The 288,358-nt window shown below is 45.2% G+C and overlaps 5 protein-coding genes and 1 long non-coding RNA gene across 19 annotated transcripts in view; 2 read left to right on the forward strand and 4 right to left on the reverse strand.

Moving 5' to 3' along the window:
* Window positions 1-1,929: 1,929 nt before the first annotated feature.
* irf2 (interferon regulatory factor 2) lies at window positions 1,930-50,724 on the reverse strand. 2 transcript variants are annotated; one of them, XM_033018536.1, is made up of 10 exons: window positions 50,311-50,722; window positions 31,890-32,006; window positions 26,765-26,857; window positions 23,978-24,077; window positions 20,321-20,497; window positions 17,939-17,985; window positions 16,998-17,124; window positions 15,121-15,285; window positions 7,029-7,072; window positions 1,930-3,208 (listed from the first exon to the last, which is right to left on the reverse strand). In XM_033018536.1, the coding sequence occupies exons 3-10, from the start codon at window positions 26,849-26,851 to the stop codon at window positions 2,894-2,896; spliced, it is 1,062 nt and encodes a 353-aa protein (XP_032874427.1). In that variant the 5' UTR covers window positions 26,852-26,857; window positions 31,890-32,006; window positions 50,311-50,722; the 3' UTR covers window positions 1,930-2,893. The 2 variants fall into 2 exon arrangements, with proteins under 2 accessions (XP_032874427.1, XP_032874428.1); XM_033018537.1 differs by lacking the exon at window positions 7,029-7,072 and having other exon boundaries at window positions 3,073-3,208; window positions 50,311-50,724.
* A 26,249-nt stretch (window positions 50,725-76,973) lies between these two features.
* Window positions 76,974-105,421, reverse strand: casp3 (caspase 3). Of its 3 annotated transcripts, none has more exons than XM_033018547.1 (7): window positions 105,403-105,421; window positions 95,148-95,220; window positions 92,533-92,660; window positions 87,089-87,217; window positions 85,499-85,674; window positions 82,508-82,643; window positions 76,974-78,920 (listed from the first exon to the last, which is right to left on the reverse strand). In XM_033018547.1, the coding sequence occupies exons 2-7, from the start codon at window positions 95,213-95,215 to the stop codon at window positions 78,694-78,696; spliced, it is 864 nt and encodes a 287-aa protein (XP_032874438.1). In that variant the 5' UTR covers window positions 95,216-95,220; window positions 105,403-105,421; the 3' UTR covers window positions 76,974-78,693. The 3 variants fall into 3 exon arrangements, with proteins under 3 accessions (XP_032874438.1, XP_032874436.1, XP_032874437.1); XM_033018545.1 differs by having other exon boundaries at window positions 105,214-105,408; XM_033018546.1 differs by lacking the exon at window positions 105,403-105,421 and adding an exon at window positions 105,214-105,335 and having other exon boundaries at window positions 95,148-95,223.
* A 111-nt stretch (window positions 105,422-105,532) lies between these two features.
* Window positions 105,533-153,015, forward strand: primpol (primase and DNA directed polymerase). Of its 5 annotated transcripts, XM_033018541.1 has the most exons (14): window positions 105,536-105,840; window positions 112,069-112,251; window positions 118,635-118,738; window positions 123,535-123,673; window positions 128,852-128,999; window positions 133,802-134,101; window positions 137,069-137,231; window positions 141,700-141,797; window positions 143,471-143,557; window positions 143,750-143,858; window positions 150,495-150,577; window positions 150,677-150,723; window positions 152,476-152,741; window positions 152,794-153,015. In XM_033018541.1, the coding sequence occupies exons 2-13, from the start codon at window positions 112,072-112,074 to the stop codon at window positions 152,737-152,739; spliced, it is 1,722 nt and encodes a 573-aa protein (XP_032874432.1). In that variant the 5' UTR covers window positions 105,536-105,840; window positions 112,069-112,071; the 3' UTR covers window positions 152,740-152,741; window positions 152,794-153,015. The 5 variants fall into 5 exon arrangements, with proteins under 5 accessions (XP_032874433.1, XP_032874435.1, XP_032874434.1 ...); XM_033018540.1 differs by having other exon boundaries at window positions 105,537-105,840; window positions 152,476-153,015; XM_033018542.1 differs by lacking the exon at window positions 143,471-143,557 and having other exon boundaries at window positions 105,533-105,840; window positions 152,476-153,015.
* A 479-nt stretch (window positions 153,016-153,494) lies between these two features.
* On the reverse strand, window positions 153,495-192,432 carry cenpu (centromere protein U). The gene is made up of 15 exons (XM_033018539.1): window positions 192,404-192,432; window positions 192,014-192,065; window positions 184,936-185,019; window positions 182,122-182,299; window positions 173,284-173,428; window positions 168,987-169,098; window positions 166,656-166,931; window positions 165,132-165,407; window positions 161,884-162,004; window positions 158,917-159,034; window positions 157,279-157,357; window positions 156,417-156,464; window positions 156,249-156,310; window positions 155,071-155,227; window positions 153,495-153,727 (listed from the first exon to the last, which is right to left on the reverse strand). Exons 3-15 carry the CDS (start codon window positions 184,981-184,983, stop codon window positions 153,614-153,616), a joined length of 1,734 nt encoding a protein of 577 aa, XP_032874430.1. The 5' UTR covers window positions 184,984-185,019; window positions 192,014-192,065; window positions 192,404-192,432; the 3' UTR covers window positions 153,495-153,613.
* Window positions 192,433-198,099: 5,667 nt separating this feature from the next.
* The window catches only part of acsl1 (acyl-CoA synthetase long chain family member 1), a 148,385-nt gene continuing 58,126 nt past the window's right edge, over window positions 198,100-288,358 (reverse strand). For 6 of the 7 annotated variants that reach the window (XM_033018549.1, XM_033018553.1, XM_033018550.1 and 3 more), the window contains exons 3-21: window positions 286,245-286,362; window positions 279,860-279,924; window positions 272,453-272,554; window positions 271,352-271,451; window positions 266,131-266,309; window positions 263,725-263,757; window positions 254,063-254,114; window positions 250,225-250,298; window positions 244,444-244,521; window positions 233,673-233,807; window positions 229,693-229,827; window positions 224,686-224,781; window positions 222,507-222,579; window positions 212,455-212,543; window positions 209,978-210,094; window positions 206,948-207,091; window positions 205,846-205,947; window positions 204,310-204,381; window positions 198,111-198,791 (exon numbers count right to left, since the gene is read on the reverse strand). In XM_033018549.1, coding sequence (XP_032874440.1) covers window positions 198,651-198,791; window positions 204,310-204,381; window positions 205,846-205,947; window positions 206,948-207,091; window positions 209,978-210,094; window positions 212,455-212,543; window positions 222,507-222,579; window positions 224,686-224,781; window positions 229,693-229,827; window positions 233,673-233,807; window positions 244,444-244,521; window positions 250,225-250,298; window positions 254,063-254,114; window positions 263,725-263,757; window positions 266,131-266,309; window positions 271,352-271,451; window positions 272,453-272,554; window positions 279,860-279,924; window positions 286,245-286,362 — 1,905 coding nt within the window. In that variant the 3' untranslated portion in view covers window positions 198,111-198,650. Of the gene's footprint in view, window positions 198,792-204,309; window positions 204,382-205,845; window positions 205,948-206,947; window positions 207,092-209,977; window positions 210,095-212,454; window positions 212,549-222,506; window positions 222,580-224,685; window positions 224,782-229,692; window positions 229,828-233,672; window positions 233,808-244,443; window positions 244,522-250,224; window positions 250,299-254,062; window positions 254,115-263,724; window positions 263,758-266,130; window positions 266,310-271,351; window positions 271,452-272,452; window positions 272,555-279,859; window positions 279,925-286,244; window positions 286,363-288,358 lie in introns of all 7 variants that reach the window. The other variant, XM_033018555.1, reaches the window with a different exon arrangement.
* LOC116971397 lies at window positions 240,782-260,764 on the forward strand. Its single transcript, XR_004411488.1, has 4 exons — window positions 240,782-241,021; window positions 252,218-252,228; window positions 255,494-255,498; window positions 260,755-260,764. It is a non-coding gene; the product is annotated as an uncharacterized LOC116971397 (long non-coding RNA).

Genomic DNA, 288,358 nt, shown 5'->3' on the forward strand with positions numbered 1-288,358 from the left:
AGCACAGAGAATGAACGTAGCGGGTACGTCGGAGCTCGGGGACGTCTCTTAGCGGCTCGTAACGCTAACGGCAGGTACTCGGGAAGACTCGCTAACGGCAGGTAAGCTCGGGAAGACTCGTGAAGATTTTTCAACATGTTGATAAATGTCCACGAGAGCCCCGAGTACCAACGAGCGGCCATTACCGTAAATCTCCGAGATCGAATCAGGGCAAACTCGGGAGAGCTCTTGGAATGAACTCGTACCGTGGGACAGGGCAAATAGGAATAGAGTCCCAGCTTGCCCCAATCTTTCCTCTCCCTAACCTCAGGCCATCGAAGCCAGGGGAACATCTTCGTACAACAACTTGTTCGCAATCTTTACAGCTGGTGACGTATTTTTCTTATGGCAGGGTGAACATAAATGAATACAGTATTCCAAGTGTAGGCTCACCAACGGCCTTGAGGAATCTGGATCAAGAACAATAGACAATAGACAATAGGTGCAGGAATAGGCCATTCGGCCCTTCGAGCCAGCACCGCCATTCAATGTGATCATGGCCGATCATCCCCAATCAGTAGCCCGTTCAGACAGATGAGGTTAGTTTATTTTGGCATCATGTTCGGTAAACTAAATTAATCTGAGCCAAAGGGTCTGTTGCAGTGCTGTGCTGTTTGGAGATATATATTCAGCGCAGAAACAGGCTCTTCAACCCACCGAGTTGCACCGACCAGCGATCCCCGCACATTAACTATCCAACACACCCTAGGGACATTTTTTTGCATTTATACCAATGTGGTGGCCCCTGGTGGTCAGCCGTGCGTGGTGCGAACCCTCGGCAACAGGGGTTGGGTCATGTGACTTGGTTTGGCGGGAGGAGTGGGTCACGGGGCTCCCCTGGAGTATACATAGGGTTCGGAATGGTTATGTCCCTCGTTGTGGTTTTGGGAGCTGTACTGTGTATTACTAATAAAGAATTATTTGCTTGACAACTCGTGTCCGCATCACCAAGCCAATTAACCTACAAACCTGTAACGTCTTTGGAGTGTGGGAGGAAACCGAAGATCTCGGAGAAAACCCACGCAGGTTATGGGGAGAAGGTACAAACTCCGTGCAGACAGCACCCGTAGTCGGGATCGAACCCGGGTCTCTGGCGCTGTGAGGCAGCTGTAAGGCAGTAACTCTACCGCTACGCCACCGTGCCACCCTGTCAGTTGTCTAGGTTCCAAGCTCCGAAGATTCACGCTTCAATGGTAGTATAATCAAGAACCAGTCGCACCCTGGTCACTCCCTCTTCTCCCCTCTCCCATCAGGCAAAAGACACAGAAGTGTCAAAACGCACACCTCCAGATTCAGGGACAGTTTCTTCCCAGCTGTTATCAGGCAACTGAACCATCCTACCACAACTAGAGAGCGGTCCTGACCTACTATCTACCTCATTGGTGACCCTCGGCCTATCCTTGATTAGACTTTACTGGTTTTATCTTGCACTAAACGTTATTCCCTTTATCCTATATCTGCACACTGTGAACAGCTCAATTGTAATCATGTATTGTCTTTCCGCTGACTGGTTAGCACGCAACAAAAGCTTTTCACTGTACCTCGGTACACGTGACAGTAAACCAAACTCATCTGAACTAAAGGTTTAAAAAATGCTTAAAATACATGAAGGTAGACAAAAATGCTGGAGAAACTCAGCGGGTGAGGCAGCATCTATGGAGCAAAGGAAATAGGCGACGTTTTCGGGCCGAAACCCTTCTTCAGACACCTAAAAAACATGAACTAGTTTAAAAACCCAGTGAGATCGTGGAACATTAATCAATCCGTTCAGTTTGTTGTCTCAGTGAAGAGCTTTTTGCTGCGTGCTAACCAGTCAGCGAAAAGACAATACGTGATTACAATCGATCCGTCCACAGTGTATCAAGTTCAAAGAATAATGACAAGAGTCACTTTCTCTAGTCAGTGATGTAGAGGCTACATTTTATTGGATACTTTTTGTAATTGCTACAAATTTGTAAAAAAAACACAAAAAAAAAACAATCAACAATTTACCACAGATATTTATGCCGACAAAACCCGACCAGAAACAACAAACATACTTTGGTAAAAAAGATAAAGATTTATATTCACTTCAGCATTCAATTACCCTGAATAAAATAATCCCTTTACATGTGATAACAAAAAATAAAAAGCTTGCTTTAGAAAAAGACTAAATCCTTTCTTATTTAAAAAAAAATCTAGGCAATTTCCATGTGCTTGCTGTTTAATGTAATTCTGTGCTTGAGCAGAGAACAGTAAAAGCAGGCTTAGAATTAGAACTCTGAACCACAATAATTTTTTATAAAATTTCTGAATTTCTGCATTTAATCGCCATTAATATGATTGCGTTTAGTGCTAGACTAGGATTTAAGGTGCAAACAAACAAAAGCAGGCCATACGTTTCATTTCTCCTGCACTACATACATATTCACATTTTAAAAAAGTTAAAAAAAACCCATTTACAAGCAGTTCACATTTCTCCTGCTGCGGCCAGCCAGGTTTATAAGGCACATTTTTGTTATTTCTCCCCATACTGGTCCCATTTTGTCTGTTCGGATACGGGGGGGGGGGGCATTGCCCAGCCAATTTCTTCTTTTGTTTTTTTTGGGGGGGGTGGGGGGGGGAGAAATACGAGTGCAACAGGGAAACTCAAAGGAAATAAAATAGTTCATAAACCTGTAGTCCTGAGTTAGAATTTGATGAACGAACTGGAGTCGGCAGGTGTAGTCGAGTGGCTTCCAGTTCTCTTCATTCTGTGTTTTATTGCGGCCCCATAAGGTCCATTCACACGTTAGGTGACAGTGCAGTTGCAGCCCAGTTATATCCTCATCAGACGAAGGCAACGTTAAACTCCAGACCAAACTGTGTGTGTTTTTCAGCAGTTCTTGCCTCTGGTTAAGTCTGACGCCTTCACGATGACCGTGGCCCGGCTCTCTGCCATGCGAAGCTTTATGGAAGAATGGTGCGAAGGTGCGGCGGGCGATGCGGCGATCTTCACCGATAAGGTGGTGGCCGGGGTGTAAGGTGCGGGTCCGTCACACCCGTTGCTTAGCAGGTGGATGCTGGGACTCTGGCCGGGCATGCTGGCCGTATAGTACACACTGTTCACGCCCACGTTGCTGAGAAACTCCTTCCCCTCGATGTGGCTCTGTTGCCAGTGCGTCCGGTCTTGCTTGCCGCCCTCAGTCATCTGAGGAAATAACAGTGGCGGAGTCACACAGCGTGGAAACAGGCCCTTCGGCCCGACGTGTCCCCTACCGCACGAGTCCCACCCACCCACATACGTCTGGCCCATAATCCCTCCAAAACCTGTGCCATCCATTCTGAGGAAATGGGAAAGAAGGTACGCGAATGCTGCCTCCCACCAAGGTGAAGAAGTTGGCAGGGCTGAAAGTGTCCTGGACCTGGAGGGTTGCTCCTGGGCCTGGCCGAGCTGGCCATCCGCGAGTCTCGGCACCAGGCGGAAGAGCCGGCTGCCTGCCCCTTTTCCGGGGTCACGTCCACACCCGGGTGGTACTAGAAAGGGACTACGCGCTGTCCACGGGCACCCTGGGGGATTTCCGGTACCGCTGGCCACCGAGAGGGGCTGAATACATCCTGGACAAGGATTGCAATTTAGTTGCTTAGCAGTTTACTTAGTATCATTGTTTTGTCTTGTTTTATGGTGGTGGGATCTGCTTTGTTTTATTGGGTTGTAAATACTATTTTAATATTTGAATAAATATTTTTGGTTTTTAAAACAAAAGGTGAAGAAGTTCATCTTTGTAGCTGATGTGTGGGGGAAGGGCCGGACGCCAGCTATGGAGTCACAGAGTCATCCATCCAGCACGGAAACAGACCCTTCGACCCAACTTACCAAGATGTCCCATCTAAGCAAGTCCCACTTGCCCGCGTTTGGTCCACATTCTGCCAAACCTGTCCTATCCATGTATCTTCTATCTCCTCTGGCAGATAAGACACAATATGCTGGGGTAACTCAGCATTTCTGGAGAAAATGGATAGGTGACGTTTTGAGTCGAGACCCTTCTCCAGACTGAGGGTCAGGGGAGAGGGCAACTAGAGTTATGCTTGGAAGGTACACAAAATTGCTGGGGAAACTCAGCGGGTGCAGCAGCATCTATGGAGCGAAGGAAATAGGCGACGTTTCGGGCCGAAACCCTTCTTCAGACTGATGGGGGGTGGGGAAAGAAAGAAGGAAAAGGGGAGGAGGAGGAGGAGCCCGAGGGCGGGCGGATGGGAGGGTGGGAGGAGACAGCTAGAGGGTTAAGGAAGGGGAGGAGACAACACGGGCTAGCCAAATTGGGAGAATTCAATGTTAATGCCATGAGGTCGCAAGGACCCCAGACGGAATATGAGGTGCTGTTCCTCCAATTTCCGCTGTTGCTCACTCTGGCAATGGAGGAGACCCAGGACAGAGAGGTCGGATTGGGAATGGGAGGGGGAGTTGAAGTGCTGAGCCACCGGGAGGTCAGGTAGGTTATTGCGGACTGAGCGGAGGTGTTCGGCGAAACGATCGCCCAACCTACGCTTGGTCTCACCGATGTAAATCAGCTGACATCTAGAGCAGCGGATGCAGTAGATGAGGTTGGAGGAGATACAGGTGAACCTTTGTCACACCTGGAACGACTGCTTGGGACCCTGAATGGAGTCGAGGGGGGAGGTGAAGGGACAGGTGTTGCATTTCTTGCAGAGTTATGCTTGCCTCAGTTGTACTCTCTCTTTAGACCTTAGACTTTAGAGACACAGGATGGATACAATCTCTTCGGCCAACCACGTCCATGCCGACCATCAATAACCCCCATACACCAGCACCAATGCGAGACTTTTTGAAGAAGCAATTAGCAGGACAGACAAAGGAGAATCAGTATATGTTGTTTGCTGAGATTTTCAGAAAGCCTTTGATAAGGTGCCACACGTGAGGGCCCACGGTATCAAAGGGGCAGAAACTAGCATGGATAGCAGGTTGGCTGGATGGCAGAAGACAAAGGGTGGCAATAAAGGGGGCTTTTTATGGTAGGCTGCCAGTGAGTAGCGGAGTCCCGCAAGGGTCAGTGCTGGGGCCGCTACTCTTCACGTTGTATCTTAATGATTTGGACGAGGGGATTTGCGGATGATATGAAAATATGTGGAGGGGCAGGTAGTGTGCAGAAAGCAGGGACTCTGCAGAAGGGCTTGGACAGGTTGGGAGAGTGGGCAGAGAAGTGGCAGATGGAATATGGAGTGCGGAGTCATAGAAACATAGAAAATAGTTGCAGGAGGAGGCCATTCGGCCCTTTGAGCCAGCACCGCCATTCATTGTGATCATGGCTGATCGTCCCCTATCAATAACCCGTGCCTGCCTTCTCCCCATATCCCTTGACTCCATCAGCCCCTAGAGCTCTATCTAACTCTCTCTTAAATCCATCCAGTGACTTGGCCTCCACTGCCCTCTGTGGCAGGGAATTCCATAAATTCACAACTCTCTGGGTGAAAACGTTTTTTCTCACCTCAGTCTTAAATGACCTCCCCTTTATTCTAAGACTGTGGCCCTGGTTCTGAAGTCATGCATTTTGGTAGCAGAAATAAAGGCGTAGATTATTTTCTAAAAGGCGCAAGAATCCAGAAATCGGTGCAAAGGGACTTGGAAATGCTGGTGCAGGATTCCCAAAAAGTTAATCGGCGTCGAATCAGTACAGGTAGTAAAGAAACCAAACTCAATGCTAGCATTGATTTCAAGAGGGCTTGGATACAAAAAACAGGGATGTAATGCTGAGGCTCTATAAGGCGCTGGTCAGGCCGCATTTGGAATATTGTGAGCAATTTTGGGCACCATATCTGAGGAAGGATGTGCCGGCTCTGGAGAGGGTCCAGAGGAGATTTACAAGAATGATCTCAAGGAATGAGTGGGTTAAACTACAATGAGCTTTTGTCGGCACTGGGCCTGTACTCGCTGGAGTTTAGAAGAATGAGGGGGGGACCTCATTGAAACATGCAGAACAAGGAAAATTCCTCACATTATTTTAAGCTTCAAATATATAATTGAACAGGTACTTTTACTGATCGACCCGAGGTTGATGGGGCTGAGAACGTGACCACAACAGCGTGGGAAGGAACTGCAGATGCTGCTTTACACAGAAGATAGACACAAAATGCAACATCTCTGGAGAGAAGGAATGGGTGACTTTTCGGGTCGAGACCCTTCTTCAGATTGAGAGTCGGAGGGGAGAGGGAAACGAGAGATATGGAGGGGTACAAAGGACATGTGTACGGTGTGAAAAGAACAGATCAAAGCTGACGATGATCAAGGGAATGTAGAATTGTTCATTGTTGGCTGTGGGGAAGGTGACAACGAGGCGTGCAATCAGTAATTTTTAATCAGGAGGACAGTGGAATTAGTCGGAGAACTCGGACGGGGGGGAGATGGAGAGAGAGGGAAAGCAAGGGGTTACTTGACGCTAGAGAAATCAATACTCATATCGCTGGGTTGTCAGCTGCCCAAGCGAAATATGAGTGTTACAGCAATGTACAGTATGTATCGGAGCATCACAATTGAGACACGGCACGGTGGCGCAATGTTACAGTTGCTGCCTCACTGCGCCAGAGACCCGGGTTCCATCCTAATTACAAGTGCTGTCTGTACGGAGTTTGCACGTTCTCCCCGTGACCTGCGCGGGTTTTTCTCCGAGCTCTCCGGTTTCCTCCCACGCTCCAAAGACGTGCAGGTTTGTAGGTTAATTGGCCCTCGGTAAAAATTGCCCCTGGTGTGCAGAGAGTGGGTGGGAAAGTGGGTGTGAATGGGCGATCGATGGCTGGTGTGGACACGGTGGGCCGAAGGGCCTGTTTCCGTGCTGTATCGCCAAGGCTAAAAATCCTTCCCAATAGACAATAGGTGCAGGAGTAGGCCATTCGGCCCTTCGAGCCAGCACCGCCATTCAATGTGATCATGGCTGATCATCCCCCAATCAGTAAATCCCCCAAGTAAATAAACCTCTCCCTTTGTTTCACTTCAAAGCAGGATGTTATTTACTGACCTCATCATGGTCTGCATCAGTTGCAACACTATCCGTTTCACTTTCTAATGGACAAACAAAAGTGAGAATTAGTTTAAAGGGAGAGTCAACTTGCACCACTCCGCAAAAGCATTTTATTCCCTTCAGAATAACATGGATCTCTTTAGATTTAGGTTTAAAGTGTATAATAGCCAAAACCTTCAATCTATGAACAACTGCTCACAGTCAGAGCACATCTACTGCTAGTGTTTGCCTCTATTCTATAGAAAATAGACACAAATTGCTGGAGTAACTCAGCGGGTCAGGCAGCATCTCTGGGGAATGTGGATAGGTGATGTTTCACAGAGTGCTGGAGTAACTCAGTAGATCATAGAAACATAGAAAATAGGTGCGGGAGGAGGCCATTCGGCCATTCGAGCCAGCACCGCCATTCATTGTGATCACGGCTGATCGTCCCCTATCAATAACCCATGCCTGCCTTCTCCCCATATCTCTTGACTCCACTAGCCCCTAGAGCTCTATCTAACTCTCTCTTAAATCCATCCATCACAACTCTCTGGGTGAAAAAGTTTTTTCTCACCTCAGTCTTAAATGATCTCCCCATTATTCTAAGACTGTGGCCCCTGGTTCTGGACTCGCCCAACATTGGGAACATTTTTCTTGCATCTAGCTTGTCCTGTCCTTTTATAATTATATATGTTTCTATAAGATCCCCCTCACTCTTCTAAACGTCAGTGAATACAAGCCTAGTCTTTTCAATATATTCAATTTATCATCCTTCAGTCCCATTATCCTACCCAGTACTATTTCTCGCCTAATGAAAATGTATTTCTGTTCCGCTACCCCCTTAGATCCTCTGTCCTCCAGTACTTCTGGTTTGTGTCTTCCTTGGTGAAGACAGATCCGAAGTACCTGTTCAACTCTTCTGCCATTTCCTTGTTCCCCATAATAATTTCACCCGTGTCTGCCTTTAAGGGACCCACATTTGACTTTGCTACTCTTTTTCCCTTAACATATCTAAAGAAGCTTTTACTCTCCTTCTTTACATTGCTGGCCAGCTTCCCCTCGTACTTCATCTTTTCAGCCCGTATTGCCCATTTTGTTTCCTTCTGTTGTCCTATGAAAGTTTCCCAATCCTCTGGCTTCCGGCTACTCTTTGCTGTGTTATACATCTTTTCTTTTAGTTTTATTCTATCCCTAACTTCTCTTGTCAGGCACGGTTGCCTCCTACTCCCCTTAGAATCTTTCTACCTTTTTGGAATGAAATTATCCTGCGTCTTCCGGATTATGCCCAGAAATTCCTGCCATTGCTGTTCCACCGTCATTCCTGCTAGGATCCCTTTCCAGTCTACCTTGGCCAGCTTCTCTCTCATGTCTTCATAGTCCCCTTTGTTCAACTGCATCACTGCGATTTAACCTTCTCCTTCTCAAATTGCAGATTAAAACTAATCATATTATGATCAATACCTCCAAGCGGTCCCTTTACCTCGAGTTCTCTTAACATATCTGGTTCATTGGACAACACTAAATCCAGAAATGCCTTTTTTCTGGTCGGCTCCATTACAAGCTGCTCTAAGAATCCATAGGAACCCATACTGAGTTGGATGATCAGCCATGATCATATTGAATGGCGGTGCAGGCTCAAAGGGCCAAATGGCCTACTCCTGCACCTATTTTCTATGTTTCTATGTTTCTAACCCGAGGGGCAACTTTTCGACGTAAAGAGTGGTGGGCAAATGGAACAAGCTGACAGAGGAAGGAGTTAAGGTCGGTACAATTAAAGCATTTAAAAGGGCTATAGTCATACAGCGTGGAAACGGGCCCTTCGACCCAACTTGCCCACACCGACCAACATGTCCAATCTACACATAGTCCCATCTGCCTGTGTTTGGCCCATATCCCCCCAAACCTGTCCTATCCATGTACCTGTCTAAATGTTTCTTAGGCATTGTGATAATTCCTGCCCCAACTGCCTCCTCCGGCAGCTCATTCCATACACACCCTTCGTGTAAAAAAATGACCTCTCAGGTGCTTGTTAAATCTTTGCCCCTTCACTTTAAACCTATGTCCTATGGTTCTTGATTCCTCTACTCTGGGTAAAAGACTCTGATTTCACCAGGGATGGTGAAAACCCGACAGGGTTAAAGGCTGGGGTCAGGCCCAGTTTACAGGTTTGGGTGGAAGGCCGACAGGAATGTCCATGAGGAGGAGAAAAGCTGGAGATGGGAGAAGAGGTCATGATGCAGCTTTCAACACCATCAGTTTTTATGTGCTGCTAGAGTCATAATCATAGGGTGATAAAGTGTGGAAACAGGCTCGTTGGTAGCTTGCATATGGAGTTAGTTATTATCCTGAGCAAAGGTTTGTATAATCAGTTTAGATAGTACTTTGGCTTTAGGCTTGATGAGCGATTATCAATAGGCAAGAGACAATAGGTGCAGGAGTAGGCCATTCGGCCCTTCGAGCCAGCACCGCATTTCAATGTGATCATGGCTGATCATCCCCAATCAGTACCCCGTTCCTGTCGTATCCCCTGACTCCGCTATGTTTAAGGGCCCTATCTAGCTCTCTCTTGAAAGTACCCAGGGAGCCGGACTCCACCGCCCTCTGAGGCAGAGAATTCATGTTTCCTGCCTCTAGCATGTCCAAACCCTTAATAATCTTATAATGATCTTAAAATATCCAATGACGTGGCCTCCGCTGCCATTCAAATTCCACAGTCTCACCACCCTCTTACGAAAGAAATTCCTCCTCATCTCCTTTCTAAAGGTACGTACTTTTATTCTGAGGCTATGGCCTCTGGCCCTGGACTCTCGCACTAGTGGAAACATCCTCTCCACATCCACTCTATCCAAGCCTTTCACCATTACCAGTCATGATCTTCTTGTGTGAATTATGATGATCCAACTGACCTAGACTTGCTTCTATAACTTGGTCTTACATAGATATTTTTGAGGAGGAGATGCAGGTGATTAATGAGATTAATGTTGTCGTCATGGTTATTTGACAATAACCCTGATGGTTGATTCAGACAAGCTTTCCTCTGTACCTCGGTACACGTGACAATAAACGAAACATAGTTAGCTTGGGCAGCTTACCACCCAGTGGTATGAATATTACCCTGCATGGCACTAGTGGACAGTGGACATTTATACCAAGCCAATTAACCTACAAACCTGTGCGTCTTTGGAGTGTGGGATTAAACTGAAGATCTCAGAATTCTTGCTATTGAGGGAGTGCAGCGTAGGTTCACCAGGTTAATTCCTGGGATTGCGGGACTGTCATATGTTGAGAGAATGGAGTGGCTGGGCTTATAAACTCTGGAATTTAGGATGAGAGGCGATCTTATTGAAACGTATAAGATTATTAAGGGTTTGGACACGCTAGAGGCAGGAAACATGTTCCCGATGTTGGGGGAACCCAGAACCAGGGGCCACAGTTTAAGAATAAGGGGTAACCCATTTAGAACAGAGATGAGGAATCTTTTTTTCACACAGAGAGTTGTGAGTCCGTGGAATTCTCTGCCTCAGAGGGCGGCGGAGGCAGGTTCTCTGGATACTTTCAAGAGAGAGCTAGACAGGGCTCTTGAAGATAGCGGAGTCAGGGGATATGGGGAGAAGGCAGGAACGGGGTACTGATTGTGGATGATCAGCCATGATCACATTGAATGGCGGTGCCGGCTTGAAGGGCCGAATGGCCTACTCCTGCACCTATTGTCTATTGTCAGAGAAAACCCACGCAGGTCACGGGGAGAACGTACAAAACTCCGTACAGACAGCACCCGTAGTCAGACGCTGTGAGGCAGCAACTCTACTGCTGCGCCATCGTGCCGCCATTTTATTTAGTTGTTGGGACATTGAACATAGAACAGCAGAGCGCAGGAACAGGTTCTTCAGCCGATAACATCCGAACCAAACATGATGCCAAGATCAAATTTTACCAAGACCTGCTCATTATCCATGTGCCTCAGTATAGCAAGATTATTATTGAACTGTACACAAAAAAGGAATTTCATTGTCCATCGATTCATGTGCTACACTTGTCGCTTTACCTCCCCCCCTTGACTCCATCCAAGGACCAAAGCAGTCGTTCCAGGTGAGGCAGAGGTTCACCTGCACCTCCTCCAACCTCATCTACTGCATCCGCTGCTCTAGATGTCAGCTGCTCTACATCGGTGAGACCAAGCTTCGCCCAACACCTCCGCACAGTTCGCAATAACCAACTTGATCACCCGGTGGCTCAGCACTTCAACTCCCCCTCCCATTCCGTATCCGACCTTTCTGTCCTGGGCCTCCTCCATGGCCAGAGTGAGTCCCACCACAAATTGGAGGAGCTGCTCCTCATATTTTGCTTGAGTAGTTTACACCCCAGCGGTATGAACATTGACCTGCAATTTCAGGTAGTCCTTACTTTCTCCCTCCTTCCCCTCCCCTTCCCAGCTCTCCCACAGCCCACTGTCTCCACCTCTTCCTTTCTTCTTCCTGCCCTCCCCACCCCCACATCAGTCTGAAGAAGGGTCTCGACCCGAAACGTCACCTATTCCTTCGCTCCATAGATGCTGCCTCACCCTCTGAGTTCCTCCAGCATTTTTGTCTACCTTTGATTTTTCCAGCATCTACAGTTCTTTCTTAAACATGAAGTACCAATTGATATTTTAGGTCAGTAGGTAATATTATCAGGTAGAAACAAGGAACTGCAGATGCTGCTTTACAGAAAACAACACCAAATGCTAGAATAATTAGAAAACAAAGAACTGCGGATGCTGGTTATTACATATAAGGTCACAAAGTGCTGGAGTAACTCAGTGTGTCAGGCAGCATTTCTGCAGAACATGGATAGGTGACATTTTGGGTCGAGTCTGCAGAAGGGTCCCGACCCTAAACGGCACCCATCCATGTTCTCCAGAGATGCTGCCTGGCCCGCTGAGTTACTCCAGCACTCTGTGAAACGTCACCTATCCATGTTCTCCAGAGATGCTGCCTGACCAGCTGAGTTACTCCAGCACTTTATGTCATTTCTTTTTGTAAACCAGCATCTACAGTTCTTTGTCAGGCAGCATCTCTGGAGAACATGGCTAGGTGGCGTTTCACAGAGTGCTGGAGTAACTCAGCAGGTCAGGCAGCATCTGTGGAGAACATGGATAGGTGACGTTTCACAGAGTGCTGGAGTAACTCAGCGGGTCAGGCAGCATCTCTGGAGAACATGGATAGGTGACGTTTCACAGAGTGCTGGAGTAACTCAGCGGGTCAGGCAGCATCCCTGGAGAACATGGATAGGTGACGTTTCAGGTCGAGAACCTTCATCAGACTGAGAGTCAGAGGAAAGGGAAACAAGAGATATAGACGGTGATTATAGTGAGATACAGAACAAATGAATGAAAGATATGCAGAATACTTTCATGAAAGAATGAAAGTAGCGATGATAAAGGACACAGGCCATTGTTAGCTGTGGTGTAGGTGAGAACATGTTACAGATAAAAGACTGAACAAGACGACTTTGAAACTAGTACAGGTGCACAACCTTTTATCCGAAATTCCAAATAACGAAAAGCTCTGAATAGCGGACATTTTTTCGGTCCTTGAAGAAAGGTCCTTGAAGACGTTCACCGAGGGCGGCCCGCAGAGGTGACAGCGGAACCTCCGGTCGGTCCTCGAAGAAAGGGGAACTAAATCCCCATTCATAAAAGAGAAGGTGAGGGTATATTGCGCGGGAGGGTTAATAATTGACAATCTGCTGCTGCCTGCCCGCTGAGTTAAAAAGTTCCCAAGGTAGACTCACGATACACAGTGTATCGTGAGTCTTGCGTGGGAACTTTTTAACTCAGCGGGCAGGCAACAGCAGATTGTCGCTCCCTTCAGTTTCACCCCACCTACACCCCTCTGCTTCCCGGCCATGTGTGTGACCCCTTCCCTCCCCTCTCCAGCTCCCCGCCCATTGCACCGGCGCGGGGGCTTTGCACTGTCTTCACGTCGGCGATGCCAGCAGGTCAGTGCCAGTCACCGGAGACGTCAGGACCAACCGGACACCGACCCCCAGGCCCACTGCAAGCATGGAGATCCCTGAGACCCACAGCCAGCAGCAGCCCAGCCCCGTTCCAACTCCAGAGGAACACGCTCCCCGTAGGGACAGAAGCTGATGGTGTGCAAGGTACGTCTTGTTCTTAGGGGGCGCAGCTCGGGCTGTGACGTCTCCGGCCACCCCCCTGTACAGGAGCTGAGACTACACTGTACCGCCCTTGCAGGTGAGCAGGAGAGTAGGGTTGTTTGCAGTTGCAGAGGGAGGGGGCAAGGGCGGTACAGTTCCCAGTCTCAGCTCCTGTCCAGGGGGGTGGCCGGAGACGTCAGGACCAACGGGACACCGACTGCAAGCACGGAGATCCCAGAGACTCACAGCCAGCAGCAACTCTAGCCCAGCCCCGTTCCAACTACAGAGGAACCCGGATTGCGGATGAGGGGGCGCAGCTCGGGCTGTGGGCGAACTGCCACTTGTCGCTGTAGCGTCCCATCGGGGAGCGGGTTCCTGTTGGTCCTGACGTCTCCGGCCACCCCCCTGTACAGGAGCTGAGACTGGGAACTGTACCGCCCTTGCCCCCTCCCTCTGCAACTGCAAACAACCCCACTCTCCTGCTCACCTGCAAGGGCGGTACAGTGTAGTCTCAGCTCCTGTACAGGGGGGTGGCCGGAGACGTCAGGACCACCAGAAGCCGCTCCCCGATGGGCCGCTACGGCGACAAGTGGCAGTTCGCCCACAGCCCGAGCTGCGTCCCCTCATCGGGACACCGACCCCCAGGCCCACTGCAACCACGGAGATCCCAGATCAGCAACTCCAGCCCAGCCCCGCTCCAACTCCAGAGGAACACGCAGGGGCAGAAGCTGATGGTGTGCAAGGTACATCTTGTTCTTGGGGTGGCGCAGCTCGGGCTGTGGGCGAACTGCCACGTCGCCGTAGCGGTCCATCGGAAAGCGGATTCCTCTGGAGTTGGAGGGGGAGGGGGTATTGTGCTGTTTGATCGCCCCCTGCTATCCCAGGGACAGGGAGACACAGCGGCTTTTGAGAATGGTGGGCAATCACTTCCAAAGTTCTGCCCACACAGTCAGTACACCTCTCCTACACTTGTCTCCCGCACTAAGATCATCTCACAGAGAATGATCCCAGCCTAACCCTCCCTATTCTCTCCTATTCTGCAAGAAAAAACTACATTGAAGCCTCAAACTCGCGACCGAGTAACTGCCGGGATCGAGGCGCAAACTTTGCGGATATGAGCCGAGCACTCTACCACTGAGCCAGCCGTTAAAATCTACGCTAAAAATCTTCCATTCCGAAAGCCGAAAAATTCCGAATTACGAAAAGTGTCTGGTCCCAAGGCTTTCGGATAAAAGGTTGTGCACCTGTACAATGAATTGGATGTGGGAGGGATGGAGAGAGAGGGAAAGCAAGGGTTACTTGAAGTTAGAGAAGTCAATGTTCATACCGCTGGGGTGTAAGCTGCCCAAGCAAAATATGAGGTGTTGTTCATCCAATTTGTGCTGGGCCTCACTCTGAGAGTGGAGGAGGCCCAGGACAGAAAGGTGAGTGTGGGAATGGGAGGGGGAGTTAAAGTGTTTGGTAACCGGGAGATCAGGTAGGCCCAGGCGGACTGAGTGAAGGTATATCAAATTGGGGAGGTATGGTGGTGCCTCATTACAGTATCCCGTTCCTGCCGTCTCCCCGTATCCCTTGACTCCGCTACCTTTAAAAGCTCTATCTATCTCTCTTTTGAAAGCATCCAGAGAATTGGACTCCACTGCCTTCTGTGGCAGAGAATTCCACAGATTCACAACTCTGGGTGAAAAGGTTTTTTCTCAACTCCGTTCTAAATGGCCTACCTCTTATTCTCAAACTGTGGCCCCTGGATCTGGACTCCCCCAACACCGGGAACATGTTTCCTGCCCCTAGCGCGTCCAATCCCAATAATCTTATACGTTTCAATAAGATTCCCTCTCATCCTTCGTCCCCAGTTACTCCAGCATCTGCAGTTCCTACCAACACAAAGTGCGATCAAGGATAGTCCGAGGGTCACCAAAGTGGTAGATAGTAGGTAGTGGTAATTGGCTTTGGTGAGCGTGGCACTGACCTGCGTAGGAGGACACTGGCGAGATCTGCAATGGGTAGAGGTGGCTGGTGCTGACGGGCTCATCCTCACATTCCGTAGTCACTTCTATCACCTGACAGATATCTGGCGGGTTGCTGACGATCATGGCTTCTTCCATCATGCAGCGGTTCGGAGAGTGACCGAGCTCTTGAAACGAAGCACAGTGTGTCAGCTCGGACATGCAAAAACCCTCGTACAACACAGTCACAGCACATGCCGAGCAAGATACCTCGCAAGTAGAACCACCAGACTGTTTGGGCGGCACGGTGGCGCAGCGGTTGATTTGCTGCATTACTGCGCTTGCAGAGCCAGAGGCCCCGGCTCGTTCCTGACTACTTTCAAGAGAGAGCTAGATAGGGCTCTTGAAGATAGCGGAGTCAGGGGATATGGGGAGAAGGCAGGAACGGGGTACTGATTGTGGATGATCAGCCATGATCACATTGAATGGCGGTTCTGGCTCGAAGGGCCAAATGGCCTACTCCTGCACCTATTCTCTATTGTCTACGGGAGCTGTCTGTACGGAGTTTCCTCCGGGACCTGTGTGGGTTTTCTCCAGCTGCTCCAGTCTCTTCCCGCACTCCGTAGACGTACAGGTTTGTAGGTTAATTGGCTTGGTATGAATGTAAACTGTCCTTAAAAAAAACGGAGCACCCGGAGAAAACCCACGCGGTCACGTACAAACTCCGTGCAGACAGCGCCACTGAGTTACTCCGGCACTTTGCATTTACCTTCTAGTTCTTTTCTGTTTGTGGGATAACGTTTATCTTCATATCAAATTATTTTTTCATTAAAAGACATTTGGACAGGTACATGGACAGGAACGGTGACAATAATACTGTACACGTGACAATAATAAAATAAACTAAACCTGACGATAAACTGAGTTAAACTAATCTAGAATGCAACAGATCATTGATTTTAAAAAAGCAGGACACATCATGCTGGAGTAACTCAGCGGGTCAGGCAGCATCTCAGGAGAACATGGATAGGTGACATTTCACAGAGTGCTGGATTAACTCAGCAGGTCAGGCAGCATTTCAGGAGAACATGGATAGGTGATGTTTCACAGAGTGCTGGAGTAACTCAGCGGGTCAGGCAGCATCTGTGGAGAACATGGATAGGTGACGTTTCAGAGTGCTGGAGTAACTCAGCGGGTCAGGCAGCATCTCTGGAGAACATGGATAGGTGACGTTTCACAGAGTGCTGGAGTAATTCAGCAGGTCAGGCAGCATCTGTGGAGAACATGGATAGGTGACGTTTCACAGAGTGCTGGAGTAATTCAGCGGGTCAGGCAGCATCTCTGGAGAACATGGACAGGTGACGTTTCACAGGGTGCTGAAGTAACTCAGCGGGTCAGGCAGCATCTCTGGAGAACAAGGATAGGTGATGTTTCGGGTTGGGTTTCTTCTTCAGGCGCTTTCTAAAAAGCAGTTGAATAATGGTTAAACAAATAACCTTAAGGCCCTGTCCCACTTACGCGACTTTTTCGGCGACTGCCGGCACCCATCATAGGTCGTTGCAGGTCGGCGAGAATTTTCAACATCATGGAAATCCAGCGGCGACCAGAACAAGGTACGACTCTTTGGGTGACTGAGGAGACGACTCACGACTATGCAGGCAACACCCTGGCGCCATGTCGCGGGGTGAAGCCTGTATGGTCGTGAGTAGTCGCCCAAAGAGTCGTACCTTGTTCGCGTAAAAGTCGCGTAAGTGGGACAGGCCCAGAATTGTTATAAACCACCCAATCCTCCCACCACCAAAACTGTACGACTTGTTTTGTCAACGTTTATGGAAACAGTAGACAGTGGAACGTAATTAATTCAACCTATTTCTTGTGCACTTGTGTATCTGAGTCTCACCTACAAAGTTGTCCACCGTGCTGTGCACTTCAGTATCCTCTTTCACCACGACATTGGGCTTTGTGGAGAGATTGTGATTGTTTAGCAATACTTTATTATCTTCAAACGGAAATTTGGGAGCTTTCCACTGCAAAGACAAAAGTGATTTTGTTTAACTTCAGCAGCAAACTAAGGGCGGCACAGTGGCGCAGCGGAAGATTTGCTGCCTCACAGCACCAGAGATCCAAGTTCGATCCTGACTGCGGGTGCTGTCTGTACGGAGTTTGTACGTTCTCCTCGTGACCTTTGCGGGTTTACTCCGGGCGCTCCGGTTTCCTCCCTCATTCCAAACACGTACAGATATGTAGGTTAATTGGCTTGGTATAAATGTAAATTGTCCCCTGTGTGTGTAGGGTAGTGTTAGTATGCAGGGATGGTTGGTCGGCACGGACTCAGTGGGCCGAAGGGCCTGTTCCCTAAACTAAAACGAAATACTTTCTTAATTCTTTGATGAGGCATCTCACGATTTTAGTGAAACTTTAGTTTAATTTAGAATAGTTTATTGTCATGTGTACTGAGGTATTCTGTAAGTTTCAATGAGGTCCCCCCTCATTCTTCTAAACTCCAGCGAGTACAGGCCCAGTGCCGACAAACGCTCATCATAGGTTAACCTCGGTTCAATTGCTGGAGGATAATTCACAGAAGCTCAATTAACCCACCAACCCACAGGTTTTTGGATGTGGGAGGAAACTGGAGTACCCGGAGAAAAACCCACAGGTCACGGGAAGAACCTACAAACTCCGTACAGACAGGTTCGATCCTGACGTAGTCTCTGGCGCTGTGAGGCAGCAACTGCAATGAGGGGGGTTGTGGTGGGGACGGCTTATTGTGAAGGCTGCAATTATAAATTTGTGAATCTGGAGTCAAATGGCCAGATGAAATGGAACGAGAATATTACTCACCTTGACTGTCTTACATTCTTCTTCCTTTTCCACTTTTATTTTCTTTCCTTGTTAGTGAAGTAAAAAAAAAATCAAGTTTCAGAACAGAAGTGATCCCCCAAAAGTTCACAGGACCAGAATTAGGCCATTCAGCCCATCAAGTCTAATCATGGTCGATCTATCTCTCCCTCTCAACCCCATTCTCCTGCCCTCTCGCTCTGCCCTGTAATACTCTCCAGGGCCCTGTCATCCACTGTAACCACGTGTGGATCAACTATAGCAAGAGGTTGGACAAGTCTGGCGAAGGGTCACGACCCGAAACGAAACCCATTCCTTCTCTCCAGAGATGCTGCCTGTCCCGCCGAGTTACGCCAGCATCTGGTGTCTGTCTTTGGACTAAAACTTGTTTTTGCTGGAGTGGAGGATTGTGAGGGGAGACCTGATAGAAGTTTATAAAATGAGGAGAGGTGCAGAAAGGGTAGACAGTCACAACCTTTTCCCCCAGGGTGGAAATGTCAAAGACCCTGGAAAGACATTACATGATTACAATTTTTCACACAGAGAGTTGTAAGTCTATGGAATTCTCTGCCTTCTCCCCATATCCCCTGACTCCGCTATCTTTAAGAGCTCTATCTAACTCTCGTGTGAAAGCTTCCAGAGAATTGGCCTCCACTGCCATAGTTTAAGAATAAGGGGTAAGCCATTTAGAACACTTTTTCACACTGAGAGTTGTGTCTGTAGAATTCTCTGCCTCAGAGAATTCTCTGCCTCTGCCTCTGTGGAGGCCGGTTCTCTGGATACTTTCAAGAAAGAGCTAGAAAGGGCTCTTAAAGATAGCGGAGTCAGGGGATATGGGGTGAAGGCAGGAACGGGGTGCTGATTGGGGATGATCAGCCGTGATCACATTGAATGGCGGTGCTGGCTCGAAGGGCCGAGTGGCGTACTCCTGCACCTATTGTCTATTGCCCTCTGAGGCAGAGAATTCCACAGATTCACAACTCTGAAAAAGTTTTTCCTCATCTCCGTTCTAAATGGCTTACCCCTTATTCCTAAACTGTGGCCCCTGGTTCTGGACTCCCCCAACATCGGGAACATTGCATTGTGGGCCGGAGGGACTGCTCGTTATTTTATTCTCTTGTTAATCAACAAATTATGACTTCTCATGGTCCATTTAACCAGTTTAGTTGTGGAAAATATGTTATTTATAGCCCAAGGTAACAGTGTCAGTGCAGCTGTAGTTGATTTCAGAATCCAGATCAGATTAGTTCAGAGATTGAGTTTAGTTTGGAGATGCAGCATTGAAACAGGCCCTTCAGCCCACGCCGACCACTGATCACCCGTTCACACCAGTTATATATTATTCCACTTATGCATCCACTTCTCACACGCTATGGACATTTTACAGAAACCAATATGTTATAACTGTTCCGTTGGGCATAATATTCTGACAAGTCCAATGTAATATAGTCCGAGGGTCTCCAATGAGGCCAATCGACCGACAAACCTGCGTCTGTAGAATTTGGGAGGAAACCGGAGCGCCCGGAGAAAACCCACGCGGTCACAGGGAGAATGTACAAACTCCACACACAGACAGCACCTGGAGTCAGGATCGAACCCGGATCTCTGACGCTGTGAGGTAGCGGCTCTACCAGCTGCGCCACCGTGCTGCCCCAGATGAGAATTACAAACCATTGAAATATCAAGAATAAGCTTATAATCATATCTCTGTGCCGTGATTGCATTATCTTGCGGGGCAGCACGGTGGCGCAGCGGTAGAGTTGCTGTCTCACAGCGCCAAGGACCCGGGTTCCATCCTGACTACGGGTGCTGTCTGTGTGTGGAGTTTGCACGTTCTCCCCTTGACCGCGTGGGATTTCTCTGGGTGCTCTGGTTTCCTCCCACGTCCCAAAGACGTGCAGGTCTGTAGGTTAATTGGCTTCGGTAAATTATCCCTCGTGTGTGGAGGATATAAACAATAGGTGCAGGAGTAGGCCATTCGGCCCTTCGCGTCAGCACCGTCATTCAAAGTGATCATGGCTGATCATCCACAATCAGTGCCCCATTCAGAATCAGGGGCCACAGTTTAAGAATAATGGGTAAGCCATTTAGAACGGAGACGAGGAAACACTTTTTCACCCAGAGAGTTGTGAGTCTGTGGAATTCTCTGCCTCAGAGGGCGGTGGAGGCTGGTTCTCTGGATGCTTTCAAGAGAGAATTAGATAAGGGCTCTTAAAGATAGCGGAGTCAGGGGATATGGGGAGAAGGCAGGAACGGGGTACTGATTCTGCATGATATACCATGATCACAGTGAATGGCGGTGCTGGCTTGAAGGGCCGAATGGCCTACTCCTGCACCTATTGTCTATTGTCATCTTGGAAACTGTTTGTTTATTTATTCAAGCACCTTTCTTGTTTGGCTTTTCTGTGGCTGGCAGCATCCTGTACACTCTGTAGGCATTGCTCCCCTTCTTTATACTTTTGTCCTTCACTTCATCGATGTCGGGTAATGAGTTCATCGCGCAACGGAAATTGGCCTTCCATGTCTTGGGATCAGGCTTGTCTATTCCATGGTGATATTTTCCTGTCAGCACACACACACACACAAAAGATATCAAACGAGGGAACATCTTGAAAAAAAACAAAAAACTTTTAACATCCTGGGCCTCCACCGCTGTCATTGTGAGGCAAACGCAAATTGGAGGAACAGCACCTCAAATTTCACTTGGGCAGCTTACACCCCAGTGGTAAACTGGCTGACCAGCTGCATTTTCTTTAGTTTAGTTTAGTTTAGGAAACAGGCCCTTCCGCCCAGCGATCCCCGCATATTAAAGGGCCTGTCCCACTTAGGCGATTTATTCGACAGCTGGCGACTGTCAGAGTCACAGCAGGTCGCCGAAAAAGCGGCGACTGGATCCCCCCTACGACAATGTCTACAACAACCTACCACCTAGTCGACATCAAGCTACGGCAAGCTACCGACAACCGGAGACGCATAAAGGGGCTGTCCCACTGTACGAGGTAATTCAAGAGATCTCCCGAGTTTCCCCTGATTCGAACTCGGGGAATTACGGTAATAGCTGCTCGTAGGTCCTCGGGGCTCTCGTGGGCATTTTTCAACATGTTGAAAAATCTTCATGAGTCTTCACGAGCTTACCGCGTTTCCCGAGTACCTGCCGTTAGCATTACGAGCCGCTAAGAGACGTCCCAAGCTCCAACGTACCCGCTACGTACATTCTATGTGCTTACCACGAGTGATTTTTTTAAAAACTCGGCAGAGCTCTTGAATTACCTCGTACAGTGGGACAGTCCCTTTAGGACATCCACCTACGACCACACAAAATCCAGCGGCGACCAGAAAAACATTACGACTCTTTAGGCGACTTGAGGGGACAACTCCCGGCCATACAGGCCTCACCCTGCGACCATGTGGCGACAGCCTTGTCGTCTGTAGTCTCCGAAAAAATCGCAAGTGGGACAGGGGAGATTATGTGTCTGAGCGCAGGTATATGGGACTAGGGGAGATTATGTGTTCGGCACGGACTAGAAGGGTCGAGATGGCCTGTTTCCGTGCTGTAATTGTTATATGGTTATTATATGGTTATAGGGGCTTTACACTATCCTACACACACTAGGGACATTTTTACATATATACCCAGCTAATTAACTTACATACATGTAAGTCTTTGGAGCGTGGAAGGAAACCGAAGGTCTCGGAGAAAACCCACACAGGTTGGAGGGGGCGCTGTCCTGTGCACGGCTGCCCAGCCAGCAGCTGTCTGTCTCTTCGTCTTTTTATTTTTATTTTAAGTTAGTTAAAGTGTTTTGTTGGAGGTCTAGACTTTTTATATGTGGGGGGTGGGGGGCGGGGAAGGGGGGAAACTACCTTTCAGGGTCCCTACCTGGTCGGAGAGGCAGCTTTTCTCCGGGCTGCAGCTTCGACCCGTCCTCGCGGCCTACCAGCGGGCCTGGAGCGGCGTTTCCTGTCGGGGGACCGCCCAGAACCACGGCTTTCGGTGGCGGCACAGCGCTGGAGCGCTATCGCGGAGCGGGCGATGCCTTGCCTGGGTCGCCACGCTGGAGCTCCGGTGAGCTGAGACCGCCGGGAACAAAATCGCGGAGCTGAGGGTCTGAGGAGTGGCCAGCTGCGGGCGGCGGCGCTGACTTTACACCGGGAGCCTGGGATCTCGCGACGAGATCGCCAGTTGTGGAGCTCCAACCGGCGCGGCCTTGTCGGCTTCGGAAGCCGCAGCCTCCAGTGCGGAAGCGGCCGTTCCAGGGTTCCCAGGCCGCTGGGAGGACTCTCCCGACGCCGGAGCAACATCACCCGGCGAGAACGGCCAGGAACATCGGGCCTCCATAGAGGCAACTGTGGAGGCCTCAATGGGCCCGACTATGGGTGAACTGGGGTTGGGGACTGGACTTTGTACCTTCCCTCATGGAGGGAGCAATTGTGGGGGGATGTTCTATGTGTTTAAGACTCTCATTGGTGTTATATCTGTATTCTTTTTTTGTGTGCTGCAAAATGGCAAAAAGCATTTCACTTCACTACACCTAGGTGTATGTGAATGTGACTAATAAAATACCTTTGATTTTGACAGGTCACGGGGAGAACGTACAAACTCCGTACAGACAGCACTTGTGGTTGGGATCGAACCCGTGTCTCTGGCGCTGTAAGCGTTGTACGGCAGCTGCTGTGCCACCATGCCACACTTACTCCAACCTTTTGTGTCTATCTTCGGTTTAAACCAGCATCTGCAGTTCCTTCCACCACGGTATCAATATTAATTCCTCGAACATTCCCCTTGCATCCCCTCTCTCTCCGTCCCTCCCCTGCCCTAGTCGTCGTCGTACTAGTTTCACTGTCTGTATCACTCATTATCACCTTCCCCACAGCCAACAATGGATCATTGTGGGCTCCACCTTTCCTTGATCATCGTTGCTGGCTTTGATCTGTCCTTTTGCATATCTTTCATTAATTTGCTCTATGTACTGTTTCATATCTCTAGTTCCCCTCTCCCCCGATTTGAAGGAGGGTCTCGACCCGAAATGCCACCCATTCCTTCTCTCCAGAGATGCTGCCTGACCCGCTAAGTTACTCCAGCTTTTTGCGCCCAATGTTTAACAACAGTGATTACCACATATAAGTATTACATATGAGCCTGAAAAAGAATAAGTGACAATAATACTGCAAAACAAATTTCTCCTGTTGCTAATTTAATGGACCTGTTAAAACCAGACACACAAGAGACTGCAGATGCTGGAGCCTAGTCCATAAAATCAAACTGCTTGAAGAACTCAAAAGGTCAGGCAGCATCTGTGAAGGGAACTGGACCAGTAACTTTTCAGGTCATAGGTATAATGTGAGAGTGGGGAGGAAGGTTCACAAGGTTAATTCCCGGGATGGCGGGACTGTCACATGTTGAGAGAATGGAGCGGCTGGGCTTGTATACTCTGGAATTTAGAAGGATGAGAGGATATCTTATTGAAACATATAAGATTATTCAGGGTTTGGACAAGCTAGAGGCAGGAAACATGCCAGAGGAGGTAGTTTAAAAGAGACCAGGTCAGCTACATGGATAGGAAAGGTTTAGCGGGATATGGACCCAATGCGGTCAAGCTTAGATGGGGCATCTAGGTCAGCATGGGCATGATGGGCCAAATGGTCTGTTTCTGTGATGTATGACTCACAATCCATTACAGAGTAGCACAATATTTGAAGAAGGATCTCAAACTGAAACGTCACCTGTCTATGTTCTCCAGAGATGCTGCCAGACCCGCTGAGTTACTCCAGCACTCTGTGAAACGTCACCTATCCATGTTCTCCACAGATGCTGCCTGACCCGCTGAGTTACTCCAGCACTCTGTGAAACGTCACCTATCCATGTTCTCCACAGATGCTGCCTGACCCGCTGAGTTACTCCAGCACTCTGTGAAACGTCACCTATCCATGTTCTCCACAGATGCTGCCTGACCCGCTGAGTTACTCCAGCACTCTGTGTGTCTTTTTCATTGTTTCTACTGTATATGAATAGTTTTGTTTTCACTGCTGTTGTTCATCTACCTGTGTGAACGGCCCAGTTTTTAAATAACGGCGCATCCTTCTCCACGTCCCACCCGTGTCGAGCAGCGTGCATCCATGGAATCTGGAAAATCCTCTTTTCCTGGGAAAGTAATGCCGTCATTGAAAACATGAATCGCATGTCGTGTGATAAACTGCCGTTACCTTTGGCCGCTGGCATGGTGATGCAGCGTTAGAGTTGCTGCCTTACCTTCACCTGAAGGCAGAGGGGATCAGTTTACTAATCTCGCCCCTTAGGGGAGTAACCTCTAACAACCCCACCTCCCCCTCCCCCGTTTTTCCACCATCGTCCTTTCCCCTTCTATTCCCCTCCCCCCCCCTCCCCTCACCTCCCCTGTGGCCTACCTGCACTCCTACCTATATCCCCCCCCGCCTCACACCTTCCTTCCTCTGGCTTCACAATTCGCAACTCTTCAATCCGCTCTCACACCTGCCACACTTATCTCTGGCCTTTGTTCCAACCATCTGCCGGACCGGAGCACCTGGAGATGCCACAGGCAGAACGTGCGTACTCCACACAGACAGCACCTGGCCCGAAACATCACCCCGTCACCTATCCATGTTCTCCACAGATGCTGCCTGACCCGCTGAATTTCTCCAGCACTCTGTGAAACATCACCTATCCATGTTCTCCACAGATGCTGCCTGACCCGCTGAGTTACTCCAGCACTCTGTGAAACGTCACCTATCCATGTTCTCCAGAGATGCTGCCTGACCCGCTGAGTTACTCCAGCACTCTGTGAAACGTCACCTATCCATGTTCTCCAGAGATGCTGCCTGACCCGCTGAGTTACTCCAGCACTCTGTGAAACGTCACCTATCCATGTTCTCTATGCTTTTTATGTCCTATTGAGATTAGTTTAACTTGGCATCATGATCAGCACGGATATTGTATCACGGACATCTATTTATATAGCATCTCTCATAACCGCTTCAGGATGTCTCAAAACATATCTCCCATTGCCTGATGAAAGAGGGTAGAATAGGATTTGACCAGGGTGAGGCGAGGTGCACTGGAAAGCTGTTTTGTTGTGTGCTACCAAAGCAGCAGAGGTATACCATACCCTGCACCTGGACACTGTGGACAGCTTGATTATATTCATCTATATTCGGCCGATCTTCTCTGTGGATTGTCACCTTGTCGTGGTGGAGAAGCTTGTGTGGACCTGAGATCCTGAGAGCGATGCTGTCTGGAGCTATGCTCCTGGTAGGGCCACCCATGGCAGTAAGGTCGAGGGGGGGGGAGGTCTCTGACAAAGAGCAATCCAACCAAAACCTCAACAGTGGAACAGGCGGAGGAACGATGGCTGACCTTAGTGGAGCATCACAACGGCTGGGAAGGCGGATGAAGGCTGCAGCAGTAAAGGGTCTCCAGTCGTCTTGGACTCCATGCCACTGGATCTTGACCCAGATCTGTCAAGGACCGTGGGGTGGCTGTCTGTGCACCAGTCTCCCCACGTTAAACAAAGTCACGCACAGGCGTCCTCTATATAGGGAATAGCACCCTGGAGACACCCATGGTCAGGGTGCTTAAGAAGGGGGCCTAAGAAATTCGGTACACATCACAATAATAATCCTAAATATAAAACCTAAAACAATGCAATTCCTCATTCTGGCATTTCAGTGATCAGTGTAAGATCTTAGTCACTGTGTGATTTGAATTATTTTTATCTTGCCATTCTAGCTCAGGCTTCCAGAAGCAGTTTCAACCCCAAAATCAATTAAATGAATCCTTGAATTTCCCTGTAACCGCAGTCATTGGAGACCATCGCACTTATCCATCTTTAATTGGACTTTATTAGACTTTATCTTTCACAAAGTGTTATTCCCTCTATCATGTATCTGTACACTGTGGGCGGCTCGATTGTAATCACGTACAGTCTTTCCGCGGACTGGTTAGCGCGCAACAAAAAAGCTTTTCACTGTACCTCGGTACACGTGACAATGAACTAAACTTAAAAGTGAAAATAAACTAAGATTGAACCATTGAAAATACCACTGATATTTCTTGATTAGTGGGAGAGTCACGGACAAGAGGTCGAAGCCTCTAAAGGACGTTCTTCTAGGAAGGAGTTGAGGAGAAATTAATTTAGTCAGAGGGTGATGAATCTTTGGAATTCTTTGCCACAGAAGACAGTAGAAGCCAAAGATCTTATAGCGGAGCAAGATAGTCCACTCGACGAAAAAGACGTAGTACGGTCATGGGCAGAATCATGGGTAATTTAAGGCCCCATTTCCGTAACCGGCTTCGGTCTGCACACCAAAGATCCCATAGGATAATAGTGCGTAGACGGAAGCCGGTTACGGAAACATCCTCGTAAAAATAAAAGTTATTTGGTAAAACTCTTCTCCTCATTTTCAGAATTTTAATTTATAACACAAACTGTTCCCCCACAATGTTGATTACACTGCGAGTCGGGTCGGGTCGGGTCCGGTTACGGAAATGGATGAAAAAAGGCCCACATTCCGTTCCGTTGCGTACTACACGTCAGCCCATTGCATTTAGCAGGAGTAGTCTATCTTGCTCCGCTATAGGATCTTTCGCAGAAGCCAAGACAGTGGATATAGATAGATTCTTGATTAGTACGGATGTCAGGGGTTACGGGGAGCAGGCAGGAGAATTGGATTGAGAGGGAGAGATAGATCAGCCATGATTGAATGCTGGAATAGACGCTATGGACTGAATGGCCCCAATTCTGATCCGACTACTTATGAATTTATGATATCATCCATTCACCCTGTAGCTATCGGCTCTAACAGTGACCTTACCTTGTTTAGCCATTTCAAACCAGGTAATATATTCGAGTTTATTTGCTCTTCTAGCCACGGGCGCATTCGCATTCGCTCCACAGGCATCGCCACCTGGAATAAACGGGAACAAAATCAACTTCAGCAACCTCTCACTTTCACTATTAGTAATACAGCGTGGAAACAGGCCCTGCGGCCCAACGCCCACACCGACCAACATGTCCCATCTACCTCACCAAAGATCCTATAGCAAGCAAGATAGATCACTCGACGAAAAAGATGAAATTCGTACGTGACCAAGTGGGGTTTCTTCGGGTGCTCCGGTTTCCTCCCACATTCCAAAGACGTGCTGGTTTGTACGTTAATTGACATCGGTAAAACTGTAAATTGTCCGTAGTGTGTGTAGGATAGTGTTAGTGTACGGGGAACGCTGGTCGGCGAGGACTCGGTGGGCCTATCTACGTGCTGCATCTCTGAACGAAACTAAATAGGAATTTTTATTTCATTATAAAAAACAGTGTAACAAGATTAAATTTGAAAATGACAAAACTCAAGTGTGGTGTCCTGGGACTGCGTGTGAAATGTGGCAACAGGCTCATCAAATAAAATAAGGTTCTTGCCAAATACAATTGGAATTAATTTCTCATTCACTAACAGCCAAAGGCCCCATCTGGGTGAACAGAAGAGAGGAAAAATGTCCAGGTGCACAATGGTAGACTAATTGTAAGCTGTAGTTAAAAGTCACTTGTACTTCCTGTGTTGCAGGTAGAATGGGGATTGCTTTCACAAATGAGGAAAGAGATTCTGATCTCTGGAGATACAAAGTTCATAAATTCATTAGTTCGTAAGTGATAGGAGCAGAATTAGGCCATTCGGCCCATAAGCCCACTCCACCATTCAATCATGGTTGATCCACCTTTCCCTCCTAACCCCAGCAAGTGATGAAACCTTGAACATTGTTGCAGATTTACCGTCATTCACCTTGACTATCTGGAACATTTACCTCGGCCAAGCACTGCCAAGAATTAACTGTGGAGCAGAAAACCAAATGCAGGAGGAACTCGGTGGGTCAGGCGGCATCTGTGGAGGGAATGTTTGGTTTGCAGACACAGCGTGGAAATAGGCCCTTCGGTCCAGTGAGTCTGTGCCCGACATTGATCGTCCATTCAAACTAGTCCGATGTTATCCCACTTTCTCATCTACTCCCTACACACTAGGGACAATTTGCACAGGGCCAATTAGTCTACAAACCTGTACCTCTTTGGAGTGTGGGAGGAAACTGGAACACCCGGAGAAAACCCAAGCGGTCATGGGGAGAACGTACAAACTCCTTACAGACAGCACCAGTAGTCACGATGGAACCCGGGTCTCTGGCGCTGTGAGGCAGCAACTCTACCACTGCACCAACGTGCCACCCGACGGGGAAAACGTGCATACTCCACAAAGACAGCAACAGAGCTCAGGGTCGAACCTGGGTCTTTGGGGAATATGCGACGTTTCGGGTCGGGACCCTTCTTCAGACTGACAGCAAAATGTCAATGGTAATCGGTGTGAAGAAGGGTCCCGTCTCGAAACATCGCCTGTCCATTTCCTCTAGGGTTGCCAACTGTCCCGTATTAGCCGGGACATCCCGTATATTGGGCTACATTGGTTTGTCCCGTACGGGACCGCCCTAGTCCCGTATTTGACTGCTACAACTCGGGTCGAGGGGACTGTCGGGTCGGAGCGCTGGGTCCGGCCCCGCCTCACCCGGCCCGACGTAGTGCAGCCCATGGAGTGCAGCAGCAGCGCCTCGCCTGTGGCCCCGTCGGTTGGCAGCCCGGCCAGCTGTCCGACCTTCGGACCTTCGCTTACCGCCGACGCCACCACCTCTCCTTCTCATGGTTCATGAGTTGGATGCGGTGCCGGACTTTGCGTGCAGCAGAACACAAAGCCCAGCCGGCGGGCCAGCTGAGGAGTTTTGGCCCGGGACGCGCGACGTCGCACGCAATGTCCGGCGACTTGGCTTTGCGATCTGGCAGGCCTGGTCGGCGTGGACTCGGTGGGTTGAAGGGCCTGTTTCCGTGCTATAGTCTAATTTACTTTCGTTTAGAGATACAGAGCGGAAACAGGCCCTTCGGCCCACCTGGTCCGCGCTGACCTGCGATCCCCGCACATTAACACTATCCTACACCCACTAGGGACAATTTATACATTTTCAAAGCCTACATTAACCTACAAACCTGTGCGTCTTTGGAGTGTGGGACTAAACCGAAGATCTCGGAGAAAACCCAGGCAGGTCACGATTACAGACAGCGTTTGCACGGGGAGAACGTGCAAACGCTGCACAGACAGCACCCGTAGTCGGGATTGAACCCAGGTCTCCGGTGCTGCATTTGCTGTAAGGCAGCAACTCTACCGCTGCGCCAACTGTATCTCTAAACTAAACTAAAAAGCATTGCTATGATGGAAATCAAACAGCAGCAGAACCAAGCTCTTTTAACAGCCACATTTCCAACAAAAGACAACGTTGTTAGGTTTTCACTGTTCAAACACCCTGAACCAGGTGAGTTTTAGAATAGCATTCAATTCTGGCTCCACTCCCTTATATTGCACCTATTATTATAGGTCAAACAGACTACACCTTATATTTAGTTTTGAATCTTATCGTGGAAACAGTCTGTGTGTTTACTTAATGCCATGGTGATGATATTAAAACAGGAAATTGGTTTAATCTCCTCTAGTACCACTTTGTAACAAAAAACGAATGAAATATTCAGGCCTATTGCAAAATAAAATGAAGTGTAAAAAAGCACACCTCCTGTACAGATTCATGGGCCTGTCCCACTTACGCGACTTTTTCGGCGACTGCTGGCACCCTTCAAAGGTCGTTGCAGGTCGCTGAAATTTTTCAACATGTAGAACATCCAGCGGCGACCAGAAAGATGCTACGACTCTTTGGGCGACTGAGGAGACTACTCACGACTATACAGGCGACATGTCGCGGGGTGAAGCCTGTATGGTCGTGAGCAGTCGCCCAAAGAGTCATACCTTGTTCTGGTCCCCGATGGGTTTTCAACATGTTGAACATTTTCGGCGACCTGCAACGACCTATGACGGGTGCCGGCAGTCGGTGAAAATGTTGCGTAAGTGGGACAGGCCCTTTAGGGACAGTTTCTTCCCAGCTGATATCAGGCAACTGAACCATCCTATCAACAACCAGAGAGCAGTCCTGAGCTGCTATCTATCTACCTCATTGGAGACCCTCGGACTATCCTTGATTGGACTTTATCTTGCTCTGAACATTATTCACGTTATTCCCTTTTTCATGTATCTGTACACTGTAAATGGATCGATTGTAATCATGTATTGTCTTTCAGTTGACTGGTTAGCACACAACAAAATCTTTTCACTGTACCTCGGTACACGTGACAATAACCAAACTCATAAACTCTAGAAATTCCTCCTTGCCTCTTTCCTAAAAGAACATCCTTTTATTCTGAGGCTGCGATCTCTGGTCCTGGACCAGGGGATCGGCAACCTACGGCCCTCGAGCCGGATGCGGCCCATAACCCAAAATCATCCGGCCAGCAGACTCCCGTCATCTCCAGTACAAACCCGGGCCCGAGGCCGCGGTGCCCAGGCGCGGTGACACAAGGAGGCCTGCGCTGGCGGCTGCAGTGTCGGAGCCGCCGAGCGCCGAGGTCTGGCTGTACCTGCGCAAAGCCGCCGGCACCGCCGCGCACCTTCTGTGTCTGGGCTTCACTGTCGGGATCGGGGTTGTCAATAGGCTGGGGACGAGTGAGTGTGAGTATTTGAGTCACTACCTTCAGGACAGAGCCAAGGCAATGGTCCATAGGTGCGTCATGTTGGTGAGCGCCCATAACTAGGGGCCAGTGCTCCGGGTGGCGTCCTCGAAGGGCCGCGATCTATGTGAACACGTGATTTGATGCCTGCCATCCGGGGCGGGGTGGGGGCGGGATCCATGTGTACACGTGATAGATGTGGCCCGTCATCCCCTCACAGACATGCGTCCCGGCCCCTATTGCAGAACAAGGTTGCCCACCCCTGTCCTAGACTCTCGCACTTGTGGGAACATCCTCTCCACGTCCGCTCCATCCAAGCCTTTCACTATTCTACGCCCACAACCATGCTCTGTTGAAGTTCATTTCCAACAAATACCTTGTGGCAACTCCGCTCCTTGTCTGGCTCATTATATTAATCCGATTCACATCTGCAAATCGTACGCGCTCCACATTCCGAAACATCTCCCCCAAAATATTCCAAGAGGACTAGAATACAAAAACAGGGATGTGATGCCGAGGCTCAATAAGGCGCTGGTCAGGCCGCATTTGTAATATTGTGAGCAATTTTTCCCCCAATCATAGGAAGGATGTGCTGCCGCCAGAGAGGGTCCAGAGGAGGTTTACGAGAATGATCCCAGGAATGAGTGGGTTAACCTATGATGAGCGTTTGACGGCACTGGGCCTGTACTCGCTGGGGTTTAGAAGAATGAGGGGAGAACCTCATCAAAATGGACCGAATAGTGAAAGGCTTGGATAAAGTGGATGTGGAGAGGATGTTTCCACTGGTGGGAGAGTCTAGGACTCGAGGACACAGCTTCAGAATTAAAGGACGTTCCTTTAGGAAGGAGATGAGGAGGAATTTCTACAAAGGAGGAAAATTCTACAAAGGCCAGAAGTACAAGCCTTTGGATCTGCGGCCCAAGAAGACACGGGCCATGCGCTGGCGACTAAACAAGCACGAGGAGAGTATGAAGACGAAGAAACTGCAGAGGAAAGAGCGTCTGTACCCCATGCGCAAATACGATGTGAAAGCTTAAATGTTCACATACAGATCTCATTCAATTAAATTAAAAATTAGTCAGAGGGTGGTGAATCTGTGGAATTCATTGCCACAGAAGGCTGTGGAGGCCAAGTCAATGGATATTTTTAAGACAGAGGTAGATAGATTCTTGATTCATACGGGTGTCAGAGGCTACGGAGAGAAAGTAGGAGAATGGGGTTCGGAGGGAGAGATAGATCAGCCATGGTTGAATGGCGGAGTAGACTTGATGGGCCGCATGGCCAAATTCTGCTCCTATCACTTATGAACACAAAAATGGGTGGTTAATGGCAAGTCAATCTGAGACAGATGCTTTTCTTACCTGCAAGTTAAACGTGACCCTGTAGTCCGAACAGTTCCTGACTTGGAGTGGGTGACATACGGGATAAGGGCGACCTTCCTGTCAAATGTAGGGGTCCGTGTCTGTCCTGGAGAGTCGCTGTAAAGGTTAAGGAGAATCACATTGACGAGTAGAACATTGGAATTAGATTGGATTGGAATCTTCCAAACAATAATAGACAATAGACAATAGACAATAGGTGCAGGAGTAGGCCATTCAGCCCTTCGAGCCAGCACCACCATTCATGGCTGATCATCCACAATCAGTAGCCCGTTCCTGCCTTCTCCCCATATCCCCTGACTCCACTATCTTTAAGAGCCCTATCTAGCTCTCTCTTGAAAGTATCCAAAGAACCAGCCTCCACCACCCTCTGAGGCAGAGAATTCCACAGACTCGCAACTCTTTGTGAGAAAAAGTGTTTCCTCGTCTCCGTTCTAAATGGCTTACTGCTTATTCTTAAACTGTGGCCCCTGGTTCTGGACTCCCCCAACATCGGGAACATGTTTCCTGCCTCTAGCATGTCCAAGCCCTTAAAAATCTTATATGTGCCCCTCTCATCCTTCCAAACTCAATTACTGTATCCGCCGCTCCTGTATATCGGCGAGACCAAGCGCAGGCTCGGCAATCGTTTCGCTGAACACCTCCGCTCAGTCCGCCTAAACCTACCTAAACTCTTTAACTTCCCCTCCCATTCTCACGTTGACCTCTCTGTCCTGGGCCTCCTCCATTGTCAGAGTGAAGCGCAACGCAAATTGGAGGAACAGCACCTCATATCTCGCTTGGGTAGTTTACACCCCAGCGGTATGAACATTGACTTCTCTAGCCCTTGCTTTCCCCTCTCTCTCCATCCCTCCCCCTTCTCAGTTCTCCAACTAGTTTCACTGCCCTCCTGATTACATATTACCGATTGTCTGCCTCGTTGTCACCTTCCCCTCAGATCCATTCTACATTTTCCTTGACTTTCGTCCCCTTTGATGGCTCATTTTCACACCTCACCCTTCCATGTCTCTATGTTTCCCTCACCCCCTGACTCTCAGTCTGAAGAATGGTCTCGGCCCGAAACGTCACCCATTCCCCCTCTCCAGAGATGCTGCCTGTCCCGCTGAGTTACTCCAGCATTTTGTGTCAATCTTCAGTGTAAACCAGCATCTGCAGTCCCATCCTACATATTTTAACCAGAGCCAGTTGGTGACTGTACCACGTGCTTTTCTTCCATCTTTCCAAGTTGTGAATATTATTTATTAAACATGTAAATTGACGAATTATTTTTAATGGATTGCTTTGCTCATTTTTAACACCAGCTAAATTAAAGTATTTATTTATAGATTGGATGAGTGTGTCGGGTGCAGGCCACCGGAGGAAGTGATATAGGAATGGCCATAAAGATTTACGAGGATGTTGCCAGGACTCGAGGGCCCGAGCTGTACGGAAGAGGTTGAGCAGGCTGGGACTCTATTCCTTGGAGCGCAGGAATAGGGGTGTTCTTATAGAGGTGTATAAAATCATGAGAGGAATAGATCGGGTAGACGCACAGAGTCTCTCGCCCAGAGTGGGGGAATCAAGAACCTGGCAGCAGAGGTTTAAGGTGAGAGGAGAAAGATTTAATAGGAGGTTAATTCCCGGGATGGCGGGACAGTCATATGTTGATAGAATGGAGCGGCTGGGCTTGTACACTCTGGAATTTAGGAGGATGAGAGGAGATCTTATTGAAACATATAAGATTATTAAGGGTTTGGACACGCTAGAGGCAGGAAACATGTTCCCGATGTTGGGGGAGTCCAGAACAAGGGACCACAGTTTAAGAATAAGGGGTAGGCCATTTAGAACGGAGTTGAGGAAACACTTTTTCACACAGAGGGTTGTGAATCTTTGGAATTCTCTGCCTCAGAAGGCAGTGGAGGTCAATTCTCTGGATGCTTTCAAGAGAGAGTTAGATATAGCTCTTAAAGATAGCAGGGGTCAGATGATATGGGGAGAAGGCAGGAACGGGGTACTGATTGCGGATGATCAGCCATGATCACATTGAATGGCGGTGCTGGCTCGAAGAGCCAAATGGCCTACTCCTGCACCTATTGTCCATTGTCTATTGAACCCGAGGGATAACTTTTTTCTACAAAGGTTGGTGGGTGTATGGAATGAGCTGCCGGAGGAGGTAGTTGAGGCAAGTAATATCACAACATTTAAGAAACATTTAACAGTTGGGACTGTTTCCACACTGCATCACTCTACGACTCTAAAATAAATTATTTTTATCCGCTCAGTGGAAATGAATATCAAGCTTAGAATAGTATAGCCCAGGAACAGGTCCTTCGGCCCACAATGTCTGTGCCGAACATGATGTCGCTAATCTCCTCTACCTGCCTGTGACCCACATCCCTCCATTCTCTGCATATCCATGTCACCCATCTAAAGCCCCTAAATGCCACTATTGTATCTGCCTCCACCCCTGGCAGAGTATTGCAGGCACCCAACGCCCTTTGTGTAAAAAAAAAACTTGACCTTCATTTCTCCTTTAAACTTTGCCTCTCTCACCTTAAAGTCGTAATGCCATCGAGTCTTTGACATTTCCATCCTGGTTCTGACTGACTACCGTATCGACGCCTCTCAGGAATCCTCTAAACCAGAGGAGGTTTACAAGAATGATCCCAGGAATGAGTGGGTTGTCACTGTATGTCATGTTGTCACTTGCGGGTGGAGCACCAAGGCAAATTCCTTGTATGTGAATACTTGGCCAATAAACTTATTCATTCATTCATTCATTCATTCATTCATTCATTCATTCAATAGACAATAGGTGCAGGAATAGGCCATTCGGCCCTTCGAGCCAGCACAGCCATTCAATGTGATCATGGCTGATCATCCCCAATCAGTACCCCGTTCCTGTCTTCTCCACATATCCCCTGACTCCGCTATTTTTAAGAGCCCTCGTGAAAGCATCCAGAGAACCTGCCTCCACTGCCCTCTGGGGCAGAGAATTCATTCATTCATTCATATGGTGAGCATTTAAAGACACTGGGCCTGTACTCGCTGGAGTTTAGAAGGATGAGGGGAAACCTCATTGAAACGTACAGAATAGTGAAACCGCACACTAGCACCATCCCACACACTAGGGACAATTTGCAATTTTATTGAAGCCCACAAACCTGTACGTCTTTGGAGTGTGGGAGGAAACCGGAGCACCCGGAGTGGAGGCCAATGAGAGTTTTGATGCAGACATATAAAGAGATGATAGCAGTGGGGAGGGAATAGGGGGGGGGGAATAGCATGTTCCATAACCTCAGAATAAATGGACACTTTTAGAATGGAGGGGGAATTTCTTTAGCCAGAGGGCGGTGAATCTGTGGAATTCATTGCCACAGAAGGCTGTGGAGGCCAAGTCAATGGATATTTTTTAAGGTAGAGATAGATAGATTCTTGATTAGCATGGCTGGCAAGGGTTATGGGGAGAAGGCCGGAGAATGGGGTTGAGAGGGAAAGATAGATCAGCCATGATTGAATGGCGGAGTAGACTTGATGGGCCGAATGGCCTAATTCTGCTCCTATCACTTTTGACCTTCTGAAGCTCCGGAGAAAACGAAGGATGGACAACAAATGCCAGTATTGCGAGCAACAACTGCAACTTGTGGACTAATGAGTTAAGCATTAGAAATGCCGTCCTGTGTTTTAAGATCATGGGACAGGATCCAGGGAATCACCAGCACTGAAGATACATTGTTCACGACTAAAGAACTTCTAAAGTAGTTTTACAGACATGTTGCTTTTGTAGTGAACACATTTTTGAAGTGTTTCCAAGATTTTTCTTGTACGTGAAACTGTCCAATAACAATGACACAAGCAACTGTAGGTGCTGGAATCTTGAACAAAACACAAAGTGCTGGAGGAACTCAGCGGGTCAGGCAGCATCTTAGTTTCGTTTAGAGATGCAATGTTGGAAACAGGCCCTTTGGCCCAATTAGTCTGTGTCGACCTGATCACTATCACAGTTTGGCTTTCTTCCCAACCAATTGTTCAAGCGCTTTTGATTGCAACATGCGCCTTAATTTAGTTCAACAAAGAAACTGACAAGTTACTAAAGATATTAACCCACAAAATATTTCATATCTGAATATGATATTTGAATATCCCAAGAGTATCTGGAGAAGGGTTCTTGTTTTAGTTGTAGAGATCGTTCATGGAAACAGGCCATTCGGCCCACCGAGTCAGCGCCGACCAGCGATCGCAGCACACACTCGTTCTATCCCACACACAGATAATTTACAGAAGCCAATTAATCTACAACCCTGCACGTCTTTGGAAGTGGGAGAAACCGGAGCACCCGGAGAAAACCCACGCGGGTCACGGTGAGTACCTACAAACTCTGTACAGACAGCACCCGTACTCAGGATCGAATCAGAGGCCTGAGCCACTGAGTTCCTCCAGCACTTTGACTTTTGTCCCAAAACTGACGCAGGCAAACTAAATATTTAAATATTTTTGCCTTTATTTTGTAAAATCTCGCTCCAATTTCCCAGCTGCCGGACATCTTGTCAATATTAATTTTGAAACAATATAAAACAGACATGCCAAGGAGTCACACATTAAATGCCATTGTTTATCTTAGTTTAAAAATGCAGCTATTTGCACTTTTAAATATGAACTGCCCAGAAATTCAAATACTTAAGTCTCTTCGTGTTTAATCTTATTGTGTTCGTGTTAAATCTTATTGTGTATTGTGTGTTCTTTTTAATTATTTCGCTGCTGGCAAATTCATTTCACTGCACCTTCTGGGTGTAAGTGACGAATGAAATTGACTTTGACTTGTGTTCTTCATAACACTGCTATTTGCCAGCATCATAGAAGATAGAGCACAGAATGGTGTGGCACAAGAACAGGGCCTTGTACTTCTTCTTCTTTCGTGTCCATCATCCATGTTTCAAATGTTGGGCCAGGCTCTTGCACGGTGGGCAGCCTTCCCGTTTGCCACCGCTAGATCTTCCAGGCAGCATTGTTCACCAAGAAGTGGCCATCTTAGTAAAGGGGCTGTCCCATTTGGGGCACCTAATTGGCGAGTTTAGAAGAGTTTGAAAAAATGACATGTTGAAGACCGTCTTCGACTATGCTTGGAGGATGTGGAATCGATATGGGTAGAGTTGCGAAACACTAAGGGGCAGAAAACGCTAGTGGGAGTTGTGTACAAGCCACCTAACAGTAGTAGTGGAGTTGGGGATGGCATCGAACAGGAAATTAGAAATGCGTGCAACAAAGGTAAAACAGTTATAATGGGTGACTTCAAACTACATATAGATTGGGTGAATCAAATTGGCAGGGGTGCTGAGGAAGAGGATTTCTTGGAATGTATGCGGGATAGTTTTCTAAACCAACATGTAGAGGAACCAACGAGAGAGCAGGCTATTCTAGACTGGGTATTGAGTAATGAGGAAGGGTTAGTTAGCAGTCTTGTTGTGTGTGGCCCCTTGGGCAAGAGTGACCATAATATGGTTGAGTTCTTCATTAGGATGGAGAGTGACATTGTTAATTCGGAAGCAAGGGTCCTGAACTTAAAGAAAGGTAACTTTGAGGGTATGAGACGTGAATTGGCCAAGATAAATTGGCAATTGATTCTTAAAGGGTTGTCGGTGGATATGCAATGGAAGGCATTTAAAGACTGCATGGATGAACTACAACAATTGTTCATCCCAGTTTGGCAAAAGAATAAATCAGGGAAGGTAGTGCATCCGTGGATAACAAGAGAAATCAGGGATAGTATCAAAACAAAAGATGAAGCATACAAATTAGCCAGAAAAAGCAGCCTACCAGAGGACTGGGAGAAATTCAGAGCAGCAGAGGAGGACAAAAGGATTAATTAGGAAAGGGAAAATAGTCTATGACAGAAAACTGGCAGGGAACATAAAAACTGACTGCAAAAGTTTTTATAGATATGTGAAGAGAAAAAGATTAGTTAAAACAAATGTAGGTCCCTTGCAGTCAGAAACAGGTGAATTGATCATGGGGAACAAAGACATGGCAGACCAATTGAATAACTACTTTGGTTCTGTCTTCACTAAGGAAGACATAAATAATCTGCCGGAAATAGCAGGGGACCGGGGGTCAAATGAGATGGAGGAACTGAGTGAAATCCAGGTTAGCCGGGAAGTGGTGTTAGGTAAATAGAATGGATTAAAGGCCGATAAATCCCCAGGGCCAGATAGGCTGCATCCCAGAGTATTTAAGGAAGTAGCTGCAGAAATAGTGGATGCATTAGTGATTATTTTTCAAAATTCCTTAGATTCTGGAGTAGTTCCTGAGGATTGGAGGGTAGCTAATGTAACCCTACTTTTTAAAAAGGGAGGGAGAGAGAAAACGGGGAATTACAGACCAGTTAGTCTAACATCGGTAGTGGGGAAACTGCTAGAATCAGTTATTAAAGATGGGATAGCAGCACATTTGGAAAGTGGTGAAATCATTGGACAAAGTCAGCATGGATTTATGAAAGGTAAATCATGTCTGACGAATCTTATATAATTTTTCGAGGATGTAACTAGTAGAGTGGATAAGGGAGAACCAGTGGATGTGTTATATCTGGACTTTCAGAAGGCTTTCGACAAGGTCCCACATAAGAGATTTGTATACAAACTTAAAGCACACGGTATTGGGGGTTCAGTATTGATGTGGATAGAGAACTGGCTGGCAGACAGGAAGCAAAGAGTAGGAGTAAACGGGTCCTTTTCACAATGGCATGCAGTGACTAGTGGGGTACCGCAAGGCTCAGTGCTGGGACCCCAGCTATTTACAATATGTATTAATGATTTAGACGAGGGAATTGAATGCAACATCTCCAAGTTTGCGGATGACACGAAGCTGGGGGGCAGTGTTAGCTGTGAGGAGGATGCTAGGAGGCTGCAAGGAGGAGCTTGGATAGGCTGGGTGAGTGGGCAAATGCATGGCACATGTAGTATAATGTGGATAAATGTGAGGTTATCCATTTTGGTGGCAAAAACAGGAAAGTAGGCTATTATCTGAATGGTGGCCGATTAGGAAAAGCGAAGATGCAACGAGACCTGGGTGTCATGGTACACCAGTCATTGAAAGTAGGCAAATGGTATGTTAGCATTCATAGCAAAAGGATTTGAGTATAAGAGCAGGGAGGTTCTACTGCAGGTGTACAGGGTCTTGGTGAAACCACACCTGGAGTATTGCGTACAGTTTTGGTCTCCTAATCTGAGGAAAGACATTCTTGCCATAGAGGGAGTACAGAGAAGGTTCACCAGACTGATTCCTGGGATGTCAGGACTTTCCATGAAGAAAGACTGGATAGACTCAGCTTGTACACGCTAGAATTTAGAAGATTGAGGGGGGATCTTATAGAAACTTACAAAATTCTTAAGGGGTTGGACAGGCTAGATGCAGGAAGATTATTCCTGATGTTGGTGAAGTCCAGAACAAGGGGTCACAGTTTAAGGATAAGGGGGAAGTCTTTTAGGACCGAGATGAGAAAAACATTTTTCACACAGAGAGTGGTGAATCTCTGGAATTCTCTGCCACAGAAGGTAGTTGAGGCCAGTTCATTGGCTATACTTAAGAGGGAGTTAGATGTGGCCCTTGTGGCTAAAGGGATCAGGGGGTATGGAGAGAAGGCAGGTACAGGATACTGAGTTGGATGATCAGCCATGATCATATTGAATGGCGGTGCAGACTCGAAGGGCCGAATGGCCTACTCCTGCACCTATTTTCTATGTTTCTATGTTTCTAAGACCAGCTTCGACTAGCGACGACTAACTTCGGGAAAATCGGACACCGAATAGTGGAGAGTGAAGAAGACCACATTCGATCTCCTTCGACTTCCCTTCAACTAAGATGAAGACTATCTAAGACTACCTTTGACTACCCTCGATTACCTACGACTAACATGCCGACCTACTACGACTATTTTTTCCATGGCGACCTTTTTTTACTCGAGGGCATTTTTTAACATATTGGAAAAAAACGCCGCGACGTAGCTGAGGCCTCGAGTAGGCGGAGACCACTCTCGAGCATGAAGGAGAGTTACGAAGACCTCCTACGACCTCGTGTCGACCATGCTGCGAATATGAGTCGAGGGCAAACTCGCCAGAACTCGCGGATTAGGTCGCCCAAGTGGGACAGGCCCTTAAGTGTGGCACGGATTGTACAGATGTTCCACATTCACATTCTGTATCTGCCACATCTGCATAGCCCCCATTTGCTCATGTTGGTCTTGCAGCGGCCCATCCCGGTAGGAAGCCTGTTGAGGGACTTCCAGTCACACCAGTGACCAGGTGCTAGCTGTCCCTTGGTTGGGATTGGCATCTTTACGCGCTGGTGGTTTTCACTGCGTTTCTTTTCCCACAAGGCCAATCTGGTTCCTTGAGGATTCTGTCACCAGATAAAAGCTGTCCAGGGTCTGAGATCCCCAGAGGAGCATGGGTGAAGCTCAACAGACTTGGTACTGGAGTTGCGCGTTTCAATGCCAGCGTGTGGAGATAGATGGGGGGCTCCGCCAGAGCCCAGCCTGTGAATGCGGAGCAGAACAACAGACGGCCAACCATGTCATCTCTGGGTGCCCGCTCTACCACCCACCAAATGGAGCTCAGGGCCCGGCAGACATTGACGCAGAGACAACAACCTGGCTGCTCAACACCCGGCTTGAGATCTAACTATTCCTTTGGTGTATTTATGTTTCATTCGCAAGAAGAAGAAGAAGACTGTGACAGTGGCTGGACTGTGTGAAGGAGGCTCCTCCTCGACATCAGCCATTTTGGGGCTGAGTGCTGGGAATGACAGGAATGGCGGGTGTCCCCAACTTGCCTGCTACGTTCAGTTCTACTGGCAACTGATCTGCGTATTCCTGGTGGAGCAATACCAATATTCAGTCTGAAGAAGGGTCTCGACCCGAAACATTACCCATTCCTTTGGGGTGGGAGATTGGAACCTTCACGTGGTCCGCCCTGTTTCGACGAATGCAATCAACCCGGCGTGCACAATCAAATAAGATCAAATAGAACAAGTTGTCCTACAACTTTAGGCTGTGCATGCTATGCGCAAGAAGAAGAGAAGACCTATTCCTTCTCTCCAGAGATGTTGCCTGTCCGGCTGAGTTACTCCAGCATTTCGAGTTTATCTTTGGTGTAAACCAGCATCTGCAGTTCCTTCCTCCACCCTCCTTATAGCTAATGCCATCTGATCTGGGCGGCAATCTGGTAAAACTCGTCTCCAAATCCTTCACATCCTTCCTAGAATGGAGCGATCAGAACTGCACCCAATCCTCCAAATGCGGCCTAACCAAGGTCCTATAGAGCCGCATCGTGGCTTCCTGATTCTTATAATCAATGCAGCCCCGACCTATGCAACCAAGCAAACCACGCTCCTCTTTCCCCACTCTATCTACTTGTGTTGCCACTTTCAGGGAGCTATGGACTTGGACGCAATGATTCAACCTTTAACCTTCCTTAACTTTATTCTTGTTTAGTACTGTATCTGGGGTTATGGGGAGAAGGCAGGAGAATGGGGTTAAGAGGGAAAGATAGATCGGCCATGATTGAATGGCGGAGTAGACTTGATGGGCTGAATGGCCTAATTCTACTCCTATCATTTATGGACATGAACATAACAGCAGAGGCTGTTGGTTTGGGGAATAAATACATCAGAGTGGACTTATATAGACAATAGACAATAGGTGCAGGAGTAGGCCATTCGGCCCTTTGAGCCAACACCGCCGTTCAAACGGATTCGGCCTAACTTGTCCGACCAACTGCCGACCAAGATGCCCCATCTAAGGTAGTCCCATTTGCTCGCATTTGGTCCATATCCCTCTAAACCTTTCCTATCCATGTACCTGTCCAAATGTATTTTTAATGCACCTGCCTGAACTACCTGCTCTGGCAGCTTGTTCCATATATCCATCATCATCTGTGTAAAAAAAGTTGCCTCCAGGTTCCCACTAAATCTGAACAAGGTGCCATAGAGTCATAATCATATAGCATGGAAACATGCCCAACTTTCCCACACCAACCAACATGTCCTATCTACACTAGTCCCACCTACCAGCGTTTGGACCATATCCCTCGAAACCTTTTTTGCCCCACAATTCTGTTCCCTTCTCATTGTAACCTGTGTCCTCATGATCTTGATTCCCCTAGATTGGGTAAAATATTCCGTGCGTACACCCTACCTATTCCCCTTTATGTTTGTACGCACTTCTACAGTTGACACAGAGTGCTGGAGTAACTCAGCGGGTCAGGCAGCATCTCCGGAGAACATGGACGGGTGACGTTTCGGGTTGAAGGAAGTTGTTAACCTCATGCAGCAGGGTATTTATAATTCAAGGCTTACAGATGTTTTATAGTTTAGATGTTGTTTTAATTATTAGATTAGATTAGATTAGTACAGCACAGGGAAAGACAATACGACCCACAATGTCAGTGCAATGCTAAACAATAGACAATAGACAATAGGTGCAGGAGTAGGCCATTCGGCCCTTCGAGCCAACACTGCCATTCAATGTGATCATGGCTGATCATCCCCAATCAGTACCCCGTTCCTGCCTTCTATCTCCTGACTCCGCTATCTTTAAGAGCCCTATCTAGCTCTCTCTTGAAAGTATCCAGAGAACCGGCCTCCACCGCCCTCTGAGGCAGAGAATTCCACAGACTCACAACTCTCTGTGTGAAAAAGTGCTTCCTCATCTCCGTTCTAAATGGCTTACCCCTTATTCTTAAACTGTGGCCCCTGGTTCTGGACTCCCCCAACATCGGGAACATGTTTCCTACCTCTAGCGTGTCCAAACCCTTAACAATCTTATATGTTTCAATAAGATATCCTCTCATCCTTCTAAACTCCAGAGTGTACAAGCCCAGCCGCTCCAATCTATCGACATATGACAGTCCTGCCATCCCGGGAATTAACCTGGTGAACCTACGCTGCACTCCCTCAAAAGCAAGAATGTCCTTCATCAAATTTGGAGACCAAAACTGCACACAATACTCCAGATGTGGTCTCACTAGGGCCCTGCACAACTGTAGAAGGACCTCTTTGCTCCTATACTTAACTCCTCTTGTTATGAAGGCCAACATTCCATTCGCTTTCGTCACTGCCTGCTGTACCTGCATGCTTACTTTCATTGACTGATGAAATGATTAAGGCCGCAAGGTGGCGCAGCGGTAGAGTCGCCGCCTCACAGCGCCAGAGACCCGGGTTCCATCCTGACTACGCCAGCTGTCTGTATGGAGTTTGTACCTTCTCCCTGTGACCTGCGTGGGTTTTCTCCGGGTGCTCCCGTTTCCTCCCACACTCCAAATATGTACAGGCTTGTAGGTTACTTGGCTTGGTATATTTGTCAACTGTACACAGTGGGTAAGGATAGTGTTAGTGTGCGGGGATCGCTGGTCGGCATGGACTCGATGGGCCGTATCTCTACACCAGCTCCAGGTTCTTCCCACACCCCAAAGACGTGCAGGTTTGTAGGTTATTTGGCTTTGGTAAGAATTGTAAAAAAGTCCCTCGTGCTTAGGAACGTCAAAATATACATGGATCGCTGATCGGCGCAGACTCGGTGGGCGGGGGGGGGGGTGGGGGCAGGGGGCTGTTTCTGCGTTGTATCTCTAAACTAAACTAAACTAGTTTAGTTTCTTGTACACGCTAGAATTTAGAAGATTGAGGGGGGATCTTATAGAAACTTACAAAATTCTTAAGGGGTTGGACAGGCTAGATGCAGGAAGATTGTTCCCGATGTTGGGGAAGTCCAGAACAAGGGGTCACAGTTTAAGGATAAGAGTCTTTTAGGACCGAGATGAGAAAATCATTTTCTACACAGAGAGTGGTGAATCTGTGGAATTCTCTGCCACTGAAGGTAGTTGAGGCCAGTTCATTGGCTAGATTTAAGAGGGAGTTAGATGTGGCCCTTGTGGCTAAAGGGATCAGGAGGTATGGAGAGAAGGCAGGTATGGGATATTGATTTGGATGATCAGCCATGATCATATTGAATGGCGGTGCAGGCTCGAAGGGCCGAATGGCCTATTCCTGCACCTATTTCCTATGTTTCTAGTCTGAACTAAACTGAACTCAGCAAGATGTCAAGTTAAACTGATCTCCACTGCCTGCATGTGAACCATATCCTTCCATTCCTTACATACGATACTGTTCTATCTTCTATCTAAATATGGTTTGCCATGTCCTGTTGAAGGGTGTATTTTTTTTTTTTAAATGCTTAGCTGGAGCCCTGAAATATAAACAGAGACTGCAGGAAACACAATGCAGATCTTCCAATACAGAGCTTGGAACAGTACAGTGCAGGAACAGGCCCTTCGTCCCACAATGCTTGAGCTGCACATGGTGCCAAGTTAAGGGCCTGTCCCACTTGGCGATTTTTTCAGCGACTGCCGGCATCATTGACCAACATATCAGGTCACCGAAAAAGTCGCGGCGTGATGACGTATTGACGCGCAGTGTTTCCTCAAGTGTCGCAACGTATTTTTGGTCGCCGCTGGATTTTGAAATGTTCAAAATCTTTTGGCGACCCTGATATGACGCCGGCAGTCGCCGAAAAAAATCGGCAAGTGGGACTGGCCCTTTAAACTATTCTTATCTGCCTGCACGTGATCCATATCCCTCCATTCCCCGCATATCCTTGTGTCTATCTAAAAGCCTCTTAAACGCCACTATCGTATCTGCCTCCACCACCACCCCTGGCAGCGCGTTCAAGGCACCCACTACCTCTGACACATAAAAATTGGACATCCCGCAAATCTCCTTTAAACTTTGCCTCTATCACCTTAAGTAAGGTCATAAGGTAATCGGGAATAGGAGCGGAATTCGCCATTCGGCCCATCAAGTCCACTCCGCCATTCAATTATGGCTGATCCATCTCTTCCTCCCAGCCCCATTCTCCTGCCTTCTCCCCATAACCTCTGACACCCAATACTAATCAAGAATCTATCTATCACTGCCTAAAAAATATCCATTGACTTGACCTCCACAGTCCCTGTGGCAATGAATTCCACAGATTCACCACCCTCTTACTAAAGAAATTCCTTTTCATCTCCTTCTTAAAGGAATGTACTTTAATTCTGAGGCTACGACCTCTGGTCCGAGACTCTGCCACTAGTGGAAACATCCTCTCCATGTCCACTCTTTCCAGGCCTATGGCTATGTTATGGCTGTGGCTATGGATGAATGCTATGGCCTTTAGAAATCTCCCCCATGAGGGAAAGGTGTGAACCAATAAAATCACAAAACATTGCACATGTAATACTGGAATCTAGGAGGTGAGCCAATATATCAACCATTGAGGGTAAAATTATTGAATACGACACCAATATGATCTCAATGCAACCTCATCTATTGCATTTGCTGCTCTCGGTGTCAGCTGCTCTACATCGGTGAGACCAAGCGTAAGTTTGGAGATCACTTCGCCCAACACCTCCCCTCAGTTCACACTAACCAACCTGATCTTCTGGGTGACCCAGCACTTCAACTCCCCCTCACATTCCCAATCCGACCTTTCTGTCCTGGGCCTCCTCCATGGCCAGATTGAGTCCCACCGTAAATTGGAGGATCAGCACCTCATATTCCGCTTGGGCAGTTTACACCCCAGCGGTATGAACATTGACTTCTCCAATTTCAGGTAGTCCTTTCTCCCTCCTTCCCCTCCCCTTCACAGCTCTCCCACAGCCCACTGTCTCCAACTCTCCCTTTCTTCTTCCCGCTCCCCCCCCCCCCCCCACCCCCACATCAGTCTGATGAAGGGTCTCGACCCGAAACGTCACCTATTAATTCGGACCATAGATGCTGCCTCACCCGCTGAGTTTCTCCAGCATTTTTGTCTACCAATATGATCTTGTATTTAAATAGCAGTGTGAACACAGTGCTTCATAGGTGTGTTATCAAGCTGAATGTGACCTAGAGACATTCAAGAACAAGCTAGGTGTTAAAGATTCAATGATACCTGAATGTATCTAGGTGCAGTGAAATGCTTTATATGGCATACAACCAGATAAAATCGTACAGCAGACCTCACCTACTGCACAAGAGTCGCCATATATCTGACACCGACAAAGCTACAAATGTTCACTGAACAGTCCTATCTACTGCCTATCCCCACACCTTGCAACAAACACCCCTCCACACCCGCCTGGTCCCCGCCTCATTCTCTGCGGCCCCCGACAGTTTCTCTCGACGGCCCCCTCCTCCATTAAGAATGAGGTCTTAAATTCGGAAAGAGACTCCGTAGTTCAGGAAGGGGCTCCAGAACTTGGCTTCTCGGAGGAGCGTTTGGCATTTGCATTCCCCGAGGAAAGCAGGCGTGGATTGTATACAAAGGATTGTTAAACTTGGAGCCGGTGTGAGGTTTGGGAGATTAGGGTTGAACATGACTTGGTGTTACTTCGGACAGAGGCAGCATCTGAAACCTTTTTATCCCCCCAGGGAGGAAATGCCCGACACTGGAGAGCATGGTTATAAGGTGAGAAGGGGAAAGTTTAACGGAGATGTGCGGGGCAAGATTTTTTACACAGAGGGTGTGGTTAATACAGAGCAAGAATTCCCTTCAAATAGAAGAAACCTTTTTTCACCCAGGGTGGAAATGTCTCTAGGTGAGAGAGCAGAGCTTTAAGGTGAGAGGGGCGAAGTTTAAAGGAGATGTGTGGTCATAAATTCATAAGGTCATAAGTGATAGGAGTAGAATTAGGTCATTCGGCCCATTGAGTCCACCCCGCCATTCAAACATGGCTGGTCTATCTCTCCCTCCTAACCCCATTCTCCCGCATTCTCCCCGGAACACCTGACATCTGCACTAATCAAGAAGTTACCGTTTTCATGAGCGGTGCTTGTTGTGAGGAATGTCAATAGACAATAGGTGCAGGAGTAGGCCATTGAGCCAGCACCGCCATTCAATGTGATCATGGCTGATCATCCACAATCAGTACCCCGTTCCTGCCTTCTCCCCATATCCCTGGACTCCGCTATCTTCAGGAGCCCTATCTAGCTCTCTTTTGAAAGTATGTGGGGTTAATGTTTTACACAGGTGGGTGCCTGGAACGCGCTGCCAGGGGTGGTGGTGAAGCAGATATGATAGTGGCATTTGAGAGGCTTTTGGATAGGCACATTCATATGCAAGGAAAGGGTGGCACGGTGGCACAGCGTTAGAGTTGCTGCCTTACAGCGCCAGAGACCAGTGTGCAATCCTGACTATGGGTGCTGTCTGGACAGAGTTTGCACGTTCTCCCTGTGGCCGCGTGGGTTTTCTCCGAGACCTTTGGTTTCCTCCCACTCTCCAAAGACATAGAAAATAGGTGCAGGAGTAGGCCATTCAGCCCTTCGAGCCTGCACCGCCATTCAATATGATCATGGCTGATCATCCAACTCAGTATCCTGTACCTGCCTTCTCTCCATACCCCCTGATTCCTTTAGCCACAAGGGTCACATCTAACTCCCTCTTAAATATAGCCAATGAACTGGCCTCAACTACCTTCTGTGGCAGAGAATTCCACTGATTCACCACTCTCTGTGTGAAAAATGTTTTTCTCATCTCGGTCCTAAAAGACTTTCCCCTTATCCTTAAACTGTGACCCCTTGTTCTAGACTTCCCCAACATCAGGAACAATCTTCCTGCATCTAGCCTGTCCAACCCCTTAAGAATTTTCTAAGTTCCTAATCTTCTAAATTCTAGCGAGTACAAGCCGAGTCTATCCAGTCTTTCTTCATATGAAAGTCCTGCCATCCCAGGAATCAGTCTGGTGAACCTTCTCTATACTCCCTCTATGGCAAGAATGTCTTTCCTCAGATTAGGAGACCAAAACTGTACGCAATACACCAGGTGTGGTCTCACCAAGACCCTGTACAACATTATATATGAACATTCATTGATGGTTGTTTACATTTATATTTAACAATTTAAATTGAAGTCCCTGTTCCTATACTCAAATCCTTTTGCTATGACTGCTAACATACCATTCGCTTTCTTCACTGCCTGCTGCACCTGCATGCCCACTTTCAATGACATACAGGTTTGTAGGTTAATTGGCTTGGTGGCTGTGTACATTGTCTCTAGTGTGTGTAGGATGGTGTGCGGGGATCGCGGGTCGATGCGGACTTGGTTGGCCTAAGGGCTTCTAATAAAAATATTATTTAAATGTTTTTATTTTTTTTTAAAAGAACCTTTTCAGAACTTTAGAATCCACATAAAAGTAATCATTGTCTATTATTGATGCTATATTAACAAATTGGGTGACAATGTAGTTAACATTGTCTGTAATTTTGCAGCTGACTCCTAAATCAGTGGTATAGTGGACAGTGTAGAAGCCTATGTAAGTTTGCAAAATGAAACGGGGTGGCACGGTGGAGCAGCGGTAGAGTTGCTGCCTCACAGCGCCAGAGACCCGGGTTCTATCCTGACTACGGGTGCTGTCTGCACGGAGTTTGTACGTTCTCCCCGTGGGTTTTCCCCGGGTGCTCCGGTTTCCAGCCGCACTCCAACGACGTACAGATTTGTCAGTTAAACGACTTCTGTAAATTGTCCCTCGTGTGTAGGATAGAACTAGTGTAAAGGGGATCGCTGGTCGATGCAGACTCGGTGGGCCAAAGAGCCTATTTCCGCGCTGTATCTCTAAACCAAAATCTAAACTAAACAGGAGGTAGTGGGTATACAGAACGAGCTGCCAGAGGAAGGTGGATTAGACAATACAAGATTACAATCGATCCATTCACAGTGTACAGTGTACAGATAAGAGAATAATGTTTAGTGCAAGGTAAAGCCAGATCAAGGATAGTCCGAGGGTCACCAAATGAGGTAGATAGTAGTACAGCACTGCTCTTTAGTTGTGGTTGGATGGTTCAGTTGCCTGATAACAGGCCGGTTCTCTGGATACTTTCATGAGAGAGCTAGATAGAGCTCTTAAAGATAATGGAGTCAGGGGATATGGGGAGAAGGCAGGAACGGGGTACTGATAGGGGATGATCAGCCATGATCACATTGAATGGCGGCGCTGGCTCGAAGGGCCGAATGGCCTACTCCTGCACCTATTGTCTATTGTCTATAACAGCTGGGAAGAAACTGTCCCTGAATCTGGACCCCATCCCTTCTCTCCAGAGATGCTGCCTGACCCGCTGAGTTACTCCAGCTGTGTCTGTCTTCTGTGTAAACCAGCACCTGCAGTTCCTTCCTACACACTGTGTTGCACTTTTGTTCGATGTTTGCATTTTTCTTTCTGGCGTGGAGGTCTCAACACTTACAAACAAGCTGCACTCTGAACAAGATGATCTAATTTTAAAAAAAAATTTCGCACTTAAAATTTGATTGATAAAAACGAAATCAGATTCCTGCATGTCGGCATTTCCCTAAGCGAGCCCTCTTGACAACATTGACATGTTTTTTTGCAGCAGATATAATTCTGGGAATTATGTAACGAAACCCGCCCCCTGACATGGGCTACAGGAGGCGCCAGGCACCCAATCCCTGCCGCCCCATTGGCTACCCACACCGTCAATCACAAATCCCGGCACCCCCATTGGCTGGCGGCCTGGCCTAAAGCCCGCCCACATCTCTTGCAGAAGGCGGAAGCAAATTCACTAAAAAAAAACATGATTCAACCCAAATAAAAAGTTAAAATCCCCCCCCCCAAAATAAATTGCTGCTGCACCCCACTTTTGTTGTTGTTGCTGCAATGCAAATAGATCTACGCACCTTATATGCAGAATCTATTTCTAGATTTACATCAGGTTTAAGAGAATGTAGTCCTATAAATATATCTTGACGCAACTCTAGTGCAATGTAAAGCATCTTTACATACTTCACTCTCTGGTCGTTTAATACGGCCCCATTTATAATCTTATCATTATCAATATTCTATGTGGTGTCTGTGCACAAACTGAGACGCAATAAACCCGAAAATGTCATCGCCCCTCCATGTTTCAATCCACATACTTCATATATATGTATATATATATATGCACACACACAAATATATATTTCAACCGTACAACCTTCAACTCGTGTCCTATATCACACTAACCCGACTCTACCAGTTTAGTTACGGGCGATACCTTGTTGTCTCATTTTTAATCCTCTAAACTCCCTAAATAATCCACCATTATTTTGTTGAAAGGGGGGGGGGGGGGGGTAGAGAGGAGAAAAAAAACATGTTGCGTGATCGGCAATCGTCCAAGTTCCACATTAATGAACAGCAAGTTGTTTTGCGTAAGTGTTTGTGCTAAAAACGAAACTAAAACTACAAGACAAAAAAAATATCCGCGCAAAAGTTAGAAGCACTTTTCCTTTTACTTTTGCAGAGGCGCTGACCCGTCAGGTTTTTTTTTTAAGGAACAACAATCATTTCTTATCTCTGCTATAATCGTATATATATAGAGATTTTTTCAAAATAAAATTGAATGCATTCCGTATTTTTTGGCTCGTTACCTCCAAGTGCCCACTTCCAAATGAGTCCCGGGCTCTAATACAGTCCAAAGGGAAAGCGCAAGTCGCCACTCCTGTCACTTGCAAAATTAGAACGAAAGTAAAAGAAGAGGGCCGGGAGACTGGAAATTTCCCCCCGCTTGCTGATTTGTTTTCTTGTTTCTTCCTCTGCATTTACACCATCGCCTGGGCGGGACCCAGCTCACTGACTGCGGAAGTCTTTCGCAAACTTTCATTGGTCTCTCCCGCAAATTCATTTTCAGTTTTCACTTCCCTGTTCGCCGGCAGGCGAGGGAGTGAAAGACGGTGCTCCAAGCCCCGTCGCCTGCTTGTGCTTCCCCTTAGATAGACACAAAAGTAACTCAGCGAGACAGACAGTATCTCTGTAGAGGAGGAATATATATATATATATATAGGGTGTGGCGTTTCGGGACGAGACCCGTCTTCTTCGGGCTGATCATTTTGTGTCTATCTTCGGTTTCATTCCATGCAGCCCGTCAGTCTGCACTTCCTCCTCCTCCTCCGACGACGCGCATTTCGTCAGCTCTCTCCCGTCAGTTTCGCCCATGTAACAATATCACAGCGAAGAGATGCTGCTGTCTGTCGAGCCGGAAAGGGCGCAGAGAGGATTTACGAGGACGCTGGCCGCCGGGACTCGAGGGAAGGGCCTGTTTTGACAGGAGAACCTACTACACAAGGCGAGATTAGCACGTTTGCAGATGGTACTAAAAGATAGTGAAGATGGTTGTGAAAAACATTACAGCAGGCATCTTTCATCGGTTGGCCAGGTGGGCTGAGGAGTGGTTGATGGAATTTAATATCGAGAAGTGTGAGGTGTTGCATTTCCGAAAGTTTAACATAGGCAGGACCAACATGGTGAATGTTCATGAGTGATAGGAGCATAATTAGGCCATTCCTGTCTTCTTCTTCTTGGTGTGGCGTGCACAGCCTAGAGTTGTCGGTCAACTTGTTCTATTTGATCTTGTTAGTGCACGTCGAGTTGTCAAAACAGGGTGGAACACGTGAAGGTTGCAATCTCCCACCCCGGCCCATCAAGTCTACTCCACCATTCAATCATGGCTGCTCCCTCTCTCCCTCCTGGCCCCCATTCTCCTGCCTTCTCCCCATAACCCCTGACAGCCGATGATCTTATAGAGGTTTAGTTTAGTTTATAGATACAGCATGGAAACAGGCCCTTCTGCCCATCGGGTCCGCGCCAACCAGCGATCCCCACTTAGTAACACGATCCTACGCCCACTAGGGACAATTTTTACATTTATACCAAGCCAATTAACCTACAAACCTGTACGTCTTTGGAGTGTGGGAGGAAACCGAAGATCTTGGAGACATTTCTGAGGACATTGTTCAGTCATCTTCCTCTTTGTTCACCCATGGTCAGGGCTTTTGAACCCTCCGCAGTCGCCGCTACAGACGGCCCGATGTTCAGGCCCTCTCGCCGGGATGATCGAAACTCCGGCGTCGGAACGGAAACACACACTCAGCGGCTTGGGGTTTCCGAATCGGCCGCTCCCCACCGGAGATCGTGGTTCATGAAGTCCACAGGCCGAGCTGGGCGGAGCTCCAATACTGGCGACCCTCGGCAAAAGATCCCAGTCCTCCGCGATGTTAAAGTCAGCGCCACGCCCGCGGCTAGAAGGTCCCAAAACCACAGATCCACGGTGTTAACGTCAGCGGGCCCAATACTCCGGAACTCCAACATTGGCGGTCCCCGGCAAGGGATCGCCCCACTCCGCGACGGTAATTCAGCACTGCGCCGCTGCTGAAGCTCTGGCCGGTCTCCGGTAGGAAAGGCCGCGCCAATCCAGTTGGTAGGCCGCGAGGGGAGGACGAAGATGCGACACAAGTTCAAGTTCAATTGAGTTTATTGTCATCTGTAGGACAATGAAATTCTTGCTTTGCTTCAGCACAACAGAACATAGTTGGCATGACTACAGAACAGATCAGTGTGTCCATATACCATTATATAAATATATACACACATGAATAAATACACTGATAAAGTGCAAATAAACAGATAATGGGCTATTAATGTTCAGAGTTTTGTCCGCGCCAAGTATAATAGCCTGATGGCTGTGGGGAAGTAGCTATTCCTGAACCTGGTTGTTGCTGTCTTCAGGCTCCTGTACCTTCTACCTGAAGGTAGCGGGGAGATGAGTGAGTGGCCAGGATGGTGTGGGTCCTTGATGATACTGCCAGACTTTTTGAGGCAGCGACTGCGATAAATCCCCTCGATGGAAGGAAGGTCAGAGCCGATTATGGACTGGGCAGTGTTTACTACTTTTTGTAGTCTTTTCCGCTCCAGGGTGTCCAAGTTGCCGAACCAAGCCACGATGCAACCGGTCAGCATGCTCTCTACTGTGCACCTGCAGTAGTTAGAGAGAGTTCTCCTTGATAAACCGACTCGCCGTAATCTTCTCAGGAAGTAGAGGCGCTGATGTGCTTTCTTAATAATTGCATCAGTGTTCTCGGACCAGGAAAGATCTTCAGAGATGTGCACGCCCAGGAATTTGAAGCTCTTGACCCTTTCAACCATCGATATAAACGGGACTGTGGGTCCCCATCCTACTCCTTCCAAAGTCCACAATCAGTTCCTTGGTTTTGCTGGTGTTGAGGGCCAGGTTGTTGTGCTGGCACCATATGGACAGTCGCTCGATCTCTCTTCTATACTCTGACTCATCCCCATCAGTGATACGTCCCACAAGAGTGGTGTCGTCAGCGAACTTGATGATGGAGTTCGCACTATGACCGGCTACGCAGTCATGATTATAGAGTGAGTACAGCAGAGAAAAGACGCATCTCCGTCCAGGTAAGTGACTGCAAAACGGTTTCCCCCTATTCCCCCCCCCCCACCAGCCCCCCCACAGAAGATATTAAGAAACATTAAAACGTACATTTAGACACACTAAAAATAACCAAAAGGTGAAAGGACTGATGAGCTGCTGGCGAGGCAGCCACCCAATGGAATTGAAGGGGAAAAGATTTAATAGGAATCCGAGTGGTAACCTTTTCACACAAAGGGTGGTGGGTGTACAGAACAAGCTGCCAGAGGAGGTGGTTGAGGCTGGGACTATCCCATCGTTTAAGAAACAGTTAGACAGGTACATGGATAGGACAGGTTTGGAGCAAGCGCAGGCAAGTGGGACTAGTGTAGGTGGGACATTGTTGGTCAGTGTGGGCGAGTTGGGCCGAAGGGCCTGTTTCCACGCTGTAACACTCTATGACTCTATATGAAATCCATGTCAGTGTCACTCATTGCCACAGACGGCTGTGGAGGCCAAGTCAATGGATATTTTTAAGGTGGAGATTGACAGATATGATTAGTACAGGTATCAGGGGTTATGGGGAGACGGCAGGAGAATGGGGTTAGGAGGGAGAGATAGATCAGCCATGATTGAATGGCGGAGCAGACTTGATGGACCGAATGGCCTAATTCTGCTCCTATAACCTATGAACGGGTGAATTTATGAAACTGGAGGGCCCAGAGGAACGTGCAAACTTCACACAGGCAGAAGCCGAGGTCAGGATCGAACCCGGGTCTCTGGCACACTGAGTCTGTAGCTCTACATGCTGCACCATTCTGCCGCTGTTGTTGTGCTGTAGACACTCTGCTGTGTACGGGGAGAAAATATAACTGATGGGTTTCCTTGAAATAAACGCTTGAAGCATGAAACTATAGGCTGTAGTTTCATATGCTGAGCAGATTGTTTTAATATCAAATTTCAACAACCTACGGAAATGGTATGTTTCCAACCCCGTTGGTTGAAATGAGTGTCAGATTAAGCTGAGTGAGTGAACTATATTCTATGCTTAAGAAGGAACTGAAGATACTGGAAAAATCGAAGGTAGACAAAAATGCTGGAGAAACTCAGCGGGTGAGACAGCATCTATGGAGCGAGGAATAGGGGACGTTTCGGGCCGAGCCCCTTCTTCAGACTGATGTGGGGTTGGGGGGGGGGGGGGGGGGGGGGGGGCGGGAAGAAGAAAAGAAGAGGCAGAGGCAGTAGGAGAGCTGGGAAGGGGAGGGGAAAGAGGGAGAATTCAAGGACTACCTGAAATTGGAGAAGTCAATGTTCATACCGCTGGGGTGTAAACTACCCAAGCAAAATATGAGGTGCTGCTCCTCCAATTTACGGTGGTCCTCACTCTGGCCATGGAGGAGGCCCAGGACAGAAAGGTCGGATTCGGAATGGGAGGGGGAGTTGAAGTGCTGAGCCACCGGGAGATCAGGTTGGTTATTGCGAACCGAGCGGAGGTGTTGGGCGAAGCGATCGCCAAGCCTGCGCTTGGACTCACCGATGTAGAGCAGCTGACAGAGCATGACTTCTTTGTTTAGTTTCGGTTGGAGATAAAGCGCTGAAACAGGCCCACCGTGTTCTCGCCGACCAGCGATCCCCATATACACTATCCTACACACACTCGGGACAATTTACATTTATACCAAGCCAATTAATCTACAAACCTGTACGTCTTTGGAGTGTGGGAGGAAACGAAGATCTGGGAGAGAGCCCACACGGTCACGGGGAGAACGTACAAACTCCGTACAGACGGCACCCATAGTCAGAATCGACCCGGGTCTCTGGCGCTGTAGGGCCGCAACTCTATTGCTGCGCCACCGTGCTTGCATGAACTAGAATGCTACTTCATACGGTGGGCTATAACATTTCTTAGGTAGGTTGTATAACCAAATAAACGTTTCCAATCGATTTGATATTGGGCGGCATGGTGGTGCAGCGGTAGAGTTACTGCCTTACAGCGCCAGAGACCCAGTTCGATACTGACTACGGGTGCTGTCTGTATGGAGTTTGTACATTCTCCCTGTGACCACGTGGGTTTTCTCCGGGTGCTCCAGTTTTTATGATGGTTGTATAAGGTTATTATGAAGGTCTCCTGAAATAAAGACAATTGAATTAATCAGTCAGAGTATTGAGTATAGAAGTTGTGAGGTAATGTTGCAGTTGTATAAGACGTTGGTGACAATTAGAATATTGCATTCAGTTCTGGGCACCGTGTTATAGGAAACATATTGTCAAGCTTGAAAGGGATTATAGAAAATTTACAAGGATGTTGCCAGGACGAGAGGGTCTGAGCTGAAGGAAGAGGTTGAATAGGCTGGGACTCTATTCCTTGGAGCACAGGAGGATGAGAGGTGTTCTTATAGAGGTGTATAAAATCATGAGAGGAATAGATCGGGTGGATGCACAGAACCTCATGCCCAGAGTAACCATATAACCATATAACAATTACAGCACGGAAACAGGCCATCTCGGCCCTACAAGTCCGTGCCGAACAAGTAGGTGAATCGAGGACCAGAGGACATAGGTTCAAGGTGAAGAGAAAAAGATTTAATAGGAAACTGAGGGGTAACTTTTTCACACAAAGGGTGGTGGGTGTATGGAACAAGCTGCCAGAGGAGTTAGTTGAGGAAATAAATATGAGGGGAATGCAAAGTTAAGTTTTAACAGATGTGCGACAAAATGACTTCCTTTCAGCTTTGGCAGTTGTCCATTGACAATATACGTCTCTCAGTTTCTCTTCCCTTCGCCTGAAGCATCACGTGAGGTCATAGAGTGATACAGTGTAGAAACAGGCCCTTCGGCCCAACTTGCCCACACCCGCCAACATGTCCCAGCTACACTAGTCCCATCTGCCTGCACTTGGTCCATATCCCTCCAAGCCTGTCCTATCCATGTACCTGCCCAACTGTTTCCTAAACGTTGGGATAGTCCCATTCTTCTACGTGGATTGTCACCTTGCCGTGGTGGAGAAGCTTGTGTGGGACCTGAGATCCTGAGAGTGATGCCGTCTGGAGCTGTCTATGCTCCTGGTAGGGCCACCCATGGCGGTGAGGTCGAGGGGGAGGTCTCTGACAAAGAGCAATCCAACCAAGACCTCAACGGTGGAACAGGCGGAGGACGATGGCTGACCTTAGTGGAGCGTCACAACGGCTGGGAAGGCGGATGAAGGCTGCAGCAGAAAAGGGTCTCCGGTCGTCTTGGACTCCATGCCACTAGATCCTGACCCAGATCTGTCATGGACCGTGGGGGTGGCTGTTTGTGCACCAGTCTCCCCACGTTAAACAAAGTCACGCACAGGCGTCCTCCATATGGGGATAGCACCCTGGAGACACCCATGGTCAGCCACGACCGAAGGGGGTCTAAGAAGAAAGTCCCAAACTCAACTACCTCCTCTGGCAGTTCATTCCAAACACCCACCACCCTTTGTGTGAAAAAGCTAGCCCACAATAGGAATCTATTAAATCGTTTCCCCTTCATCTTGAACCTATGTCCTCCGGTCCTCGATTCCCCTACTCTGGACAAGAGGTTCTGTGCATCTAACTGATCTATTCCTCTCAAGACTGAAGCAAAGGCAAGAATTGTGCAGATACGGGGATGAAACGAGAAATTCGATTTTAGGAGAATGATCCAGGGGGGTGATTAGGTTAACCTATGATGAACGTTTGACGGCACTGGGCCTGTACTCGCTGGAGTTTAGAAGGATGATGGGAAACTTCATTGAAACTGACCAAATAGTGAAAGGCCTGGATAGAGTGGATGTAGAGAGGATGTTTCCACTAGTGGGAGAGGCTAGGATCAGAGGGCACAGCCTCAGAATGAAAGGACAAACGTTTAGGAAGGAGGTGAGGAGGAATTTCTCTAGTCAGAGGGTGGTGAATCTGTGGAATTGCCACAGAAGACTGTGGGGGCCAAGTCAGTGGATATTTTTAAGGCAGTGAGTCAGTGGAATTCTCTGCCTCGGAGGGCGGTGGAGGCCGGTTCTCTGGGTACTTACAATAAACAAAACTGGAAACTATTCATGTACCAATCTAAATGTTTCTTAAACGTTGCGATAGTCCCTGCCTCAACTACCTCCTCCGACAGCTCGGTCTATACACCCACCACCCTTTTGTGTAAAAGAAGTTGCCCCTCAGGTTCCTATTAATTCTTTCTCCCACTCACCTTAAACCTATGTCCTTTGTTTCTCGATTCCGCTACTCTGAGCATTTGCCCGATCTATTCATCTCATGATCTTTTCCTCCCTTCTATAACTTCAGCCAAAACATAACCAAGCTTTCAGCCTGTATGAAATATCACAAACTGAAGGAGAAAGGAGTGATGGAATGATAATCTTTGCATTTTTAAATATATTTCATTAAAGGATGTCCATGTGTTTGCTTTGGAGAATGAAAATAAAAAGGAGGCTCGACTGGGACAGCGAATTTTCCTTGTTACAACGTACACCGAGCTGTGGTTTTATTATAGGTGAGTGACCATATCGTGTCAAAAAGACCTGCCAGGGGTTGTTTCGGGAAGTGTTTCATCAACATGTGAAGCTAGATATTGATTGTGCAATTTTATTAAGTGGCTCATATTCAGGGGCAGAGAATTTGACAGCACTGGGCCTGTACTCCCTGGAGATTGGAAGGATGAGGGGGTACCTCATTGAAATTTACTGAATAGTGAAAGGCCTGGATAGAGTGGATGTGGAGAGGATGTTTCCACTAGTGGGAGAGTCTAGGACCAGAGGGCACAGCCTCAGAATGAAAGGACAAACGTTTAGGAAGGAGGTGAGGAGGAATTTCTCTAGTCAGAGGGTGGTGAATCTGTGGAATTGCCACAGAAGACTGTGGGGGGCAAGTCAGTGGATATTTTTAAGGCAGTGAGTCAGTGGAATTCTCTGCCTCGGAGGGCAGTGGAGGCCGGTTCTCTGGGTACTTTCAAGAGAGAGCTAGATAGGGCTCTTAAAGATAGCGGAGTCAGGGGATATGGGGAGAAGGCAGGAACGGGGTACTGATTGTGGATGATCAGCCACGATCAAATTGAATGGCGGTGCTGGCTTGAAGGCCCGAATGGCCTACTCCTGCACCTATTGTCTATTGTCTATTTCCGGCTCGACAACATCCTTCTTACAGTAGGATGACCGAGACTGAACACAATACTCCAAATGTGGCCTCACCAAAGTCTTGCACAATGTCTTGGCACTTCTGCTAAATTTCCCAGATTATGCAATCCCCAGACGACAGCTTTGGAGTAAACGTATTATAACTTCATCTCATTTCTGCTACATTTTGGAAATCTAGGCACTTTGCATTCATTACATCATCCCTAGCTATTCTCTCTGTTGTCTTCAAAAGAATGAGTTTAGCCATTTTTGTAATTGCACTAGGCGAAGAGTAATCAATACAGCACGTAAACAGGCCCTTCGGCCCATCTTGCCCACACCGACCAACATGCCCCATCTACACTAGTCCCACCTGCCCGCACTTGGTCCATATCCCCCTAAACCGTCCAATCCATGTACCTGTCCAACTGTTTCTTAAACGTTGGGATAGTCCCAGCCTCAACTACCTCCTCTGGCAGCTTGTTCCATACACCCACCACCCTATGTGTGAAAATATTACCCCTCAGATTCCTATTAAATCTTTCCCCCTTCACCTTAAACCTATGTCCTCTGGTTCTCAATTCCCCTACTCTGGTCAAGGGACTCTGTGCTTCCACCCGACCTACAGTATATCTCTCATGATTTTGCACACAAAGAATATATATATAATGATCTGATTTGCGTATGTATTTCTATTTATCCTCCCATGTACAAATTCCAATAATTTTCCTGTTATCGACACTAACCTGCCTGATTTATAGTTCTTTGCACATATTCTTTATTCATTTTTATCTAAGTATAATATTTGCTACATGCCTATCCCCAATGACTACACCATTCCTAATATATTTTTCAATATAAATCCTCCTTAGCTATCTCCTAAATTCTTTTAAAGGTCTTGGAATCAATTCATCAAAACCACTAAAGCAAATCACCTTCTTTGGGCATGTTTGGTTAATTTAATATTGTTCCTCTGTTCATTTAAATAAACATATTATTTCCAGTCACATCTTTCAATGGCTTGTTCACCTGAACTGTATTCCCGTGAAATAAAATAATGAAAAACGCTGAATTAAAATACTTATTTACCAATCAGCCCAAGCCCCATTGCTGTCTGTTTTAATCTTGCTGTCATTTAAAGCCCCCGTTCCCACCTGAACTAAGCTTTGCATCATAATTTACCATTTTAGATAGAAACATAGAAAATAGGTGCAGGAGTAGGCCATTCGGCCCTTCGAGCCTGCACCGCCATTCAATATGATCATGTCTGATCATCCAACTCAGTATCCTGTACCTGCCTTCTCTCCATACCCCCTGATCCCTTTAGCCACAAGGGCCACATCTAACTCCCTCTTAAATATAGCCAATGAACTGGCCTCAACTACCTTCTGTGGCAGAGAATTCCAGAGATTCACCACTCTCTGTGTGAAAAATGTTCTTCTCATCTCGGTCCTAAAGGATTTCCCCTCTATCCTTAAGCTGTGACCCCTTGTCCTGGACTTCCCCAACATCGGGAACAATCTTCCTGCATCTAGCCTGTCCAACCCCTTAAGAATTTTGTAAGTTTCTATAAGATCCCCCCTCAATCTCCTAATTTCTAGAGTATTTGAGTATTTGATGAACATATGAAATAGAACATAGAAAGATACTGCACAGTTTGAGCGGCACGGTGGCGCAGCGGTCGAGTTGCTGCCTCACAGCGCCAGAGACACGGGTTCCATCCTGACTATGGGTGCTTGTCTGAGTTTTCTCAGAGATCTCCGGTTTTCTCCCACACTCCTAAGACATACAGGTATGAAACATATAAGATTATTAAGGGTTTGGACACGCTCATCTCCGTTCTAAATGGTTTACCCCTTATTCTTAAACAGTGGCCCATGGTTCTGGACTCCCCCAACATCGGGAACATGTTTCCTGCCTCTAGCATGTCCAAACCCTTAATAATCTTATATGTTTCAATAAGATCTACTCTCATCCTTCTAAACTCCAGAGTATACAAGCTCAGTAATTGTTCAAAATGCCTTTACTCATGCTGGACAAACTCCGTACTCGTAGTGAGGTTCGAACCCAGGTGGCTGACGTTGTCAGGCAGCAACTCTACCACTGCGCCACTGTGCTGCCCGGCGCTGAAACCATTTACAAATCACTTTGCTCTCATGTTATAATGCAACATCCATTGACCAGGTCATTGACACACGTCTAAATCTGCCTCTATCACTGCTGGAAGTGACGAGCTGGAGGAAGGTGGTGTATGCAATTAAAAATGTCCATTATTTTTACTTTCCACTCAACTAAGGTGCTAAGATGTCCTAAGGATATTGGAATCCACCACATATTATGGGTTTTGTCCGATGTTTGAATTAAGGTACTGGCAAAATGTTGTTTGTCTTGTTTTTATTGCACTAATTACTAGCATGAGTGTCACAGCATGGAAACAGGCCAGAGCCAGGGGCACAGTTTAAGAATAAGGGATAAGCCATTTAGAACGGAAACGAGGAAACGCTTTTTCACACAGAGAGTTGTGAGTGTGGAATTCCCCGACTCAGAGGGCGGTGGAGGCCGGTTCTCTGGATACTTTCAATAGAGAGCTAGATAGGGCTCTTAAAGATAGTGGAGTCAGGGGATATGGGGAGAAGGCAGGAACGGGGTACTGATTGTGGATGATCAGCCATGATCACATTGAATGGCGGTGCTGGCTCGTGGGCCGAATGACCTACTCAAACAAACTCTGAACATTAATAGACCATTATCTGTTTATTTGCACTTTATCTGTTTATTTATTCATGTGTGTATATGTTTATATAATGGTATATGGACACACTGATCTATTCTGTATTCATGCCTACTATATTCTGTTGTGCTGAAGCAAAGCAAGAATTTCATTGTCCTATCTGGGACACATGACAATAAACTCTCTTGACTCTTGAATCTTACACCTATTGTCTATTGCACCAACTCATCCATGCCGACCAAGCTGACCCATCTCGCTAGTCCGTTTTGCCTGAATTTGGCCCATATCCTTCTATACCTATCCTATCCATGTACCTGTTTAAATGCTCTTATAGTATCTACCTCAATAGAGGTAATTATAGAGTTATAGAATCATAGAGCGTGGAAACAGGCCCTTCGGCCCAACTTGCCAATGCTGACCAACCTGTCCCAGCTACACTAGTCTCACCTGCCTGCGTTTGATCCACATCCCTCTAAACCTGTCCTATCCATGTACTTATCTAAATGTTTCTTAAACGTTGCGATAGTCCCTACCTAAACTACCTCCTCCTGCAGCTCGTTCAATATACCCACCACTCTTTGTGAGAAAAAGTTACCCCTCGGTATCCTATTAAATCTTTACCCCTTCACCTTAAACCTATGTCCTCTGGTATTGTGTTAAGTTTTGGACACCTCGCTATAGGAGAAATGAAAAGCTGGACACGGTGGCGCAGCGGTAGAGTTGCTGCCTTGCAGCGCTTGCAGCACCAGAGACCCGGGTTCGATCCCGACTACTGGTGCTGTCTGTACGGAGTTTGTACATTCTCCCCGTGACCTGCGTGGGTTTTCTCCGAGATCTTTGGTTTCCTCCCACACTCCAAAGACGTACAGGTTTGTGGGTTAATTGGCTTGGTGTAAATGCAAAATTGTCCCTAGTGTGTGTAGGATAGTGTTAGTGTGTCGGTACGGACTCGGTGGGCCAAAGGGCCTGTTTCTGCGCTGTATCTCTAAAACAAAAAAAAACTAAAGTACAGAGAAGATTTACGAGGATGTTGCCAGGACATGAGGTTCTGAGCTATAGGGTAATGTTGGGCAGGTCTCTATACCTTGGAGTGCAGCAGGAGGATGAGGGGTGATCTTATGGAGGTGTATAAGATCATGAGGGGAATTGATCGGGTGAATGCATAGAGTCTCATCCCCAGAGTAGGGGAATCAAGCACCTGAGGACACAGGATTACTTTGAGAACAGACAGATTTAACAGGAACCTGAGGGGAAGCTCCTTTTCGAAATCGAGGGTGGTGGTATTTGGAACAAGCTGCCAGAGGAGGTTATTGACAATAGACAATAGACAATAGGTGCAGGAGTAGGCCATTCGGCCCTTCGAGCCAGCACTGCCATTCAGTGATCATGGCTGATCATCCACAATCAGTGCCCCGTTCCTGCCTTCTCCCCATATCCCCCGACTACGCTATCTTTAAGACCCCTATCTAGCTCTCTCTTGAAAGTATCCAGAGAACCGGCTTCCACCACCCTCCGAGGCAGAGAATTCCATAGACTCACAACTCTCTGTGTGAAAAAGTGTTTCCTCTTCTCTGTTCTAAATGGCTTACCCCTTATTCTTAAACTATGGGTACTGGTTCTGGACTACCCCTACTTCGGGAACATGCTTCCTGCCTCCAGTGTGTCCAAACCCTTAATAATCTTATATGTTTCAATAAGATATCCTCTCATCCTTCTAAACTCCAGAGTGTACAAGCCCAGCCGCTCCATTCTCCCAGCATATGACAGTCCCGCCATCCTGGGAATTAACCTTGTAAACCTACGCTGCACTCCCTCAATAGCAAGAATGGCCTTCCTCAAATTAGGGGACCAAAACTGCACACAATCGTTTTACACTTATTTTAGTTTCATTTTCAGTCAAAAGCTCTGATTCTTCGTAAGTTTTAACATGTTTTCAACAAACTGCATTCGTTGGGTGGTCTGGAAAAACTGCAATGATGTACTGAGTTTCCTGTGACTGACTGCAACAGGAAATGTACGTTCTTGAATTCTGTACAAACACGGAGATTGTCAAGCATGTCCACTCATTCTGGAACGGTTTTGCTAATTATATCACTAATCATATGACTAACTACCACATCTGTCACTGTTTTTTTTGGTCACCAAGGAACTGAAATTTTGCTATCAGTAACAGCAGCCCAACATGCAGGGGGATCTTGTACGAAGGAAGGAACCTCAGATGTTGGTTTAAACCGAAGACAAACAAAAAATGCTGGAGTAACTCAGCGGGTCAGGCAGCATCTCTGGAGAGAAAGAATGGGTGACGTTTCAGATCGAGAACCTTCTTCGGACTGAAGAAACGTCACAATAGACAATAGACAATAGGTGCAGGAGTAGGCCATTCGGCCCTTCGAGCCAGCACCGCCATTCAATGTGATCATGGCTTATCATTCGCAATCAGTACCCCGTTCCTGCCTTCTTCCCATGTCCCCTGACTACGCTATTTTGAAGAGCTCTGTCCAGCTCTCTCTTCAGAGTGTCCAGAAAACTGGCCTCCACTGCCTTCTGAGGCAGAGAATTCCACAGACACATATTCCTTCTCTCCAGAGATGTTGCCTGTCCCCACTGAGTTACCCCACCATTTTCTGTCCATGCAGGGGGGACTTTCCCTGAGTTTACCAATGAAACTCAGCTGGTACCTTTCTCAGTTGCCGTTGTGTTCCGCGGTGGAATGGGGTTTCCTGGGCAACGGCAGAAATACCATAGAGCCATACAGCACGGAAACAGGCCCTTCGGCCCAACTCGTCCTTGCCGACCAAGATGTCCCATCTGGTCTCGTCCCATCTACCTGTGTTTACCCCACATCCCTCTAAAACTTTCACTATCCATGTACCATGTTGAAACAAGGAAATCAACATTCTAAATTGTTCACCACTCACTTGAGAATCCTTCATGCTGATAAAATTGTTAACTGATCATCAAAATCATATTAAACCCATTAAATACAGCTGTGTTTCTAATTTTGTGTAAACTAATTCAAAATTATGTCTGTTCGACAGTTTCTCACTGTTAATGCGCATAGATCTACAGATTCACAGGTAATTGAGGCAGCTACTGTAACGACATATAAAAACACTTGGACAGGTAGTTCAGCTCAGCTTAGGTTATTATTGTCACTGGTACTGAGGTATCCACTCCAAAACCAGCAACCCTATCCTTAAGGGCCTGTCCCACTTACGTTTCCTTGGCACGCAAATTACGCGACCTCGTGGTCGCCTTGAGGCGCACGGGCATCGTATGGCCGCGCGGGGCTGGTCCCACTGAGAAGTGCGGAGGGGTAAGTAGTAGTGTGCGACATCGCGCGGGGCTCTGAAATTATTGTAGCGAACAAAATCTTCGCGCGCCATCGGCCTGTCGCGGAACTGACGGCCAAAGTGGGACAGGCCCAAGACCCTGGCGCGATGCAACGTCTCACCTCCAACAGCAGCAGAAGCAGGCAAACGATCGCCGAGCTCGACCTGGGGCTCACGGCCGTTGCGGTCCGGATCCGCCCCCACTTCTACTCCCAGAGCGGAGCCAAGAAAATTGAAGATAGACACAAAATGCTGGAGTAACTCAGCGGGACCTCATGGGTGATGTTTCGGGTCAAGACCCTTCTTTTCAGACTAATGAAGAGTCTCCACACGAAACTTCACCCATTGCTTCTCTCCAGAGATGCTGCCGGTCCCGCTGAGTTACTCCAGCATTTTGTGTCCATCTTCAAATGACGTCACGCGCTCCAGACGACTGTGCGTATGCATGAAATCGCGTGCGACTTTCGCGGGACCGTTGCGGCTTAACGCGACCACGAGGTCGCGTAAATTGCGTGCCAAGGACACGTAAGTGGGATAGGCCCTTTATGCACAGCATTGCTCTGGAGGAGGTAGAAACATTCACATACCTAGGCAGTGTTGTGGACATCTTCGGAGTGGCAGAGGCAGACATAAAAAGTGGAATCAATAAGGCTAGGGTGGTGTTTAACATGCTCAGGAAGATCTGGAGCTCAAAACAATCTCAATCAACACCAAAATATGTATCTTTAACTCAAATGTGAACCGGGTGATGCTGTGTGGATCAGAACATGGAAAATCACAAGACACACTACAAACGGGCTGCAAACATTCACTGACATCTGCCTTGGGAGAATACTTACCATCTGGTGGAGAGACAATGTAAGCAATGTGGACCTGTGGAAAAGAACAAGCCAGGAGCCCATTGACTTACATATTTTAAGGAGAAAATGGAGTTGGATTGGACACACCCTCGGGAAACCTGCCACAAACATCACCCGGCAAGCCCTGAAATGGAACCCCCCAAGGAAACAGGAAAAGAGGTCGCCCCAGGAACAGCTGGAGAAGAGGTTTCCAGACAGAAATGTCTGAGACTGGGCTCAACTGGGCAGATCTCGAAAGAACTGCCAACACCCGAGTGAGGTGGAGGACATTTATCAATGGCCCAGATGCTCCTTAGAGGAGCAAAGGGTTTAAGAAGAAGAAGAAGAAGAAGAAGTACCGAGGTGCAGACAAAAGCATTTATTGCCTGCTGTCCAGACAACATAAAGACTCCAGACTTGATCCACATCGCAAAGGTTGTGTGGATTTGTAAGTTAAATGGCCTCTGTAAATTATCCCTCGTGTGCAGATGAATGGTAAAATCTGTTGGGGAATTGATAAGTTACGGTTATGGGGAGAAGGCAGGAGAATGGGGTTGAGAGAGAAAGATAGATCAGCCATGATTGAATGGTGCAGACTTGATGGGCTGAATGGCCTAATTCTGCTCCAGAATTTATTGAATTTATGAAGTTGGTATGGAGAGAATAAAATTGGGATTAGATCAATGTAGGAATAGTGTAAACGAGTGGTGGATGGTCAGTATGGACTCAGTGGGCCAAAAGGCCTATGTTATGCTGTATCTCAATAGACAATAGGTGCAGGAGTAGGCCATTTGGCACTTCGAGCCATTCAATGTGATCACGGCTGATCATCCACAATCAACCCCGTTCCTGCCTTCTCCCCATATCCCCTGATTCCGCTATCTTTAAGAGCCCTATCTAACTTTTATTTTAAATAATCCAGAGATTATTTGAAAATATCCAAAAATAATCCACTGCCTTCTGAGGCAGAGAATTTCACAGATTCACAACTCTCTGGGTTAAAAGGTTTTTCCTCATCTCCGTTCTAAATGGCTTACCCCTTATTGTTAAACCGTGACCCCTGGTTCTGTATTCCCCCAACATCAGGAACATGTTTCTTGCGTGTCCAATTCCTTTCGTGGAGTATTTTGTGGAAGAGCAAAATCTTGCAACGAACGTCAAAGAAAACCTTCCAACAGTGAAGAAATAAACCTGAAATCAACAAAAAATAAAAGCACAAAGGATCTCGACCCGAAATGTCGCCTGTCCACCTACTCCCCAAATACTGCCTGACCTGCTGAGTTCCTCCAGCACTTTGTGTTTTGCTCATAATTCCAGCACCTGCAAGTTTCTTGTCTCCAAAAAAAAACCCCAGAAATGTTTACACTATCAGGTAGGTACGTCAAACAAGCAGGAGCAGGAACTGATGACACATGAAGCATTTTGGAAATAGTCATTTGAGAAAGTGTTTGAGAAAACAAGTTTGCCAACTTTGAGATATTTATGTTAATTGTAAGATTTTGCTTCCCTTGGGCAAGACTCACCATGAGTCAGAGATTGTGGTCTATCTTTCACTCTCCAACCACCTCAGGTCTCAATGTCGGTGACTGCTCCATTCCCATCGCTCTTTCTCCTGAAAGGTCTCCCTTCTTTGGTTGATTCCAACCAGCATGTTCTGTCTCTTATTTGTTCTCCCAAGCCCTCACTACTTGCCTCTCCTTCTCTCTTTCTCTCAAGCCTCTCTCTCTCTCTCTCTCTGCTCTCTCTCCCCTCTGTGTCTTTCTCTCCCCCTCTTCCTCCTTTCTCCCTCTCTCTCCCTCCCTCTTCTCTGTCTCTCTCCCTCTTTCTCTCTCCCTCCTCTCCCTTTTTCTCTCTCCCTCCTCTCTCCCTCTGCTCTCTGTCTCTCCCTCTCTCTTCTCTCTCTCTCTCTCTTCACTCTCTCTCCCCTCTTTCTCTCTCTCTCTGTCTCTCCCTCTTCTCTCTCTCTCCCTTTCTCTCTCCCCGCTCCCCTCTTTCTCTCTCTCTGTCTCTCCCTCTTCTCTCTCTCTCCGTCTCTCCCTCTTTCTCTCTCTCCGCCTCTCCCTCTTCTCTCTTGCTCTCTCTCTCCCTCCCTCCTTCTCTTTCTCCTCTTTCTCTGCCTCCCTCCTCTCTTCCTCTCTCTCTGTCTCTCTCCTCTCTGTCTCCCTCTTCTCTTTCTCTCCCTCTCACCCCTCTATGTGTCATAGAACATAGAACGTATGATGGTACAATATCAGGGACAGGCCCAACGGCCGCCCACTGTCCGATCTGAATATGATGCCAAGGTAATCTCATCTCCTCTGCCTGCCCGTAATCCACAGTTCTTTGTTAAATTGTTCACATCTCACTTTAAATTTGTGCCTTCCAATTTTGGACTCCTCAAAACTGGGGGAGAAGACCGTGTCCATTTACCTTAGCTTCCGGTGTCGTGATGTTGTATACTTTAGTTTAGTTTAGTTTTGTTTTGAGATACAGCGCGGAATCAGGCCCTTCGGCCCACCGAGTCCGTGTCGACCAGCGATCCCCGCACTCTAACACTATCCGACACATACTAGGGACATTTTACATTTATACCAAGCCTATTAACCTACAAACCTGTACGTCTTTGGAGTGTGGAAGGAAACCTGAGATCACGGAGAAAACCCACGCAGGTCACGGGGAGGGACGTACAAACTCCGTACAGACAGCACCCATTGTCAGGATTGAACTCGCGTCTCTGGTGCTGTAAGGCAGCAACTCTACCACTGCGCCACCGTGCTGCATTACTTTTATAAGGTCACCTTTCAGCCTCCTATTGTCAAGGGAAAATAGACATAGACATAGACATAGAAAATAGGTGCATTCGGCCCTTCAAGCCAGAACAGCCATTCATTGGGATCATGGTTGATCATCCCCAATCAATAACCCGTGCCTGCCTTCTCCCCATATCCCTTGATTCCACTAGCTCCTGGAGCTCTATCTAACTCTCTCTTAAATCCATCCAGTGATTTGGCCTCCACTGCCCTCTAAGGGAGGGAATTCCACAAATTCACAAGTCTCTGGGTGAAAAAGTTTTTCTCGCCTCAGTCTTAAATGGCCTCGCCTTTATTCTAAGACTGTGGCCCCTGGTTCTGGGCTCGTTCTGTAATCATATCAGTCCACCCACAATCCAAAGACAAACAGGTTTGTAAGTTAATTGGTTTGGTATAAGTGTAAATTGTCCCCAGTGTGTGTAGGATAGTGTTAATGTGCGGGGATCGCTGGTTGGGGTGGACTCGGTGGTCGGAAGGGCCTCTTTTCGTGCTGTATCTCTAAACTAAACTAAACTAAACAAGTGCAGAATATTGTGTTGCAGTTGCAGAGAAAGTGCAGATTAAAAAAAGGTCAAAGGTGCACAGTGAGATAGGTTGGAAGATCGGGACTACACCCTAACTAATGGAAGGACAGTTTGATAGTGTGAGAACAGCAGGGTTGGAGCCATCTCTGAGACTGGTGGTTCATTCTTTCAAGCTTTGGTATCTTCTGCTTGATGAGAGAGGGGATAAGAGGGAATGACCGAGATGAAAATGGTCCTTGATTACGTTGGCTGCTTTCTCGAGGCAGTGTGAAGTGTAGATAGAAACAATGGCGGGGTGGAAGCGAAAGAGAAAATGGGCAATAAAGTGGCCAATTATGGGATAAAGTAAAATGTAGGAAGAAGCTTACATAATGTGTAAATGAGTTATCAATGTTTAGTTTATTGTCACGTGTACCGAGGTACAGTGAAAAGTTTTTGTCGCGTGCTAACCAGTCAGCGGAAAGACAATACATGATTACAATCGAGCCGTCCACAGCGTACAGATACATGATAAAGGGAATAACGTGAATAATGTTTAGTGCTAGATAAAAGCCAGTAAAGTCAGATCAAAGATAGTCCGAGGGATACAGGGATTGAGAGCATCATGCCATCCAATCGGGCAAAAATGAGATGGGTGGAAAATCGTTTGTCTCCTTTTCTCTGCTGACTGTAAAAGATCCTAGAAATCAGTCCTTACTCATATTTTGCATAATCTTAGGCAACAAATAACTTTTGCGAAACTTCGAGCATAACGATGGTTTACTGCACATCCTTCCAATTTCTAATTCTGATTTTGGTTCAAAATAAATTTGCATACTTCTTTCACTGTTGGTTTATTTTTGTTGCACAAATGTTACCTTGTGTGATTTATTGTGTAACACATATTGGACCATAAGACACAGGAGGCGGATTAGGTCAGAAGAAGGGTTTCGGCCCGAAACGTTGCCATTTCCTTCGCTCCATAGATGCTGCCGCACCCGCTGAGTTTCTCCAGCACTTTTGTCTACCTTCGATTTTCCAGCATCTGCAGTTCCTTCTTCAGCAGAATTATGGCTGATCTATTTTTCTGCCTCAACCCCATTCTCCTGCCTTCTCCCCGTAACCCCTGACACCCGTACTAATCAATCTCCGATTTAAAAATACCCAAATGACTTGGCCTCCACAGCCGTCTGTGACAACGAATTCTACAGATACATCACCATCAGGCTAAAGAAATCATTCCTCATCTTCACTCTGCAGTTATACAGGGCCCTAGTGAGGCCACACCTGGAGTATTGTGTGCAGGTTTGGTCCCCTAATTTGAGGAAGGACAGTCTTGCTATTGAGGGAGTGCAGCGTAGGTTTACAAGGTTAATTCCCGGGATGGCGGGACTACCATATGCTGAGAGAATGGAGCGGCTGGGCTTGTACACTCTGGAGTGTACACACTTTTTCACACAGAGAGTTGTGTGTCTGTGGAATTCTCTGCGTCCGTTCTACTCCCTTCGTCCGTCTACTCCCGTCAGCTGGCCGGAGTATTTGATCCCGGAAACCGAGCCCCCAAAGTGGAGGCCAGTTCCCTGGATACTTTCAAGAGAGAGCTACATAAGGCTCTTAAAGATAACGGAGTCAGGGGATATGAGGAGAAGGCAGGAATGGGGTACTGATTGGGGATGATCAACCATGATCACATTGAATGGCGGTGCTGGCTCGAAGGGCCGAATGGCCTACTCCTGCACCTATTATCTATTGTCTATTGTCACTCAAAAGTTTAGTTTTTAATGGAAACAAGCCTTTCAGCCCACAGAGTCCACGTCGAACCGTGATTACCCATACACTAGTTCCATCCTACACAATTTACAGAAGACAATTAACCTACAAACTTGCACGTCTTTGGAAAGTAGGAGGAAGCCGGAGCCCCCACGGGGTCATGGGGAGAATGTACAAACTCAGTGCAGACAGCACCCGTAGTCAGGATCAAACCCAGGTTTCTAGTGCTGTCAGGCAGCGGTGAGTGAGTGGGTTACTGGCATGATCCCCGACCCCCTCCTTCTCAATACTCCTGCCCTCCCCGCAACTTTAACCCCTGGCCAGCCTCTCCACACGCTGTGAAAGGAACTTTACCCCCAATTGGTCCCTTGAACAAGTATTGTCATTCAATAAGATGACAACTGATTCAACTTGTCCCAGTGTGCTCCCGTTTTTCCCCACCATCTCTCCACCTGCCAGCACCCTCCACCTCCCACCCATTCGGTAATTCAAAATGAAGGAGATTTGGAAGCCTTGGGCAAATTGAATTGTTACTTATTTTAATTTTTACGGAGAGGAGAACAATCTGCTCATGCGCGGTTTAAGATTTAAAAAAAAAAAGCCGACTGACTGCCTACCCTGATTAATTACTCACGGCACGTGCCGGGTGTGCAGGGTAGTATTCGTGTACGGGGATCGCTGGTCGGCGTGGACTCGTTCGGCAGAAGGGCCTGTTTCCGCGCTATGTCTTTAAACTAAACTAAACTTTGCCAAAGTCTGAGCAATCATGGAGTTCTTGAAACCAACGAACAATTCATTAAAACAAAAATACTTATGAACGTTGGTTCACGGCACATCCTTCCAATTTCTAATTCTGACTTTGGCTCAAATTAAATTTGCATACTTCTTTCATTGTTGGTCTATTTTTGTTGCACAAATGTTATGTTGTGTGATTTAATGTGCCACACATATTAGACCATAAGTCACGGGAGCAGAATTAGGCCATTTGGCCCTTTGAGTCTACTCCGCCATTCAATTAAGGCTGATCTATTTTTCTGCCTCAACACAATTCTCCTGCCTTCTCCCCGTAATCCGACACCCGTACTAATCAATCTCCGATTTAAAAGTACCCAAATGACTTGGCCTCCACGGCCGTCTGTGACAACGAATTCTACAGATTCACCACCATCTGGCTAAAGTAATCTCCCCTCATCTTCACTCTAAAGTTTAGTTTTTAATGGAAAGAAGCCCTTCAGCCCACAGAGTCCACGTCGAACCGTGATCACCCATACACTAGTTCTATCCTACACACTAGGGACAATTTACAGAAGACAATTGACCTACAAACTTGCACGTCTTTGGAAAGTAGGAGGAAGCCGGAGTCCCCACAGGGTCATGTGGAGAATGTACAAACTCAGTGCAGACAGCACCCGTAGTCAGGATGAAACCCAGGTTTCTAGTGCTGTAAGGCAGTAACTCGACCGCTGCAGCACCATGCCGGTTATCAACTGGGCAATCCAGTAGGCCACATACTAAGCAAATCCTTTGAGGCTGTGTCCATATTGGTACAGGTTACATATTGCATTGCTGAATAAAATAGCATTATTGAAGTTCTTCCATAAAAATAAATAATTTGTGAACTTTCCTTTGCGACCGTATTATTTGAGGTGGATTTAAAATTCAGGCACCACCTTGTGGCAAAATTGATAAAGTTCACCAGAGTTGTTATTTGTAATCTTCGATTGACATACTGCTCAAACATTTGACAAATAACCACAGCAACTTTAGGGTCCAACGCCAGAGACCTGGGATCGATCCCAACTACGGGTGCTGTCTGTATGTACGTTTCCCCTGTGACCGCGAGGGTTTTCTCCGGGTGCTCTGGCTTCCTCCCACATTCCAAAGACTTACGGGTTTGTAGGTTAATTGGCTTCGGTAAAATTATAAATTGTGTCTAATGTGCCTAGGGTAGTATTCGTGTACAGGGATCGCTGGTCGGCGTGGACTCGTTTGGCAGAAGGGCCTGTTTCCGCACTATGTCTTTAAACTAAACTAAACTTTGCCAAAGTCTGAGCAATCATGGAGTTCTTGAAACCAACGAACAATTCATAAAAACAAAAATACTTATTTTGATATTGCAAATCAAAAATACAGTGGTGTCTAGAAATCTAAAATAAGATTACATGTCAGAGACTCTTCATCATAAGGTTCCCTACCCTGAAACATTGTTTTTTTCCCCTTCCCTCCGATGCAGTGTCACATAGGGTCGTACAGGATTGAACAGACCCTTTGACACAAGTCTGAAGAAAGGTCTCGACCCAAAACGTCACACATTCCTTCTCTCCAGAGATGCTGCCTGTTCCGCTGAGTTACTGTCTGTCCCGCTGAGTACTCCAACATTTTGTGTCTACCTTTGACACAACCTGTCCATTTTGAGCAAGATGCCCATTTACGATGGTTCCATTTGCATTTAGACTTTAGAAATACAGCGTGGAATCAGGCCATTCGGCCCATCGAGTCCGCGCCGACCAGTGATCACCCCGTACACTAGCACTATCCTACACACTATGGACAATTTACAACACACCTGCAGTATTGTGTGCAGTTTTGGTCTCCAAATTTGAGGAAGGACATTCTTGCTATTGAGGGAGTGCAGCGTAGGTTCACAAGGTTAATTCCCAGGATGGCGGGACTGTCATATGCTGAGAGAATGGAGCGGCTGGGCTTGTATACTCTGGAATTTAGAAGGATGAGAGGGTATCTTATTGAAATAAGATTATTAAGGGCTTGGACACGCTAGAGGCAGGAAACATGTCCCTGATGTTGGGGGAGTCCAGAACCAGGGGCCACAGTTTAAGAATAAGGGGTAAGCCATTTAGAACAGAGATGAGGAAACACTTTTTCACACATATAGAGTTGTGAGTCTGTGGAATTCTCTGCCTCAGAGGGCAGTGGAGGCCGGTTCTCTGGATGCTTTCAAGAGAGAGCTAGATAGGGCTCTTGAAGATAGCGGGGTCAGGGGATATGGGGAGAAGGTAGGAACGGGGTACTGATTGTGGATGATCAGCCATGATCACATTGAATGGCGGTGCTGGCTTGAAGGGCCGAATGGCCTACTCCTGCACCTATTGTCTATTGACAATTTACAGAAGCCAATCAACCCACAAACCTGTACGCTTTGGAGGGTGGGAGGAAACCGGAGCACCTGGAGAAAACCTGCAGAGTCACAGGGAGAACGTACAAACTCTGTACAGACGGCACATGTAATCAGGTTCAAAAGCTGGGTCTCTGATGCTGTAAGGCATTAACTCTACCGCTGTATCACTGTGCTGCCAAAAACATTTCCTATTTATGTACCTGGCCAAATGGCTCTTAAATATTGTTATTTTACCTGCCTTTACCACTGCCTCCGGCAGTTCCTTCCATGTATTCACTCTGAATGGAAAAGATGCTCCTCTTGTTCCCATTAAATCTCTCCCCTCTCACTTTCAACCTCTGCTCTCTGGTTCTTGAATGCACAGTCTAGGAAAAAGAAGATTGTTAAGGGCTTGGACACAATAGAGGCAGGAAACATGTTCCCGATGTTGGGGGGAGTCCAGAACCAGGGGCCACAGTTTAAGAATAAGGAGTAAGCCATTTAGAACGGAGACGAGGAAACACTTTTTCTCACAGAGTGTGGTGAGTCTGTGGAATTCACTGCCTCAGAGGGCTGTGGAGGCAGGTTCTCTGGATACTTTCAAGAGAGAGCTAGATAGGGTTCTTAAAGACAGCAGGGATATGGGGAGAAGGCAGGAATGGGGTAGTGATTGGGGATGATCAGCCATGATCACATTGAATGGCAGTGCTGGCTCGAAGGGCCAAATGGCCTACTCCTGCACCTATTGTCTATTCATCCTATCTAAGCCCTTCGTGATTTTATACACCTCTAAGAGATCACTCCTCATCCTCCTGCGCTCTGGGGAATAAAGTCCTTGCCTGCCCAACCTCTCCCTATAACTCAGTCCCCCGAGTCAATAGACAAGCGAGCACCGCCATTCAATGTGATCATGGCTGATCATCCCCAGACGCCAACTATTTATTTGACAACACAGAGGCTGCTTGGCCTGCTGCGTTCCTCCAGCAGTTATTTTTCGCTACGTCCCTTTATTATCACCAGCATTTCTTCCCAAGCATCACACACTGCCATCTTGTGGTAAGAATACAACGCAGGATAGTCTTCCTTACACTCAATAGCAGGAAAGAACTGCAGATGCTAGTTTATCCTGAAGATAAGATCCAAAATGCTGGGGTAACTCAGGGGGTCAGGGAGCATCTCTGGAGAAAAGGAATAGGTTTTAGGTTGGAAGCCTTCTTCAGACTCATTCAGACAAATAGCAGTTAACTCACTTTGCTGGCAAGAGTAAACTATCTTTGACTGACCCCATTGTTTCTCCATTGAGTTGTTGAGCACAGAAATAGTCTCTTTAGCCCAACTCATCCATACCCAAGATGCCACATCCAAGCTCCTCCCGTTTGTCCACACCTGGCCCATATCTCTCCAAAACCGTTCCCATCCAAGTACCCGATCAAATGTCTTTTAATACAAACCTGAGAGTCAACCTTTCAACTCAGAGGGTGGAATCAAATGGAACAAGCTGCCAGAGGAGGTCGTTGAAGCAGATAATATCACAGCATTTAAGATACATGGGCAGGTAAGTGGATAGGAAACGTTTTGAGGGATATGGGCCAAATCTAGCAAATGAGACCAGCTTATATGGGTCAAATTGGTCGGCACGGACGAGTTGAGCCAAAGGGCCTGTTTCCGTGCTGTATCTATCTATATTACTAAAAGTAAGATCTTGACCACTTCCTGTTTTTCTGTTACATGATTTTAGAAAAGACTTTGCCACTTATGGCTGTGATTTTTGGCCAACTTACTCATAAGTCCCCTTCCGCTGCGCAGGACAAGAGGATTTTCCCCATCGATGAAACATAAAAAAGTTATTAATGTTTAAAAAATGTTGACATTCTCTCTGCTGCCCCTGCTCGTGGCAGGGACTATAAAACCCGGAAGTGTAGTGCCTCAGTCTCTGCAAGATGGGGGAAGTGAGAGGGTCACGTCTCTCAGTCTGAGCTGTGAATAACACATGTCTACTAAACTCTGAGTTTGGTTTTACTGGCCTTGAGTGCCCTGAATGTGGTTTGGGTTGAAGTAAAAGCGCTGCAAATGGTTGGGTGGGGCTTTGGGTTGAAGTTAAAGCACTGCAAATGGTTGGGTGGGCTTTGGTTTGAAGTTAAAGCACAGCAAATGGTTGGCTGGGGCTTTGGGTTGAAGTTAAAGCACTGCAAATGGTTGGGTGGGCTTTGGTTTGAAGTTAAAGCACAGCAAATGGTTGGCTGGGGCTTTGGGTTGAAGTTAAATCACTGCAAACGGTTGGCTGGGGCTTTGCGTTGTAGGTTGTAGGTTTCACCCTGCTTGAAATGGTATAAAACTGCATTTGATTGTGGTGGCCTTGCACCCTGCATGAAATGGTATGAAACTGCAATTGAATGTGGTGGCCTTGCACGCTGCATGAAATGGTATGAAACTGCATTTGAATTTGGTGGCCTTGCACGCTGCATGAAATGGCATGAAACTGCATTTGAATTTGGTGGTCTTGCACCCTGCTTGAAGTGGTCAGAAACTGCACTTGAATTTGGTGGCCTTGCACCCTGCTTGAAGTGGTATGAAACTGCATTTGAATTTGGTGGTCTTGCACCCTGCTTGAAGTGGTAGGAAACTGCACTTGAATTCGGTGGCCTTGCACCCTGCTTGAGGTGGTATGAAACTGCACTTGAATTTGGTGGCCTTGCACCCGGCTTGAAATGTAATTTCAAGGAATAGCCGCGAGTCAACTGCCAGTCCACCAGAAGTGAGTGAGCTGCCAGCACATCAGGCTTGAGGGACTGAGCTGCCACGCCAAGAATCCATTTGGCCCACAATGTCCACACTAGTCCTCTGGAGGCCAGTCCCTTCAGCCCACAACACCCATACCAGCGCTCGAGAAAGCCCCCCCAATCCCCAACAATATTGGAATTGGTGGAGAGGTGGAATATTGCATTGGGGACCAGCCCTCCCGCGTGAACATGGGACCCAACGGGTCCCACTTCGTCCAGTGACTCGATAAATGCTTAGAGGTGCGCAGCTTTCATTTTGCCTATATATTCTGTCATCTTTGACTTAAGGTCCTGTCCCACTTACGTGACTTTTTCGGCGACTACCGGCTCCCGTCATAGGTCGTTGCAGGTCGCCAAAATTTTTCAACATGTTGAAAATTCAGCGGTGACCCGAAAGACGCGACAACTCTTTGGGCGACTGAGGAGACTACTCATGACCATACAGGTGACACCCCGGCAACACGTCGCGGGGTGAAGCCTGTATGGTCGTGTGTAGTCGCCCAAAGAGTCGTACCTTGTTCTGGTCGCTGCTGGATTTTCAACAGGTTGAACATTTTCGGCGACCTCTAACGACGGGTGCCGACAGTCACCGAAAAAGTCGCATAAGTGGGACAGGCCCATTAGGATTTAAATTTCATCTCAGGTCGATGAGGATATAGAGGGGACCTTTTTGCTTTCATTCAGAATCTAGAATTAGAGATCGCCGTTAAAAAATATGGGACCTCCTTATTTGAGATACTTATTTTGTTTGGCTTGGTCACTGCAATCCAAAAGGTCCCTTCCTGTGCTGTAAAGTTTTATGATACTTTAATTATAGTTTTGCACTGGGCAATACCTTTACCCACACGGTCACTTAAAGGACGGTCAACACTTACTGCCAGAGCCTGAAGTAGAAATAAAAAGCATTGTTCACCATCAATATGAATTTTTATTCAATAAAAAGATACCAACACTTTGTTTCATCATACAGTGCTATATTATTAAGTCATTGTAAACTTTCAGTAATCAATGACAATTTGAAATAATTAAGACAAAAGTACAATTTGCACTCAAACAATTTTTGACAATAATGCATTGATGTCTAAATTGCTGTACCAATGGCGGAAGTGGTTTATATCCATGGATTCAACTATCATGAAGGGAAGGCACTAAATCAGATCCAAAGGCTACACTTCCCATCCTCTCCCCAGGAGACAAAGGAGAACAAGGCACAGGTCATCCATCATAGATTAACAAGTGACCACATCCGAGGTTCAAGAATCGACGAGAGTGGCTGTGTCCGTTCATCATTCAGTACGAAATAAGTTGGTGAATTCTAGATGACAAATTAAAGAAGTGCTGTTGGAGCTACAATGCTTTCAGTATGTGTTACTACTCAAGATTTCAATCTTGCTAATCATGTCCCAGGACTAACCAATTACACTGTGTGCAAGATAAAGACTTGTATGTCGAACTTTGGTTTATAATTTGACTTCATTTTGTAGGAATTGCACAGAGCAAAGGTTGCATATTTTAGGACTCGGGTATGTCAAAGAACATAGAACAGTTTGTTCGTAAGCCCTGAACTTTGAAATTGATAGCAAAAGATTTTCTGGAGAAGTTGGCTATGCAATTGTGGAACGATCACTTTCTCTCAAATGTTCAAACTTCTATTTAGCAACTTTCGTTACCCAAGAATATCAATACTTCAAAGCCAATAAAACCCTTTTGAAATATCAGCAGCTGTGATAGTGTTAATCATGGCAGCCAACCCTACAAAAAATGGCTGCACGATAAACGATCAATTCATTGATTTTAGTCGTATCGATGATGAAAAAGTGTGGTCCACGAATAAATGGTGGCCGAAAGATTTGGCGAATTCCATGGTTGATTTTGAACAGAGACATGAGATCCAGAAGATGAGAGCAAGGTCATGAAAGGACTTTTTTTAAGGAAAAGTTTTATTTGAAAGAGACAATTTAACCGTTTAGTATTCCTCCTGCCATGCATTGAAATATCATCCTGATTTCTCTATGAAAGTCTATTGAACCACAACTTGAACTGCCAATTTTGAGGTGAAAGTAAACCAGGGCTAGCTGCGCAACTGCACCTATGTCAGTTATGAAAAACTGGTGCAAAAAGCAATAAACTGTTCAAACATGTCAACTTACACAAGGAAGTACATATGCTGGTTTATCTGTGTAGAACATGGATAAGTGACGTTTTCCATGTTCTCCAGTGATGCTGCCTAACCCGCTGTGTTACTCCAGCATTTTGTGCCCCTTTTTTTTTACACCAAACGACACTATGTTCATCAAACCATTATTATTTTTTACTCAAAAGCAACTTTTCTACCTATTTGTAATTTAAGTCTTTTTAAAATTAAAGTGCCTTTAAAACTTAGCACATTGATTGCCCTTAACAATAAAGCTCAAAGAGATAACTTTCAAAATTACAGGAAAAGAGATAGTATTCAACTTCTTAACAGGATAGATCAGAGAAGCTGTAATCACTCGATCGAAATAGCCAGCACAAAACAATACGAATGGCTCACAACTGGCAGGTGAATCATTGTAAAGAGTAAGACAAATTACTTTTGAAATAATTCTGCATAGAATTTGTGTAATTTTCTTACATTTTCGCAGCAGTCTAAGTGAAATAAAATTCCTTGGTGAGCATAGAAATAATGCATGGGATTTGTTTCTTTGCACGGAAGAGCTCTGCATCAGTATTCGATTCAAATTCAAGTGCCACTTTGTGATTGACTCTGGTAAGCAGTTGCATCAGTTCAAGTTTCTTGCCATACCTATTCAGTACGTGGCATAATGATTGAATAAACCAGGAACCGTTGCTTGTATTTCGCCAAGAGTAATAGCCTGATAAAGAGAAAAAAAGCAAATAAATGTGTTATCTTTGGAATTTTCATGAAAAGCTTTTCAAAACAGTGGCATTGAAAGGTTTAGAAAGCTGAAATTGCACAGTGCACTCAAGAAATCAAGTTCAAGTTCAAGTTCAAGTGAGTTTATTGTCATGTGTCCCTGTATAGGACAATGAAGTTCTTGCTTTGCTTAAGCACACAGAAAACAGATAAATGTGTCCATATAACATGATATAAATATAAAGGAACGCAGAAGAAAACTTAAAACAGGGAGGCAGGAGGACTCACAGGAGCAGTATTAGGCCATTCAGCCCATCAAGTCTACTCCACCTTTCAATCATGGCTAAAAGAGCCCATGATATATCCCTGGCTAGTAGGGTTAAGAAAAATCCAAAAAGTATTTTATACATGCATTAAATCGAGAGGGTACACTAGAGGGGAAACTTAGCCTAATTTATATAATAGTCCAATAAATGTGTAAACATTTGTACCCAGGATTATTTATGACAATGTAAGGACCTATCCATCTAACAATGCAATTCCAAAACAAGTCTGAGCTGTAGCCTTGAATTTCTAATTCCAAGTGATGAGAGTGTAAGTTGCCTGTACGCCTGTAAGTTGCCTCCCTAACCCCAGTCTCCTGCCTTCTCCCCGTAACCTCTGACACCCGTACTAATCAAGAAACTATCTATCTCTGCCTTAAATATATCCACTGACTTGGCCTCCACTGCCTTCTGTGGCAAAGAATTCCACAGATTCACCACCCTCTGACTAAAGAAATTTCTCCTCATCTCCTTCCTAAAATAATGTCCTTTAATTTTGAGGCTATGACCTCGTCCTAGACTCTCTCACTAGTGGAAACATGCTCTCCACATCCACTCTATCCAGCCTTTCATTATTCTGTACGTTTCAATGAGGCCCCCCTTCATTCTTCTAAACTTCAGCGAGTACAGGCCCAGTGCCGCCAGAGAAATTCATGTTAGATACAGTCAGGTCTTATGGCGCAGTGGTAGAGATGCTACCTTAGAGGCGCTGTGTGTAGGGTTTGTACGTTCTCCCCGTGACCGCTTTTGGTTTTCACAAGTTATAGAAGTACATTTAGGCCATTCGGCCCATCGAGTCTACTCCGCCGTTTAATCATGGCTGATCTCAGCCTCCTATTCCCATTTTCCTACCTTCGCCCCATAACTCTTGACACCTGTTCTAATCAAGAATTTGTCTATCTCTGACTTAAAAATATCCACTGACTTGGCCTCCACATCCCATGTTAATTCCACAGTATAACTACCCTCTGACTAAAGAAGTTCTTCCTCACCTCATTTCTAAAAGAGAGCGCCCTTTAATTCTGAGGCTATGACTGGTCCTAGACTCTCCCACCAGTGGAAACACCCTTTCCACATCCATTCCATCTATGCCTTTCATTATTCTGTAAGTTTCAATGAGGTCACCCTTCAACCTTCTGAACTCCAGCGAGTACAGGCCCAGTGCCGACAAACGCTCATCATACGCTAACCCACTTATTCCTGCAATTATTCTTGTCAACCTCCTCTGGACCCTCTCCAGAGCCAGCACATCCTTCCTCAGATATGGGACCCAAATTTGCTCACAGTACTCCAAAAGCGGCCTGACCAGTGCCTTATAGAGCCTCAGCATTACATCTCTGTTATTGTATTCCAGTCCTCTTGATATAAATGCTTGCATTGAATTTGCCTTCGATAGGCACAAAATGCCAGAGTAACTCAGCGGGACAGGCAGCATCTCTGGGAGAGAAGAAATGGGTGACGTTTCGGGTTGAGACCCTTCCTCAGACGTCAGGAGAGAGGGAGGTGCACAGATAAGGAAGTGTATAGTGTGAAACAGGACAAAGGGGACAGAGATCAAGGAAAATGTAGAATAGGCCATAGTTAGTTGGGAAAAGGTAACAACAAAGCAAACAGAGATAAAATGTAGTTCAAGACTTCTGGTCGGAGAATTGGGAAGGGGGAGGGATGGAGAGAGTGGGAAAGCAAGCGTTAATTGAGATGAATGAAGTCAATGTTCATACCACTGAAGTGTAAACTGCCCAAGCGAGATTATGAGGTGCTGTTAATCCAATTTGCTCTGGGCCTCACTCTGACCAATGGAAGAGGCCCAGGACAGAAAGGTCAGTGTGGGAATGGGGGGGGGGGGGTGTTAAAAGTGTTCAGCAACCAGGAGATCAGGTAGGTTTAGGCAGACTGAGTGGAGATGTTCAGCGAAACGATCACCAAGCCTTCGCTTGGTCCTGCCAATATATAGGAATCTACACCTGGAACACCTGGTTACAGTGGGATGAGATTGGAGGTGGTGCAAGTGAACCTCTGCCTCACCGGAAAAGACTGTCAGGGTCCTTCGACGTGGTCGAGGGAGGGGGAGGGGCGAGTTTAGGTACAAGTGTTGCATCTTCTGTGGTTGCTGGGGAAAGTACCTGGGAAGGGGGTGGTTTGGGTGGGAAGGGACAAGTTGATCAGGGAGCTGAGGGGGGAACAGTCTCTGCAGAAAGCAGTGGAGATTGGGAAGATGTAGCTAGTGGTGGGATCCCGTTGAAGGTGGCAAATATGTCAGAGGATAATGTGCTGTATGCGACGGCTGGTGGGGTGGAAGGTGAGGACTAGGGGGACTCTGTCCCTGTTACGACTGGGGGGAGGGGGAGCAAGAGCGGAGCTGCGGGATATCGAGAAGACCCTAGTGAGAGCCTCATCTATAATGGAAGTGGTGAACACCTGTTCCCTAAATAATGAAGAATCCTGGTATGGAACACCTAATCTTGGGCGCAGATGTGGCGTAGACAGAGGAATTGGCAGCAGGGGAAAGAGTTTTTACAGGTAGTGGGCTGGGAAGAAGTGTAGTCTATATCGCTGTGGCAGTCAGGCTTGATCTTCCCTTCACAAAACCACGCTAACTTCGGCCTATTTTATCGTGAACTTCTGGTTCGTAACCTCATCCTTACTAATTGACTAAAACCTTACCAACCACAGAAGTTAGGCTAACCGGCCTATAGTTTCCGTTCTTCTGCTTTGCTGCCTTCTTGTACAGCGGGGTGATATTCACAATTTTACAATCTTCAGGAATCACTCCTAGTGATTCTTGAAATATCACAACCAATGTCTCCACAATCTCAGAGGCCACCTCCTTCAGAGCCCTGAGGTGCAGTCCATCCGGTCCAGGTGACTTATCCACCCTCAGACTTCAGTTTTCCTGGCACCTTCTCCTTAGTAATCGCCACTCCACTAACTTCTCTAGGATTGCAGGCACACTGCTGGTGTCTCCCACCGTGAAGACGGATGCAAAAAAGTTATTAAATTCCTCTGCCATTTCTTGATTTTCTCTGGGATCTCCGGCTTCCTCCCACACTCCAAAGACATTCGGGTTTGTGGGTTAATTGGTTTGGTATAATTGTAAATTGTCCCTGGTGTGTGCGCAGGTTAGTGTTGGTGTTTTGGGATCGTTGGACGGTGCCTGTTTCCGCGCTGCATCTCTAAACTAAACCTGATCATTTTGCAGCTGCAACTAGAATAGTAGGAACTTCACAGACGCGATATCGGAGTGTTCTACGGTATTACTCACCAGGTGCTGTGGAATAAGCATACAGGAAGTCAGCCTCAATAGGTATTTTCTGCAGGGATGCACTCATTTCATCGATGCTATCTGTTTCAACTGCGTCTGCCTCAACACCCATGTCGAATTCATTTCCTCGACAGGCCTAAACGGCAGAGAACAGGAAATCAAAGACAAAAGTAAAACATCTGGAAATTACCAAGGACTTGCAAATTAGAGAAGGAACATACAAGTTGCTTAAACAAAATTTGATTCTGGAACTTTGGTAACAGTAAGCTGCAACACACTGCATCATCATTCATCTTTGTTCGTATTCTCTTTCAAAGATGTTTTCTAACCAAGTTAGTTTGTTTGAATATTGGCATTTTATGCTCCGTCTGAAGTATCTTTAAATGATATTTGGTTTCCTGCTGTAACTTTATGCTGCGGTTGGAGAAATTAGGCTTCGTTCAAACAGTGTTTTGATGGAAATTTTTAACTCATGGGTTAAAAACAAAAACTACAAATTGACTTTTTAACTTCAGAGAAATAGGTGAGAATTTGCATCCAAATAAAGTTTAGTATTGTATTTTAACCTCAGTAATGAAAATGGAAAACCACCATGCATTCAGAAATACAGCGATACATGTATAATAGGAGCAGAGGCTGACCATGCAGCCCCAAGCTTAGTTTAACTAGCCTCATGCTTAGTTGCCTATCTCAAGCCCACTTCTGTTCTAAAATCTCCTGCCCAACACCTATCGATCGAATCTTGCATCCAGTGCCAGAGCTTCCACAACCCCCTGTGGTCGAGATTTCCAAATATTCACAACTTAATGACCACATTTCTCCTCTCAGGCCTAAATGACTGATTACTTTTCCTAAGAGTAGGGGTGCTAGTGGTTGCACAGTGGCACCACGGTAGAGTTGCTGCCTTACAGCGCCAGAGAACCGGATTCAATCCTAACTACGGGTGCTGTCTGCACGGAGTTTGAACGTTCTTCCCGTGACCTTGTGGGTTTTCTCCAGGTGCTCTGCTTTCCTTACAGACTCCATTGATGTACAAGTTTGTAGGTTAATTGGCTTTGGTAACATTGAAAAATTACAAATTGTCCCAGGTGTGATGGATAGTGCTAGTGTGTGGGTGGGGGGAGGGGAATCTCCGGTCAGCACGGACTCAGTGGGCTGAAGGGCCTGTTTCCATGCTGTATCTCTAATGTAAATTAAAGTAATGAATATGTCCACTGTAGACTCTCCCAACAATGGGAAGAACCACTTGCAACTAACTCAGTACATGATTGTCACGTGCATCGAGATACAGTGAAAAGCTTTGCTTGTGCGCCATCCAGTCAAATCATACCATACATAAATATAATCAAGCCACTTGACCATCTCAACCAGAATTGACATGGCAAAGACATGATGGGTCGCACGGCCGGTTTTTGTGCCTTATGACTTAAGTTATGCATACACATTATGTGGCAGCACAGCACTGCTGCCTCACAGCGCCCGAGACCTGGCCTCGGGTGTCTGTGTGGAGTTTGCATGTTCTCAACAGACAATAGGTGCAGGAGCAGGCCATGCGCCCCTTCAATGTGATCATGGCTGATCATCCCCAATCAGTACCCCGTTCCTGCCTTCTCCCCATATCCCCCGACTCTGCTATTTTTAAGAGCCCTATCTAGCTCTCTCTTGAAAGCATCCAGAGAACCTGCCTCCACCGCCCTCGGAGGCAGAGAATTCCACAGACTCACCACTCTCTGTGAGAAAAAGTGTTTCCTCGTCTCCGTTCTAAATGGCTTGCTCCTCATTCTTTAACTGTGGCACCTGGTTCTGGATTCCCCCAACATCGGGAACATGTTTCCTGCCTCTAGTGTGTCCAAGCCCTGAACAATCTTATATGTTTCAATGAGATGCCCTCTCATCCTTCTAAACTCCAGATTGTACAAGCCCAGCTGTTCCATTCTCTAAGCATATGACAGTCCTGCCATCCCGGGAATTAACCTTGTAAACCTACGCTGCACTCCCTCAATAGCAAGAATGTCCTTCCTCAAATTAGGGGACCAAAACTGCACACAATACTCCAGGTGTGGTCTCACTAGGGCTCTGTACAACTGCAGAAGGACCTCTTTGCTCCTATATTCGATTCCTCTTGTTATAAAGGCCAACATGCCATTCGCTTTCTTCACTGCCTGCTGTACCTGCATGCTTACTTTCATAGACTGATTACCACCAGATCCCATTGTACTTCCCCTTTTCCCAACTTGATGCCATTTAGATAGTAAATCTGCCTTCCTGTTTTTGCTACCAAAGTGGATAACCTCACATTTATCTACATTAAACTTCATCTGCCATGCATCTGCCCAACCTGTCCAAGTCACCCTGCATTCTGGGTTTCCCCCAGGTGCTCCGGTTTCCTCCCACATACCAAAGATGTGGTAGGTTATTTGGCCTCTGTAAATTGCCCCTAGTGTGTAGTGAGTGGATAAGAAAGGGGGATAATATTGAACTGGTATGAAAGAGTAATTGATGGTCAGTTTGGACTTTCATCGGCTGAAGGCCGTGTTTCCATGTGGTATCTATTAATTGATCAATCAATCAATGAATCATATCTTTAATTATCAGTATTGAAGACCAAGAAAGAATTGCACATGATCAGCTGAACCATTAAGTTTAAGAAAGAACTGCAGATGCTGAAAAAAATCGAAGGTAGTCAAAATGCTGGAGAAACTCAGCGGGTGAGGCAGCATCTATAGAGTGAAGGAATAGGTGACATTTCGGGTAGAGACCCTTCTTCAGTCTGTAGAAGGGTTTCAACCCAAAACGTCACCTATTCCTTCGCTCCATAGATGCCGCCTCATCCGCTGAGTTTCTTCAATAAAAAGTTACGTGTATTTTCACTGGACCATTTTAGTGCAAATACCACCTGCAGAGGAAAGGTACCAAAAGATACACAAACACTTGGTGAATATTAAAATTAGCTTCAAACCAGTTTACAAACATGTACTGATCCTTCCATACCTGTATGAAAAACAACTTGGGCTTGCCAATCAGAGATCGACATCGATCTCCTCTAAAAATACTCGTGAATTCCTTAATTTCCAAGCAGCCATCTATTCCATACAGCAACCCTTCCTCTCCATGACTAAGAAAGATACAGATAAATGCCGCCACCTGGCTATGGTCGTTCTTGGCAACTATCAGCAAACAAAATGGAATGCAATGAGTTAGTTATAAATGCATTAACAGTTGATAGAACTTTAAAATCTAGATTTCTTTATTTCTTCCCAAATTTGCTCCATTATGGGCACACAAATACACGCAGAAACAAGACGACAATATGCACGGCGATATTTTACTTTCCTTGCCTGCAGTCCGCCCCTTCACCCTTTTTTATTTTTAGTCCCGTTAAAAAACAAATGTTAGTTGGAGGTATCTTATGTGGTGGGTGGGGGAGGGGAAGGGGGAAACTTTATTTCCTAGTCCCTAACTGGTCGGAGAGGCGGCTTCCCTCTGAACTGCTTCTTCACCCCTTCCTCGCGGCCTACCATCGAAACTGGAGTGGCGTTTCCTGTCGGGACTACAGCTTCGGCGGTGACCGTGCAGCGCTGGGCCACCATCACGGGGCGGGCGATGCCTTACCGGGTCGCCGTGCGGTAAGCTCCGGCGTGCTGCGATCGCCGACTTCCAACATCCGAGGAGCTGTGGTGGCGGACGTCCAACTTTCCAGCAAAGAGGGCCTGAAAACATCGGACTGGCTGCGGAGGCCACAATTAGGCCCCGACCTCGGGTGTTTCACAGAGGAAGAGGACTTAACTTTTTGCTGCCTTTCCACACAGTGGAAAATTTTGATTCTGTTGTGGGGGGACGTTCATGTTGAATTCTATAATGTGTTGTGTCATTTTTCTTATTTTTAATTTTTCTATGGATGTACGGAAACTTTATTATTTCTTTTATGTAAAGCACTTTGGTGTCAACGCGAGTTGATTTAAACGTGCTATATAAATAAAATTTACTTATTTGTTTATTAATTTTATAATATTGCTGGGTGGGCCTGCATTCAGGTGAAACTGCTTTCGTACCAGCCTGTAACCAAGCTTAATAGTGGTTCAAGTCCAAGGTCAATAGCGTGTCAAGTCTAAGATTTATGGGGAAACAGAACTGCCAAAGAACTTTGTTCACTAAACAAAGAAGTATAAACTTGGGTTTACACCAAACATGTAGAGATGGGTGACGTTTCGGGTCAGTCTGAAGAAGGGCCACCCATCCTTTCTCTCCAGAGATGCTACTTGACTCTCTCAGTTACGCCAGCATTTTGTGTCTATGTACTTTACCAACTATGAACACCAAGTTATAACAGAATGACCAGGTAAGATTGTTTGGGTTGATGGTCTACTACTTTTCTGATTCATCATTGATCACTAATGGGCCTGTAAACATCTTTCCCCAATCATTTACACCTTAGAGATCTTCCAGGCAAATTGTCTCAGTAGCTCAAGGCTCTCATCACAAGTGAAACAGTGATCAGTTATAATTTAGCCCTAGATATCTAAACTGTGAAATGAGTATAGTATAAAACTTAATTTCACGCTAGGTCTGACCAACACTTACCACTGTTCAGCTTTTCAAGCATCTCATCGCATGTCTGATCAGTATACATTTTAATTTGAAAACCAAAGCTTTGAAAAGTCTTCTTCAAATTACCAGCATCTTGATCTGTACCATTGCGCTTACCCATGCCTTAAAAAAAGCAAAAATTAGAAAAGTAAATTTGCAATTATTTTTATTTGAGGAAGGACATTCTTGCTATTGAGGGAGTGCTGCGTAGGTTTACAAGGTTAATTCCCGGGATGGCGGGACTGTCATATGCTGAGAGAATGGAGCAGCTGGGCTTGTGCACTCTGGAATTTAGAAGAATGATAGGGGATCTTATTGAAACATACAAGATTATTACAGGTTTGGACACGCTAGAGGCAGGAAACATGTTCCCGATGTTGGGGGAGTCCAGAATAAGAATAAGGGGTAAGCCATTTAGAACGGAGATGAGGAACTTTTCACACAGAGTTGTGAGTCTGTGGAATTCTCTGCCTCAGAGGGAGGTGGAGGCTGGTTCTCTGGATACTTTCAAGAAAGAGCTAGATGGGGCTCTTAAAGATAGTCAGGGGATATGGGGAGAAGGCAGGAATGGGGTACTGATTGAGGATGATCAGCCATGATCACATTGAATGGCGGTGCTGGCCCGAAGGGCCGAATGGCCTACTCCTGCATGAATTGTCTATTGTCTATTTAAGAACCTATTTGGTTTTACAGTGGACAGTGAATTCATCAGACACCAGAGTTCCTTTTCAAACAAAATAGATTGCTGTAAGGTATTGGTGTTGATGACAAGTGTCCAGATTGTATTTACAAGGGATCAAGTAAGATAAAAACACGAAGAAGACTTTTGCTGTCTTAATTAATTGCATTGTGTCAAAGACACAATGAGAAACTCTGCTTACAACGATAAAGACTTGAAAATGGCGACTCTTGCATACCAACAACAGGAGAGCAGTCCTGAACTGCTATCTAGCTCACTGGAGACCCTTGGACTCTGTTATTCTACTAACGTTATTCCCTTTATAATGTATCTACCCACTGTGGATGGTTTGATTGTAATCATGTATTGTCTTTCCCCTGACTGGCAAGCACATAACAAAAGCTTTCCACTGTACCTCGGTACATGTGACAATAAACGAAACACAAACTGTCTCAGTGTATTATTTCTATACCCTTGTATTGTATCTAAGAAGTGCTTAAGTATTACTTGGACTGAACTGTATACAAAAATGAATTTCACTGTACCTCGGTGCACGTGACAATAAATGACCATTGAAATAGAGGCACTTTTCCACTCTCTAGTCGTTCAGCACCTTAACTTAGTTCCCAGCCTCCCAGTATCCTTCGATATATATGATCACGTACAGAGTTATCTACCTTCATACTTCTTAGGACATCGAACCCCACCTCAACCGTAATAAGAACCGACTTCAAGCCATCTACATCAATTTTCCCATGTTCCTATCTTCATCCGCGGTGAACAGAGGAGAACTATTCACTGAGTACCTTGCTCATCTCCTGTGGCACCACATATAGATGATCAATTCGGTTTATGAGGAGCCCCTATCTTACTTATTTTTCTTCGCTCCTTAATACACATAAAATCCCCGTCTACTAATACTCTCCTCCGCCTAGCAGAGCTGGTCCATACCCTCAACAACTTTTCCTTGGACTCCTCCCATTTCCTCCAAATCCAAGGCGTAGCTATGCCTGCATCTTTGTAGGGCACATCGAACAATCCTTGTTCGAGGTGTACCATGGCCCTATCCCCGAACTCTACCTCTGCTACATTGACGACTGCCTTGGTGCTGGACGACAGATGGCACAATGGGCTAAGTGTTCGGCTGGCAACCGGAAGGTAGCCGGTTCGAATCCCGCTTGGAGTGCATACTGTCGTTGTGTCCTTGGGCAAGACACTTCACCCACCTTTGCCTGTGTGTGAATGTGTGTGAGTGATTGGTGGTGGTCGGAGGGGCCGTAGGCGCAGATTGGCAGCCACGCTTCCGTCAGTCTGCCCCAGGGCAGCTGTGGCTACAGAAGTAGCTTACCACCACCGAGTGTGACTGAGGAGTGAATGAATAATGCGATGTAAAGCGCCTTGAGTATTAGAAGGGCGCTATATAAATCCCATCCATTATTATTATTATTACCTCCTGTACCCATGCAAAACTCACTGACTTCATCCATTTCATCACTAACTTAAGTAAGTAAGTTTATTGGCCAAGTATTCACATACAAGGAATTTGCCTTGGTGCTCTGCCCACAAGTAACAACATGACATACAGTGACAGTTACAAATGACTCAGAAAACACTAAACATTAATGATAAAACACCATTGATCAAGCATGTGAACCAACAAAATACCATATCAAAGGGAGGCTACAGATTTTTGGCTGTTGAGTAGAGCAACTACTCGTGGATAAAAACTGTTTTTATGTCTGACTGTGGCAGCTTTGACAGTCCGGAGTCGCCTTCCAGAGGGAAGTGATTCAAAGAGTTTGTGGCCAGGGTGAGAGGGGTTAGAGATGATCTTGCCCGCTCGCTTCCATGTCAGTGCAGTGTACAATTCATCAATGGAGGGAAGGTTGCAGCCAATAACCTTCTCAGCTGATTCGCTGCAGCCTCCAGGTGTCGCGCTTGGTGGCTGAGCCAAACCAGACCATGATGGAGAAGGTGAGAACAGACCGTGTAGAATTGGGCCATCATTGCCTGTGGCAGATTGTGCTTCCTCAGCTGCCGTAGGAAGCACATCCTCTGTTGTGCCTTTTTGAATTGAATTGATTGAATTGAATACCTTTATTGTCATTCAGACCTTACGGTCTGAACGAAATTTCGTGCCTGCAGTCATACATACAATCATACAATAAAAAACAACAATAAACACAAATTAACATCCACCACAGTGTATCCTCCAAGCACCTCCTCACTGTGGTGGAGGCAAAAATCTTAGGGTTACTGTCTCTTCCCTCCTCTTCTCCCTCTGCGCTGAGGCGATACCCCACCGGGCGATGGCACAAACAATCCCGCGGCTCACCGAACCCCGCGAACGGGCCAGTTCAAACACCACGGCCCGTGGTGGTCGAAGCTGCCGCCCTCCAGTCCAGCATACGCAGCCGCTGGCCTGCGGCTGAACCCTGGACTCAGGTCACCAGAACGCCGTCCCAGCCACCGAGCACCGTTCCAGCCCCGAGCCGGATCGTCCTCACGTGAGTACCGATCCTCCCATCGGGCTGGGCCACTCCGACCGGAGTGCCGTTCCTCCCTCGGGCTGGGCCACTCCGACGGGAGTGCCGTTCCTCCCTCGGGCTGGGCCACTCCGACGGGAGTGCCGTTCCTCCCTCGGGCTGGGCCACTCCGACGGGAACGTCACAGCCCCTCACGGGAGAGTCTCAGCCCCTCGCCAGGCCGTCCTCACGGGAGCACAGTTCCAGCCCCGAGCTGGGCCGCCCTCACGGGAGCGAGCCCAGGGCGAGTCCTGACAGTCTGCCTCCAGAGCCTCGAGGTCGCCAGCTCCGCCATTAGGCCTCAGCGCAGACGGATGCAGAGAAGGGGGATACGACAAAAAGTCGTATGCCCCCGAAGGGAGAGACACCAAGCCCCGTTTCAACCCCCCCCACATAAAAACAACTTATAAACCAAAAACGTAACTACACAAAACGAAAAAGAACAACACAAAAAAGTAAAGACAAACGGACTGCAGGCGAGCCGCAGTCGTTCCCAGCGCCGCCACTTCCGGTCTGTGGAGTCGATGGTAGCCCCCCACTTGGTTTTGACTGTGGAGTCGATGGTAGCCCCCCACTTAAGGTCCTTGGAGATGATGGTTCCCAGGAACTTAAGACTCCACAGATGTGACTGCGGTGTTGTTGATGGTGAGGGATGGGGGAGCTCTCCTAAATTTTACAATCAATTCCATTGTCTTAAGAACATTGAGCTCTAGGTTGTTGCAATGGCACCAGGACGCCAGCTGTAACACTTCCTGTCTGTAGGCAGATTCCTCCCCATCCTGGATCAATCCAATCAGGGTTGTGTCATCCACAAACTTGAGAAGTTTGAGAGGTGTCTGTGGAGGTGCAGTCGTTGGTGCAGAGAGTAGAGAGGAGAGAGCGCGCAGCCTTGAGGTGCTCCTATGCTGAGCGTTTGCGGGTCCGAGATGTGCTTTCCCAGCCTCACATGCTGCTTCCTGTCTGTCAGGAAGCTGGTGATCCACTGACAGAGGGGTTCAGGCACAGTCAACTCGGAAAGTTTAGAGTGTAGTAGCTCTGGCACAATGGTGTTGAATGCAGAGCTAAAATCAACAAACAGGATCCTCCCATAGGTCCCCTGGCAGTCTAGGTGCTGTAGGATGAAGTGCAGGCCCAGGTTGACTGCATCATCCACAGATCTATAGGCCCAATATGCAAACTGCATAATTTCCATCCGGCATTCAAATTCACCTGGACCATTTCCGACATCTCTGTACCGTTTCTAGACCTCACCATCTCCATCGCAGGTAACAGACTACTGACCGACATCTACTACAAACCTACTGACTCCCAAGGCTATCTTCCCACCCTGCTTCCTGTAAGGAATCTATCCCCCAATCCCAATTCCTCTGTCTACGCCGCATCTGCACCCAGGATGAGGTGTTCCAAACCAGGGCATCAGAGATGTCCTCATTCTTTCTGGAACAGGGGTTCCCCTCTTCGACTATAGATGAGGCTCTCATCAGGGTCTCCTCTATATCCTGCAGCTCCGCTCTCACTCCCCATCCCCCCCCACTCATAACAAGGACAGAGTCCCCCTTGTCCTCACCTTCCACCCCACCAGCCCCCTTCCCACCCAAACCACCCCTCCCCTGCTACTTTCCCTTGCAACCGCAGGAAATGCTACACTTGGTCCAGGTTCAACTGCTCTACATCGGTGAGACCAAGTGCAGGCTTGGCGATCGCTTCGCCCTACACCTCCGCTCAGTTCGCAATAACCAATCTGATCTCCCGGTGGCTTAGCATTTCAACTCCCCCTCCCATTCCGAATCCGACCTTTCTGTCCTGGGCCTCCTCCATGGCCAGAGTGAATCCCACCGCAAATTGGAGGAGCAGCACCTCATATTTCACTTGGGTAGTTCACACCCCAGCGGTATGAACATTGACTTCTCCAATTTCAGGTAGTCCTTGCTTTCTCCTTCCTTCCCCTCCCCTTCCCAACTCTCCCACAGCCTACTGTCTCCACCTCTTCCTTTCCTTCCCCCCCCCCCCCCCATCAGTCTGAAGAAGGGTTTCGACCCGAAACATCACCTATTCCTGGGCTCCATAGATGCTGCCTCATCCGCTGAGTTTCTCCAGCATTTTTGTCTACCACTGATTATAAATTAGTAGATTTACTAATTCAAGCACAATTTAAATTCAGCATATAAAGGCTGTACAAAAACAATCAAAGCAAGTCCGAGATTATTGAGCAAAGTAAGGAAATGTGCAATTACCTGTACGTTCGTGAAAATTCTTATTGTTAAAAATGATGCATGTGCCAACATGTTGGAAGTTCATATTATATTTAATATCTAGAACTTCAGGATCTGCATCCACTTCATCAGCAAATCTTTTTCGGCTTCTGAACAAGAACACATGAACACTTGACAAATGGCAAGGTATGTCAACTAAGATACAACACGTTTCAAAACAGCAAGGAAAATGTAAAAGTAGTCAATTCCCCTTGTGACTTTAATTGATAAAACATGCAGTGAAGGGAAGATTTTACTGAAACAAAGAAGATAAACATGTATTTATACAGAAAGCATTTAATAATGTCGATCCCACCTTTACTTCTAGCCCAGAAAACTCTGTGGATACATAATACTTAACCAAAGTGCCAATTCATAATTCTAGACTACTAGATCTATTTCTTCCTTATCTGCTCCCTTTAGGCTCTTAACTCGTCGCATGAAAGTAACCCCGATTTCATGGAAAGGAATATATTTTCCTATGCACAATACAAGTGCTGGAGGAACTCGGCGGATGAGGCAGCATCTCCCCAAATACTGCCTGGTCCACCGAGTTCCTCCAGCACTTTGTGTTTCGCTTAAGGTCCCTAACTATTCATTTTTACAGGTCGTGGGTTTACTGGCAAGGCCTGTATTCGGATGAATAAGTGTTTTTCACAGGTCTGTATCCGGCTACTTAACGTAACATTTCAAGTCCAATAGGTTTTGCTGGGCATGAATAGCATTATATAGCAGAACAGGATTTGGATTGACCTCCTGCTTCTTTACTCTTCCAATAATTGCATTTGTGGCATTAACAGCAACAATTTCCCATGATGGTCTGAGATCTATACAAAATCACACAACTTTTCTTTTCATAAAATGTTCAAACTGCACTGAAATTATACTGTCTTGCATTACATCAGTTTTTATCTAGTAGCTTCCTAGAGTCATACAGAATGGAAACAGGCCATATTTTCTACAGCAGGATGAACAGAACCGAATTCAATACTCGGTGTAACTTCATCAACATCTTGTACAACTGTAACGTCCCAACTTCCATACTCAATTCCTTGACTGATGAAGGCCAATGTGCCTTCTTCGCCACACTATCTAACTGTGACACCACTTTCAGGGAAAGGAAAAGCTTTGCAAAGCATTGAAAGAGCAATGAACTAATTAAATTACATTTGGATTAAGCTAGTATAAACGATAGATTGAATGGCCCTCTTCCACAACGTAATCTGAAATTCTGTAATATCTCAACAAAAAACATTCCTTTAGCTGGCTATTCCCCAGATCTCCTGCAACGTTCCCATGACTGGCCAGATCACCTCCAATTTCTGTATGCAAGATGACCCGCAGATTGATTTCAGTACATCTGACCTCAATCTGCCAACGAACTCAGCTCAGTGGGAGAGCATACATACACCAAGCTAAAGGACCATGGCTTTATACATAGCAAGGCTCCATTTAGCTGAAAGATGTCACCAAGAACTTTTTAAAGTTACATTTGTTTTACTTTATACAACTTGAGTTTTAAAGAACATTTTATTAACAATATATTATTCACACACTTTGGAGCTGCTTTCAAAGGCCTATGACAAACGTGAGCTGCTAGCCATGAGAATGATCCCGGAGGGAGTCTGCTAGGAGTTGCCCCAGGACATGTCACTGCTCACGTAACAACTAAGGTCGCATGGGGAATTACTTAATCAGTTTTTACATTAATGACTGAACAACAATCAATATAGCAGCATTGCAGATTGCAACGTACTTGCTTGATCCACATAGCGCTTTCAGATAAGCATAGGTTTTTCTAATAGCAAAGCATTGAGGAAAAATGCTCTTATGTGGCCACAAAAACAACACAGCTGCAGGAATTGAACAATGATTGGGGGCAAGCAACAAGCTAAAGCAAGTATAATACAGATCAATAATACATCTGGTAAATTCAGTCTCTTACATTGTATTTGTTTACACATTGTTCATGGCAAGTAACTGGTGCGCTAAATAAAGTTAATATGTCTGCTGTCTACCGAGGGAAGATGAATTTTGGAGCCAGTCAGTATGAATTTTGAATATAGCCCCGTAATTCCCATGTAGACATGTATTTTAATCAATTTTACATCACATGTTGGCAAACATATTATTCAAGTTATCAGTTGAGCTTATTGCATGTGTACTCAGATACAGTGAAAAGCTTTTATTGTGTGCTATCCAGTCATATAAGGAGTATTACATAGAATTAACTTTAATGGTGGAAATAAAAAGCAAACCTAAAGCTGTGATTGTGAAAGAAGTTTGAGATGGCACAGTGGCCTTACAGCGCCAGAGACCTGGGTTTGATCCTGACTGCGGGTGCTATCTGTACGGAGATATTCTCCTTGTGATCGCGTTGGTTTGCACTGGGTGCTCCGGTTTCCTCTCACACTCCAAAGACGTACATGTTTGTAGGTTAATTGGCTTCGGTAAATTGTAAAATTGTCCCTCGTGTGAGTAGGTTAGTGTACGCGGTGATCGCTGGTCAGCGTGGACTTGGTGGGCCGAAGGGCCTGAATCTTTAAAGTCTAAAGTGAAAAACTGAACGGCACATTTTCAAAATGAATTTAGCTCACCCTTCCTTGATTGTGCTGGGCTTTGCATCAACATTGTCACCTCCAGACATTGTTCCCTCGTCAGCCATGGCTTCTGCTAACAAAAAATATGCTGTTATTCATGTTCATTAGTGAGCATAGAACAGTACAACACAGGAACAGGCCTCTTGGAGCACAATGTCAGTGCTGAACATGATGCCACCACAAACTCTTGACTTGCTGCACATAATCCATATGCCTCCATTGCCTGCATATCCACGTGCCTATCCAAATATCTCTATTATATCGTATTCCAAGCACTCACCACTGTGTGAAAAAATTTACTCGGCATATCTCCTTTAAACTTTGCCCCCCCCCCCCTCCTCACCTTAAACCTATGCCCTCGAGTATTTGATACTTTCATCCTTGGGAAAAGGCTCCGGCTGTCGACCCTATCTATGCCTCTCATAATTGTATGCACTTTTATTTGGTCTCCCCTCAACCTCAAGCCTGTCCAACCTCTCCCTGTAGCTAATACCCCTTAATCCAGGCATCATTCTGGTAAACCTTCTATGCACCCATTCCAAATCCTTCACTTCCTTCCAGTAATGGAGCACCCAGAACTGTAAGCAATACTCCAAATGCGGCCCAATCAAATCCTATAAAAAGCTGCATCAAGACTTCCTGACCCTGATACTCAAGGGACAGGAAGCAACACATGCAAGCACACCATAACCTATCAGTTCACCAAGGGTCCTGATCCAAAACATCACCTTCCCATGTTCTCCCAAAATGCCTCCTGGCTCGCTGAGTTACCCCAGCAATTTGTCCTTCTTTATAAACCATCATCTGCATTTCCTGGTTTCTACGTAATGCATCTCTGGCTGAGTGGTATTCAATTAAATGACTAATTCCCTCTGATGAAATTCCAAAGTAATTTGGAATCAAAATTGTATCTCAACACATTTTAAATGGCGAGAATAGGAAATGCTTCTTAGGAATACAATTAAAACGTTATATTTGTGTTTTAATTAAACTTGCCCATATGGATCCCACCAGTAAAGGGCCTGTCCCATTTGGTGCGGCATCATTACGCGTCGTGCCGCGCACGTGATGCGCATTACGCGCGCATGGTGCGTGGTGACGTAGGCAGTGACGCGCGGCTGCGTGCGGCACCCCAGGATTTTGGGATGTACAAAATCTTTGCGCGCCATCTGTGTGACGCGCAAATGACGCCCAAGTGGAACAGGCCCTTTAGTTACCTACCACAGGTGTCAGATTTAGTTCTATAGTTGCCTTTTTTTTCCCGTTGCAGCCTTTCTAAATTAATGGCACATTAGTCACCCTCCGGCATTCCAGCATCTCACCCGTGGCTAATGATGACTGCGATGACTGTCACTTTCAATACATCCATAATTTTTCAGCCTGATTAGCCTGGCTGGTTAGCACGCAACAAAAGCTTTTCACTGTACCTCGGTACACGTGACAATAAACTAAACCGACAGAAACATTTTGCATTTTAATGCCAAGCTCTCTTTCAGCAAGCAAATTTACAACCCTTCCAAACTCTGACTCTGGCATATTCTCCTCCATCTTTATTCCTGTACTGGTAGTCATGTCTTAATGACAAAACCCTGCACACAAATTGACTTTTTGATGCCTTCCACTATCTTGTCCTCCAAGTGGCTCCTGAAGACACAACGATGCATACATGCAATGTAACTAAATTCTGTGATAAAATGGTTTTAGTAAATTGAACTCAGCTTATTTGCAAAAAATTAAAGATTCAAACCTTGCGATCAGATTTAAATAGGCTTTACTTCACTCTTAGTTTACTCAGGGCCACATGGGGAATGACTTCATCAGTTTTGACATTAATGACTGAATACCAATCAATATAGTAGCATTGCAGATTGCAACACACTTGCTTAAACATCGCAGTGCTTTCAGATATGCATACCTTTTTCTAATGGAAAGTCATAGATTCATATATGGGGTCAGGCCCTTCAGCCCAACTTGCCCATGCCGACCAAGGTGCCCCATCTATGTTAGCCCATTTGCACACGTTCGGCCCATATTGCTCCAAGGGATTTGTATCCATGTACCCATCCAAATGCATTTTAAATGTTTTTATAGTACCTGCCTCAACACCCAATCTGCCCATATGCCCAACACCCTGCGCGAAAGTGTTGCCCCTCAGGTTCCGATTAAATCTTTCCCCTCTCATCTTAAACCTATGCTCTCTTGTTCATTCCCCTAGTCTGGGTAAAATACTGTGCATTTACCCCATCTATTCCCATCATGATTTTATACACCTATATAATCACCCCTCACCCTCCAGTACTCTAAGGAAAAAAGTCTTATGCAGCCCAATCTATCCCAACAGCTGAAGCACTCTAGTCCTAGCAACATTGTCATAAATCTTCTGTGCAGTTTAATGATAAAATGGGTTAAGTAAAATGAAGTCAGCTCAATTCCAAAACTTAAAGCGTCAAACCTAGTAATCATATTGGAATAGCTTTACCTCATGCAAAAGACGACGTAATCTTACTTGGGGCCACATGGGCAACGTGTTCATCAGTTTTGACATTAATGACTGAACACAATCCAATTTAAGCAGCATCCCACAGATTGCAACATACTTGGTTAGTCCACTTGGTTAGACACTTATAGATATGCATACATTTTTTTCTAATCACAATCCTTACACATCAACATTTTAAGAGATTATTTTATTCGGCTAGCATTACATATTTTTTGACTCTGACTGTAGGATACCCATTTAACTGGCAATGGTAGTCACAAAATGCACACCAAATACAACAGGACTGGTCAAACCAAACATGGCTCAGCTAGTAATAATCACCACCACAAAAATGCAATACATAGATACATAGACAATAGGTGCAGGAATAGGCCATTCAGCCCTTCGATCCAGCACTGCTATTCAATGTGATCATGGCTGATCATCCACAATCAGTACCCCGTTCCTGCCTTCTCCCCATACCCCTTGATTCCGCTAACCCCAAGAACTCTATCTAACTCTCTTTTCAATGCATCCAGTGAATTGCCCTCTACTGCCTTCTGAGGCAGAGAATTCCACAAATTCACAACTCTCTGGGCGAATTTTTTTTTCCTCATCTCAGTTCTAAATGGCCTACCCCTTATTCTTAAACTGTGGCCCCTGGTTCTGGACTCCCCCAACATCGGGAATATGTTTCCTATATGTGTCCAATCTCTAAATAATTCTGTATGTTTCTATAACACCTCCTCTCATCCTTCTAAATTTCAGTGTATACAAGCCCAGCCATTCCATTCTTTCATCATATAACAGTCCCGTCACCCTGAGAATTAACCTCGTGAACCTACGCTGCACTCCCTCAATAGCAAGAATGTCCTTCCTCAAATTAGGAAACCAAAACTGCACCCAATATTCCACGTGTGGTCTCACCAGGGCCCTGTACAACTGCAGAAGGACCTCTTTGCTCCTATACTCAACTCCTCTTGTTATGAAGGCCAACATGCCATTCGCTTTCTTTACTGCCTGCTGTACCTGTATGCGTACATTCACCCAATTTTGCTAGCCCTTACTGTCTCCTCCCCTTCCTTAACCCTCGAGCTGTCTCCTCCCATCCCCCCGTCCTCGGGCTCCTCCTCCTCCCTTTTTCCTTCCTTCTCCCCCCCACCCCCCATCAGTCTGAAGAAGGGTTTCGGCCCGAAACGTCGCCTATTTCCTTCGCTCCATAGATGTTGCTGCACTCGTTGAGTTTCTCCAGCATTTTTGTGTACCTTCGATCTTCCAGCATCTGCAGTTCCTTCTTGACTGCTTACTTTCAGTGACTGATGTACTAGGGGGTCGTTGTATTTCCCCCGTTCCTAACCTGACACCATTCAGATAATAATCTGCCTTCCCGTTCTTGCCTCCAAAGTGGATAACCTAACATTTATCTACATTATACTGCATCTGCCCAATCACCCAACCTGTCCAACCCCAGGCCAACGGGACAGTAGAATATTTCTTCCTCTTTGGAATGAAATTACCCTGCATCTTCTGGATTATTTCCAGAAACACCTGCCATTGCTGTTCCACCGTCATCCCTGCTAGGAGGGTCCCTTTCCAGTCAACTTTGGCCAGCTCCTCCCTCATGCCAACAAAGTCTCCTTTGTTCAACTGCAATATTGGCACATCTGATTTTACCTTCTCCCTCTAAAGTTGCAGATGAAAACATCATATTATGATCATTACCTCCTAATGGTTCCTTTACCTTGAGTTCCCTTATCAAATCGGGTTCATTATACAGCACTAAATCCAGAATTGCCTTCTCCCTGGTCGGCTTCAGTACAAGCTGCTCTAAGAATCCATCTCGGAGGCACTCTACAAACTCCCTTTCTTGGGGTCCAGTACCAACTTGATTTTCCCAGTCTACCTGCATGTTAAAGTCTCCCATAACCACTGTAGCATTACTTTTGTTACATGCTAATTTTAACTCCTGATGCAACTTGCATCCTATTTCCAGGCTACTGTTTGGGAGCCTATAGAACTCCCATTAGGGTCTTTTTACCCTTACAATTTCTCAGTTTTATCCACAATGACTCTACATTTTCTGAATCTATGTCACCCCTCGCAAGGGACTGAATTTCATTCCTTACCAACAGCCACACCACCCCACTCCTTCTGCCCACCTGTCTGTCTTTTCGATAGGACGTATACCCCTGAATATTCAGTTCCCAGCTCTGTAATTCCCATAACATCATACGTACTCATTTTTAACTGAGCCTCAAGCTCATCCACTTTATTTCTTATACTTCGCGCATCCATATATAACACTTTTTATTCGGTATTCACCTCTCCTCTCACACCGGTTCCTATTTCATCTGGCCTTACTCTCTTATCCCTTCTTGAACTTTCCATCCCATTAATTTGGGTGTCCTTCGTAACTTTTCCTGAACTCTCTTCCCCTTTAACTCCATCCTTATACACCCAATTTGTCAATTCCTCGTCGTTTAACGTCGGAGAATGGAATCACCCACCACCATGGCTCTGCCCGACGTCGGTCTCACCGGTCGAGTCTCATCATCATGCACTCCACCTTTACTCATCTTTCTCATAGTCACCCACCTTCACTTCCAGTTTCCTTGGAGTGACAATATCACTGTAGGTCCTATCTAGAAAACTCTTGCTTTCCCAGGTGGCCCTGAGGTAATCCAGCTGCTGCTCCAGTTCCCCAACACGTTCATTCAGAAGCTGCACCAGCACACAATTTCTGCAGGTGTAGTTGTCAGAAGCACCAGCGGTGTCCCTGAATTCCCACATCCTGCAGGAAACACACTGTACCAACTTGCCCGCCAATTCTTCAGCGGACAAAAAAACCCCCCACAAATTTCAATCACGTGTAGACTCCTTGCCTCAGCCTGCTCACCAAAGACTCACACTTTACAAGGTACTTCTCCTTAACAAGGCCGCTCCCCAACATGTCAATAATCTGATATTTAAGGCAACAGTAAAAGAATGGTACTTAGAAATGAGCCGTTGAAGCAAGATCTCATTAGCCCTCCAAGATTTATTATGCTATTGAGGACAAGTACTATTGTTATATGCTGGTTAATTGATACTAGTTCATGTCTAGGTCAGATGCAAGCCTGGGTGATGTCATATGGAGGACAGGCTGTTGCCCATGCAGCACGTCCCCCCTCTCCACGTCGCTGATCGATCCAAAGGAATAGCAGGGCTGTTACAGTTCAGCACCAGTGCCGTCGCAGGAGCTGCCAGAGCGAGGTTGTAGACAACGACAAACTGCCTTAGGGGCTCCGACTCCGGATTTTCTTGAAGTTTACTCCTGGAGCCTTTTCCATGACTGGATATGGCCACAAGGCAGTGGAGGTTTTAAATCAGAGTTTTCGCTCTCCTAGATGGACTGCCTGCCCAGGCTGACGAACCCCATCTGCCCGAGACTCGTGGGGGCGGGAGCGTCTACCTTCTCGTGCAGGTGTAGGCCATTCGAGCTAGTACCGCCATTCATTGTGATCATCCACAATCAGTATCCCGTTACTGCATTCTCCCCATATCCCCTGCCTCCGCTATCTTAAAGAATTCTATCTAACTCTCTTGAAAGCAACCAGAGAATTCCACAGATTCACATCCCTCTGTGGAAAAAGTGTTTCCTCATCTCCGCTCTAAATGCCCCTTATTCTTAATCTGTGGCCCCTGGATCTGGACCCTCCCAACACAGGGAACATGTTTCCTGCCTCTAGCGTGTACAAACCCTTTATAATCTTATGTTTCAATAAGATACCCTCTCATCCTAAATTCCAGAGTATACAAGCCCAGCCGCTCCATTCTATCAACATACGACAGTCCTGCCATCCCGGGAATTAACCTCGTGAACCTACGCTGCACTCCCTCAATAGCAAGAATGGCCTCCTCAAATTTGGAGACTAAAATCGCACACAATACTCCAGGTGTGGTCACACTAGGGCCCTGTACAACTGCAAAAGGACCTCTTTGCTCCTATACTCCTCTTGTTATGAAGGCCAACATGCCATTCACTTTCTTCACTGCCTGGTGTACCTGCATGCTTACTTTCAGTGACTGATGAACAAGGACCCTCAGATCTCATTGCACTTCCCTTTTTCCCCACCTTGACACCATTCAGATAATACTCTGCCTTCCTGTTTTTGCCAACAAAGTGGATAACCTCACATTTATCCACATTAAACTGCATCTGCCATGCATCTTCCCACTCACCCAACCTGTCCAAGTCACCCTGCATCCTCATAGCATCCTCCTCAGTTCACACTGCCACCCAGCTTTGTGTAATCTGCAAATTTGCTAATGTTACTTTTAACCCCTTCATCTAAATCATTGTGTATTGAATAATAGCTGCGGTCCCAGCACCGAGCCTTGCAGTACCCCACTAGTCATTGCCTGCCATTCTGAAAGTGACCCCTTAACCCCTACTCTTTGTTTCCTGTCTGCCAAACAATTTTCTATCCATTTCAGTACCCTACACCCAATACCATGTGTTCTAATTTTGCCCTCTAATCTCCTATGTGGGACCTTATCAAATGCTTTCTGAATGTCAAGGCACACTACATCCACTGGCTCTCCCTTGTTCATTTTCCTAGTTACATCCTCAAAAAATTCCAGAAGATTATTCAAGAATAATTTCCCCTTCGGACCGATCCTGTGACTGCTATCTAAAAGTGCCGCTATTTCATCTTTTATGAATGACTTCCCCACATCTTCTCCACCACCGATGTTATGTTAACTGGTCTATAATTCAGTTTTCTCTCTCCCGCCTTTCTTAAAAAGTGGGATAACATTAGCTACCCTCCAATCCAAGGGAACAGATCCCAAATCTGTAGAACATTGGAAAATGATCACCAATGCATTCACGATTTCTAGAACCACTTCCTTAAGTACCATCTGGCCCTGGGGATTTATCAGCCTTCAGTCCCATCAGTCCACCCAACACCATTTCCTGCCTAATGTGAATTTCCTTCAGTTCCTCCATCACCCTAGATCCTCTAGCCATTAGTACATCAGGGAGATTGTTTGTGTCTTCCTTAGTGAAGACGGATCCAAAGTACCTGTTCAACTCATCTGCCTTTTCCTTGATCCCCATAATAAATTCACCTGTTTCAGTCTTCAAGGGTCCAACTTTGATAGATTAAAAAAATATAAATGTTATGTCATATCCATGAGTTATTCCCCAATCTAATCACCACCCACATTCTTTGTCACAACAATTCCTCCATAACATTTGTGGCAATTCAATACTGAAATGACATTTTGTAAAATGAATCAACTTACAAATGTTTAAATTATGATGGCGGCTGTTAAAATAGTAATTGTTGCTTTAACGGCGCTGTAGATTGGCTATTGCATTGGGTAATGTGGGCGCTTGATGGCAGTGTTAAGATCTCTGGGGTTGATGTTGATTCGTGCTCACTCCCAGTCGGTCCAGCTTCCCCACCACCAACCGTCGGTCCTACCGCGGTCTCCCCGCGTCGTTTGGAGCCTGGCTCGCCTATTTCGTCTCCCACCATGCCTGTCGGGTCGCCGGTTGTTTCCCCACTCCCCTCTTTTCTTCCGCGAAAGGAGGTGAGGCGGTCTCCCGTTAGATATGGCGAATTTGTATAAATTTGCTTGTATGTTCTTAACATTCCACATATCGCTTAGTGTTTCTTTATTTCTACAAGAGATGTAGATTGGCTATTGCATACTAGCCAATTATAGTGTTTGTTAGTAGTAGCTCCGCCTAGTACGTGCTTTATAATATCAAGAGCTCGCCTACGCCAGCCTGTAGATGTAGCAGCTCGGAGCTGTAACGTACTGCAGTTCCTATGCTGTAAGTGATTTAATAAACGTGTGATGTATCTTAACGTGTGTTCGGGTCACATCATTACAGGTGCCCATTCCTTTTCTCCATAGATGCTGCCTGACCCGCTGAGTTAATCCTGCATTTTGGGTTTACCTCCGATTTTCAACCAGCATCCGCAGTTCTTTCTTACACGCAAATTGGGTGACTGCTTTGCAGATCACCTGCATTCAGTCCATATTTGTGACTATGTTCCCAGTTGTAACTCTAATTCTATATGTAAGAAGGAACTGCAAATGCTGGTTTACACCGAAGATAGACACAATTCTTGAGTAACTCAGCGGGGACAAGTAATGGGTGACATTTTGGGTCGAGACCCTTCTTCAGAGTCAGGGGAGAGGGAGTCTAGAGAAATGGAAGGGTGAGGTGTGAAAACAACAGATCGAAGCCCCACTCCCACTCTGCTGCTGTAAAGATCTGGTTATGCATGTTGCAGCCATTGGGACTTAATTTTGAGAGTAACAGCTTCAGGTTTTGTCGTTCCGCTCTAGCTTGGCTGTACACTTTCAGTTTCAATATTGAATTCATCACCATCAATTCACTAGTATTTTCCTCCCCTCCTGATGTGGCTACACATTTCCATTTTAATTTTTAATTTCCTGTCTCAAATGACCAGCATTTAAAGTAATTGACCTGATAACAATTAACTTTGTTTTTGATTGCACTACGTGCTTTATTGTTTATGTGTTGTGTATTGTTTTAATAGGGCCTGTTAAGCTGCAACAATAAGATTTTCATTCCCGGTACATGACGATTAAAACACTGTTGACTACATAAAAAGCTGGAGTAACTCAGCATCTCTGGAGAAAAGGAATTGGTGACATTTTCTCCAGAGATGTTGCCTTTTTCTCACTCCAACTTTTTGTTTTGGTCTGCAGTTCCTCCCTACTCTTGACTCTAGCCTCCTTTCATTCACCACTTTCCCTCTGCACCTTGAACCTTCTGCACCTTGTACCTTCCGAAGAGTCCACCAGAATACTGGGAAGTTGGACAATTTTATACTGGACAATTTTTACATTTATTATCAAGTCAATTAACCTACTCGTTTTTGGAACGTGGGAGGAAACCTCCGAGAAATCTCGGAGAAAACCCGTAACGGGAAAACCAACAAACTCCGCAGACAGCGGCCGTGGTCGGGATCGAACCCGGGTATCTGGCGCTGCATTTTGCTGTAAGGCAGCAACTCGCCCACTGCGCCACCGTGACTCTGCCTCAGTGTTTCAGCACTGATGAAGGTCCTTGATCTCAACCCTCAAAAATTTGCTCAACACTCCACACACTATAAATTCATCATCCCGGCTGTAACAAACACTGCAGATGTATCATACACTGTACACAGCTGTCTGTTTGCCAGGCAGAGGATTGCGGATAAACACAAATAAGACATTTTACAGAAGCGCGGGCGCGCCCCCGGGGTCACGGAGAGGGGGTCGCGGGAAGGGGGCGATCTCGGGCGTGCCCTCGGGGTCAAGGTCTAGGGGGTTGGGGGTCGCCCCCGGGGTCAAGGTCGCGCACCCGTGGTCAAGGCGCGGGGATGGGGATCGCGGGCGCGCGCCCCCGGGGGGGGGGGGGGGGGGGAGAGAGAGGAATCGCGCTGGGGTTGCGAGAGACGGCGGCCGCTCGCCAGTGACCGGGGAAGGGGTTCCGCGCCCGTGCTTCGGCGAGCACATGGAGCACCTTCGGGAGAAGCAAGTGCCTGCCCGGGGTGGGGGGATGATGCCGTTTACCTCAGTCCGCCACTGAGCAGGAGGAGGCAGCCGCCACTCCGTCTCTCACGCTGTCGCCACCGTGACTGTTCCCGCTCGAGCCCCGCCGGTGACGTCATCGCCATCATCATCATCGTCGTCGTCGTCAGTGCCCCTCCCCCACCTCCATCCCACTCCACAAACACGGGCGGCGCGCACGCGCGATCTCACCTGGTCACCTGAAGCCGTTCGAGCTCCGCCCATGACTCCGCCCTGTGACGTCATCAACTGCCAGCCTCCCGCACGGTGTCACCCCTGGTTACCTGCTGGAGGGGGAGGGGGCTCGAGCTCCGGCCTTGACGTCGTCCGTTTGTGACATCATCAACTCCCCCCGCCCAGACGACTCGCGCACTCTGCTGCTCAAAGACCGACAGACCGAGGGCTGCCGTCCAGTTCAGCCGAGCGAGCGAGCGCGCGCAGGCGCAGTCCTCTCCGCAGATGTTGTAGTCCGGCCACCCACCCGCGGCCCGGGCAAGCCGGCGCCGTCAGCGCAGCGCGAGAACTACAACTCCCGACGTCCATCACCATCAACGCTGGCGCTTCGCGCCCAAGTTGAATTATTTTAGCTGGGTGGATCAGAATCGCAATGAGTTTAACTGAAATAAACCGGTGAGTATTGAAACATCGTTCAGCTGAAAAAACATCTATGTCTTCTATGATTTATTGAAGCGTAAAGTAACACATAATCAAGTGTTTAGATTTTCCAATTTTTATATTTTAATAATTTCAATTTATTTTAACATTTTTCGTCATATATTGACAATAATGTGAAAGCAGTGCCACTCATGCTTCCTACCCTTCACCTATATCTTCTATCTTTACTCATTTATGTACAGTACCGTGGTCTTTTTGGAAGTATGTTTTCATCATCAGCTACTTACAGCCTTCTCAGTACCCATGTTTATAACTATAGACATCCAGCATCGTCAAGGACCCACACTACCCTGACCACGATCTAATTGCACTCCTGTCATTGGGAAGATGGTACAGGAATGTGAAAACTGTAACGTCCAGTTTCAGGAGCAGCTTCTTCCCTACAACCATCAGGCTATTAAACACTACAACCTCCAAATAAGCTCTTAACTACATAGACTTGAGGGCATTGGTTTTATCTTTTTGCACTATCAATGTTTGATTGTGTTTGTTTTTTTGTGTGGTGTGGAAACACACACACACACACATACACAACACACACATTATATATATATATACGTGTGTGTTGTGTATGTGTGTGTGTGTGTTTCCACACCACACAAAAAAACAAACACAATATATATATATATATATTAACTGCAGATGCTGGTTTAAATCGGAGGTAGACGCAAAATGATTGAGCAACTCAGCGAGACGGGCAGCATCTCTGGAGAGAAGGAATGGGTGACGTTTTGGAATTACTGCAGCATTTTGTGTCCATCTTCTATGTAAACCAGTATATTCCTACACATTGTATGTATGTTTATGTGTGTATATAAACTTTTTTCCTAATTTATAATATTGTTCACAGTGTACTATGTTTATGTATTCTATTGTGCTGGTAACCGATGTGCAGGGCAGTTTATTTTACACAGAAAGTGGCAGGTGTCTGGAGCACACCACCAGGGATGGTGGTGTAAGGCAGATGTGATCATTTAAGAGGCTTTTAGATAGGCACATGGGTCTGCAGGGAATAGAGCGATATGGATCACGTGCAGGCAGAGGAGATTAACCTGGTGTCATGCATGGCATAGAGGGCTGAAGGGCCTGTTCTTGTGTTGTACAGTTCTATGTTTAAAAGTCTGGTGTAGGGATTTGACATTTATTTTACTGCTTTTAAATTAACTTTTCCGTGAAGCCTACACGCAAATTTAGTTTAAGACCCTCGTTGCTCCAGCTACCTACCACCTCATCATTAAATGCTGACTCTCTCGGATGATGCTTCCCCTCCACTCCACGCTGCCTCAAAAAGGCTGGCAGCATCATCAAGGACCCACAACATCCGGGCCATACACTCATCTCCCCACTACCTTCAGGTAGAAGGTACAGGAGCTTGAAGACTGTAATGACCAGGTTCAGGAATAGCTACTTCCCTTCAGACATCAGGCTATTAAACTCGGCTCATACAAAACACTGAACATTAATAGCCCATTATCTGTTTATTTGCACTTTATCAGTTTATTTATTCATGTGTATATATATTTATACAATGGCATATGGACACACTGATCTGTTCTGTATTCGTGCCTACTATGTTCTGGTGTGCTAAAACAAAGCAAGAATTTCATTGTCCTATCTGGGACATATGACAATAAACTCTCTTGATCTTGGGGTGTGGGGCAACCGGAGAAACCACATGCAGGTCATGGGGAGAATGTACAAACTCCATACAAAAAGCACCTGTAGTCAGGATGGAAGCCGGATCCCTGGCGCTGAAAGGCAGCAACTCTACCGCTGCGCAACTGTGCAATAATAGCAAACTAAAAAATGATGCCCCCCCCCAAGTCTATGTTGTTCCGAGCCTGTTTGGATGTTAATAACCTGATAGCTGTTAGGAAATAGATGCTCCTGAACCTGATTGGATTGGATTGGATTCAATTTATTGTCATTGCACTTTTCAGTGCAACAAAATGGTTTAGCCTGCAGTCATAACATAGAATAAATAACAAACACTCAACACAGTTTAAAGTCCCAAAGTCATTGTCTCTTCCCTCCTTGCTCCACCTCTGTGCTGAGGCAATCCAAGCCTCCGATGTTGTGACCCCGCCGGGTGATGGTAAGTAAGTCCCGCGGCTGAATCCGTGCTCCGCAAACGGGCCGGTTCAAACTCCACGGCCCGGGGCTGCCGGAGCTGCCGCCCTCCAGTCCAGCGGACGCAGCTGTAGTTGCGGGAGCTCCGGAAAAACAGGTCACCACCTGTGACCTGCGAGCTCCCGATGATGTCGTCCACTGGCCCGCGGCAGAGCCTCCGAGGCTCCAAAGTCGGGTCGGAAGTTGGGTCGCACCACAACCACAGTCCCGAAGTCGGCCAGCCTCGCGTTGGTAAGTCCTGGCTCTGCAGCCTCGAGGTCGGTCGCAGTTGGAGGCCGCCAGCTCCGCGATAGGCTTCAGCGCAGACGGACACGGAGACGGGAGATACGGCAGGAAAGGTCGCATCCCCCCCGAAGGAAGAGTCAAAAAACATGTTACACCCACCCCCCCACACATGCACAACTAAATAAACCGAAATAAACTGTAAAAACGGGACAAGAGAAAACAAAACAGAAAAGACAAACGGACTGCAGGCGAGCCGCAGCTGCAAGGCAGCGCCGCCACTTCCGGAAGTTACAGTTTCCAGGCTCCTATACCTTCTTCCCGATAGCAGGAGTGAAATGCGAGCGTGTCCAGGGTGGTGTTGGTCTCTGATGATGCTGGCTGCCTTTTTTGAGGCCGTGACTGTTGTAAGTCTAGATCTACAGTGCCCTCCATAATGTTTGGGACAAAGACCCATCATTTATTTATTTGCCTCTGTACTCCACAATTTGAGATTTGTGATAGAAAAAAATCACATGTGGTTAAAATGCACATTGCCGGATTTTAACAAAAGGCCACTTTTACAACGGTGATGGAAAGACTGGAGGAAAGACTTGGTGCTGAGAGCTCTCTTATAACTGCATTGAGGCAATTAAACACACCTGAGTAATTACAAACGTCTGTGAAGCCATGTGTCCCAAACATTATGGTGCCCTGAAATGGGGGGGACTATGTAAAAATACAGCAGTAATTTCTACATGGTGAAACTAAAATGTATAAAAATGGCATTTAATAAAATCTGACAATGGTCACTTCAAACCACATGTGATTTCATTCTATTACAAATCTCAAATTGTGGAGTACAGAGGCAAATAAATAAATGATGTGTCTTTGTCCCAAACATTATGGAGGGTACTGTAGACCTGTGGCTGTTCCTAGTCTCCTACCTCTTAGTCTCTTGCCACTGGCACCACTTTGGTGAGTGTGTTGATCCTAATCAGGCCTCTGGCTGTTGGCCATCATAGCTTCCTAAAGCTGACTCCAAGCTCACAGGTGATACTCTTCAATAGCCTTTTGTGTGCCGTCAAATTTAAAGTCCATTATATCCAATTGCAACCGATGAAACAAACAAATCACTGAACTAAGCAGGTGAACCTGTAGAATGCAAACTCTGGAAAACAAACATCTGCTCCACCATGCTTCTGTTTGATTACATTATGAGTAGTCAAGTGTTTTATTGTCAAGGCAAATGTATAGTGTTATTGTCATATGTACCAAAACAGAACAATGAAATTCTTACTTGCCACATTTATTGAGTACCATATATTGAAGCATTTTGGTTCTGGAAGCATTGACTTGAACATTTATAAGTGAAAGGCCTGGATAGAGTGAATGTTGAGAGGATATTTCCACTCGTGGGAGAGTCTCGGACCAGAGGGCACAACCTCAGAATAATAGGACGGACCTTTAGGAAGGAGATGGGGAGGAATTTCTTTAGACAGAGGATGGTGAATCCGTTGAATTTATTGCCACAGAAGGCTGTGGAGGCCAAGTCAATCTATATTTTTAAGGCGGAGATTGATAGGTTCTTGATTAGTACAGGTGTCAGAGGTTATGGGGAGAAGGCAGGAGAATGGGGTTGAGAGGGAGAGATATATCAGCCATGACTTGATGGGCCGAATGGCCTAATTCTGCTCACTTACGAACATGGTTTATAAATGTGACCTTAAGCAAATGCTTAATATGGACGGGGTAAATTCTGTTGAAAAACTATAATCCGGATACAGGGGAATCTAACATTACGCTAATATAGAGAAATTTGACTTTATGCAAATCCTCCCAGACACTTAGTAGGCAAAGCAGTCTTGAACCACATTCTATCTTATTGGTGACCCTCGGACTATCTTTGATCGGACTTCATTGAGTCAGCATGGATTCAAGAAGGGGAAATCTTGCTTGACTAATCTTCTGGAATTTTTTGAGGATGTGACAAGTAAAATGGATGAAGGAGAGCCAGTGGATGTAGTGTATCTGGACTTTCAGAAAGCCTTTGATAAAGTCCCACACAGGAGATTAGTGGGCAAAATTAGAGTATGTGGTATTGGGGATAGGGTATTGATGTGGATAGAGAATTGGTTGGCAGACAGGAAACAAAGAGCAGGAATAAATGGGTCACTGTCAGAATGGCAGGCAGTGGCGAGTGGAGTGCTGCAAGGCTCGGTGCTGAGGCCGCAACTATTTACAATATGATTTAGATGATGGAATCAGAAGTAACACTAGCAAATTTGCAGATGACACAAAGCTGGGTGGCAGTGTGAACTGCGAAGAGGAAGCTAGGAGATTGCAGGGTGACTTGGACAGGTTGAGTGAGTGGGCAGATGCATGGCATATGCAGTATAATGTAGATAAATGTGAGGTTATCAACTTTGGCGGCAAGAACAAGGAGGCAGATTATTATCTCAATGGTGTCAAGTGCAACAAGACCTGGGTGTCCTTGTATACCAGTCACAGAAAGTAAACATGCAGGTACAGCTGGTAATGAAGAAAGCTAATGGCATGTTGGCTTTCCTAACGAGAGGTTTGAGTATAGGGGTGAAGAGCTCCTTCTGTAGTTGTACAGGGCCCTGGTAAGACCACATCTGGAGTATTGTGTGCAGTTTTGGTCTCCTAATTTGAGGTTAATTCCCGGGATGGCGGGACTGTCATATGAGCAAAGATTGGAAAGACTGGGCTTGTATTCATTGGAATTTAGAAGGATGAGAGGTTATCTTATAAAAACGTATAAAATTATAAAAGGACTAGAAGAGCTAGATGCAGGAAAAATTTCCCCAATGTTGGGGGAGTCCAGAACCAGGAGCCACAGAATAAGAATAAAGGGGAGGCCATTTAAAACTGAGAAAAACGTTTTCACCCAGAAAGTTGTGGAATTCTCTGCCACAGAAGGCAGTAGAAGCCAATTCACTGGATACATTTAAAAGAGAGTTAGATAGAGCTCTAGGGTCTGTCGGAATCAAGGATATGGGAAGAAGGCAGGCACAGGTTACTGATTGTAGATGATCAGCCATTATCACAATGAATGGTGGTGCTGACTCGAAGGGCCAATTGGCTTCCTCCTGCACCTGCTTTCTATGTTCCTATGACATTGTACCCTTTTACTTTCCATTGGCGAAACAAGCTTTCAAGCTTTTGTAACTTCTGCTCAAAGGAAGAGGGGGGAAAGAGGGAATGACCGGGGTGAAAAACGTCCTTGATTATGTTGGTTGTGTTCCAAGGCAGTATGAAATACAGATGGAGTCGATGGTGGAGAGGATGGTCTGTGTGATGGACTGGGCTAGTTGGGCTGAAGGGCCTGTTCCAACACTGCATGACTCTATACTTCTCTCTTTATTTTCTTCTATGTCCATATTTTCATTTCAATCGATTTTGGAATTTGTTACTTTGTATATGAGGAGTTAGCAACAGGAGTAAGCTATCTTTTATGTTTAAGAAGGAACTGCGGATGCTGGAAAATCGAAGGTAGACAAAAATGCTGGAGGAACTCAGCGGGTGAGGCAGCATCTATGGAGCGAAGGAAATAGGCAACGTTTCGGCCCGAAACGTTGCCTATTTCCTTCGCTCCATAGATGCTGCCTCACCCGCTGAGTTTCTCCAGCTATCTTTTATACTCTGTTTCACAAGTTTGTGAAATACTTAAAAGGGGTTTGTCTGGTAATTAATTATTATGTTTCATGAATGATATGTTGACAAAGTATGTAGCTGGGAAAAGAGAACCAAGGGACAATGGTTATGATGTCCTTTCTAATTTCTTTGAATTGTACGAATAACTGACTTAATTGTCTTTACTCTTCTCAGAGTATGAAGAAGAACTGGCAGGAAAGATTCAAAGATGTTGAAAGTTTATCAGGCAACTATCAAAAGCACCCCATCAATCTGGCTTACAAACCCAAACTATCAAAACCATGGCAACCATCGTCCATTTGGAAGTTATTCTATCGCCAGAATCAAGCCTTTAATTTTTCAAAGAGCTGCAAGCCGGTAAAATAAAAAATATCTATATCAATGTCTTAAAGAAATGTGAATTGTTGCATTGTGAATAACAATGGATTTTCAGGAAGGAAATTGGTATGTGGAGCGCAGTTGTGGTTTATGGCTAATTCATTAAATGTTTTAAATATTTATGCTGGATTTGGAGATTTAAAACAAAACAAATAAATTGAGATATTATATAATCAGCTTGGATATTAAATATTGAAGCAACTTCATCTGCCTTGTTTCTATAGTCTTTATCATTTTAATTTTTTTTTCTGAAGTTCAGAATTGTGGAAAACATAGTCAGGCGTCACACTCCAACCGCCGTTTCCTCATAGGAAATAGACATAAATATTGACATGAATTTCACCATACAACGGTTTCCATGTTGCAAACAAGGATATGCTCAGTCCAGCACACAGACCAGCCTCTCCACCACTGACACCATCCATACTTCATGCTGCCTTGGAACGCAACCAACATAATCAAGGACCTTTTCACCCCAGTCATTCTCTCTTTTCCCCCCTCTCTCATTGGGCAGAAGATGCAAATCTTTGAAAGCACATACCACCTAATTCAGGAATAGTTTATTCCCCTCTGTGATCAGGCTTCTGGACAGTTCTCCCATGAGTTAGAATGTAATATTGATTTTCCATCCTACTTCAGTGTGGACCTTCTGCTTTTTCTCTGTACAGCACAAGGACAGGCCCTTTGGCCCGCGATGCCCCTGCCGAACATGATGCCAAATTAAACTAATCCCTTCTGAACGCATATCCATATCCCTCCATTTCGTGCATATTCATCTGCCTATGTGAATGTCTCTTTAAATACTGCTGTCGTATCTTCTTCCACCACCACCCCTGGCAGCATGGACCAGGCACCCACCATACTCTCTGTGTGTGTGTGGGGGGAAGCACTTGCCCAGCACCCGAAAGTTATGCCCTCTAATATTTGACATTTCTACCCTAGAACAAATATTATGGCTATCTATCTATACTTCCCACAACTCTATAAACTAAGATCTTTATAAGATTTCCCCTCAGTCTCCCGGCTCCAAGAATAAAGTCCTAGTGTGTCCATCCTCCCCCTATACCTGAGGAGAAATATTTTCACGTAGTCTGGTAGGTATATGGAATATGCTGCCAGAGGACACAGTTGAGGCAGCTACAATAACATCATTTAAAAGTTGTTTGGATAAGAAAGGTTTAGAGGGATATGGGCCAAACACTGGCAAGTGGGACGAGTTTAGATTGGGCATCTTGGACAGCATGGACGAATTGGGCCAAAGGTGTGACTGTATTTCTGAGGGTCCATGAGGGAGGAGCAGAAGGAATCACTATTAGTAAAGCAGTAGTGCTCAGGAATGAATGGACTAAAGGCCAACAAATTCCCAAGATCCAGGGTAGGGGCACCAAGATCAGGGGACTGAGGCTTAAGGTGAGGGGGGAAATGATTTAATAGGAATCTGAGGGGCAACTTTTTCACACAGTATATGGAACGAGCTATCATGTTGAGGCAGTTGAGAGCGGTACCAAAACTACATTTAAAAGACATTTGGACAGATACGTGGATAGGAGAGGTTTAGAGGGATATGGACCAAACACTAGCATGTGGGACTAATGTAGATGGGGCATCTTTGTCAGCAAGAACAAGTCGGGCCAAAGGGCCTGTTGACATGCTGTATAATTCTATGACTATTCTACATCCCGGTGTACTAAAAAATAGTTGGCCAAGTAATAGTGAATACAATGGTTGTCTACTTTCAAAATTCTTTAGACTCTGGATAACAAGAGGATTTCAGTATAGGTTTAGAGAGGTTCTTCTGCAGTTGTATTGGGCTCTGGTAAGATCACATCTGGAGTATTGTGTACAGTTTTGGTCTCCTAATTTGAGGAAGGCCAACCTTGTGATTGAGGCAGTGCAGCGTAGGTTCACGAGATTAATCCCTGGGATGGCGGGACTGTCATATGAGGAAAGATTGAAAAGACTAGGCTTGTATTCACTGGAGTTTAGAAGGATGAGGGGGAATCTTATATAAACTTTAAATCGTTGAATGGGCTCGCCCCGCCTTACCTCTCTGAGCTGCTCCACCTATATGCTCCTGCCCGGTGCCTCAGGTCAGCTGATCAGCTGCTCCTAGAGGTACCAAGGTCTAAGCGGAAGCTCAGAGGGGATAGAGCCTTTTCTGTTGCTGCTCCGGCACTCTGGAACACCTTGCCGCTGCACATCAGACAGGCCCCCTCACTGTCCATCTTCAAATCCTCCCTAAAAACACATTTTTATTCTTTGGCTTTCGACACTGGCTGAGGCATTGCTCCTGTTTTTAGTGCTTTTAATGTCTTTTAATTTTTAGTGTGTTTTTTATAGTCCTTCGTTTTACGGTTTTTAATGGTTTTTAATTGTTTGTAATAGCTTTTTGTTCATGAGTTCTCATGTACAGCACTTTGTGGCAACTGTAGTTGTTTAAAGTGCTTTATAAATAAAGTTATTATTATTATTATAAACCTATAAAATTATAAAAGGACTGGACAAGCTAGATGCAGGAAAAATGTTCCCAATGTTGGGCAAGTCCAGAACCAGGGGCCACAGTCTTAGAATAAAGGGGAGGCCATTTAAGACTGAGGTGAGAAAAAACCTTTTCACCCAGAGAGTTGTGAATTTGTGGAATTCCCTGTCACAGAGGGCAATGGAGGCCAAATCACTGGATGGATTTAAGAGAGAGTTAAATCGAGCTCTACGGGCTAGTGGAATCAAGGGATATGGGGAGAAGGCAGGCACGGATTATTGATTGGGGACGATCAGCCATGATCACAATGAATGGCGTTGCTAGCTTGAAGGGCCGAATGGCCTCCTGCACCTATTTTCTATGTTTCTATGGAGCTGTTTCCTCATTTGTAGAGTGGCAAATATAGCCATTATGTTTAAACAATAAAGAGCAGTCATAATAATACTTACGGACCAGTAAGTTTAATGTCAGAAGTACGTATTACCCAGGCCAGTTCCTAGCATGCACCAAGACAAATAATTCCTTGCATGTGAATACTTGGCCAATAAACGTATTCATTCATTCATTCAAGTACCTGTATTAGAGAAAGTATTAGAATCTTTTATAAGAAACACTAATAGAACACTTTAAAAGGATCAGTGTTGGAAATAACTGCAGATGCTGGTTTAAATCGAAGATGGACACAAAATGCTGGAGCAACTCAGAGGGACAGGCAGCATCTCTGGAGAGAAGTAATGGGTGACATTTCAGGTCGAGATCCTTCTTCAGACTTGAAAAGGATCAACAGGAATGGACAATATTAACATGGGATTATGAAAGGATAATCATGCTAACAGACCTCCCAGCGTTTATTGAAATGAAACTAGTTGAATAAATAAAGGAGAAACTATGGGTGTGGTCTGTTTGGACTTTCCCTAGCTTTTGGTAAACTCCACAAAATATATTAGTATGCATAATTAAAGCATGTGGGATTGAGATAATAAACTGACATTCATAAGTGATGGGAGCAGAATTAAGCCATTCGGCCCATCAAGCCTACTCTGCCATTCAATCATGGCTGATTCATCTTTCCCTCCTAACCCCATTCTTCTGCCTTGTCCTCATAACTCCTGACACCCGTACTAATCATGAATCTATCTATTTCTGCCTTAAAAATATCCATTGAAGGCCTCCACAGCCTTCTGTGGAGGAATTAGACTGAGTGGACAAACAAGATATAGAGAATGAGAATAAACCTGTTATTTATGTTGGGTGGTCGGCAGTGACTAGAGGATTTTGGACTTGAGATACAGCATGGAAACAAGCCCTACAGCCCACTGAAACCGTGCTGACCAGCGATCACCCCGTACATTATCACTATCTTACACACACTAGGGACAATTTACAGCTTTATCAAGCCAATTAACCTACAAACTTGTACACCGTTGGAATGTGGGAGGAAACCGGAGCATCTGGAGAAAACCCACATGGCCACAGGGAGAATGTACAAACTAGTACAGACAGCACCCATCGTCAGTATTGAACCCGGCGATGTAAGGCAGCGACTCTACTGCTGCGCCACCGTGCCCCTGAGTTACTCCAGCACTTTGTGTTTCACGAAAGATTCCAGCATTGGCGGTTTCTTGTCTATTGTATAAGGAAGAGGGGAGGGGGAGTGGTGGCTTGTGATAGGAGACAGAGGCAAGTGTAAGCAGACAAAGGAAAGAAAAAGGGGGAGCCAGGTAGGAGGGGGGAGGGTGAAGGTGGAGACATTATTTTCAGAATGGTAACAGATTGGGATAGGTATGGGTAAACAAAACGTGAGTGTCCTTGTACATCAGATGATGAAAGCAGGTGTTCAAATGCAGCAACAGGAGCATTAAAAGGGGATGACATCACCCCATGCATGACAGACACGGAAATCACAGCAGTGGCACAAGGATGACTCATTCTGTTTTGCATTTCAACACTGATGTGAAACAACCTGGAAAACTTCTTTGTCTCATTTAAAATGAAGTCAATTTTCAAATGCACAATGTGGAAAAAAGCAGTGTTATATAATAGAATTTCAGTTTCCTCCCACATCCCGAAGACATGCAGGTTTGTAGGTTAATTGGCTTCTGTAAGATTGCCCGCAGTGTGTAGGGAGTGGATGAGAAAGTGGGATAACATAGCTTAGTTTAGAGATACAGTGCGGAAACAGGTCCACTAGTCCACACCAACTAGCGATCCCTGTACACTAGCACTGTCCTATACACTAGGGAGATTTTACAATCTTTACTGAAGCCAATTAACCTACTAGCTTGTAGCTTTGGGAGTGTGGGAGGAAACCGGAGCATCTGGGGAAACGTACAAGTGGGGAGAACGTGCAAACTCCATACAGACAGCACCCGTAGTCAGGATCAAACCCGGGTCTCTGGTGCTGTAAGGCAGCAACTCCACCGCTGTGCCACCGTGCCGCCCCAAACATAGAACATAGATCTAGAGTTTGGGTTTGAGTATAGTTTATTGTCATGTGTACCCAGGTACAGTGAAAATCTTTTGGTGCTGAAGGGCCTGTTTTCATGCTCCATCATAACCAGGTCATATATTCCAAAAGATAATTTGTATAATCATACAGTGTGAAAACACGCCCTTCGGCCCAACTTGACCACACCGTTCAACGTGCTCCATCCACACTCGTCCTGCCTGCCTGTGTTTGGCCCATATCTCTCTAATCCTATCCTATCCTATCCCCGACAACTCTCACCAACTTCTACAGATGCACCATAGAAAGCATTTTATCGGGATGCAGCACAGCTTGGTTTGGGAACAGCTCCATCCAAGATTGCAAGAAATTGCAGTGAATTGTGGACACAGCCCAGGCTATCACACAAACCAACCTCCCTTCCATTGAGTTCAAGAAGGAACTGCAGATGCTGGAAAATCGAAGGTACACGAAAATGCTGGAGAAACTCACGATTATAATCAGTCTGAAGAAGGGTTTCGGCCCGAAATGTTACCTATTTCCTTCGCTCCATAGATGCTGCTGCACCCGCTGAGTTTCTCCAGCATTTTCGTGTACCTCCCTTCCATTGACTCCATTTATACCTCACGCTGCATTTTTAAATATATTTAATTAAAGGATGTCCATGTGCTTGCTTTGGAGAATGAAATAAAAAAGATGCTCGACAAGGCCAGCAGCATAATCAAGGACGAGTCGCACCCTGGCCACTCCCTCTTCTCCCCTCTCCCATCAGGTAAACAGTGTTGAAGTGTGAAAACGCACACCTCCAGATTCAGGGACAGCTTCTTCTCAGCTGTTATCAGGCAACTGAATCATCCTACCACAACTAGAGAGCAGTGCTGAACTACTATCTTTTTGATGACTCTCGGACTATCCTTGATCGGACTTTGCTGCTTTTATCCCGCATTAAACGTTATTCCTTTATCATGTATCTATGCACTGTAAATGGATAGATTATAATCATGTATTGTCTTTCCGCTGACTGGACAGCACACAGCAAAAAGCTTTTCACTGTACCTCTGTGCACGTGACAATAAACAAAACTGGAAACTATTCATGTACCAGTCTAAATGTTTCTTAAACGTTGCGATAGTCCCTGCCTCAACTACCTCCTCCGACAGCTCGGTCTATACACCCACCACCCTTTTGTGTAAAAGAAGTTGCCCCTCGGGTTCCTATTAATTCTTTCTCCCACTCACCTTAAACCTATGTCCTTTGGTTCTCGATTCCGCTACTCTGAGCATTTGCCCGATCTATTCATCTCATGATCTTTTCCTCCCTTCTATAACTTCAGCCAAAACATAACCAAGCTTTCAGCCTGTATGAAATATCACAAACTGAAGGAGAAAGGAGTGATGGAATGATAATCTTTGCATTTTTAAATATATTTCATTAAAGGATGTCCATGTGTTTGCTTTGGAGAATGAAAATAAAAAGGAGGCTCGACTGGGACAGCGAATTTTCCTTGTTACAACGTACACCGAGCTGTGGTTTTATTATAGGTGAGTGACCATATCGTGTCAAAAAGACCTGCCAGGGGTTGTTTCGGGAAGTGTTTCATCAACATGTGAAGCTAGATATTGATTGTGCAATTTTATTAAGTGGCTCACATTCAGGGGCAGAGAATTTGACAGCACTGGGCCTGTACTCCCTGGAGATTGGAAGGATGAGGGGGAACCTCATTGAAATTTACTGAATAGTGAAAGGCCTGGATAGAGTGCAGAGAGGATGTTTCCATTAGTGGGAGAGTCTCAGACCAGAGGTCATAGGCTCAGAATTAAAGGATGCTCCTTTAGGAAGGAGATGAGGAGGAATTTCTTTAGTCAGAGGGTGGTAGACATGGCGGAGTGGATTTGATGGGCCGAATGGCCTAATTCTGCTCTTATCACTTATCAATTATGAATTTACCACCCGTTTGCCAATCAATTCTTCCTTCACCTGTATCCACCTATCGCTTGCCAAGCTTTGTCCCGTCTCCACCTCTCTTCCAGCTTTCTCCCCCAGTACTACAACCAGTCCCAAGAAGGGTCCCAACCCGTAACATTGCCTGTCTATTCCCACCACCGATGCTGGCTGACCCATTGAGTTACTCCAATACTCTGTGTTTTGATCAAATTTCTACTGACCTCTGATTTAAATGCTTGACCCCATATTTTGGTTTAGGTGTATAATTGTCACCAAGGTACAGGACAGCATACATGACAGTCATGTCATCTATTTCCTTGGACTTTGAACTTCTTGATTGTTGCTCATTATTTTATGATCACCGCTGCCCTGATCAGGGGTTCCCAACCTTTTTCATCCCGTTTACCCCAGGCAATTTTAATAGCGCATAACAATGTTATTTCAATTGTTTAAGAACAACTAATGATGAACAGATACCGGTGTACTAGGACCAAACACAGTCAGTCAATGAGAAAAAATATGTACAAATCCAGAATCAACAAATTTACCCCCAGGTTGGGAACCCTTGGCCTAGATGTTATCTATGTTTTATTTACATTATAGTTCTTTCTTCCCCTGACAGCAGGTCCAGCAGTGAGCCACCCCTTGTTTGACTTCTTAGATTGTGTGTCATAAAATAATTCCTTGTGCATTATAGGAATTCTCCTAATTTATCCATGTTAGCTGTGAAAAAGTATTGGAATTAGTGGATAAAGCTACTGACTGTGTCCCCTCCCCATATATCATACACCAACGCATCTAACCTCGCCCATACTTTGACAGCTAGGCACCTGTCAAAGCAAAGCCACTGTTCGGTCTGAAGGTCTGTTTTTATTTCAATTATTAGGCCTATTTTAGATATGGTAATTTTAATTTTTAAAGCTATATGTATTTATTCTGTTTTTATTAACTGCACTGACGGGAACTGATTGAGAAACAATGTTTTCGTTTCATCTGTGTATGTAAGTACTCAGTTAAAATGACATAAACTGAATACTGGCTTTACCTTGCACTAAACGCTATTCACTTATCAGGTATTTGCACACTGAGAATGGATTGATTATAATCATGTGTTGTCTTTTCGCTGGCTGGTTAGCACGCAACAAAACCTTTCACTGCACCTGTACACGTGACAGTAAACTGAACTGAACTGAACGTAAGGTGTTGAAATCCAGAATAACGAGCAGTTTTGTGTAATTGAATAGCAATCAACTATCGGAGAAAGGAGATAGTGAATAACTGAATAAGTAATGTCTTTGATCATGTTCGCTACCATGTTGAAATATTTATACATACTTTTTAAAAATGTAGAATAACTGAGTAAGAAATTCAATGACTGAATTAAAAGTAGGATGCTTTTGATTATTCTCCTTGTATGGAATCATTTCTGTTTGCAGTGAACAAAAAGGGAGACAATAGTTATGTGGAAACGTTACAAAGGCTATTGATGGTTAGCATGTACAGTTAAACTGATTGAAAGAGACAGCATGGGATCAGGCACATTGGCGCACCGAGTCCATGCCGACATTTGAGCACCCATTCAGACTAGTTCTATGTTATCCCACTTTCTCTTCCACTTCCTACATACAAGGGCCAATTTGCAGAGTTCAATTAACCTACAATCCGCACGTCTTTGAGACGTGGGAGAAAAGCAGGACATCCGAAGGAAACCCTGCCATAGGGTGGCACAGTGGCGCAGCGATAGAGTTGCTGCCTTACAACGACAGAGACCCGGGTTTGATCCTTACTACGGGCACTGATTGTACATTCATCTGATGGTGTGAGTTTTATCCGAATGCTCCAGTCTCCTCCCACACTCCAAAGACGTACACGTATGCAGGTTTATTGGCTTCTGTAAATTGTCCCTAGCGTGTAGGATAGTGCTTGTGTACGAGGTGATTGCTGGCCGGTGCGGACACGGTGGGCCGAAGTGCCTGCTTCCACACTGTATCTCAAAAGTAAAGTCAAAAGTCACAGAGAGAACATGTAAACTGCACACAGACAGTACCCTGAGGTCAGGATCGAACCCGGGACCCCGGCACTGTGAGGCAGTGGCTCTACCAGCTACGCCACTGTGCCGCCCAATAATCTGATAAGCCACCATCCTTGGGACTTTGCTGGCCCTGCTCTGATGGAATTTTGGACCATTGGCTGTTGCTGATGTTAATACCCAATATACTTCTATTTCTCTTTTAACATGTTGCACAGTAATGTAACAATTTTCCAATGAACCTGGTATTTAAGGGCAGCAGGAAATAGAACACAGTTAGTATTGGCTTGCAAGTTTCAACTTGCAGATGCTAACTCTGGTCACCAACCTACCCATGTCCCTGACCCCTGGAGTTCCTGCCTCCACCTCTCCTTTCCAGCTTTCTCCCCCACCGCCCACCACTCCAATCAGTCTGAAGAGGGGTCCCGACCTGTAATGCCACCTACCCATGTCCTCCAGAGATGCTGCCTTACCCACTGAGTTACTCCAGCACTTTGCTTTCAACGCAAGCTGCCAGCATCTGCAGTTTCTGGTATCGCCCTGAAATTCCTAACCCAGGCTCTGGTTGCACACATAATCTATAGTCGCAGCTCCGTCTGCATGCCCGACCCATATTCTCGATACTCTGCCCATACTCTGACCATCAGTAGGAGAGTCTAGGACCAGAGGCATAAAAGGACCTACCTTATGAAAGGAGATGAGAAGGAATTTGGTCCAAGGGTGGTGAATCTGTGGAATTCATTGTCACAGAAGGCTGTGGAGGCTAAGTTAATGGATATTTTTAAGTTGGAGATTGACAAATTCTTGACTAGTAAAGATGTCAGAGGTTAATGGGAAGGGCAGGAGAGTGGGGTTGAGAGGGAAAGATAGATCATCCATGATTGAATGGTGAGTAGACTTGATGGGCATACTGGTTTAATTCTGCTCCTAGAACTTATGAATCAAAGGTATCAAAGGTATTTTATTAGTCACATTCACATACACCTAGGTGTAGTGAAGTGAAATGCTTTTTGCCATTTTGCAGCACACAAAAAAAGAATACAGACATAACACCAATGAGAGTCTTAAACACATAGAACATCCCCCCACAATGGCTCCCACCATGAGGGAAGGCACAAAGTCCAGTCCCCAACCCCAGTTCACCCATAGTCGGGCCCATTGAGGCCTCCACAGTTGCCTTCACGGAGGCCCGATGTTCCTGGCCGTTCTTGCCGGGTGATGTTGCTCCGGCGTCGGGAGAGTCCTCCCAGCGGCCTGGGAACCCTGGAACGGCCGTTTCCGCACTGGAGGCCGCGGCTTCCGAAGCCGACAAGGCCGCGCCGGTTGGAGCTCCACCACTGGCGATCTCAGCGGGAGATCCCGGGCTCCCGATGTAAAGTCAGCGCCGCAGCTGGCCGCTCCACAGACCCGCAGCTCCGCGATGTTGTTCCCGGCGGTCTCAGCTCACCGGAGCTCCAGCGCGGCGACCCAGGCAAGGCTCCAGCGCTGTGCCGCCGCCGAAAGCCGTGGTTCTGGGCGGTCCCCGACAGGAAACGCCGCTCCAGACCCGCTGGTCGGCCGCGAGGACGGGTCGAAGCTGCAGCCCAGAGAAAAGCTGCCTCTCCGACCAGGTAGGGACCCTGAAAGGTAGTTTCCCCCTTCCCCCCCGAGGGGGAATCAGTAAGAATCAGAATCAGAATCACACTTTATTCGCCAAGTATGTTTTGCAACATATGAGGAATTTCATTGGCCAGGTCAGTCATACAATTAAAAGCAACAGATCACTCAAAACACATTTTAACATGAACATCCACCACAGTGACTCCTCCACATTCCTCACTGTGATGGAAGGCGAAATAAAGTTCACGTACCTTCCCTTAGTTCTTCCTCAGTCGTGCAGATTCCGAGTCACTGGGTAATCTAATGTTTGTACTGAACTCTAGATATAGCTATAATCCATACATTCTACTATGGGTCTCGTTTCCCAATTAGTTTTGCCCAGAGAGGGGGAATCAAGAACAATAGACAATAGGTGCAGGAGTAGGACATTCGGCCCTTCGAGCCAGCACCGCCATTCAATGTGATCATGACTGACCATCCACAACCAGTTCCTGCCTTCTCCCCATATCCCTTGGCCAGAAGACAAAATTCATTGTGATGATACATGATAAGGGAATAACGATTCGTGCAAGGTAAAGTACGCGGCAATTGGGACCTGTGTGGATGGGGCATCTTGGTCAGCATGGGCAAATTGGACCTTTTTCCATGCTGTATGACTCGATGACCACACTCTGAAATTTGGAGATGCAGGGGAAATTTCTGTCGATCCCCACGCCGGTTATGCATTTAATAGTTTGCTTCCAATATTCCTTGGTTGTCTTTCAGAAATTATCGGAAGTCATTGATGCACTGCTATGAAGTGATTCCAGAAGGGGCTGTGTGCCATTTGTATTTTGACTTGGAATTCGTTAAACAAACAAATCCAGAACGGGACGGGAAACAGATGGTAGCAACATTAATCCAGGTGCTGATATTATATCCACTTTTAGTTTAATCTTGATTTTCTTTTGTGAAATGCTCAATTTATTTTAGACCAACTTACATTTTTTTTAGAGAAACTGCGCGGAAACAGGCCGTTCGGCCCACCGAGTCCATACTGATCAGTGATTCCTGCACACTAACACTATCCTACACACCAGGGGCAATTTACAATTATGCCAAACCTGTACGTCTTTGGAGTGTGGAATGAAACCGCAGCACCTGGAGAAACCCCACGTGGTCAAGGGGGAATGTAGAAACTATGTACAGACAGCACCCTGTAGTCAGGATGGAACAAGATGGGGCTGAAAGGCAGCAACTCTACCACTGCACCGAACAAAGGGGAAATGCTCAATTTATTTTAGATCAATTTAACTACATTATAAACAAAGCTTTGCAATGTCTACAATGCAGAAAAATTGTCGTTGTTACTTCACTGCACTGTCCAGTAGAAACATATCCTTCAGATATTTAACTGGCATTGTGTTGCGAATTTGCACTTGAAACCCACCAGTCCATTATTCCTCTACCCACCACTACAACCCAAAGACTCTGTTGTCCCTTGTATAGCTTGATGAGACTTTCAAGGGTGGCGCAACAGTAGATTTGCTGCCTTACCTCGCCAGAGACCCGGGTTCAATCCTAACCACGGGTGCCGTCAGTCTTCCTGTGACCGCGTAGGTTTTCTGCGAGTGTGCAGGTTTGTAAATCAATTAACTTTCATTAAAAAAAAATAATAATTTGTCCTTAGTGTGTGGGATAGCGCGTGTGTACGGGGTGATCACTGGTCATGCGGACTCGGTGCGCTAAGGGGCCAGTTTCAGTGCTGTATTTCTAAAGTCTGAAGTAAAGTGTAAAGAGCGTGACCATTTACCTGTCCCGGAAACAGCCTTAATTTCCCCCTATTTTGGCATCTTTCTGTTTCTTAGATGTTTCTGGGGTCTTTGCTGAGATGTTTGGCAGTCTGTTCCATGTTGTTGACTCTTCCACTCTTGTTCCTGTTTCAGAATTTTGTGTTTACTCCAGCAATTTGTGGGAAACATAATGGGTGAAGTGAAAAAATCGCTTCTATAATAGAAAACTACTTAAAACTGGGTATTTGCGGAAATTGAGTTTTTAGTTTAATATCAGAGCTAGGAAAGTTCCAATTCTAATGCTGGATTCGTTTAGAAAGATGCAGCATGCAAACCGGTCCTTCGGCCCACCGAGTCCACGCCGACCATCGATCACTTGTTCACAATAGTTCTGCACCTTCTCATACATTCCCTACACATTAGGGGCAATTTACAGTGGCCTATTAACCTGCAAACCACACGTCTTTGGGATGTGGGAGGAAACACGAGCACTCCCGGAGAAAACCAATATGGTCACAGAGAGAATGTGCAAACTCCACACAGACAGCACCCGCGGTCAGGATGGAACCCGGGTCTCCGGCGCCGAGAGGCAGCAACTCTATCAGCTGTACGACGCTGCCGCCCTTTAGATTGGTCGCTGTGAATGAGGGAAGTCAGATCTCAGTGAAGATAGACACAAAATGCTGGAGTAACTCAGGGGGACAGGCAGCATCTCCGGAGAAAAGGAATGGGCGATGTTTTGGGTCGAGACACTTTCCTCAGAACTCAGTGGGTTTTGCGGAATGAAAGTTTGGCCGCTTCCTGATTCTAATTATCTCCACCGATCACTGGTGAAGAATGGGGAAGTGTGAACATTGGGCGAGAATTATAGATTTTTCTCATCGTTTAGTGGCCGGTCGAGATGTGAGAAACAAATAAGTTAATGATCTACTCGTGGTTTCTGTGGGACTGTAATCCCAACCAAAACATAGTGGGAGTAATATTGCATAGCACTTGAAAAGAAGCGCTGATAGGACTGACATGGTCAAGCCTTGCCCATTTACCCTGATGTTGGCTACAGGTAACATGTTCAAGCTACTTGTCCATTATCAGGATTTTCATGACAGTCCATACCGTTTGAGGGTCACAATGCAACAGCATTGGTTGATGAATGATGATGGATGGCATGGATAGTGACAATAGGTGCAGGAGTAGGCCATTCGGCACTTCAAGCTAGCACCGCCATTCAATGTGATCATGGCTGATCATCCACAATCAGTACCCCGTTCCTGCCTTCTCCCCATATCCCCTGACTCTGCTATCTTTAAGAGCCCTATCTAGCTCTCTCTTGAAAGCATCCAGAGAACCGGCCTCCACCACCCTCTGAGGCAGAGAATTCCACAGACTCACAACTGTGTGAAAAAGTGTTTCCTTGTCTCCATTCTAAATGGCTTAACCCTTATTCTTAAACTGTGGGCCCTGGTTCTGGACTCCCCCAACATCGGGAACATGTTTCCTGCCTCTAGCGTGTCCAAACCCTTAATAATCTCATATGTTTCAATAAGATCCCCTCTCATCCGTCTAAACTCCAGAGTATACAAGCCCAGCCGCTCCATTCTCTCAGCATATGACAGTCCTGCCATCGCGGGAATTAACCTTGTGAACCTACGTTGCACTCCCACAATAGCAAGAATGTCCTTCCTCAAATTTGCAGACCAAAACTGCACACATGTGTATGTGGAGAGGATGTTTCCACTAGTAGGGGTGTCTAGGACCAGAGGTTACACCTTCAGAATTAAAGGACGTTCCTCTAGGAAGAAGATGAGGAGGAATTTCTTTAGTCAGAGGGTAGTGAATCTGTGGAATTCATTGTCACAGAAGGCTCTGGAGGCCGTCAATGAATATTTTTAAGGCAGAGGATGATAGATCCTCAGGGGTTATGGGGAGAAGAATGGGGTTGAGAGGGAAAGTTAGATCAGCCATGATTGAATGGTGGAGTAGACTTGATGGGCCGAATGGCCTAATTCTGCTCCTATCACTTATGAACATGAATGACTACTGCCACTTGAAGCCCGCTATTGCTGATTATGGTCAGTCTCTTAAAAGGAAGTGTATGGTAGGGAGAAGACATGATGGAACATTGAACAATACAGCACAGGAACATGCCCTCCGGCCCACAATGATCGTACCGAACAGGAGGCCACAATAAACTGATCTTATCTCCGCTCTTGATCCATATTCCTTAACTCCCTGCATACCCACATGCCTATCTAAGAGCCTCTTTCACACCACTGTCATATCTGCCTCCACCGCCGTGTTCCAGGCACCCACCACCATCCGTGCAAAAAAAGCCGCTCCATACATCTCCTTTAAACTTTGCCCCTATCACCTTAAAGTTATGTCCTCTAGTATTTGGCATTTCCACCCTGGGGAAAAAAGTTCTGACGGTCAACCCTATCTATGCCTCTCATAATTTTGTATACTTCTGCCAGGTCTCCCCTCAGCCTGGTGTTCCAGGGAAAGCAATCTAAGTTAGTTCAAGTTTTGTAGCAAACACTCTTTAATCCGGGCAGCATTCTGAAAACCACCACCTGCACCCTCTCCAAAGTTTCTATGCCCTTCCTGTCATGGTACGACCATAACTGTGGCACAGTTGGAAAAGTTGCTGCCTCACAGCGCCCGAGATACAGGTTCAATCCTGACCTTGTGTGCTGTCTATGTGCAGTTTACACTATCCCACACACATTAGGGACAATTCACAATTAACCTACAAACCCGAACATCTTTGGAGTGTGGGAGGAAACCAGAGATCCTGGAGAAAGCTCACGGGGAGAACATACAAACTCCGTACAGACAGCACCCGTAGTCAGGATGGAACCCGGGTCTCTGGCGCTGTAAGGCAGCAACTCTACTGCTGCGCCACCGTGCCGCTCTATAACAAGCCCTATCGCAATTACTACAAAAAACAAAGCAATTCACATACAGACATATTTTAGTTTAGTTTAATGATACAGCATGGAAACAGGCCCTTTGGCCCACTGAGTCCGCGCCGACCATCGATCACCTGTTCACACCAGGTCTATATTATCCCACTTTTTCATCTACTCCTTACACACTAGGGGCAATTTTACAGAGGCCAATTAACCTATGAACCTGTACATCTTTGGGATGTGGAGGAAACCGGAGCATCCGGAAAAAACCCACGAGGTCACAGGAAGAACATACAAAATCTTGACAGGCAGCACCAGTAGTCAGGATTGAACCCAGATCTCTGGTGCTGGAAGGCAGCAACTCTACCGCTGCGTCACTGTGCTGCCTTAAGACACACTTAAATGCAGGGTATTTTTAAACTGAATATTATAACTATAATTTGCTAAAACAAGTGGAGCTAAGCAGCAGATTACAGTCTTTTCTGGCAGTAATATTACAGAAGGTTAGTGAGCCGAGATGACTATCTTTCTCTCAATGTCAGCAAGACAAAGGAGATAGTGATCGACTTCAGGAAGCAAAGCGGTACACATACCCCAGTTTGCATTAACTGTATAGAAATAGGGATGGTTGAAAACTTCTAATTCCGAGGAGTCAAAATCACCAACAGATGCATCATAGAAAGTATTTATCAGGATGCAGCACAGATGGTTTGGGAACAGCTCCACCTAAGACCGCATTTAATTGCAGTGAATTGTGGATGCAGCCCAGACCATCACACAAACCAACCTCCCATCCATTGACTCCAGTTATACCTCACGCTGTTGATTATTAATTTCATTATTTCTCACATCTCAACAGGCCACTAAACAATGAGAATATCCATATTTCTCATCCAATATTCACACTTCCCCATTTTTCAACAACAATCGGTGGAGATAATGAGATTCAGGAAGCGGCCAAACTTTCATTCTGCAAAACTCACTGAGGTCTGAAGAAGGGTCTCGACCCAAAACGTCACCCATTCCTTCTCTCCAGAGATGCTGCCTGACCTGCTGGGTTACTCCGTCATTTTGTGTCTGTCTTCACTGAGGTCTGACTTCAGCTGAGTTGTGCTGCTGGTATCCTGCCATCCTGACCGCAATCAGTCTCTGGGGAATTTGCACGTTCTCCCTGCGACCACATGGATTTCCTCTGGGTGCTCCGCTTTCCTCCCATGCAGCATCTCTGGAGAAAAGGAATAGGTGACGTTCCGGGTCGAGTCCCTTCTTCAGACTGAGAGTCGGGGGCAGATATGTACAATTTAGCAATATGCAGAATTGTGAGAGCATAGAATCTTGCATAATATTCTACAATTTTCCATTCAAAATATTTTTAATGTAATGCTCTATCCTTTCATTCAGTATGTTTGTCAAAAATTGGGAGAATTGTACCGCGTACAGTGTTCAGTGAGGCATGTTTTGAACTTGGACTCCAGTACTCATGAAAAATTCAGTCGCCATCTAGTATTTCACCTTCCTAACGTGGCCTTCAGGAACAATATACACGTTGGTAAGTCTTTGATCTTATTGTTCTTAACAATCGTTGATAAGGTTTAACATTATCACCAAATCAAAACTGCCCTATTGATTTTTGGGCATAGATGGTGATATCATGGCTACGTCTGCCAGTGTGTGTCCGACATATGAACGAAAAACACAAAGTGCTGGGGTGCTTAGCAGGTCAGGCAGCATCTGTGGACGAAATGGACAGGCCACATTTCGGGTGGGGACCCATTCCTTCCACACATGCTGACTGAATATGCCGAGTTCCTCTGCACTTTGGACTCCTTCAGGGCTCGAAATTAGCGGTTGCCCGGGTGCCACTGACCACCCAAAGTGCCACCGGGCAACCTAAACGCCAAGGCATTTTGCCCGGCTTGGCACTGCAGATACTGGTTTATACCGAAGATAGACACAAAAAACTGGAGTAGCTCCGCGGGTCAGGCAGCATCTCTGGAGAAAAGGAACGTGACGTTTTATGTCGGTGACGGCTGTAATGCGTGGGAAAGATGCTAAGTGTGGCGTGACGGAGGGGCGGAGCGATTGACGGGCCCTGCACAGCAGCAGCAGCAGCCCTCCCCTCCCCCCCATCTATTCATCCTGCACTGATCTCCCTATCCACCTCGCATTGATTCTCCTGCCATTCCCCATCAATCCTACACTGGTCCCCCAATTCATCCTGTACTGACCCCCCTTCCCATCCATCCTGCACTGCTCCCCCCATCCATCCTGTACAGATCCCCTCATTCAACCCCACTATCATCCCCCGCGCTCTCCCCTCACAATTTTACCTACTCCAACCAACACGGACTAATTCCCCTGATTCAATCCATCCATTCCGCACCGATTGCCTTCTCAACCCTCCCCCACCGCCATCTATCTATCCTGCACTGATTCACACCCCCCCCCCCCACCCCAATTAATTAAATTGTGAACACGTGAAACATTAAAACCGCAGTGTTCGATTGTCACTGCTACCGTTGACACGTTATTACATAATTCATTAATAACGGCAAATCAATGCTCTTAATATTATCTAAATGGTGGCCGACTAGGAAAAGGGGAGATGCAGCGAGACCTGGGTGTCATGGTACACCAGTCATTGAAAGTGGGCATGCAGGTGCAGCAGGCAGTGAAGAAAGCGAATGGTATGTTAGCTTTCATAGCAAAAGGATTTGAGTATAGGAGCAGGGAGGTTCTACTGCAGTTGTACAGGGTCTTGGTGAGACCACACCTGGAGTATTGCGTACAGTTTTGGTCTCCAAATCTGAGGAAGGACATTATTGCCATAGAGGGAGTGCAGAGAAGGTTCACCAGACTGATTCCTGGGATGTCAGGACTGTCTTATGAAGAAAGACTGGATAGACTTGGTTTATACTCTCTAGAATTTAGGAGATTGAGAGGGGATCTTATAGAAACTTACAAAATTCTTAAGGGGTTGGGCAGGCTAGATGCAGGAAGATTGCTCCCGATGTTGGGGAAGTCCAGGACAAGGGGTCACAGCTTAAGGATAAGGGGGAAATCCTTTAAAACCGAGATGAGAAGAACTTTTTTCACACAGAGAGTGGTGAATCTCTGGAACTCCCTGCCACAGAGGGTAGTCGAGGCCAGTTCATTGGCTATATTTAAGAGGGAGTTAGATGTGGCCCTTGTGGCTAAGGGGATCAGAGGGTATGGAGAGAAGGTAGGTACGGGATACTGAGTTGGATGATCAGCCATGATCATATTGAATGGCGGTGCAGGCTCGAAGGGCCGAATGGCCTACTCCTGCACCTAATTTCTATGTTTCTATGTTAATATGGAGTATCAGTACTGTAGTTATTTAATGAGCAACATTCACAACTATATGTTGGATTTATCCAGGTTTTACTTCTATAGTCAGTCATATACATCACAAATTTGGTCAAGAGATATTTCAGTTGAAGTTTTAACATTAATTCTGAAGTGGGAATGATGGAAAAAGCGTTTATCAACAATTGTTTTTTAATTTGTTGCTTACAAACTGGGTATCTTCATTGCTGTTCACAACACATACATCTAATCTGAATGTCCGGTAATGTGGCGTTTTGACACATTTAAATATATTACCAAAAAAACATTTGCTGCATTTATGTACTTTGGCCATCTCTTGTTAGTGTAATGTTTAACCTGTCAGATGGGTATAGTCAGTTTTAACAGCTATTATCATAAAATGCCATTAGAAAATTCCTTGCAACCTGTATATTTTGTTGTGGATAAATTATGTGGGAAGCGAGAGTGTTTCTGTACCTATAGCAATAATGACCCATGCTATGGCCATGTCATGATAATTTTCGGTCCTTCACAGAAAACATGCTTGCATCAATCTGTAGTGTGCATGGTTAAGCATATATGTTATCATGGTCCAGGATTTATTGACACAAGTTGATCATACGCTGAATAATCTAACCACATTTTTGTTTGGAAGTGGAAAGAAATAATAGAAATTGCATTCATTGCAACGTGTAAAAAGAGTTGAGATACTGTATTATAATTTTGCTGCATGTCATTATGGTATATATCATGTCTTGATTGGTGAATATGTTTAGTTTGTGACTTTATTTGAAGCAGAAATAATATGTGAATGCTTCATTGAGCATAATTCCGACAGGTAACTACGCACTTCGTCCGAGCACATTATCGCACGCGTCATGCAAGCCGTCTAAAATGACCACCTAAACTGTCATTTGGCAACCTAAAAAGCTGCCAAGGTTGCCCGGCTGGGGACAGGGAAAAAATGTTAAGCGAGAGCCCTGCGACCTTGTGTCTCTATTATAAATGGAAAAGATTATTTAATGTATTTTTCGCAGCTCCATAGAAATGCTTGTTGTGATTTCAGTAGTCAATCTACAAAATGTTTTCAACATTTAACAATGCTAGGTCAGGTTGTCAAATTTAGTATTTTGATAAGTAAGAATGCACTAGTGGATGTGGTACCAGAGGATTTTTGACCCAGCCCTTCACAGTCTTATATCAGTAATATGAATGAGGGAGTAGGAAGGAACTGCAAATGCTGGTTTACACCGAAGGGAGACACAAAATGCTGGAGTAACTCAACTGGTCAGGCAGCTTCTCTGGAGGACAGGAATAGGTGACGTTTCCGGTGGAAACCCTTCTTCAGACTTCAGAACCCTTCGGAAGGTTCTGGACCGGAGAGGAAGGGTTCCGACCCGAAACGTCAACTATTCCTTTTCTCCAGAAATCCTGCCTGACCGGCTGATGTGCTCCAACGATTTGTGTTAATGAGGGAATTAAGTTGAATATATCCAAGTCTGAAGATGATACCAAGATGGGCAGCAATATCGATTGTGAGGAAGATACAGTGAGGTTTCCTCCCACATCCCAAAGACGTTTGAGCTTGTAGCTTGGTTGGCCTCAGTAAATTGCTCCTAGTGTGGAGGGAGTGGGTGAGAAAGTGGGATAACAGAATTAGTGGGAATGGTGATCGATGGTCAACATGGACCTGGTGGGCAGAAGGGCCTATTTCCAAGTTGCATCTAAACTAAACTAAACTCAACTCATCAGATGAGATAGAAAGTGGAAAAGTTTGAGCATATTTTGTCTTGGTAATGGACTCTGAAAGCGTATATAGGTCAACTGAGCCCGATCCCCTGCCCACCGAACTGCAGGTAATGTCTTCAGGGTCCTAATGAGTGTGTGGTTCCAACGGGGCGAGCAGTAGGAAGCTTACCAATGCTTAGTTTAGTTTAGTTTAGTTTAGTTTAGATATACAGTGTGGAAACAGGCTCCGGCTCACCAAGTCCGTGCCGACCAGCGATCGCCCCGTAGATCAACACTATCGTACGCACCCTAGGGACAATTTACAGATTTTGCCGGTCAAACCTGTACATCTTTGGATTGTGGGAGGAAACCGGAGCACCCGGAGAAAACCCACGCAGGTCACGGGCCAAACATTTCAAACTCCATACAGACAGCACCCGTAGTCGGGATTGAACCCGGGTCTCTGGCGCTGTAAGGCAGCAACTCTACTGCTGTGCCACCGTGCCGCCCCAACAGTTAGCTGCTGGGATTTCAGGTGTAGTCTGCACACATTTGCGTGGGGCTCTAAACCTCGGATCTAGGCAATCTGTTTCTGACTGTATTGTGTCCTTATGAAGGAATGAACTGTAGCAGCATTTAAACGACACTTGGACAGGCACATGGATAAGAAATGTTAGAGGATATGGACCAAATCTGGGCAAATGGGACTAGCTGAGATGGGGCATCTTGGTCGGCATGGACAAGTTGGGCCGAAGGGCTTGTTTCTGTGCCTGACAACTCTGACTAAAACGTGGACTTTTCAACTGTACATTTCAGAGATTCTTCCAGATGGTAATGGGCATCAACATGTAGAAGAGATTTGGCCACTCAAAACTATTTAGTTTAATTTAGAGATACAACATGGAAACAGGCCCTTTGGCCCACTGAGTCCATGCTGACCATAGATCACCATCCCACGTTCACGTCCACTCCCTACACACTAGGGGCAATTGACCTACAAGAAGGACAATAACCTACAAACCTGCACATCTTTGGAGTGTGGCAGGAAACCGGAGCGCCCAGGGAAAACCCACGTGGTCACGGGGAGAACATGCAAATTCCACGTAGACAGAACCCAACCGAACCCAGGTCTCTGCTGCTTTGAGGCTGCAGCTCTATCAGCTGCGCTACTGTGCCACCCATATTTCCAAAAGTCATTTTGAGAAATAAAGCTTAAATTCTTGGACCTAACAAACGATTCCAACGTCTTGCCACACAAGAATTCATTGTTTATATTGTTTTTTTTAATTTAAGGAAACTTTATAAGAACAATAATGCAACCAGTGATTGAAATATTAGAAAAAGGACGTGGGAGAATAGACCAAGAAAATGCAGGAGGTGATGGAGGTGCACTGCCGCCAACCAACACAAGATGTGTTCCAGTCACTCCAGAAAAGAGGAAACCGCTGGGCAAGGAAGTTAACAGGAATCTTTCCTCAAAAAAGATTAAGTGTGCGTCTTGGGAAAAATCAGAGGAGCGGATTTCGGATCCAGATTTTTCCTTGTTTATGGTTAAAGATAAATATGGAGCTGATCAAGTCTTTGTGGATCTTGGTAAGTGTGGTTTTTTTCCCCAACCCATATATGCAGATAAGAAATGAGTCAACTTGTCTGTGCCTGAGGACTGTATTGCTTAGTCAGTTTGTCAGCTGCTGTTTGCCATATCTGTGTTGACATTAGAGGGAGGTTGTGTTGCAAGAAGAACATGGAACAGTACAATACAATACAATACAATATGGTTTTATTCGTCACATTGCACATCAAGTGCAAGTGAAATGAATTTGTCAGCAGCGGTACAATGATAAAGAACACACAATACACAATAAAAATGCAATAAAAATTTCACACAAACATCCACCATAGCATTCATCACTGTGGTGGAAGGCACAAAATTTGACCAGTCCTCCTCCAATTTTCTGGGGTGATGGTAAGTCCACGCCGGGTCCTCGGTAGAAGTTGGCCGTGGGCCGGCGGTGGTGGCTTCTTCTTCTCCCGGATCCCCCACGAGGGATCCCGGGCTGCAGACGCCGCGCCAGCTGGAGCGCTGCAGACCGCGGCTTCAGGCTGTTGGCAGCCGCGGGCTTTGCAGCACAAGAACGGGCAATTCGGCCCACAATATTTGTACCGAACATCATGCAAAGACTAATTCTTGTCTGCCTTCACCTCCTAATCCATATCCCACCATTCCCTGCAAATCCACACGTCAATCCAAAACTTTTGTTTACTTTTACGTTAAGTCTCTTAAATGGCGCTACCATATCAGCCTTACCCACCACCATATCCGGGGAAAAAAGCTTCTGAATGTCTACCCTATCTGGGGCGGCACAGTGGTGCAGAGGTAGAGTTGCTGCCTTGCAGCACCAGAGACCCGGGTTCAATCCTGACTGCACGTGCTGCCTGCACAGAGATTGTATGTTCTCCCAATGACTGCATGGATATTCCCCAGGTGCTCCGGCTTTCTCCCGCACTCCAAATGCGTGCGGGTTTGTCGGTTCATTTGGGTTCATTAAAAGTTGTAAATTGTCCCCAGTGTGTAGTACAGTGCTAGTACGGGGATCTTGAACTTGATGGGCTGAAGGGCCTGTTTCCACACTGTATCTCTAAACTAAACTATGCCATCGATACCCTATCTATGTTCAGCGAAAAAAATTTGTTTTGAATTCTTCAAACTTTAATGTATATTTATAAACTATAATTAAAGAGAAAAAGAGAGCAAGGCAGCAGATTACAGTCTTTTCTGGTACTAGTATGACAGAAAAACCTACAGAACGCCAAGTACAATCTAATTTTAACAAATTGAGAAAATTCAGAAAACTGTATATTTCAGAAACATAACATCTGTTAAAGGACATGTATTGGATTTCCCTCTTCCAAATTTATTTTGTATATTAACCAGCTTCTGCAGTTCTTTGTTTGTATGAAATCTGTAATATATCTGATCCTGGCTACATTATCATTATAGACAATAGGTGCAGGAGTAGGCCATTCGGCCCTTCGAGCCAGCACCGCCATTCAATGTGATCATGGCTGATCATCCCCATTCAGTGCCCCGTTCACATAGATTGGCGGTGCTGGCTCGAAGGGCCGAATGGCCTACTCCTGCACCTATTGTCTATTGTCTATTGGAACACAGGTCTCCGGCGCATGTAATGTAGCAGCTCTACCAGCTGCACAACTCAGCTGAAGTCAGACCTTAGTGAAGATAGACACAAAATGCTGGAGTAACGAATGGGTGATGTTTTGGGTCGAGTCCCTTCTTCAGACCTCAGTGAGTTTTACGGAACGAAAGTTTGGCCGCTTCCTGAATCTCATTATCTCCACCGATTGCTGGTGAAAAATGGGGAAGTGTGAACATTGGATGAGAAATATGGATATTATCTTGTTTAGTGGCCTGTTGAGATGTGAGAAATAAAAAAGTTAATGGTCTACAGCGTGAGGTATAAATGGAGTCAATGGAAGGGAGGTTGGTTTGTGTGATGGTCTGGGCTGCGTCCACAATTCGCTGCAATTTCTTGCGGTCTTGGATGGAGCTGTTCCCAAAACCAAGCTTTGATGCATCCTGATAGAATGCTTTCTATGGTGCATCTGTAGAAGTTGGTGAGAGTTGTTGGGACATGCCGAACTTCCTAAGCCTTCTAAGCGTTGGTGTGCTTTCTTGGTCGTTGCTTCAATATGGGTGGTCCAGGAGAAGTTGTTGGTGATACGGAATCCTCGGAATTAGACGTATTCAACAATGTCTACTTCTGCACAGTCAATGCAGACTGGGGTATGTGGACCGCTTCACCTCCGGAAGTCGATCACTCTCTCCTTTGTCTTGCTGACATTGAAAGAAAGGGTTGTCGTCTAGGCTCATAATCTGTAAACTTACTGCCAGAAAAGACTGATCTGCTGCTTAGCTTCCCTTGTTTTAGCTAATTATAGTTATAATATTCATTTAAAAAATACCCTGCATTTAAGTGTGTCTTAAGGCAGCACAGTGACGCAGTGGTAGAGTTGCTGCCTTCCAGCACCAGAGATCTGGGTTCAATCCTGACTACTGGTGCTGCCTGTACAAAGTTTGTACGTTCTCCCCGTGACCCGCGTGGGTTTTCTCCGGGATCTCTTGTTTCCTCCCACACTCCAAAGATGTTCAGGTTTGTAGGTTAATTGGCGGGGTCTCATTGTAAATTGTCCCTAATGTGTGTAGGATAGTGTAAGTGCGTGTCTGTGCGTGCGTAAGTCTGTGGAATTCTCTGCCTCAGAGGGCGGTGGAGGCAGGTTCTCTGGATGCTTTCAAGAGAGAGCTAGATAGGGCTCTTAAAAATAGCAGAGTCAGGGGATGTGGGGAGAAGGCAGGAACGGGGCACTGATTGGGGATGATCAGCCATGATCACATTGAATGGTGGTGCTGGCTCGAAGGGCTGAATGGCCTACTCCTGCACCTATTGTCTATTGCGCGGGGATCGCTGGTCGGTACAGACTCAGTGGGCCGATGGGCCTGCTTCCATGCTGTTTCACTAAACTAAACATGTTTTTTTAAAGGCGTGTACACAAAGAACAGAAACTTTCGACTCTACGGATCATCGAAACTGGGGAAGAACACCTCTTTTCAAATTGCTGAAGACAATCAGTTTACACCCAAGCCTCAAGATAATGTTTCTGCAGACGAGCTGTTATTCCTGAGCTCTCTGGTCAGTAACGTTAGGTAAAGCACCTATACATTTCAATACTGTTATGGAAGATGGGAGAGTGGTAAGGGAACTGTTTACACACTCTTAAGTTACCTTTGGACTTAAACATATCGATGTTTGAATTCTTTCTGTGCTTTGAGTCTGGTTGTGAGTATTTTTTTTAAATATTCAGTTAGACATTAGCAATTTAACTTGAAATGGATAAGGGTTACTCTCAAAATGCTGGCTAGTCTTTTTCTCTTAACTATGACAAAAATAGTTTGACATTGCATTTAGTTGTTGGATGAGTGCATGATTTCTGCTGTATTTATTTACCTGTTTAGCAGCTTAAAATAATTCATGTTGTAGAAGCAGAATTGTGCCATTTGGCCCATCGAGTCTATTCAATCGTGGTTGATCTATCTCTCCCTCTCAACCCCATTCTCCTGCCTTCTGCCCCATAACCACTGACACCCGTACTAATCAAGAATCTATCAATCTCCGCCTTAAAAAATATCTATTGACTTGGCCAATTGCATGTAAAGAGCTTTAGAATTCCATAAACTTGTACTTAATTACAAATTCTGCATTTTACTATAATTTTATACATTACACAGTACCGTGAAGGAACTTTATCATTTGTAGAATTTTAGTGAAAATATTGCAAAGTAATAAGACTCCAAACGCAAATTGAACAGCATCTCATATGGGCAGCTTACACCCCAGCGGTATGAACATTGACTTCTCTAACTTCAAGTAACCCCTGCATCCCCTCTCTCTCCACACCCTACCCCCCCCCCCCCCCCCCCCCCCCCCCCCCCCCCCCCGCCCTCTGAGTTGTCGTATTAGTTTAACTCTCGAACTGTTGAGTTTCGCTGTCTGTATTACTCGTTATCCCCTTCCCCACAGCCAACAATGAACCATTGTGGGCTCCACCTTTTCTGGCTCATCATTGCTTTGTGCATATCTTTCATCCATTTGTTACATGTATCGTCTATATCTCTTCTTTCCGTTCCCCTGCCTCTCAGTCTGAAGAAGGGTCTCGATTTGAAGCGTCACCTATTTCTTCTCACTAGAGATGCTGCTTGACCACTGAGTTACTCCTGTGTCTATATCCAGCTTCAGACTTTTTGTCCTGGTTTCTCATCTAAGTTTTCAGTAACCACTTACTAATCTTACTTTTGGATTAATTTATTTAAAAATATTTTTTCGAACACAAACATAGGCAAGGTTTTAAGAGATCACAAGATAACTTTTAATTAAGAAAAATAGTTATCTTCTACATTTTGTGATCTGTTAGGACCTTGCCTATTTTATGGCGAAGGGCAGGAGGGATCTTAATTCCCAAAGAAAAGAACTCCTCAACCATTAGCCAATTCCGCCAGATCAGCCTTCTGAACGTGGAAGGAAAGATCTTCTTTGGTGTTGTGGCCCAAAGACTCTCAGCATTTTTGCAGAGCAACAACTTCATTGACACGTCAGTGCAGAAAGCAGGGGTGCGTGGTTTCTCAGGATGTCTGGAACATGCAAACGTCATCTGGCACCAGATACAAACTGCCAAGAGGGAAAAGTGGTACTGGACGCAAAATCCGCCTTCCGACACCGGGACATAGTGGGCCATGTCCAGCAAGGCCGAGGGGGCTTTGGCCTGGGAGCAATGAAACCTACCTGGCAAAAGGCTACTCCAGCTGAACGTCAGCACCTGGTGGTGGAGGATGTGCGCCACCAGGAAGAAGCAGCCAGGTGTGCCAAAGCCAAACAAGGCCGCTAGATGAGGTGGGATGGCGTTGAGAGGAGGAAGATCACATGGAGAGAGCTGTGGACCATGGAGTCAAATAAGTTGAGCTTCATTATCAGAGCCACATATGACGTCCTTCCCTCTACCACAAACCTAAATCTTTGGCTGGGAGAGGATCCAGCCTGCCCCCTGTGTGCAGTTCCAACAAACCTCAAGCACATCCTGGTCGGTTGTAAGACCAGCCTAACACAAGGCAGATACACCTGGCGACACAACCAGGTGCTGAGGTGTTTGCCCACTGAACTCGAGTGGAAGAGAGTTCCCACCAACGCCATGCCTATCAATGCCCAGTAACATTCCCGCAAATACCATCCTTCATCCGGGAAGGAGAGAAACGGAGGACTAACCCCTCGCCTCTCAACTCATGCCCACTGAACGCAGCCAGGGACTGGGAAATGCGTGTTGACCTAGGCCCGAGGCTTTCGTTCCCAGTTGAAATTGCAGTTACCAACCTGCGACCAGACCTTGTTCTCTGGTCCAACTCCTGTCGACGTGTTTTCATCATTGAGCTGACGGTCCCCTGGGAGGAGGCTGTGGACGAGGCTAATGAAAGAAAAAGGCTTCGATATCCAAACCATGCAGCAGAGGCAGAGGAGAGAGGTTGGAGTGTAAGGGTTTGTCCAGTGGAGGTGGGGTGCAGGGGCTTTGTAGCCAGTTCCACTGCAAGGCTCCTGAGGGAAGTAGGAGTCGGAGGGCAATAAAAGAACTTGCCAATGCCGCCGAATGGAGCAGTCACTGGCTGTGGCTGAAGAGAAAAGATGCTGTCTGGGCTGCCACGTGACCATCTAGAGGCTAACCATAAGACACACACCCAGGGCTGATCACCCTGCGGTGGGCCTGCCTCGACTGAGGGTGTCTTGTGATAAAAGGCCGAAACACCCAGTGACGTTGAGGTACACAACTGAAGATGTGTCTGATTGGTAGCAAAATCACCTTGTGGTCACCCCCAAGAATACCAAATGTCAATTGTTGTGAAAAACCTTAGGGATTGTAACATCCAGTCCTAATAATCAATACATTTTGTGATCTGTTAGGACCTTGCCTATTTTTATGTTTGAAAAAATGTTGATAAAAATCTACCATTCATACTCTGCATTCATTTCTTCCTATAGTTATGTTATTTTATGCAATAATGGAGGGAAAAACAATATTCAAAGAGTGCAATGGATAGTATTTAATAATCTGATGTGGTGATATAAATGGCTGAAACAGTGGTAACAATTTAAATGTTCTTGTATAAATTCATTGTTTAGTGCGTGCCAGACGGAAACTATCAGGAAGAAGTTCAAATACTTAATCATTAAGAAGAAGAAGAAGAAGAAGAAGAAGATTAGATATTTAATCAGCATGTTGACCTTTATAACGAGAAGATTTGAGTATAGGAGTAAAGAGGTCCTTCTGCAGTTGTACCACATCTGGAGTATTGTGTGCAGTTTTGGTCTCCTAATTTGAAGAAGGACATCCTTGCTATTGAGGCAGTGCAGCGTAGGTTCACGAGGTTAATCCCCGGGATGGCGGGATGGCGGGATTGTCATATGAGGATAGATTGGAAAGACTGGGCTTGTATTCACTGGAATTTAGAAGGATGAGAGGGATTCTTATAGAAGTGTATAAAATTATAAAAGGCCTGGACAAGCAAGATGCAGGAAAACGTTCCCAATGATGGGCGAGTCCAGAGCCAGGGGCCACAGTCTAAGAATAAAGGGGAGGTCATTTAAAACTGAGATGAGAAAAAAAGTTTTCACCCAGAGAGTTGTGAACTTGTGGAATTCTCATAGAGGCTAATTCATGGGATGAATTTAAAAGAGAGTTAGATAGAGCTCTAGGTGCTAGCGGAATCAAGGGGTATGGGGAGAAGGCAGGCATGGGTTACTGATTGTGGATCTTCTTCTTCTTGCGTATGGCGGGCACAGCCTAAAGTTGTTGGACAACTTGTTCTATTTGATCTTATTTGATTGTGCACGCCGGGTTGATTGCATTTGGCGAAACGGTTGCAATCTCCCACCCCACTGATTGTGGATGATCACTATGAATGGCTCGAAGGGCCAAATGGCCTCCTCCTGCACCTATTTTCTATGTTTCTATTAAGCTGGAAAGAGGGCAGAGACGATTTATGAGGATGTTGCCAGGACTTGAGGGCCTGAGTCATGAGAGATTGGACAAGCTAGGGTGTGCAGGAGGCTGAGGGGTGATTTTATAGAGGCATATAAAATCATGAGAGGAAACGTTAGGGTGCATGGGCAGGCTAGGACATTAGGGCTTTATTCCTTGGAGCACAGAAGAATGAGGGGTGTCTTATAAAGTTATATAAAGTCGTGAGGGGAATAGATAGGGTGAATGTACAGTCTTTTACCCAGCATAGAGAAATCAAGAACCATAGGTGTAAAGTGAAAGGGTATAGATTTATATGTTAGAACCTATGGCGCAACGTTTTTACACAAAGGGTGGTGGGTATATGGAACGAGCTGCCATAGGAGGTAGCTGAGGCAGGTACTAATGCAAAATTTCAAAGACATTTGGACAGGTATATGGATAGGAAAGGCTTCGAGGGATATGGACCTAGCTTGATGGGGCATCATAGTCGACATGGACTAGTTGGGACGAAGGGGCCTTTTTCTGTTCTCTATGTCTCTAAGACACTGAAACCAAAATTAAATGTACAGGTTACAAACTGTTTGCATGATCAATGTACTGTCATGTTACAGATTTTCTGATGGCTTGACCATTCTGACCTGTGATAGCCCAGATATGAGGAAACCCAGGGAACGTCTCGATCCAGAGAACTCAAATCATTCTGTATCAGGTACACCCATTTCTAATAATCTGTTTGTGCATTGTTAGGTTAGATTGTCAAAGAGGAGCATTAATCTGCCTCCGCATGGTTTTTCTTAAAGGTGATTCTGTTACCTGTCACTTATAATTGTAAGCATAAAATTCAAAAGTCAAAATCAATTTTATTCGTCACATGCACCCGAAGGTGCGGTCAAATAAATTTGCCAGCAGCGATACACTTAAAAAGAACACACAATAAGATTTTACACAAACATCCACCACAGTATTCTTCACTGTGGTGGAAGGCACAAAGTTAAGCCAGTCCTCCTCCTTTTGTGTTATTTCTACCAGTCCGTGATATTGCCCATATTTAGCTGCTGTAACACAAAGTGCTGGAGTAACTCAAACAGAGTCTGGGGAAGGAGGCGGCACGGTGGCGCAGCGGTAGAGTTGCTGCCTTGCAACGCTAGAGTCCCGGGTTCCACCCTGAATACGAATGCTGTCTGTATGGAGTTTGTACGTTCTCCTCGTGACCACATGGGTTTTCTCCGGGTGCTCTGGATTTCTACCACATTCCAAAGACGTACGGGCTTGTAGGTCAATTGGCTTTGATAAAATTGTAAATTCTCCTTAATGTGTAGGATAACGTTAGTACTGGGTGATCGCTGGTAGGCAGGGACACGGTGCGCTGTTTCTGCGCTGTATCTCTAAAGTCAAAAGTCTAAACGGTCCCGATCCAAAACATCATCTGCCCATTCCCTCCACGGATGCTGCCTGACCTGCTGAGTTATTCCAGCATTTTGAGTTTTGCTCAAGAATTCAGTGGGTTTCCACCAAGTGCTCCAGTTTCCTCCCACATCCCAAAGACGTACAGGTTTGTAGGTTGATTGGCCTCTGTATATTGTACCCTAGTGTGTAGGGAGTGGGTGCAGCGAAAGTTGGATAATATAGAACTAGTGTGAACGGGCAATTGATGGTGGGCTAAAAAGGGCCTTTCTCCATGGCTAAACTAAACTAGTAAGACCTATCTACTCAATCTGAAAATTGAAAATGTTCTTGGCAGGCCCAATTTTAGATATAACTTATATATAGAAACAAAGAACTGCAGATGCTGGTTTATACTAATAGCCCTGTCCCACAGTGTGAGACTTGATTCATTCCAAGAGCTCTCCCGAGTTTAAAAAACAAACAAACTCATGGTAAGCACGGAGAATGAACGTAGCGGGTACGTCGGAGCTCAGGGACGTCTCTTAGCGGCTCGTAACGCTAACGGCAGGTACATGGGAAGACTCGCTAATGGAAGGTAAGCACGGGAAGACTCGAGTACTTCCCTCTCGGGGCTCTCGAGTACTCGAGAGCCCCGAGTACCGACGAGTGGCCATTACCGTAAATCTCCGAGTTCAAATCAGGGAGAGCTCTTGGAATGAACTCGTACTGTGGGGCAGGGCTTTCAGGATCGACACGACGTGCTGGAGTAACACAAGGGTCAGGCAGCATCTCTGGACAAACAGAATGGGTGACGTTTTGGGTCAGGACCTTCTTCAGACTTGCTTAAGGCATTAACTCAGTGTTTTAAGCATGGATGTTTACACGCTAAATGTCAGTGTTAATCATTTAGAAGTGAGCTACTAAAAGTTCACTGTTGGACGTGTATATTAAACATGGGGCTTCGAAAATTACGAATTAAACTATTCTATTTTCTAGAGACAATGGGTGGTTACCATTGTTCACCGTATCTAGAGATCGACAATTTCATCATTGGTCAAATCAACAAGGGAGGCGTACAAGGTGGTAAGTTCTTTATCGCGTCAGACGTCGCTTTAGAAGCTTGCCGCAAATCGGATATACGGAATGGTTTTGTCACACACTGTGCTTGAAATGTGTTCCATGTCATTAGGTCATACGTTCTAGGAGTAGAATTGGGCCATTTGGCCCATCAAGTCTACTCCGCCATTCAATCATGGCTGATCTATCTCTCCTCAGCCTTGCGCCGATGGAATTACTTCTCCTCCGAAGAGCTGATGGTTTACGACATCAGCAACAACCACTGGTGCGAGAACATTGGGAGAGCGCATAGAAGCAACAACATCATGTGAGTTCCAGCCATGGCACTGTTCATCTATCTAGATGTGCCTCCATTCAATGTGTGAAATGTCCGTCCTCACCAGCTGAGCAGGTGCACGCACTTTGTCATTTAATGTTATCAACTCGTTTAGTTTAGAGATACTGCGCGGAAACAGGCCCATCGGACAACTGAGTCTGCACCGACTAGCGATCCCCACACATTATCACTATCCTACACACACTAGGGACAATTGGCATTTATACCACACCAATTAGCCTACAATTTCTACACCTTTGGAATGTGGGAGGAAACCGGAGCACCCGGAGAAAACCCAGGCAGGTCGCGGGGAGAACGTACAAACTCCGTACAGACAGCACCCGTAGTCAGGATTGAACCTGGGTCTCTGGCGCTGTAAGGCAGCAACTCTACCGCTGCGCCACCGTGCCACCAACTAGATTGGATTAGCAGTGTCATCAACACTTTCTCTATTAACGATCATGAGCAGCATAACAAGCAAGATTTTATTCACTAGGAACGGCAGACGCTGGAGACTTAAGCAAAACACAAAGTTCTGGAGGAAGGGGGCGGCACAGTGGCGCAGCGGTAGAGTTGCTGCCTCACAGCCCCAGAGACCCGGGATTGATCCTGACTACGGGTGCTGTCTGAACAGAGTTTGTACTTTCTCCATCTGACCGTGTGGGTTTTCTCCGGGTGCTCCGTTTCATCCCACACTCCAAAGACGTCCAGGCTTGCAGGTTAATTGTAAATTGTCCCTTAGTGTGCGGGATAGCCTTGGAGTACAGGGATCGCTGGTTGGTGCGGACTCGGCCTGTTTCTGCCGTGTATCTCTGAACTAAATGAAACTCAGCGTGTCTGGCAGCATCATACAATTAATGGTGTGACTCTTCAGTTTTGATGTACAGAGGGATCTTGAGGTCCATGTCCATAACTCCCTGACAGTGGTAACAAAAGTAGATAAAGAAGACCTTTCATAGGCTGGGGCATTGAGTATGAGAGTATGAGAAATCTTGATGCAAGACTATAGGACTTTGGTTGGGCTGCAATTGGAGTATTGTGTGTAGTAATGGTCGCCCTGTTGCATGAAGGAAATGGAGGTTTTGGAAAGGCTACAGAGGTGTCTTATCTGAATGATGCCTGGATTAGGGGGTATTAGCTGTAGGCCAAGGTTGGACCGACTTGGATTGGTTTCTCTGGCATGTCAGAGGTTGCGGGGGAGACTTGATAGAAGTATATTTATACCTCTCCAATTAGCTGAAAATAGGTGGAGGGGCAGGTAGTGTAGAGAAAGCAGGGACTCTGCAGAAGGACTAGGACAGGTTAGGTGAGTTGGCAGAGAAGTGGCAGATGGAATATAGTGCAGCAAAGTGTGGAGTCATGCATTTTGGCAGAAGGAATAAAGGCGTAGACTATTTTCTAAATGGGGAAAGAATCCAGAAATTGGAGGTGCAAAGGAACTTGGGAGTGCTGATTCCCAAAACATTAATCTGTAAGTCGAATCGGTAGTGAAGAAGGCAAATACAACGCTAGCATTTATTTCAAGAAGGTTAGAATACAAAATCAGGATGTAATGCTGAGGCTCTATAATCAAGGGATATGGGGGGGAAAAGCAGGAACGGGATACTGATTTTAGATGATCAGCTAAGATCATATTGAATGGCAGTGCTGGCTCGAAGGACGGAATGGCCTACTCCAATAGACAAAGACAATAGGTGCAGGAGTAGGCCATTCGGCCCTTCGAGCCAGCACCGTCATTCAAGGAGATCATGGCTGATCATCCTCTGTCAGTACCCCGTTCCTGCCTTCTCCCCATATCCCCTAACTCTGCTATTTTTAAGAGCCCTATCTAACTCTCTCATTAAAGCATCCAGAGAACCTGCCTCTGAGGCAGAGAATTCCACAGACTCACCACTCTCTGTGAGAAAAAGTGTTTCCTCGTCCCCATTCTAAATGGCTTACTCCTTATTCTTAAACTGTGGCCCCTGGTTCTGGTGGTTGATTAGGGTTAAGGTTAGTGGCATTTTAAAGACTTTTGGACGGGCACATGGATATGCAGAGAATGGAGGTTTATGGGTTATGTGCAGGTAGATAAGTGATGGTCTTGGCATCGTGTTCGGCACAGACATTGTGGGCCGAATGGACTGTTCTTGTGCTGTACTGTTCTGTGTTCCATGTGCGGAAGGATTGAACGGGTGACATTTCGGGCCACCTCAACAATCCTGCATAGGTGGTGGCTGATGAAGAGTATTTGTACACAAGACCTCTGACTATGATGCCTAATGATGGGTTAGTCAATGGCACCTCTCACTGAGACGGCTCGTATGAATAGCAACACTGATTGAGACGGAAAAGATTCATCGCTGCTTGTGTGAGTAGGACAGGAAGGAAAAGAAAAACACCAAAAATAAACACATTGCGATCAGTTCATCTTGAGCTAACATCATAAAATAAAGAGACGAGAGATTGCAGATGGTGGAATCTGGAGCAAAAAAACAAGCTGCTGGAGGGTCTGAAGAAGGGTTTCGGCCCGAAACGTCGCCTATTTCCTTCGCTCCATAGATGCTGCTGCACCCTGCACCCGCTGAGTTTCCCCAGCAATTTTGTGTACCTTCGATATTCCAGCATCTGCAGTTCCCTTTTGAACAAGCTGCTGGAGGAAATCAGTGACCCAGACAGCTAATACAGGTCAGAAAAAGATTCACATGCAGCTCCTCCAACCTTGTCAACTGGCCATTCGGCCTTTCGAGCCAGCACCGCCATTCAATATGATCATGGCTGATCATCTAAAATCCAGTGCCCCGTTCCTGCTTTCTCCCCATATCCCTTGATTCCGTTAGCCCTAAGAGCTAAATCTACCTCTCTCTTGAAAACATCCAGTGAATTGGCCTCCACTGCCTTCTATGGCAGAGAATTCCACAGATTCACAACTCTCCGGGTGAAAACGTTTTTCCTCATCTCAGTCCTAAATGGCCCATCATTTATTCTCAAACTGTGACCCCTGGTTCTGGACTCCCCCAACATCGGAAACATTTTTCCAGCATCTAGCTTGTCCAATCCCTTAAGAATTTTATATATTTCTATAAGATTCCCTCTCATCCTTCAAAATTCCAGTGAATACAAGCCCAGTCGATCCATTCTTTCATCATGTGTCAGTCCCGCCATCCCGCGAATAAACCTGGTGAACCTTCGCTGCACTCCCTCAATAGCAAGAATGTCCTTCCTCAAATTAGGAAATTAATTCTATTTATTTCCCTCGATGTCGCCTGAACTGCTGAATTGTTCCAGCATGTTCTATTTTTATTTCAGATATATGCTGCCTGTTCATTTTCCATGCAGTGTGATTTTCTTTGTCTCCTGACTCCACATTCTCTAACCTTCTCTAACATTCTCTAACTTCCTGTCTGTAGGAAGTCCTACAGACAGGAAGTGTCACAGCTGGCGCCCCTGTGCCAACGGAACAACCTGGAGCTCAATGCTCTTAAGACAGTGGAATTGATTGTAGAATTTAGGAGAGCTCCCCCTCCCCTCACCCCACTCACCATCAACAACACCACAGTCACATCTGTGGAGTCTTTTAAGTTCCTGGGAACCATCATCTCCAAGGACCTTAAGTGGGGGGCTACCATCGACTCCACAGTCAAAAAGGCACAACAGAGGATGTACTTCCTGCGGCAGCTGAGGAAGCACAATCTGCCACAGGCAGATTGGTCCAATTCTATACGGCCATCGTAGAGCCTGTCCTCACCCTCTCCATCATGGTCTGGTTTGGCTCAGCCACCAAGCACGACACCTGGAGGCTGCAGCGAATCGTCCGATCAGCTGAGAAGGTTATTGGCTGCAACCTTCCCTCCATTGACGAACTGTACACTGCAAGGGCCAGGAAGCGAGCGGGCAAGATCATCTCTGACCCCTCTCACCCCGGCCACAAACTCTTTGAATCACTTCCCTCCGGAAGGCGACTCCGGACTGTCAAAGCTGCCACAGCCAGACATAAAAACAGCTTTTTTCCACGAGTAGTAGCTCTACTCAATAACCAAAAATCTTCTGTAGCCTCCTTTTGCTTTGGTATTTTATTTACTTCACATGTTTAATCAATAATGTTTTATTATTAATGTTTAATGTTTTACGTGTCATTCTTAACTGTCACCATGTCATGTTGTCACATGCGGGTGGAGCACCAAGGCAAATTCCTTGTATGTGAATACTTGGCCAATAAACTTATTCATTCATTCTTGATCTGTTATTGGGGACCATGTAAAGGCTATTTGAGAACATATGTAAATTGGGACTGGGACGAAGAAGGGATGAGTACTTTTTGTAACTTTGTCACAGCCTCTTTGGCGACTCTTTTGTGTACTTTGTATGCAAAAACGAAGACATTCATTGCACCTAGCCAGGTACAAGTGACAATAAAGTACCATCATAATTATTATTTCCTAACACCCGCTCAAAAAGAATTAGTAATAATGGTCAACCAAGACTTTCTCTTTTTAAATCTTTGCTAATTATTTATTGTCAAACTTTTCATATCTAAATATTCTACTCTTTTAGCCTTTGTGAGATTTCATTATGTTTCTTACAGCCAGCGTATAATTTTTGGGATGTTCTATCCTCAACTATAGTTATTATTGGTAGGATTTTTAAATTCTCCAGCATTACAGCTTTTTGTAATGAAAAATTAATATAGTAAGATAGACACAAAAAGCCGGAGTAACTCAGCGGGACGGGCAGCATCTCTGGAGAAAAGGAATGGATGACGTTTCGGGTCGAGACCCTTCTTCAGACCAGATTCAGAATTAGTATAGTAATGTGTCTGATCATTTTTCCTTTAATTCTTTTAAACAGTTGTATTCCACTTTTTACTGCTCTTGTATTCCATTCCATTGCTGATGGGAAAGCATCCCACATGCCTTTTTTAATCATTATCCTTCCAGCAAAGACCTGTTCTGACACGCCCCTTGGCATAGTTCCATTGAATTGTTTGGCTTTGCCTAGAACTTGATGTTGTCATATTTAAAGCTGCATTAAAAAAATCCAACTTGTACTAAAAAAAACTCCTTGCGCATTCTCAATGCAAACCTCCTCATCTACTTGCAGAAGCTAGGAAAAACAGTGTACTAATATAGTGATATTGGATTTTCATTGCCCCTGAAATTTGTTGATATGACATGCATTTACATCTCGCTTTTGAATGATATGCAGTATTGTACCATATTGTACAAAATGAAATACTAAATGGAGTCATTTAAAATATGTATGATGCATTTATTAGGGTCCTATCACAAGAATGTATAGGCAACACTCTGCAAAGCATTTATTTTGGGCTTGCAGCAAAGATGACTTGCAGTGAATGCATTGGGTGTTATAACATGTGTGTTTACTGCTCCAGCACAACATTCAGGCAATGTAAATGTCAGCCTCCATGCTTGGACTCTCTGAAACTTTGTGATGGAAGTACTTTAAAGGCGGCATCGGTCATTATATTACATTTCAAGGAGAAAAGTGTTTGCTCCAGATCTCAGCACCTGCACTCTTCAGTGGGTCGCGTGTTTATGGGTTATTCTGAGGTCCTTCTTCCTTCTCCCCGCTCCTGTCAGGCGGAAGTCAAGTCAACTTTATTTGTCACATACACATACAAGATGTGCAGTGAACTGAAAGTGGATTGTGCAAAACAACAGAACAGAACCAGTATTTACATTTTTTTTTAAAAGGCACAATAGTAAATTAGTCCCTGGTGAGATTAGAGTTTCTAGTTCTAATGGCCTGTGGGAAGAAACTCTGTCTCATCCTCTTTGTGACAGTGGAGGCGTTTGCCTGACCATAACAGCTGGAACAGTCAGTTGCTGGGGTGGTAGGGGTCCTTCATGATCTTGCTGGCTCTGAATCTGCACCTCCTGGTGTATAGGTCCTGCAGGGGGGGCGAGTGTAGTTCCCATAGTGCGTTCAGCCAAACGCACTATTCTCTGCAGAGCCTTCCTGTCCTGGGCAGATCAGTTCCCAGACCAAATTGTGATGTTTCCTGACAAGATGCTTTCTACAGCCCCAGAGTAGAAGCACTGAAGGATCCTCAGACTCTGAATTTCCTCAGTTGCCTGAGGTGGTTAAGGCGCTGCCTTGCCTTACTCACTAGTGCGGCAGTGTGTGTTGTCCATGTCAGATCCTCTGTGATGTGGACTCCCAGGTATTTAAAGCAGCTCACTCTATCCACACTAGTCCCATTTATCCCCAGTGGCCTGTACGTCCTCGGTTGTTGTGCCCTTCTAAAGGTACAGAAGCTAGGAAGTGCGTGCTTCCAGACTCGGGAACAGCTTCTTCCCCTCTGATATCAGGCTTCTGAAAGGTCCTTCCATAAGCTAGGGTCCTGTCCGACTCACCTCTACCCCATTGCGGACATTGGACTTTGTCTCTGGAACTGATGTGCTACAATGCTGAGAACTATACTCTACACTCTGTATCTTCCCCTTCACTACCTATTGTGCTTGAGTTGGACTTGACTGTATGGTATATCTGTTTGGATGGCATGCAGAAACAAAACTTTTCACCGTACCTCGGTACAGGTGACAATCACAAACCTTGGCCCTGCCTTAATGACATGGCAGCAAAATCGCATGATATTAATACTTATTGAAATGTCTTATTTTGTAGGATTGTGGTTGATTTGAAGAGAGAAGTCTGGTATCAGAAATGTTACGATCCCGTGTGCCGAGCTCAAAGATTCAGGTCTGAAAGTAAGTAAGAAAAAATCTTATTCTGTAGAATTTTAATTTACTGTTAAATCCTAAAGGCCAATTACAGACTAATTGACAATGAATTATTTTTAATTCTAGGTCACCCATTACCCCATGAATGCTGTTTGGATTTTCTCATTGATATGGTAAGGATTTAAAGAATGGATCAAAGCTTAGTCTATCATTAAAGCCACTTTTACCTTTAATAATGGTGTCTTTCCTATGAAACTGCAACTTGATGTTATTCTATCAACCATATTTTTATGGTTGGTGGTATAATCAGTTGTATTTGTGTGCATGTGTAAAAAAACTCATTCAAAAATATTAATTTCTGCTGGCATATCTATTTTTACAAAGTACTGGAAAAAAACATCTGTGGTGGGAAATGTTCAGATGACGTCCCAACTCAAAACATAGTCTGACAATTCCCCTCCACAGATGTTGCCTGACATGCTGAGTTCTTCCAGCTCTTTTGTTTTTTTATTACTGAACATCTGACCCAATTTAAAAGGCAATTTATCAATTATCAAAAGCAATGAGATTTTATTTTGAACGGCAGATGCTTGAATCTTGCGTAGAACACAAAGTGCCAGAGGAACGCAGCAGGTCAGGCAGCATCTGTGGAGGGAATGGACAGATAATGTTTCCGTTCAAGACCCTTCCTCAGACTGATTGTAGTAGGGTGGAGAAAGCTGTTAATGAGGTGAAAGCAGGACAAAGCCTGTCGAGAGATAGATGGATAAAGGTGGTGGGGGGGTTGATGGCAAATAGATGGACAAAGGCTAGATGAAAAGGATGCAAAAGGCTGTCAGATAAGGAGATGAGTCAAGAGTAAAGCCAGAGGGAGGGATAGTGGAAGAAATGCACTTTAGGATGAGGGGGCATAAGAAAAAGGCGGGGAGAAAAGGTGTTACCTAAACGAAAGAATTTGCTAGCCCTTGCTGTCTCCTCCCCTTCCTTAACCCTCTAGCTGTCTCCTCCCACCCTCCCATCCGCCCGCCCTCGGGCTCCTCCTCCTCCTCCCCTTTTCCTTCTTTCTCCCCCACCCCCCATCAGTCTGAAGAAGGGTTTCGGCCCGAAACGTCGCCTATTTCCTTCACTCCATAGATGCTGCTGCACCCGCTGAGTTTCCCCAGCAATTTTTTGTGTACCTTCGAAAGAATTCAATGTTCACCTTTTGTGAAGTGCAACATAAAGGTAACATGGCAATGAATAAATCCCTGTTTAAATTGACTGGGGAGTGGGCGGAAACCTCTTCCATGATTACAATTATTCACCTAGAGGTAAAACAAAGTAAGATCCATGACACAAGACAGTGCAGCAGTTGGAAACCAAATAGTCTTCCATCTTAGACAGACACAAAATGCTGGAGTAACTCCGTGGGTCAGGCAGCATCTCTGGAGAAAAGGAATAGGTAACGTTTCAGGTCGAGACCCTTCATCAGATCTTTTTTGAGCAAGTATATTGGTCAGTTATTAGTCATCCTTATTTCAAAAGAAATGTAGTTTAACTATCCACCATAGCAAGAAGAGTTAAGGTTTTTCTTTTTCTTATGCCCCTTCATCCTAAAGTGCATTTCTCCCACTGTAAGAAGAGTTAAGGTTGATTATCATACCTGAAAGATATACAGAAATTACTTTTTAATGCACTAGTAAAGTTGGGTTTCTTTTAGTGATTTATCTAATCTGCCCCGTGCAGGTGTTTTATAGGAGAATAAGTTCAATGTATTATACATGCAGTTACAGGCATTGGCAAGGTTTTTTTGTTGATGACTCAGGACGTACAAATATTAGCATCTGAAAATGAATGCCCCAGCTGGTTGTACCAGCAGATGAAGGTATACAAATTCGCAAATAAGTTCACACCAAATAGAAACTAATTGAAACTAACTCTTGCAGGATAATGAATTTGTTTTTACCATGGATGAAGACGGAAATATCGAGGCAAGTCAAAGCCAAGCACATGCAACACAAAATCCTCTCCCAGCACAAAATGTGGACACAGAGCTTGACAATGATGATGATGCGATGCTGTTAGAAGCTGCTGAAGACAGTGAATTTATTGTTGAGTTCAATTCAGAACAGAGTAGTGAGGAGCAGTCAGACGATGACTTGCTGGCTGCTGCAGAGGAACTAGAAGCTTCTGTGAGTGAAGATACCTGATAATGTAGTGATTGTAGTAGGGTGGAGGGGGGTTGATGGCAAATAGATGGGCAAATGTAGTGAGTTGTACCATGCCTCAGATTTGAATTTGTCCGAAACAATGCAGTATTTACATTCTATCCGCATCAATAATCTGTAATTTCATGATCTTCAAGTATTAATATGATTCTGCTTTTAATTTTAAATCATTTTCTGATTTTAAAATCATTTTTACTTTGAAATAAATGCTGCTATTTTATTTATTTAATATTAAAAGACTATATCCTTCTGTTTAAACGTCTGTCATCCTTTTATATTATTCTCAGGCTTCAAGATTTTTTCTATGAATATATCTTTATTTATAAACATTACAAAATGTAATAAAATACATTGTCAGTACAACCAATTAGCAAATTTGATGCTTGATCACTAAAACATTAGCAAATTCAAGAGAAGGCACATAAATCCACGGCAAATCATGCAGTTATCATTAGATAGACACGAAATGCTGGAGTAACTCAGCGGGACAGGCAGCATCTCTGGAGAGAAGGAATGGGTGACGTTTTCGGGTCGAGACCATTCTTCAGACTCATTCCTTCTCCAGAGATACTGCCTGTCCCGCTGAGTTACTTCAGCATTTCGTGTCTATCTTCAGTGTAAACCAGCGTCTGCAGTTCCTTCCAACACATGCAGTTATCATTAATTGGTTAGAGGATCTGAAAAGCTTATCAACTCAGTCCACCTCAAAGTGTTTTTACAGCCACTATAGAAAAGTATTCATTATAAGGTTAGATGCATTGCATTCAATCAATTAAATAAAGGTACACAAATGACTGGGTAACGCCACTCATTTTCTATACTACAACTGTTTTGAAGATCTCTGGTAAAATGCAGTTCACTTCTTGGCCAGTGACTGTTCTAATTTTGTGTTTATTATGTGAAGCTGTTTCTCAGCTCCCAGAATTCCTCGTGCTTCCAACAGAAGGGCCGGAAAGCTGGAAATATCGTACTGCAGGGAAAAAAGGAAAAGTTAAATCAATCTCACGCAAATAATCTGCATTTATTCTTACTTTGTTGTGTCTAAGAATTTAAATTTATATAGTTGAATTATTATGTTTTTGTTATGTCATAAGGAATAGGAGCAGATTTATGCCATTCGGCCCATCAAGTCTGCTCCACCATTCAATCATGGCTGATCTATATCTCTCTCCATTCTCCTGCCTTCTTCCCATAACCTCTGACACTCATTATATCGGAAATCACAAGAGAGCACCATAATATTTCGTTTTGGGAAATGTGGGTCTAACTCTGGCCTAAATAGATTCATTTTCCTCACTTCTATAAATTAATGTTATTATCGAATATAATTGTTTTATAGGGTAACAGTGGTTGCATTACTGTAGTGACAATCAAGAGACCAGGACTATTAATCCATAGGCAAGTGGGGAATTTAATTTCAATTAATCTCTAAATCTGAAGGGTGGCACAACGGTAGAGTTGCTGCCTTACAGCGACAGAGACCCAGGTTGACCCTGACTATGGGCGCTGTCTGTACAGAGTTTGTATGTTCTCCCCGTGACCTGCGTGGGCTTTATCTGGGATCTCCGGTTTCCTCCCACTCCAAAGACGTACAGGTTTGTAGGTTAATTGGCTTTGTATAATTGTAAATTGTTCCTACTATGTAGGATAGTGCTAGTGTACGGGGAACAAATCGGTAGGCCGAAGGGCCTGTTTTGCACGCTGTATTTCTAACAAGAATACTAAACTATCACTCTAAATGCTGACCCCAATTTTCAGAATGTGAAAATCCATCTAGTTCATTAATGCCCATTAAGATTAGAGATTTCCTTCCTTGTCTGGTCTGCTCTTTGACTCTACAGCATTCAACCACCCTCAAGAACAGCGCAGTAACCCATTCAGTTTGTACCACATCAGGCTACTAGCCTGATCTTAAGTGCTACATTTAGCTGACCGGCAGTCCACCAAAGGATTAAAGAACAGCCTGACCAACCCGTGGAATAATATTTCAGCCAATGTTCCTTCACAATCCCAGACTAGGTCATAATAAACAGATCCACAAGGTGGATACTTGCAAGCAAATGTATCTGGGAAAATTATTCAACAAATCTCAGGAAATCAGTTTAAGTGTAGGCAAGAAAGGTTGTTGATAGCCATCCACCAATATCAATAACTGATGAATTAGTAATTCAACATCTTAGAAACCATGTTAAAGTACCGAGCTCATTTGATGTGGGTAGTTATACAGCTCCCAAGCCTATCCAAGTAGCAACTCATTTAAACAGTTTTTAAAACAGATGAACAGCATAAATGGACACAGCAAGCAGATCGTACCGTTTCTTCCTCACTTGGGTTTTGATTCCTGTGTTCAATGTACTGTGTGTGCATTTGTTTAAAACCAGACAGAAACTGCTTCACGCTCTGCAAATCTGCTTTCTTTTGGCTCAGTTCTGAATGTTCCTTCTGCAAGCGTTTAAGTTCGACTTCCTGCCTAGAAATAACAAAATATTGACTTCACAATTTGGGAGTTAAAAAAAACACAGTTCAACTGGGCTAAAGTGACTTGACTTGACTATCAAATGATTACAGGTCCACCACCGATTTTCCGGCAACTGATGGTCCGGAACTTCCTTTAATCCAAACAGAACTACGAGAGCGTTGCGTGTGGCACACAATCTTTTAGTACGTGTACCTCCATGCTGAAAGTGTTAATTGTTTCCTTCTTTGTTAATTCTTTATTTAAGTTTCTAGTTTTAGTCATGGGAGGGGTATAATTAGTGGGTCAGAGGTGTATTGTGGAATTATTATTACATGGCCTCTGTCCGGCAAGATGGATAATCCGCCACGGCTCTGGAAGCAAGAGTGCCGGAAAATCAGTGGTGGACCTGCAGCAACATTTCCATACTGCCATTTGCTGTAAAAATCCTTTGTCCGAGTCCCCCCAACAACATTTTTGGAGATTTAAACTTGTGAAAAGTGCCCAGCAAATTCTCTGCTGTCTGTGCTCCAGAGCTGTTCACTTTCCAAACGGTGCACAGTGCAAGAAAACTGGCTGCCCAAATAACAATGCTTCGAAAGCAGAGCTTCACATGTGCACCTTGAGATGAATACATTGTGGGAATTAAACAGTCAGTGCAGAGAAACAGAGCTGAGGTGAATGATCTCCGGAGACCTGAGGAGCTCGATAGCCTGTCCGCTTGTCCATTTCTCGCTGCCCGTGGATATAGGAAGAGGTATCGCAGTTTGGCAGATTTACTGGCATATAGTGGTCATAGAGTCATACAGCATGGAAACAGCCCCCAACTTGCCCACACCGACCAACATGTCCCGTCCACACTATATTACAATATTGCATATTGTACTGGGATAGAAGTTTCACCCTCTCCCCCACATCTTTTCCCTCTTAAGATTCCAAGAACAATCAGCATATAACCAGTTTCAGTTATATTTCATTATATTACTACTTTCAAGTAATCAGGCACCATGCAGGATTTGATAAAAGGTAACATTACTCATTTAATTCCTTTTGAGCAACTAGGAAGTGCTTCCTTGTCTTGTTGAAGGTTGCTGTCACCTGCAAACATTAAAGGAGTAGTTAACTTCAACGTCCATATTTATTCACCAACAACAGCTTTATAAATGTTTAACCTTCTGACACTGCTTTTAAAATATATATTTACCTTTGCATTTCTTCTTTCCATGTTCTTCACATCTTGTACTTGATTTAGCTTTAAAGAGGAGTAAAGAAAACACCTCTTGTCAATCCAGATATGAAACACTGACTCAAGAGTCAAGAGGGTTTAATTGACACATGCACCGAAATTAAACAATGAAATCAAAACGGAACAAGAATTACTGGTCATTTTTAAGACTGCATTTTGGAGAATGCTATCAAAAATTATTACAGGCAAAAATAGGGTTATTGGCAGCCTATATTTAAAATAATTGCCTGCTCCTTTGTGCCAAACTACGTCTCAAATCAACAACCTGTCCAATATTATATTAAATATACTGGTAAACCTTCCTGATGGCTGGACTTTCATGCAATTATAAGGAACATTGTGTTTCCAATGCTGGAGACATTCATCAGATCAAGAAACATCAATGGAAAGAGAAGCAGGTCAAGGATCCTTTGTCAAATGTTAACTGTTTCTCTTCAGATGCTGCCAACATGTTGAGCATTTCCAACATTTTATGTTTAGGTTCCATATCTACATTATTTTTGATTTTCAGATTTTGGGCAGCTGAGTGGAAGATGTCCAACAACGGCAGCGGTAGAGCTGCTGCCTTACAGCGCCAGTATGATAGTAGCCATTCCACCACTGCAAATCATGCTCAGAAAGTAGTAAACACCCCAGACTATTTACATCTTATGATGTGAAAGTCACCCCATCTTTATGTTCCAGTGAATTTTGTTAAATATGACCCATATCAAGTTAGATCAGCCCCACCATGCAAATTATGCTTTAAAGACCTGATTCAAGATATACAATCCAAACGAGTGGGTGTAATTATAGCAATGGCATATCCTGCAGTACTTACAGTTTCAATGACTTGCTCCTTAAAATTCATGAAGAATTTGTTGACTACTTTTTGGCAAATGACAGATTCCACAGACTTCCTATCAAATTGAGTAAAATAGCATCGTATTAAAAGATAACATATTGCACAGTCCTGGGGTCTAAAGTGCTGCAAAGAACTCAGATACTATATACAATGAATCAAATTACTTTCCAACTATGTTCTTACGAGATACTGGTTAACAAAACTGCAAATAAAGATTTTGATAAGTCACACTCTTGGGTTTTTTTGTACTCACATGATCAAGTTAATGACACCAGATGTGGTAGAAAAACTGTTCCCTCATCAGTCAGTAGAAGGATGGGTATCTAACTGGCTGTGATTCCCCGACGCATTTTATATGACCCATCAGATCAAAGGAGTAACTTTAGACAGTTTTAGATGCAAGGTGTTGCAATTTCAGGACCATGAGGAGACCACAGGCTGAGTCTCACCAGGGAACAGCAGCGTCTGGGTCAGCGACTTCTGCAGCAGCAGCTTTGCACAATGGAAGTATGCAACACACCAAGGTTAAAAGCCCCATGTGAAGTTGGAAGGATGATAATGAGGACATTTCACACCATTCGATGATGATGAGGACATTTCACAGCAAAATCCTTTCGATCTCATCAAATCGTTCTGCTCTCCGCAATGGAAGAGGATGAAGTTGCAAGCGAAGGTAGAGCGGTCTTCTCACAAGAAGAGCGTGAGGCAAACGGGTGGAGGCCCACCGTCTCCCAACCCATCACCCATGTGTATGCTTATCAGGGATCTGATCCCCCACGATTTCTTACAGATCAGAAATCCATTCGATGATAATGAGGACATTTCACAGCAAAATCCTTTAGATCTCATCAAATCGTTCTGCTCTCCGCAGTGTTTCCAGCTCGTCGGCCATTTTTTCTCTCCGTAGCGAGCTTAAACCTTCCTTAAACCTGCCCCCTGCTGAGTCTAAATTTTGCGGCAAGTTAGACTCTTGTCTAAGGTCAGTCTAAGCTTTGGCGATTAGTAGAAAAACAACTTAGACTTTAGTCTAAATATCAGGGATTAAACCTGCCGTCGAGTCTAAATTGCAGAGTTATACCTGCTGTTGGGTTTAAAAAAATCAGTAGAATACGGGCCTATCTGTCTTGGGCTTCTTGCCTCCACAGCTTTACTGAGTGAGACCAGATCAGATGGCAAACTCATAAATTTGTATGCTACTAGTTTACTAATCTTCTGTATTCATCCATTTTTTTTTAAACACACAAACCGTTTATCATCATCTCTCTCGTCGAAGACTGTAGTCCAGTTTTCCTTTTAAAAAATATACACATCCACTCGATGCTTCAATACATTTAATATATCCTTTTAATTGCTTTTTAAACTAGTCACTGCTGTCATACAAGCACAACACAATGGTTCATTGTAAAAGCAGCAATAAATGGTAAGTTAAAGGAATGCCCATAAATTGAGGCTCTGTTGCTGCTCACCAAGGGACAAATGGTGACAAGTCTCCATTATTCTACTGTTGGAATATTTCATGTCTGAGTACACAGATATGTGTTTATAAGACTAGGTTGTACAATGATTCATATATTAAATACTTCTTCACATTTACAATGCCAGTGTTAAACTTACTGATATTCTTGAACAATCTGCTCAAAATCATTGAGGACTACATCCAGTTCAGTGACATCTTTTGATGACCTCTTGATGCCTTCAGGACACCAGATGTTCATGGTTAAAGGTCCATCTTCTAAAAGACACAAAAAAAATCCTCGATTAAAAATGGATTCTTCAATTAAATACATATTCTCAGGCATTTCCAATAACTACTTTCTCGTTATAATAGACAGACTTTATGGAGGAACTGGGTGTGGTATATAATGTAATTAAAACAATTCCAATCAAGGTGGCAAAGCAAATAAAATCTAATCAATTGCCAAGGTATATAGGCAGGACATTACTGAGTGAAAATCTGGTAAATCTATGCTTAATTTGCTTGTTACTAACTGCATTTGTAAAATCACACACATACTTAGACGAAATAATAAAGAAAGGGCCAAACGCAGGCAGGTAGGACTAGTGTAGATGGGACATGTTGGTCAGTGTGGGCAAGTTGGTGCGAAAGACCTGTTTCCACGCTGTATGACACTATGACTATAAAGCAACAAACCTAAATATTAAACAGTCAAATCTGACAAATGGAAACCACATTCTAACTGAAACATTTCAGCAATAGATATCAAAGTTATATTTTTCAGGTCAAGTTAAGAACCCAAATCAATACTACCTCTGCTTATTTTGACATAAATAAAGAGGAACGACATTAGTAGATGCTTCTTTTAGCAGGATAATGGGAATAAAGACTGACAATCTATTTAAATACAATTTAAACGTTTACTGAATCTAAATATTTTTAGGCCCATTGTTACTTGACAATTCTGCACTGCACGATCCAAGGCTGGAACATTCTTCTCAAGATATGATGCCCAGAACTGAATTTTGCACACCGGATATGGAACAACGATGTAATCCTCTTGGCCATATCACAATTTCCATACCTCCAAGTTCCCAGACGTCCGTGAAACAGTAGGCTATGCGGAAATACATTCTAGCACACTCACTAGGTGGGGAGGGGGAGTTTAGAGACAGGCTGGTGGGTGGTGGCTCTAGAAATAGTGGACACATTGGTGAACATTTTCCAATGTTCAATAGATTCAGGATCAGTTCCTGTGGATTGGGGGATAGCTAATGTTATCCCATTTTTCAAGAAAGGAGCGAGAGAAAATTGGGAATTACAGACCAGTTAGCCTGACTTCGGTGGTGGGAAATATGCTGGAGTCAATCATTAAAGAGATAATAATGGGGCATTTGGATAGCAGTAAAAGGATTAGTCCGTCAGCATGGATTTATGGAAGGAAAATCATGCTTGACTAATCTTCTGGAATTTTTTGAGGATGTGACAAGCAAAATGGATGAAGGAGAGCCAGTGGATGTAGTGTATCTAGACTTTCAGAAAGCCTTTGATAAGGTCCCGCATGGGAGACCGGTGACTAAAATTAGAGCACATGGTTTCGGGGGTAGGGTGTTGACAAGGATAGAAAATTGGTTGGCATACAGGAAGCAAAGAGTAGGAGTGAACGGGTCCTTTACAGAATGGCGGGCAAGGCTCGGTGTTGGGGCCACGACTGTTTACCATATATATTAATGATTTGGAAGAGGGAATTAGGAGCAACACTAGCACATTTGCGGATGACACAAAGCTGGGTGGCAGTGTGAACTGTGAAAAGGATGTTAGGAGGTTGCAGGGTGACCTGGACAGGTTGAGTGTGCGGGCAGATGCGTGGCAGATGCAGTATAATATAGATAAATGTGATGTTATCCACTTTGGTGGCAAAAACAAGGGGCAGATTATTATCTCAATGGGGTTAGGTTCGGTAAGGGGGAGGTACAGCAAGAACTGGGTGTACACCGGTCACTGAAAATTGGCTTACAGGTACAGCACGCAGTGAAGAAACCTAATGGAATGTTGGCCTTCATAACAAGAGGATTTTAGTATAGGAGTAGAGAGGTTCTTCTGCAGTTGTATTGGGCTCTGGTAAGACCACATCTGGAGTATTGCGTACAGTTTTGGTCTCCTGATTTGAGGAAGGATATCCTTGTGATTAAGGCAGTGCAGCGTAGGTTCACGAGATTGATCCCTGGGATGGCGGGACTGTCATATGAGGAAACATTGAAAAGACTAGGCTTGTATTCACTGGAGTTTAGAAGGATGAGGGGAGATCTTATCGAAACATATAAAATTATAAAAGGACTGGACAAGCTAGATGCAGGAAAAATGTTCCGAATGTTGGGCGAGTCCAGAACCAGGGGCCACAGTCTTAGAATAAAGAGGAGGCCATTTAATACTGAGGTGAGAAAAAACTTTTTCACCCAGAGAGTTGTGAATTTGTGGAATTCCCTGCCACAGAGGGCAGTGGAGGCCAAATCACTGGATGGATTTAAGAGATAGTTAGATAGAGCTCTAGGGGCTGGTGGAATCAAGTGATATTGGGAGCAGGCGCAGGTTATTGATTGGGGACGATCAGCCATGATTACAATGAATGGCGGTGCTGGCTCGAATGGCTGAATGGCCTCCTCCTGCACCTATTTTCTGTGATAGGTGGAAACAGACAAGGGAAGAAAATTAAGCAGATGGAGCCATGTAGAGAGTGGATGGGGGGAAAGGAGAGATGGAGGCCGGCAGGTAATGCAGAACCAGATAAGGGTGGACTGATTGGCAGATAGAACCAGGTGGGGTAGGTGATGACCCTCAATATTGGGGGTGGGGTGGAGGTGGAGATGGCGAATAAAGGCAGACTGGTCTCATCCCTAACTCTACCAACGCCCAAATGATCCGATCTCTTGACTTAGAACGTAAATATTACTAAAGTACTTGCATTTCAAGTCATAGTTCCAAATCGTGGAAAAAAGTCAACCCAACCTATTCTTTATTTATTACCTCCTCAATGCTCTAACAGAAGAGAAGTTGTATGCTATCGTTATTTTCTGTAACTAGTTATTCCATTCAGAAAGCCCATGCCACATTATTCATATTCTAACCTGGAGTAGCAGGTCTCGATGTAGACGGAACAGGAGAGGCATCAGATTCACTTGATGTTCTGGCTAGGGTTTTCTTTTTTTTCTTTCCAGAGGTTTCATCTTTATTCCTCGGGGAAATTTCCTATCACAGAGATTTATCAATAAATTACTCATGAAAGCATCAATGCAACATCTTGTACTTCTATAGCAAGTTTAACAAAGTAGAGGTAGCAAAATATTTCAACCGCAGAGGAACCACAGCAGGATGACGTAGAGTAACAAGTGATTACACTCATGGACAGAACATGCAAACTGAACTCAACACCATACTTTTTTATTTAATTCCCTGTTTCTGTCAACATTTCTTCTAATCTGAAAACTATTATTTTCTTGCGGGATTAAAGTAATTTGCAAGAAACCAGTATCGTCATCTAGCATGAGTCTATCCGAACCATTTCAACCTAAACACTAGCTGGAATTTTGCCAAACTGATTAGTGTTTACTGCCAAAGGTAGACAAAAATGCTGGAGAAACTCAGCGGGTGAGGCAGAATCTATGGAGAGAAGGAATAGGCGACGTTCCTAGAGGGGTCTCGATCCGAAACGTCGCCTATTCCTTCTCTCCATAGATGCTGCCTCACCCGCTGAGTTTCTCCAGCATTTTTGTCTACCTTCGATTTTTCCAGTATCTGCAGTTCTTTCTTAAATAGTGTTTACTGCCAGGTGAATTCAAACTATTCAATAGACAATAGACAATAGATGCAGGAGTAGGCCATTTGGCCCTTCGATGTGATCATGGCAGATCATCCACAATCAGTACCCCGTTCCTGCCTTCTCTAATTCGTTATTATTTTTCACTTCATTGTAAAGTAAAACAATTTTAAAATAGTAGTTGTGTCTCACCCCCTTTAAAAACAATTTGACATTTCTCTGCAACACTGCATGTTATGTGGTGACCTGAGAGAAAGTATATAAAATTATGAGAGGCAGAGATGGATGGGGTAGACAGACATAACCCTTTTCTCAGGATGGAAAATCAAATACTTAAGAGGCCTTAACAGTCTTAAGCTGAGAGGGGCAAAGTTTAAAAAAGAAATGGGGGTGGGGGTGGTGGAATGAAAGACATTTACTGAATAAAAAAGAGAAATGTTTATGGCTAGTCATATTCAAATGCTAAATTTCATCAAGACATACAAAAAATAAACTTAAAAGTAGAAATATTTTAGCTTTCCTATTTAAGCTATTTACAATATGTTGCATTGTAAATGTCAGAATTCTGTGAACTTAAGTAATATTTTGACTTTTCACAATAAACAAAAAAAATGTGTGAAAATTCAGCAGATACTGCAAATCGGAGATAAAAACAGAAAATGTTTAAAACGTTGCAGTGTGGAAAGAGAAACAGAGTTAGCATTTCAGGCTGAAAACGTTTCAACGAAGGATTTAAGACTTGAAACTTTAAAGCGGCCTTTTCACGGGGCGACTTGACGCAAGAGTTAACCGGAGTTTAACATCGTGGGAACCTCGTGCGATAACAGTGCGGCATTCGTGGACCACCGTGGACCACCGTAGCGCTAACGGCAGGTCATCGTGTAACTTGGTCACTCGGGAGAAAATTCAAGAAAGTTTGAATTTCTCCAAGATTGACTTGTACACTTGTGGTTGAGTATTGCAACATTATATGAACGTAGTGGCCAGTGCGATATCCGTAATAACTCTTGCGGGTACCGTGGGAACTCCTGCGAACGGTGAACCCGGAAGCTGGACAGAGGGAACAGAAGGTGAGTAAAAATTATCTTATGTGGGATTGAATTTAAAAAATAAATAAAAATAAAGATTTGCATCCGCATATGGACATCAACTTATTCATGAGTTATGTTAATGAGATTCAAGAAAATAACTATAATCTTTAAAAGGGACTTTAAAAGGGACTTTACTGAAAGGTTACGCATTTTATGGTCCGTGAGAAATTTTTCACATGTACTTCTTTGAGAGATACAGGTCGGAGTCCTCGGGTCCAGGGGTCCGGAACGCTACCAATCAATGTTGTACAGAGACCCGTGTAAGGAGTGAACTGCACATGCTGGTTTAAACCGAAGACAGACACAAAAAGCTGGAGTAACTCAGCGAGTCAAGCAGCATCTCTGGAGAAAAAAAGCTGATGTTTCGGGACGAGACACATCTTCAGACTCAATTCCGATTAGGCTGTCTGAAGAAGGGTTCCGGTGTTGGGGGAGTCCAGAACCAGGGTCCCAGTTTTACAGTCTACCGTGGGAACTCTTTAACTCAGTAAAGTAAAGTAGCCTTTATTGTCATATCAGCGCACAGGCAGCAGTTGACTGTTGCTCTATTCAGTTTCCCAGGGGGTCGGGACGGGACTGGAGTTGGGAGAGAAAGGTGGGGGAGTCGAGGGAGAGACAGATGGGGGTGTCTTCATTTACTGACGGCGGGTGTCTGTCACTGAAACAGGCAGGTGAGATTTCACATCCACCTTGTGTGTGCCTCTCTCTCTCTCTCCCTCCCTCTTACACAGGCTGAGAGACTCTGCCTCTGTGAGTGTACGTCTCTTTCTCCCCCTCTCCCACACACAGTAAGACCGAGGTACTGTGCTCAGTCCATCTGTGTCTCCCACATACACAGTAAAATATGTCTCCAAATGAGCCAATTCAACCAAGGGAGGATATATATAGTGTGTGAAAAAAAAAGTTACATCATTTGTGTCACGTGTAGTTCACGATGTTCATTCAAGATTTAACGGGAAAGCTCGGGAAACGGACAAGTCACTCGCACAAATAACAGAAATGCTGAGTACCGTGGGAACTCTTTATCTACTGCCGTTATATCGTGCGAGACTCGTGCTGGACCACGACCTCTTCACTCTGGTGACATCTTGCGTCAACTCGCCCCGTGAAAAGGCCGCTTAACTCTGCTTCTCATTCCACATATGGCCTGTTGAGTGTTTCCAGAATGTTCTGTTTTAATTTTGAACAATTACACCTAGTATTTGTCAAGGAAAATATGAAGAAAAAATGTAAAATGGAAAAAATGCAAATGGCGGCAGAATCAGAATTTCATTATGAATAGAAGACCTGGACTAGTGTTTTTCAAACCATTTTTAGCATTTTGTCCAAGGACAACACAGAAGAAATCTCAGGGTTGAGGTCCAAGAAGCATTTTGCAATGAACGCACTGACGTGGTTCTCACTCAGTGTTTCTCTGGTCTGCCCAAATAGGAAGAATCACACGTGAATGAGAAAACATGTTCTTTACCATGCAAGGTTCTGTCAGGGGAGAGTCCCTTCTGGAGTCTGATGATGAACCCTCTTGCTGCTTCCTTCGTTTTCTTTGTGTTGAAATAGATGCACGAGTATTACCCAATGACCTCTTTCTAGCACCAGCACTAACAGCCCTCTGCTGAATTCCAGGGTTCCCATCACTGGTGATTTTTCCTGCACTTTTTCTAGCTGGTACATCCTTAGACAGCTTGGAGGCTTTTCTGGCCCGTGAACTGGATGCGTTTTTCACCTTCTTTCTCTCAAGCTCCGACTGCAAAACACTTGTTTTAATTAGATGAAACAATCAAAGGTAAATGGAGACTTATGAACATGCTTCAGGCATAAACAATCATAAATTAATATATTCTCTCGATTTCTGTAGAGTTCCATTTCCTCCCCCCCCCCCCCCCATTTGCAACAGCCAGTGTGTAAACTGCCAACAATTTTCTTAACAGAGGTGGAACAGTAACAGTTTGGAACATGTTTGGAACAGATTATTTGATTTTCAAGTAGTTATCCACAGTTGTTTTTATTGTTTATAAGTGTGACAGATTGGGGAGAGCCAGGTGTTGCACAAAGAAACTCCAGTCATCATTGTAATACTTTTAATAGAACAGTTTGGTCATCTCTTCAGCTATGGCCATTTATCTTTATAAGTAGACACCAAAGAAAGGAATTAAGAGAAGTAGTGCAACAGGGGAGATGGCTACTCAATGCTACTATAATCTTGGATGTCATATTTAGTTTCTTCTCCCGTGTACTCTCCTCTCCAGTGGGTATAGTTGACCAGGCCCAAAGGGTACAAGACACAGTGTGCTGGAGTAACTCAGCATATCAGGCAATACAATACCATTTATTTGTCATTTGAACCTCAAGTCTCTGCAGTCATAGACACAATTTACATCCTCACAGTGAATCACTGTGATCAAAGAAAAGTGCTAGCAATTTAAAAAATGGTCAAATTTAATAAAATGGAAAAAAGCAAGAAAGGCAAATTAATTTCATTATGAATAGAAGACCAGTAAGATGTGATTTTTCAAACCATTTTTCCAAGGACAACACAGAAGAAATCTCAGGGTTGAGGTCCAAGAAGCATTTTGCAATGAACGCACTGACGTGGTTCTCATTCTCAGTGTCTGCCTGCCCAAATAGGAAGAATCACACTGTGAATGACTCTGCTTCTCATTCCACATATGGCCTGTTGAGTGTTTCCAGAATGTTCTGTTTTAATTTTGAACAATTACACCTAGTATTTGTCAAGGAAAATATGAAGAAAAAATGTAAAATGGAAAAAATGCAAATGGCGGCAGAATCAGAATTTCATTATGAATAGAAGACCTGGACTAGTGTTTTTCAAACCATTTTTAGCATTTTGTCCAAGGACAACACAGAAGAAATCTCAGGGTTGAGGTCCAAGAAGCATTTTGCAATGAACGCACTGACGTGGTTCTCACTCAGTGTTTCTCTGGTCTGCCCAAATAGGAAGAATCACACGTGAATGAGAAAACATGTTCTTTACCATGCAAGGTTCTGTCAGGGGAGAGTCCCTTCTGGAGTCTGATGATGAACCCTCTTGCTGCTTCCTTCGTTTTCTTTGTGTTGAAATAGATGCACGAGTATTACCCAATGACCTCTTTCTAGCACCAGCACTAACAGCCCTCTGCTGAATTCCAGGGTTCCCATCACTGGTGATTTTTCCTGCACTTTTTCTAGCTGGTACATCCTTAGACAGCTTGGAGGCTTTTCTGGCCCGTGAACTGGATGCGTTTTTCACCTTCTTTCTCTCAAGCTCCGACTGCAAAACACTTGTTTTAATTAGATGAAACAATCAAAGGTAAATGGAGACTTATGAACATGCTTCAGGCATAAACAATCATAAATTAATATATTCTCTCGATTTCTGTAGAGTTCCATTTCCTCCCCCCCCCCCCCCATTTGCAACAGCCAGTGTGTAAACTGCCAACAATTTTCTTAACAGAGGTGGAACAGTAACAGTTTGGAACATGTTTGGAACAGATTATTTGATTTTCAAGTAGTTATCCACAGTTGTTTTTATTGTTTATAAGTGTGACAGATTGGGGAGAGCCAGGTGTTGCACAAAGAAACTCCAGTCATCATTGTAATACTTTTAATAGAACAGTTTGGTCATCTCTTCAGCTATGGCCATTTATCTTTATAAGTAGACACCAAAGAAAGGAATTAAGAGAAGTAGTGCAACAGGGGAGATGGCTACTCAATGCTACTATAATCTTGGATGTCATATTTAGTTTCTTCTCCCGTGTACTCTCCTCTCCAGTGGGTATAGTTGACCAGGCCCAAAGGGTACAAGACACAGTGTGCTGGAGTAACTCAGCATATCAGGCAATACAATACCATTTATTTGTCATTTGAACCTCAAGTCTCTGCAGTCATACAAGAAAAGAACCAAGACACACACCAACACAATTTACACAAACATCCATCACAGTGAATCTCCTCCTCACTGTGATGGAAGGCAAAGTCTTGTCTCTCCCCTGCTCTCCATTCTTCCCCCGATGTCAAAGTCAAAGCCCCCGGCGGGCGCTAGCAAGTCCGCGGCCATTTAAAGCCGCGCCGGGCGATGTAAGGCCCTGCTCCGGGTCTTGGCGTTGGTCAAGTCCCGCGGCTATTTAAGCCGCGCTGGGCTATGTAAGGCCCCGCTCCAGGTCACTTTCAACCCCGCAATTCGGGCAGGAGAAGTTGCCGCTGCTGGTGCTCCGTAAAGCAGTCTCCCACCGGGGACCCGCGAACTCCCGGTGTCACCATCCACCGGAGTCGGCAGCATCTCTGAAGAATACGGATAGGCGATGTCACCTATTCCTGTTCTCCAGAGATGCTGCCTCACCCGCTGAGTTACTCCAGCACATTGTATCTTTTTTTGCAAACCAGTATCTGCAGTTCTTTGTATCCACATGGTCAATGATTTGCATTATTGGCATTAGCAGGACAAAACCAATTTGCCCGTGCCTGTTATTCTGGGTCTTATCCAAAGAGTCAGTCATAAAACAGAAACAGATTCTTCATAAAACAGAAACAGATTTTTCAAGCTGACTGAGGACGTTCGCGATGGAACAGCTTGGAGGCTTTTCACCGTCTTTCTCTCATGCTCCGACTGCGAAACACTTGTTTTAATTAGATGAATCAATCAAAGGTAAATGGAGACTTATGAACTTATGGCTTCAGGCATAAACAATCATAAATTAATATTTTCTCTATTCCTGTAGAGTTCCATTTCCTTTTTCATCAGTGCCCACCTATCTATACTAACAGACCAGCACTTGAGCTGGAGCCTTGTCCTGATATTTAAGCATTGCCTCTACAACCTCAAGCAGGACATTCCAGATAGCAAACATCCACTTGTGAAAAACATTCTTCCTCAGATGCCATCACCTTTAACCTATGTCCTCTGGTTTTAGATACTATTGCCACAGGAAAAAGCTTCTTACTACTTCCCAGATTATTTTTTATGCCTCTATCTCGCCTTCCCTCAGCCTCCTTTACCACAAGGAAAATATCTCAGAACATAGAAGAGTGCAGCACAGGAACATGCTCTTCACCCTTCTGGTGAATCTCCACTACACTCTCTCATGGTAGACAACCCCTTCCATGTCATCCTTACACTAAAGTTACCTTCATTCCATAACCTTTTTGTATTCTTTAACACTGATGTAGTGGTGGAGGAGGTGGTGCTGTTGGGAGGAGGCAGCACGCAAAAACCTTTCATGGAATTATATTTAATGGAAAAACAATCCTTTGACCACAAGAGAACAGATATTGTTAATATAGTAAAATCATGTAAAGACCTATTCCCACATGATTTTGCAGGAAGTACCTTTTTAGCAGTTTCCAAACTACTCTCACTTGATTCCTCACTGTTATCTTCTGTGTCCATCTCTCTTTCCGTTCCTCCCACACCTTCAGATATGCGAGCAAGGGCGCCAAGTCTACAGATATACACAGAAATTGAATCAAGAGGGTGAAGACAAACAAATCTTCAAAACAACAGTCGATCTGACAGCAGGGTTTCTTGCAAACTGGTGCGTTGCGAAATAGCATATAAAAACAGGGATGTAATGCTTTATAGGGCACTATAAGGTCAGGGTCAGACCGCATTTGGAGTACGGTATGCAGTTTTTGCCCTTAATCAGAGGAGAGAAGTGCTGGTGTTGAAGAGGTTCCAGAGGTGGTTTACATGAATAATCCCAGGAATGATTGGGTTCATGTATGATGAGTATTTGATGGCACTAGACCTCTACTCACTTGAGTTTAGAAGGATGAAGGGAGACCTCATTGAAACTTACCAAATAGTGAAAGGCCTGGATAGAGTGGATGTGGAGCGTATGTTTCCACTGGTGGGAGAGTCTAGGACCAGAGGGCACAGCTTCAGAATTAAAGGACGCATCTTTAGAAAGGAAATGAGGAAGAATTTCTTGAATCAGAGGGTGGTTAATCTGTGGAATTCATTGCCATAGATGGTTGTGGAGGCCAAGTTATTAAGTACTTTTAAAGTTGACAGATTTTTAAAATTGACAGATTCTTGATTAGTAAAGGGCCTGTCCCACTGTACGAGTTAATTCAAGAGTTCTCCCGAGTTTCCCCCGATTCGAACTCGGAGAATTACGGTAATAGCCGCTCGCACGTACTCGGGGCTCTCGTGGACATTTTTCAACATGTTGAAAAATCTTCACGAGTCTTCACGAGCTTACCGCATTTTCCGAGTACCTGCCGTTCGCGTTAAGAGCCGCTAAGAGACGTCCCGATCTCCGATGTACCCGCTACGTACATTCTACGTGCTTACCACGAATTTGATTTTTTTTTTAAACTCGGGAGAGCTCTTGAATTACCTCGTACAGTGGGACAGGCCCTTAAGGGTGTCAAAGTTTATGGGGAGAAGGCAGGAGAACGGTGTTGAGAGGGAAAGATAGATCAACATGATTGAATGGCAGAGTAGACTTGATGGGCCAAATGACCTAATTCTGCTCCTATGACTTAAGAACTTATTGATTTAAATGTATCAGGTTCTTTATATTAGTTATTAGTAACAGCATTGTGAGTGAATGCACATCTCAAGGACTGCAGTGGTTCAAGGCTGCAGCTCACCACCACTTGCTCAAGAGCAGTTAGGGATGGACAATTACATGCTGACTCAGCCTGTGAACAGACTTTCCTTGACCAAACAAAAAATAATCATATTATTCGGATGAGGTAACTGACACTTTCTCTACACAAGATGTGTAAGACTAGAAAACAAGTATTTTTTTTTCTTTAAAAGGTAGATAAAAATGCTGGAGAAACTCAACTGGTGAGGCAGCATCTATGGAACGAAGGAATAGGTGACGGTCTGAAGAAGGGTCTCGACCCGAAACGTCACCTATTCCTTCGCTCCATAGATGCTGCTGCACCCAGCTGAGTTTCTCCTGCATTTTTGTCTACCTTCGATTTTCCAGCATTTGCAGTTCTTTCTTAAACATTTTTTTTTCTTTGTTCGCTTTCCATTTCAACTATTTATATTTGTTGCAGAAACAGATTTTGCCATCTAGATTTTGCCAGCTGTCAATAACACTGAAAAGAAAATAGCAGAAAGCAAAAATGAACAAAATAACCATTAAAAAGTGTTGAAAATAAACCATTTCAGGTTAACAAGCTAATACCAACAAATAGAAATCTTGAGATGAGTGGGACTTCTTCGAGAAGTTTTCTGGGCTCAGAAGTGATACAGATTACTCACTCACAGTTACTAGTAACAGAATAATGGTTATCGACCTAAATTGCCTCATTAACTGACATTCTCTCTACTGACGCAGACTGACTTGCTGAGTATTTTGATTATTTTTTTACATTTTATTTCAGATTTCCAGCAAAGTTTTAATGTCAAAAAGTTTTAAATGTTTTGTCAATAGGTATATAGAGGCCAGGCACCATGAAGACAGGATGCTTACATATCGTAAATGCAGGTTGAAATGAAAAGGATTGAGATTTTTTTAAACTGGTATGTCAAGAGCGACTTCATCACTGATCAAAGGTTCAAATCAGGATCAGAATTCTGGAGATAATATTGAAGGTGAAAAGATTGTACGGTTATGATGAGAAAAGGAGAAATTCATTTATAAGGGGCATGAATTGTGAATCGATGTACAGTGAAGCACATGGATTTTGAGCAAGCCAGCAAGACTTTGAAGAAAAGGCAATTACGTATTTGCAAAGAACAGGATACCCATGGCAGAATACTGGACAAGGAGCTGATGAAGAATGAACGGCAAGAGGCCATAAAGGAGAACACTGAAATAGATGGACATGGACACCATAGAAGTGCGTTTGTGGTTTACTGTCAGAAACTCGAGGTACCCATGAATACAAAACATAATAAAGATGAAAGTAGGGGTATTGGATATTGGATGTGTTGGCCTTAAAGATCAATGAATGCAAAGCCAAAAAAAGCACTAAAGGTTGTAAACTATCTGGTGTTTAAGAAGGAACTGCAGATGCTGGAAAATCGAAGGTAGACAAAAGTGCTGGAGATACTCAGCGGGTGAGGCAGCATCTACGGAGCGAAGGAATAGGTGACGTTTCAGGTCGAGACCCTTCTTCAGACTGATGTGACGTTTCGGGTCGAGACCCTTCTTCAGACTGATGATGGGAGAAATTAAAGATCAGTTCAGATCTGCGGGCACACTGGCAACACCAAGCAAAAAAAGGTTTAAAGAAGCCAATTTCAAGTAACTTGTTCATTCTTATATATTCATCTGAACAGTACAGGTTTCAAAGTGGTTGTATCCGACCTGTGTCATTTATGGTATTGGGGGTAGAGTGCTGACATGGATAGAGAAGTGGCTGGCAGACAGGAAACAAGAGTACCTCAAGGCTCGGTGCTGGGACCGCAGCTATTTACAATATACATCAATGATTTGGATGAAGGGATTCAAAGTAACATTAGCAAATTTGCAGATGACACAAAGCTGGGTGGCAGTGTGAACTGTGAGGAGGATGCTATGAGAATGCAGGGTGACTTGGACAGGTTGGGGGAGTGGGCAGATGCATGGCAGATGAAGTTTAATGCGGCTAAATGTGAGGTTATCCACTTTGGTAGCAAAAACAGGAAGGCAGATTACTATGAAAGTAAGCATGCAGGTACAGCAGGCAGTGAAGAAAGCGAATGGCATGTTGGCCTTTATAATAAGAGGAATCGAATATAAGAGCAAAGAGGTCCTTCTGCAGTTGTACAGAGCCCTAGTGAGACCACACCTGGAGTACTGTGTGCAGTTTTGGTCCCCTAATCTGAGGAAGGACATTCTTGCTATTGAGGGAGGGCAGCGTAGGTTTACAAGGTTAATTCCCGGGATGGCGGGACTGTCATATGCTGAGAGAATGGAGCAGCTGGGCTTGTACACTCTGGAGTTTAGAAGGATGAGAGGGTATCTTATTGAAACATATAAGATTGTTAAGGGTTTGGACACGCTGGAGGCAGGAGACATGTTCCCGATGTTGGGGGAGTCCGGAACCAGGAGCCACAGTTTAAGAATAAGGAGTAAGCCATTTAGAACGGAGACGAGGAAACGCTTTTTCTCACAGAGAGAGTGGTGAGTCTGTGGAATTCTCTGCCTCAGATAGCGGTGATGCTTTCAAGAGAGAGCTAGATAGGACTTAAAAATAGCGGAGTCAAGGGATATGGGGAGAAGGCAGGAACGGGGTACTGATTGGGGATGATCAGCCATGATCACATTGAATGGCGGTGCTGGCTCGAAGGGCCAAATGGCCTACTCCTGCACCTATTGTCTATATCCTCATTAAGCATCCATACAAGCTCTTTAGCAGGTGTTAAGAAATCACAAACAGAAACAATGGTTGATTGTTCCTCTCACCTCCTGTGTGAATGTCATTTGCCATGCCCTCACTTTTGCCGTGGCCAAAATCAACTAACTCAGGAGAGATTAAAAAAGGCTTAGCTGAGTGCCTCAGCCTGATATAAGAAAACTAAGTAACTAACTGAAACAAATCATATCTATTTTTAAGTTTTAAATCTTTTATCTATGATACATAGTGCAAGTGAGCAATTGGAACAGTGCTACAGTCTGACACTTTAAGTCTTCTCAGTCCTGTGGAGAGAAGTAAAGATCCATCTATAATTTTACCCTTTTTTAGTCCTGACTTTTTCACCAGGCTGCCGAATAGACTTCTCACGTCCATTACTTGGTGCAAGATATTCATCCCCTTTTTCATTTTCGTCATTCTCTTCCAAATCACCAGAAAACACGGCTGTGCTGTGTAATGGGTTATCTACAAACAAAAAGTTAAGACAAATAAGCAGTTGGAAAACATTAGGAAACATCTTCTGTTAATTTTTGTTTTAAATGATAACCAAGTTCTCAAGGACCAATTATTTGAAACACAGCTGAAATAGATGTTAGTGGAAGATCTCAAGGTACAATTCTGCCCTGCTCTTCAGACCATTACTCTGAGATAATCAATGTCGTTAAAGCAGAGTATCCACTTTGTGGGCACCTGGTACTATTTCCTAAATTACATCAGAGCTTTTATAGTCTGCCATCTGACTAAATACCTGTATCCCCATGGTGCTGGCATCTGGCTGAAGTTTATCCTGGTCCCTTTTCCATCAATGAGCCCTCATTCCTGCACTCCCTTTCCATTCACCAGGGACAATATTGTCACACTCTTTCCATCGCCATTGGCCCGATAATGTGCTTCCTTTAAACTCACTGGGCACTGGTTCCCATGCTTCTTTTAAAACCTATCCGGTGGACTGGAAAATTACTGTAATACAGTGTAACTTCTTACAAAAGGGAAGGAAGATTACTTAGTAGTCCAGAAAATCTGCTTGTCAACCATATGTTCCAAGCATGCAGTTTTATAGCCCTGTCCCACGGTACAAGTTCATTCCAAGAGTTTGCACTTATTCGAACTCGGAGATTTATGGTAATGGCCACTCGTCGGTACTCGGGACTCTCGTGGACATTTTGCAACATATTGAAAAATCATCACAAGTCTTCCCGTGCTTACCTGCCATTAGCGGGTCTTCCCGAGTACCTGCCGTTAGTGTTACGAGCCGCTAAGGGACGTCCCCGAGCTCCGACGTTCCCGCTACGTTCATTCTCCGTGCAAGTTTGATTTTTTTTAAACTCGGGAGAGCTCTTGGAATGAACTCGTACAGTGGGACAGGGCTTTAACTGTGCTGGACTCTGGGGTGCCAGGCCAAAGGCTGCTGCTGGGGACAGAGTTATTCCCATCAATTCCATAACATCAGTTAAATAAATTATTTCAATACAGTAATCTCATTTAATAGTTCAACTGTCAGCAATGCACTGTTTAAGTTCCAGCTCAATGATTCTCAAGATCTTACCTAATCAAATCATTGCCTTTACAATTATACCTGCCAATGTATTTTGCCCATGCGATCAACAGAAATAATTTTCTAATCAATTGCAGGTTATTTTCCCCACAAATCTGCAGAGATTATGTTACACAAACAGATACAGCCTTGACGAAGATCAGTTGAAAACATAACTGAACATATGTACTCATAAGACTAAGGTCACATTCAACATCAATATATTCAACAGATACAAATGGTGAGGACACATTTGGAGTATTATGTTCAGTTTTGGTCATCCTGCTATAGGAAAGATGTTATTAAACTGAAAAGAGATTTAAGGGCCTGTCACACTTGGTGATTTTTTTCTGTGACTGCCGGCTTCATTGACTGAAGTATCAGGTCACCGAAAAAGTCACGGCGTGATGCAGCGTGACGACGTCTTGACGCAAGATGTTTCAAGTGTCGCAACATTTTTTTTGTCACCACTGGATTTTGTAATGTTCAAAATCTTTTGGCAATCCTGATATGACGCCGGCAGTCGCCGAAAAAATCGCCAAGTGGGACAGGCCCTTTAGGAGGATATAGCCAGGACTTCGGAGCCAGAGCTATAGGGAGAGGTTGGGCAGGCTAGGACTTTATTCCTTGGACACAGGAGGATGAGGGTTAATCTTACAGAGGTGTATCATGAGGTGAATAGACAGAGTAGATACACGGACTATTTTAACCAGTGTATGGGAATCAAGAACCAGAGGACCGAGGATTAAGGTGAGAGGGGCAAAGGTGAGAGAGACCTGAAGGACAACTTTTTCACACATAGGCTCTTTGGTGTATGAAACTAGCTGCAAGAGGGAGTAGTTGAGGCAGGGGCTTTAACAACATTTGAGAGATATTTGGACAGGTACTTGGATAGAACAGGTTTAGAGGGATATGGGCTAAACACAGGCAGGTGGGACTAGTATAGATGGGGCAGCTTAGTCACCATGGGCAAATTAGGCCGAGGGCTGGTTCCATGCTGTATGACTCAATCACTATAATAGAATGGAAAGTAATTTCTGAAGTGTAATTTCATTAATTGTTTGTTTATTTTTTTTAAACAGGGACAGTGCATATTAATAAACATTTACATGTAAATATGCAAGATTATAGCCAGTAGCTAATTTCAATCTTTAGTCCCTGTTAATTATTGCAGCTATCCTTCATCTTAAATCTTTATTTATATATTTGTCTTTGGGTTCACCGCATAACAATCACAATATCCAAAACTCAAGGTATGCACTCTTAACTCTACCTTCTTTAGTTATTCCATTATTGTACTATAATACTCTTTGGCATATTCTAATTTTGCACATATTTATTTTAATATTTATCATTTGTGTATGGTATTTACTCTGCAAACTTCATTTGAACAAGGAGTGTCATTGCACTTGGGTGAATATGACAATGAACTGATCTGAATGTTGGATTAGGGTGCAGAGAGTAATTATTGTAAACTGAATCAGATGATGTCAATTTTGATTATCAGTAGAATTGGAGCAAATTAAGATTTGTAAAATGCTGCGTTTTCATTCTGCTATTTGTGCAAATGCAATGCAATTAGCACAAAGACAGTGGTCATATTAACATTAGCAATTGCTTTTGGAATGCACAGCACTGTTTAAATATCTGTGATTAGATTTCTGTGTCATAGCAACCATCAGACTCTTGAACATTACACAACATAAGCCTCAGCAACTATAGAGATCTGCAAAGGGCTGTGTCTTTGGTTGCACTATGGAGTTTGGCGTGTACTACTATGGTCACCTGGTATTATGGTTATTAGTTTATTGTGTTATTGATTGTTATACATTCATCTGTATGTTATTACATTTGCATTTAATTCATGTGATGTGGACAAGACTAGGAATTATTGGCCATCTCTAAGTGTCCTTGCAAAGATGGTGTAAAGCATTGCGCTAAATCATTATTTTCCATGTGATATGTGCGCAGAATGTCTGGGAATGTGGTGTGAATAAACAATTGGCCCATGAGTCAGATAACATTGGGAAGAAACATTCTCAACTGAATGTTCAAGCTCCTGTATCTTCTGCCAATTGTAGGAGAAAAGGGAACGACTAGGGTTTCAGTTTCAGTTTAGTTTATTGTCACGTGTACCGAGGTATAGTGAAGAGCTATAACATACAGTCAGCGGAAAGACAATACATGATTATAATAGCGCCATTCACAGTGTACAGATATGTGATAATGGAATAATTCTAGAGTTAGATTTAGCTCTTAGAGCTAAAGGAATCAAGGGATACGGGGGGAAAGCAGGAACGGGGTACTGATTTTAGATGATCAGCTATGATCATATTGAATGGCGGTGCTGGCTTGAAGGGCCAAATGACCTACTCCTGCACCTATTTTTCTCTGTTTTCTATGTTCTATGTTACATTTAGTGCAAGATAAAACCAGTAAAGTCCGATCAAAGATAGGATCACCAATGAGGTAGATAGTGGCTTCTGTATGCTGACTTATCACCACCTAAGATTCAACCAACATCAGTGGTATCGCAGGCAAATGTATAGAGGGCATTAGAGCTTTGTCAGTCATGGGTGTAAAAAAAGTCATGTGTACAAAGTGAGTAGAGCAGTGGGCTAAGCAGGCAGCCTTCGGATGCAGTTGTGTTGATGGTCAGTGAGGCGTAGATGTTGTTACCAATCCACACTAATTGAGGTTTCATGATAGACAATAGGTGCAGGAGTAGGCCATTCGGCCCTTCGAGCCAGCACCGCCATTCAATGTGATCATGGCTGATCATCCCCAGTCAGTTCCCCGTTCCTGCCTTCTCCCCATGATGAGAAATGGAGATGCAGAGGCCCAGGTCTGACAACTTGGTGAGAAGCATGGCGGAGATGTTTGGAGGAAGAAGGGTTTTGAGCATGGAGGGTGTTGAACGCAAAGTTGTAGTCAATGAACAGCAGTCTGACGTACAAGTTCCTGCTATCCAGATGGTCCAGAGCAGAGCGAAGAGCAAGTGAGATAGTATCTGCTGGTAATATGTAGGGAAATTGAAATGGATCAAGGTCATTTCTGACAGAAATTGATTTGTGCCATACCCAATCTCTCGTAGCCCTTCATTACGGTGGTAAGGGTACCAGCCAATAGTAATTGAAGCAAGTCACCATGCTCTTGGGCACTGGCACGATAGATGCCTCCTTGAAGCAGGTGGGAACCTCAGTCTGCTGAAGCAAGAGGTAAATGATGTTCTTGAATACCCTAGCTAGTTGATCTGCACAGATTTTTAGCACTTGACCAGGTATGCCATTTAGAATGTGACGCTTTGCATAGATTCAACCCTTTGAAGTATGCTCGGATGTCAGCCTTTAAAGCCAAGATCAATGGTCAGTGGGTAACCAGTAGATGTGTCATTGTTCTCCCTTTCAGTCTGCATTAAAGGCATTGAGCTCATCAGGAAGTATTATGTTGTTGCCACTTACGCGACCCAAATGAGTCATACAGCAGAGACAGGCCCTTTGGCCCAACTTGTCCATGCCCAACTACATGCTCCATCTAAGTTAGTTCCATTTGCCACCATCGGCCCACATCTCTCTAAACCTTTCCTATCCAAGTACCTGTCCACGTGACTGTAAAAATGCTGTTATAGTACCTGCTTCACCTACTCCTCTGGCAGCTCATTCCATATACCCACCACATTCTGTGAAAATATCGCCCCTCAAACAGCAACTCCCAGCTTTCCTTAAAATTCCTGTTTGATTTCTCGCAGTTTTTGTATTACTGGCTTCCACTTGCTCTTCCTCACAAGCAGAAACACTGTGGAATTCATCAAAAATTAATTTCTTAAAAGTATTCCTGTAGTCCCACTTAGGCGACTACAGGAGACTGCGGTCGCCACATGTTCGTGGGTGATTGCCGGGGAGTCGACTTCATGGTCCTGAGGAGTTCCCGCATTCTCAGAACTAGTCGTGGTCGCCGCTAATTTTTCAACATGTTGAAAAATTAGCGGCGACCAGAATGAAGCAGCCATGGAGAGTAGCGAGAATTCTCGTGCCGTAGGTGCAGTGGTAGCGGGTCGCCAGGAGGTCGTAGGTTGTCGTAGGTTGTCGCCGGTGCTGACCGACGAATTTCATTGGTTCATTGAAAAAAACCCCATAAACAGTAGTTCTCCTCTCCAGGGCGCTCAAGTTGCCGTACCAATGTCCGCCGAGCATCCCAGCTGTGTATCTCTGGCTTCTTAAAAGTTGTCTCCACTCCTCCCCACCCCATCTCCCCCTCTTTTAAAAGACTTAAGTGACCCTTCCCGTACACTGTGCTTTCATCGTCTTAATTACAGCGCCATCATGGTGTGTCATGGGTATCACATTGGCTTTGCACCATGTTAATTTCACTCAGACAGCGCTCCCCCCGCTTGCCCTGCCCCCCGCCTGCATAACTGGCTGGTGAAAGAAGCGATGTGCGTGTGTTCCACTCTGACAGTCGCCGTTCCAGTCGCCGTTTTTTCAGCGACCTGCTATGACTTGACAGTCACCGGCAGGCGCCTGAAAAATCCCTTAAGTGGGACAGGCCCATAAGTCTTCTAGTCCACCACAAGTCTTGTTATCTTTTGTTTTGAATCTACATGCTGCTATTTGTATAAATTAGAAAGTCACACTTTGTACAACTCTATGACCATATCTGCATTAATCACGAATCCATACAGTCATTCAACGTGGAAATAGGCTCTTTGGCCCAAATTGCACATGCCAAAGTTAAATGGAACAGAATTTGATTAGAAACAATGGAACAGAATGTTAAGCACTTGTAACCTTTACATTAAACAGTGGGATAAGTTCTAAACAAAACCTCAAAATCACTTTAAAGCAGCTGTTAAGCGATTTTTAGTTACTAAACACTCAAGGAACTGTTCCCCAATTATAAAACAGCTCTCTGGTGACATCTTGTGTTAAATCCAGCACAAGCAGGCAATAGGTTTAGGAATTACTCATTGTTCAAGTTCAAGTGAGTTTATTGTCATGTGTCCCTGATAGGACAATGAAATTCTTGCTTTGCTTCAGCACACAAAACATAGTAGGCATTTACTACAAAACAGATCAATGTGTCCATATACCGTAATATAAATATATACACACATGAATAAATAAAATGATAAAGTGCAAATAACAGATAATAGGTTATTAATAATCAAAGTTTTGTCCGAGCCAGGTTTAATAGCCTGATGGCTGTGGGGAAGTAGCTATTCCTGAACCTGGTTGCTGCAGTCTTCAGGCTCCTGTACCTTCTACCTGAAGGTAGCAGGGAGATGAGTGTGTGGCCAGGATGGTGTGGGTCTTTGATGATACTGCCAGCCTTTTTGAGGCAGCGACTGCGATAAATCCCCTCGATGGAAGGGAGGTCAAGGCCGATGATGGACTGGGCAGTGTTTACTACTTTTTGTAGTCTTTTCCTCTCCAGGGCGCTCAAGTTGCCGTACCAAGCCACGATGCAGCCGGTCAGCATACTCTCGGCTGTGCACCTGTAGAAGTTAGAGAGAGTCCTCCTTGACAAACCGACTCTCTGTAGTCTTCTCAGGAAGTAGAGGCGCTGATGAGCTTTCTTGATGATTGCATTAGTGTTCTCGGACCAGGAAAGATCTTCAGAGATGTGCACGCCCAAGAATTTGAAGCTCTTGACCCTTTCAACCATCGACCCGTTGATATAAACGGGGCTGTGGGTCCCCATCCTACTCCTTCCAAAGTCCACTATCAGTTCCTTGGTTTTGCTGGTGTTGAGGGCCAGGTTATTGTGCTGGCACCATATGGACAATCGCTCGATCTCTCTTCTATACTCTGACTCATCCCCATCAGTGATACGTCCCACAACAGTGGTGTCGTCAACGAACTTGATGATGGAGTTCGCACTGTGATCGGCTACGCAGTCATGAGTATAGAGGGAGTACAGTAGGGGGTTGAGCACGCAGCCTTGAGGTGCTCCCGTGCTGATTGTTATCGAGACTGACACATTTCCACCAATACGAACAGACTGTGGTCTGTTGTGGCTCCAATCCCATGTTTATTTTTGTTAAATCTAGCTGATTCAAAGAAATCAATTCCAAATTCATCAGTACAGCAATAGATTTCCAGTTGAAGTCTGCTATGGACAAGTTTTGCCAGGAGATGGTCGAACTGTTCAAAATGATCAACTCTTGCAAAAGAACTCAATTATATTCAATAAAGTAAGTAAGTAAGTTTATTGGCCAAGTATTCACATACAAGGAATTTGCCTTGGTGCTCCGCCCACGTAACAACATGACATACAGTGACAGGTACGAATGACTCAGAAAACACTAAACATTAATAATAATAAAACATTAATGATAAAACACCATTGATCAAGCATGTGAACCAACAAAATACCAAATCAAAGGGAGGCTACAGATTTTTGGCGGTTGAGTAGAGCAACTACTCGTGGATAAAATCTGTTTTTATGTCTGGCTGTGGCAGCTTTGACAATCCGGAGTCGCCTTCCAGAGGGAAGTGATTCAAAGAGTTTGTTACCAGGGTGAGAGGGGTCGGAGATGATCTTGCCCACTCGCTTCCTGGCCCTTGCAGTGTACAGTTCATCAATGGAGGGAAGGTTGCAGCCAATAACCTTCTCTGCTGATTGGACGATTCGCTTCAGCCTCCAGGTGTTGTGCTTGGTGGCTGAGCCAAACCAGACCATGATGGAGAAGGTGAGAACAGACTCTACGATGGTCGTGTAGAATTGGACCATCATTGCCTGTGGCAGATTGTGCTTCCTCAGCTGCCGTAGGAAGTACATCCTATGTTGTGCCTTCTTGACTGTGGAGTCGATGGTAGCCCCCCTCTTAAGGTCCTTGGAGATAATGGTTCCCAGAAGACCAAAGCCAGTGTAAAGTGGCTGAAGACCAGAATAACTTTATACTCGTTACTGATTCCATGCACACAATTGTTAAATCAATCTATTTCTATTTCTACATCCAATTCTGTTCTCCTTCAGCTCATTTGCTCTTGAAATCCGACATCTATAACTTTGGACACAATTCTCCCAACATGCTGCTAGTCGCTGATTTTCACATGGTGATACCCAAACCTGCTGCTCTGCTCTACCCCATTCACAACTGTCCATCTTGACTTTGAAATTCTTACCCTTGTTTTCAAGTCCTTCCAGACACAGCATTGCCCCCTTCATCTTCTGGCCTCTTGACTATCATCAAAGAAAATGTCCTCCCCTGTTGACGACTGCCGTCAGCTGAGGAGGCTTCAAACTCTTCTCCAACCTCTCCAGCTTTCTTTCTGTCTTCACCTTTAAAGCATCATTTTTTGGACAAGCTTTATGTTACCTACATTGGTATCATTTTACACGAGTCAAATCCAAATTTTGTTTGACAGCTCTACTTTGATGCAGCAAGCAGTTGTTGCTATTTGATAAGCTCAACACTTGGGTTTAGAATCTGTCAATTTACATCGCAACATCTATGAAGTCTTTCTCAGTCCATTGTTGATGTTGTGTAGCGGTCTGTATTATATTTACGACACACAAGATGATCATGCCAGTTGCAAATCAAAGAAACAGCACAATTTGTACATCACTGCACAGAAGAACATAGCAACTATATTGTATTCCCCAATCATTAACACCTTACCATAAAAATCATTTTGTTCATCATCTTCTTGACTTTCTGAATTTCTTAAAATGCTGGATAGGTCTGGGGAAAACTGTAGCTTCCTTTGATCTGACAATTTGGCTTTAGTGTTTGGCTTTGGCTTTCCTTTTTTTGTTTGATTTCGTTCATCTTTTTTAGATCTTGCAGCTTTAGAAGCCTATAAAAGAAGAAAATTCATTTTTTCAATGTTAAAATGGTATACAACAAAAAAATGTCTGAAAATAAATGATCATATAATATATTAGTCAATAGTCCTAGACTACAGAAACAGTTCATTCAGCCCAACTTGTCATGCCGATCAAGATGCCCTTTTACATTGGTCCCATTCGCCTACATTTGACTCGTATCCTTCTGAATTCCTATCTATTTTGCTTGCCAATAAAAATGTATTTAAATTTTTTTTATTGTACCTGCCTCAACTATTTTGTCTGTAGCTCGTCTCGAACACCCACCACCCTGTGGGTGATAGATTTCCCCCACTTATTCCTTTTAAAACTTTCCCCTTTCACTTTAAACCTATGCCCTCTAGTTCATGATTCCCAAATCCTGGGAAAAAGATCTGCATTCACCCTATCTATGCCACTCATTACTTGATACTTCTACATTTCTATGAATAAAGTCCTAGCTGCCCAAACTCTCTCTATAACTCAGTCCCTCGAGTCCCGTAACATCCTTGTAAATCTTTTCTGCACTCATTCCAGCTTTATGGCATCTTTCCTTTAGCTGGCTGACTAAAACTGAACACATTACTCCAAGTGCAGGCCTCACTCACATCTTGTACAACTGCAACATAACATACCATCTTGTACACTTAACGATGACAACCAGCGTGCCAACAGCCTTCACCACATCAAATCGTCATCACAAGGGGCTTGATAATTTATTTTACTAATCCCACATGTTGGTTTTGTATTTTCTAGAATCAGCTATTTTACCCTTCAAAACGCACAGTAGCATTGTGATACTTGCAAATCCTACAGTGTGAAGTTATTGGCAAGCAAAATCTGAACAAAGCATTCAAGCAAGGACAATGGATCACTTATTTGCCATCAGTTTCCTTTTGTGAAGTTGCAGCTTAGAAATCATAGCGTCTTTAGGTGATGTGGGAGCTCATGTGGGCACATTATTGTTCTCCCTTTTGTATAGGGAGCATAGAAAGCATTGAGCTTGTCTGGGGCTGTTGCATCGCTGTTACTCGGGCTATATAATTCTGTAGCTCAGTGATGTACAGAGTAGTTTTATAATAATAAATCACCATTATAATGGACGAGTGCTTACAAAAGAGAGCGCCTGGAAAAGCACTGGCATAAAAACTGGAAGAGTATGTAAAGGAAATGTCGCAAAAAAGTAAAGTGGGAAAATTGGCAGCAAGGATGGTGCAAAGGAGGAAAGTTTATATACAGTTAGAGGTATCAAAAATCGAACTGCTGAAGGAACTCAGCACGTGGAGGGAAATGAACAGACAAGCTTCTGGTCAAAATTCTTGATACCAACTGTTGTTACGCAGCTCATTATCATTCCTGTGGCAAAAAGACTGGCTAACTATAACTGATAGTTGAGTGGTAGATAAAGGAAAAGTAGGCTCACTTTCATATAGCTCTTTGCACGATGGTTTCTGCAAAGCCAAAGAAGTAGTCCTGTAATGTTTTCAAAGATGTGTGGCAGCAAGTTCCACAACCAGCAATGCAATGACAGACACATAACTTATCTTACCACAAGAATAAAATAGTGGAAATACTGAAAAAGACAGATAGCATCAATGAAAAGAGAAGACCTAGAGTTATCGAGAAACTATTTTTCTCCCTCCACAGATACTGCTCGACCTGTTCAGTATCATCAGCACAAACTGGTGGCGTAGACTTAACATCCGGAGCGGGATCCCTCGCCGGGGATCCCCGGCGAAGCTCCGACCACCGGCCTGCAGCCTACAACATCCTGAAGCCGCGGTCTCCGGTAGGGAAGCGCCGATTCAGGACTTACCGTCCCAACGAGAGGGCCTGTACATCTGGCCACCCGCAGTGGTGCCTGCGGAGGTTTATGGCCCCGACCACGAGGCAACAATGGAAGAGGACTGGCTGTACTTTGTTCCTTCCACAGTGAAGAATGCTGTAGTGGATGTTTGTGTTAAATTTTTATTGTGTATTGTGTGTTCTTTTTTAATTGTACCGCTGCTGGCAAATTCATTTCACTGCACTTTATTGTGTATGTTATGAATAAATTGATTGATTGATTGATTGTTCAATATATCCAGCATTCTCTTTTTTTTAATTTCAGTATCCAACATCTGGAAATCTTTTGCCTTTTAATCTATTTTACAAGTGTTGAATGAGAGACACATCTTGTTCAGAATCCCCAGAATAACTCTTGAAAATAAATGTAATTTCACTTGAGGGAGCAGACATAGCCTGTGAGGAAATCTCTACCCCAAATTATCTGCATGTCAATAACTCTTTTTCCATTTCTTTTGATACTCAATACTAATAGAATTTCATTGCCATAACTATTAGCAATTACAAATGCTGCATGGTGTCAGCAAAAATATGTCAATACATAATATTATTCATATTTGAAATGTTATGATAATCAATTAATATTTTAACATGAATAATGCTGTGTGTATGTTTGGGCATTTGCATGTGAACACTAAGGAAACTATTTTATATTTGATTAACTAGCATTTGGTGACAACTATCACCAAAATAACAAGGCAAGGATCCAATATGATATGGTACGTCAAATACAGCAAATAAAACATGAAACCTCACACACCTCAAGCCTTATGTTTTGCATTACCTGCAAGTTCGATGCTTTAGAAGTGGAAGCAACCTTTCTTTTTGCCATTATTGCTTGTCTCAAGTGCTTTACATCAGGAAAAATCTGTAAAATGAAAGAGTAAACAGAAAAAACAATTCAAGCATTCTATTACAGCCTTGATACAGATCACAAAATTAATGTCATGCATGTTAAAATGACTTGAAGTACTTTTCTAACAAATTACAGACATCGATTCACTCAACTGTCTCTCTCTCTCTCTCTCTCTCTCAGCCAAAGTCAGCCATGCATTTGAAGATGGTACCCTGTCTCCAAATCAGGAAATTATTTTTACACAGAATACTGAATGGATTTGAGAATTGGCTGGCACATCACTTCAGCCGTGAGCACAGAACCAGTAGAATAGTTTTGAGGATAGACAAAAAAAGCTGGAGTAACTCAGCAGGACAGGCAGCATCTCTGGAGAGAATGAATGGGTGACGTTTCGGGTCGGGACCCTTCTTCAGACTCAACCGTGGACAGTGTATTTGTTGACTTTTGACAAGGTCCTACACAGTAGCTCCCCAAGCTTCACAAATGTGGAGTTGGCGGAAATATACCAATGTGATTTGAGAATTGAATATTGGACAGAATTTTTTTTTCCTCAGTTTGGCAGGCTGACTAATGGTGTACTGCAGTGCACGTGGGTACCAGCTATTCTTGAATTCAAATCATGTCTTTATACTCTAGCATTTTGTGTCTATCTTTGGTAAACCAGCATCTGTAGTTCCTTCATTCACACTGTCCATGGTTCCCCATTTTCTATTGCACGAGTTATATCGCCAAAGAATTCCAGCAGATCAATCAAATATGAATTTCCTTTCATAAATCCATGCACTCTGTTCAATCTTGTTTAACACTTTTTGTTATTACATCCTTGGATGGAGTGGATGTGGAGAGGATGTTTCCACTAGTGGGAGTCTAGGACTCAAGGTCATAGCCTCAGAATTAAAGGACGTTCTTTTAAGGAGATGAGGAGGAATTTCTTTAGTCAGAGGGTGGTGAATCTGTGGAATTCATTGCCACAGAAGGCTGTGGAGGCCAAGTCAGTGGATATTTTTAAGACAGAGATGGATAGATTCTTGATTAGTACAGGTGTCAATAGGGGAAAGACAGGAGAATGGGGTTAAGAGGGGAAGAGAGATCAGTCATGATTGAATGATGGAGTAGACATGATGGGCCAAATGGCCTATTTCTACTATCACTTATGACCTTATGACCATATGACAATAAAACACTCTTCTCTTAACTCCTTTTAGTTTAGTTTAAAGATACAGCGCGGAAAGAGGCCCTTCGGCACACTGTGTCTGTGACGACCAGCAATCACCCCATACACTAGCACTATCCAGAGATTTTCGGGGTCGGGACCCTTCTTCAGACTGATATATTATGTGCATGGAATTGTTTAAAGATATGGTTATTTTGACTTGTCATAGTTGAGACCATTAACCAAGATGTTGGCGGCGCAACTCACCCGTTGCAGCGGCCCCTACAGCCTGTCTGTCTTTTTTTATTTTTTGTCTAGTTAAATGTAGTGTTTGGTGTTTTTTAACACTGGTTTTAAATGTGTATATGTGGGGGGTGGGGGCAGGGGGAAACCGTTTAAAATCTCTTCCCTGTCTGGGAGACCCGACCTTTTCCCTGTCGGGTCTCCGTTGTCGTTGGGGCCTAGCACCATGGAGCGGCCTCCAACCTGAACCCAGGGGCTCGGGAGACTGCGGAGCTGCAGACTACTCACCATCGTGGGGCTGGCCGGCCTCGGAGCGTGGGGAGCGGTGGTGACTCGCTGCTGCGACTCGACTCCTGGGGCTCGGAGGCTCCAGCAACGCAACCGCAGGTCCGGTGGACTGGGACATCGGGAGCTCACGGGTCCGGGGGGAGAGAGAGACCGCTTCCCGGAGCTCCCGCAACGCGACTTCTCCAGCCCGTGTCGCGGGGTTGGAACGACCCGGAGCGGGGTCATATATCGCCCGGCATGACTTCATGGCCGTGGGACATTCCAGCGCCCGCTGGGGGTTCCAACTTCGAGACTTCTAGACCGGGAGCGGGGTCGTAAATCGCCCGGCACGGATTAAAATGGCCGTGGGACTTATCATCGCCCGCCTGGGGCTTCGACATCGGGAGAGACATGGAGAACAGGGGAGAGAAAAGACTTTGCCTTCCATCACAGTGGGTCCACTGTGATGGATGTTTGTGTGAACTAAATTGTGTGTATGTCTAGGAATTGTCTTTGTTTGTATGGCTGTGGAAACAGAATTTCGTTTGCGCCTCACTGAGGCTCAAATGACAATAAATTGTATTGTATTGTATTGTAATAGACAATAGATGCAGGAGTAGGCCATTTGGCCCTTCGAGCCAGCATCGCCATTCAATGGCTGATCATCCCCAATCAGTTCCTGCCTTCTCCCCATATCCCCTGACTCTGCTATTTTTAAGAACCCTATCTAGCTCTCTCTTGAAAGCATCCAGAGAACCTGCCTCCACCACCCTCTGAGGCAGAGAATTCCACAGACTCACCACTCTCTGTGAGAAAAGCGCTTTAGCTGCTGTTCTCCCTTCAGCTCTCGCTTCTCTTTACCTTAATTTCGCTTCACTTTTGGAATTCTGAAGTTGGGTACATGTCTCTCACACTTACCATGACTTCCACAATTTTTTTCAGCGCATAAATTCAACATTTTGGCGGTTTTTAACAGGTAGGAAAGTACGCGTTTCTTGCATTAATAACATATACCGGAAGTTACGGATGTCCTGCAGATGGATTGAGCGGCTCCGTGCGTCAAACCCTATGACCCAGTGACCTTACGTGCAACCCTCCTATATGGAACAAGCTGCCGGAGGAGGTATTTTAGGCAGGTACTATCACAACGTTGAAGAATCATTTAGGTACATGGGTAGGGCAGGTTTAGATGGATAGGGGCCAAATGTAAGCAGGTGGGACTGGTGTAGATTGAACATATTGGCTGGTGTGGGCAAATTGGGCCAAAGAGCCTGTTTCCACGCTGTATGACTCTATGTGGTGTGCACAATATTTTTTTATTTACAGAGGGACGTTTTCATAACAATAATCAGAATCATAGTCAGAGTCATACAGCGAATCTCTAAAGTAATCTAAAAGGAAGAGACACAAAGTGCTGGAGTAACTTAGAGTAGGTATGTTGCAAAGCCTACCTGAAGCGTCTTTGAAAATCTGCCGTTGCGGGTGTGCGCGATTTTGGCGCCGTTTAGAGGGGGGCGGGTTTAAAACGCGATTTTCTCTAGGCTGTTCAAATCGAAGATGTTCAGCCTAGTTAATTATTAACGAAAAATCGCTGGAAGACCCCGTCGCAAAGGCTATTATTAGGTTTAAAGGCCTCGTATAATAGTTATAGTAGTTTAAAAATCAATCTCTAAACCCGCGACCGCCAGCAACCGCAGAGTCTCATAAAGCAAATAGCAGAAGTTAGGTTGTATATTTTTACATTAAAAAGGGCTTCTAAAGATCCCTTTATACAAAATTTAATATTGCGAGTAGCTCAATTTGGGCCCATTATATCGCGCAGTATTTTTCTGGGCATTTGGGGCACAAATCTACCGCAATGTGAACGTTCTAAACCAGCGCGTTCCACAGGATCCCACTAGAAAGCTGATTTAAATGGGCATTTATTTACAGCAATTGAACACTGAATTCCTTCCATTTGGTCTATAAATTAATGTAAATGAGATTTAAAAATCATGTTTTATTGTGAATTATTTGTGAATATTATTTGGACATTTAGGCTATTTAAAAATGTTAATAATTTATTAAGAAATGGATAGATGTTTAGATCTAGTAATTGAAGTCTGAAATTAGCTACAATTAGGTAACTAACTAATTATATGCTTTAATTTCAGGTCATCCAAGTAAGATTATTTTATATTTGTTTCAGAATGCTTCAATCTATGATAACTGAAAATTTCATTCAGTTCTCTTAATTTTTAAGAAAGTTATGGGCTTTTGACTGTTCACGATCACAACTTTTTTGTTATGTCCATAGAAAATCAATAGGGAACAAGATGCTCATTTCCGAGTATGAAAATGGCCATAACTTTTTAAATACTTGAGATATGAAAGTGAATTAGGTGTCAAATTAAACTTATTTTTATGCTTTATCTGATGGGATAAATTACAGACTTGATTTTTAAAATCTCAAAATTTTGTAACATTGCTACTTAGAGGGTCTAGCAGCATCTATGTAGTAAAGGTAATGTTTCTGGTGGAGACCCTTCTTCAGCCTTTTTCTAGAGATGCTGCCTGTCCCACTGAGTTACTCCAGCATTTTGTGCCTTATCTCCGGTGTAAACCAGCATCTGCAGTTCCTGCTGATTAAATGTTACTGATTGTATGACTCCTTGACACCTTCCCCTCAGCTAACAACGAACCTCCTTAACATCGTCTGCTACGATCTGAGTTTTCATACTTTATGTTTAATCGATAATGTTTTATTATTAATGTTTTATGTGTCATTCCTAAGTCTGTCACTGTGTGTCATGTTGTCACTTGTGGGCGGGGCACCAAGGCAAATTCCTTGTATGTGAATACTTGGCCAATAAACTTATTAATTCATTCATATCCTCCCGCAACTGGTTCCCTCTCCCCTGACTCTCAGTCCGAAAACATCCCCCGTTCCTTCTCTCCAGAGATGCTGCCTGTCCCGCTGAGTTACTCCAGCACTTTGTGTCGGTCTTCCTTGTAGTTGAAGGTGTGGGAAGGAACTGCAGATGCTGGTTTATAAAGACAGACAGACAGAGTAACTCAGCGGGACAGGCAGCATCTCTGGAGAGAAGGGTTCAAGGAATGGGTGTGAAAACGAAACCATATAACCATATAACAATTACAGCACGGAAACAGGCCATCTCGACCCTTCTAGTCCGTGCCGAACACGTATTCTCCCATAGTCTCATATACCTGCGTTCAGACCATAACCCTCCATTCCTTTCCCGTCCATATAACTATCCAATTTATTTTTAAATGATAAAAACGAACCTGCCTCCACCACCTTCACTGGAAGCTCATTCCACACAGCCACCACTCTCTGAGTAAAGAAGTTCCCCCTCATGTTACCCCTAAACTTCAGTCCCTTAATTCTCAAGTCATGTCCCCTTGTTTGAATCTTCCCTACTCTCAGTGGGAAAAGCTTATCCACGTCAACTCTGTCTATCCCTCTCATCATTTTAAAGACCTCTATCAAGTCCCCCCTTAACCTTCTGCGCTCCAAAGAATAAAGCCCTAACTTGTTCAACCTTTCTCTGTAACTTAGTTGCTGAAACCCAGGCAACATTCTAGTAAATCTCCTCTGTACTCTCTCTATTTTGTTGACATCCTTCCTATAATTAGGCGACCAAAATTGTACACCATACTCCAGAATTGGCCTCACCAATGCCTTGTACAATTTTAACATTACATCCCAACTTCTATACTCAATGCTCTGATTTATAAAGGCCAGCACACCAAAAGCTTTCTTTACCACCCTATCTACATGAGATTCTACTTTCAGGGAACTGTGCACAGTTATTCCCAGATCCCTCTGTTCACCTGCATTCTTCAATTCCCTACCATTTACCATGTACGTCCTATTTTGATTTGTCCTGCCAAGATGTAGCACCTCACACTTATCAGCATTAAACTCCATCTGCCATCTTTCAGCCCACTCTTCCAACTGGCATAAATCTCTCTGTAGACTTTGAAAATCTACTTCATTATCCACAACCCCACATATCTTAGTATCATCTGCATACTTACTAATCCAATTTACCACACCATCATCCAGATCATTGATGTACATGACAAACAACAGTGGACCCAACACAGATCCCTGTGGCACCCCACTAGTCACTGGCCTCCAACCTGACAAAAACCATCCACCATTACTGTCTGGCATCTCCCATTCAGCCACTGTTGAATCCATCTTGCTACTCCACCATTAATACCCAACCATTGAACCTTCTTAACCAACCTTCCATGAGGAACCTTGTCAAAGGCCTTACTGAAGTCCATATATACAACATCCACTGCTTTACCCTCATCAATTTCCCGAGTAACCTCTTCAAAAAATTCAAGATTAGTCAAACATGACCTTCCAGGCACAAATCCATGTTGTCTGTTCCTAATCAGACCGTTTATCCAGATGCTTATATATATTATCTCTAAGTATCCTTTCCATTAATTTGCCCACCACTGACGTCAAACTAACATGTCTATAATTGTTAGGTTTACTCTTAGACCCCTTTTTAAACAATGGAACAACATGCGCAGCACGCCGATCCTCCGGTACTATTCCCGTTTCTAATGACATTTGAAATATTTCTGTCATAGCCCCTGCTATTTCTACACTAACTTCCCTCAATGTCCTAGGGAATATCCTGTCCGGACCTGGAGACTTATCCACTTTTATATTTCTCAAAAGTGTCAGTACTCTGCTCTACTCTAGCTACTCTACTTGTTTCCCTTACCTCACATAATTCAATATCCTTCTCCTGGTGAATACCGAAGAAAAGAAATTGTTCAATATCTCCCCCATCTCTTTTGGCTCAGCAGATAGCTGTCCACTCTGACTCTCTAATGGACCAATTTTATCCCTCGTTATCCTTTTGCTATTAATATAGCTGTAGAAACCCTTTGGATTTACTTTCACCTTACTTGCCAAAGCAACTTCATATCTTCTTTTAGCTTTTCTAATTTCTTTCTTAAGATTCTTTTTACATTCTTTATACTCCTCAGGCACCTCATTTACTCCATGCTGCCTATAATTATTGTAGATCTCTCTTTTTCCGAACCAAGTATCCAATTTCCCTTGAAAACCAGGGCTCTTTCCAATTTTTACTATTTCCTTTCAACCGAACAGGGACATAAAGATTCTGTACTCTTAAAATTTCACCTTTAAATGTACTCCATTTCTCTCCCACATCTTTCCCATAAAACAAACTGTCCCAATTTACTCCTTTTAAATCCTTTCGCATCTCCTCAGTTAGCCTTTCTCCAATCAAAAATCTCAACCCTAGGTCCAGTTCTGACCCTCTCCATAATTACGGCGGCGGTGCTCACCTGAGTGAGTGAGTGAACGAGTGGATGGCGATGGCGGCCCCGCGCTCTCTCTTCCTCTGCTCGTCCCCCCTCCTCTTCGCTCGGAGAGGGAGCGAGCTAGAGAGCGAGAGAGCAGCGAGGGAAGGAGCGAAGGAGCGGGAGAGAGCAGGAGAGGGAGAGAGAGAGAGGGGGGCGAGGGAGCGAGGGCGCGAGAGAGAAAGGGACGGGGAGCGGAGCGAGAGGGGAGCAGAGCGAAGCGGGAGAGAGAGCTCCCTCTTCTCTAAGCGCCCCGGTAGCGGGGGGCTCTCTCTGAGGGAAGAGGAGAGCTCTCCACAGGAGTATCTGGCTCGTCTAGCTGTATCTCTTTGTCTCTCCTCTATCTCTTATTTCCTCTCTCTCTCTCCCCCCTCCCTCTTTCTCTCTCTCCCTCTCTCTCTCTCCCTTCCCCGCTGTTTCTCTCCTCGCCCCCCCCTCCTTCCCGCCAAAACAAACCGCTGTCAGACTTCACCATCACAGAAAACATGGGGGTGCGGGAAACACATCCGAAGCCACCGGGACAATTAAAGCAAATGCGCACTCCTAATATTAAATATGAGCATATCTGAAATAAAATTTGAAAGCCATTTCCTAAAATGAAATCCTTAAAGTGATATTCATCCACTGATGAATGTGTGGTATTTACTGTCTACCCCCATGACGGAACAAACCATTGGCAAAGGAGCCGCCGGCGCCCCCTGTGTCCAAGAGGAGCAGCGCATCCGGGGTGTTTATATCAAAGATCCTTTTACGGAGCAAGATGCTCCACTCTGACGTAAACCAACGCACTGAGGTATAGTACGTAACGTGAAGGCCGCCATTTGTTAATGCAAAACGCGACTTCCGGTATGCCTCCCGCTGTGCCCCAAAGTTCCTACAGCGGAGCTCCTCTAGTATCTTTGCTCCGCTCTATCAACTTTGGTGTAATCAGTGTTGTAGGGAACAGTGTTTGATACAGCTCATCTATCACATCACATATTTTAGTTAATTTGATTGTAAATGTTTTCCCCCTGTTCCCCCATTTCCCTCCCATCTTGCAATGTATTGTGCAGTTTCTCTTGTATAGGGGGGTTGCACGCAAGGTCACTGGGTCATAGGGCTCGACGCACGGAGCCGCTAAATCCATCTGGAGGACATCCGTCACCTCCGGTATATGTTATTAATGCAAGAAACGCGTACTTTCCTACCTGTTAAAAACCGCCAAAATTTTGAATTTTTGCGCTGTAAAAAATTGTGGAAGGACATGACCCAACTTTAGAATTCCAAATGTGAAGCGAAATGAAGGTAAAGAGAAGCGAGAACTGAAGGGACAACAGCAGCTAAAGTGTTTGGTAAACATTGGCCGTGCAGATATCGGAATTGAAAATATTGGGAATTATCGTGTTTGCTCACTGCATTTCATTAACAGTAAGGCATTATTTGTGTTTTTCTTGATTCCTTTGGTATCTAAAAATTGTCAGAAGTGATAAATCTGGCTGTAAATTTTTCTTCAGAGGCGTTTTCATTTTGTATGTAAAAACCCACTTGGGAACCATGGGCGATTTAAAACAATTACAGCCAGATTTATCACTTCTGAAACTTTTTAGATGCCAAAGGAATCAAGAAAAAACACCTTAGTTGATGAAATGCAGTGAGCAAACGGCCAATGTTCGCCAAGCACTCGGGCTGTTGTTGTCCCTTCAGCTCCCGCTTCGCTCTACCGTCATTTCTCCTCACTTTTGGAATTCTGAAGTAGGCTAAATGTCTCACACGCTTATCCCGATTTCCATAATTATTTACAGCGCAAACATTGACAATTTCAGCGAGTTTTAACGGGCTCGCTACGCTGGAAACAATTGTAAGTGCCTACCTGCAGTTCATCGCGTGTAATCCATTTGGAGTAGCGTAGCAACAGTACGGGTCATGGGTCGTGACCCGACTGCCGTGAAACCTCCCTATTGCTTTAACACACACTGTGCACAAAATTAAATTTAACATATATATATATTTATATGAATGTGTGTTTGCGTGTGCCTGTGTGTGGGAGGCAAGTTGGAGATAAATAAATTTCCTTCTCATAGATCAGAAGCAACTTTGATTTAAAGCATCACCACCACTCTCTATTTTATTTGTCAGATGATGTACATTAAACCATTAAGGCAATTGTATATATAATCATATACATATAAATATATATATAAATATATTTATATATTTACAAAGCTGCACACAAAAATATGACATATGGGGTCAAATTTCAAATTCCTTTACAAGCAGTTTATTGGGTTCATGACTGACATAGTATCAACAACAAATGTAGAAAAGATAGCACATTGATGACAAGTTTCCAAAAATGGCATCAGAATACACAAAATCATTTTGTGTAATGGTTGTCGCGTGGTGTCCACCAGTGACCTGGTTGGCACAGTGTTCATCTATTTCCCCTTGAGATAAGGCCTTTTTGAGCACCTCAGTCCCTCTAGTGAAGTTACTACCACCATGATGTTTGGCAGGGAGTTCCACTTGCCCATGCTGACCAAGATGCCCCATTTACCCGTTTACCCAATACCCCTCCAAATCTTTCCCATCCATGTACGTGCCCAAATGATTTTTAAATGTTGTTATAGCACCTGCCCTGACCACCTCCTCTGGCAGTTCGTTCTATATACCCACCACCCTCTGAATAAAAACATTGCCCCTAAGGTTCCTATTAAATCTTTCTCCTTAAACCTATGCTCCCTAATTCTCAATTCCCCTACCCTGGGTAAAAGAACCTTTGCATCTGCTTCTTGCTTTAATACACCTTTATAAGACCACCTCTCAATCTAATTGTGCTCCAAGGAATAAATTCCTAGATTGTCCAATCTATAGCTCAGCTCTCAAGTCCTGGCAACATCCTCGTAAATCTTCTCTTCACTCTTTCCAGCTAAATGGCATCTTTCCTAAGACTGGGTGATCAAAATTAAACCCAAAGTATGGCCACATCAATGTTCTGTACAACTAGAATGTAATGATCTAACTTCTATACTAATTTGTCTTATTGATGAAGGACAACATGCCAAAAGCCTTCTTCACTACCCTCTCTGCCTGCGACACTACTTTCAGGGAACTATGTGCGTACTCCTGGCTCATAAGACATAGGAGCAGAATTGGGCCATTCAACCATTGCTGATCTATTTTTCCCTCTGGTTGACAACACCGTTAAGGCCTTACCATTCACTGTGAAGGTCCTGCCCAAGTTTAACTTCCCAAAATGCAACACTTCACTTTTATCTGAATTAAATTCTATGAAGTTTAATTCATAATGTTTAATTTAGGAACCATGAAGGAACAGCAACAAATTTCCTAATCAGGATGGGTGTTTACTGTAGGTGCATTCTTTCTCGTTCCCCTGCTGCCCTTATTCCATGCTGGGAGACGTCATAGGTTTGCGAGGTTCTGTCAAATGGGCCAGGAGGGTGGATTTTGTAGATGGTACACAGCTGCCACTGTGTGTCAGTAGTGGAAGGAATTAATGTTGAGGAAATGGTTAATTGGGTGCCCAAGAAGTCAGTTACATTGCCTTTGCTGGTGTCAAGAGTTTTGATGTTCCTGAACCTGCACCGTTGCAAATCAGCAGTTCTTTACCTTCATGACTTATTCGTTGTAGATTGAGCCAAGCTTTTAGTGTCACCCGCCACAATATGCCCAACCTCTGACCAGCTTGCAGTCAAGATATTAAATTGGCTGATCCAGTTGAGCTTCTGGTTAACAGTGACCCTTGGGATGTTTATAGTCAAGGGCAGGGGTTTAGACTTTATCTTGTTGAGATAATCATGGTTGGAACTTTTTCTAGCATTTATTGGACACCACCTCTCAGTCTATCTAGGTCTTGCAATCTAATTCAAGACGGGCTGCTTCATTGGATGAAGAGGTGCAAATGGAATGTAAAATGATAGCGAACACCATCATATGAAGGACCATCATATATCGGGACAGCACCGTGTTGCAGCGGTAGAGTTGCTGCCTTACAGCGCCAGAAACCAGGGTTTGATCCTGAATCACGATGCTGTCTGTACGGAGTTTGTACGTTCTCCCCATGACAGCATGGGCTATCTCTATGTGGTCCAGTTTCCTCCCACACTCTAAAGGCATACAGATTTGCAAGTTAATTGGCTTTTGTAATTTGTAAATTGTCTCGTCAATAGACAATAGGTGCAGGAGTAGGCCATTCGGCCCTTCGAGCCAGCACCACCATTCAATGTGATTATGGCTGATCATCCCCAATCAGTACCCCGTTCCTGCCTTCTCCCCATATCCCCTGACTCCGCTATTTTTAAGAGCCCTATCTAGCTCTCTCTTGAAAGCATCCAGAGAACCGGCCTCCACCGCCCTCTGAGGCAGAGAATTCCACAGACTCACCACTCTCTGTGAGAAAAAGTGTTTCCTCGTCTCCGTTCTAAATGGCTTACTCCTTATTCTTAAACTGTGGCCCCTGGTTCTGGACTCCCCCAACATCGGGAACATGTTTCCTGCCTCTAGTGTGTCCAAGCCTTTAACAATCTTATATGTTTCACTGAGATGCCCTCTCATCCTTCTAAACTCCAGAGTGTACAAGCCCAGCTGCTCCATCCTCTCAGCATATGACAGTCCCGCCATCCCGGGAATTAACCTTGGACATAATATATTGACACAGTTAAAAGAGAGCGGGTTCGCCGAGGAAAAGGGGAGCCACAAAATGACATTCTGGCTGTTACTGTCAATAGTTAAATCTCAACATGACAATCTTACACGAAAGGAACAAGAAGTAAAAAATCTAAAAGACAAAATTGATAAATTAAAAGAGCACCCACTGACTCTATCAGAAGCAGTGGAGACGTCCAGAAGTGGATGTGGATGGATGACCGAGCAGAGGTGGATGACCGAGTCGGTGGACACTGCTTGTGAGTTGGCCAGACTCCAGCAAGCTGCGGCGGCGAAGCGCGTGGACTGGCAAGTTGACCCAATTAAAGTCCGTTCACTAATGATAAGGGGGGTGGACGGTGTCCACCTACTACTATCTGCCTCATTGGTGACCCCCGGACTATCTTTCATCTGACTTTACTGGCTTTGCCTTGCACTAAACGATATTCCCATATCCCTTACACACTGTAAATGGCTCGATTGTAATCATGTACTGTCTTTACTCTGACTGGCTAGCGCGCAAAAAAAGCTTTTCACTGTACCGAGGTACATGTGGCAATAAACTAAACTGAACTATTTTGTGTTCTCATTATGCAATGCACTCGACAATGGAATATGCTGCATGTTCCCAAATGAGGGAAAGAAAGTCCAGGGTTAGTGATCCTCATTTGCACCAACCTTCACTTAGCGATTGCATGATTGCCAAAGTTCAGAATATGCCATCTAGGCCGCCAGCTGTACATGATTAAAACTGGTTGTGAAGACTAATTTAGTGTGCGACAAAATATAGAAACAAGGAAGCGCAGATGCTGGTTTACCAAGGAAAGATACAAAATGCTGGAGTAACTCAGTAGGTTAGCCAGAATCCCTGGAGAACATGGACTGGTGAAATGCCTGAAGAAGGGTCCCAATCGGAACGTCACCTATCCATGTTCTCCAGAGATGCTGCCTGACCCGCTGAGTTACTCCAGCACTCTGTGAAACATCACCTGTCCATGTTCTCCACAGATGCTGCCTGACCTGCTGAGTTACTCCAGCACTCTGTGAAATGTCACCTATCCATGTTCTCCAGAGATGCTGCCTGACCCGCTGAGTTACTCCAGCACTCTGTGAAATGTCACCTATCCATGTTCTCCAGAGATGCTGCCTGACCCGCCGAGTTACTCCAGCACTCTGTGAAACGTCACCTATCCATGTTCTCCAGTGATGCTGCCTGACCCGCTGAGTTACTCCAGCACTCTGTGAAACATCACTTATCCATGTTCTCCAGAGATACTGCTTGATCCGCTGAGTTACTCCAGCACTCTGTGTCTTTCCTTAGTGTGCAGCAAGTTAGGTCAAACAGCATTTTACATACGGTGACAGCATCCATACAGCAAGTCAGCTTTGGATGAGCGACGAGTGGTGTTTCGAGCAGTAATGTACAAAAATACAGAAAACGTACCTTTTATTTTAATTTTACTGACAATTTTGCAAAGTCCTCTTTTGGTTTTGTATACAAAAACATCTACAATGGCAAGCCTTTTAAACATAATCAAATATCAAACCTCGGGGAGATATAAATTAAATATGTAATCTTGTTAAAGCTTTCAGTATTAATTTTCATTTCATTTTGAGACATTTGTGCAACAGTTGCAGCAGACATAGATATAAAAAGAATGTTATTCAATAGTGCATTTTGTGACAACTGTACATCCTTACATCTAAGTGCAACTTAAGTTGTGCTCCCGTTTCATTTCAAGTTTGCTCTGCCATGCCCCCATGAGAGAGATGAGATCTTCAAATATAAGGCTTTTTTTGGAAATCAACAAATATACTTCAAGTGATATGCTGTGATATTTTTTTTTGGCTCATAAGGCTTGTTGTACAAAATAGGAATATATTTATGTATATATATTCTGATAGATCATTGCAAAGCATCAGTTATTATTATCAAATGAACAAGACATTAATTAGTTTTGCTTTGAAAATGTGCACTGATTTATACAGCATTTTCTGCATAAAGTTCAGCAATTTGTTTATGAAAGAATTTTCTCATTTCCAATCTCTTTGTCTTGAATGTTGGGGTCAGAAGGCCATTTTGAACAGTCAGCATCTCGGGATAGAGATGAATGTCCTTCACCTGTTCAAATAGAAATGAGCACATTATTAAAAATATTGGGTCATTTTGACAATTTAATTTTAGTATAAATTTGTGATGTAAATTGTGCTAAGGATACAAATAGCAGCAAAAATATGGAAATTAAAACTTCAATTAGTCGAATTCAATTCACAAATATTTGCTCTCATGCCTTGGGCTCACCATTTATGTCATCTGTTTCACGATACAATCCCAATCTCCAAATTATCGGCAGAGGTACATGTACATTGAGGGGCAGCACAGTGGCAGAACACAACTTGGTTTGGGAACAGCTCCATCCAAGACCGCAAAAAATGGCTGCGAATTGTGGACGCAGCCCAGACCATCACACAAACCAACCTCCCTTCCATTGACTCCTTTTATATCTCACGCTGCCTCAGCAAGGCCAGCAGCATAATCAAGGACGAGTCGCACCCTGGACACTCCCTCTTCTCCCCTCTCCAATCAGGCAAGAGGTACAGAAGTGTGAAAACGCACACCTCCAGATTTAGCCACAGTTGCTTCCCAGCTGTTATCAGGTAACTGAATTATCCTACCACAACCAGAGAGCAGTGCTGAACTACTATCTACCTCATTGGTGACCCTCGGACTATCCTTGATCGGACAATGTTGGCTTTACTACCTTGCACTAAACGTTATTCCCTTATCATGTATCTGTACACTGTGGACGGCTCGATTGTAATCATGTATTGTCTTTCTGCTGACTGGGTAGCACGCAACAAAAGCTTTTCACTGTGCCTCAGTAGATGTGACAATAAACTAAACTGAACTGAATTGCTGATCTACAGCGCCAAAGCCCCTGGTTCCAACCTGACTATGGATGCTGTCTGCACGGAGTTTGTACGTTCTCGCCATGACTGCGCGGGTTTTCCCCGGGTACTCTGGTTTCATCCCATTCTCCAAAGATGTACAGGTATGTAGGTTAATTGGCTTCTGTAATATACCAGTAACTTTTTCAGCTCGCCTAGGCTCTCCGGTCGCGGTGGGGGCCTAGACACTATGTTTAAGAAGCATTTCAACTGCCGCCTTCTGAACGCTGATCACTTCTCCAGTTTTGAACATCAACTAATCTGTCCACTTTTAATTGTATCGCCCACCAAAAACGCATAAGGACTTTATCTCACAATTTGGTGATCTTATCGCTAGCTTGTTGCCCAAATTTGACCGGGTCCTGATTCTTGGTGACTTTAACATTTATGTCTGCTGTCCCACAAAGCCTCTTGTGAGTGAATTTATGAACCTGGTTGAGTCCTTCAATCTGACTCTACTCACCACTGGACCCACGCACAAGCTTGGCCATACACTCGACCTAGGGCTTTTGTCTGGTCTCCCACTTTGTAATACAGAAATTATTGATGCCTGTCTGTCTGAACATAGTGCAATTCTATTCGATGCATCTCTGCCTTTCTCTCCCTCAAAATCCCATCTCCCTGCTCGCTACTCCCGCTACGTAAACTATTCGACTGCCAGTAAGTTCTCTGAGGCTCTCCTAGCCGCCCCCGACATCTGCACTATTGAGGCGTCTCCCCTCCATCTCAGCACCGACGACCTCATTTCTTTATTCAATACTACATGCTCTTCCATTCTGGATTCTGTTGCACCTCTTAAAATGAAAAAGCCTAAGCCTAAAGGCGAGCCGTGGCTCAATGACACCACCAGAGCCCTAAGAAGAGAATGCAGAAAATCAGAACGGAAGTACAAATCTGATAAGCTTGAAATTTCATTTGAACTCCTGAAAAACAATAATAATAATAATAATAATGGATGGGATTTATATAGCGCCTTTCTAATACTCAAGGCGCTCTTCACAAATACCAGGAAACAGTATAATCTGCAAGAACAAAATACTTTTCCACCCTTATATCCCAAAACGCTCATAACTCCAAGGTCCTTTTTAGTACCATCACCTCCATTATATGTCCTGCCCCCAGCACCAGCTTAACTGGGTCCCCTGCTAAGTGCGAGGAATTTACTACATTTTTCACCAGCAAAGTTAATAACATCAGATCAAATATTTCCCCTCCCATCCGTGACCTGGCTGTCTCATTGGTCTGTTCTTCAAAATTAGGCTGTTTCCATCCCGTTACTCTACCCTCCCTTGTAAAACTGGTCATCACCATGAAACCTACTACCTGCCCCCTCGACATTGTCCACTCTGCCCTTGTCATTACAATAGCCGGTCCCAGCATTCTCGCCATCTTCAACAGTTCTCTGGCCACTGGCACTGTACCTACCTGCTTCAAGCATGCGGTGGTCCAGCCCCTCCTGAAAAAAACCTAACCTTGACCCCACCTTGTCAAGCAACCACAGACCTATTTCAAAACTGCCTTTCCTTTCAAAAGTCCTTGGAAAGGTAATTTTAAGTCAACTTATGCCTTACCTTCACCAAAATACTCTCTTGGAAACTGTCCAATCAGGTTTCAGGGCCCACCACAGCACAGAGTCTGCCTTGTTGAAGGTAAATAATGACCAACTGCTCACCGTTGACTCTGGCAACTGTGCAATCATGCTCCTTCTCGACCTCAGTGCAGCATTTGATACTGTCGACCACACCATCCTAATTGACCGTCTCCGGTACGGCACTGCCCCTGTGTTGGATGGCCCAGATCATCCTCCAGCTAAACAAGAGTAAGTCTGAGGTCATCCTTCTCGGCCCCTCGGACTCAATCAAAATGATAGCAGGCAGCCTTGGAAGCCTTACCCCACTACTCAAACCGAATAAATTTCAAGATCCTTCTTTATGTCTACAAAGCCCTTAACGGGCTTGCCCCCACCTACATCAACAATCTGCTTACCCACCACACCGCCTCCAGGTCCCTCAGATCGGCCGACTTGGAGTTACTGAACATCCCGCGGTCTAGGCATAAGCTCAGGGGCGACCGCGCCTTTGCGGTTGCAGCTCCTCGACTGTGAAACAGCATCCCTCTTCCCATCAGAACTGCCCCCTCCATTGACTCCTTTAAGTTGAGACTTAAAACTCATCTTTACTCTCAAGCCTTTCTTGACGTCCTCTGAGGGAGGGCTATATGTATGTATTTATGTATGTACTTAATCTATGTTGTATAACGTTAGTACCTCTACCAATGTAAAGCACTTTGGCCAAAGAGAGTTGTTTTTTAAATGTGCTATAGAAATAAAAGTGACTTGACTTGACTTGTGTGTAAATTGTCCCTAGTGTGTAGGATAGTGCTAGATACAGGGATCGCTGGTCATCACGGACTCGCTGGGCCAGGGGCCTGTTTCCGCTCTGTATCGCTAATCTATACAAAACTGCAACAGAAGGGCGCAGTTTCCTGACGGTTGAATCGTAGCTGAAACCATCTGTACTGTGATCTTACTCTGGCTACTCAAATTATAAAATATTTGGAGTTGTATTTTGAAATGTTTTACTTTATATCATTTTCAAAATCTTTTCTGTCACAATTGGGAATGTTCTGCTGTTGAACGATGTTTTGCTGCTACTTTGTGCGTTTAAATCACTCATTTCCCAGCAGAGACGGACCAAGACAATACAGCGCCGGAGACCGGGGTCGATCCTGACTACGGGTGCCGTCTGTACGGAATTTGTACATTCTCCCCGTGGGTTTTCTCCGAGATCTTAGCTTTCCTCCCACGCTCCAAGACAGGGTTGTAGGTAGGCTTGGTTTATGACTTTCCTACGCTGGAAAAAAATTTGCTTAGTAAATATAAAAATTATCGCCAGTGGGTGTAGGATAGTGTTAATGTGCAGGGATCACTGGTCGGCGCGGACCCGGTGGACCAGGGGCCTGTTTCTGCTCTGTATCTCTAATCAAAACAAAACTAAGCATTCTGCAACACAAATGACTGCTGAGACGCATGTTTTTCAAGCATCTGCAATAAATGTCACATCTTTTTTTTTTAAAAGACAGAAGACTCCACAGTCTGCTCAACTACTATTCACTTCTTCAGGCCTGCTGTCTAACCATTGCTGTAGTTTAGAATAACACCAATGCCCTCTGGACATTGTTTACTGAGATAATTTACTCAGTCTGTTCCAAAACATTTCCCCTTCCCCCCCAAAGTCTATTCATGTTGGTACTCCTCTTTCTGCCCTGGAATTTAGCTCCTTCTCACCAGGGAATGGGGTCAAGGAAAGAGCGTCCACCAATCTTTCCACCATTACACATTAGAAACATAGGAAGCGCAAGATGCCATTGTATGCAGATGCCAAGGAGTGTGTTCAGCTGCTGTGACTGAACAATTTTTAATCTTGTCATGTGGAGACCAGGGAATAATGTTCTAACCATAAGTTTAAGTTGACACTCCTACATTTCTGTTCAGTTAATTCTGACATTTTACATCCTTCCTTCCACCGCAAACCATCATTCCCAACTGTGGCCCCTGGTTCTGGACCCCCCCAACGTTGGGAACATGTTTCCCTCCTCTAGCGTGTCCAATCCCTTAATAATCGTATTTGTTTCAATAAGATGCCCTCTCATCCTTCAAGTGAGTTTATTGTCATGTGTCCCTGATAGAACAATGAAATTCTTGCTTTGCTTCAGCACATAGTAGGCATTTACTACAAAACAGATTAGTGTGTCCATATACCATTGTATAAATATATACACACATGAATAAATAAACTGATAAAGTGCAAATAACAGATAATGGGTTATTAAAGATCAGAGGTTTGTCCAAGCCAGGTTAAATAGCCTGATGGCTGTGGGGAAGTAGCTATTCCTGAACCTGGTTGTTGCAGTCTTCAAGCTCCTGTACCTTCTACCTGAAGGTAGCAGGGAGATGAGTGTGTGGCCAGGATGGTGTGGGTCTTTGATGATACTGCCAGCCTTTTTAAGGCAGCGACTGTGATAAATCCCCTCGATGGAAGGAAGGTCAGAGCCGATGATGGACTGGGCAGTATTTATTACTTTTTGTAGTCTTTTCCTCTCCAGGGCGCTCAAATTGCCGTACCAAGCCACGATGCAACCGGTCAGCATGCTCTCTACTGTGCACCTGTAGAAGTTAGAGAGAGTCCTCCTTGACAAACCGACTCTCCGTAATCTTTCCAGGAAGTAGAGGCGCTGATGTGCTTTCTTGATAATTGCATTAGTGTTCTCGGACCAGGATTGTCCAGAGTGTACAAGCCCAGCCGCTCCATTCCAGCAACATATGACAATCCAGCCATCCTGGGTATTAACCTTGTGAACTGACGCTGCACAATTAGCCTTGTGAACCTACCTACGCTGCACAAGGTGTAGGGGAAGCCTGAGGAACAAGCCTTTCACTCAGAGACTGCTGGGGAAAGTGGCAGAGGCGGGGCAAAGATATTTGGACAGCTTTATGGATGGGAAAGGCGTGGAAGGACATGAACTAAGTGTAGGCACATTTGATCTGCATGGACAAGTTGGGCTTGTTTTCCATCCTGTATAACACTATAATATTTTGACTATGATTCATCAGAAAGTGGCTCCTTAAAGCAACAAAAAAGGAAATTATGGATAAAAGCATGGCATGCCCAATGAAACAATCACATGCTTACTTGTTCAAATGTTTTCAGCCCAGCTTCTTTCCCAACTTTTAGCATATTTGCTAAAATAGCATCCTTTAAAGCCTAGATAGAAAATAAAAGAGCAAATTAATAAACAGAAAAATTCAAAAGGCAAGAGGGAAAAATAAATCAGTCATGTTTGAACAGTGCAGTAGCTTTGATGGGCTGGAGGGGGTGGGAGATTGCAACCTTCATGTGGTCTGCCCTATTTCAACGAATGCAATCAACCTGGCGTGCACAATCAAATAGAACAAGTTGTCCTACAACTTTAAGCTGCGCATGCCATACGCAACAAGAAGAAGATGGGCTAGACTCTGCTTCTATGTCTTATGGTCTTATGGTACAACTAAACCTACAGCTTGGCTCAATGATTCATAAATTTCCATGTGCACACCACCCAGGCTGATTCTTCAACGCTAGACATGAGGCGCCGGAGTAACTCAGCGGGTCAGGCAGCATCTCTGGAGAAAAATATCAGATTTCTCCACAGGTATACTGCCTGACCTGCTGGGTTACAGCAGCACTTTGTGTCCATCTTCAGTATAAAGCAGCATCTGCAGCTCCTTTCTATACATATATGATCCTTTGGGGCTGCATGTTTGGAGGTGGCACCTTTCAAACACCATTAAGAATGGGTTTGAAAGCTTATTGATAACATTATTTGGGAGCGTCATAGAGGACCACTGATGCCCTGATCGACATTTACGTCATATCCACCACCACCAAAACATACTTCGCTTGGGCAGTTTACATCCCAGCGGTATGAACATTGACCTCCAATTTCAGATAGTCCCTGCTTTCCCCTCCCCTTCCCAGCTCTCCCTCAGCCCACCGTCTCCACATCTTCCTTTCTTCTTCCCGCCCCCCACCCTCACATCAGTCTGAAGAAGGGTCTCGACCTGAAACTTTGCCTATTTCCTTTGCTCCATAGACGCTGCCTCACCCGCTGAGTTTCTCCAGCATTTTTGTCTACTACCAAAACATATTTGTTTATCATATTGTTTAAAAAGGAACTGCAGATGCTGGAAAAGTCGAAAGTAGACAAAAAATGCTGGAGAAACTCAGCGGGTGAGGCAGCATCTATGGAGAGAAGGAATAGGCGAAGCTTCGGGTCGAAACCTTTCTGAGAGTCTCGACCCGAAACGTCGCCTATTCCTTCTCTCCGTAGATGCTGCCTCACCCGCTGAGTTTCTCCAGCATTTTTTTGTCTACTTTCATTTATCATATCACCTGTTTCTGGGCTCTTACTATGTGCAAAGTAGCAAAACCAACAGCATTCCCATCATGATAAAGCATTGAGATGCGATGGGATAGCTTGGGTTAACAATGCAACACACCCCCATCTACCATTACCATTCCATCATTTTCTGAACAGTGAATCAACAGAAGTGAATAATTGTAACATGAACTGCTTTTTCAAATAGCTGCTATCATTTCATATGAACGGGAATGATAATAGTTGCATGCAGTTTTTTGCATTTCAATGAACTCAATGCCCAAACAGTTTATTTAGTTCACGAGACTTGCCTTGCTTTTACATAACTCTTCATATGATCCTTTGAGGTTCCTCTTGCTTGCCCACTCAGGTAACACTTCAGGATCAGGTACCACAATTCCTACTAGAAAGGCCTGCAATATAAGAATTGTACCTGTGAATTCCACGATTTCATCATTAGGCAATTAATAATACAACATGATGAGTTAGTTTGCCTAACTAACACTAGGTGTGTGTGTGGAGAGGATGTTTCCAGTAGTTGGAGAGTCTAAGACAAGAGGATACAGCCTCAGAATACAAGGACATACCTTTACAATGGAGATGAGAAGGAATTTCTTTGGCTAAAGAGTGGTGTATCTGTGGAATTCATTGCCGCAGATGGCTGTTTAGGCCAAGTCGTATGGTATTTTTAAAGCGGAGTTTGATACCTTCTTGAACAGTTAAGGGCTTGTCCCACTTGGCGATTTTTTTCGGCGACTGTCGGCATCACTGACTGACTTATCAGGTCACCGAAAAACTTGCGGCGTGACGACGTATCGACGCGTGGTGTTTCCGCAGACGTCGCAACATTTTTTATTGTCGCCGCTGGATTTTGAACTGTTCAAAATCTTTCGGCGACCCTGGTCAGTAAATGACGCCGGCAGTCGCCGGAAAAAAAATCAGCAAGTGGGACAGGCCCTTTTATGCCCCTGTCCCACTTAGGAAACCTGAACGGAAACCTCAGGAGACTTTGCGCCCCACCCAAGGTTTCCGTGCGGTTCCGAGGTTCCCGGAGGTTTTTGTCAGTCTCCCTACCTGCTTCCACTACCTGCAACCTCCGGCAACCACCTGCAACCTCCGAAAACCGCATGGAAACCTTGGGTGGGGCGCAAAGTCTCCAGAGGTTTCCGTTCAGGTTTCGTAAGTGGGACAGGGGCATAAGGGTGTCAAAAGTTATGGGAAAACGGCAGAAGAATGGGGTTAAGAGGGAAAAATAGATCAGCCATGATTGAACGACGGAGCAGACTCGATGGGCCGAATGGCCTAATTCTGCTCCTATGTCCTATGGTCTAATGTTATTGAGACATGGATATGCGTTTAAAGGGACGGGAAAGTTATGTAACTTCACTGGCCTCTGCAACAGATTAGAATTACCTGCAGACCATCACCATGTACGAACACCTGGGCAATTAGCTCACATCGCACATAGATGTTTTCAATTTTTTCCGGGGCAATGTATTCTCCTTGTGCCAGTTTGAATATGTGCTTCTTTCTATCGATTATCTTCAGAGTGCCATTCTATTATTTAAAAAAACAAAACACAACACGATTCAGCTATTTGTTTCTTTATTAGAGACAGATACGTAGTCGGAAAACGAATCAAACTGCAGGTGCAGGAACCTGAAACAGAAACAAATGATGGTTTTTAAGTTTAAAACGTTTAGCATTCTGCCCCGCTACGACCACCTCACCGGCACCCCTCACACAAGTCCTTGCAATCTGAGATCACACTGGGACAATGACTGCAGTATCAGAATGGGCCAACAGAGACGAGGTCCCAGACAGCCGAGAGTCACGTGATCAATGTAACGTCAATGGATCAATGAAATTGTCACTCGCATCAGTTTTCATCATCGGCGGTCACTCGAGACGAGAGTGACTGTCCGCGTGTGTGTCACTTTGTTTAACGTGGTGCACATAGTTTAAGAATAGTTTAAGCCATAGTTTAAGAATAAGTGGTAAGCCATTTAGAACGGAGATGAGGAAACACTTTTTCACAGAGAGTTGTGAGTGTGTGGAATTCTCTGCCTCAGAGGGCAGTGGAGGCTGGTTCTCTGAATGCTTTCAAGAGAGAGTTAGATAGAGCTCTTAGGGATAGCGGAGTTAAGGGATATGGAGAGAAGGCAGGAACGGGGTACTGATTGGGGATGATCAGTCATGATCACATTGAATGGTCGTGCTGGCTCGAAGGGCCGAATGGCCTACTCCTGCACCTGTTGTCTATTGTCAGACAGCCACCACACGGTTCTTGACAGATCTGCATCAGGATCCAGTGGCATGGAGTCCAAGACGACAGGAGACCGTTTTCTGCTGCAGCCTTCATCCGCCTTCCCAGCCGTTGTACCGCTCCACTAAAGTCAGCCATCGTCCTCCGCCTGTTCCACCGTTGAGGTCTTGGTTGGATTGCTCTTTGTCAGGGACCTGCCCCTCGACCTTACGGCCATGGGTGGCCCTACCAGGAGCATAGCTCCAGACGGCATCGCTCTCAGGATCTCAGGACCACACTAGCTTCTCCAGCACGACAAGGTGACAATCCACAGAGAAGCCTACAGTTTTAAAGGCCTGTAAACACATATAATATCTAATAATCAGAAATAGAATAATTGTATAACCATATTAGGTATTGTACAGCTTGTAAACATCCCCAAAACTTTAAAACAATGTGGGGTACCATAATAAAAATACATCCTTTCTTGAAATGAAGGCAAATTAAATAAGAGAAAAAAAATCATAATTGCGTTTTCTAATGTTTACAAGAATATGGTTAATTCTGGGTATTTCTGCTTTACAGAGTTTTAGACCTTAAAGAAACAGGCCCTTCTCCCACCGAGTCTGCACCGATCACCTCGTACACTAGCACTATCCTACACCTCTAGTCCTAGACTCTCCCACTAGTGGAAACATTCTCTCCACATCCACTCTATTCAAGCCTTTCACTATTCTGTATGTTTCAATGAGGTCTCCCCTCATTCTTCTAAACTCCAGTGAGTACAGGCCCAGTGCAAATGTTAATGTTGGCCAAAATGGTGATATATAAAATGGAGGATCATTGCATCTGCAAAACCTGTTTGGTCAATTTCTGCGCCAAACTGAAAGCTGCTAATTGGCGCCAGTTAGATTGAACTATCAGATAAGGTGGTCCAGATGTCCTCTCTATTGTTAAAATGTATGAGTGCTTTGCAGAGAAATCCAAAGGCGTTGCAAGTGCATTAGCATGATAGGTTGGTTGCAGAAGGATTGTAAATACTGTTAATAATGTTGCAAAGTGTTTGTGTTACTGTTTGATGATTGGCTGAAGTGTGAAGCCTTGTTTGAGTTGTTTATACTCCCCAGGAGAATGTTGCATTACTTGATTAATTGACTTCCTTCCAGAAGGATACTGTAGAAACAATGTAATGGGATGCTTTGTAATTGGATTGGGGAACTGTCAATAACACCTTAATGTAATCGACATCTGTGATTGGTTTGTAAGGCCAACCCCTCTCCCCCACCTTGTAGATCAGCCCCCCAGGGTTCGATGACCTATGAAAGGTAACCCCCAAGAGGTTTGGTGTCGATCTTCTGGAGGAGCGCTTGGGACTGCGTAACCTTTTGGAGGTATCTGCTTGCACGAGGCTGAAGGGCTTGGACAAGCAGCGACAAGGATCGATCCCGTGGCGTGGCTAGGTATCGTATAGGGAATTCGTTATTGTGTCATAAAATAAATGTTTAGTGGTCTAGTGCTTGACTCGGTGTTTTACTGAACTAGACTTAAGCCCCTGTCCCACTGTACGAGGTAATTCACGAGTTCTCCCGAGATTTCCCCTGATTCGAACTCGGAGAATGTCCGTAGCGGAGTTCGTGGATGTCTTGTAGCGGCCCGTAATGCTAACGGTAGGTATAAAAAGCAAAAAAAAAATTCATCACAAGTATGTTTGTTACTCGTGGACATTATTTGCAGGGATGAAAAAACGTCACGAGTTACCGGATGTCCCAAGTACCTAACGTTAGCATTACGAGCCGCTACAAGACAGCCACGAACTCCTACGTTCGAATCCACGTACTCCCAGTTCGAATCAGAGGAAATCTCGGGAGAGCTCGTGAATTACCTCGTACAGTGGGACAGGCCCTTAAGGGGGTTAGCTCTAGGAACATAATTACACAAATGCTCATCATAGGTTAATCTACTAATCCCTGCGATCATTCTTGTAAACCTCCTCTGGACCCTCTCCAGAGCCAGAATATCCTTCCTCAGATATGGTGCCCAAAATTGATCACAATACAAATGCTGCCTTACCAGTGCCACTTAGAGCCTCAGCATTACATCCCTGTTTTTGTACCCATTAATTGTGGGTATTTCCATTCTATAACAATGCAATTTCACTTAGGCATTAAAGGATGATAATTGAAATAGGTTGGTCTTACAGGCAGCCACTTTCCGATATCCCCTGTGTACAACCAACGACTTTCATCCAGAACTTCCCCTGTTTTCTCGGGATCTTTTAGGTAACCAGTAAAAACGTTTGGTCCCTTTACACACACCTGAAAGATTAAACACAAATTTTCCAATTGTCAAGTTTTCCTAAAGACCTGCATATATTACCTTGCAGCTTGAAGTCCACACCACCCCCTACTTTAAGTCTGGCGAAGGGTCCTGACTCGAAATGGATCTTAAATTATGAAGGGATTGGACACTCTCGATGCAGGAAACATGTTCCCGATGTTGGACACAAAGCTGGGTGGCAGTGTGAACTTTGAGGAGGATGCTATGAGAATGCAGGTTGACTTGGACAGGTTGGGGGAGTGGGCAGATGCATGGCAGATGAAGTTTAATGCGGATAAATGTGAGGTTATCCACTTTGGTAGCAAAAACAGGAGGGCTGATTATTATCTATATGGCATCAATTTGGGAAAAGGGGAAGTACAATGGGATTTGGGGGTTCTTGTACATCAGTCTATGAAAGTAAGCATTCAGGTACAGCAGGCAGTGAAGAATGCGAATGGCATGTTGGCCTTCATAACAATAGGAATCAAATATAGGAGCAAAGAGGTCCTTCTGCATTTGTACAGAGCCCTAGTGAGACCACACCTGGAGTATTGTGTGCAGTCTTGGTCCCCTAATTTGAGGAAGAACATACTTGCTATTGAGGGAGTGCTGCGTAGGTTTACAAGGTTAATTCCCAGGATGGCGGGACTGTCATATGCTGAGAGAATGGAGCAGCTGGGCTTGTACACTCTGGAGTTTAGATGGATGAGAAGGAATCTTATTGAAACATATAAGATTGTTAAGGGCTTGGACACGCCGGAGGCAGGAAACATGTTCCCGATGTTGGGGCAGTCCAGAACCACGGGCCACAGTTTAAGAATAAGGAGTAAGCCATTTAGAACAGAGACGAGGAAACACTTTTTCTCACAGAGAGTGGTGAGTCTGTGGAATTCTCTGCCTCAGAGGGCGGTGGAGGCAGGTTCTCTGGATGCTTTCAAGAGAGAGCTAGATAGGGCTCTTAAAGATAGCAGAGTCAGGGGATATGGGGAGAAGGCAGGAACGGGGTACTGATTGGGGATGATCAGCCATGATCACGTTGAATGGAGGTGCTGGCTCGATGGGCCAAATGGCCTACTCCTGCACCTATTGTCTAATGTCTATTGTCTATTGTTGGGGAAGTCCAGGGGCCACAGTTCAAGAATAAGGGGTAGGCCATTTAGAACTGAGATGAGGAAAAACATTTTCACCCAGAGAGTTGTGAATTTGTGGAATTCTCTGCCTCGGAAGGCAGTGGAGGCCGATTCATTGGATGCATTCAAAAGTTAGATAGTGCTCTTAGGGCTCTTAGGGCTAGCAGAATCAAGAGGTATGGGGAGAAGGCAGGAATGGGGTACTGATCAGCCAGGATCACATTGAATGGTGGTGCTGGCTCGAAGGGCTGAATGCCAACTCCTGTACATATTGTCTATGTATCCATGTACTGTATCTAAAATGTCACCTATCCTTTTCCTCCAGAGATGCTGCCTGACCCGCTGAGTTACTCTAGCACTTTGTGTCTATCTTTGGTACAAACCAGCATCCGCAGTTCGTTGTTTCTAAAGATTTAATGTTTACCTTGTTAGCCACACTGTTAGCCTGATAGTTTTCGTTTAGATTAGTTTAGAAATTCAGTGACCTTCGGCAGACCGAGTCGGCGCCAACCTGCAATCCTCGCACACTAACGCTATCCTACACACAGTGTGGACAATTTACAATTATACCAAGCCAATTAGCCTACAAACCTGTACGTCTTTGGAGTGTGGGAGGAAACATAGAAATATAGAAAAATTGGTGCAGGAGGAAGGCCATTCGGCCCTTCGTGCCAGCACTGCCATTCAATATGATCATGGCTGATCATCTAAAATCAGTACCCCAATCTTGCTTTTTCCCCATATCCCTTGATTCCATTAGCCCGAAGAGCTAAACCTAGCTCCCTCTTGAAAACATCCAGTGAATTGGCCTCCACTGCCTTTTTTTCCTCATCTCAGTCCTGAATGGCCTACCCCATATTCTTAAACCCCTGTGACCCCTGGTTCTGGACTCCCCCAACATGAGGAACATTTTTCCTGCATCTAGCCTGTCCAATCCTTTAAGAATTTTATATGTTTCTATAAGATCCTCTCTCATCCTTCAAAATCCCAGTGAATACAAGCCCAGTCGAAAAAAAACGGTGATCCCGGAGAAAACCCACGCAGGTCACGGGGAGAACGTACAAACTCCATACAGACAGAACCTGTAGTCAAGATCGAACCCATGTCACTGGCGCTGTAAGGCAGTGACTCTACTGCTGCGCCACCGTGCCGCCCTAATTAGTTAGATTGAAAACTAATTGCTTATAATATGCTGATATTTCGGCGTGAAAAACATTACCACTTACCTCACCCTCCCCATTAGCAGAAAAATAATTCATTTCATGTACATCAACAAGTTTAACCAGATTGCAAGGCATCGGTGCCCCAACGTGACCTGCCAATGAAACAGAAGATCCACCTTTCAATAGATTAAAATACTCGCAATCTATCTAACTAACCAAGACGAATTCGCGTAGGGAAATTGACTTTCTTTGGCATTTTATATTTGGTTTTGAGTTTGAGTTTAGTTTATTGTCACGTCTACTGAGGTGCTTTGTTGCGTGCCAACCAGTCAGCGGAAAGACAATACATGATTACAACACTTTTGATTACAATACATGATTACGATACAATTACAAAGACAATACTTTGAATCACTTCCCTCTGGAAGGCGACTCCGGACTGTCAAAGCTGCCACAGCCAGACATAAAAACAGCTTTTTTTCCACGAGTAGTAGCTCTACCAAAAACCAATAACCAAAAATCTGTAGCCTCCTTTTGCTCTGGTACTTTATTCACTTCACTTGTTTAATCAAGAATGTTTTATTATTAATGTTTAATATTTTATGTGTTATTCCTAACAGTCACTGTATGTCATGTTGTCACTTGTGGGCGGAGCACCAAGGCAAATTCCTTGTATGTGAATACTTGGCCAATAAACGTATTCATTCATTCATTCATTCATTCATTCATTCATTCATTCATTCATTCATTCATTCATTCAATCGAACGATTGATCTACAATGTACAGATACAGGATAAAGGGAATAACGGTTAGTGCAAGATAATGCCAGTAAAGTCCAGTCAATGATAGTCCGAGGGTCTCCAATGAGGTAGATAGTTGTTCAGCACTGTTGGTGAATAGTTTTGATTTAGAGATATAGCATGGAAACAGGCCTTATGGCCCACTGAGTCCACACCGACCATCGATCACTTTCACACTAGTTCAACGTTATCCCACTTTCTCATCCACTCCCTACACACTAGGGGGCAATTTACAGAGGCTAATTCACCTACAAACCCACACGTCTTTGTGGGATGCGGGAGGAAACCGGCGCACCCAGAGGAAACCCACATGGTCACAGGGAGAACGTGCAAACTCCACACCAGCAGCACCCGAGGTCAGGATCGAACCGGGGTCTCTGGCGCTGTGAGGCAGTGGCTCCACCAGCTGCTCCTCTCCTTCACAGAACGTCGACATGGGAATTGCTGGAAATATCAGCATGTAATGCCCATTGCTAACCGCCCCCGAGCTGAAAAGGCCGTCAGGCTTGGGGGGGGGGGGGATTGATTTACTTCCCTGTAGGTCATCAGTGACCCAGATAGTTCTTGTGACATTCTAGTTATGACCACTGTTAATAGTACAGTGGAAATTGGCAAACGGGACTTCCTTGGATGGGGAACCTAGAACAACTTGGACGCACTGGGCCGAAGGACCTGTTTCCGCTCTATAGCTAGAATAGCTCTATAGTTCTAATCAATTGAATTTACACTCCCTATCCAGCTTGGTGGGAGATAGACAAAGACATAGAGATGAACTCATGTTCCAGAATTCTGGCAGCTGGTCCAGGAAGGCTAGGATTGAAGGGAGTTACAAAATGCTGCAGGAACTCTATGGAGAGAGGGGATAGGCCACTTTTCGGGTCAAGACCCTTCTTCATTGGCAATGTGAGACAGCAGCTCTACCATCTGCCCCACGATACTGTCTTTCTTGGTGATAGAAATAATCCAGCAAATTACATAAAGCAGTTCTAAATTAAAGGTTTATATAAATAAATGTCGCTTTACCTCCCCCCTTGACTCCATCCAAGGACCCAAGCAGTCTTTCCAGTTGCGGCAGAGGTTCACCTGCACCTCCTCCAACCTCATCTATTGCATCCACTGCTCTAGGTGTCAGCTGATCTACATCGGTGAGACCAAGCGCAGGCTGGGCGATCGCTTCGCCCAACACCTCCGCACAGTTCGCAATAACCAACCTGATCTGCCGGTGGCTCAGCACTTCAATTCTCCCTCCCATTCCGAATCCGACCTTTCTGTTCTGGGCCTCCTCCATGGCCAGAGTGAGTCCCACCGTAAATTGGAGGAGCAGCACCTCGTATTCCGCTTGGGTAGTTTACACCCCAGCGGTATGAACATTGACCTCCAATTTCAGGTAGTCCTTGCTTTCTCCTTCTTTCCCCTCCCCTTCCCAGCTCTCCCACAGCCCACTGTCTCTGCCTCTTCCTTTCTTCTTCCCGCCCCCCTCCACCCCCACATCAGTCTGAAGAAGGGTCTCAACCCGAAACGTCGCCTATTCCTTCACTCCATAGATGCTGCCTCACCCACTGAGTTTCTCCAGCATTTTTGTCTACCTTCTAAAATAAAGGGATGCTTTAAAAAAGCATTTTTTTTAAAAAATGAGGTATTTTTCACTCATGTGGTTGTTAAATACTTTTATAAGATCAGCTGCCTCACAGCGCCAGAGACCCGGGTCTGATCCTGACCTCGGGTGCTGTCTGTGTGGAGTTTGCATGTCCTCCCTGTGACCTTGTGGGTTTCCTCCAGGTGCACTAGTTTCCGCCCACATTTCTCAGACCGATTCATGGACTCTTTGCTTGTCCAAACTTGTCCATGCCAACCAAGATAACTCATCAACGCTGGTTCCATTGGCCCGCGTTTGGCCTCTATCCATATAGCCGTGCGAGTTTGTAAAATTGCTTCTGGTGTGTAGGGAATGGATGAGAAAGTAGGAAAGCGTAGAACTCGGGGGAACGGGTGATTAATGGTTGGTATGGACTCGGTGGGCTGGAGGACCTGTTCCCACGCTGTATCTTTAAACTCAATTTAAATAAAGAGAAGGAAGGAAAATAAATTAGAAGGTAAATATACTTTGGTTGTTTTTCTGTGCTGTGCTGCGGTTTGAAGTTCGATATTGATGGGCAAATTACTTCTTTAAGAAGGTTGATCCTGAGGGTCCTGAAGATTGTTAAGGGTTTGGACATGCGAGAGGCAGGAAACATGTTCCTGATGTTGGGGGAGTCCAGAACCAGGGGCCACAGTTGAAGAATAAGGAGTAAGCCATTTAGAACGGAGACGAGGAAACACTTTTTCTCACAGAGAGTGGTGAGTGTGGAATTCTCTGCCTCAGAGGGCGGTGGAGGCTGGTTCTCTGGATGCTTTCAAGAGAGAGCTAGATAGAGCTCTTAAAAACAGCAGAGTCAGGCATTATGGGGAGAAGGCAGGAACGTGGTACTGATTGGGGATGATCAGCCATGATCCCATTGAATGGCGGTGCTGGCTCGAAGGGCCGAATGGCCTACTCCTGCACCTATTGTCTATTATCTATTGAGGGGAATTCTCTTTGGGGATGAGATGCGGTGGAAAGCAGCAATTCTACTCAGCGGTCATGTCTGAATTTAGAGAGGATGTCTGCCACTTCCATATGAATAGGATAGACACAAAATGCTGGAGTAAAGGGGCAACCTAATCATTCCTTTTCTCCAGACGCTGTCCTTATCCTGCTAAGTTACTCCAGCTTTTTTTGTCTGACTTCCGTATAACTGGTTGTTCTAAATCTTTCAGATAACCTGACTGGAATTAGTGTAGGAAGGAACTGCAGATGCTGGTTTAAACCCAACTACATTTTATCTCTGTTTGCTCTGAACAGAGATTTAAAAAAGCAGCTAACTCCCAGATAACCACCATCTATTCTACTCAGCCACATGCACTGCCTCGAGGATATAAAGTGTTGGATGGCCCAGAACCTCCTCCAACTAAACGAGAGCAAGTCTGAGGTCATCCTACTCGGCCCCTCGGATTCCATCAAAACGATAGCAGGCAGCCTTGGAAGCCTTACCCCCTTACTCAAACCTCACGTCAAAAACCTTGGCGTGATATTTGACTCCGTTTTTAAGTTTGACAAACAAGTCAATGCCTTGGTAAAAGCTAGCTTCTTCCATCTTCGCACGATAGGTAAAATAAAACAATTCCTCCAATTTCACAAACTTGAAAAGATCATCCACACATTCATCTCATCCCGCCTTGATTACTGCAACTCCCTACACACTGGCATCAGCCAATCTTCCCTGTCCCGCCTGCAATTTGTCCAAAACGCCGCAGCGAGACTCCTGACGGGTGCCCGAAAAAGGGACCACATCACCCCGATTCTGGCCTCTCTCCACTGGCTCCCAGTGCGGTTCAGAATCAATTTCAAGCTCCTCCTTTATGTATACAAAGCCCTTAACGGGCTTGCCCCCACCTACATCAACAATCTGTTAACCCACCACTCTACCTCCAGGTCCCTCAGGTCAGCCGACTTGGGGTTACTGACCATCCCGCGGTCCAGGCATAAGCTCAGGGGCGACCGCGCTTTTGCGGTTGCAGCACCTAGACTATGGAACAGCATCCCTCTTCTCATCAGAACTGCCCCCTCCATCGACTCTTATAAGTGGTAGACTTAAAACTTCTTTCTACTCACAAGCGTTTCTTGAGATCCTCTGAGGGAGCGCTGTATGTGTGTATTTATGTATGTATTGTTAGATCTATGTACCACTGTTTGTAGCACGTTAAGGGCCTGTCCCACGAGCATGCGACCTGCATGCAGCAAGCGCGACCAAACCGGAAGCGGGGGCCGCGCGGAGGTCGAGTGAGTGACGTGAAGTTCGAGCAAAGTCCGCGGGAAGTCCGCGCGTGACGTACGGCGTCAAGACGCTGCGCACGCCCGTCGAAGCGCTGCGTACGCCCGTCGAAGCGCTGCGTACGGGGTCGAGGCGGCTGCGGGCTGGCAGGCCATTGCCGCGCGGAATTTTCGAACACGGTCAGTTTTTCGGAGCCCCGCGCAATGTCGGGACCAGCTCCACACAACTCCATATGGCTCCGGCGATCGAAGTGGGACTGGCCCCGCAAGGCCATACGGCTCAAGAGACCACGTTAGGTCGCGCTTGCCGCATGGAGTCGCATGCTCGTGGGACAGGCCCTTTAGTACCTGCACTGATGTAAAGCACTTTGGTCAACGAGAGTTGTTTTTAAATGTGCTATAGAAAAATAAAATTGACTTGACTTGACTTGACTATTCTACATTTTCCTTGATCTCTATTCCCGTTGTCCTATTTTCACACCTTACACTTCGTTATCTATGTATCTCCCCCTGCCCTGATATCAGTCTGAAGAAACGTCATCCATTCCTTCTCTCTAGAGATGCTGCCTGTCCCGCTGAGTTACTCCAGCATGTTGTGTCTATGACTGGAATTAGTTCTCCTCTGTAACACATCCAGCCAATTCATAGCAACAGCTTCACACGTCACAAGTGAATTAAACCAGTGGCTTTCATCTCAGCTCACAAAATAAAAATGTACTGTTTGTCAGAAATCTATAAAAAACAATATGTCACTGCAGCAACGTCAGGAACTAATACTGAGAAACCAAGGTTTCTGTATTCAAAGTGAAATAATGGCCCGATCACATAACACAATTAACTTTTAATGACCCAGTTCATCAACTCAACTAACAAAGGAGAAACCCGATCTAAAACATCCGCATGTTTCACTAACAATTAAGTGACAACTGCAAAATCCTCAGATGACAAAATTGGAGCAAACACCAAAGAAAATCCTAATTTTCTGCGTAGAATTTGGATCAAATAACTTTAAAGAAACAGCGTGTTCCATAATGATTCAACCAAGCAACTGATCCAGTATCAAATATTATAAAAATTGTGGAATACTGCCAATACTTCACATCACGTTGGCAAATTAAATGTAATAAAGACAATAGACAATATGTGCAGGAGTAGGCCATTCGGCCCTTCGAGCCAGCACCGCCATTCACTGTGACCATGGCTGATCTTCCACAATCAGTACCCCGTTCCTGCTTTCTCCGCATATCAATTGACTCCGCTATAGAAACTAGAAACATAGAAAATAGGTGCAGGAGTAGGCCATTCAGCCCTTCGAGCCTGCACCGCCATTCAATATGATCATTGCTGATCATCCAACTCAGTATCCTGTACCTGCCTTCTCTCCATACCCCCTGATCCCCTTAGCCACAAGGGCCACATCTAACTCCCTCTTAAATATAGCCAATGAACTGGCCTCAACTACCTTCTGCGGGAGAGAATTCCAGAGATTCACCACTCTCTGTGTGAAAAAAGTTTTCCTCATCTCAGTCCTAAAAGATTTCCCCCTTATCCTTAAACTGTGACCCCTTGTTCTGGACTTCCCCAACATCGGGAACAATCTTCCTGCATCTAGCCTGTCCAACCCCTTAAGAATTTTGTAAGTTTCTATAAGATCCCCCCTCAATCTTCTAAATTCTAGCGAGTACAAGCCGAGTCTATCCAGTCTTTCTTCATATGAAAGTCCTGACATCCCAGGAATCAGTCTGGTGAACCTTCTCTGTACTCCCTCTATGGCAAGAATGTCTTTCCTCAGATTAGGAGACCAAAACTGTACGCAATACTCACCTATCTTTAAGAGCTCCATCTAACTCTCTCTTGAAAGCATCCCGAGACCCAGCCTCCATCGCCTTATGCGGCAGAGAATTCCACCGACTCACAACTCTCTGTGTGAAAAAGTTTTTCCTCGTCTCCGTTCTAAACGGCTTACCCTAAAAGGTCCGATTACTGACTGGAAATTAACTATGGCTGTGCTGACTTCCTCTTAAGATTGAATATCAGTCCATTTCACTAAAAACACCTTATCATGCCAAGCAGGCCATTCAGCCCCTCACACCTGCTCTGCCATTACAGTTTTCATTTTTCATTCAGGGCGATACAATGCCAGAGCTAGTAGAGGTGCTGCCTCCCAGCGCCAGAGGTTCAACCCTGACCAAAAATGTCACCTATCCATGCTCCCCTGATTCTACACTGCCTCTTGACTTTATAGAAACATAGAAAATAGGTGCAGGAGGAGGCCATTCGGCCCTTCGAGCCTGCACCGCCATTCATTGTGATCATCCCCAATCATTAACCCGTGCCTGCCTTCTCCCCATATCCCTTGATTCCACTAGCCCCTAGAGATCTATCTAACTCTCTCTTAAATCCATCCAGTGATTTGGCCTCCACTGCCCTCTGTGGCAGGGAATTCCACAGATTCACAACCCTCTGGGTGAAAAGGTTTTTTCTCACCTCAGTCTTAAATGGCCTCCCCTTTATTCTAAGACTGTGGCCCCTGGTTCTCGACTCGCCCAAAATCAGTGCCCCGTTCCGGCTTTTTCCCCATATCCTTTGATTACCTTAGACCTAAGAGCGTACAAACTCCGTACAGACAGCACCCATAGTCGGGATCGAACCCGGGTCTCTGGTACTGTAAGCGTTGTAAGGCAGCAACTTTGCCTCTGCGCCACCGTGCTGTCCTTATCTTATTTTTTTCATATGAAATATTTACCTCTACTCCCGCAAAACTGACTTGGTAAAATCATTTTAATTATTCAGGCTGGAGATCCAATTATATATATTCTTGAGGAAGGGTCTCGTCTGATGTTTGAAGAAGTGTCTCGACCCGATACGTCACCTATTCCTTTTCTCCAGAGATGCTGTCTGACCTGCTGAGTTACTCCAACATTATGTGTCTATATTCTTGAGGAAGTCTACCATGAATCCACGGGTTGGTACCCCGTTTTCACTTGATAAAATAAATTGTCATATATACTCCGGGTTAGCACCCCAGTCTGGTTCTTTCGTGAGAAAGTCACCCAATAAAGCTACGGAAAGGCCTAATGAACCACCATGGCCTAAAAATCCATCAGGCGAGAATGAAATGCTCGGAGAAGGAGAAAGAGGTGCAGAGCACAGGCCCTGAACCTGGTGAGCCGCAGGAGGAGCCCGGCCAGGACTCACCCCCACAGAGCCCAGTCCCTACACACACTAGAGTCTCCCAACCCCTGCAGAGCGGTTACTAAGATGGCTGATCCGTGGGCGGTTGCTGCTGGGACGCAAGTCTGGACCTGATCAACCCCGGCTGGGTCGCCTGGGCGAGGGTGTCTGATGTTGTGAGACCCGAAATACCCGATGACCCCAGGTCACATCACTGAGGATGCGTCCCAGCGCATCTAGAAGATGTATATTTTTCACACTGATGAATGAGTTGTGAGCAGGCAACAAAGAAATGGCAAATGGGTAGAATGTATGCAAGTCATACGAGGAAAATCAGGCCATTCGGCCCATCGAGTCTACTCCGCCAATCAATCATGGCTGACCTATCTTTCCCTCCCAGCCCCATTCTCCTGCTTTCGCCCCATAATCCTTGACACCGTTACTAATCAAGAATCTGTCAAGCTCCTCCTTAAAAATACCCAACGACTTGGTCTCCACAGCCTGACGGAATATGTTGCAGTAAGGGTCAGCTCAAGGTCACAATAACTGGAGCAGGTTTGTGTTCATGGACCATAGGACAGTACAGGGACAGGCCCTTCGGCCCACAATGTCTGTGCCAAACGTGATGTCAAATTAAACTAATCTTCACAGCCTTTCCATTCCTTGCAAAGTTAAATAAAGTGTATGTGGAGGTCAAAGGTGCAGGCCAAGGTGCACCTGAAATTGGAGAAGTCAATGCTCATACCGCTGGGGGTGTAAACTACAATTTCAGGTAGTCCTTGCTTTCTCCCTCCTTCCCCTCCCCTTCCAAGCTCTCCCACAGCCTACTGTCTCCGCATCTTCATTTCTTCTTCCCACCCCTCCCCCCCCACATCAGTCTGAAGAAGGGTCTCCACCCGAACGTTACCTACTCCTTCGCTCCATAGATGCTGCCTCACCCGCTGAGTTTCTCCAGCATTTTTGTCTACAAGCGAAATATGAGGTGCTGCTCCTCCACTTTGCGGTGGGACTCACTCTGGCCATGGAGGAGGCACAGGACAGAAAGGTTGGATTCAGAATGGGAGGGGCAGTTGAAGTGCTGAGCCACCGGAAGATCAGGTTGGTTAATGCGAACTGAGCGGAGGTGTTGGGCGAAGCGATTGCCAAGCCTGCGCTTGGTCTCACCGATGTAGAGCTGTTGACACCTGGAACAGCGGATGAAGTAGATGAGGTTGCAGGAGGTGCAGCTGAACCTCTGCCTCACCTGGAACGACTGCTTGGGTCCTTGGATGGAGTGGAGGGGGGGAGGTAAAGCGACAAGTGTTGCATTTCCTTAGTTTCTTTGACATATCAATAATGTTCCATCTACTTTGGATAAAATTCCTGGGTTGCCCTGGTGATGGTTTCAAGGGAAGTGCAGTGGGCAGGGGTGGGGCAGTGGATGGGGCCCCGATGCTGAGTGAATCAAGTCAATTTTGGCCTTCAGGTTTCTTATAACAAACCAAAGCTTTGAACCGGTTTCCGGAAGTGTTGGCGCTGCCAAGCAGTTGCGGCTCGCCTGCAGTCCGTCTGTCTTTTCCTTTTTTTTTTTTTCTTTTTGTTTTGTTAGATGTAAGTTTTAGTTTATTTTTAGTTGTGTATGTGCTGGGGGGAAACTTTTTTTAAACCTCTTCCTTCAACGAGGATGCGAGCTTTTCCTTGTCGTATCTCCAGCACCGTCTGCGCTGAGGCCTAATATCGTGGCCTCCAACTGGAATCGACCTTGGAGGCTCCGGTGGTAGAGCCTGTGGACTTACCATCGCGGAGCTGGCTGTGATGGCGCTGCGGCTGCGACCCGACTTCGGAGGCTTCGGCCGCGGGCCCCGAGGACGGTAACATTGGGAGCTCGCAGGTCCCAGGTTGGTGACCGATTCTCGGGAGCTCCCGCAACTACAGCTTCGTCCGCTGGACTGGGAGGGTGGCAGCTTCGTCCGCCCCGGGCCGCGGAGTTTGAATCGGCCCGTTCGCGGAGCGTGGAATCGGCCGCGGGACTTACCATCACCCGGCGGGAGCTTCAACATCGAGAGCCTCGTTTGCCTCGACGCAGCGGGAGAACAAGCAAGGAAGAGATAAGACTTTTTGCCTTCCATCACAGGTACCTGGAGATTCACTGTGATGGATGTTTGTGTTAAACTGTGTTCATTGTGTGTTTTGTTGCTTTTTTTCTGTCATGACTGCAAGGTACGCCATTTCGTTCAAACTATTGTTTGAATGACAATAAAGGAAATTCAATTCAATTCAACCTCAACACTTGGTTGGATGTATACCTTACCTGAGGACCAATCTCCAGGAATGGTCATTGAGCAACCCGCCGTGCATTCCGTTTGCCCGAATCCTTCATAGAACTGTAAAGACAAAAGTCTACAGATTATTGAATTAAAAAAGTTATCCCAGATCAAGTAAAACCATTGAAAAGAATTGAGCAAAACACAAAGTGCTTTAGTAACTCAGCAGGTCAGACAACATCTCCAGAGTATAGGGGTGATCTTATAGAGGTGTATACGATCATGAGAGGGATAGATCGCGTAGATGCACAGAGTTTCTTGCCCAGAGGAGGGGAATCGAGAACCAGGCGACATAGGTTTAAGGGGAGATTTAACTGGAACCCGAGGGATAACTTTTTCGCACAAAGGGTGGTGGGTGTATGGAACGAGCCGTCGGAGGAGGAAGTTGAGGCTGGTATTATCACAACGTTTAAGAAACATTTAGACAGATTCATGGATGGGACATGTTTGGAGGGATATGGGCCAAACGCAGGCAGGTGGGACTAGTGTAGAGGGGACATTTTGAGGTGAATAAAATATTAAAATGAACTAAAGGAATACTACCAACAGATACTGTAAGATGATGCACTGTCTCATTAGTGGCATGGAATAGATTAACTTCTTGGGTACAATGAAACTGCAATCAATTAATTTTGATTTATACAGATAGTATCATTATGCACACTGGCTTGTATACTCCGGAATTTAGAAGCATGAGAGGGGATCTTATTGAAACATATAAGATTATTAAGGGACTGGACACTCTAGAGGCAGGAAACATGTTCCCGATGTTGGGGGAGTCCAGAACCAGGGGCCACAGTTTAAGAAAAAGGGGTAGGTCATTTAAAACTTTTTTACCCAGAGAGTTGTGAATCTGTGGAATTCTCTGCCTCAGAAGGCAGGGGAGGCTGGTTCTCTGGATGCTTTCAAGAGAGTTAGATAGAGCTCTTAAAGATAGCGGAGTCAAGGGATATGGGGAGAAGGCAGGAACTGGGTACTGATTGGGAATGGCGATGCTGGCTTGAAGAGCCGAATGGCCTACTCCTGCACCTATTGTCTATTGTATCCAATCCAAAATGTTCTCTGACAGCATAAGTTAATGGTAGGTTATTAATGAGGTTTGGGTTTTACCCTGAGTGGGGAAATCAAGACCAGGGGACAGAGGTTTAAGGTGATCGGGGAAACTGACGGAGAACCTTTTCACTATATGGAATGTTCTGCCAGAGGAGGTAATTGAGGTGGATACTATATTGACATTTAAAAGATATTTGGACATGCACATGGATAGGAAATGTTTAGAGGGTTAGGGGATAAATGTGGGCAGGTGGTTCTAATATAGATGGGGCATCTTAGTCGGCATGGACAAGTTGGGCCGAAGGGCCTGTTTCCGTGGTCTATGACTCTATGGTAGGGTTATCACCGGATTCACTGAACGTATTCACGAGCGTTAGATAGAGCCCTTAGGGCTAATGGAATCAAGGGATATGGGGAGAAATATTGAATGGCGGTGCTGGCTCGAAGGGCCGAATGCCCTACTCCTGCACCTATTGTTTATGTTTCTATTACAGACTGTATCAGCATGAGAAGAGGGTTTGATTTGGCCAGATAGTGGACATTTGGACAACCGTCCCGTGATTTTTTTTTTAGTTTAGAGATACAGCGCGGAAACAAACCCTTCGGCCCAACGAGTCCGCGCTGACCAGCGATCTCTGCACATTATCACCATCCTACACCCACTAGAGACAATCTTTTTACACTTTTACCAAGCCAATTTACCTACAGACCTGCACGTCTTTGGAGTGTGGGGGGAAACCGAAGATCTCGGAGAAAACCCACGCAGGTCACGGGGAGAACGTACAAACTCCGTACAGACTGTACCTGTACAGACGCTAAACTGCATTTCGTTGTACCCATACTTGTATCTGTGCAATGACAATAAAGTTGAATTGAATTGAATTGAATTGAATTGACAGCACCCATAGTCGGGATGGAACCCGGGTCTCTGGCGCTGCATTCGCTGTAAGGCAGCAACTCTACCGCTGTGCCACCGTGATCGCTATGCTGTTGCTGACCCAATGACGCTCAAAGTCGCTGGGCTTTCTTCCATAATTAACTCTCATATTTCACGTGCAAAAGACAAATTAATAACAAAAATAATTGTGTAAAGAAATTTTAAATGCAGCTTACCTGACAGCCCATAGCCGCCCTGACAAAGTCAAGGACAGTATCAGATACTGGAGCAGCTCCAATCACCATCAATTTTACCTGACCACCCAGACTGTCCTGTGGACAAAACAGATTTGTGAGTTAGTTAGTTAGTCAGTTTAGTTTATTGTCACGTGTACCGAGGTACAGTGAAAAGCCTTTTGCTGCGTGCGAACCAGGCAGCGGAAAGACAATACATGATTACAATCGAGCCATCCACAGCATACAGATATATGATAAAGGGGAAAACTTTTAGTGCAAGATAAAATCCAGTAAAGTCCGATATTGATAGTCCGAGGGTCTCCAATGAGGTAGATAGTTGTTCAGCACTGCTCTCTGGTTGTGGTAGGATGATTCAGTTGCCTGATAACAGCTGGGAAGAAACTGTCCCTGAATCTGGAAGTTCTGTCTGAATCAGTCTGAAGAAGGGTCTCGACCCGAAACGTCACCTATTCCTTGGCTCCATGGATGCTGCCTCACCCGCTGAGTTTCTCCAGCATTTTTGTCTACCTCTGAATCTGGAGGTGTTCACACTTTTTTCACACTTCTGTGGCTCTTGACTGATGGGAGAGGGGAGATGAGGGAATGAGACTTGTCCTTGGTTATGCTGCTGGCCTTACCGAGGCAGAGTGAAGTGTAGATGGAGTCAATGATAAACAGTTTATGGGTTGAAATCATGTTTGTTGTGTTGTGTGTGGGATTCTGCGATGCACTAATCAAATCCTGCATTTCCTATATCACAAAGCTAAACACATGAGACATCCTTAGACCATGATAAATGCTATATAAATGCCACATGCAACATTATTTGGGTCAATAGACAACAGGTGCAGGAGTAGGCCATTCGGCCCTTCGAGCCAGCACCGCCATTCACTGTGATCATGGCTGATCATCCACAATCAGTACCCCGTTCCTGCCTTCTCCCCATATCCCCTGACTCCGCTATCTTTAAGAGCCCTATCTAACTGTCTCTTGAAAGCATCCAGAGAATCGGCCTCCACCGCCTTCTGAGGCAGAGAATTCCACAGACTCACAACTCTCTGTGTGAAAAAGTGTTTCCTCATCTCCATTCTAAATGGCTTACTCCTTATTCTTAAACTGTGGCCCCTGGTTCTGAACTCCCCCAACATCGGGAACAAGGTTCTTGCTTCTAGCGTGTCCAAACCCTTAATAATCTTATATGTTTCAACAAGATCCCCTCTTATCCTTCTAAATTCCAGAGTGTACAAGCCCAGCCGCTCCATTCTATCAACCTGGACAATCTGATACCAACCATCACTTTCCAATCACTGATAAATCTATAAAAAAGACACAGAGAGCTGGCATAAATCAACAGGTTAGGCATCAATCTCTGGAGAACATGGATAGGTGGTTTTGGGTCGGAACTCTTACTGAGTCTGAAAAAGGGTCCCGACCCGAAGCATCACCTGTCCATGTTCTTCAGAGATGCTGCCTGACCCGCTGAGTTACTTCAAAACTTTGTAAACCAGCACCTGCAGTTCCCTTTTTCTACTGATAAATCTATAATAGTCTTTCTGCTGACCAGATAGCACGCAACAAAAAAGCTTTTCAGTGTACCTCGGTCCATCTGACAATAAACTAAACTAATTAAGGTCATACAGCGTGGAAACAGGCCCTTCGGCCCAACTTGTCTACGACGACCAACATGTCCCATCTGCACTAGTCCCACTTGCTTGCGTTTGGCCCATATCCCTCTAAACCCGTCCTATCCATGTACCCGTCCAATTGCTTCTTAAAATTTGTGATAGTCCCTGCCTCAATTACCTCCTCCGGCAGCTCGTTCCATACACCCACCTACCCTTTGTGTGAAAAAATTACCCGTCAGATTCCTAAAAAATCTTTCCCCCTTCACCTTGAACCTATATCCTCTGGTTCTCGGTTTCCCTATTCTGGGAAAGAGACTCTGTGCTTTAGAAAGACCTGCAGATGCTGGAAAATCGAAGTGCGTCTACTTGATCTATTCCTCTCATGATTTTATACACCTCAATAAGATTTTTATACACTGCCATAAGATGGCTAGATCAAGACTAGACCACTATAATTGACTAAATCAAATTCCACAAGAGCACAAAATGATCACAAATCTCTGCCCACCATGTGAGTATAGACGGCTTTAGTCTCTACTCACTCCCATCCTGTCACTCCCATCACCCAGCCCCAAAATGGCTGAAGTCGAGGAAGAGCTATTCCAGCCACTGTCACAGTCTCCTCAAGCAACCAGACATGCCTTGTGGGACAAGAATCGCAGTGAAAACTATCACCACGTGAAGATGCCAATCGCAACCAAGGAACAACTACCACCTGGTCACAGTGTGACTGGAAGACCTGCAAGTCGCTCAATAGGCTTCGTACGGGGATGGGCCGATGCAAGACCAATATGAACAAATGGGGCTATGCAGATGTGGCAGACACACAATGTGAATGTGGAACATCTGTACAATCCAGGCCACGCCTACTAAGATGGCCACTTCTTGATGAACAATGAAGCCTGGAAGATCCAGCAGTGGCAAACGAGAAGGCTGTCTACCGTGCAAGAGCCTGGGCAAACATTTAAAACATAGACGATGGGCACGAAAGAAAAATACTTACGTGGTTCTCAAAGTTGAGAAACTCTCAAAGTTAACTAACAAGGATTATTTTCTGAAATGTGACAACAACCCGGCGGTTTCACCTGTAGGGGGAGCAGCTGAGGCACTCAATTAGCATAGTGTCGCAGTAATGTTACAGAATCTGCCACTGTAAAGGGCCTGTCCCACCAGCATGCGACTTCATGCGGCAAGCGCGACCTAACGTGGTCGCTTGAGCCGTAAGGCCTCGCGGGGCCGGTCCCACTTCGATCGCCGGAGCCGTATGGAGTTGTGCCGAGCTGGTCCCGACATCGCGCGGTAAACTGACCGTGTTCAAAAATTCCGCGCGGCAACGGCCTGCCGGCCCGCAGCCGCCTCGACGCCGTACGCACCGCCTCGACGGGCGTGCGCAGCGTCTCGACGCCGTACGCACGTCTTGGCGCCGTACGTCACGCGCGAACTTCCCGCGGACTTCGCTCGAACTTCACGTCACTCACTCGACCTCCGCGCGGCCCCCGCTTCTGATTTGGTCGCGCTTGCCGCATGCAGGTCACATGCTCGTGGGACAGGCCCTTTAGACTGTTAAGGGCAAAGTTAGCGCCAGGAAGGAGATGACAAAATTAAATGGTGAAATCAGAGTTAGAGTCCCAATATTCGCTGATTTATATATTGTATATATTCAAATATATATCCAGAGATGCTGCCTGACCCACTGAGTTACTCCAGCACTTTGTGTCTATCTTCAATTGTATAATTCCATGGTCTTCCATCACAGTGAGGAATGTGGAGGAGTCACTGTGGTGGATGTTTATGTTAAAATGTATTTTGTGTGTCTTGTTGCTTTTTATTGGTATGACTGTATGGCAAATGTATGATTAAAATTCATGGCATCCACTAGGAGTACGATGTATCAATATCAACTCTGGAAATGAAGTTTAAGAGCACGATTTTGAGTTGAGAGCAGGGTGGACAAGAGGCAACTATGAGGCACAAGTACAATTTAACCGTATAAAAAGCGTATGGCTTCTCTCAAGGGCAGATGACTAAACCATCTTATCAACAACTAGAGAGTGATCCTGAGCAACTATCGACCTCATTAGACCATCTTTAGTCGGACGTTATCCTGCACTAAACATTATTCCCATCATCACGTATCCACACTGTGGATAGCTCGATTGTAATCATGCATAGTCTTTCCGTTGACTGGTTAGCACGCATCAAAAGCTTTTCACTGTACCTCGGTCCATGTGACTAAACAGAACTAAAGTGAGATCAGGACCATTATCTCACCACCGACAATGTAAATTATCTTCAACTATTGTTCTAGATTTTCCAGCTTTTCCAGCTTTTCCTTTCCCAGCCCTCAATCAAATGCCAAGAACCTTTCTAAATTATGGAGCTTAACATAGAAAATTGGTGCCTGAATGGCCATTCGGCCCTTCGAGCCAGCACTGCCATTCAATATGATCATGGCTGATAATCCAGAATCAGTATTTAAGAAGAAACTGCAGATGCTGGAAAATCGACGGTACACAAAAATGCTGGAGAAACTCAGCGGGTGCAGCAGCATCTATGGAGCGAAGGAAATAGGCAACGTTTCGGGCCGAAACGTTGCCTATTTCCTTCGCTCCATAGATGCTGCTGCACCCGCTGAGTTTCTCCAGCATTTTTGTGTACCATCCAGAATCAGTAGCCCGTTCCTGCCTTCTCCCCATATCCCTTGTTTCCTTTAGCCCTGAGAGCTAAATCCAAGCGCGAAAAATAACTCTCACTTGAGAAATAAATGGTTAAAATTCCACTTTAATATGCCTCTGTCCTTTTAAAACAAAGAAGCAAAAGAAGAAGAATCGACTTTTCAGTGAAACTATAATTAAATGCTACGTTAAAACTGTAGCATACGCAATAAAACCTCGCATACAAAAGCGCATTCAATCTACACATTGAAAGGGAATCAAAATATTACCAATATCATTCATTACTTCGAAGATAGACACAAAAAGCCGGAGTAACTCAGCGGGTCTGGCAGCATCTCTGGAGAAAAGGAATAGGTGACGTTTCGGGTCGAGACCTTTCTTCAGACTTCAGTCATCAGAAGAAGAGTCTCGACCCGAGACGTCACCAATTCCTTTTCTCCAGAGATGTTGCCTAACCCACTGAGTTACTCCAGCTTCTTCGGTATAAACCAGCATATGCAGTTCCTTCCCACACGTTGAGTTAGCAAGTGGCTGGAATTGGAAGATGTATCGGCTCCCTTTTGTCTCACCTGTGCTGTCGTCCTGGACTTTGCCCATTGGGTTGTTATTGTTGAACAGGTAGAGGTGGCACGGTGCTGGGTCGTGACTCATTGTTTTATGAATGCACTTTGAATTTCACCACTGGTTATTGCATGGCTGATACTTGCCTGTATTTTACGAAAGACCAAGAAGTCCCATATGCTGTCACGGCGCATGATCCCTTTCTGAAGCTCTGCAATTTTCCTCCAAGAAGCAAATTGCAATATCTTTCTTTTAAAAAAACCTTTGGCCTGGCTGTGAATCTGGAAGTGAGAGACAGGTAAAAATTTCATTAAATGTCACTGAAGTTACGACAAACGGTAAACTTTCCACCAGCAGTGCCTGCGGAAGGCACACAGCATCATCAAGGACCACAGCCACCCAGCACGCAGACTGTTCTCCTTGTTACCGTCAGGCAGACGATACAGGAGCATGGCTGCACGCACCACCAGACTTAAGAACAGTTTTTATCATCAGGCCATCAGGCTTCTGCTCATAAACACATCATAGATGTTGATTATTTTATTTATTGTTGTCCTTTACCGACCAATGTCACTTTTATCTTAACTTTTTATTAACCTTAATTTTATCCTTGTAATATCATTGCTGAGGTGACCCGTTGTCTTGTCAAACACATTTCATTGTATCGTTGACCCTGTGTTAACCCACATATCACAAATAGGCAAGGCAAGGCAAATTTATTTATATAGCACATTTCATACACGAGGCAGACTCAAAGTGCTTCACATAAAAACATGTCATACAATAAAATGAAATAATAAAATGAAATAAAATAGAAGAATTAAAAGAAAATAAAGCAAAATTAAAAATGCATTATAAAAAGTGCAAAAGTTAAAAGTGCAATGTAGTTAAGATTTAGCTGAAAGCTAAAGTAAACATAAAAGTTTTCAGTCTTGTTTTAAAAGTGGTCAAAGTTGAGGCAAGTCTTAAATCTTCAGGAAGTTTATTCCAGCTATTTGTTGCATAGTAACTAAATCCTGCTTTCCCATGTTTTGTATTTACTCTGGGAATCACTAACAGATTGGTCTCAGAAGATCTTAGCGGTCTAGAAGGCTTATATAGTGGAAGCATGTCAGTGATATACTTTGGCCCTAAACCATGTAGTGATTTATAGGTGAGCAGCAGGATTTTGAAATCAATTCTCTGACATACAGGGAGCCAATGTAAGGATTTAAGAATTGGTGTAATGTGTTCAAATGTTTTGGTCTTTGTTAGAACTCTAGCAACAGCGTTCTGAACAAGCTGTAGCTGCCTGACAGTTTTTTTCGGAAGACCTGCAAGGAGACCGTTACAATAATCTAGCCTACTAGTAATAAAGGCATGTACAAGTTTTTCTAAGTCTTGAGCTGACATGAGTCCTCTTAATCTTGCTACGTTTTTGAGGTGATAGTAGGCCGATTTTGTTACTGATTTGATGTGACTGTCGAAATGTAAATCTGAATCCATAATAACCCCAAGATTTCTGGCTTTGTTTGAAGTTTTCAGGGACAGAGAGTGAAGGTGTTGGGTTACTTTAAGCCTTTCTTTTTTAGCACCAAAAACAATTATAAATAAATAAAATTGAACTGAACTGAACTTTTGTGTCACATGTCTGAGGAAGGATGTGCTGGTCATTGGGGAAGGTCCAGAGAGGGTTGACGAGGGGAGGGGGGGGGGGGGGAACGGACCTAATTGAAACTTCCCGAATAGTCAAAGACCTGGATAGAGTGGATGTGGACAGGATGTTTCCACTGGTGGGAGAGTCCAGAACCAGAGATCATAACCTCAGACTAAAAGAATGAGGATGATTTTCTTGAGTCATAGATTGGTGAATCTATGGAATTAATTCAGGCTGTGGAGGCCAAGTCTACGGATATTTTAAAGGCAAAGATAGATAGATTATTGATTAATACGGGTGTCAGGGGTTAGGGGTAGAGTGCAGGAGAATGGGGTTGAGAGAGGGAAATAGATCAGCCATGATTGAATGGTGGTGTAGACTTAGTGTTCAGGAGGAGAACTTCTGAAGAAGGGTTTCGGCCCGAAACGTCGCCTATTTCCTTCGCTCCATAGATGCTGCTGCACCCGCTGAGTTCCTCCAGCAATTTTGTGTACCACCGGTGGTGTAGACTTGATGGGCTGTGCCACTGTGATCATGGCTGATCATCCCCAATCAGTACTCTGTTCCTGCCCTCCCCATATCCCCTGAGTCCGCTATCTTTTAGAGCTCTATCTAAAGGGCCTGTCCCACTTTCACGACCTAATTCACGACCTTTTTTACTCGTGGACATTTTTCATTAGGCTAGAAAAATGCCCCGACCTACTCGATGCCACGAGTACCTACGACTAGCATCACGGCCTACCTACGACCTCCTACGACCTCGTGACGACCACGCTGCGAGTATGAGTCAAGGGCAAACACGGCAGAGGTTGTGAATTAGGTCGTGAAAGTGGGACAGGCCCTTAACTCTCTCTTGAAAGTATCCAGAGAACTGGCCTCCACCGCCCTCTGAGGCAGAGAATACCACAGATTCACAACTCTCCGGACGAAAAAGATTTTTCTCACCTCCGTTCTACATGGCCTGCCCCTTATTCTTAAACTGTGGCCCCTGGTTCCGTACTCCCCCAACATCGGAAACATTGATAGAGTGAGGCCACACACAAACGGAAGGAACAACACCTCATATTCCACTCAGGTATGAACATTGAACTCTCCAATTTGAAATAACAGTCCCCCTTCCCATCTCTCTTTCCTGTGACCACACCCATATCTCCACTAACCCCCACATCTCCAGTAACCCCCACATCCCCCCCCCCCCCCCCCCACTCCATGGTCTCCTTTTAATATCCAGCCTTTGTTCACCGATCTGCATATCAAAGGAATAGTGAAAGGCCTGGATAGAGTGGATGTGGAAAGGATGTTTCCATTTGTCATAGTTATAGAGTGATACAGTGTGGAAACAGGCCCTTCGGCCCAACTCGCCCACACCGGCCAACAATGTCCCAACTACTCTAATCCCACTTGCCTGCGTTTGATCCATATCCCTCCAAACCTGCCCTGTCCATGTACCTGTCAAACGATGGGATAGTCCCAGCCTCAACCACCTCCTCTGGCAACTTGTTCCATACACCCACCACCCTTTGTGTGAAAAAGTTACCCCTCGGATTCCTATTAAATCTTTACCCCTTCACCTTGAACCTATGTCCTCTGGTCCTCGATTCCCCTACTCTGGGTAAAAGACTGTGCATCTATCCGATCTATTCCTCTCATGATTTTGTACATCTCTATAAGATCTCCCCTCATCCTCCTATGCTCCATGGAATAGAGACCCAGCCTACTCAACCTCTCCCTATAGCTCACACCCTCTAGTCCTGGCAACATCCTCGTAAATCTTTTCTGAACCCTTCCAAGCTAGACAATATCTTCCCTATAACATGAAGCCCAGATTCTAGTGCGAGAGTCTAGGACCAGGGGACGTAGCCTCAGAATAAAAGGATGTTCTTTTAGGAAGGAGATGAGGAGCAATTTATTTAGTCAGAGGGTGGTGAATCTGTGGAATTCATTGCCACAGACGGCTGGGAAGGTCGAGTCAATGGATATTTTTGAGGTGGAGATTGACATTATTGATTAGTACGGGTGCCAGGGGTTATGAGGAGGAGGCAGGAGAATGGGGTTGAGAGGGAAAGATAGATCAGCCATGATTGCATGGCGGAGTAGACTTGATGGGCCGAATGGCCTAATTCTGCTCCTAGAACTTATAAACCCCTCTCACCTGTATCCACCTATCACTCGACGAGCTTCATCCTCCCCCCACCTCACCTTAAACCTATGACCTCTTGTTCTTGATTCTACTACTGTGGGCAACAGAAGGGCCTGTCGGACTTTCACAACCTAATTCACGACCTTTTTTACTCGTGGGCATTTTTCATCAGGCTAGAAACAACGCCCCGACCTACTTGATGCCACGAGTACCTACGACTAGCATCACGGCCTGCTACGACCTACCTACGACCTCCTACGACCATGCTGCGAGTATGAGTCAAGGGCAAACTCGGCAGAGGTCGTGAAAGTGGGACAGGGCCGGGAGTCTGTGCACGAATTCAGGCTTACCTTATCATACAACCTATTGGCCAGGCGGGGAACAATTGGGAAGATTGTTGGCTTCAAAAGCTTGATGTCATCCATTAGCAGTCTGATGTCTCCCTGGAAAAATCCGATCCGTCCGCCGTGACAGAGGACCACAGTCTGTGGAGCAACGGCATAAATGTTGCATAGATACATTAACCACATCCCAACATCGACAATGGAAACGGACTCTTTGTGTTGCTAGATAAATACAATGGATTAACCGGTTGAGTCACCCTAGCAATGAGTAGATCCCAAAATGTTCACTCTTCAATTCCCTGTAGACTGAGCAGTCAAACCTTCTGTGCATTTCTTAAAGCCCCGTCCCACTGTACGAGTTTACCCAAGAGCTCTCCCGAGTTTAAAAAAAAAAATCTAACTCGTGGTAAGTACGTAGAATGTACGCAGCGGGTACGTCGGAGCTCGGGACGTCGCTTAGCGGCTCGTAACACTAACGGCAGGTACTCGGGAAACGTGGTAAGCTCGTGAAGATTTTTTAATATGTTGAAAAATGTCCACGAGAGCCCCGAGTACCTACGAACGGCCATTACCGTAATTCTCCGAGTTCGAATCAGGGGAAACTCGGGAGAACTCTTGAATTAGCTCGTACAGTGGGACAGCCCCATTACTCTTGGAAAGGTACAGCATTGAAATGGGTCCTTATTGCCCACCTCATCCATGTTGACCGTGATGCCCCCCTCCATTAATCTCATTAGACTACACTATTCTTCTGTCCCTCAACCTACGTCCCGATCCAAGTATGTGTTCAAATGCCTTCCAAACGTAGTGATGGTATCTGGCGCCTCTACCCATCCCAGAGATGATTGGGTTTAGGGTATGAGGAGCATTTGAAGTTCTCTGGCCCTGCGCTCGCGGGAGTTTAGAAGGATGAGGGATTAAGCTCGTTGATAATGAAAGGCCTAGAGAGAGCGCGGATGTGGAGAGGATGTTTCCAGTAATGGGAGTGTCTCAAACCAGAGCCTCAGGATAAAAGGATGTATCTTTGGAATGGGAATTTCTTTAGCCAGAGGATGGTGAATTTGTGGAATGTGTTTGTTCAGACAGCTGTGGAGGCCAAGACATTGGGCATTTTGGTTGTAGGGAGAAGGCAGGAGAATGAGGTTGAGAGGAAAAGATAGATCAACCATGATTGGAGGTCAGAGTAGTCTTGATGGGCCAAATGGCCTAATTCTGGCCCGATGTCCGACGGTCTCCTCTGGCAGCTCGTTCCATATATTGACTACCATCTGTGTGAAAAATGGACCCCTTTAAATTGCTTCTCGCTCACCTTAAACCTGAGGCCTCTAGTTTTGGACTGTTTATTTATCTGATCTGTGCCCCTCACCCTCTTGCTTTCTGTAAGTTTAGACAAGCATTTGGCGTCAAAGATTTTCACATTATCCCTTGGTTTCCAACACACACACACACACACATTTAGTGCAGGAAGTGATGATTCCACTTGTTTACAAATGTGCAAACTACCACCAAAAAACCCCACAAAATGATGGCAAAAGGTGACATGAGTCAAAAGGTCGTTTTAGGTTCCCATTTTATTTTGTCCCAATTGGGACCACCAGCAGGATACCCACATGATCTTGACACCTTTTAGTTTTGTTGAGAGGTACAGTGTGGAAACAAGTGTCCTTCGCCCCGACGAGTCCACGTTGACCAACGATCACCCTTACACTTGGTTAAGAAAGAACTGCAGATGCTGGAAAAATTAACCAACACTAACCAACCTGAACTCCCGGTGGCTCAGCACTTCAACTCCCCCTCCCATTCCGAATACGAACTTTCTGTCCTGGGCCTCGTCCGTGGCCAGAGTGAGTCCCACCGCAAATTGGAGGAGCAGCATCTCATATTTTGCTTGGGTAGTTTACACCCCAGCGGTATGAACATTGACTTCTCCAATTTCAGGTAGTCCTTGCTTTCTCCCTCCTTCCCCTCCCCTTCCCAGCTCTCCACAGTCTCCGCCTCTTCCATTCTTCTTCCCGCCCTCCCCACATCAATCTGAAGAAGGATCTCAACCCGAAACCTATTCACCCATTCCTTCGCTCCATAGATGCTGCCTCACCCGCTGAGTTCCTCCAGCATTTTTACATGCTGGAGAAACTTGTTCTATTCTGCACATTAGGGACGATTTACAGAAGCCAATTGACCTACAAACCTGCACATCATTGGAGTGTGGGAGGAAACCAGAACACCCGGAGAAAACCCACACGGGTCACAGGGAGGATATGCAATCTCTGTACAGACAGCAACCGTAGTCAGGATCGAACCTGAGTCTCTGGTGCTGTGGGGCAGCAACTCTACCGCTGCGCCACCGTGCCGCCCATCTGCGTTTCATTATGAACGCTGCCTGCCAACTTTCCAACGAAAATTGGAACAAAAAAGGGCCACAGTTTAAGCGGGTGAGGCAGCATCCATGGAGCGAAGGAAATAGGTGACGTTTCGGATCGAGACCCTTCTTATTCCTTCTCTCCGTAGATGCTGCCTCACCCGCTGAGTTTCTCCAGCAATGTTTGTCTACCTTTGATTGTTCCAGCACCTGCAGTTCTTTCTTAGACCAGGTTTCTTAGACCATGCTGAGAGAATGGAGCAGCTGGGCTTGTACACTCTGGAGTTTAGAAGGATGAGAGGGTTTCTCATTGAAGCATATAAGATCGTTAAGGGTTTGGACACGCTAGAGGCAGGAAACACGGTCCCGATGTTAGGGGAGTCCAGAACCAGGGGCCACAGTTTAAGAATAAGGAAATTGCTGGGGTTTTTTCCCCCTTTTTCCTTCCGTCCACAATATTTAATATGTAAAAGAATATGTGATTCTGTTCCATTCTGTTTGTAGTTTGTTTGGTTGTTTGTTTGTTTTTTTTGCACAAAATCCGCGAGCATTGCCACTTTTCATTTCACTGCACATCTCGTATGTGTATGTGACGAATCAACTTGACTCGACCTGACTTGACTTGACTTGAGTAAGCCATTTAGAACGGAGACGAGGAAACACTTTTTCTCACAGAGAGTGGCGAGTCTACGGAATTCTCTGCCTCAGAGGGCGGTGGAGGCAGGTTCTCTGGATGATTTCAAGAGAGAGCTAGATAGGGCTTTTAAAAATAGCGGAGTCAGGGGATATGGGGAGAAGGCAAGAACGGGCTACTGATTGTGGATGATCAGCCATGATCACATTGAATGGCGGTGCTGGCTCGAAGGGCCGAATGGCCTACTCCTGCACCTATTGTCTATTGTTTAGACAGAAGGACAGGGACCAAAGGCAGACAAATGGGACTAGCTTGGATGGTGCATCTTTGGTCGGCTTGGACGAGTTGGGCTGAATGGCCTGTTTACGTGCTGTATGACTCTATGGCAATTGCAGCAAAAATGGAAGTGTCACACTAAGCGACCACCGATCTGACCAGACGCGCTGATAAATCCCAGTTGAAAAGTTACTTTCTCTCCATATTTCTAATTAATGTGAACACTTATTGAAGAAACGCTGATCCTTACTCGCTCTTCACATAACACACACGTCCAAATTCAAACCCAAAATATACTACTTCACAGAAAACGACACAAAGTGCTGGAGTAACTCAGCAGGTCAGGCAGTATCTCTGGAGAACATGGATAGGTGACGTTTCACAGAGTGCTGGAGTAACTCAGCAGGTCAGGCAGCATCTGTGGAGAACATGGATAGGTGACATTTAGGGTCGGGAATCTGAAGACGGGTTCCGACCCGAAACTTCGCCTCTCCATGTTCTCCAGAGATGCTGCCTGACCCGCCGAGTTACCTCAACATTTTGTGATTTTTTTTTTGTAAACCAGCATCTGTCTCAGGAAGGGTCTCGACCCAGAACGCCACCCATTCCTTCTTTCCAGTTATGCTGCCTGTCCCGCTGAGTTACTCCAACTCTTTGTGTCTATCTTCGGTGTAAACCAGCATCTGCGGTTCCTTCCGAGACATCTGCAGTTCCCCTGTGTCGATGTTCTGCTTATGTTGAATTTGTCCTTTGAAATCAAACATGCCCTCATCCTTTCGACATTCATTGGCCGTGGAACGCATTATCCCGTAAGATCTGAAGAACCTGCCAAACTAAATGTATTTTAGGTATATGAATGGTCCAACTGTACCAGCACAGCAGGTGGAGCTGCTGTCTCACAGCGCCAGAGACCCTGATTCAATGCTGACCTCAGGTGCTGTCTTTGTGGAGTTTGCACCTTCTCCCTGTGACCATGTGGGTTTCTTCCAAGTGGTAAATTTCCTCCCAACGATCTGCGGGTTCGCAGTTTAATTGGGTCGCTGCAAAAACTGCCCCCATTTTATAGGGAGTGGGTGAGAAAGTGGGATAACATAGAACTAGTGTGAATGTGTGATCGATATCCGGAGCGGACTTGGTGGGCTGAAGGGCCTGTTTACACGCTGTATCTCTAAAGGCAAACTGCCCAGCCTCTCTTGATAGGTTATCCAAGGAATGACCCTGGTAAATATCCTTTCGACTATCTCTTCTAACATAATTATAATAACATGCTAAGGATCCCCGTAAAACTGATGGAGTAGACGATGGACTGAACGGCCTAATTTTTCTCCTACAACAACTGCTACAATTGTTATGTGTAGGAAGAAACTGCAGATGCTGGTTTAAATAGACACAGACAGACACACAATGCTGGAGTAGCTCAGCAGGACAGGCAGCATCTCTGGAGAGTAGGAATCGGCGATGGTTGGAGTTAAGACCCTTCTTCAGACTGAGAGTCAGCGGAAAGGGAAACAAGAGATATAGAAGGCGATGTAGAGAGATATGGAACATACGAATGAAAGCTAAGCATACCTTTCATTCACCTGGGCTTGTACACTCTGGAGTTTAGAAGGATGAGATGGGGATCTCATTGAAACATATAAGATTGTTAAGGGCTTGGACACGCTAGAGGCAGGAAATATGTTCCCGGTGTTGGGGGAGACCAGAACCAGGGGCCACAGTTTAAGAATAAGGGGTAAGCCATTTAGAACGGAGACGAGGAAACACCTTTTCTCAGAGAGAGTGGTGAGTCTGTGGAATTCTCTGCCTCAGAGGGCGTGGAGGCAGGTTTTCTGGATGCTTTCAAGAGAGAGCTAAATAGGGCTCTTGAAGATAGCGGAGTCAGGGATTATGGTGAGAAGGCAGGAACGGGGTACTGATTGGGGATGATCAGCCATGATCACATTGAATGGCGGTGCTGGCTCGAAGGGCCGAATGGCCTACTCCACCTATTGTCTATTGACGTTCTATATCTCTCTATATCGTCCATATATCTCTTGTTTCCCTCTCCCCTGACTCTCGGTCCGAAGAAGGGTCTTGACCCGAAATGTCAGTTATTTCTTTTCTCCAGAGATGTTGCCTGACCCGCTGAGTCGCTAAAACTGTAAGAACGTGTATGAGATAGTGATATAAAAATTCATTCCTATAGTTATCGGGGGACTGTATCTTTAAGAATCATGTATGGGCAAGTCTATCTTGGGATGACATTATGTGCTGACTGTGGGTTTGTACTTTGTACTCTGTGAGATGAGATTAAGTCGTGGTCGCTGTGTGATGAGATTAAGTTGGGAAAACCGGTACCTGCGTGATGAGATTAAGTTGTGGGCGATACATCCTTGTTTACTCCATTGTATAAAAGGAGTTCGGGCGCTGCTTCGGGAGAGAGACTCACTCAGACGCCTGTACTCTGTGCGATCCTCTCTCATGTATTAAACATTCAGTTGGATCTAAATTGCTATGACTGTCGTTTGTTGGGAAAATATTTCTAACATAATTGGCGCCCAACGTGGGGCCCCAATACCTCTGTTGCCTTCTTCCAATAAACCAAGAGCGCTCACTTTAAGGATTTATGGAAGGTGGAAACAGAGTGACGGGGTCCAATCGACACGACCGAGATAAAACTGAATGTTCCGTAGGAAGGGGCCCCCGAGTTAAGTAATTTTGGCTTTGCTGAGTTGTATTTTGTTACCTTCCTCGGAGACCAGAGACGACATACAGAATTGTCGGGGACAATTGAAGAGAGTAGTTGGACTACTCCTGCGACTGGGTCTCCAAAGAAGTCTGGGACTTCAAAGTCAAGTTGTACTTGACAGGGAAAAAGTATCGTTGTAAGTCTCGAGGAGGGAATCAGAATGGGCTCGACAAACTGAAAAGGTAAACTGTTTGATTTTGACGAACCACTTAGTACTCTTGCGAAACTGTACAGGAAACAAAAAAAAACAGAGTAAGGGTAAGGGACAACTGTGGTGAATAATTGTCCCTGAGTAGTGCGACTACTCGTGTGGCGCGGCCACGGATGTCTGGGACTTCATAAACCCTTGTCAAGTGCGACTTAAAGGAGGAAAAAGGAAATTGTAAGTACTGACAGTGTAAACGAGAGGGGAGTATGGGTTTGACAAACTCAAAAAAGTTACGAAGGTGATGAAAATTGCATGTTCATAGATAGCATGCCCCTGGACGGCGAGTGCCCACCCCCCTCCCTATTTTCAGGAAGGTGGAGTGGCCTTGCCACCGGGAGAAAGGAGCGAAGCTGGGACCGCGACGGCCCGCGTTCGACGGCCCGAGCCCATACCAGGTTTACAAAATCCGAGCGTCACCAGGTCAGGAACTCATTTTAAACCATTGGGGCCATTTATGGAACAAATAACAGAGGGAATGGGGGCCCTAATGAGCCCGCCTCGCCCGACCTTTAACCGAGTGGGCGAAGGGGAGGGAAACATCCTGCCAATGATAGTCATGCCTAATCCAGGAGGAGCAGCCCAGCCAGTACATGTATATCGGGCATGGACACTCAAGGATGTTAAGAAGGCAGTAGAAGGGATAACACACCCCAAAGAGAGTTTCACAAGGTGGCAACGGGATTTTGGAAACCTGGTCGTGAGTTATCGGTTAAACAGTGTTGAATATGAACAAGCCTTGCGAAGTATGTTCGGTTTTGATTGGTGTTTGATAGTAGGGGATTGGAACCCCCATAATGTGGCAGGATTGCATTTCGAATGGGAACCTAATGATAATGTTTACCAACAAAGGAGAATAGCTATGGAAGGGCATATAAGGAAGCAGTACCGAAAAATGGTTGGCTATAATAAAATAAGAGAATGTGTGCAGACAAAGGACGAGGATGTGCGCCACTATTTCGCCAGATTAAGACAAGTATTCAAGGCAAATAGCGGGATAGTGGCGCCCGTCCAGTGGGTGGATGACGGACCATTCGCCCAACAACTAAAAATAGAATTATTAAACGGCATGCGGCCAGAAATAAGCTTGTACATTAAGAAGCACATGGTGGGTTACAGAACCGGAGGGTTAAGGCAATTTAAGGACTGGGCAGTACATGTGGAAGAAAATGCAAAAAGTAGAAAAACCACAACCAAACAAGTTTATCTGGCCGAAGTAATAGAGGGGAAGACGGACTATGGAGGAATGATGAGGGAAAACTAATCTTACCAAGATCACTATTTAAATATGCATGTTTAATCAGCCATGGGGTAACCCATGTCTCAACAGGAGGAATGATACAAATAGTGGACAAAATATTCAAAACATACGGCTACAAGTAGAGCATGAAAAGCTAAAAAGTGTGGATCAGGAGAAAAGTCGTAAATTACATGAATTAACCATTATGCAGGATCGGCGAGAGCAAGCTAGGCCGGACCTTAAAGGACTTGATGAGACTGTGGCAAAAGAGTTCCAGACACTCCATAATCTTAGGAAGCTTTTTGTTCAAGACTTGGCCACGAGAGTCAAAAGAGTTCTGAAATGGATTCTGACGATACTGGTGGGAGCACCGCACAGAAGCAAAAGATCTCCTTTCTTGAAAACAACCTTGAACAGCTCACCAAGGTTCACAAGCAGTTGGTACGAGACAATGCAGACCTTCGGTGTGAGCTTCCAAAACTGGAGAAACGTCTCCGAGCTACATCTGAAAGGGTCAAGGCTTTGGAGTCCGCATTGAAGGATGCGAAGGAGAATGCAGCTCAAGATCGTAAACGCTACCAGCAGGAAGTGGATCGCAGCAAGGAAGCTGTGCGAGCAAAGAACATGGCGAGGAGAGTGCACTCCGCACAGATTGCTAAGCCCATTCGTCCTGGTCAACCCCCAATCCAAGTGCAATTCGTGGGGGCGGTGGATTCTTCCAGAACAGCCAAGTGGTCGCTGTACATGGAGGTGGTGGAGGTGTAAAATCAGATAAGTTTGTCCCTGGAGGGTTGCCTAATAATGCTGAAATTGGAGATATTGGGTTCTTGCCTACATCTGTTAAAGCTGCTAAAGCAACAACATAATCAAAGCGCAACAAATATCATCCAACAACCCCATCATTCCAAGGCAGTGTGAACTCTGCAACTTAGACTTTTTCCACAGGAATATTTTTGGAAGAATAAAAAAAAAAAAAAAAAAAAAACTGGCCTGTACAGCTACATCCTTGCAAAATCTAAGTGCAATGTCGGCATCTTGCAAATACTACATGTGATTTAATGTGTAGCTTCATTGTACAGTACATTGTCATTCATGTCTTAAATTTAGTCTGCACTGTGCCAAGTTGAATGTACGTTGTTGCAGGAAAACCTTAGCAGAAAATTGAAGCCTAATTTGTGTATATTTCATTGTTTTAGGATTTGTGAAACAATGTCGCCAAGTAGATTTGATAAGCTTGTTTTACAATGGGGGTAAAATGATTTGGAGGAACCCAGCTATAACCCTTGTGTAAATTAAGATAGTACCTGTACTTGAAGTTTTCTTGAAATGGGATTTTATCTTGGTTTAAGATGAAGAGTAGTACAATTTTAATACTGAAGGTGCATTTATGACTGTGAGCAGAGAGCTAGGGTAGTTCAGAAAAAGCTGCTAATAAAATACTGGAATGTTTGATGAGATTGTTTAACATGAAAATATTGCATTGTCTGACTAAAGTTTGGGAAGAGCAGATTAAACTATGCTGAAAGCATATTGCTGATCATAAATGAACAAAGAATGTTAAAAGGCATTTTATCTGAAGATGGAAGAGTGTGCAGCAGCATGTCCTGTCCAGATTCTTTGGGATTTCTTTTTGAATGCTTAACTAAGGGTCAGGGTTTCACTATTGGGCTTACTATATAATGAAACAACATTAAAAAGAGCATTTGAGTTAAGAAATTGCACTTGTTTTGGTTGTACAATTGGTTGTAGTTGAAGTGCAAAAAATATTTTTAAAATTTGAAATGTTAATTTCTTTTCAAGCCTTGAACATTTTGCTGTCATTTAATAATAATAATATATCTTTTATTGTCATTGCACGTCAGTGCAACGAGATTTAGTCAATACTTAGATTTTTCAATACTTAGTTCGTGCTCTGGATCATTAGACTCTGTTTAGTGCAGCCTGTGGAAATGAGTCATAAATGGGAAATCTGTGCAAAATTGCAGTATCATTTTATCACCATTGGTTCTTTATAGGTAAATTAATACATTCAATGCTTGTGTTTACTCTAAACTATCTGGGTCCTTAAAAAATAAAATGGTATCCATAAGCAACTTAGATTCTACAAATATGCAGAATAAAATGCTGGTTATTAACCCAAGTCTAAAGGGAAGGTACACTTTGATGTATGAAATTGGATAACTGAGAATCAATTCTTGGAATAAATGAGAAAGCAATGCAAGCTGTTGAAGTGCCCCCAAGGACTTCTCAACTGGGTATAAGTGTTCCTACACAGGTCCTGTTTTTGTTAATACATTGGTCTTTGTTGCCAATTCAAATGTGATGTGTAATATTGCATGTAACTAAAGGCAGAAAGCTGGTTCGGGAAATGGAAAAATATAGTAATTTCTGCACTAACATCCTTCATAGTGATTACAGGAATGTTAGCCGGATTGGGATGCTGTATAATTCCGTGTTCGAAGGTTGTCTCACAGACTAATAGAAACAGCCCTTACAAAGAAAATGCAGATGGTGTACGAGTTGGTTCCTCAGAAAGGAATTGAGGAAGTGAGGAAGAACAATACAATATACAATACAAATTTATTGTCATTTGAGCCCCAGTGAGACTCAAACGAAATTTTGTTTCCACAGCCATACAAACAAAAACAATGTCCTACAGACATACACACAATTAAGTTCACACAAACATCCATCACAGTGAACCCACTGTGAAGAAGTGGTCATTGACCTAAGGGATACCTTCATGGCCTGAACGGACTCCCGCGGATGAACAGATTGCATAAAGTCAAAAGAAGTGCAATGTTGTGGTGGAAACGGGGAGGCGTTCAGGACGGAGGAATTTTTGGAAATTGTTAATAAATTGTTGATAATTGTATAAACAGGGGGAAAATGATATAAAAATTCATTCCTATAGTTATCGGGGACTGTACCTTTAAGAATCATGTATGGGCAAGTCTATCTTGGGATGACATTATGTGCTGACTGTGGGTTTGTACTTTGTACTCTGTGTGACGAGATTAAGTCGTGGTCGCTGTGTGATGAGATTAAGTTGGGAAAACCGGTACCTGCGTGATGAGATTAAGTTGTGGTCGATACATCCTTGTTCACTCCATTGTATAAAATAATGAGTTTGGGCGCTGCTTCGGGAGAGAGACTCCCTCAGACGCCTGTACTCTGTGCGATCCTCTCTCATGTATTAAACATTCAGTTGGATCTAAATTGCTATGACTGTCGTTTGTTGGGAAAATATTTCTAACAGATAATTCTTTCTCCAGCCCTCTTTACTACCCGGAACATTAAAATACGTCGTAACATTGAGAAATTGTGTATCTTACCTGTACCAGACGCTCAAACATGTGTGCAAGTGGTAAAAAGGAAATGTGTATGTCAGAGGGTGAGGCCGTCCATTGTCCCTGTAAATACATAACACACAACACATAACAATAGACAATAGACAATAGACGCAGGAGTAGGCCATTTGGCCCTTCGAGCCAGCACCGCCATTCATTGTGATCATGGCTGATCATCCCCAATCAGTACCCCGTTCCTGCCTTCTCCCCATATCCCCTGACTCCGCTATCTTTTAGAGTCCTGTCTAGCTTGAAAGCATCCAGAGAACCTGCCTCCACCGCCCTCTGAGGCAGAGAATTCCACAGACTCACGACTCTCTGTGAGAAAAAGTGTTCCCTTGTCTCCGTTCTAAATGGCTTACTCCTTCTTCTTAAACTGCGGCCCCTGGTTCTGGACTCCCCCAACATCGGGAACATGTTTCCTGCCTCTAGCGTGCCCATGCCCTTAACAATCCTATATGTTTACAAGTCGATTGCAGACACCTATCTCCACCAATCTTTCAAACATATGATCCAGGTGCAAGAAAGAGATTAGAGCAGGGGTTTGGCAACCTACGGCCCCCGGGCCGAATGTGGCCCGTAACCCGAAATCATCCGGCCCGCAGGCGGATTTTTTCCCCCTTAATCATCCGGCCCGCCGAGCACCCGCCCCGAACGCGGCCGAGTTCTGGCTGTACCTCATCCCGCGCAAAGCCGCCGACACCTTCTGTGAACATGTTTAAGACAGAACTGCAGATGCTGGAAAAATCGAAGGTAGACAAAAATGCTGGAGAAACTCAGCGGGCGAGACATGAGAGGATTGCATGAGGCTGCCTCACCTGCTGAGTTTCTCCAGCAGTTTTGTCAACCTTCTGTGCACACGTGATTTGATGCCTGCCATCCGGGGCGGGACCTATGTGTACACGTGATAGATGTGGCCCGCCATCCGCTCACAGACATGCGTCCCGGCCCCTACGCAGAACAAGGCTGCTCACCCCTGGGTAGGAATATCATCTGGACTCGGAAAACCCGCACTCAACATAATTTGGGGAGAAGAATGAAGTGAGTGGAAAGAGAAAATAAAAATCAGACAGATATATCTATTTCTGTACTGAAAGCATAAAAAAGGAAAGAGGAAAAAGTACCATAACACCAGTGTTCATTATTTGTTAATTGCATTGTCAGAACAAAGTCCACGAGGTTTTCTAACCAGTTGTCATATAATAATAAACTAAATATAAAAGCCTTGCTTATTCTATAGATAAGCGGGCGTTTATTTTTATATTGGAAAAAAAACCTTACATGTGAGCTACAAACAGCAGAGCTGTGAAATAATATAATATGGTGTATAATCTGGCTGTTATAATTATAGATCCATCTGTTCCTTGAAAGAGTTAACTGTTTCATGTTATATTCCCAAAAGATGTTGTACATTCTGAGAGAATGGAGCGGCTGGGCTTGTATACTCTGGAGCAGGGGTGGGGAACCTTTTCATGTTGGAATGCCGCATTAATTTAGCTGTAATCTAATAAGGCTGCATCCAAGAAACTTCAATTAGAAATACTTCAAAATGTACATTATTTTGTTAAAATAGCCCTCATGATTTACTAATGTTTTAATTGTGGCCGTCAGTCGGGGAGGATTATTTTGTTGAATCTTCTTTTACTCTTTGGTATTTTAAATACGTTCATTTTAAGATTAAAATAAAAATGATAAAAGACGAACAAAAACGTATTAACAAAAATAAAAGGATTTGATCTACAAAATTTTGTTTCATTCAAAAGGCCGCACTTAATGGCTTAGAAGGCCACATGCAGCCTTAAGGCTACAGGTTCCCCACCCCTGCTCTGGAGTTTAGAAGGATGAGAGGGCATCTTATTGAAACATATAAGATAATTAAGCGATTGGACACGCTAGAGGCAGGAAACATGTTCCCGATGTTGGGAGAGTCTAGGACCAGGGGCCACAGTTTAAGAATAAGGGGGAAGCCATTTAGAACGGAGGCGAGGAAACACTTCTTCTCACAGAGAGTAGTGAGTCTGTGGAATTCTCTGCCTCAGAGGGCGGTGGAGGCCAGTTCTCTGGATACTTTCAAGAGAGAGCTGGATAGGGCTCTTAAAGATAGCGGAGTCAGGGGATATGGGGAGAAGGCAGGAACGGGGTACTGATTGTGGATGATCAGCCATGATCACATTGAATGGCGGTGCTGGCTCAACCTATTGTCTACTCTGCCTCTGGATTGCCATGGCACCTTCCAACAAGAATGCATATATTGTACATACATTGAATGCATATATTGTACATACACACGTTGTTTATTATGTTGCAAATGTTCTTTTGCTAATCATCATTATGCCCATTTGTCATAACAAAAGGGTAATTAAACAATCACGCAATCTCTCAAAGTGGGAACTTTCACAAATGAGGCACAAAAATGTCATTGTAATTCATGCAATATCACAATTTTACTTCTAATGCAGCTGCCTGGTGTTAAAAAGGTCCATATTGATGCCACAGAAAACTCAGTAGCATCATGTAAAAAAAATCTAAAGGCTTCATCAAGACTGTAGGATCATTGCAAGATGTCATTTGCTCTCTCAGATGCATGGCGCTGTTATGAAGAGGGGAAAGGAAGTTGACCTGGTGTTCTGGCCACCCTCTAGTCCTTCCATCAATATTTCTAAAACAGAGAATCTGGAAGGTATCTTGTCGTTTCTTTCTGTGCATTCAGTCACTTGGTTCGACAGCAGTGACTAAATATCAAAATACTTTCAAAATACGGCATTAGCTATTATTGTTGGTCATGTCCACCCAACATTCCAAACTGAACCATCCTACACAACTAGAGAGCAGTCATGAACCACCATCTACCTCATTAGAGACTCTCGGACTATCTTTGATCGGACTTTATCTTGCACTAAACGTTATTCACGTTATTCTCTTTATCTGTACACCGTAAATGACTTACTTGTAATCACGTATTGTCTTTCCACTGACTGGTTAGCACGCAACAAATTCTTGATTAGAACGGGTGTCAAGGGTTATGGGGAGAAGGCAGGAAAATGGGATTAGGAGGCGGAGATCAGCCATGATTGAATGGCCGCGTGGACTCGATGGGCCGAATGGCCTAATTCTACTATAACTTGTGAACTTGTGAGCAACTTTTCACTGTACCTCGCAACAATGCACAACAATGCAACAATAAACTAAACTAAATTAAATGTACACTGGCACCGTCCCCCAAGTCTTTCTCCGCTACATCCACTACTGTGTCGAGGCTGCCTCCTGCACCCGCCCATTACACCAACTTCACCGCTGGCTTCTCGCCTTCAAATTCACTTGGACTATATGTGACACCTCTCTCGATCTCTCTGACTCCATCACAGAGAACAGACTATCAATTGACGCCAGTCTGAAGAAGGGTCTTGACCTGAAACCTTGCCTATCCATGTCCTCCAGAGATGCTGGATTTGCTCCAGAGATGAGGAGGAATTTCTTTAGTCAGAGGGTGGTGAATCTGTGGAATTCTTTGCCACAAAATGCTGCGGAGGCCAAGTCAGTGGATATTTTTAAGGCAGAGATAGATAAATTCTTGATTAGTCCGGGTGTCAGGGGTTATGGGGCGAAGGCAGGAGAATGGGGTTAGGAGGGAGAGATAGATCGGCCATGATTGAATGGCAGAGTAGACTTGATGGGCCGAATGGTCTAATTCTATTCCTGTCACTTAAGACCTTATGCTGCCTGACTCGCTGAGTTACTCCAGCACTTTGTATTGTTTGCTCACTAGCTATGAGGTACTTTGGGAACACCAGAGGTCATTGGATAAATGCAGCTCTCCTTATGGCTTGCAACAGCATTGAGAACGATAGCCTGAAATCCATACACACACTGAAGTGGACTGTTGCACTGCCACCGCTTAAATTTGCTGTGTTGCTTTCTAAAGGGCCTGTTCCACTTGGGCGTCATTTGCGCGTCACGCAGATGGTGCGCAAAGATTTTGAAATGTTCAAAATATTTTGGCGACACTGATATGATGCCGGCAGTCGCCGAAAAAAATCGCCAAGTGGGACAGTCCTTAGAGTTGGACACAATACTCCAAATACGGCCTGAACGTCCTATGGAGCCACATCACGACTTCCTGATGGTTGAAAACTTCTAATTCCAAGGAGTCAATATCACCACAACTTCTTCTGGTCCGCCTGTATTGAAGCAACGACTAAGAGAGTACACCAATGCCACTACTTCCAATCACAATCAGAATCACAATCACAATAATGCTTTATTAGTGAAGTATGTTTTGCAACATACAAGGAATTTCATTTACCAAGTTAGTCATACAAGGCTTCCTTAGAAGGCTTAGGAAGTTCGGCATGTCCTATTCGGCATGTCACCAACTTCTACAGAGGCACCATAGAAAGCATTTTATCGGGATGCATCACAGCTTGGTTGGGGATCAGCTCCATCCAAGACAGCAAGAAATTGCAGAGAGTTGTAGATGCAGCCCAGACCATCACACAAACCAACCTCCCTTCCATTGACTCCATTTACACCTCACGCTGCCTCAGCAAGGCCAGCAGCATAATCAAGGACGAGTCGCTCTCCCTCTTCCCCCCTCTCCCATCAGGCAAAAGGTACAGAAGTGTGAAAGCGCACGCCTCCAGATTCAGGGACAGTAACGTATGTTTAAGGAGTCGTACAATCCATGTACTGTGCAACATAAAGTCATTTCAATCTAAAGATTTTGTCTTTAGTACACCTCAAGTGACAGCAAAGTTTGCATTGAAACTGTCACAAGTGGAAAGAATCAACCAGCACGATTGCCTGCAGATCTCAACAAAGACTGAAGGTAGACAAAAATGCCGGAGAAACTCAGCGGGTGAGGCAGCAACTAGGGAGTGAAGGAAGACGTGACACAGAAACATAGAAAATAGGTGCAGGAGTAGGCCATTCGGCCCTTCGAGCCTGCACCGCCATTCGATATGATCATGGCTGATCATCTAACTCAGTATCCCGTACCTGCCTTCTCTCCATACCCTCTGATCCCTTTAGCCACAAGGGCCTCATCTAACTCCCTCTTAAATATAGCCAATGAACTGGCCTCAACTACCTTCTGTGGCAGAGAATTCCACAGATTCACCACTCTCTGTGTAAAAAATGATTTTCTCATCTCGGTCCTAAAAGACTTCCCTCTTATCCTTAAACTGTGACCCCTAGTTCTGGACTTCCCCAACATCGGGAATAATCTTCCTGCATCTAGCCTGTCCAACCCCTTAAGAATTTTGTAAGTTTCTATAAGATCCCCCCCCTCAATCTTCTGAATTCCAGCGTGTACAAGCCGAGTCTATCCAGTCTTCCTTCATATGAAAGTCCTGCCATCCCAGGAATCAGTTTCGGTGACATTTCGGGTCGAGACCCTTCTTCAGACTTGAGAAGGATCTCGACCCACGAAACGTCACCTATAGGGCCCGTCCCACTTGGGCGTCATTTGCGCGTCACGCAGATGGTGCGCGAAGATTTTGTACATCCCAAAATCCTGGGGCGCCGCGCGCGACCCTGCCTACGCCACCATGCGTCGTGACGCGTAAATGATGTCGCATAAATTACACGCAAACGACACCCAGGTGGGACAGGCCCTTATTCCTTCGCTCCATAGACGCTGCCTCACCCGCTGAGTTTCTCCAGCATTTTTGACTACCTTCGATTTTTCCAGCATCTGCAGTTCCTTCTTCAACAAAGACTGAAGCTGTTTATAAATATAACTCGTAATAAAAGCGTCTTGACATTTACCTCGGTAACTTTCACAAAAGCAGAGAAATTAGCCACAATATTTTTATGAGTCAGCATTGCCCCTTTGGGTTTTCCTGGAAGAGCAACAGAAATCACATTTTATTAACAGCGTATAAATCAGCAATCCGTCCATCATCAGAATCAAAACCGATAAGAGTCAAAGTCATACAGCGTAGAACCAGGCCCTTCAGCCCAACTTACCCACATGGGGCAGCATATCCCACGCACATGAGAGTCCCCCCACGAGAGGGATAGATGCACACAGTCTCTTGCCCACAGTAGGGGAACCAAGAACCAGAGGACATGAGTTTAAGGTGAGGGGGGGGGGGGGGAGATTTAATAGGAACACATAGAGAACTAGGTGCAGGAGTAGGCCATTCGGCCCTTCGAGCCAGCACCGCCATTTAATACGATCATTGCTGATCATCCAAACTCAGTACCACGTTCCTGCTTTCCACTCCATATCCCTTGATTCCGTTGGCCCAAAGACCTGGGAGGGGGGGTGGGGGCAAAGTCGACCTGGAAGCTCGTTCCATACGCCCACCACCTTTTTCACACGAAGGGTGGTGGGCGTATGGAACGAGCTTCCGGAGGAGGTAATTGAGGCAGGTACTAGCACAACTTTTAAGAAACGTTCAGACAGGGTACATGGATGGGACAGGTTTGGAGGGATATGGGCCTAACGCAGGCAGGTGGGCTGGTGTAGATGGGACACGTGTGGACAGGTTGGGTTGACGGGCCTGTTTCCACGCTGTGTAACTCTGTGACCATGACCTTCCTGCGTTCAACCCGGCCGCAGGGGGCAAAGTCGACCTGCCGATCGGCGTGGAAATCCCGGTGAGGTTGAGATCGGCCACTTCACCCGGCCTAGGCACCACATTTTCGGGGGGACTTCCGGGGTGGTGGTGGTGGTGGGGAGATTTTGTCCAGATAAAAGGATGGGCTGGACCACCAGATGTTGGGGGGGTCCAGAACCAGGGGCCACAGTTTAAGAATAAGGGGTAAGCCATTTAGAACCGAGACGAGGAAACACTTCTTCACCCAGAGAGTTGTGAGTCTGTGGAATTCTCTGCCTCAGAGGGCAGTGGAGGCCGGTTCTCTGGATACTTTCAAGAGAGAGTTAGATAGGACTCTTAAAGATAGCGGAGTCAGGGGATATGAGGAGAAGGTAGGAACGGGGTACTGATTGGGGATGATCAGCCATGATCACATTAAATGGCGGTGCTGGCTCGAAGGGCCCAATGGCCTACTCCTGCACCTATTGTCCATTGCTGGAAAATCAGTGTGTGAGAAAGAACTGCAGATGCTGGAGTTGCTCCAGCACAAAATGTTGGAGCAACTCAGCGGGTGAGGCAGCGTCTATGGAGAGAAGGAATGGGTGAGGGTTTGCCCCCCTCCCCCCCGACATCAGTGTGAAGAAGGGTCTCGACTGGAAACGTCACTCATTCCTTCTCTCCATTGATGCTGGAAAATCAGTGGTGGACCTGTTTCATTTTTTAAAAAAAATATTTGGACAGATATATGGATATGGATTGCTCTATGGGCCAAAGACTGGCAAATCGGACTAGCCCCATTTACCTACTTGATCAGCCTGTACAAGGTGGGCTGAAGGCTGTGTTGTACGGCTCTATGCGTCTAAATATAAATTTAATGGGGGTAAGCTTCAAAAGAACTTGAAGACATACAGTATATTTTTAATGTGTAAGAAAAAACTGCAGATGCCGGTTTAAATCAAAGGTACACACAAAATGCTGGAGTAACTCAGCAGGTCAGGCAGCATCTCTGGAGAGAAGGAATGGGCGACGTTTCGGGTCAAGACCCTTCTTCAGACTGATGTCAGGGGAGGAGGCGGGACAAATATAGAATGTAATCAGAGGCAGTAAGACTAGTGGGAGAACTGGGAAGGGGGAGGGGATGGAGAGAGGGGGAAAGCAAGGGCTATCTGAAGTTAGAGAAGTCAATGTTCATACCGCTGGGGTGTAAGCCACCCAAGCGAAATATGAGGTGCTGCTCCTCCAATTTGCGCTGGGCCACACTCTGACCATGGAGGAGGCCCAGGACGGAAAGGTCAGATTGGGAATGGGAGGGGGAGTTGAAGTGCTGAGCAACCGGGAGATCAGGTAGGTTAAGACGGACTGAGCGGAGGTGTTCAGCAAAACGATCGCCGAGCCTGCGCTTGGTCTCGCCGATGTAGAGAAGTTGACACCTGAAAGCGGATACAGTAGATGAAGTTGGAGGACGTGCAAGTGAACCTCTGCCTCACCTGGAAAGACTGTTTGGGTCCTTGGATGGAGTCGAGGGAGGAGGTAAAGGGACAGGTGTTGCATCTCCTGCCGATGCAGGGAAAAGTACCCGGGGAGGGGGTGGTTTGGGTGGGAAGGGACGAGTTGATCAGGGAGTTTTGAATACAGTATATTTTAATATTTTGCAACCCAAAACTAATATTGGGGGCAGCACAGTGGCTCAGCGGTAGAATTAGAAACATAGAAAATAGGTGCAGGAGGAGGCCATTCGGCCCTTCGAGCCAGCACTGCCATTCATTGTGATCATGGCTGATCGTCCCCAATCAATAACCTGTGCCTGCATTCTCCCCATACCCCTTGATTCCACTAGCCCAGGGAGCTCTATCTAACTCTCTCTTAAATCCATCCAGTGATTTGGCCTCCACTGCCCTCTGTGGCAGGGAATTCCACAAATTCACAACTCCCTGGGTGAAAGAGTTTTTTCTCACCTCAGTCTTAAATGCCCTTTATTCTAAGCCTGTGGCCCCTGGTTCTGGACTCGCCCAATATTGGGAACATTATTCCTGCATCTAGCTTGTCCAGTCCTTTTATAATTTTATATGTTTCTATAAGATCCTCCCTCGTCCTTCTAAACTCCAGTGAATACAAGCCTAGTCTTTTCAATCTTTCCTCATATGACAGTCCCACCATCCCAGGGATCAATCTTGTGAACCTACGCTGCACTGCCTCAATCACAAGGATGTCCTTCCTCAAATTAGGAGACCAAAACTATATGCAATACTCCAGATATGGTCTTACCAGAGCCCTATACAACTGCAGAAGGACCTGCCTACTCCTATACTGAAATCCTCTTGTTGATGCCTCACAGCACCAGAGACCCGGGTTCAATCCTGACTACGGGGGCAGTTAGTACGGAGTTTCAATTTTCTGCCTGTGACCACATGGGTTTTCTCCGGGTGTTCCAGTTACCTCCCACACTCCAAAGGCGTATAGGTTTGTGTCAATTGGCTTCAGTGAAATTGTAAAATCATCCATAGTGTGTAGAATCGAGCTAGTGGAGGAGGCTAATCGCTCCTCGACACGGTCTCGGTGGGCCAAAGGGCCTGTTGCCGTGCTGTATCTCTAAAGACGAATTTGGGTGATCGAGGAATATTCTTTAGTTTAGTTTGGTTTAGAGATACAGCACGGAAACAGGCCTTGGTCTCACCAAATAACGATCCCCGTACACTAGCACTATCCTACGTACTAGCGACAATTAGCAATTTTGCCCCATCTAATTTACCTGCAAACCTGTAGGTCTTTGGAGTGTGGGTGGAGAGCGGAGCCTCCAGAGAAAACCCATGCGGTCACAAGGAGAGCGTGCAAACTCCCGATAGACAGCACCCGTAGTCAGGATGGAACCCGGGTCTCTGGCGCTGTGAGGCAGCAACTCGACCGTTGCGCCATCGTGCCGCCCCTTGTGTGATAATAGAATAGGGCCCTCCAATTCTGTTGCTGCCAGAGAAATAATAAAATTAATCCTTTACAAGGGGAAACATGAATGGACATTTCTAAAAAAAACGAAAACTCCTCACAGTTTCCTTGGAGTTACTTGCCTGTGGTTCCGCTGGTGAAACATATAACAGCCAAGTCTTTGGGTTCTGCTGGCTGGAAAGATAGAAAAGAAAAGATTATTAAATGGGAACTATCACAAGAAAATTCTCTGTCTCAGAAGGCGGTGGAGGCCAATTCTCTGGATGCTTTCAAGAGAGAGCTAGATAGAGCTCTTAAAGATAGCGGAGTCAAGGGATATGGGGAGAAGGCAGGAACGGGGTACTGATTGGGGATGAACAGCCATGATCACATTGAATGGTGGTGCTGGCCCGAAGGGCCAAATGGCCTACTCCTGCACCTATTCTCTATTGTCTATTGAATCCTATGTGGAGTATGAATGTTCTCCTCCATGACCATGTAGTTTTCTACCAGTTGCTCTGGTTTGCAACTTTAAAAATGTGACAAGGTTCCGCATGGTAGGCTGCCCTGGAAGGTTAGATCGCATGGGATCCAAGGAGAGATAGCTGTGCTGGCTCGAAGGGCCGAATGGCCCACTCCTACACCTATTGTCTATTGATATTAACAAATGAGGCGCAATTTTTTTTTTTCTCTTTAATAAATATTTTTATTAGAAGCATATACATATCATAACCAAAACACAATTTGTTTATCATTTACATATTAACACAGCTACTATTTTTTTTAATTTTTAAATAGATTTTTTGAAAGATAGAGCTATAGAAAGAAGGGAGGTAGAAAAAAGAGAAAAAAATAAGAGATATTACCAATAACACAATTTTGGAGATAGGTCCATAGATTATAAAATGTAATTATTCATCCAATCCTGGATTCAAGTTCCAGTCAAGTTTCCGTGCTGGACCAATTTACCCTTTCAGAAAGTCAATAAATGGAGACCATATTCTAGTAAATAATTCTGGTTTGTCAATTAAGACAAGTCTAATTTTTTTCAAGTATAAGGTCTCAGACATTTCCATAATCCACAATTTAATTGTGGGGTTGTTGGGTTTTTCCAAAATTTTAATATTATTTTTTTCCCAATTATTATACTATAATCAAGGAAATTTCTTTGGCTTGTTGTAAGTTTTAGGCTTTGTTCTGATATTCCTAATATTATTAGTTTTGGATCAGGATCCAATTGGATATTAACAACTTCAGAAATAATTTAAAAAATATCCGTCCAGAAATGTTAAATTTTTATACAGTTTACAAAAGTATGAGTTAAATTAGCTTCTGAATATTGACATTTGTCACAGATAGGAGAAATATTTGGAAAGATTCTATTTAATTTTGTTTTAGAATAGTGCAGTCTATGTAGTACTTTAAATTATATTAAAGAGTGTCTGACATTTAACGAGCATTGATGTATATGTTGTAGACTTTCATCCCACATATCTTTCATTATAGGTATAAAGCATAAAAACATTGTCCATAGGTTTAAGGAGGTGGAAAAGGGCAACAAGAACTTGTATCAGTCAGAGTATTGAGTATAGAAGTTGGGAGGTCATGATGCAGTTGTATAAAGGGCCTGTCCAACTTGGCGATTTTTTCGGCGACTGCCGGCATCATAACAGGGTCGCCATAAGATTTTGAACATGTCAAAATCCAGCGGCGACAAAAAAAATGTTGCGACACCTGAACAAACACTGCACGTCAATACGTCATCGCGCTGCATCACGCCGCAAATCTTTCGGTGACCTGATACGTCAGTCGATGATGCCAGCAGTCGCCGAAAAAAATCGGCAAGTGGGACAGGCCCTTTGGACGTAGATAAGGCCGCATTTAAAGCATTGTGCTGAGTTCTGGTCAACATGTTATAGGAAAGATGGTGTAAAGTTGGAAAGGGGGCAGAGAGGATTTACACGTATGTTGTCAGGGCTCAAGGCCCTCTCCCGAGCCAGCACGTCCTTCCTCAGATATGGTGCCCAAAATTGCTCACAATATTCCAAATGCGACCTTACCAAAGCCTTATAGAGCCTCTCAAGGGCCTGTCCCACTTACTCAACTTTCTCGGTGACTGCCGGCACTCTTGACTCTTGACTTACGTCGCTAATGTATGGGATAGAAGTAGTGTACGGGTGATCGGTGGTCGGCGCGGACCCGGTGGGCCGAAGGGCCTGTTTCCATGCTGTATGTTTAAATTAAACTAAAACACTATTCCAGAGAAAATCTAAAGAAGGGTCTCTACCCGAAACGTCACCCAATTTCTTCTATCCAGAGATGCTGGCTGCTCTATGGAGTTCCACCGCACAATTAAAGCATGGAATAGTCTTCACCCTACTATAGTTACCCAACCAGAAGCAATTAAATTTAAGGTAGCTCTTTTTTTCCCCAATAACCCTTTATTGTTTAAGTCCAAGTCAAGAGTCAAGAGTTTTATTGTCATGTGTCCCAGATAGGACAATGAAATTCTTACTTGCTGCAGCACAACAGAGTATGTGAACATAATGCAGAACAGGAGATAAAAGTTCATTGTGTTTATATACCATAGACCATATATATATACACAATAAATAAACAGATAAAATGCAATAGGCTGTTATTTTTTAGAGTTTGGTGGTGGTGTTTAAATTCTGTTTAAATTCCATTTCGAATATTTTTGGAGGACTAGGAAACCAAGAAGCAAGAATTACTCCAGGGAGTTACTCCAGCTCCAGCGAGTGAGTCTGTGTTGGTTTTCAGCGGTCGCAGCGAGTGGACAGCAATGGCAGCCAGATCTCCCACCATGCAAAGGGAGGGAGAAAGTGGCCGACGCCGACCAGTTGCAGTGGCAGTGCGCATGTGCAAGGCGGCTGGCCGTGCCGGCGGACGAGCAGCGGGCGGAGACCCGAGACACGGACACGGATAGCGGGTGGAGACGGAGAGTGACAGAGAGAGAGAGAGAGAGAAAGATAGAGAGGGGGACCCTGCTCAGAATTAAACGCTAGGTCTCCTGGGTGCGTGCCAAGCCGGGCAAAATGACATGGCTTTTAGGTTGCCCGGCGGGACTGTGGGTTGCCATTGGCAACTGGGCAACCGCTAATTTCGAGCCCTGAGATAGGTACAATCGAAACAAAGATATTTTTATCATTGTTGTGTTATGAATACTACAGAGAATATTATGTACTCTCATGATCACATTTAATAGAATATTATTGCTTAAATATATAGTTATTGGCCTTTGCATTTTGGAAAAGTCCCAGCTGAGAGGAAGACAGCAAAATACTGAAATTATTGGGGGTGAAAATGATTTCAGGACAGTTTGTTAGGAAAATGAAAGAAATGGTAACAGAATATTTATACAGCTGAGCGAGTATAATTTTATGGATGAGAAATTGTGTTCAACCAATTGATGACTTCTTTGACAAAGTAACTAGCATGTTAGATAACAAGGAAGCCAATGGATGTAGAAAATGTTGTTATACATAATTTGGTCTGTGAAGTGCCCCATAAAAGATTACCGCATTAGATAAGCACCTGTGGACTTGAATGTGATAGGTTAAGTCCAGGGGGTCAGATATGGGGCTTTATGTGTGGGACAGAAATATTGTCAGTGCAGAGGGGCTAGGAGCAAGGTCAAGTGTGCATCCAGAGTCAAGGTCTGGAATAGTACTAGGTGTGCAGTCAAAGCTGGGACAATGGGAGTGTTCAGCACTGGGAACCTAAGCAGGTAAGCAGCTATGATCAGGGTAGAATAGGGGGCCAGGTGTAAGGCTGGACTCAGGGTCAGGAATGAGAGAAGGTATGGAACTGGAGTCAGGGTCAGGAGAAGTACCAGGTGTGCAGTGAGACCCAGGTTGGCCAACATGGGCCAAGTGTTTGATTATAATCTGATTTCCATACATGAATACACTAGGATCATTCATGTGCTGCACGTGTCGATCAGAGCCTGGGCTCCACTATGGAATGTAATTAGGAATGTCATTTAATCTAACCTTATTCACAGCTAAACCAATTTAAAGCATATTTATTGCATTCAAGTGTAAGTTAAAAGACTTGCTACAGTATGCACCATATTGCACAATTTCAAGCTGAAAAATGCAAAAGCTCCGTACCAATGGGAGAGGGGACACTCTTCATGTTAAATTGTATTAAATCTTACATTTAATACCATTGGGTCTCATCTTCCCTAGCAGCCTGACGTGCGGAACCTTATCGAAGGCCTTCTGAAAATCTAGGTAAACAACATTCTGCAGCTCCCCTCTGTCTGTCCTGCTATTAACTTCCTCAAAGAACTGCAGCAGATCCGTCAGGCAAAACCTTCCCTTCACAAAACCACGCTGACTTCGGCCTATTTTATCGTGATCTTCTAAGTACTCCGTAACCTCATCCTTTGTCCTTTGGACTCTATAATCATACCAACCAGGTTGGGACTCTATTCCTTGGAGCGCAGGAGGATGAGGGATGATCTTGGATAGAACAGGTTTGGAGGGATATGGATCAAATGCTGGCAGGTGAGACATGTTGGGCGGTGTGGACAAGTTGGGCTGAAGGGCCTGTTTCCACGCTGTATCACTCAGTGACTCTATCTTATTGAGGTGGATAAAATCATTAGAGGAATAGATCGGGTAGACACACAAGAGTCTCTTGGCCAGAGGAGGGGAATTGAGGCCCAGAGGACATAGGTTTAAGGTGAAGGGGGAAAGATTTAAAAGAAATCTGAGGGGTAACTTTTTCGCACAAAGGGTGGTGGCTATATGGAACAAGCTGCCAGAGGAGGTAGATGAGGCTGGTACAATCGCGACGTTTAAGAAACATTTAGACAGGTACATGGATTTGGCCCATACAATAGACAGTAGACAATAGACAATAGGTGCAGGAGCAGGCCATTTAGCCCTTCGAGCCAGCACTGCCATTCAATGTGATCATGGCTGATCATCCACAATCAGTACCCCGTTCCTGCTTTCTCCCCAGATCCCCTGACTCCGCTATTTTTAAGAGCCCTATCCAGCTCTCTCTTGAAAGCATCCAGAGAACCTGCCTCCACCGCCCTCTGAGGCAGAGAATTCCACAGACTCACCACTCTCTGTGTGAAAAAGTGTTTCCTCGTCGCCGTTCTAAATGGCTTAAACCTTAAAAAGTCATAAGCCTGAAAATATTTGGTTGAATAATTGTTATTCTGGATAAGTAACAATAAAATTAATTGCACTCTGATGTGCCGACCAGCCGACCAGCAATCCCTGCACACTAACACTACCCTACACACACAAGGGACAATTTACAATTGTACCAAGCCAATTACCTACAATCCTGTCCGTCTTTGGAGTGTGGGTGGAAACTGGAGCTCCCCGAGAAAACCCACGCAGGTCACAGAGAGAAAGTACAATCTTCAATCTGACAAACACTGGTAGTCAGGATTGAACACGGGTCTTTGACGTTGTAAGGCAGCAACTCTACCGCTGCGCTACTGTGCTGCCCATTTTAATACTCCTAAATCGATTCGGAGTTCCGTAAACAAATTTGAGCAAAAAGCAAAATGCTGGAGCATCTCTGCGGGTCAGGCGGCGTCTGTGGAGGGAATGGATAGGTGTTGTTTCGGGTCGGGAACCTTCTTCAGATAGATCAGTCTGAAGAAGAATCCTGACATGAATCCTGACATTCCATAAGACCACAAGACATAGGAGAATGGTTAGGCCATTGTGCCCATAAGGTCATAAGGAATAGTAGAATTAGGCCATTCGGCCCATCAAGTCTACTCCACCATTCAATCGTGGCTGATCTATCTCTCCCTCCTAACCACTTTGTCAGTCTATTATACTCGTCCCCGGTGGCCTCAGTACAAACAAACGGCACACTGTCGCCCCACTTCCACCTTCAGAGAGGTACCAGACAGGGTTGCCCGTTATCACCACTTCTGTTTGCTGTCGCGATAGAACCCTTGGCGGTCTGGTTACGCTCAGAGAAGGGCTTTAAAGGTATTACACGGTTCGACACAACTCATAAAGTCTCATTGTATGCGGATGACCTGCTCCTGTACATCTCAACCCAGTCAGCTCTCTCCCTGTGATTACAAATATTTTAGAACGGTTTGGTGCGTATTCTGGTTATAAACGTAACTACCAAAAGAGTGAGCTATTACCGATTAACTCATTGGCTAAGCAGCTCCCTCGCTCTTTAACCTCATTCAAATGGGCAGAGGACAGGTTTCGCTAGCTCGGCGTCTTTATCACAACACCCTTATCTGATATGTTCCGCACAAACTTTCTGCCTCTGGTTGAGAAAGCTGAAAGAGATTTTGACCGCTGGTCAGTTTTACCGCTATCCCTCGTGGGCCGGATAAATCTGGTCAAGATGGTCGTCCTACCCAAATTCCTGTATCTTTTCCAGCACGTCCCTATACTTATCACTAAATCTTTATTTTTGATAAATTAGAAAGGACAATATCTAAATTTTTATGGGGTAGCAAACCGGCTAGAATCCGAAAGGCGATACTGCAGTCTCCTAAGAGTGACGGCGGTTTGGCACTTCCTGACTTTAGGCGATACTATTGGGCAGCTAACTTGCAAAAACTCCTGTATTGGATGAATGATGATTGCGACCACCTACCGACCAGGGTACACATGGAAAAGGCGAGTTCACATCTCCCGTTGCGGTCTGTCCTATGCTCCCAACTCCCCCTTCCTATAACATCTGTGGGTGCAGGCCCAATTGCGTCCCTCTCACTCAAGATATGGAGTCAATTCAGGAAAAACTTCGGTTTACAAGGCCCTTCCATCTTGACCCCACTGCTTAAAAACCACATCTTTAAACCTTCAAGTACAGACCACGCATTCAAAACCTGGCATAGCAACGGTATCAGTCGTATCAAAAACCTATACAAGGATGGCATCTTTTCGTCTTTTGCGGAGCTCTCGTCCAACTATAGCCTCCCAAACGCCCACCTTTTTTGTTTTTTCCAGATTAGGGATTTTGTGAAGAAGACATTCCCCCATTTCCCAAATCGCCCCCCTGAAACCCTGACCTATACCATCCTAGCGCTAGATCTCAACCGGAAGAAACGCATCTCTGTTTTGTATAACTTGTTAGGGTCGGTTATATTGAAACCTCATACCTCATTAAAAGCTGCGTGGGAGGGTGAGCTGAATACGAAACTAACAGACCAGCAATGGGACTCTGCCTTGGATTTGACCCATTCTTCCTCCATATGTGCCCGTCATGGCCTAATCCAATGCAAAGTCCTTCACAAAGTCCACTACACAAATGCAAGATTATCTAGAATTTACCCCGCTGTTAGGGACACCTGCAACAGATGTAATCAATCTCCTGCCAACCATAGCCATATGTTTTGGTCTTGCCCTAAGCTAGCAGCCTTTTGGAGGAGTGCTTTCGACTTGATAAGCAGAGCCTACGGCCAGACTATTCCTCCAAACCCACTGTCAGCCATTTTCGGTACCCCTCCCAACACCAACCTCTCTGTTGCGGTGAAACGGGTTCTAGCTTTTACAACCTTGTTAGCCCGGAGACTGATCTTGCTTAACTGGAGGCTCACCTGTCCCCCGACACACACCCGCTGGATTAAGGAGGTGCTTTACAATTTAAAGCTTGAAAAACGTAGGTTCTCTCTCAAAGGCTCTACCAAGACATTCCTAGATACATGGAACCCTTTCTTGGAACTTGTTAACTCTCTCAACTTGTCCCCGGACTCGGAAGAGGACTGAGTGCTCTACACCATTGTTCTGCTCTACTGCAGCTGCTCTCCCCTTAACCCCCCCCCCCCCCCCCCCCCCCGTCCCCACACTTATTTATTTAATTACTTACTTATTTACTGTTATTAGTGACCCCTTTTTTTTTCTTTCTTTTTTTTTTTTTTAGTACTTTTTGTTTCGTTTATCTTACCATATTTGTGTGGATGTGTATGTATGTGAGTGTTGTTTGTCCCCGTTTGGTTCCGACCTGATTCGGGTGGATTGAAGGTGGGTAAGGGTAAGGGCTTTGAGGGTCGCTTACATACTGTTGCACAATTATAATAATAATAATAATGGATGGGATTTATATAGCGCCTTTCTAATACTCAAGGCGCTTTACATCGCATTATTCATTCACTCAGTCACACTCGGTGGTGGTAAGCTACTTCTGTAGCCACAGCTGCCCTGGGGCAGACTGACGGAAGCGTGGCTGCCATTCTGCGCCTACGGCCCCTCCGACCACCACCAATCACTCACACACAGGCAAAGGTGGGTGAAGTGTCTTGCCCAAGGACACAACGACAGTATGCACTCCAAGCGGGATTCGAACCGGCTACCTTCCGGTCGCCAGCCGAACACTTAGCCCATTGTGCCATCTGTCGTCCCAAATTATGCTTTGACTGTCACTGTCTGTTATCATTGTATGTATGCAAATTGCTGTGAAATTCAAATAAAAAGATTTAAATCAAGTCTACTCCACCATTCAATCGTGGCTGATCTATCTCTCCCTCCTAACCCCATTCTCCTGCCTTCTCCCCATAACCACTGACATCCGTACTAATCAAGAATCTATCTATCACTGTCTTGAAAATATCCATTGACTTGACCCCCACAGCCTACTGTGACAATGAATTCCACAGATTCATCACCCTCTGACTGAATACATTTCTCCTCATCTCCTTCCTAAACGAGCGTCCTTTAATTCTGAGCTCATGACCTCTAGTGTCCTAGACTCTCCCACTAGTGGAAGCATCCTCTCCACATCCACTCTATCCAAGCCTTTCACTATTCTGTATGTTTCATTGAGGTCCCCCCTCATTCTTCTAAACTCCAGCGAGTGCAGTCGCAGTGCCGACAAAAGCTCATCATAGGTTAACCTACTCATTCCTGGGATCATTCAAAACTGCTCACAATATTCCAAATGCGGCCTTACCATCGCCTTATAGATACTCAACTTTACATCCCTGGTTTTGCATACAAGCCCTCTTGAAATAACGTTTGCTTTCTTTACTACCGATTCAACTTGCAGATTAACTTTTTGGGAATCCTGCACCAACACTCCCAAGTCCCTTTGTACCTTCGATTTCTGGATTCTCACCTCACTTAGAAAATAGTCTATGCCTTTATTCCTACATTCAAAATGCATGACTCCACACTTTGCTACGCTGTATTCCATCTGCCACTTCTCTGCCCACTCTCCCAACCTGTCCATGTCCTTCTGCAGAGTCCCTGCTTTCTCTACACTACCTGCCCCTCCACCTATTTCTGTATCATCCGGAAACCTGGCCACAAAGCCTTCAATCCCCTCGTCCAAATCATTGATATACAACATGAAGAGTAGCGGCTCCAGCACCGAGCCCTGTGGAACTCCACTAGTCACTGGCAGCCAACCAGAAAAATCCCCCTTTATTGCCACTCTTTGTCTTCTGCCATCCAGCCAACCTGCTATCCATGCTAGTATCTGCCCTTTGATACCGTGGGCACTGGTCTTTCTAAGCAGCCTCACGTTCGACACCTTATCAAAGGCTTTCTGAATATCTAGGTAAGCAACATCTACTGACTCTCCTTTGCCTGTCCTGCTATTTACTTCTTCAAAGAATTCCAGCAGATTCGTCAAGCTAGACCTCCCCTTCACATGGCCATGCTGACTTTGGCCTATTTTATCGTGAAATGATATGGATCCCATGAAGTCTACTTCGCCATTCAATCATGGCTGATCTATCTTTCCCTCTCAACCCCATTCGTCTCGTAACCTTGGACGCCCTTACTAATCAAGATTCCACATTCTACAGTTCCTCGTGTCTCCATCAAGGTTCACTTACGCTTGTCTTGTGTCTCTTTTCCTTTCCAGATTTCTGCAAGAAAAAAGAGAAAAGAGGGAAAATAAATGTGCAAATTATTGAATTTGGTTCCAGCATGCAAATCACGTCAATTCAAATGACACGAGTTGTATTAAATACATACTTTGGCCTCGGCAATAATCATCCCAATACATTAACTTGGCCACAAGCATTGAGTATTGAATCCTATCCAACAGATGTTTCAGATTCGGATTATTTTATTATCACATAGAACCCTGGTGCATGAAATTTATTGTTCACAAAACAGACAATAGACAATGGGTGCAGGAGTAGGCCATTCGGCCCTTCGAGCCAGCACCGCCATTCAATGTGTTCATGGCTGATCATCCACAATCGGTACCCCGTTTCTGCCTTCTCCCCATATCCCCTGACTCCGCTATCTTTAAGAGCCATATCTAACTCTCTCTTGAAAGTTTCCAGAGAACCGTCCTCCAGAGAATTCCACACTCACAACTCTCTGTGTGAAGAGGTGTTTCCTCGTCTCCGTTCTAAAAGGCTTACCACTTATTTTTAAACTGTGGCCCCTGGTTCTGGACTCCCCCAACATCGGGAACATGTTTCCTGCCTCTAGAATGTCACGAGGCCATGATCATATTGAATGGCGGTGCTGGCTTGAAGGGCCGAATGGCCTACTCCTGCACCTATTGTCTATTGTCTCACAGTGGAAACAGAATACCTACAATGATGATCAATACAACGATAAAAGCAATAATCGGAGACCTGAAGACATGAATCGAGAACCAGAGGACATGGGTTTAAGGTGAACTGGAAAAAATGTAATAGGAATCTGAGGGGGAACTTTTTCACACAAAGGGTGGTGGGGCTATGGAACAAGAGGAGGTAGTTGAGGCAGCGACTATCCCAAGGTTTAAGAAACAGTTAGACAGGTACTTGGATAGGACAGGTTTAGAGGGATATGGACCAAATGCAGGCAGGTGGGACTAGGGCAGCTGGGACGTGTTGGCCGGTGTGGGCAAGTTGGGCCGAAGGGCCTGTTTCCTTGCTGTATCATTCTATGACTCTAATAATAATACATCAGCAGAGTGCTGCAAGATTGTAGAGTATTCCAAAATAGTGCAGGAAATCATTAAAGTACAATAATATAATCGCTGAATGAAGGAGAGTTGAGGGTGCTGATAACTTCTTTGTGAATCAACTGATGAGGAGAATCTAATACGAAACTTTTCAAACATTGTACCTGGTTTCTATTAAAAGGAGGGGTGGCGCAGCGGTAGAGTTGCTGCCTCACAGCGCCAGAGACCCGGGTTCCATCCTGACCATGTGTGCTGTCTGTACGGAGTTTGTACCTTCTCCCTGTGACCTGTGTGGGTTTTCTCTGGGTGCTCCGGTTTCCTCCCTCACTCCAAAGACGTGCGGGTTTGTAGGTTAATTGGCTTCTGCAAATTGTAAATTGTCCCTAGTGTGCGTAGGATACTGATAGTGTACAGGGTGAATGTTGGTCGGCAGGGACTCAGTGGGCCGAAGGGCCTGTTTCCGCGCTGTGCGTCTACAGTCTAAAGAGTAAAATGATGTGCAGCACCTCTGGGGAGGGGTGAGTGAAAGAGGCGATTGATTCTGGAGTCTTATAACAATTGTGAAGAAGCTGGTCCTAAGTCTGGATATCCTAACTTTTAAGCACCTGTATCTTCTTGCAGAAGTTGGAAGAGAGGAAACAGGAATGGCCAGGATTGCAGGCATTGACTGTTTATACAGATATCAGTACTCAGATGTTACAGAAATAGCGATTAGCTCAGTCAATGTTATCGGGAGAAAAGCAATATTTCCGTGAATTTAAAAGACATATGCACTGCCATGGATAATAACATTGGAATTAAAACATGAAACATGGATCTCACATCCCGTATTAATGTTTAATTATGAAATTAATGATTATTATTATTAATGTTTAATGTTTTATGTGTCATTCCTAACTGTCACTGTATGTCATGTTGTCACTTGTGGGCGGAGCACCAAGGCAAATTCCTTGTATATGAATACTTGGCCAATAAACTTATTCATTCATTCATTCATTCATTCATTCATTCAATCATTCATTCATTCATTCATTCATTCGGGTTGGAAGGAGCTGCAGATGCTGGTTTAAACCGAAGGTAGACACAAAATGTTGGAGTAACTCAGCGGGACAGGCAACATCTCTGGAGAGAAGGAATGGGTAACGTTTCGGGTCGAGACCCTTCTTCAGACTGCAGTCGGGTCTCGACCCGAAACGTCACCCATCACTGGGAATACAGAGCAAAGACACGATGGGGAAAATACGTCTTGATCTCTGCACCCTTCACTAATAACAGTGCATGTACTGCAAGCAGTCAGCACACTTGAAAACGGGATTGATTTTATAAATCTCACCTCTATCTCGGCTAAAGAGACAACCTCGACTTCATGTCGTATTCCTCGATGTACGAGGTCTTCTCCAAAAGATTCCATGACAACGATAGTCTTGAGTTCTGCTGTGATCCCAGTTTCCACCCCATTTAGAAGCATGCGTGCTCTCCCTGCTGTGTCACAGACTACCACTTCCATATCCGCTGCGGGCAAGGAGAAAAGTGGGACATTTTTTAATGGTGAGATCACCCCAAAGTACCTTAAAACCAGTCCTTGCATATACGATACGATCGAACTTCATTTATCCCAGGAGGGAAATTGATCTGCCAACATTCATAAAACACAAAATAAATGAAACATGAAATTAAAATGATGAGTGGAAAGGATTGGGGGTGTGCAAAAATTAGGGTGGGGGGAAGGGGGGGGTGGCAGTAGGGGAGTCAGTCTACCCCACGACAGAAGGGGGCGGAGTTGTACAGTTTGACAGCCACAGAGAAGAAGGATCTCCTGTGGCGTTCTGTGCTGCATCCTGGTGGCACCAGTCTGTTGCTGAAGGTGCTCCTCAGGTTGACCAGTGTGTCATGGAGGGGGATTATTAGATTTATATCAGTGTTAAGAAATATGACGCTATATCATACGCACACCTCCAGATTCAGGGACAGTTTCTTCCCAGCTATTATTAGGCAAATGAACCATTGTATCACCAACAAGAGAGCAGTGCTGAACTACTATCTACCTCTTTGGTGACCCTCGGACTATCCTTAGTCGGACTTTACTGGCTTTACCTTGCACTAAACGTTATTCACTTATCATGTACCTATGCACAGTAAATGGCTCGATTGTAATCATGTATTGTGTTTCTGCTGACTGGTTAGCACGCAACAAAAGCTTTTCACTGTACCTCGGTAAACGTGACAATAAACTGAACTGAATAAGTTCGCTGTTCCAGCGCCAACCAACCTCCATTTCAAGCAGCGTGTTTCTTGTGCTAAAGATGGCCACAAAGTGCTGGAGTAACTCAGCGGGTCAGGCAGCATCTCTGGAGAACATGGATAGGTGACGTTTCACAGTGTGCTGGAGTAACTCAGCGGGTCAGGCAGCATCTCTGGAGAAAAGGATGGGTGATGTTTCACAGAGTGTCGGAGTAACTCAGCGGGTTAGGCAGCATCTCTGGGGAACATGGATAGGTGACGTTTTGGGTCGGGACCTTGCTTCAGAGTGTGGGATATTTCATCTAATTTTCGTCCATGTTGGTCACCTATAATTCTTGTAGGTCAGCAATAGATTTATTACAAAACTGAGCGGAGAATGTCAAGTTTCATGTTTTGAATTGTTTTAACTGGAAAGTTGTATAAGGTGAGAGGGGAAAGATTTTATAGGAACCTGAGGGGCAACCTTTTCCACAAGGGGTTGGAGGGTATAAGGAATGAGCTGCCAGAGGAGGTAGTTGAGCCAGGTACAAAATCAACATTTAAAAATCATTTGGAGAGTTCCGTGCATAGGAAATGTTTGGGCCGGTGCGCGTGCAGTATGACTCACTGACTTTAACTATTTAAAAGAATATATGCTCTGATTCACTTTTGTTTCATTCCTGTATCTGTTTAGTTCAGATTGGTTTAGTTTAGTTTGGTTTAGTCATGTGTACTGAAGTACATCTCCATCATGGTCTGGTTTGGCTCAGCCACTAAGCACGACATCCGGAGGCTGCAGCGAATCGTCCGATCAGCAGAGCTGCGACCTTCCCTCCATTGATGAACTGTACACTGCAAGGGCCAGGAAGCTCATCTCTGACCCCTCTCAGCCTGGCCACAAACTCTTTGAATCGCTTCCCTCTGGAAGGCGACTCTGGACTGTCAAAGCTGCCACAGCTAGACATAAAAACAGCTTTTTTCCCACGAGTTGTAGCTCTACTCAATATCCAAAAATCTGTAGCGTCCTTTTGCTCTGGTATTTAATTTAATTCACATCTTTATTCGATAATGTTTTATTATTAATGTTTAATATTTTATGAATCATTGCTAACTGTCACTGTATGTCATGTTGTCACTTGTGGGTGGAGCACCAAGGCAAATTCCTTGTATGTGAATACTTGGCCAATAAACTTATTCATACACTTATTCATGAAGTGAAAAGCTTTTGTTGTATGCTATCCAGGCAACGGAAAGACAATGCATGATTACAATCGAGCCATTTACAGTGTATAGATGTGTAGAAAATAACTGAAGATACTGGTTTATTCCAATGATAGACACAAAGTGCTGGTGTAACTCAGCAGGTCAGGCAGCATCTCTGGAGAAGAAGGATGGGTGATGTTTTGGGTCGGAACCCTTCTTCAGACAGGGTTTCTGAAGAAGGTTTCCGACCCGAAATGTCACCCATCCTTCTTCTCCACAGTGTTCGGATACATAGAGTCATAGAGTGATACAGTATGGAAACAGGCCCTTCGGCCCAACTTGCCCACGCCGGCCAACTTGTCCCAGTTACACTAGTCCCACCTGCCTGCGCTTGGTCCATATCCCTCCAAACCTGTCCTATCCATGTACCTGTCTAACTGTTTCTTAAACATTGGGATAGTCCTCATCTGGCAGCTTGTTCCATGCACCCACCACCCTTTATGTGAAAAAGTTACCCCTCAGATTCCTATTAAATCTTTTCCCCTTCATCTTGAACCTATGTCCTCTGGTCCTCAACTCCCCTACTCTGGGCAAAAGACTCTGTGCATCTATCCAATCTATTCTCATGATTTTGTACACCTCTATGAGATCACCCCTCATCCTTTTGCGCTCAATGGAATAGAGGCCCTGCCGACTCAACCTCTTCCTGTAGCTCACACCCTCTAGTCCTGGCAACATCCCATGCGATCTAACCTTCCAGAGCAGCCTACCATACGGAACCTTGTCGAACGCCTTACTGAAATCCATGCACACAACATCTACAGCTCTGCCCTCTGACCTTTTTGGTCACGTCTTCAAAAAAATCAATCAGATTTGTGAGACACGACCTCCCACGTACAAAACCATGCTGACTGTCCCTAATCACCCCTTGCCCATCCAAATGCCTGTGTAACCTACCTCTCAGAATACTCTCCAGTAACTTTCCAACTACAGATGTTAAGCTCACCGGCCTATAGTTCCCAGCATTATCACTGCAGTCCACCTTCAAACACGACAGTACCTTCAGTATTTCATTGACAGTAACACAGACTGCTCTCAAGACACTTCCAAGTAAGAAATGTTTAAGAAGATGTAGATGCTGCCTCACCCGCTGCGTTTCTCCAGCATTTTTTGTCTACCTTCCAAGTGAGAAATGCTGCTTTTGGGGCAGTGATTTGACAGAGTGGAGCGAGTGTAATGAGCGATTGCAGATCCGCTTCTGGGACCACCAAGCACAGAGTCGTCTGGCTTGGGCACCATCTTGGATCCAAAACGTATACAGAAACAATGACATTGAAACAGTGCGGACTCGAGAAACGCCAGATGCTGGAACCTTGAGCAATGCGCAACGTGCTGGAGGAACTCGTGTGGGAAGGAACTGCTGATGCTGGTTTAAACCGAAGATAGACTGACCAAAGATAGTCTGAAGAAGGGTCTTGGAAATAGGAATACTTTCTCGTCACATGTGACTAAGCACAGTGAGATTCTTTGCTTGCAGACACAATGTATACAGACAGCGGCCACCTACAGGGCTGGTAAAGTTACAAAGCACGCCGGCTCCCCCTTTTGATCCCCCTCCGCCCCACCACCACAGCGGTTCCCCCCCCCACGCCGGGTCCCCATTGTCCTATGTCCCCCCCCCCCCAAATTGTCCATTGTTCTTCCCCTCCCCCCTCACGGCAGTCCTCCACGCTTTCATCGACCGCGGGTCGACCCGCGAGGCTTCACCACCGCCGAGGCCCCATCGTCGCGAGGCTTCACCGCTGCCGCCGTGAGTCTTCACCACCGCTGCCGAGGCCCCACTTCACGCCTCCGCGGTGCCGACCTGGGCTCCAGTCGCGGGCTCCGTCTCGACCCAAATCGTCACCCATTCCTTCTCTCCAGAGATGCTGCCTGTCCCGCTGAGTTACTCCAGCATTTTTGTGTCTACCTTCGTGCTGGAGGAACTCAGTGGGTCAGGCAGCATCCGTGGAGGGAATGGCCAGGTAACATTTTGGCACCAGGTCCTTTTTTCAGATTGGCAAAGAGTCCCGACCTGAAATGCAGCCTGCATTTAGTGCAACTATTCCTTCCACAGTCGTTGACAGACCCGCTGAGCTCCTGCAGCACTTTGCGTTTTACAGATTGAATTGAAATTGAGGCATGCTTATATTTTTTTTACATTTCGGCAGTGAAGATTTCCCACAAAATCCACAAAAGTTTAGGAATGTTAAATTGAGCTGACAGATTTCCTCCAACAGCGCATGACAGGGAAACAAGCAAGGAAATGAACACTGCAGCTTTGCATACTTTATTTAAAACGACAGAGGGCTACTTGGAAAAGAAAGAGAGAAATGGGATCAGGCTTGCCTTACTTCATGAGAGGAAACACAAATTGCAATCATGAATTTGAGGAATTTAAGGACATTCTTGCTATTGAGGGAGTGCAGCGTAGGTTTACCAGGTTAATTCCCGGGATGGCGGGACTGTCGTATGCTGAGAGAATGGAGCAGCTGGGCTTGTACACTCTGGAGTTTAGAAGGATGAGAGGGCATCTCATTGAAACATATAAGATTGTTAAGGGTTTGGACACGCTAGAGGCAGGAAACATGTTGCCGATGTTGGGGGAGTCCAGAACCAGGGGCCACAGTTTAAGAATAAGGAGTAAGTCATTCAGAACGGAGACGAGGAAACACTTTTTCTCACAGAGAGTGGTGAGTGTGGAATTTGCTGCCTCAGAGGGCGGTGGAGGCGGGTTCTCTGGATGCTTTCAAGAGAGAGCTAGATAGGGCTCTTAAAAATAGCGGAGTCAGGGGATATGGGGAGAAGGCAGGAACTGATTGGGGGTGATCAGCCATGATCACATTGAATGGCGGTGCTGGCTCGAAGGACCGAATGGCCTCCTCCTGCACCTATTGTCTATTGACACGCAGATGACACGCGAGGATTTTGAACATACCACAATCCTGGGGCGGCAGAGAGACACCCACACGTCACTATATGCGTCACCACGCGTCACGACCCGACCACGCCGCGACAACCTCTTTTCAGGCCGTCGCCTAAAATGTCGCCCAAGTGGGACAGACCCTTTAACTTATTTATTGTCAACGTACCTTTGTTTATGATAAAGGAAATAGCTTCGATCCCCAGCGTATCGTACAGTGGCACAACGACCATGGAAAACGCGTAACAAGCCTGTTCAACAATAACCCACTGCGGTGGGATGGGAGAAGGTCATAACACACTGCAGCAACACACAACTGACTTATCACCGAGATAACACAGGACTAGAGATACATTTTACTTTTGCACAAGAAATACTAAATAAACTTGTGGACGGCATGGTGGAGTTGCTGCTTCACAGCGCAAGAGACCCAGGTTCGATCCTGACTACGGGCGCTGTCTGTACGGAGTTTGTACGTTCTCCCCGTGACCCGCGTGGGTTTCCTCCAGGTTCCCTGGTTTCCTCCCACACTCCCAAAGACGTACAGGATTGAAGATTAATTGGCTTGGTCCCCAGTGTGTGTGGGATAGTGTTAATGTGCGGGGATCACAGGTTGGCACAGACTTGGTGGGCCGAAGGGCCTCATTCCGTGCTGCACCTCCAAACTAAATGACAAGAACTATACAAGCTTTAATGCGGGTGCTGTCAGTGCAGAGTTTGTCCGTTCTCACCGTGACCGCGTGGGTTTTCTCCGGGTTCTTCTGTTTCCTCCCACACTCCAAAGACGTGCAGGTTTGTAGGTTAAATGGCTTGGTATCACTGTATAAGTGTCAAATTGTCCCTATTGTGTGGAGGGTAATTTGCAGGAATTGCTGGTCGGCGCGCACTCGTTGGGCCGAAGGGCCTGTTTCCCCGCTGTATCTCTAAACCTAACTAAACTACTCCAAATAAATGGGACTTATTGTGGTGAGTTTTAAAGAGGACACCTCAAGGGAAGTTGAGGGGCTCATGTTGTCGACCTCCCCGTGGTGAGCCCTGGCATCTGACCTCAGTCAGGCCAACGACAACAAACAGAGACAGCAGCAGCGCCGCAGCTCGGCGCCAACCCGGAGCGTGCGCCCATTTTAGGGCGGGCACCGACGGACGTCGAACCGGATGGCATCACCCTGCTGCGGACTTCTGCTGCCTCAAATACAAGAAGAAGAAGAAGAAGAAGGGAAGTTATTATTGGAACTAAAAATTGGAGCTCAAATTTTTTTTAAGTGCTTACCTCTGGTCTGTTTTGGGCATAAATTCCTATATATTCACTGTTCCCTCCTTTGTAGCCCCGACGTATAAATCCCGAACCTATACATTCTGCCCTTTCACTAACCTGAAAAACAAGATGAGAAACATTAAAGCCAGCGTAATGGGGCTGTCCCACTGTACAAGCTAATTCAAGAGTTCCCCTGATCCGAACTCGGAGAATTACGGTAATAGCCGCTCGTAGGTACTCGGGGCTCTCGTGGACATTTTTCAACATGTTGAAAAGTCTTCACGAGTCTTCATGAGCTTACCGCGTTTCCCCGAGTACCTGCCGTTAGCGTTACGAGCCGCTAAGAGACGTCCCGTGCTCCGACGTACCCACTACGTACATTCTACGTGCTTACCACGAGTTTGATTTTTTTTAAACTCGGGAGAGCTCTTGAATTACCTCGTACAGTGCAACAGGCCCTTGATACTTATATTTGTCACAGCTACACCAGCTGGGCAACTGAATCATCCAACCACATCTAGAGATTGGGCTTGAACTACTATCTACCGTGACCCTTGGACAATCCTTGAATGGTCTATGCTGGCTTTACCTTGTGTAGTGGCAGATTATTATATCATTCACCAAACGTTATTCCTTATCATGCACTGTATCACTTATCATGCATTCCTTATCTATACACTGTAAATGGCTCGATTGTAATCATGTATTGTCTTTCTGCAGACTGGTTAGCACGCAACAAAAAAGCTTTTCATTGTACCTCGGGGATCTCATTGAAACATATAAGATTGTTAAGGGGTTGGACACGCTAGAGGCAGGAAACATGTTCCCGATGTTGGGGGAGTCCAGAACCAGGGGCCACAGTTTAAGAATAAGGGGTAAGCCATTTAGAACAGAGACGAGGAAACACTTTTCTCACAGAGAGTGGTGAGTCTGTGGAATTCTCTGCCTTAGAGGGGGCGGTGGAGGACGGTTCTCTGGATGCTTTCAAGAGAGAGCTAGATAGGGCTCTTAAAGATAGCGGAGTCAGGGGATATGGGGAGAAGGCAGGAACGGGGTACTGATTGGGGATGATCAGCCATGATCACATTGAATGGCGGTGCTGGCTCGAAGGGCCGAATGGCCTACTCCTGCACCTATTGTCTACTGTCTATTGTCTATTGTCTATTGGTAGAAGTGACAATAAACTAAACTAAACCGAACTACAAGTGGGGCAGCTGGTAGAGCTGCTGCCTCACAGCGCCAGAGACCCGGGTTCGACCCTGACCTTGGGTGCTTTCTGTGTGGAGTTTGCCCATTCTCCCTGTGACCACGTGAGTTATGTCCGGGTTATCTGGTTTCCTCCCACATCCCAAAAATTGGTCGGTTAATTGCCCCTAATGGGTGACTGGTAGAATCTGTGGAGACTTGGTAATAATATGGAGAGAATAAAACTGGATAAGATTGGTGTAGGATGAGTGTGAATGGGTTAGTATAGACTCTGTGGGCCAAAGAGCCTGTTTCCAACTGCACTTCTCTAACTATCTAGTAATGCAGCTACCTGGTACTTTAATAGCCTTGGAAGAAAAATCACATCATAATCATAATCATACTTTTACAGCCAACCATACACACCCTCATATACACTAAGACATATTCAGCAACCCTTCTTTTTCATTCCAAGAACTAACAAAGAAATTGGGAGACGTGCATTTAAATTCAAAGCTCCTTCTGACTGGAATACTCTGCCTAGTACCATAAGAACTATTAGCTCATTTTGTCTATTTAAAAATACACTTTTACCCTTCCTTATAAAACCATGTACCTGTTTCTAGTATTAGAGTCTTCGAGCTCCTTTATCTAGCTTGCTCTGTGTGTGATCATTTGGCATAACTATTGTATATGCATGGCCATTACACTTATGTATTATTGTATTGCATAGTGTAACAAGGTCTTATATTGTATTATGTCACAATATCATGAAATAATATATCATGTAATAATGTTGATAGTATGTATTAACGTACGATGTATGATAGGTGGTATATGGTATTATGCATCAACATTATGTTGTAACACATAACTATTATTATTATTGGATATGTAAAGCCAATTAACAATTGTTATAAACTATAACAAGTGGGGATGGAGGGGTTGTGGGATTGGTGTGTGGGTAGGTGGGTCAATGAGAACCTCTATGTAGCAATGTTACAAAATTTTGAGATTTTAAAAATCAAGTCTGTAATTTATCCCATCAGATAAAGCATAAAAATAAGTTTAATTTGACACCTAATTCACTTTCATATCTCAAGTATTTAAAAAGTTATGGCCATTTTCATACTCGGAAATGAGCATCTTGTTCCCTATTGATTTTCTATGGACATAACAAAAAAGCTGTGATCGTGAACAGTCAAAAGCCCATAACTTTCTTAAAAATTAAGAGAACTGAATGAAATTTTCAGTTATCATAGATTGAAGCATTCTGAAACAAATATAAAATAATCTTACTTGGATGACCTGAAATTAAAGCATATAATTAGTTAGTTACCTAATTGTAGCTAATTTCAGACTTCAATTACTAGATCTAAACATCTATCCATTTCTTAATAAATGATTAACATTTTTAAATAGCCTAAATGTCCAAATAATATTCACAAATAATTCACAATAAAACATGATTTTTAAATCTCATTTACATTAATTTATAGGCCAAATGGAAGGAATTCAGTGTTCAATTGCTGTAAATAAATGCCCATTTAAATCAGCTTTCCAGTGGGTTCCTGTGAACGCGCTGGTTTAGAACGTTCACATTGCAGTAGATTTGTGCCCCAAATGCCCAGAAAAATACTGCGGGATATAATGGGCCCAAAATGAGCTTCTCGCAATATTAAACTTTGTATAAAGGGATCTTTAGAAGCCCTTTTTAATGTAAAAATATGCAGCCTACCTTCAATTATTTGCTCTATGAGACACTGCGGTTGCTGGCGGTCGCGGGTTTAGAGATTGATTTTTAAACTACTATAACTATTATACGAGGCCTTTAAAACTAATAATAGCTTTTGCGACGGGGTCTTCCAGCGATTTTTCGTTAATAATTAACTAGGCTGAACATCTTCGATTTGATCAGCCTAGAGAAAATCGCGTTTTAAACCCGCCCCCCCCTAAACGGCGCCAAAATCGCGCACACCCGCAGCGACAGATTTTCAACGACGCTTCAGGTAGGCTTTGCAACATACCTACTCTATGTATGTTATGTCTTGTGCTGTATGTTCTATGTTGGACCCCCTCGAAAACGAGATGACTGTCCATCTCAAGGGGTTATCCATGAATAAACTTGTTTCAAATAATGTTTTGCAACATATGAAGAATTTGATTTACCACACAGTCATATCAATAAAAAAGCAATAAGACACACAAAATACATTTTAACATGAACATCCACCACAATGACTCCTCCACATTCCTCACTGTGATGGAAGGCGAAAAAATTCAATCTCTTCCCTTCTTTGTTCTCGGGGGCCTCGGGCCTTCCGTAGCCGGCAGTCGGGCCCTCCGCATCGGGGCAATCAAGCATCCGGGGGGATCTCAGCTCCCCCGCGCCAGGCGATCGGACCCCTGGTCGGGGCTGGTCGAACCTTCTGCGACTTTGGAGCTTCCCGACATCGGTCTCTCACCGAGACTGCGAGCTCCTCGATGGTGAAATCCGCAAGCCCCGGTTGGAGCGTCGATCCCAGGCAAGGGATCGCAGGCTCCGATGGTAAGTCCACGGCCCCACGATGGGGCTCAAAGTCAGTCCCGAGCAAAGGCCTCCAGCTCCGTGATGCTAGGCAGCATGAATCAATCCCTCATGAATGCATGAATGCCCACAACATGAATTTCCATGGTTACAAGTTTCACCTCATATTTTGGAGACCATTGTATCTTGCACATGGTAAAATCTAGACTTCATTTCATGAAATTTATTGAAATTGAGACCTACAAATTCATATATGCTATTTTCACCCCTGAGAAGAGGGTGCTAACAATTTCCACAATGCTATTCCAAAGGTTCCTGTGAAAAGACACAATTTTCCTTTGCATTTGACCGATTCACCGCTACCCCATTGTGTACATTAGACTTCAAAGACTTGTCCCACCCCGGTCATTCCTTCTTCTCCCCGCTACCATCTGGCAAAAGATCCAGAAGCTTGAAAGCGCGCACCACCAGACTCAGGAGCAGCTTCTTGCCCTCTGTTATCAGGCTTCTGACCGGTCCTTCCATACGGGTGGCATAGCGGTAGAGTTGCTGCCTCACAGCGCCAGAGACCCGGGTTCGAACCTGACTACGGGTGCTGTCTGTAACAGTTTATACGTTCTCCCGTGACCTGTGTGGGTTTTTCCCTGGTGCTCCGGTTTCCTCCCACACTCCAAAGACATACAAGTTTGTAGGCTAATTGGTGTGCAGGTACAGCAGGCAGTGAAGAAAGCTAATGGAATGTTGGCCTTCATAACAAGAGGATTTCAGTATCGGAGTAAAGAGGTTCTTCTGCAGTTTTATAGGGCTCTGGTAAGACCACATCTGGAGTATTGTGTACAGTTTTGGTCTCCTAATTTGAGGAAGGACATCCTTGTGATTGAGGTATTGCGGCATAGGTTCACGAGATTGATCCCTGGGATGGCGGGACTGTCATATGAGGAAAGATTGAAAAGACTAGGCTTGTATTCACTGGAGTTTAGAAGGATGAGGGAGGATCTTACAGAAACATATAAAATTGTAAAAGGACTGGACAAGCTAGATGCAGGAAAAATGTTCCCAATGTTGGGCGAATCCAGAACCAGGGGCCATTTAACTTTTTGGGGATCCTCAAGTTCAAGTTCAAGTTCAAGTTCAAGAGAGTTGATTGCCATGTGTCCCAGATAGGGCAATGAAATTCTTGCTTTGCTTCAGCACAACAGAATATAGAAGGCATGAATACAGAACAGATCAGTGTGTCCATATACCAATGTATAAATATATACACACATGAATAAATAAAGTGCAAATAAACAGATAATGGGCTATTAATGTTCAGAGTTTTGTATGAGTTGAGTTCAATAGCCTGACGGCTGTGGGGAAGAAGCTGTTTCTGAACCTGGACGTTGCAGTCTTCAGGCTCCTGTACCTTCTACCTGATGGTAGCGGGGAGATGAGTGAGTGGCCAGGATGGTGTGGGTCCTTGATGATGCTGGCAGCCTTTTTGAGGCAGCGACTGCGATAGATCCCCTCGATGGAAGGAAGGTCAGAGTCGATGATGGACTGGGCTGTGTTTATTACGTTTCGTAGTCTTTTTCGCTCCTGGGCACTCAAGTTGCCGAACCAAGCCACGATGCAACCGGTCAGCATGCTCTCTACTGTGCACCTGTAGAAGTTCGACAAAGTCCTCCTTAACAAAACGAGTGCTGCACCAGCACTCCCAAGTCCCTTTGCACCTCCGATTTCTGAATCGTCTCCACATTTAGAAAATCGCCTATGCCTTTATTCCTACTACCAAGATGCATGACCGCATACTTTGCTTGGCTGTATTCCACTTCTCTACCCACTCTCGCAATCTATCCAAGTGCTTCAGCAGAATCCCGCTTTTTCTACACTACCTGCCCCTCCACCTATCTTCGGCAAGGCTTTTGAGGGAGTGCAGCGTAGGTTTACAAGGTTAATTCCCGGGATGGCGGGACTGTCATATGCTGAGATACTAGAGCGGCTGGGCTTCTATACACTGGAATTTAGAAGGATGAGAGGGATTCTTATTGAAACATATAAGATTATTCAGGGTTTGGACACGCTAGAGGCAGAAAACATGTTCCCGATGTTGGGGGAGTCCAGAACCAGGGGCCACTGTTAGAACGGAGATGTGTAAACACTTTTTCTCACAGAGAGTTGTGAGTCTGTGGAATTCTCTGCCGCAGTGGGCGGTGCAGGCCGGTTCTCTGGATACTTTCAAGAGAGAGCTAGATAGGGCTCTTGAAGATAGTGGAGTCAGGGGATATGGGGAGAAGGCAGGAACAGGGTACTGATTGGGGATGATCACATTGAAGGGTAGTGCTGGCTCGAAGGGCTGAATGGCCTACTCCTGCACCTATTGTCTATTGTTTATTAAGATACGATTATCATTTAAAGCAACCTGATTATCAAAATGTCATCTCTTTTTATACAATTTCTCTGGCGATTACCGAGAAAGTCCTCTTCCAGAGTCTTCAAGACAGAAAGCAGAGACCACAACCCACGGACTTCCACAAAATCTTTCTAGAAGTTATCCTTAGTCTTACCCACAACTGCTTGGTCCATCGCGGATGCTGCGAGTCGGCTGCCCTGCCAGCAGTGTGTTCGTTATTTTGACTTTTTTTTTTAAGTGTGTCCAAGTGTTTGGTTTGGGTGTTTCTCAGTGTGTCTTGTTTGGGGGGTGGTGTGGGACAAAGGGGGGGAAACCATTTTTCGGTCACTTCCTCACGGAGGGGCGACTTTTCTATGTCGCTTCTCCACCTCCCCTCTCGCGGCCTAACACATAGATTGGAGCGGCCTTTCCCGGAGTCGGGCCCAGAGCTTCAGCAGCGGGCGCAGCGTGGACTTTTCCATCGCGGAGCGGGGGCGAACCTTTGCCGGGGGTCACCAGAGAGGAGTGCTACGATCGCTGGCCTGGTGACTTTGGCATCGTGGGGCCGTGATCTGCGGAGCTTCTAGCCGCGGGCGTGGCGTGGACTTACCATCTGGGATCCCTTGCCGGGGATCGCCGGAGAAGAGCTCCGACCGCCGGCCTGCGGCCTATAACATCCTGAAGCTGCGGTCTCCGGTAGGAAAGTGCCGATTCAGGAACTCCAAGCCACGGAGTGAGTTCGTCCAACCAGGCTTCGGAGTTTCAATCATCCCGACGAGACGGCCTGTACATCTGGCCGTCCGTAGCGGCGACTGCGGAGGGTTCATGGCCCCGACCACGGATGAACAAAGGAGGAGGACTGACTGAACGTTATTGCCCTCCACCACAGTGAGGAATGTTGATTCCACTGTGGTGGATGTTCATGTTATATTCTAATGTGTATTGTCCTCTTTTTGATTGTGTGGCTGCGTGGTAAATCAAATTCCAATGTACCTGTGGCAATAAATGTGAACTCGAACTTGAACTTTACAGACGATGCAAGCTGGATTGTTCAACTTTTCATACATTCATAAAGTCACAGAGAGTCATACAGCATGGAAACAGGCTCTTCGGTCCAATAAGTCCCAACTAGGCTAGTCCCATTTGACCCAAACCAATATGTCACTCATTTGCCCACATTTGTCCCATACCCTTCTAAACGTTCCTATCCATGTACCTGTCCAAGTATCTTTTAAATGCTGTCACAGTACCTGCCTTAACTACCTCTTCTGGCAGCTAGTACCATTTGCCCAACACTATTCATCAACATCTTCTTACTAAAAGGAACAAGCTTACTTACTTCACGATAGGATATCCACTGGAAAGGTTGATTTGGCTTTCTGCAGCCCACACAGGGTCCATTACCTAAAAAATACAAAAAAAATTAACTCTGCATGTAAATATTCTAACTCTTCTTGATTGCCTAAGCCACTTAAAATAATGCACAATAATCTGAATATGTTAAAAACTACTATCTTCCATGCTGCCACTGCGCCGGTTTAATTTTGATTTCTAATCATTGTAGGATATCAGCCAAGTTAAAAAATAATATAAATGTATACCATGCAAGGTTTATATCCAAGCCCATATTGTTCATTTCCTTGTACATGCACATAAATAGTCATAGAGTAATAGAGTTATAGATACATAGTCAATAGGTGCAGGAGTAAGTCAATCGGCCCTTCGAGCCAGCACCGCCATTCAATGTGATCATGGCTGATCATCCACAATCCATTAAAGAGCACTTCTTCAATGGCTGAGAAATTTCACATTTGTAAAAAAGTTCTAAATGAGGAACGTTTTGGGGAATGTCCCTCTTAATTCTTTGTGAATACCAAACTTTGTTGTGCCTTCCAACCACAAGTGAAGGATCTCTCTGGTTTCCTCAACATTCACATAAATGACTCCTTTGCACACCGCTGCTCCCATTTAAAAGAAGTATAACTTCATTCTAGCAATTCCTTTTAACATTCTTGATTTTATGTTAATAATATAATTAAGTTATGTGCGATATTTCACATTGCTTGAATACCATTCCAGTAATTGAGCTGCCCAAAACTGGAGATACATTAATAAACAAACCATCGCTAACCCGCACACTTTTACTAACTCATTTGTAAAATGCAAGCTGTTGAATTTTAAAAGAACAAAATTCCACATCGCTTGCATTTCACAAATGATTTAGTTAGAGTGTGCGGGTTAGCGATGAGAGAGGGGATGGGGAAACGAGGGAGGCATTGAACAGAAAGAATTCAGAAAAAATATTCTCACGTCATACGGCACAGAAACAGGCCCTTCGGCCCAACTTGCCCATGCCGACCGTGGTACCCCCATCTACTCGCCCACGTTTGGCCCATATCCCTCTGAACCTTTCCTATCCTTGAACCTGTCCGAATATCTTTTAAATGTTGTTATCGTATCTGCCTATTTGGACGGCACAGTGGCACAGTGATAGAGTTGCTGCCTTACAGAACCGGGTTCGATCCTGACTACGGGTGCTGTCTGTACGGAGTTTGTATGTTCTCCCAGTGGCCACGTGTGTCTTCTCTGGGTGCTCCAAAGATGTGCAAGTTTGCAGGTCAATTAGCTTCTGTAAGTTGTCCCTCCTCTTGTAGGATGCAAAACTGGGATAACATTGAAGAAGTCATCGGGTGGACGTTGGTCAGCGAGTTCTCAGTGGGCCGAAGGACCTCTTTCCACGTTATATCTCTAAATTAAACTAAAATAAAGCCTCAACTACTTCCTCTGGCAGTTAATTCCATATACCCACCACTTGCTGTGAAAAATGTTGTCCCTCATGTTCTTATTAAATCTTGCCCCTCTCACCTTAAACCTATGTCCTCTGATTCTTGATTCCTCCCTACTTTGGGTAAAAGACTCTTCATTTGAGAATGACACAACACACATGTAGCAAACAATGACCAGCGCAGTAACTGAGCTCAGGAAAACATAGGTTAGCCGTTGACAGCTACACAGTGGTGACATTTAATGGCGAGAAATATGGACTTTCAGTGGGAAGAATAGAAAGAGACGGTTTAAACTAAATGATTCAATTATAAAGGAGCTGCAGGAATGCCTGGGACCATAAATACTTGGCGGTGAAACGAGGGGAAGATATCTGACAGCGCATGCTACAGGGCGACCCAGGTGCGCAGCGGTAGAGTTGCAGCTTTACAGCGCCGGAGTCCCGGGTTCGATCCTGACTATGGGTGCCGCCTGTGCGGAATTTGTACGTTCTCCCCGTGACCACGTGGGTTTTGCTCCGGTTTCCTCCCACAATCCCAAAGACATACAGATTTGCATGTTAATTGGCTTCTGTAACTTGTCCCTAGTGTGTAGGATAGAGCTAGCGTGCGGGGTGATTGCTGGTCGGCGCGGATCCAGTGGGGTGAAGGGCCAGTTTCCACGCTGTAACTTTAAAGTCGATCTTTGACTCTACTAACAATGATTATTAAGTACGCTGAAATCATGCCAAGCTTTTAAAGGCGCTGACAGCCTTCATCTGGAGGACGATGTCAAATCCAAGACACCACGTTTTAGGAAAGATGCCGAAGAAAATTACCACAACAGTATTAGGATAGACACAAACTCAGCGGGTGAAGTTCCTCCAGCATTTTCGTCTACCTTTGATTTTTCCAGCATCTGCAGTTCTTTCTTAAACATTATCAGGCATCAGAGTCTTGTATCATTTGGGGAAACTAATTCTGGATTGATTATGCAATCATTGACTTGGAAAAATGTAAAAACAAAAAACAAGCCACGTGCACAACTCCTTATTGTATGTAGAAACAAAAAGCTGCAGTAACGCAGCAGGTCAGACAGCATTTCTGCCACCTATTCCTTTTCTCAACAGATGATGTCTGACCCGCTGAGTTACTCCAGCTTTTTGTGTCTATCTTCGGTTTAAACCAGCATCTGCTCACTCCTTATTGTATGTTCTACTTATGGGTATATGTTATACTTATTGTATGTTATACTTATACCACTGGGTCCATAACAGCATCAAGGGGAGCAAACACACCTTGTTGCATTTCCCTGTGCTCTTTTAACTTAGTCTGTCTCACATCAACCTATCAACTGCTCTTTGCCATTAACCCACAGTGTGGAGATTTACAGTAGTCAATTAAACATATTCATGTACTGCATAAGTATGTTGCATGAAGGAACTGCAGATGCTGGTTTAAACTGAAGATAAACACAAAGTGCTGGAGTAACACAGGCGACATCTCTGGAGAGAAGGTATAATTAACGTTTTGGGTTGAGCGTTCTTGAGACTGAATCGGGGGAGACGGAGATACAGAGATGTGGGTGTGTAAGGTGTGAAAACGAGACGAAGGGGATGCAGATCATGGAAAATGTAGAATGGATCGTTGTTAGCTAGGAGAAGGTAACATCAAAACAAACAGAGATAAAATGTAAACGAGGACATTCAGACTAGTCGGAGAACTGTGAAGGTGGAGGGATGGAGAGAGAGGGAAGGCAAGGGTTACTTGAAGTTCGAGAAGTCAATGTTCATACCGCTGGGGTATAAGCTGCCCAAGCGGAATATGAGGTGCTGTTCCTCCAATTTGCGCTGGGCCTCACTCTGACAATGGAGGAGGCCCAGGGCAGAAAGATCAGTGTGGGAATGGGAGGGGGAGTTAAAGTGTTTAGCAACCGGGAGATCAGATATCAGTATGTTTGTTAAGATTTTATTAAGAAGCGGCCTCCACCGCCCTCTGAGGGAGAGAATTCCACACTCATAACTCTCTGTGTGAAAAAGTGTTTCCTCATCTCTGTTCTAAATGGCTTACCCGTTATTCTTAAACTGTGGCCCCTGGTTCTGCTCCCCCAACATCGGGAACATGTTTCCTCCCTCTAGCATCTAGATCCCCTCTCATCCTTCTAAACTCCAGAGTGTACAAGCCCAGGTGCTTCATTCTCTCAGTGTATAGAAACATCGAAAATAGGTGCAGGAGGAGGCCATTCGGCCCTTCGAGCCAGCACCGCCATTCATTGTGATTATTGCTGATCGTCCCCTATCAATAACCCGTGCCTCCCTTCTCCTCAAATCCCTTGACTCCACTAGCCCCTAGAACTCTATCTAACTCTCTCTTAAATCCATCTATGGCTGATCATCCACAAATTTGACAGTCCGGCCATCCCTTGTAAACCTATGTTGCACTCCCTCAATAGCAAGAATGTCCTTCCTCAAATTAGGGGACCAAAACTGCACACAATACTCCAGGTGTGGTCTCACTAATGTCCTGTACAACTGCAGAAGGACCTCTGTCCTATACTCGACTCCTCTTGTTATAAAGGCCAACATGCCATTCACTTTCTTCACTGCCTGCTGGACTTTATGCGTTAGCACCGGGTGCACCGGTTTCCTCCAACATCCCAAGGACATGCTGGTTTGTAGGTTAATCGGCCCTCTGTAAATTGCCCCCTAGTGCGCTGGGAGTGGGTGGGAAAGTGGGATTACATAGAACATAGTGTGCATGGCTGCTCAGTGGTCGGTGTGGCCTCGGTGGGCCGAAGAGCTTGTTTCGATGCTGTATCTCTAACTGAACCAAACCATCATGTCGAAGATTTGTACCAAGCACGTGCCTGCCGTGAGTAATTACTCAGGGTAGGCAGTCAGTCGGCTTTTAAAAAATCGTGAAAACCGAGCATGCACAGATTGTTCTCCTCTCCGGTAGGCAGTCTGTCGACTTTTATAAAGTAATTGGTCTTCAAAAGCCTTATCTCTCAATAAAGTATTTAAAAACATGTAGCCCAAAGTAATTTACTTGCCACACCGTTTGTACACAAACTCCATTCTTCTCCCTTAGTTTCTTAAGACACTCTCAAGATAATGGCAATCCGTGTTTGAAAAACCCACCAAGCAACTTGGGCTGCACGCAGTCCACGGTGCAAAGGCAGAATTTCAGCTGCCTTTATAGACCGTTGTCATTGAAGGCTTGAAGCAGCGTCGACGGCACGCGAGCTGCACACACTTTTGTGTGTTACATGTACTGCGGATGAAAGGCACAGGAGAGTTATGCCTACCAAAGAGATCGATCTCTTAGGAAGGCATAATTCTCCCGTGCCTTTACTATTTATATTTAGTAACTGGACTAAGTGGGACCCGTTGGGTCCCAGCATCGCACGGGTGGGCTGGTCCCTCAACGCAATATTCCACCTCTCCACCAATTCCAATATTAGTGGCCAGTGGGGGGGCGGGGCACTTTCTGGAGTGCTAGTATGGGTGTTGGGCGCTGAAGGGAATGGTTTCCAGAGGGCTAGTATGGATATTGTGGGTCGAATGGATTATTGGGCTGGCGGCTCAGTCCCTCAAGCCTGTTGAGCTGGCAGCTCACTTACTCACGGCTGGTGGGCTCGCAGTTGACTCACGGCTATTCCTTGAAATTCCATTTCAAGCAGGGTGCAAGGGCACCAAATTCAAGTGCAGTTTCATACCATTTCAAGCAGGGTGCAAGGCCACTAAAGACAGCGAGTCATGACCTCTCCCTCCCCCATCTTGCAGAGACTGAGCCACACCCACACTTCCAGGTTTTATAGTCCCTCCCCCCTCCCACCAGAAGGGGCGTGGCCTTCATGGCGTGATTGACAGGAGAGAGAATCTTAAAAAAATTTAAACACTAATAACTCTTATATTTTTCATCGATGGGAAAAATCCTCGGCACCTGATGAGCAGATGGGGACTGAGTGAGATGGCAAAAAATCACAGCCGTACGTGGCAGCGTTTTGACTAAAATCAATATAAAGCGCAAACAGGAAGTGGTCAAGATTAGACTTTTAATTATATAGAAGGCAAGGCAGCTCTAATTAGGCAAGGCAGCTTGCTTTAGCACTTTCAAAACCAAAGGCAAGGCAGCTTACTTTAGCACTTTCAAATCCAAAGGCAACGCAACTTGCTTTAGCACTTTCAAACCCAAAGGCACGGCAGCTTGCATTAGCACTTTCAAAACCAATGGCAACACAGCTTGCTTTAGCACTTTCAAAACCAATGGCAACACAGCTTGCTTTAGCACTTTCAAAACCAAAGGCAACACAGCTTGCTTTAGCACTTTCAAAACCAAAGGCAAGGCAGCTTGCTTTAGCACTTTCAAAACCAATGGCAACACAGCTTGCTTTAGCACTTTCAAAACCAAAGGCAACACAGCTTGCTTTAGCACTTTCAAATCCAAAGGCAACACAGCTTATGCACTTTCAAACCAAAACACACTTTTGCATTTTCAAACTACATTTTCAAACCACATTAAGGGCACTGACAGGTCAGTAAAACCACTCACAGTTTTGTAGACATGTGTTATTCACAGCTCAGACTGAGAATTGTGACCTCTCACTCCCCCATCTTGCAGAGAACTGAGGCATCTCCACACTTCTGGGTTTTATAGTCCTCTCTGGAAGGTGCGTGGCCTTCAGGAGAGAGAATCTCAACATTTTTTAAACACTAATAACTCTTTTATTTTTCATTGATGGGAAAAATCCTCTTGTCCTGCGCAGCGGGGGGGGGGGACTCTGAATAAGATGGCCAAAAATCACAGCCGTAAGTGGTAGCGTTTTGTCTAAAATCAATATACAGAACAACAGGAAGTGGTCAAGATCAGACTTTTAGTAATAAAGATGACCATTTTATAATTTTAGTCAGTGCCTACCCTGACAGCACGTGCCTGATTTGTACAATTCTCAATACTAACCTGATACAATCAAACCTCTTTTTAACACATCATACAGTGTTTGTACTTCTTGATAGTAGACCGTCATCAGGTCTTGACCTTCTTTAAGCAGTACACTTTTCCGAGTATGTTCAAATTTCTGAAATAATTCAAATCATACAAGTAATTATAATACTCCATGCATATCCCTACAATGTCATTGCAAAGCTACATCAGAATTGCATTTAAACTCTATTTCTGGATTGATTCATTGAGCACAATCAAATTGGAGAATAATAACAATCATTCAAACAGAACCATTCTCCACCTAGACTAAGATATAGTTTAGTTTTAATTTAGTTCAGAGATACAGCATGGAAACAGGCCCTTCGAGCAGCGACCCCCGCACATTAACACTATCCTACACACACTAGGAACAATTTACATTTATACCAAGACAACCTCCAAACCCGTACGTCTTTGGAGTGTGAGAGAAAACCGGAGCAACTTGGAGAAAACCCGTGTGGTCACAGGGAGAAAGTACAAACTTCGTACAGACAGCACCCGTAGTCAGGATGGAACCCAAGTCCCCGGCGCTGCAAGGCAGCAACTCTACCACTGCGCCAACGTGCCGTGCAGAATTGGTGTTAGGCGTTCAATTATTATGATGCATTTTAGCAATAAAAAAACTTTCAAGGTCACATGATGTTATTTATTGTTGAATTGCTTTGTTACTTATTTACTTACATTACTGCATAGCAAGATGCCATTAGGCCCACCATGTCCCATGCTGCCCGCCAGCACAAGAACCCCATCAGTCCTATTTCTACTTTATTTATTCTCGTGGAGCCTTGTAAATTATTCAGTCTTGTGTGAACTCCACATTTTGATTCTGTTGTCCCTTACCTAGACTATGGGGTAATTTGCAGTTCCCCATTGACCAAACAGCACATAGAGTCATAGAGTCATACAGTGTGGAGACAGGCCCTTAGGCCCAACTTGCCCACACCGGCCAACATGTCCCACTTGCCTGCGCTTGGTCCATATCCCTCCAAACCGGTCCTATCCATTTACTTGTCCAACTGTTTCTTAAACGTTGGCATAGTCCCAGCCTCCATGACCACATCTGGCAGCTCGTTCCATACACCCACCACCCTTTGTGTGAAAAAGTTACCCCTCAGATTCCTATTAAATCTTTTCCTCTTCACCTATCATCTGGTCCTCAATTCCCCTACTCTGGGCAAGAGACTCTGTGCATCTACCCGATCGATTCCTCTCATGATTTTGTACACCTCTATAAGATCACCCCTCATCCTCCTGCATTCCATGGAATAGAGACCCAGCTTACTCAACTCTCCCTATAGCTCACACCCTCTAGTCCTGGCAACATACTTGTTAATCTTCTCTGAACCCTTTCAAGCTTGACAATATATTTCCTATAACATGGTGCCCGGAACTGAACACATATATTCTAAAGGTACACAAAATTGCTGGAGAAACTCAGCGGGTGCAGCAGCATCTATGGAGCGAAGGAAATAGGCGACGTTTCGGGCCGAAATCCTTCTTCAGACTGATGGGGGGTGGGGGGGGAGAAGGAAGGAAAAGGGGAGGAGGAGGAGCCCGAGGGCGGGCGGATGGGAGGGTAGGAGGAGACAGCTAGAGGGTTGAGGAAGGGGAGGAGACAGCAAGGACTAGCAAAATTGGGAGAATTCAATGTTAATGCCATCCGGACGCAAGGTCTCCAGACGGAATATGAGGTGCTGTTCCTCCAATTTCCGATGTTGCTCACTCTGGCAATGGAGGAGACCCAGGACAGAGAGGTCGAATTGGGAATGGGAGGGGGAGTTGAAGTGCTGAGCCACCAGGAGGTCAGGTTGGTTATTGCGGACTGAGCGGAGGTGTTCGGCGAAACGATCGCCCAACCTCCGCTTAGTCTCGCCGATGTAAATCAGCTGACATCTAGAGCAGCGGATGCAGTAGATGAGGTTGGAGGAGATCCAGGTGAACCTTTGTCGCACCTGGAACGACTGCTTGGGTCCTTGAATGGAGTCAAGAGGGGAGGTGAAGGGACAGGTGTTGCATTTCTTGCGGTTGCAACGGAAAGTGCCCGGGGAGGGGGTGGTGCGGGAGGGAAGGGAAGAATTGACGAGGGAGTT

The sequence above is a fragment of the Amblyraja radiata genome, chromosome 3, assembly GCF_010909765.2.
Source record: "Amblyraja radiata isolate CabotCenter1 chromosome 3, sAmbRad1.1.pri, whole genome shotgun sequence".
Classification (NCBI taxonomy): Eukaryota; Metazoa; Chordata; class Chondrichthyes; order Rajiformes; family Rajidae; genus Amblyraja; species Amblyraja radiata.

Excerpts from the sequence above, each read along its gene's own strand:
- primpol (XM_033018541.1), top strand. The coding sequence starts at position 112,072 with ATGAAGAAGAACTGGCAGGAAAGATTCAAAGATGTTGAAAGTTTATCA. Across the intron at positions 129,000-133,801 it reads CAGGAACAATATACACGTTG|GAAACTTTATAAGAACAATA; the intron begins GTAAGTCTTTGA and ends TTTTAATTTAAG. Across the intron at positions 134,102-137,068 it reads TCAAGTCTTTGTGGATCTTG|GCGTGTACACAAAGAACAGA; the intron begins GTAAGTGTGGTT and ends GTTTTTTTAAAG.
- cenpu (XM_033018539.1), bottom strand. The coding sequence starts at position 184,983 with ATGGCAAAAAGAAAGGTTGCTTCCACTTCTAAAGCATCGAACTTGCAG. Across the intron at positions 173,429-182,121 it reads TGAACAAAATGATTTTTATG|ATAACCCATTACACAGCACA; the intron begins GTAAGGTGTTAA and ends TTTTGTTTGTAG. Across the intron at positions 166,932-168,986 it reads GTTTGGAAACTGCTAAAAAG|TCGGAGCTTGAGAGAAAGAA; the intron begins GTACTTCCTGCA and ends AGTGTTTTGCAG.
- casp3 (XM_033018547.1), bottom strand. The coding sequence starts at position 95,215 with ATGGCTGACGAGGGAACAATGTCTGGAGGTGACAATGTTGATGCAAAG. Across the intron at positions 92,661-95,147 it reads CCCAGCACAATCAAGGAAGG|AAGCCGAAAAAGATTTGCTG; the intron begins GTGAGCTAAATT and ends GTTCTTGTTCAG. Across the intron at positions 85,675-87,088 it reads GCTTGAAAAGCTGAACAGTG|TTGCCAAGAACGACCATAGC; the intron begins GTAAGTGTTGGT and ends GTTTGCTGATAG.
- irf2 (XM_033018536.1), bottom strand. The coding sequence starts at position 26,851 with ATGCCTGTGGAGCGAATGCGAATGCGCCCGTGGCTAGAAGAGCAAATA. Across the intron at positions 20,498-23,977 it reads AAACTGGGCCGTTCACACAG|GAAAATATCACCATGGAATA; the intron begins GTAGATGAACAA and ends GTGTGCTGACAG. Across the intron at positions 17,986-20,320 it reads AGAAAAGCCAAACAAGAAAG|GAAAGAAAATAAAAGTGGAA; the intron begins GTGCTTGAATAA and ends TTCACTAACAAG.